This window comes from Ammospiza nelsoni, chromosome 3 (genome assembly GCF_027579445.1).
Source record: "Ammospiza nelsoni isolate bAmmNel1 chromosome 3, bAmmNel1.pri, whole genome shotgun sequence".
Lineage (NCBI taxonomy): Eukaryota > Metazoa > Chordata > Aves > Passeriformes > Passerellidae > Ammospiza > Ammospiza nelsoni.
Window position 1 is genome coordinate 7,434,343 of NC_080635.1, and position 288,358 is coordinate 7,722,700.

The 288,358-nt window shown below is 41.1% G+C and overlaps 5 protein-coding genes and 2 long non-coding RNA genes across 16 annotated transcripts; 5 read left to right on the forward strand and 2 right to left on the reverse strand.

Moving 5' to 3' along the window:
* The first annotated feature begins 433 nt into the window (after nt 1–433).
* On the forward strand, nt 434–31,096 carry TMEM63A (transmembrane protein 63A). Of its 4 annotated transcripts, none has more exons than XM_059469113.1 (24): nt 434–449; nt 1,347–1,672; nt 2,395–2,591; nt 4,489–4,568; nt 6,010–6,073; nt 7,305–7,342; nt 8,499–8,641; nt 10,988–11,039; nt 12,127–12,235; nt 12,639–12,709; nt 13,409–13,489; nt 14,136–14,259; nt 14,609–14,742; nt 16,969–17,106; nt 18,209–18,362; nt 19,105–19,211; nt 20,788–20,874; nt 21,514–21,576; nt 22,434–22,596; nt 23,453–23,558; nt 24,506–24,673; nt 28,206–28,321; nt 29,210–29,272; nt 29,988–31,096. In XM_059469113.1, the coding sequence occupies exons 3-24, from the start codon at nt 2,406–2,408 to the stop codon at nt 30,156–30,158; spliced, it is 2,418 nt and encodes an 805-aa protein (XP_059325096.1). In that variant the 5' UTR covers nt 434–449; nt 1,347–1,672; nt 2,395–2,405; the 3' UTR covers nt 30,159–31,096. The 4 variants fall into 4 exon arrangements, with proteins under 4 accessions (XP_059325096.1, XP_059325097.1, XP_059325099.1 ...); XM_059469114.1 differs by having other exon boundaries at nt 446–525; XM_059469115.1 differs by lacking the exons at nt 434–449; nt 1,347–1,672; nt 2,395–2,591 and adding an exon at nt 4,311–4,408.
* A 294-nt stretch (nt 31,097–31,390) lies between these two features.
* LOC132071456 (uncharacterized) lies at nt 31,391–35,052 on the forward strand. Its single transcript, XR_009418118.1, has 2 exons — nt 31,391–31,587; nt 33,216–35,052. It is a non-coding gene; the product is annotated as an uncharacterized LOC132071456 (long non-coding RNA).
* A 4,284-nt stretch (nt 35,053–39,336) lies between these two features.
* EPHX1 (epoxide hydrolase 1) lies at nt 39,337–65,241 on the reverse strand. The gene is made up of 10 exons (XM_059468614.1): nt 65,125–65,241; nt 58,536–58,640; nt 52,092–52,276; nt 50,525–50,705; nt 48,122–48,349; nt 46,636–46,765; nt 45,390–45,604; nt 43,227–43,335; nt 41,691–41,816; nt 39,337–40,308 (listed from the first exon to the last, which is right to left on the reverse strand). Exons 3-10 carry the CDS (start codon nt 52,269–52,271, stop codon nt 40,083–40,085), a joined length of 1,395 nt encoding a protein of 464 aa, XP_059324597.1. The 5' UTR covers nt 52,272–52,276; nt 58,536–58,640; nt 65,125–65,241; the 3' UTR covers nt 39,337–40,082.
* A 7,446-nt stretch (nt 65,242–72,687) lies between these two features.
* Nucleotides 72,688–78,350, reverse strand: SRP9 (signal recognition particle 9). Its single transcript, XM_059467918.1, has 3 exons — nt 78,186–78,350; nt 75,643–75,711; nt 72,688–74,360 (listed from the first exon to the last, which is right to left on the reverse strand). Exons 1-3 carry the CDS (start codon nt 78,342–78,344, stop codon nt 74,241–74,243), a joined length of 348 nt encoding a protein of 115 aa, XP_059323901.1. The 5' UTR covers nt 78,345–78,350; the 3' UTR covers nt 72,688–74,240.
* Nucleotides 78,351–78,426: 76 nt separating this feature from the next.
* Nucleotides 78,427–79,947, forward strand: LOC132070824 (uncharacterized). Its single transcript, XR_009418043.1, has 3 exons — nt 78,427–78,560; nt 79,179–79,215; nt 79,721–79,947. It is a non-coding gene; the product is annotated as an uncharacterized LOC132070824 (long non-coding RNA).
* A 32,571-nt stretch (nt 79,948–112,518) lies between these two features.
* On the forward strand, nt 112,519–204,904 carry ENAH (ENAH actin regulator). Of its 7 annotated transcripts, none has more exons than XM_059467482.1 (15): nt 112,519–112,713; nt 156,441–156,606; nt 157,987–158,164; nt 169,926–170,010; nt 184,737–185,056; nt 186,256–187,065; nt 188,995–189,302; nt 190,151–190,290; nt 190,669–190,723; nt 191,018–191,066; nt 193,564–193,630; nt 196,019–196,081; nt 199,409–199,487; nt 200,699–200,756; nt 201,852–204,904. In XM_059467482.1, exons 1-15 carry the CDS (start codon nt 112,709–112,711, stop codon nt 201,887–201,889), a joined length of 2,421 nt encoding a protein of 806 aa, XP_059323465.1. In that variant the 5' UTR covers nt 112,519–112,708; the 3' UTR covers nt 201,890–204,904. The 7 variants fall into 7 exon arrangements, with proteins under 7 accessions (XP_059323465.1, XP_059323469.1, XP_059323466.1 ...); XM_059467486.1 differs by having other exon boundaries at nt 186,955–187,065; XM_059467483.1 differs by lacking the exon at nt 196,019–196,081.
* Nucleotides 204,905–238,123: 33,219 nt separating this feature from the next.
* Nucleotides 238,124–252,475, forward strand: LBR (lamin B receptor). Its single transcript, XM_059467826.1, has 13 exons — nt 238,124–238,304; nt 240,487–240,681; nt 242,006–242,089; nt 242,482–242,659; nt 243,200–243,393; nt 244,122–244,176; nt 245,364–245,558; nt 246,195–246,298; nt 246,703–246,828; nt 246,926–247,094; nt 248,310–248,390; nt 248,496–248,618; nt 250,060–252,475. Exons 1-13 carry the CDS (start codon nt 238,140–238,142, stop codon nt 250,218–250,220), a joined length of 1,830 nt encoding a protein of 609 aa, XP_059323809.1. The 5' UTR covers nt 238,124–238,139; the 3' UTR covers nt 250,221–252,475.
* Nucleotides 252,476–288,358: the final 35,883 nt, after the last annotated feature.

Consider the following 288,358-nt stretch of genomic DNA (forward strand, 5'->3'; position numbering starts at 1 on the left):
TCTCTGGAAATCCTATCTCACATTTCTTGGTTTTTATTTTTTTCCCCGTGCTATAAAACGCTCTGTTCGCTTCTGCTTTTAGACACCGGTGGGCGCTAGAAGGCCTCTCCGGAGCCTTCTCTTCAGGCTGGACAATAATAGCGGCAGCGTTCCCTCGGCTAGCTGAGGGTCCGCTCCTCAGGGAGGCGAGGGGGCGGCACTGTCCCGGCGGGGGTGGCCCTGTCCCGGCAAGGGTGGCACTGTCCCAGGGAGGGTGGCACTGTCCCGGCGGGGGTGGCACTGTCCCAGGGAGGGTGGCACCGTCCCACGGAGGGTGGCACTGTCCCGGCCGGAGAGGCCTGAGGGGGGAGCACTGACAGGGGGCCGCGCGCGCATGCGCAGACGCCGGGACTTGTTGCCGGCGCTCGTAACTCCGGGGCCGGGCCGAGGATCTCGGGACCGCCCGTGAGGTGACGGGGCGGGACGGCAGGGAAGGGAAAGGCAGAGAAGGGAAGGGCGGGGGCAGGAGAGGCCGCCCCGGCGCAGGTAAGGGAGGGCGGGAGCGGCGCTGTGCGGGGAGGGGAGTGGGCGACGTGAGCACGGCCCCTCCTTAGCGGGACCCCCCCCTTCCTCAGCGGGGTTGGGGGCGGGCAGCGCCGGGAGCGGCGAACCCTCTCGGCAGGGCGCTGAGCCCCCTCTGGCTCAGAGTACCCTACTCTGGCTTAGAGCACCCTATTCTGGAGCAGAGGGACTCGCTCCCTCCTCCAGGGGCGAGCCCGGCGCTTCCCAATGCGCTCCTGAGGAAGCGCCGCGGCTCCGCGTCCCCGCCGGAGCCGGGAGCGCCGGGGGCCTCCAGCCCCACACGGAGCCGGTTCTGTTCCCGGAGCCCGCCCGGTGCTCCTGCGGCGCAGCCCCACCCGTGGGAGCTCTTCCCGAGCCCTTTATCTGCCTGGCGGCCGGCTTGTTTAAAAAGAGCAGCTTTCCAGAGTTGGAAGCGGTGTCTGATAAACTCCAGCGTGTTGCTTGGAGTTTAGCGTGCAGGCTTGTGCTGAAGATTCCCCAAGGCTCCTCAAAAACGCTTTCTTTTCCGGCAGGGCTAAATTTCAGTCCGTCAAAAGCAAGGATAGAGTCATGGCACAACTTTTATGGGCGTTGTTGGGGTTTTTTTCTTTCTCTCTTTTTTATTTTTTTTTCCCTTCCCTGTGATGAAACACATCAGCTGAGACAAAGTTTCTTCCTCACCGCGTGGCACTGCCCAACACTTAGCAAATGCTGCTTTGGGAGGAGCGCTCTCCATGCTGTTTTCCCGCTGTTTAAAACGAGAATATTTAGTTATTTGTATTTTTTGTCGTTTGTTTCGTTTTCAGCATCTCGTCAGAGACACGTCCATTTCTGTTAGAGGCGAAACATCCCGAAAGTAAAGTCCCTGGACCTGTGTGATGAGGACCTAGAATATTTGCTTTTGAAGGATTGAGTTTTTTCGGGGAGTGGTTTTTCTGTGAATTTATCAGTCAGAAGTGTGTTCTGCATGAAGCAATACTTGGGAATCAGCAAGTAAATAAGATCCAAGAAAGGAAATGTTTCCAGTGGAAACCCCCAAAATAAACGAGCAATTGCCTGCACTGATAAAAAGAACTTTGTATCAATAGCCAAATCTCGTGCATTCTTGTATGGTACTACGGTATCTGATCAGGTCAGTTGACTAAAATGAGGCAGATGTCTGTTCTCTGAGAAATACTCTTTGTTCCTCCTTGTTTGTGACATGCAATAACTGGCCAGCTGTGCTGGCCTTTCAGTTGAATTATTTTGAAAAAGGAAAATCGCCCAATATTCCAAGAACAGAAAGAAACGTGTATTTGTGTAGTGGCTCTTTTCTGTGGAATTAGTGGTTAGAATTTGTTAATGATCTCAAGGCTTTGACATTTAAATACAAAGTTCACAAGCTGCTGCATTCACACTTGCTCATCAGCTAGGAGCAAAACTTTCAAACTGCTGTTATTGGAATATGTAATACCCTGTGTGATTCCTAGAATCACACTCCAGGCTGGATGGAATATGCAGTTCGATGTTATGGATTAAATGACAGGGAAGGTTTTTTTTGAGAGGGATCTTCTGCAGATTTCCTCAGATCTCTGTAGAGAATGTGGTTCCCTAGATGTCTGGAATTCTTGTCTAGGCACTGCTGGTAGCTGAACCTGCCAGTTATTGCAAAACATTTCACATGTGAAAGGAAGAGATTGCCAAAGGCACCTTCTTTCCCAAAACAGTTTTCTGGTTGCATCTTCCTCCACTTTTTATGCTTATAAAATTAGTATATCTCACAAATACCAACCAGGCTTTTCACAAGTTTGTTTCACTTTTTCTTTTTTCTTTTTTTTTTTTTTTTTTTTTTTTTTTTTTTTTTGTCTTTTAAAGGGATAGAAAAAATGAACCCTTTCTATTTTCTGGGTTTTGGACATTCTCATCTAGGCATCTTTGGGAACAGGAGTGATCCTTTCAACAGAACAAATGAGACTTACTGCTACAGCACTGCCCAGGGCAGCACAGTGCTCCAGGGAGTAACCTTTGGTGGAATCCCAACTGTCCTGCTGCTTGATGTAACCTTCTTTTTTGTAAGCCCAGTTTTCTATTTCTTTTACTGAAAGTGCTTCTGACCTTCTCAAAAGTGAGATCGTTCTCTGAATTCCCTTATTTATTGGGTTGGAATTTGGTTTCTGAGAATGTTCAGAATAAGAAATGAGTTGAGGCCATCCTGGGAACATCAAAGTGCTTTTCAAGTGTTGATAAATGCTTGCATACAGATGGGATGGTGATGCCACTGAATGTTGGATGTGTAGATGTAGGGAGAGTGCAGTTTTACAGCATCTGTTTGTGGGGGGAGTGAATTTTGTGCTTGCAGCTCAATTTTTCATGCTTTATCTTAACTGCCAGAACATTTGGGTTTAAGTACTGAGTACATTTTCAGGAAGGGAACACCATTACTAACTCAGTTGTGAAGTTTTTCCACACTGGATCGCCTTTTGAAAAACCAGCTTTTTAAAATTAGATTTTCTGAAGCTGTAGATAAAATAATGTACTGACCAGTTCAGTCCTGAGAAGAAGTGGAATATGATTAGTTGATGTCTGAGGGCTCCAGGACAGGCCTGAAACTGCACTAAAACTTGTGGTTATTTTTGTAAGCTTGGTCTAGGTGGTCTTCAGCCACCAGGAAAAGGGCTGCAGACCTGCAAATTAACGTGAGAAGAGGGTCTGTGGTAATAAAATAGACAAAAAGGATAGCAGTTTTTGAGTTCTAGAAATCTGCTGTAAAGAAACTGTAAAGTAGCTGTGCTCTGAGCTGGTTCTTTTATAGGAATGTAGAGGATATTCCTCAAAGTTATTTAGTGACATTTTTGCTGTTGATTTGGTGTATGCTGCCATAAATCCATTTTCTGAGGATGTACAGTATTTACAGTTCTGTGTCACCAGTGGCACAGCATTTAATAAGATTCACTTGAAACGTTTGCCTTTTTTTTTTTTTTTTTTAAAGCTGTGGCTCAGGTTTAAGACACTGAGTCTGCTTTTGAGTTCCTTGCTGTTGAACTCTGCACTCAAGCAGGGTTAGGTAGAGAGTTGGGTGCAGTGCAGAAGACTCCTCTTTTCTTCAAGTATCAAGTACTGAAAATTATCTATCAGCTCCTGTATTCTTATTTTCATGACATTTTTACTGCATATCCTTTTAGTAACTGTCAGTTGATGGGTTTCTGATGTGTTATTTCTAGGTTGGTTTCCAAAGGAAGTGAGGTTTATATATTTCATTCTCTTCCCATTTTTATCTGCCTAATAACAGTAGAATACTACAGCCAATTTCAACCAGAGTTGTGAAGAATCTGGAGAACTTTTCTGCTTGCACCAAGTTTAATGACCAGGTGAAGGAGGAAAACCTAAATTAATCCTCCCTGTTAGGAGGAAGGCTTTCATAAGAAGGTTATATTAATTGTGAAATGTGGAAATGGAGCTGTGTAATCTTGACACAGAGATAATCTGGCCAGTATTTGATCCCAGTAAATTATATCACTCTCACCACTTTCCAGCCAAACAGGTTGTTCAGAATAAGGAATTCCATGGGATGCAGGAGGAACCAGAAAGTGAGGGTGTGTGCTACATATGCATAGAAAACAGGCCCTGTCACTTCATTGCTTTTTGTAGAGGAACTTATTTAAAAAAAAAATGAAGCTATGAAATACTCAGTGATGGAGCTTTTTTTCTTGTTTTCTCTGCCCCTTTCAAAAAGGGAAAATATAGGGGACAGATAAAAATACATTGCAGAGATCAGAGATAGGTTGCTCTGTAGCATGGCCACCACTGAGTTGGTTGATAATTGATTGATATATAAATGATAGTTGATTGATAAATTATAATTGATTTAGGAGCTAGGACTGCATTTTTGGTCAGTTCTTACACACCTAAGAATGATTATTTTGAAATGGGAAAAAGAAATATTTTAATATCTCTGTTTTTATTTTTTAGATTTTAATATTACTGTTTTCCATAATAAGAAAGAGATTTTGGGACTATGGTCGTGTTGCTCTGGTGTCAGAAGTTGAAAGGTAAATAAGATATGTAATCAGACTGACTTGTTGAATCATTTGGGGAGGAAAGTACAGTAAGTGTGGCTTATATTAGGTTCATTTATATCAATTAAATATGCTTACAATCACCTGCACATGTTTGTTAAAAATGCCCTCACACTGCTTTGTGTGAATTCATCCCCCTCAGAGTTACTGTCCGTGGTTTCAGCCATAATTCTGTGTTTCCATTGCCATGGATTTCATCCTACAGCTGAGTTAAGGAAGTGGAGAGAAGGAAAGAGGCTGCTTGTCTGCTGACATGCTGCACATTGATGTTTGCAGTGTGCTTCTGTACAGAGGGATATTGAACCATTCTGTTTATCTTGGCTCAAGCCCAGTGTATTCCCAGAGGTCCTTGCACAGCCTGTGCCACAAAATCTCCCAAGGGTTCAAAAAGAAAAACTGACTTTTGCAGGTTTCTGAAATTCTTCACTGATTTGTAGTAATATTTCAAATGAGCATTTGATTTTTTTTTTTAATGTAGGATGATATGTTTGGATGTTTAAAATTCAAACTGTCGTGTGAAGTGAGGAAACATTAACAGCAAGCCTCTTCCTGGTGCAATCAAATTGTGGTAAATTCACAACTGAGCTACTGGAAAGAGCTCAAGCCCTGGTTTTAGGTGTAATCTATGGACAGTTGTGAAAGACAGATGATGTAAAATAGAATGAGCAATAACTGAGCAGGCTTTAATCCAGCTGGCTGAGGCAGCTGTCATGAAGGTGCTGTGGAGGCTTGGGACCAACAGGCTGGAGCAGTCAGACACCCAGGAGCCTCTGTTTTTGTCCTGCTGGACTGTGAGCTGAGTCTGCCGGCCAAAATTACAGACACCCAGGAATCTGACGGGTGTCCTCCTGTAATTACCATTGCAACATTTCTTTTTAGCAACAAACTGAAAACAGGCACTCTGCTACTTTTGAGGGCTACAGAGTTTCTAAATGTTTCTAGCCTTACTACAGGACTGTTTGTGTGAGGAGGTGGCTTTGCAGGGATTTAGTTGTGAAGAGAAATTGTGAGTAATGGCTGTACCATAAAGGAAGAAAAATGGAGGGAGAAGTAGTAATGTCTTCTAGTGAGGAATATCCACACATGAAGCCAGTTTGCAAATCTGATCCTGGCTAGGTTCCCAAACCTGTGTTGCATTTTGTGACATCACTGTGGCTTTAATATCCTCATAAAATGTTATTTTCTTTCAAGCTCAGTTGTGCTCTCATGTCAGGAGCTGGAGTGTCCTCTCTGTTCAGCAGGAGACACACACAAGTTCTATAATCAGCCATGTGCTACAGGGTGAAAACCACAGCTTTCACAAGTGAAAGAGTGTGTTTGTACTACATTCAGAATTGTTAAAGTTGAAATAATTCTGTAAAACTCCATCATTTGTTGTTAAAGCTACTTAAATACATCATTTCTTGTGTTTTAGTGAATCAAGATACAACCGGCTGTCAACATCATCATCAGCACCTGAAGATCTTGAATATGATAAGGTAAATATTCTAAAGTTCTGATAATGCTTTCTGAATGGAATCTGCTGGAATTTGCCATTCCATCCAGTTCAATGAACCATCATTAAACTGGAAGTTCATCTCTATGCAATAATTAATAATGCATTTTTAACTATGTTTTTACAGAACCATGCATAATCTCTGTTTCCTGACCAACTATTACCATATCATAAAACCAGTATCTTGTGTCATTGTTTCTAAGCCTGATTTGTTATTTTGTTGGGCTTTTTTTGTTTTTTGTTTTTTGTTTTTTTTTTTGTTTGTTTGTTTGTTTTGTTTTGTTTTGGGTTTTTTTGGTTTTTTGTGGGTTTTTTTTAATTTAGAGAGGGTCTATATGTAAGTGTTTCAAAGGGGGAGGGGAGAGTGAAAAAAAGACTAGCAGATATTTTGTACTGGGATGACAGTTCAAAAAGTTACATTGAGTTCACATTGCAAATAATACCTAGTTGCTCTTCACAGTACATTGTTTTCCTCACAGTGTTGAGAAAACTGGATGCAAGTGTGAGGTAACAATAATGTTATGCACTCTCAATAATCAAAATGGTTTGAAGTGGAGGGTAATATTTTGGCCAATAACTGGCTCCCTCCATGGTTTTTCTGAAGTTGTTGAATTGGTACACCCCTATAATTTTGTATTGCAACTTCAGAATGAGCCATGCAACAGTTGTGCAGTGGTGGCATCTTAAGTTTTCAACATTTTATATGTACATGCATCAACTTAATATCTAGCCTTGCAATTAATTATTTGTGTGAGCATCAAAAGCATACTAGTGGTTGATCAGGATTGCTCTGCTATTTGTGTACTTTACTCCATCTTTTTAAAGCCATAAAGCAACTTTAGCTGTGGAGTAACATGTGTCTATTTAGTTGAACAATGTTCACTTGAAAGAGGAGCTCTTTTGAGAGAGAAGGGGTTTTCTTGAATCATTGTGGGATGCTCAGTGAGATGTGAATTCTGCTATCCAGTTTCATTGGGGGATTTGTAAACCTATATGAGAAGCCTTTCTTTTAATGTAATCACAGCAGTGTTTTTAACAAGCATTTCACTGATTAACTTGTACTAGTCCCTTGTATTTCAGAGCAACAAGCTACCAGCTTTTTAGCTAAGATATTGTCTTAATAGAAAGACTTATCTTAATTGGATGGATTAGACTCTATTTTTTGTATGTCAGCTCCTAAAAACTTATTTTTTCAAATTTTATTTTATTTATAGGGGTTTTGTTCTTGGATTACAGCTGCTTTTCGGATGCAGTAAGTATATGAAACAGAAATAGTGAGCTGTGGTTTGCTTTGATCTTTTTTAATTTAGAAAGGTGGTTTCCATTCCAAAATGTTAGGGGTTATTTTCCCATTTGAGTAGATAGAGTTTTAATACAAGCACTGATACAGGTGCCTCTGGTTGGTTGAAAAAAGGAAGTGAAAGCAAGGTCAAATTATGGGAATGCTTTGTCAGGATACAGTTGTCCTGCTAGAAGCCCAGGGACTTCCCAATCTTGGGGCAGTGTGTGAATCTGAGTGAATGTACAGCATTTATATGGATTCAGAGCTAATAATTACACTCTAGGATTTTACTCTTCAAAGAGTATCTCGTGGGTATTCCCATGTTTGAAGCCAGCAGGGCCCCAGGCAGGCAGTGGGATTTCCCTGCAGGGGTTTCTGTGGAGAACTGGTGGTTTGGTTGGGGCTGGAACTGGCTAGCTAGGAAAGTCCATCCCAGTGTTTCCCAGAAACTGAATGTTAGACATGTGATGTGTGTTCTTTATGTCTCTTGGGGCTTAGTAGATCATGACTTTAAAAATCAATTTCTAGTTTGGATATATTGAAATATGAAAGGGGAGGGGGTTAAGCCACCATTTTTGCTAGTTCAGTTCCTTCCTTTTCTAAGTTCTCCTATTCTGATGATCTAATCTGCTGGCAGTGGAGAGATGGTGAGAGTTCATTCCAAAGCCTTTTCTATCTCCTGTTAGCTGGGTGTCATAAGAGTGAAGTGGTTCTGCTGTAATTTGCCTCCCATGGGGCCTTTATGGAGATGACTGGATTCTGTCACTGATCTTAAATTTGGAGAGCTAGGCTTGTGACTGGCATGAAGCAGGAAGTCACAGCAAAAGACTTTGTCTTCTTCTAGTCCAAAAGAATTTGGATTCATATTTGCTTTTCAGATTACTGTTTCAATTTTAAATTCCCTAGTGTTAAGTTTTGTGTAGTGGCATTGCACAAGGAAAACACACTTTTGGAACCTGAATTTCCACATGAAAGAACACGTGGAAATTTTGAAGCCATTTTGAAAGCCAGTAGGGATTGATGGGAATGGGGATGTCACTGAGTAGACTCAGGATTTAATGTGTGTTCATAAACCACTCCCAAGAAGATTACTTAATCTGACCATGTGTTTTTCTGGCTGCTGCAGTGATGATGAGATTCATGAGAGGTGTGGGGAAGATGCCATCCATTACCTCGCCTTCCAGCGCCACATCATCTGCCTGCTGATTGCCATCAGCATTTTGTCTGTGTGTGTGATACTGCCTGTCAACCTCTCAGGTGATCTGCTTGGTAAGGATTTATTCTTTTGTGTTCTTAGAACAGTTCTTTATTTTATATAATAGCAAAAGCTCTTTAGGATTTTTTTTTTTTTTTGGTTAAGTTTATAAGGTGGTGTTTTAACCACTCTAGTGGGTTGACTCTGGCTGGATGCCATCTTCACAAACTGCTGCACCATAAGTCACTCTTCTACAGGGTGCAGTCCTTCATGCACAGTGTGAGTCCCCCACAGGGTCACAAGTCCCACCAGGAAAGCTGCTCCACATGGATTCCTCTCTCCATGGGTACAGAGGTCTCTGCAGTGTGGGTCTTCTCCATGGGCTGCAGGTGGATCTCTGCATCTCCATGGTTCTTCACCAGGGAAACCTCAGCTCTGGTGCCTGAAGCACCTCCTGTCCTTCCTTCTGCACTGACTTTGGTGTCTGCAGAGTTGTTCCTCTCACACATTCTCACTCTGCTCTTCTCTGCCTGCAGTTAGATCTGTACAGGAACATTTTTCTTGTTATCATGGAGGTGTTACTATCATTCCTACTTGGCTTGGCCTCAGCCAGCAGTGGGTCTGTCCTGGAGCTGGCTGGAATTGGCTCTTTTGGACATTGGGGAAGCTTCTGGCAGCTTCTCAGAGAATCCACCCCTGTAACCCCCCTGTTCCCTAAACCTGGCCACACAAGCCCAGCACACCCCCTCAGTCTGATGTGGAATTTGTGTGGTTGTAGGGGGCTCTTTCAACAGTTGTCAGAAACAAGATTGCAGGTAAGACTTGGATGACAAGACTTAAAAAGGCTCAAGCCAGGATTAACTTTACCCATGCTCTCTTAACTGGGGTTGATCATTATGGTTTTTATTGGTGGTGATAGTCAATGGAAAACATCTTCACAGCTGAGAAATCTTTTTCTAGTATCCAGTCTGAACCTCTTTTGTTTCAATTAATTTAAAATAATTTTTTTCATCTGTCACTGGAGATAATAGATTATTCTTTTCCTCTTTACAAAATCCTTGTAGCTGCTTGAGAGTGATAAACATTTTTTAATCTGCTTTTTCCTCTTTCTCTTAAACAAACCAGTTAATTTGGTCTCTAATGAGAAATGTTTTCCATTTGGCTGATCATAAAATTGTCAGCCGTGCCTTGAATTTTTGTTTTAATCTAGCTACACTGTCTGCCATTGTTTCTTTACGCCTTGCTTTTTGTCTCAAAATTGGACAAATCTTGCAGAGACTTTGTCAATGCTGACTAGATAAATTTCATTTCATATTTCTTGCAGTCTAGTCCTCATTTTGTCTTCCAGTGAGGCACCTCCAATGTCCTCTAGTCTGCCATTCAGTTTGCTGGTGGAAAACCTGAGTTCTTTCAGTGAGATCTCTGTTAAACCCTGTTCATACATTCTTCTATTTTTGACTATGAGCCCTTAGAATCCCATTTCATACCTGGCCTTGTATCAGTCTCCTCAAGATCATGTTTCAAGTGTTGTTCATGGTTTTTAAGAGCCTTGTGACACAGCTCTTGTCTGTAATAGGACACATTGTAGCTTTTCCTTTTTGTATTGTTTACCTTCGGCACTTCCATCTCTGACCTCGCCTTTATGAGCTCTTTCTTGGCAATTCTCTTGTTATATTAAAATGAGTTTTTATTAAAGCAGGGCAATATAGCTTCTGTTTTTCTGCATTAACCTTTGTGAGTCTAGGAAATACAGCAGGAACCAAACTTTAGTATCTCTCCCCTTCTTCCTCCTCTTTCACTGTAAGCTGATTTGTGCATTTTCAGTTATGATGACTTAACTTGCAATGTGGTTTAACAGTCTGGGCTGGAAGGATTGGCTTTCTAGATACACTAAATTCCTTTTCCTTTGTGATCATTTGCTCAGTTTTCCCTCACTTGCATTATAATTTTTTAATGCTTGGCAGTCTATTGAAATAATGTCATGTAAACTCATTTTTGACCTTGCCAAGGTTGTCAGCACTGAATTAATGCACCTTAAAAGCCTGAGATAAGAAATCAGTTAAGATGAAAGAAAAATGTGAAGGAAATATGTTCAATCTCTAAGCAGTATTGTTAATGGACATGAAGGGAGATTGGAGGGAGAAAGAGAACTGCTTCAAAGATCTAATGTATAGATTTTCAAAACACTCTACTGTTTTTCTTGAACTTGAATGTGGTATAATCTAGGGGTGTCTTTTCCAACTTTAAAACACAGGACAGAGTAAACCAGCATTGATTATGATTCTAAATTATTTTATCAATGAACTTGCTCAGCATTAAAAAGAAATATATCAACTTCTTTAAAAAATAGAATAAAAGATGACTTTCTGACAGTAAGTGTTGTACCAATTAATTTTCCTACTTGTTCTTGTTCTTCTTAGATAAAGATCCCTATAGTTTTGGGAGAACAACTATAGTAAATTTACAAACCAGGTGAGTCTTGCAGAGTCCCCCTATGTTGATGTCTGTTTCCTCCATGGTCTCTAAACACAAGAACTGATATTGCAGCATGGCTCATGGGGTTGGAATAACTTAATCCCTGTCTGTCAGCTGAAACTGGGATATGTTCTGCTTCAGGCTGTGCACTTGCAGTGCTGATAAGAAATCCTGAGAGTGGGCTTCTGGTCTGTCAGCTCTCACTTCTTACACCATGTGTTTCTCTTGGCTAATGACTGCACACCCAGGGATATTCTTTTCAGAAGTTTCCTCATTAAAGGAAACTATGCTTCAGAAGGAATCTGCAGCTGAGATGATTTAAATTCCCTTAGATTAAATTTATGTGTGTGCATATCTCTCCCATCTGAGATTACAATTAAAATTACTTCAATGTGTTTTAAAAAGTCTGTGAAATAGTTGAAGTACAAAGCTGCACAAATCTTCTGATTTATTCTTGATCAAGCCACATCCATCCCTGGTACCATGGCCAGTAGAATTTCTGTTTTGTTTAACCATGTTATGAAACCAAGTAACTAATGGGGATTTTTTAATCTGTAAAATAGGTCCCTGTATTTTAGTTTAATTGCAATTATTAATGCTCTTCACAAAACTGAAGAGCTGTTCACAGAACAGAACTTCTGCAAGCTTTGAAGGAGTTATCAGAAGAGCAGAATTTCCTCCCTGTATGAGGCTGTTTTCAGTTTGAGTAAGGATTGTGTTCAAGGAGAGTTTAATTATGCACTCAGCAGAGTAAATAATAAAGTAAATAACAAACATTTTGGCAAATAGCATCATATGTCACATATGTTATCTGAATGAGAAAGTAAAAGCCAAACACTGCCTAAATATGCCCATGTCATAGAGCCTCTCTTTTCTTCTTAGCTCCATGCCCCATAGAATTTTATGAGAAGCAAATAATCCTGTTGGCTGTCCAAGGCATCTGCATAGGTGTGACTGACTACCAGCTTTTTTCCTTATTTTGTGTTCAGTGGGAGGTTTTGATCTCATTGTCATTCTGATGGCTGCTTGTATCAGCTGGACAATTGGTTCTTCCTGTTTCTCATCTTTCTGTTTTGTCTGACAGCAATAATCTGCTTTGGCTGCACACAGTTTTTGCTGTTGTTTACCTGATTCTGACTGTTGTCTTCATGAGACATCACATGAAGTATGTCACATATAAAGAAGAAAACATAGTAAGTGTCTGTATTGCAGTGAAAAAAGTGTATTTGCCAATGGATAATGCTAAAAAAGAAAATTGCTAAGGTGCCTCCTGCATGCTAGAATGTGACATAAAAGTGAAGGAATTGACTGAAAGCAATGCTCTACTGAGTGAATTGTGAAAACAAATGGAGAGAAGGGGGTTGGGGAGGGATTTGTGAAATTTTGCTGTAACTTATTACCAGTGTAGAAGGTGCTGTCTTAAATAGATGAGCTCCCACCAAAATCAGAATTACCTACCTTTTTTCCTGCTCTACTGCACAGCTAACTGTGCTGTGTCTTGGCCTTCTTTATATTCTTGTTTTCTCTTTTGTAATGTGTTTTATCAAAATGTAATTTTGATTGTATATAAAAATGTAATTACATCTTCTCTCCCAGGTTAAGTGCACTTTGTTCATAACTGGTCTTCCAAAAAATGCCAGTGAAGAGATCGTGCAAAACCATTTCACGTAAGTCCCACACTTGAGTGATAACATTGGAGTCATGGAATGGTTTGGCTTGGAAGGAACCTTAAAAATCATCGAGTTCCAATTCCCTGCCATGGATAGGGACACCTTCCACTAAACCAGGTTGCTCAGAACCCCATCCAACATGACTCTGAACACTTCCAGGTATGGGGCATCCACAACTTCTCTGTTCCAGGGCCTCACTGCTCTCACAGTGAAGTTCCTCCTAATATCTAATCTAAACCTATTTTCTTTTTGTTTGAATTCATTCTCCCTTATGCTGTCACTACATGCCCTTGTAAAAAGTTTCTTTCCATCTTTGTTTAGGAATGGGAGATGTAAAATTGTCCTGATAGTTTTCCCTGTCCAAGCAGATAATTTTTTAAAATTTTGCACTGTTTAAAATTCAGAAAAGATTATATTTCAATCAATAGTTAACTGATATTTAAATCAGAATTTAAGAAAGTGTCTGTGTATCCACACTTCCCAGTCATGCCCCCACACAACTTTTACTTGGAATAAAGCTGTGCATCTCATATTGAGTGACTTCCAATGGCTGTCTGTGGAAGCCTGTGCTCTCTGATACCTCATTCAGAAATGAAATGAGTGATGAGTTGACAGTTAGATACCAGTGCTGCTCTTGAAACAGTTTCTTCACTCTACTTTCTGTTCTTATGGTTCTCATGTGCTGCTTCCTTTCAGGGATGCCTACCCAACCTGCACTGTGCTGGAGGTCCAGCTGTGTTATGATGTAGCCAGGCTTATCAACCTTTTCAAAAAAAGGTACTTGTTTTTGTAACCTACACAAATTTAGCATAATTCTTTGAATGTTTTGCTAGGCTTAATCAACATGCACCAGCAGTACTGACCTGGTGTATCCTAAAGGTGGATTCTGCTCTTCAAGTTCTGGATTTCAGTTAGATTCAGCTGTGTTTTAAAGGGGTTTATGGGGCTCAGCCCATCTCTTGTTGGTGTGATAGGTTGTGTGTTGCCTAAATTAAGTTTTGACTTGCTGATTATTTATGTATGTATGTACTTAGTTATTTATAGACAGGCAAAATGAAAAACTGAACTATTGAATTAATAACTGTTAACCCTGCTTCTTTGGCCAGAGGTGCTGATCACAGGAGAGACAAGTGTTGTCTTCTGGGCTCTCAATAAAATTGGGTTGTTATTTTTCCTGGACCCTCACTACAAGTAGTGAGTAGTCCTAGAACTTCACTACATGTAGGCTGTATAATGATTATACAAACTTGCAAATAATTTTATAAGTAACCAAAAGAAAGTGCATGCAAATATCTTTGGTGACTAATTCATTTGCTATCAGTCCTTGGCACAATTTTTTCCTCTCAGGGATTATAATCTTTTTAAGCTTGATGTTGATACTGTTCTCTTGCAAAATGTTATGGATGTATTTCTTTTTGTGCAGAAAACAGGCAGAAAAAAGCCTGATCTACTATGAGCACCTGCATCAGAAGTATGGCAAGAGAGTCCAAATCAACCCTAAGCCATGTGGTCAATTCTGCTGCTGTGAAATGAGAGGATGTGAAAGGGTAAGAGATTCTGTTCTTCTCTAGTTATAGCTAAGTAGGTTATTAGAGGAGTAGAAAATAGTGTTTGTGTCATGTTTCATTGACCTACAGAAAATTCTTTATTCATTCATAACTTATCTGCCATGTTCTTGTACTGCATAGAAAAGGAATTCCCTGAAATTTTGAAATGTAATCTTAGTGCACAAACTGAAGCAGAAGAAAATCTTCCTGTTGTCTTTGCCTTGTGGCATGATTTGTAATTTGTGGGAGTGGCCTGAAGAAGGGTGGCCATGGTTTGTGTAAGCTGTGTGTTATTGAGGATATTGGCCATCTGGTACATTGCATCTAACAGCCATCAATTTCCCCACAGGAGGATGCTGTAGATTATTATACCAAAGTTAGAAATGAACTTGAGGAAGAATATTCAAAAGAGGAACAAGCTGTTCATAATAACCCACTGGGAATGGCCTTTGTAACATTTCAAGAGAAATCCATGGCAACCTAGTAAGTTTTGTCCATTGTCTTGTTTGCTCTCTTTTTACTAAAATAGTACAACTGATCTCTTGTTTATGTCCCTTGTTTGCTTATGTTGGTTCTTCCTTTCTTCTTTTTCACCATTCTGTGGATTTTCTCTGCTTTGCTTCCTGGTAAGTTTTTCCATAAATGTATTTTAGCCTCTATGCTTTGAATGAAGAAATTACCTAAAGGACTAAAAGGCTTGTGACATTTAATGGGCTAAAGAGCCTTTCTCTTCTGTGTGGGATCCAGTCCATCAGGGTAGGTTTTTAGGAGGCCAGACTAATTGGTTCTTGAATATGAGTTACTGACAACTCCATTTCCTGCTGTGCAAATGGTCCAATTACCAAATTATCAGAGTGGGTACAAATTACACTGCCAGTTAAATCATCTCAGCAGGGTAGGCTCAGTGAGGGACCTGGCCACAGCTGAGAGATACACAAATTCTGTAAATCTCTTACCTGTTGTTATAGATATATGTTTAGACCTAATAGCAGAAGTTGTTTTTTGCTTTTATTCAGTCATTTGCAGAGAAAAATATATGTAGCCTCCCATGTTCTGTTGGCATTTTGTAAACATCTTTTGCTAACATAAAATGGGTAAAGGAAAGCAGGATAATATTTGTATTGCAACATAACACATCATGCTTTTTTCTGTTCTTAGCCTATGTAGTTTAAATTGCCTGCATTCTTTTGGCCTTCAAGTCATGTTAGAGAGGCAGTTTTTGAGGCTGTTTTTCAAGGAAGTCCAGGATGTAGAATTTCTTGCAAGGATTTGGTATATCAGAGAAAGTTTTGCTTGCTATTCTTTCATTGAGTAGTGATTGTGTGATGAAATCTGCCTCCTCTATTAAATTTGTAATGAAATAGCATTTGGAGATGTGAAAATGAAAGAAGAAATAAGCACTGAAGTTCCTTCTCTAGCTACTGATGTGTTGTGTATAATTTTGATGTGCTAGTCCCTCCTTGAACAAGTGTTCTGAGCTGCACTGCAGGCATCTCTGAGTTCAGCCATCAAGACCTGAAAATATTTTTGTTTGTTTAGCTTGGAATTAATCTGGTGGACTCCATTCTCTGGGAAATTAGATTAAATTATGTGTGAAGCTGAGGATCCCATCAAATTAGAAAGTTACTTGGTGCCCTTAGGATGCTCTGCTCTGCAGAGCCCTGAAATAGGATGAGAGAAACAGGACACCAAAAGTGAGGTTCTGGGGGCTCAGGTGGTTGTAGAAGCTTTTTAATGATGGCTAAAACTTGCTCTGAATGTATTTTTAACAATAAACTATCAAAGAATAATCAACTGTCTTAAATACTTGCTGCTGCAAGATGCTGGCAATCTGACATCACTGCTTGAATTCTGGTAAGGAAAAGGTCTGGGGGGTTGAGGGTTGTGTTTGTTAGTTTGGTGTTCTTGTGTGTGGTTCTCTGTCTATGTTAAAACCACAACTGAGAAAAAAGCATGTTCACAGATTTTGGAATCGCCCCATCTAAATATAATATATATATTGTTTCTATGCTGCTGCAATAAAATAGTTTCTGAATGTGTTCCTCACCCTTCTACTGCTGTCCTTTGAGAGATCTTTGATAGCATTTATTCTGGGCATGTTTAAATTTTTTCTTTAAATTTTGAGTGTCAGTCAACTCATAATATTGGAAGATAGAATTAAGAACTGTGATTATTTTAGAAGTGGGTGAAAGAGGCTAATATTTTAAATTGTGAGGATACTAGCATGCTAAAAATTCTTCTGAGAATTGGTACTCAAGGCAAAATTGGCTGGTTTTGATACTAGTGTAAAAGATTAGTCTGCAAGCTCATTTCATTAGTCTACTTTGATTTGAAGACAGCTGTATTATGTAAAGATGTGTTTAGGAAACTGTCTTTTGTTTTTTCCAATGCTCTTAGGCTTTGATTTTTTAATTTTTTTTTTTAATATGACTCATTGCTGTTGTTCATGTTGGTAGAAGCAGTAAACAGTTTAAACCAAGACTGCTTTTTATTTCTAACAAAACAGATCTCAGGCCTGTGGTAGCAACTGTTTAAATAATGGTCATTAATGCATAATATATTACAGTGTTGTATAAGCTCTATTTTGATCACAGGTTATTAAAATAAAAAAACCCAAAATCCTTTATCACTATTCCCAGACTTTCTCATTACATATTTAGCATTTTCAGGTGTAAAAAAATGGAAAAATCTTCCTTTTATTCCTTACAGCATCCTTAAGGACTTCAATGCCTGCAAATGTCAGAGCATTAAGTGTAAAGGAGAGCCCCAGCCATCACCCTACAGCAGGGAGCTGTGTGTATCCAGCTGGGAGGTTACATATGCTCCTTACCCTGAGAATATTTGTTGGTAAGATTCCTCTCTTACATCCATTTGTTGGTGAGAATCTAGAATTAGAATGGGCACAGGACAAACAGGGATGAGTGTGGGTTTTTTTAACCCTAAACTAAAACTTTGTGGTGTTGGAATGTGGCTGATCTGCCTCTTTATTTTCCTTGCTGGTGTTCTTCATTGACCTTGGGGTCTTTGGATATTATTGGGGTAATGGACTAGAGTTTTTCCACCCCAAAATTTAAAAAAACCCAATCCTGTTTATGTCTGTCCCTCAGTATTTCCTTTTTTTTGAGGCTAGTGCACATCTACTGTTAAGATCTGAGGGAAGCAACTTGGTTTTAGTGCTGGGTATCCTCAAAATATGTATATATTTTTGAGTTGCCATGTGATGAGTGTAACTTGGTCCATTCTGTAAACTCTGCTCTGTCTTCTTCCTGTTCTTTTCCTTTTCTTCCCTTCACCTTGAAGAAGAGGGACCCAGGGATGTTCCGAGAAGACTTGTCATAATCAGGGATGTCACTGAACCTCTGTATCCCTGCTTTGTTTGTTCTGAATATTTGACTTTGCCTGGTGCTCAAATCATTCCAGTCCTTTTGGCAACCATCTCAAATAACATTTAAGAACTTTACTTGTTTAAATTCTACAGTTGCTGTTTTAATATGGCAAGAAGAGATTCAGTGTTTGCAAATTTGAAATTTTATTTCAAACCACAATTTTTTGGTAGATTCTGCCTCTGATAGGTATTCCTGAAGAAATTCTGTGTCCTCTGTCTCTGTCTCTTCTTGTTCCATTTCTTTTTAGCACTTCTGTATTACTGAACAATGCAAGTGTTTCATCCCAAACCTTACCTAGATTAGATATTGTTTTTGTGTAATGAAATATTAGATATGTTCTTCTGCAAGCACAATTTATGGTATCATTCAAGAGAATTTGCACAGTTCTTTTTATTTCCAACAGCAACTGGAACTTATGTGGTGCTTTGTTATATAACTTTGAAAGCTCAGTTTAGAAAAAGCAGTGCCACCTGTTATTTGACAGATATTATATATATCCTTTTTTAACAGCAAATGCTTTCTGCTTGTTTTAATGCCCTTTTTATTTTTATTTCTTTCTCCAGGAAAAATCTTTCAGTGCGTGGATTTAAATGGTGGTTTAGATGGGCTTGCATTAATTTGCTTCTTTTTCTTGTGCTGTTTTTTCTTACCACTCCTTCCATAATCATCTCAACCATGGACAAGTTCAATGTCACTAAACCTATTCACTACCTTAATGTGAGTATTGCCATATGTTTGGATATAGCTGTGAATCAGACTAAAATTTTGGTAAATTGATAGGGTTTCATTGTTTTACCTTCAGTTGAAATTCCTGCCTTACAGCTTCAGTTGAAATTCTCAGGACTGTTTTATGTAGCTGCTGACTAAAACCATAAGTTCATAATCAGGTGTTTAGCCCTCTTTTGTTCCTGGATAATAGTCTGAAGTAATTTTTATCTGAGGTTTTATATTATTATAACATGTTTATGTATTTGTGGTAAAAATTTGCAGTCCAAACTTAAATAATTTTAAATGTTGTAATCAAAAATCTTTGCAAAAAATGGAATTTTAAATCCAACTTGTATTTTGATTTTTGTGATAAGATTTTTAACTGAGGTATTTTTTTTTTAATTTTGCTTATAGGATTCAAAGCAAGATGACCTATATATCTGATCCTAGTTTGCTTGCAGTAAAGCAACTTGCAAGCTGTTCTTTTGAAATATTTCTCCAAGCTAGTGTAAGCTACGTAAAAACTACTTGTGAGACTGCACTCTCATGGAATTTAATGCTAAATCTCTCTTGGGTTTTTTGGCTTGCATGCCAGTGCTAAGCACTCATTACTCAATTTAAGATTATCTGAATATAATTTTTTTCACTTCATCCTGTTATAATTTACAAAAAGCAAAATATTAGCATCTCTGTTCTACCATGACTGCATTAAAGTGTTTTTAATACTAATTCTTATTTCCTCCCCCTCTAGAATCCTGTCATCAGTCAGTTTTTCCCAACACTCTTGCTCTGGTCCTTCTCAGCTTTGTTACCAACAATTGTCTATTACTCAACTTTGCTGGAATCTCACTGGACAAAGTAAGCAATTTTTTCCTCTGTTTTTACCTTATCAGCTGAACTACTGAGACAAATGAAGTGCTGATCTTTCACAGAGCTCTCAGATCTGCAGAGCTTTCCTAGCAAGACCTTTCCTGTTCTTGTCTCTTTCTAGTGTTATAACTACACTTCAGGGTTTGGGTAATGTGTAACTCACACAGCAAATCTAATATGACCACATGATTTGCTTATGCTTTCCTCTGCTCCCCACCTCACTCCTCTTTGTGTTTAATCAGAAAAAAATATTGTAAGAGCAGGCTCAGGAGGTGTAGCTTCAACAGGAGCATGGCAAGTGCCTCAAATCCCATCATTAACTTGCTCTCTGGGAAGATTGGCCATGTGGCTTGGATCCCCTCCAGGCTGACAACTTATAAAAAGGGCATGCATCTTTTTGTTTGGCATGACAAAATGGTCTGGATGTAAGTCCTGGTTCACAGCTCAGATCTGTTGGACATCAGTGGTGATCTGAAAAGATTTAGGGCCAAAGGCCCAGCAGATGTGTTGGTGCAAGGTTTTCACTCTGAGCTGGGGCAACCCAGAGATGTCAAGCCCAATAATGAACTGCTGACTTGGAGAACTCAGCACAGCTTGCTTTGGAGTACCAGAATTGATGCCCTGTTTACCTACACACAGATAAAAGCATGGCACTTCAACCTCAACTCCACTCAGTCTTTATCCATAAACCTTGTAATCATTGTTTGTTTTTATATTCTAAGGTAAATCTGGTGGTTTTGCTTTTGAATTTTTCCACAATGCTTTTCTAAGACACCATTTCTAGACTCTATTGTTTATTTGTCACAATTGTATGCTTTTCCTCATCTTTGTTTTGGTAGCTGTGCTGCACACATGAACTTTGTGCCCTTCTCCACCAGTTAAAATAATTTTCTGGAGTCACTAGAGATCACAGGTCTGATTTCAGTTACACTGATGGCTTTCACAGTGCCCAAGTGTTCCTATAATAAAACCCCTAGGTGGTTTTAAAGCCCTATCAGATCCCCCCTCTAGGAGTCTGAAGTGTTCACAGAGCTCCACTTTTCTGGCAACAAGTTGTCACTGGATCCATGTTCCTGCTGCTGTAGTGGGGGTATAGCATTTGTAGTGTCATGGTGTTCCCCAAGACTTGACACCTGACAGGGAGCTTGTCTAAGTGTCTGGTTTCTTGGCAGTGGTGCCTTTTTCTGAACTGCTTAATCCCTCCTGGCATGGCACTTGAAGAGCAGTTTCTTTCCAAGGTGTCTTTGGGTGAGAGACCAGCTGTGCTTGTACATTGTAGTCATTGCTTGTTTTTATACAAAGAAAAACCACTTGCAACACTTTTATACAAAAAAAATCTTCCTGGATTAACGTTCAGCAAGATTTTTGTTGCCCAAGAAGGTACTGAAATTCTGCTTGGTCCATATTGGTGAATATCTCAGAGATGTTTGGTTTTTATCTGGTAGCAATGTGATATGGTAGGGGAAGCTGGGAGTCTGACAAGTCTGGCATTGTCCAGGAAAGATCCTTCATATATGGCAGATTTTGTATGAGTTTCTCACTCAGTGCCCTTTTATGTTGATAGATCTGCAGAGAACAGAATAATGATGCATAAAGTCTACATATTTTTGATCTTCATGGTATTGATTCTGCCTTCCCTTGGCCTGACCAGGTAAAGAATTATAGTTTAATGAGATTTTGGCTGAGTGCTTTTATAATGAGACATTTTACTTTTCTTTTCTAGTTGTGGGGTATAGCCAATGTACCCCCACTCCCTCAGTGTATGTGGTTATTTTATCATTGCACACTAGGTTTCAATATTCATCTTACATCTGGGATCCTCAGAGCCCTTAAAAGTTTCCAAAGCCTGGCTTTTCTTTTAATAAAGAGATTTAAGACCTTGTAAGATCAATGGCTAATTTAAAATTTCCCATACTCACCATTATAGCTGAGAGCCAAATTTCCTGACTGTGTCTTATACTTCAGTTGGAGTTGTCCTTTTTTTCCCACCTTTACAGTTTTTGTCTGTTTCCCTGGATGACATGTATTTGTCCTATCTAAAAATTAATAATAAAACTTTACTATGAGACAGATATTTTTGTTCTATTTAATTTTGTACCTTTTTTCTTATTTCTAGCTATCATTAACTGTGATAAAGCTGAAGTAGTGTTTAGATTACTTGCTTAAATTCTTTCTATGCTATACTAAATTCTTTCTATATTGTCTTGACTTAAGCTGCTTAAAAAGAGAAGCATTTTTAAACAGAACTGAGGTGTGGGAGACTGAATTACATTCACCATCTTTCTTTCAGTCTGGATTTTTTTTTCCGCTGGCTCTTTGACAGAGAATCCTCTGATTCTGCAGTTAGGCTGGAGTAAGTACCAATATCAGTAAATAATTTTCTCTCTTTGCTATTCCTTTGTAAAGAAATACTTAGGACTTAAGATTTTAATTTTTTTTTTTGCTGTTTAATGTCCTTGGTTAGTGTTTATTAAAATTTGCTCAGGGTTGCTACTTTGGGACGATGTTGAGCTTCTGAATAAGGGGAGGAGACAATAAGATTGGATATTAGAAAAAAATTTCTTCACAGAAAGGATGATAAGACATTGGAATTGGATGAGGATTGTTGTATATCTTTGACAAGGGATCTTCTCAAGGATTACAGTGAGACCAAAGAGCTGCAGCAGTTCTCTTTCTGAAAAATATATGTTTTTACACACATTACATTGCAAATTTGCAGATATTGGTTATTTTAAGTTCCTGTGCCTGGAGGGAAAAAATAGAATGCAATTATTAGGATATAGATTTCCAAATGTCGTTTCAAAATTGGTAACAGGAAGACAATTAGGAGTTACTAAATTAGGTGAGATAATTATTCTATTGCAGTCTTCTCATCTTGTGTCAGGTAGCTGTTGCAGACATCAGATGATGCTCTTGTCTGCTCTCAGCCACCCATCAGGCTGCTGCATCTTTTTGTGAGCAGATTATTCCTCATCTGAACTGCAACTCAGCCAGGCTCTTAATTCTCCCCTGGCTGCATTTGTAGTGTGTAGTGTGCATTGTGCAGTGTTCTTTTACAGCAAGGTTATCACAAGTTCTGCTGGCCACTTCCTAACCTACAAAGTGCTTATCCTTACCATAAGAGATTTCCAAAGGCAATAGGGATATATTGTACACCTCCAGTGTTTGCTTGCCTTCCTCCCAGCCAGTGTCTGGTGTCTTTCCTGGCAGATGTGTTTTCCTGCCTGACCAGGGAGCCTTCTTTGTGAACTATGTGATTGCCTCAGCCTTTGTGGGCAATGGGATGGAGCTGCTGCGCCTGCCGGGGCTCATCCTCTACACCATTCGCATGATCATGGCCAAATCCACAGCAGAGAGGAAAAACATCAAACAGGTACTGCAGCCCCTCCTGAGCAGGAGGCATTTCAATGGCTGATCCTTGTCAGAAACACTGGCAGCACCCATCCTTCATACCATTAACTATCATCTCCTGACTTGTTTTTTGTTTTTTTTAGCCTTTGTTTCGCTTGTCCGCGGCAGGTTCATATTCCCTTCATTCACAGCACAGATAGCAGGGAGGGATTTATTCCAGTCAGAGATGGTCAAAAATCAAAATCCAGGCTCTGAGTTTCAGGTATCAATCTCTTCATAGCTCTAAGTCAGAGTTTTATGATTTGGATTTTATAGAATAGTTTTGATTTTATCTTATAGTCTGAATTTCAGGGGGATTTTTTGTTTAAAACTGCCCAGGGTTAGTTTCTTCTGTCAGCCATCAGGTGTGTACAACTTGCTTTAAACTGAACATAAACCTAGCAAAATAAATCTTTTTGCCTGTATTCCATTTTAAGAGATGGACTTTCACTTCCAGGTGAAGTGTCATCCTTTGGCTTGAAATTCCAGGTGTTACAATGGGAACTTAAGCCTGTATGTAGCTACCACAGTAAGGTGAAGGTTCTGAGTCTGGCACAATTATTTTCTGCCTTGTGATTTTAAGGAGCTGCTTCTTGTAGATGCAGATTCTCTGAGAAATTACTTTAAGGCTAAGAAAGAAACAACATCTTTTCTGTATGTCCAGGTAATAAAAACACAAAATACTTCCTCTAATTATATCATTTCTGCCTCTTAGGGAAATAACTGATCTCTCAGAACGAATAAGATAAGGTGAATTGTTGCTTTAGGGAATCTATTCTTAACTCCTGACACATTGATGGATGACTTGAGAGTTTTGGGTGTTTTGTTTTTGTTCCTAGCAACAGGCATTTGAATATGAATTTGGAGCAATGTATGCCTGGATGCTGTGTGTGTTCACTGTCATCATGGCCTACAGCATCACCTGTCCTATCATTGTCCCTTTTGGTGAGTTTTCCAGTGGGCACTGTGGGAGTGACATGGGGCATGTGGGAAGTTTGGAAGGCTCAGCTCTGTGTTCTTATTCCCATTCAAATGCTGATAATCCTTAGGACTTGGATCCAGGTTTCCTTCCCTTCTTGTGGAAGAACAGTGAAAAAGATGATGAATTACTTAGCTCCTGTACTGCCTTTAGAAGTTGAAAATACATTTAATATCTATTAGATGTTTATTTTATTTCTCAAATTTGAGTGTACTGGCGTTAGTAGTTAGATCAGACATAAGTAGTACTAAATAATTTTATATAGTTGGTATTTTCATTTTCTAATCCGAAACTTTACGGAGCTAGATACAAGATAATTATCTGAATTAGATATTGTTCAGAACTGGTTTAATCAACAACCTTATTATTGGGAGAATGTGGCCAATTTTTCTGTAACAATGTAATTGATATTTACTTACATTCCATTTTGTGTGCAGTTGTAAATATCTGAATGTGCCACTGCATCCCAGAGCTGCTGCAATTCATAGCTGCCACAGCAGTTGCTGTTTGTTTGGATAAGGAATAGCTGACTTGAAATCCAGTCATCAATCTGGTGAGGGCTGAGAGGGACATGTTGAGCCACTGTCATGCCTTCCTTACCAGCAGCAGTGCAAGGGGAGCTGGGAAGTCTTCCCCACTGGCCTGGCTTCATGTGGCAGCCACTGGAAGGAGCTCTGGGCTCTCCCTGAGGGCACAAGAGGCACCACAGAGACAGAGAAGTGTGAGGAGAGGGGAGGGATGGAGACACAACAAGCTCAGCTCCTAAGCTTTAGGAGCAGGTGCTGTCCTGCAGCTGTACCCCCCTCATGTCTGGGCTGATCCACTCACTTGGTTAGTGCAGATCCCTTCACAGTTGCTGCTTTTTATCAAACATCCAACAGCCTCTGCTTGGCTCTGCTGTTTCCCCTGCCAGGTTTGATCTACATCCTCCTGAAGCACATGGTGGACCGTCACAACCTCTACTATGCCTATCTCCCTGCCAAGCTGGAGAAGAAGATGCACTTTGCAGCTGTCAATCAGGCCCTGGCAGCTCCCATCCTCTGCCTTTTTTGGCTCTATTTTTACTCATTTGTGAGGCTGGGTAAGTGTGGTGGTGTCTGAGGGTCCCCAGGATGAGGGAAGAGATGAGAATCTTGACTCCATGTTTCAGAAGGCTGATTTATTATTTTATGATATATATTATATTAAAAGAAAATTATATACTAAAACTATACTAAAGAAAGGAGACATCAGGATAGAAAAGAAAGGAATGAATAATAAAATCTTGTGACTGCTCACAGCCTCGACACAGCTGGCTGTCATTGGTCATCAAGTAAAAACAATTCACATGGTGGGTAAACAATTCTCTAAATCACATTCCAAAGCAGCAAAACATGGAGAAGATGAAGCTTCCCAGCTTCTCAGGAGAAAAGATCCTGGCAAAAGGATTTTTCAGAAAATGTCTGTGACAGGTGAGTATGACCTGTTTCCACCTGGAAGCTGCTCCCAGCTCTCTTGCCACCATCCCTGAATTAGATGGGAGCTCTCATAAGGCTTTCATAAGCTTTGTGGACTTTTCTATTTCCTTCCCTAAAGGGGGAGTCATGATGGTTTTCTGTGGCACTGAACTACACAAGATTTGCACAAGAGCCTTTGATGGAGATGGCTGATATATTAAACTGTTAGCATGAGGCTCTGTGTTCCTTCATTTCACAGGAGATCATGTATTCCTTAAATCAGTATTCCTTAAAAGATCATGTATTCCTTAAATCGGTACACCTGGAATTGGCCAGTTGGGCTGTGAAGTGACAGACAGTAAAAATCATTACATAGAACAAAAATCTACTCAGAATTAGCTCTATAGTGAGATGATCACTGGCTTCACTACCTGCATTTGTGCAGCCTGGGCATAAGTTTAATTTGCCTAGCTTGTACAGCCATCTCTTAGGAAAAAATGCTAAAATGTTGGCTAAGGCTAGTCCTTGTGTGTTCTACATCATCCATCATATTTTACAAGGAAGACTGCAGTGAGATGTTGACTCTCTTCACACTGGAGTTTAAAATCTCATGTTTTATATGTAATTTATCTTTAAAATACAAACATTCTGTGTTTTGCTTGTACTTGGCAATGATTGTATTGGCTGTGCTGTACCAACAGCTTTGAGGTCAGAAAAAGATGGGCAACACCTTATGGGTTTTTGTCCATGATACAGGAGAAAGCATTTGGCATGGAACGGGGATGTCAGTGGTGCTGGAAGGGTTGGGTTCCCCTTCTTTAGAAGGAAACTCCTGATAGTTGACTGCATTGTGCCCTCATGAGAAATGATTACATCTGCATTGTGGTTTTTAGCATTTCTGACCACCAGTTTATGACTAGCAGTCAGAAAGGCATTGCTGGCAGGCTGTCATCCAACTTTGGGGAGATGGAAAACTCCCTGTGCATGCAAGAGGCACTTGGAGCAATTACTTCAGGCTGTCATTGGATTTGAATAGATGTTCCTGCATTACTTGTGTGTTTGAGAGCTTGTTTTTTCCCTTGTTTTGAGAGCTGCTTTTGCAACCAGGAAGACCCCATAAATCTGGTCTTCTAAATTACCAGGAGAATTTCTTGAGCATGCTTTAGAAAAATCAACTCCAAGCACTCAGCATCTGATACACCTCTTTAATTGTTAGGAAGGAAATCCTGGTGAAGTAAAAATTAAATCTTTATTATAATGTTTTCTAGTTCTGCATGGTAAAACCATCATTTGTTAGGGACCTTAATAATGGAAAACACAGGCTGGATTATCATGTTTGGCTTGATCAGTGTAGAGGATCCTGTTTACATGATGTTGTTCAGTGGTTTGTCAGTGCACAGGGCAGTCTGAGAGGTAGGAATTTGATACTTTGATTTCTTTGCCATTGATTTCATTGGTGCTTCTTGTGCCAAAAAGAAGGAAGGAAGGATAAGAGAGCTCTGCTTCCTTATCTGCAAAATAGATCAATGTATGGTGTAAAGCTTGATTGCTTGATCATTGACTTTTGTGGTTGGCTTGATATGGGTGTTTCAGTCTGGTTGCAGAGTCCAGTGACAATACTCTGGTTTCTCACTCCTCAAATATTAATGTAAGGCTGGAAAAACCTCCCCCCCCATTCTCAGTCAGGATCAAAAACCCCCTGACTGCACACAGAAGGTGAGAGGCTGTACTCAGTTTTTTCCTTCTCAGTGCCTGTATTCTTTCTCAGCTTTTACTCCATCCATCCATCCATCCATCCATCCATCCATCCATCCATCCATCCATCCATCCATCCATCCATCCATCCATCACCACTGTGCCTCTCACCACAGAGGAGGTGAGGTCCTCTCTGCAGTTCAAGCCCCATCTCCTGGCACAGTCACTTGAATCCCTATAAAAACAACCTCCCCTGAAGGACATTCCACAATACCCCAGGGACGTTTTTTCGCTTCCTTTTTTTTTTTGTTTGAACAATGATGTGTTCATAGGGCCTTTTTGGTTCTGTTTTTAGCATGTGTGTGGTGGTTTTCCCCTTGTGAACAGATCTGTGCAGGGCTTCTATAACCTGCTAAAGTGTAAAACTTGTCTATTCTGTGCCACTGCATATACTGGGGTTACCACAAAAATGTCTGAGAGTTGGTGTTGCCTCTTTTGTCTGAAGAAGCTTGGAAACAGGGCTTGCAGTGATGTTTACTTTTTCCTAATATTCCATTCAAGTCATCTTTACTGCAAAATGAGATTAATTTCTTTAGAATATTTCCCTAGTGACTCTGGAAAATAAGAAGTCACTGTAACCTTTAATACTTTTTCCATGCTAGGCACCCATGTCCTTTCCTATAGTTTATTACACTTTCCCTGAATTAAAACTTCCCTATCAGTCTAGTTCATATTTATTGTTCCTTCTCTTGATCTTTTTCCTTGGATTCTTCCCAGTTCTGCTCATATTTTATTGTAGACAAGACTATCCAGCACTGAATTCTTTTGTATAGTTGCCACTTGTCTTTTTTTTTCATTTTCCTCTCTTCCCATGTTCTTTGATACCATCCCACCGTTGACTGCTTTCCAGCAGTTGTCTGCTGCAGTGTTGTTATCCCTCATATCTACATTTATTTTTCCTTCCAGATTGTGCTTACTTCCTGTTTTCTACATACAGTTTTAGCTTGCTGTTGTTTTTCTTTTGTTTGTTTTGATCCTTTAAAGCAAGAGGGATGGTTTTATGCACCAAGACCATTTTGATTCTTCTCTTGCCCCACCTCCATCCCTTTGAGCTGATGGCAAACCATCCAATTTGGTGCCATCATCATAATTAATCTATACAATTAATATATTTCAGAGATTATTAATGAAAATACTTAAGAAGTGGGTCCAGAATGGATGAATGAGGGAGGAGAAGAATTACTCTGAGTCTTGTCTATCATTTAGGTATTACAGCAACATTTCTTGTCCCCTAGGAAAAGTGGGAGAACTTAGTGTATAATGACATTCTCTTGTTTGTGGCTGGAAGTGGGCTGCCCATTCCTCTAAGAAAAAAAATCCATGAATCTTCCGAAAACGAGGAAGATAAAGAAAGGCTTCTTTTGGTTTTGTTGGATTTTTCTACTATGTGTTTTTTTATTGCATTCTTTGGATTTTTTCTAGGTTTTAAAGCACCTACAACAATGTTTACCTTGCTGGTTGTCAACATCACCATTGTTATTTGCTTGGCTTACACTTGTTTTGGCTGTTTCAAGTACCTGAGCCCACTGAATTATAGGGTAAGTGATGGATCCCTGTCCTTTCAGCACCTCCCTGTGTGCCTGATGGAGCACCAGCTGTTCCTGGTGGGTTGTCCCTCCCTTCCTGCTGAGAGCCTGTAGTACAGGTGGGCTGCTTGGCAGAGTGGGAAATCTGTGTCTGCAGGAACTGAATCTGAGAGAAAAGAGCAGTATGGGAAAAATATCCTGGGCTGCATCCCCAGAAGTGTGGGGAGGTTGAGGGAGGGGATTCTGCCCCTCTGCAGGGCTGCATCCAGCTCTGGGGTTCCAGCACAAGGAAGGGCAGGGACCTCTTGGAGCAAATCCAGAGGATACAACCAAGATGACCAGAGGGATTGAGCACCTCTGCTATGAGGCCAGGCTGAGAGAACTGGGGGGGTTCAGCCTGGGCTGACCTAATTGCAACCTTCCAAAAAAAGGCTTCCCTTCCAGGGAGGCTACAAAAAAAGGTGGAGAGAGGCTTTTTACAAGAGCAAGTAGTGAGAGGAAAAGAGGGAATGGCTTTAAGCTGACAGTAGGTTTAGATCAGGTAATCATAAGAAATTCTTTGCTGTGAGGTTGCTGAGGCACTAGCACAGGCTGCTCAGTGATGTTGTGGGTGCCCCATCCCTAAAAGTGCTCAAGGCCAGGGTGGATGGAATGTGGAGCAACCTGGTCTGGTGGAAGGTGTTTTTGCCCATGGCAGGGGCTTGGAACTCAATGATCTCTAAGGTCCCTTCTAAGCCAAACCTTTCTATGATTCTGTGTAGAAAGACTGGTGCAGAGAGTGCCAGAACTGCACTGAGATCTGTCTGTGCAGGTTTTGGGTGCTCATGATGTGTGTGTTGTTTTCACTCACCAGTTTGATGTTGTCTCTCTCTCTCTTTCCCCACCTGTTGCTGGTTACAGATTGAAGAAACACAAGGTGAAAGAGGAAAAGACACAGATGTACCAACAGTCCCAACATCTTCTGTAAGAAGCTAAGAGTTACTAATACTCCCTTACTTTTCCTAGCAAAACCTAATTTCTCACCCTGCTTACCAAAGAGCTTGTGTAGCACATATTATCTGCATGGACTGTGGGATTTGCCACGTGCATGTGGGACCAGAGAGTTCTGCAGCTGGGCTCCTTGATGCTCCCAGGTGGTGTTCCAGAAGTACCTTTGGTTTTAGGAGCAGCTGAGACACACCGCTTCCAGCAGCTCTGTGTGCTGTGTTCTGTGCCCTGCCCCAGACAGAGCCTCACATCTGGGCAGCTGCCAAATGCAGTTCTGAATGTTGTGACAGGTCTTGCTAGCCATGTCACTAAGAAGGACCTAGGACTGAGCTAGGAGGAAAGTGCCACAGACAAGAAGTGCAGGGCAGTGCAGTGTCTCCAGCAGGGTGCAAAAGGCCTGAGGTGTTAAAGTGAAGAATGGGAAAAGAATGAAAAGAAGAGTGGCAAGGGTAAAGTTCTCCTGGGTAGGAGAAGCTTTTGGCCCTCTGTTTCCTTGCTTGTTGTTAAACTGTTATTTCCTGACTTTGACCTTTTCTAGCATGTCTGTAAAGCAGCAACACCTTGAGATTGAAGGAGATTTTGTGCCATAAATGTGTGCAGATGTTCAGAGTCTTTCAGGACTGCCTCCAGCTATCCCATGTCACAGCACTGTGTTTGAGAGACCACTAAAAGCCCTCACTTGTGATTTCAGATGTACGTCCCGCAGGTTCTGCGTGCCCACCCCACCGAAAGGACCGTGCTGGCCCCCGCGGAGCAGCAGTCCTACGGCACCATGGACAACACCTCATCCCAGGCAGAAGCGATCAGAAACTACAGCGCAGGACCCGCAGGGGTGGAGCAGGCACCGGGAGCGTCGCTCTGAGCTGTGTTGTGAGCACGAACACAAGGTGGAGCACTTGGCCCAGGTTTAGCTGAACTAATTCCCTGCCTCCTCCTCAGTATTCGGCGTTATTTATGTATTCCTGCCTGCAGAAAAGGTACAGAAATAATTCATTGTGTGGTCTGCAGCTGTGCTGGGAGATTAAAAAGCAGATGCCTTGGGACTGATTGTTTTCCAGGCTGTCTACACACGTTGTGAAACAAATAAGTTGAACGTGGAGATGCTGATCCTCAGGGATTTCACTTCTGCTAGCTCACCACTTGCCTTATGAAGATAACTTATGCTGCATATAGATAACTGGTCACCAAAGCCAATGCAGCTATTAGAGCTGTCATTTATTTATTCAAATAATTGTTCCCTTTTTAAAAAACACCCAAATTTATAATTTATAAACCTCTTGGGATGTGTTAAATCCTGAGACAATGCCACTTTTGATGAAAATACTGTTTGTGTGGGTGCTGAGAATGGTGTGTGGGAGTCTCTCCTCTTTTCACCCAAAGTAGTCAGCATAGTTTTGATCATGTTATTTTTTTTTTCCTTGAAAGAGATGAGGGAATAACTGTGCACTTGGGTACTAAAAGTACCAAAGCAAAAAGACTGGTGTAAAGAAGGGAGTGATTTACCTGATACTGTTTTTATATATTTTTGGAGGGCATTTAGGTTCTTAGTTTTTGTTCACTATTTTTAAGGGCTTCCACAATGAAAGCTCACCTGCCAACAGTAAAGGATGTAAACATTTTATCTCTTTTAGTCTTGGGTTAAAATGACAGATCTCTGGGTTTTCTCTATAGTACCAAATATATGAGTTGTAAGATACTAAGTTTTTAAATTATGTAGTAGGTGCTAATCTATTCTGAAGTGCAATGTGTCAAAGTGTAACTAATAATCACGGAGCAATAAAACACTGAGTTTAGAAAAAATTCAGGCTGTCTTGATTTATTTATTCTTTTCTCTGTGTGTTGAAACAGTCTTTTTTCTGGCTGCCTCACAGCATGGTCATGAACTCTTCTTAGGAGCACTGCCACAAGCCTTAGGATGACAGAATGTCCCATGAGGAATTTGAATACTTTTGGATTTCTCTAGGGGATGAATCTTGGTGACCTATGGGTAGGAGAAGCCTTTGGCCTCTGTTTCCTTGCTTGTTGTTAAACTGTTATTTCCTGACTTTGACCTTTTCTAGCATGTCTGTAAAGCAGCAACATCTTGAGATTGAAGGAGATTTTTGTGCCATAAATGTGTGCAGATGTTCAGAGTCTTGCAGGACTGCCTCCAGCTTCCCAAGAACAGCCCTCAGACAAGTGCTGAGCATGAGATCTGCCTGCTGCAAGAAGGATCCTGTGGAGCTCTGAGCCCTCTGATTACAAACCCATCCTGTTAGCTGAAGATGCACCTCCTGGTTCTTATAAAGCAGGTGAGGAGCTTTGGCTACTCATGAATTTATCAGACCATTTTATACTCTCACTTCAGTGGTGCAGTTTAGTCAGGGGTTTGTGCATGTGTGTGTGCATTTTGATTTTTAGCAATCATGGCATTATGAGGTTTTGTGTACCTTGTGCACACACTGCCATTCCATGTTGGTGTTCAAATCAAGAAGCAAAAAAACCCAACAGACTCCAATTTTTTACTCATCTGTGAGTGTTTCACACAGATGTGAGGTCACAGGGAGGAGGCAGCTTGTGTTAATCAGATCAGAAGCCTGTGATTGTTCTGACTTGTTTCTAGCTGCACTTCCCCATCTCACCCAGGTGTCTGCAGCAGCAGTGGGTGCTTATGTGTGTGCTCATTGAAGAATCAAATAAATCATTCATCTACCACACTTGACCTGTTTACTGTGCTGGTGCTGTGCTGGTTTTATGCTCTGTAATATAACTCACTTTTTTCAACAGATGACTTTTGATACTCACTGTGAGGTTCTATGTGTCATATTGAGGACAAAACCTCCTTTAATGATTTGATTTCCTTTTTGTTTCTGGGAGGTTGCTGAGCCTTGGTGGTGACACTCCTTGTGGCTGGCACCAGTTCAGCACAGGCAGGGCCATCTCTCCTGTGAACTTGAATAAACTCACCTCCAGCCATGCTAAGGTGCTTCAGATATAGAATATGGAAAGTTACATCTTGCTAAAGAGTCTTTGTTGGCATTTGAGGAACCAGTTCATGTGTCAAGGGTTCCATCTTGTTATCACAGTGATAAAACAGTGCTCCTCCTTAGACAGATCCATACCTGGAGCCCCACTTCATTGTATTCCAAAGAGATGTAAAAGACAAGGTCCCCAAACGCTACAAAAACATGTCCCATGTAGAGGATGTGTTGGTCAGAGGTTTATGCCTAGCTGAAGGACTACAGAGCCTGAAGAGAAGAGATGGAAAGAAACCAGCCCCTACTCTAGGACTTCAGTTTCTCTGGGTACTCCTTCCCTTCTCTGCTGTCTGTCAGTGACAGACAGGGAAAAATGATCCCTAAGAGATTCCTAGCTTCTTCTACAGGTTTTACAACAAAGCATTTTTCATAGTGAAAACTGCAGTAGTATTTGAAAAATATTTGAAAAGTGCACTACTATTTTCTGATAAGGAAATCACCTGCATATTTCACTTATTGTGTAGCAGCCATTCCTGTTTGCCACTGTGCTCTGTTGCAGTTAAACTCATAGAAATGTCTATGGTATTAGGAGAGGCACCAGTTGGATCACCTATTAATAAATTATCACAAGAGCTGTGCACAGCAACACACAAATTATAGGCTGGTTTAGCATCTTGGCTGTGCTATGCTTGCTTCACTATTATCTTTTGGGTCCCTTTCTGAGAGCTGAAAGTAATTAGGAAACTGCCCTGGCTCTGCTTGATTCCTTCTTGCTGGTGGATATCTGCAGGGGAATAAAATTAGATCAGCAGGAGAAACTCCTTGCATTCCTGACGGAGCCTTAGAGAAAAGCTGAGGCATGGAAGCCTCAACAAATGTGGATATTGGCTACACTGTATTTGAAATTCGTATTTAAAGCCATGGCACATTCTTCACTGTTCTTTTTATAAACCTTTTGGCAGGCAGCCTAAGCAAATGGCCCAGCTGGAGTTGCTGACTGTGGCTCCCAGAAGCTCCCATATTTGTTGGGATCCAGCTCCTGCTGCTTGCCTCGCATTGCTCAGTTGGAGCAGCACCTCCCCCACGCTGAGGCTGAGTCCTTCCCGACATTCCAGCCGCGCTCCCGGGGGCAGGAATCCCGGGCAAGCTGACACTCTCCCCCTACAGGAGGAATCCTGGGCAAGCTGACACTCTCCCCCTACAGGAGGAATCCTGGACAAGCTGACACTCTCACCCTACAGGAGGAATCCTGGACAAGCTGACACTCTCACCCTACAGGAGGAATCCTGGACAAGCTGACACTCTCCCTGCACAGGAGGAATATTGGACAAGCTGACACTCACCCTACAGGAGGAATCCTGGACAAGCTGACACTCTCCCTGCACAGGAGGAATCCTGGACAAGCTGACACTCTCCCTGCACAGGAGGAATCCTGGACAAGCTGACACTCTCCCTGCACAGGTGGAAGCCCCAGAGCTCGGTCTGTGATGGGATTCTCTGTGATACAGCTGACAGGGCAGCCTGTGACACTTTGAAGGATGAAGCTCATTTGATGCTGTACCACAGAGTACACTTCTGCAAAGACTTCAGGGCAGATGAATTTCTTCCAGAGGGAGGAAAATGCTCCATGGTTTGCTGAGGCTCAGAAGCCTTGGCTTGCTTGGATACCCAGAGCTCTGTGCCAGGATTCTGTGTGCCAGGCCCATCTGGCTCACCTCCAGCCCCCTTACAACACATCCTCAACACCCAAAGCATTGCAATTTCTCATTTGCATGAGGTGCACACGTTTGTGCTTTGTTCTCCTCTGGGCTTTTCCCATATCCTGAGCCAAAAGCAGATCTTTGTGCTGGCTAAGTTTCCAAGTGCTCCAGTGTAGCAGTAGGCCATGTTCTTTCTGTCTTTTTGCAGAGGTCCAGTTCCCAGCTCCGCTTGCCCACACATGCTGGCAGCACAACTGAAGCTTTCTTGTGTCTGTTTTACAGATAATCTGGTTATGAGGGGTTTGGAAGCATTTTGCTTTTGGAAGCCTTCTCTTCAAGAGGAGAAGGCTTCAAATCTGCTGCTTCTTCATCCCAGAAGCAGCAGACCACAGAGTTTTCACCTGGCTTTTAGCAAAAAGTGAAGTGAGAGGCAGAAGATTTGGAGAAAAGGGAGCTTTATCCCAAATCTATTGACTAAAAAGAAAATACACCCTTTATTGTCTCCAAACTGCAACAATATAAGGAAATGCACACTTTTAATTCCAAATGATGGCCTGGGTCACATGTCTAATCTGAAAGTGGTCTCATGAATTCCTTCTCTGTCACATCTAGACAAAACTTCTTGAAGGATTCTGCTTGTCACCTGTCTGTAACAGCTGCAAGTGCCTGTTCCAGATATTTCAGAAGTACAGAAGTTGTTTTTTCTTTCTGAGGACAGCTGTCTGAAGGATAAAAACAGAAAGGAAACAACTAAAAGTGGAGAAGCTGAAGATTGTGTCATTATAATGGAGCATTCTTCTCTATAATTTTTTGGTTCTTGGGTGAAGTCCTGGCATTTGCTCTGTGTCCCACATCCTGTTGGTTAGAATGGAGCATCTCAGCTGCAGCCAATACAACTTCAAGTGGAAATAGGTGGGGCTGTAAATAGCCAAGAAGGAAAGAGGGAAATTTTTGTATTTGCTCCCAGACTCAGTGGTTAACTAAGTGCTGGTTAATAATTAATGAAAGCACTCTTCTCAAAAGTGATGTTTAAAATAGAATTCTAGAAGTCCAATGTATGGTATGTCATAAGATGCTCCTAAATAAAACAGGAACCAGATTTTGTTGCTGCCTCATCATTGCTGTTGTGTGGTTGTGAACCTCCCAAAAGGGTGAAAGTTTGTGAGAGAAGTTAGGGGCTGGTTTTGAAAGGTACCTATCTGTTGTGCTTCTTAGATGTTCATTCAATTTTTTTTAATTGCTGTATAGGAGAAAGACTGAGAGCTGAGGAAATGTAAGAGATATGTATTTTTGTACACAGCTGGCCTTCCTTCTGTATGGAAAATCTTTCATGCATTTGCTGCTGGTTTATGCTTGGATTTTCAGACTGATTTGGCTTTTTTATAGCCTGCTCTCCTGAAATGTAAAGCACTAAGTTGCTTCTTTCAAGTGAAGATGTTCCATGTCAAAACATATTTGGAATTCTAAATAGGTTTTTTTTTCCCTAAGGCAAATTATCAGTATTTTTCCCCTCCATCTACAGAGACAGAGAAATAAAACCAGCAGCTCTCCCCACAGATGAAACTGGAAAAAAGTGATTTAAAGAATTGCTAAGTACCATAATTTGGTTGCAGGCATTGAAATTCTTTATGATAGAATTCTAGATTTAGAGAATGAAGTAGGGTTATCTTGTTCTTTCATATTTTAAATCTGTAACTTCAAAAATGTTCCTGAAATAGGAAAAAATAATTCCCTTTTGAGATGGGGAATCAGAATCTGCTGGGAAGAAAAGGACAAGAATTGAGAAATAAATCAATTGTGCACCTTTAAGAGGAATCATTTAAGTTATTTATCATTTAAGAGTGATGAAATTAGGAGAATGACATCATCTGTGTTCTGCACTGTGTTCTTCTGCGCAGTTTGTGTGAGATATTGCTTAAACCCTCTTTGCCTCTGGTTTCTCTGAAGTATTAATAATTCCCTTCTGATCAGTGCAAAAAGCTTAATAAGCCACAAAAGACTTGGGGTGATAAAAAATTTCCACTGAGACAAAAATGCAGGGCTGGACCTCAGCTCCCTTAAGCCTGTACAAGAATTCCTAGAACTCATGGGGTACAAATGTGTTGGCACACAAAACCACCCAACAATGCAGCCTTGGCTGAAAAAGAGCTAAAAAGCTCTTGGTTCTTTGGGTGTTTGGGAGTTTATCCCTTGGTGTTTCTGCTCACCTCTTCCCTGTGCTGCACTCCCTCTGATCAGTTTGTGGTTTGAACTACTGCTGCAAAGGATTATCTTTCATTTAAAAGGTGATTAAACTCATCATTTCCATCTCTTTTATTGCTCATCATATCCTCAAAACTGCAGACATTCAGTTATTAAACACAGGGAGGGCACCATCATCCTCAGCATCTTTCAACCCAGCCAGGAAGGGATTTGGAAGCCTGAGCTCTGGAGCACACCTGGCCAGGGGAAGGAGCTGTCACCACTCAGCACAGACCTGTTTATAAATATCTGTTCTCCAGAAGACAGGCTGACAATTGTAATGGGGCTAATTCTTCCAGCAGCACTGGCATAACACCATCAGGGCTGTCTGGCACTGCACAGGGTATTTCTTCCATGAAAGAAAACTAATCCTGAGCAAGACACTTTTAGTGTGACTTATGTTCCTTGAAGTGCTATTACAGCAAGTAAAACAAGCAGCATCATTTCTCAGTGGTTTAAAATAAGCTACACTGAAATCAATATGGATTTATTCCTTGTCTCTTTCCACAGCACCAGGAGGAGCTTTCCACTGCTCTTGCAGACAAAAATGTGTCTTCATTTAGTGCATATTATGTATTGCACTTGCTGTAAAACAGAATTGTGCATTTGATTGACTGCCTTGAGCCTCAGTCCTGCCCCTGAACAATTGCAGCTGACTCAGTGGTGATGATTGGTACCCTTCAATGGATCTAGAGCTAACTGATGCTAGGCTTAACACATCCTATTTTCCATCAAATGATGGTTTCACTTCCTTTTTCTTATGAAAGTGTGATTTCTATTCATATTTTTTTCCATTCATGATCTGAGTAATGCCTGACACTTTTGTTTAATGTATATGAAGTCCTGTCTTGTTGTGTAAGATGTCCAAAGGCTGCATATGGTGACTTGGATTTTTCAGGACATTATGGTTTGCAGTTTAAAAATCAGAAGTCAAATTTGGTTGTAGTGGGAGTTTGTTTATCTGGAGCTGTGTGACAAGATTATGACCTTACTTGTATTTTTCCATACCAGAAGCAGAAACTTTTCAAAGCACTTCAGCTGGGGAGGAAGAGTACAAGTTGTTTATTTTCAGTGGCATCTCCATGGTTCCAAACCCCTTATCAAGACTCTTAATGACCTATGACTGGATAATTAAAAAGCAGGGTTTAGGTCAGCTGCTTGTGGTTTCAGCATGGGATAAATGCATGTTTTGGAGCAATTGAATGTGGCAGGGCTTTTAGGACAGCAGTTTCTTTGAGCAGAGACTTTGGGGCAACTTTGGACCAGAAATTGGAGCTTCGTTAAGAAGTGGCGCTGGAGCAAAACAAAATGTTTGAGCATCAAAGTGCCACAATTTTCTGTGTTATGCTGAAGGCTGTAGCTACTCTTTCAGTGTCTTATCCCCAAGAAACAGCTCAACCAGCCCAAGAGCATCACATTTAACCTTTTTAGAGAAAATTCCCTGCCTGAATGGCAGGTCCTCAGCTGGCTGACATAAACAGGAACAATTGTAACAGAGCAGGGACTCATTTTGTACTGCTTATTATTATTATTGCAACAGTCTGATATGCAGCTACTTGCTAACAGAAATGTTAAAACCATTAAATGTTAAAACTGTTAAACTATTTTTGGTTACCTGAACCAAATAATTGCCTGTAGCCAGTAGCAGAGAGTATCAGAAGTAAATCTGGAATCACTCAAGGTGCTTGTCAAATCTGATTTCAGGTTCCTGGGGGAGTTGCTCTCTACAGGATGAGATGCAGATGCTACCATTGGCTCACAGACAGTTCTTTAGTGTTAAACCTTGCACTAGAGGTGGTGGGATTGGCTGTGTTTTGCTAAAACCAGACAGTTATTTTGAAAAGGGAAGAGGACCTGAGGGCAGGTTTTACAGCTGCTGTATAGCTAATTTCATACTTTTTCACTTTGTCATAGCATTTCACTGCATTTTTATCTAACTGTAACTTTGGTGATGAGTAACAGCTGCTGATAGCTGTGGGCTTAAGGTTTGAGAAGTGTGACACCAAAATTCAGAACAAACTCTGATATATATCAGGTATTCAATTATCATTTTTAAACTCCTAAAATCTAGACCTTTGAGGTCCAGCTTTGTCTCTCTTTCAGACAGTAGCTTATCAAACCCTGAAGAAAAGCACCTGGTGTGCAGAGCAGGGCAGGACAGCCTTGTGCAGGAGGGTGTGCAGTGGTGCCTGTCAGAGGTGAGCCAGTTTCCTGAATAAGGATCTCTCTTTCACCATACTGCTCCTGAAACAAGTCTGTGAAGGATATTCTCCACAGAGTCTATTTCAAAGGGAATGATTCTGTATTTTCTTCCAGAGTGCTCAAAACAGACTGGCATGCATCACACACCATTTTGCAAATGTGAAGACAAATTTTGACTGAAAGAAAGCATTTCCAATTAAGCATGGAATTAGTGGTCACTACTATTCTGTCTTAAGTGCAGAACAACTTGAGGATCAAATCTAGCAGGGAGAGCTGAGTGCTTCTTTGCCTTATTCTACTGGCACTCAGGTGCAGCAGGCAGAGGAAAAGGTCTCACCTCTGTTCAGAAAACTGATCCAGGCTGGTCCCTCTGCCCTCAGGATTTTCTGTCAGGGTTGGTGGTGGCTCTCAGCACTAGGATTTGAATGTGCCCAGCAGGAGAGTCCATTGCCTCCTGTGAAACAAATTGTGCTTGAGTCTAAAGCCTTGTGGGATGGAGCCTGGATCTGCTGAGCTCCTGATCTTAGCTTCCATTTCAATTGATGTTGTGAAATAATACTAATCCATGCAAGTGTTATTGATAGATTGTATTTCCCTGTGCTTTCAGAAGTAGAGAAGGACATCAGAAGTGACTGGAGAACAAAACCACACTGACATCAGTCATCTGGAGATGGTTTAAGACCTGTTTGAAGCTCAGCTGAACACACTAGGGACAGGAGCTGGTAAAGCCATACAGCCCTTCAATTTTCTTTGAGCAGTTTGTCTTCAATCTGACCTCTGTGGCAGATGGGGTACAGAATTGATAGTTCTGAGCTGATCGTTCTCCTAGCTGGTACCAAGCAAAATCTCAGTTGTCAAAAGAATTAAAAGACTCACACAGGAATTATTCAAAAATTGAATTCACTTTTAATTTTGAATTAATAATATTTTTATCCTTTAGCAAGAGGTATTTACAACACCCTGCTAAAACAGTGCAAAGCCACAGTGTGTTGGGCCTACCTAGGGCTATGATTTAAGAGTACAAATTCAGTGCAGAAGTAGCTGGGCCTGCAATTACTCCTACCCAGCCCCACCTCCTGGGTTGAGCTACAGGCACCTGTGTCTTTCAGCTGCTCCTCACATCTCCCAGGAGCCTGGCACAGGGCAGTCCAGCTCCTTCACAGCCCAGGCTGGAAGAGAAAGGCAGCCACAGAAGGCAGTTTAAAGATACTGTAAGCTCATCAATGCTGATTGATTGATTGATTGATTGATTGATGCACTCATGCAAGTTAGGTCCTGCCAGACTGCTCTCTGTTCTTTATGTGAGGAACTTCATACTCACAGCAACTCAAATTTTACTGCTGCCATAAAAAAAAAACCTTTCATAACAATTTTACTGTTACTAGGTACGTTGGTAGTTGTGAGGTCTATTTTTCAATCTCAAAGCAAGAGTCAAAAATACTACAGAATATGTTTCAGAAGATACTCAAGCACTCTTCATGCTACTTTCTTAGCCTAGCTGAACAAAAAAAAAAAAAAACAGCCCAAAATCTGTTGGTCCCCATGGCAGTATACACTGTATTTTTCTTTCTGTCCTTGCTCACATCTGGTCAACAATAAAATCTAATTACATGGATTACAGCAGACTAAGTAAGCCCTGTACATGTGCTAAGCTAAAAGTAATTACCCTCCTGTTTCTTAGGGAAGTTATTCCCCTTTCTTTTTCCAGAGTTGCTCTTTCTCTACTTTGTCAACAAACTGCAGAATATCTTTGGCAAGAAGTTCAGGTTCCTCCAAAGCTGCGAAGTGGCCACCCCGAGGCATGAAGTGGAAGGAGACAATGTTGGTGTATTTCTTCTTGGCCCAAGCCTGGGGTATGTGCAGGATTTCATTAGGGAAGGCAGCAATGCCAGTGGGTACCTGTACTGTGAGTCTGAGGGAGGAGAGAGAACATTGTCATCTTCCAAACACTTAAATCTGCAACAAATCAAAAGTCCCAAGGAAATGGTCCTGAGCAGTTGGGCACACTCTTATTAGGCATTAAAAATTGGACTTCCAGATCCTAAAACTGAAGACAACACTGTAATTCCTGAGGGAAAAACCTCTATTTTATTTTGCATACAGTGATATTAAGGCAGTTTTGCAGGGGATCCAGGGCATGAGGCTCAGAAGCAAGGAAAGGGAGAGGAGAGCCCTAGGAAGTGGTGGGCAGCAGATTTCCTCTTGCTGCACACAGGGCTCAAATTGATGGGCAAGCACACAATTTGATAAGAGCTGGAGAGAGATTTACAGAGGAGATAACCACTCAAATATACTAAGCCTGGCAGGACAACTGGAGGGTAGGCAGGAGAATAATTACTTAATGGGAGGGAGAAGAGAGGAATACTGATAATCTAGACTAGCTCAGAAGCAACATTTCTATATGTAGGACTATACCTTGTAAATTGACTCTTGCTTTTAACTGGCACAAATGCACACTATAAAACATTCTTCACATTAGGAAGTGTAAGGAAGCAACTGGATTTGAGGGGTGTGAATGATCTGTGCTTGTTCTAAGAGCCACATTTTCTAGGTTTGAATATCCCATACACATAAACTGCCTTGTCAGAAGTGACAAACTTTAAAATGTGGATACAAAAAGTGTTGGGCATGTAGCCACTGGAGGGCTGAGGTCAGAACTTGTCACAAGACTCTGAGGCTCTGTCCTCTGGGCACTTAGAAGCTCACACAGCTCATCCAATGCAGGCAGAACCAGAGCAACACACTGCCCACAGCATAGCCACAACAGCTTCAGGAACTGAGTCAGCTTCCTGGGAGCATCATTTCACAGCTAAATAAATAGCATGGCACTAAGCTGGGGGTGCAAATACCTCAGGGCAGGTTTAAGCCTTCACTCATGCAACCAAGCTGCTGCCTGAAGAGTCTGAGCAGCAGCAGGCACATCAGTCTCACTGACTTCTCAAGGATGCAGGCAAAGTGTGTCCAGAAAAGTACTAAAACTACAACCAACTAAATTAACAAAACTGACTGTGTGACTCAGTCACAGACTGATTTAGTAACTGAAATAAAATCGGGAAGTAGATGGCTACACCATGAATGGGAGGCCCTCGAGCAGTGCCTCCAGTCAGATCTCCTCACTGAGGGCTCAGGATTCCTGCCTAAGCACCGTGTTTTGCAAGCACAGCACAGTACCTCAACAGCCTGGCATGTCTTGCAGAGGAGTACTGTGAGAGAACAGTGTTTTTCCTCAGCGTTCAGGAATCTATAAGGCATGCAACTGTAAAATTAAAATATTAAAAGAGAAGGCACACTTACTTTTCATGTTTCTGCGTGCCTATCCCCTTCTGCAGGTTTTCCTTGTAGAAACGCATGGAGGAGACAATGCAGCCTGACACCCAGTAGATCATGATATTGCTGAGCAGGTCATCCAGGCTAAACTTCCTGGAAAGGCAAGCCCAAGAGATTGCTTAATTAGAACTGAAAATTAATTTGCAGGGACTTGACTTTGGTTTGGTTGTAAGGGGAAAAATATATGGGAAATAAATAGTGGTTAAGAGTGGAGAGGTGAAGTTATCACTCCCCCTCTGTCTGCCAGTGACCAATTAAGGATGCTAAAGGCTGTCAGACACAAACTGGGATGTCACATTTTAACTCCTACATGGAAGGGAGATTCTGTAGCAGCCATATATTCTGGAAAAATCCCTTTGCCCAGGATTCTTCTCCTGGGAAGCTGAGAAGCCTCAGAGAAAAAGGAAAACAATTCTTATCTCATTTGCTTCTCGTGTGTTTTGCTGCTTTGGAATGTGTTTGGAGATGGTTTATCCAACAGATGGTTGTTTCATTGGTTTCATGTGAATTGTTTTGACTTAATGATCAATCAGGGTCAAGCTGTGTCAAGGCTCTGGAAAGAGTCACGAGTTTTTCTTTAGTATCTTTTTAGCCTTCTCTCTATGTCCTTTTAGTATTCTTTAGTATAGTTTGGTATTCTTTAATATATTCTAGTATTATAAAATAATAAATTAGCCTTCTAAGAACATGGAGTCAGATTCATCATTTCCTCCCGTTGTCTGGGAAGGGAGGAAATGATGAAGGGAGGAAATGAATGAATACAAGAGATAGAAAACAAATACAAGATATAAAGCAAATACAAGAGGTTCCAACAAGCACCTTATGCTCCAGCATGGCTGTCTCCCCTGCCCACAGACTGGGAGGGTGGGAGCAGACAGCACATGCAGCAGCTTGTGCCATTTATTAATGATAATCTGAAATGCTACTGTGAGCCCTCAACAGAGCCCTGACACACCAACATGTGCTGTAAACAGTGCATGTTTCATATAAAGTTATTAGCTGTATGCAGGGCAAACATTCCATGCAAATCTGCTTTCCATAGCATGTCCCCTCTCTCCATTCCTGCCAGGTAGTTCTCAAAGGGGATTTCAGCTCTGGTTTCTGCTGCCCACTAGACATAATCCTCTATTAGCAAATGGTAGGTAGATGAAGCTGTAACAATCAATCCAAAGCCAATCCACAGGGAGTTAATTGTTAGTATTACAATGAATCATGAGCTGCCAGCACGTTAATGTGGGTTAAACTTTTGGATTTTGTGTCCTAATGAGATTCTTCCCCATAAGTCAGTGTTTAATATCCTGGGGTTGCAGGGTGTATTTCTTTCCTAGGAGGTGGAAGTGGGAAGGGAATCCCTCAGCCTGCATGGCCTGTTTGCCTCTCTGTGTGCAGCACCAGCTGTGGTCACTCCAGGCTCCCTGAGGGGTGAGGTGACCACTTCAGACAAACCTCCTCAGCTGTGACCCTGGGCTCAGTTACCCCATGCAAAATGGAGAAAGGGCTCACCTCTCTAGTCCTCCATCCTCTAGATTCCGGAATTCCATATCAGTCCACGAGGAAAACTTCTCCAAGATGTATGCAGCCAGTCCCACAGGGGAGTCATTCAAACCACAGCCTGTAAAGGAGGAGGGAAATTTACCTGTAACTGATATCCAACTACACAACTCTTAGAGAAGCTGCCTGTTATAATACAGGGGATATAACTTTACAAAGCTGTTCCATCAGCTGCTGTCTTAAATAAATAAAATAATACAATGAGCTGGAGCCATTTAATGCCAAATCATAAACTGGAAGTGTCTGCAAATGAGCAGGCTCCACATTAGCTCACACTGAACATTTTTTGAACTGATGTAACAGTATTGGATTTCTGCTGGCTTTTCTTTTTTTCTGGTAAGCTAATAAGATTAAGCTCTATGTGCCAAGGAGGGTTTGCTTCCATTAATCTGGAAGTTGTCATGTATTAAACAGCATTACAGAGCCAAACCCCACATGCCTACACATGACCAGGAGGATTTGCAGCATTATCTAACAGCAAAAACATTTTAAGGATTATTAGACAGTCATTAAGGAACAGCAAGGCTCTGCTAAATGGTCCATCTTCTGAATTAGCAACAGCAAACTGCCTTCATGTAGAACAAGCCTTCCTACAGATTTTATAGTTTGCTTTTCTTGGACAGAAAGAACACACCTGCACTTGGAACTTTGATCCCACATCCTAGTGCTGTGAAATACAGGGACTGTAAACTGTCCCAGCTTCTCAGGAAAACGTGAGGAAAGGGAACAGCAAGTTCCTTGGGAACAGCTTTGAAGTTGAATTTGGGAATTTGGTGGAATTTGAAGTTCCACCCTTGCAACCCAGCCTTCCAGGAAGGTGCCTAACACTGCAGCTGGCACAAGTTCACCGGTAACTGCTATTTAAACATGACACTGGGATTTCAACTATTAAGCAATCACTATTGATAAGTGGAATAGCAAGTGTTTGAAAAAGTTCTGTTGAGCACTTTCCAGATGTGCTGGGCATGACAAGCCTGTTCTCAGCTGCTCACTGTGAGTAGAGTGCATCTGTTTACATAGAGAAAAAGTGACACTGATCCTCAGAGCAGGTAGAATGTAGGCATTTCTGCCAGAAATTCATTCAGAGTGCTTTTCCCCTTTTAGGAACCTGCCACTGCCCTGATCCTCCTTCTTTGTCCTTAGGAGAACTGCAGAAATGCTCCAGCTCCCAAAGCATGAACTGGCTGCTGGTTCCCAGTCTGCTCTGACAGACCACACCTGGCTGGTAAGGATAAGAATCAGCCAAAATTCTGATTGAGAAGGAGCATGGCTTAAGCATCTTTCAGATATCAGCTTCCCTCTCTTTCCTAAAGCACAAAAGAATGGCAATTTTTAGGAACCAAAACTCAACAGAAGCAAAATTTTTTTAAATCCATACAATTATCCTTTTGCCTACACATTTTAAGAACATACCTGCCTCTGTAGGTAAGCTTATGGAAGACCATTAAGAAATATTTCCCTTAGCTATATTTTAAATAAAATCCATCAGTGAATTGCTGCTGCACCAAGCTAAAAGGTAGTCAGTACTCTTGACTCAGTTGTCCAATTCAGTCACAAAAGATGTTTTTAAAATAGAAACACTTAAGACTCAGATACTTAAAGCAGTTAAGCCATCTGAGTGACTAGCTCATGTAGAAAGAACATTCACAGCTACAATTTTTTTTCCCTTGAAAGTCTGCAAGTAATTTAGAGCAATGAGTGAAAGTGAAATTTGATTTTACTTCTCAGGTATTACTTATCACTATAACAAATAAGCTACATTGTGTGCTGAGACAGCTAAAAGCTTCTTGTAGTTTACATTACTTGAATGTGATCCATTCTCCAAGAAGAAATTATCTTTTGCTCTCAGCAGAGCTGCATTTGAAATGGAATTACAGTCCCCAGTGATAGCAGAAGTGGAAAAATATGAAACAATCTATTTTATTTATGAAAATTGGAAAATTAGGTCAGTGGAACTTGGAGCATGCTCAGTTTGGATGTGCAGATACACTGCAAAACCCCCCTATTTTCTGCATATTTTAAGCAGTACATTTTGTTTCTATGAAAGTACAACTAAAGAGATTTTAGGTATCCCAAGCTCAAAAAAGGTTGTGGGGTTATTTTTGTTTGTTTTACCGACAGTATCTGGTTTTGTAGCCTGTATGTGAGCATAGCCAAACTCAGACAAGATCTTGTAGAGCCATTTCTTCAAGAAGGGGAACATCCTCCTGACATCTTCATCCTGGAATCCAAAGAGCCCTGGGAAGTACCGGCCCAGCAGGATGGAGAGCAGGTGAGGGAGCCCCAGCTTCGAAACCAGGACCATGTTTAAATGGAGACCTTTCACATGGCTAAAAGGCAAAAAAAACCCCACACACAAATTAACAAAAAGTTAACAAAAGTTCAAAGTTGGTGTATTTAGAATCATAGATTATCCTGAGTTGGAAAGGACCCACAAGGATCATCCAAGTCCAGCTCCTGGCCCTCCACAGGGCAGCCCCAAAAATCACACCATGTGCCTGAGAGTGTTGCCCAAACGCTTCTTGAACTCTGCCAGGCTTGGTGCTGTGACCTGTAACATTTAAAATGTTACTAACAGGAATGAACATACTTGAATTCCAGCCTGTTAATTACATCATGACCTCAGCTGCCCTTTGTAGTGTGGCTTTTCACACAAAAATGACAAGTCAAAGGGACAACTCTCAGTAATCAGCACACACTAATCCTCCTTTTTTTTTCTTTAAAAGTACTTGTCCCTCTCCAGACTTTTTGTAGTGAGGCCACTATCAAAATGCTGCACAACTGTTGACAGAAAAAACATTGAATATAAACTAAAGTTATGTCATTTTGGATCTTTGCTTAACACTGAGCACCAAAGGGAGAACCTACTTATTGTATTATCTGGGTGCCCCGATGTAGGGAGGAATGATGCATCTGACTCCATGTTCTCAGAAGGTTAATTTATTATTTTATGATACTATATTATATTAAAGAATACTATACTAAAGGATACAGAAAGGATACTTACAGAAGGCTGTAAAGATAATAATAAAAACTCATGACTCTCCCCAGAGCCCCAACACAGCTTGGCATTAATTGGCCAATGAGTGAAAATAACTCACGGCAGAAACAATCACCTGTGAGTAAACAATCTCCAAACACATTCCACATGTGAGCACAACACAGGAGAAGCAAATGAGATAAGAATTGTTTTTCTTTTTCTCAGAGGATTCTCAGCTTCCCAGGAGAAAAATCCTGGGCAAAAGGGTTTTTCAGAAAATATGAATGCCACACAGCAAGGACTTGGGCAGGAGCTCCCAAGTGCACAGGAGATAACTATTCACTAATCAGACTAAAAGAGCTGCACCAAGGGGGTACTTACCTGGGAGCTATCTGGGCCAGGTTGGTGCAGATGACACAGCCAGCATCACCACCCTGGGTGTAGAACTCATTGAATCCCAGTCTAAGCATCAATTCATAAAATACAGAAGCAGCACTCACGGAATTGAAGTCTGCATTTAAAGAAAAGAACACTTTTGTTGCATTAATTCCACCCACACTTCTGACCCTGCAGCACTGATTCTCCACATCAAGGCAATGTTCAAGCTCCTCAAAAGCTACAAGTCCCTTTCTCCTTGCCTGACTGTTTGCAAGCCCTTGCTCAGCATCCAAGCACAGAGAGCAAGCAGAATCCATGAGGAGAACAAACTCCAGCCTTTGTTGCAGACATCTCCACTGCTCTGAAGGCTGACCACGAAAATTGTGGGTTTTTTTAATAAAATCCATCAGTGAATTGCTGCTGCACCAAACTAAAATGTACTCAGTACTCTTAACTCAGTTGTCCAATTCAGTCATAAAAGATGTTTTTAAAATAGAATACTCAGATACTTAAAGCAGATACTTAAAGCCAGGGAAGCAGAGAAAAGCAAACCCAACTGCCACTGTCACATTTTTTGAAAAATCCCTTTGCCAGGATTTCTTCTTCTGGGAAGCTGAGAAGCCTCAGAGAAGAATGAAAACAATAATTATCTGATTGCTTCTCCTGTGTTTTGCTGCTTTGGAATGGGGTTGGAGATTGTTTATCCAACATGAGAATCGTTTTTACTTAATGACCAATCACAGTCAGGTTGTGTCGGGACACTGAAAGCAGTCAGGAGTTTTTAATTAGTATCTTGTTAAGCTTTCTGTCTGAATCCTTTAATTAGTATCTTGTTAAGCTTTCTGTCTGTATCCTTTCTCTATTCTTTAATATACTTTTAGTATAGTATTCTTCAATATAATATAATACCATAAAGTAATAAATTAGCCTACTAAGAACAAGGAGTCAGATTCTCAATTCCTCCTTCATCCTGGCGACCCAGCAAATACCACATCCAACCTTCTCCACATCTGCACATGCAATTAAATACTAAACTCAGTGTCATTTTAAACCCCACCTCCTCAATTTGCTGCAGTTTGTGTTTGTATAACTCAGAGCACAAGCTGAGCAAGCAGGTATTTGGCTGCAATCTGCCATGTGGACACCAGAACTGCTTTGTTTCAACTCTTCCTTCTCAATGCTGTTGAATATGGGTGCAAAACACCAAAAAGGAACAGTAATAAAATAAATTTCCCCTGCCTGCTCACTCACAGACAGTTCATGGATGCAATTACAACTCTTGAGTTGTAACTTCATTGCTCCAGGAACTAGTCAGTGATGTCACCTGAAGTCACCCCCTTATGTCCCTTGTCCCACACACAGGATCTCTGTTTCCTCACTGGGAAAACAAGAAGTGTGGAGCAGGAGTTGCTGTTCTGCTAACAGAAGAGTTACAGTCTCAATGTGAGGCTGGGCTTGTGGGGGTTCAGTTTCTTCTCCTGTGTCATACCTTGCTTGTGGGGTGCTTCTGAGAAACCATAACCAGGGATGGATGGGCAAATGACTTCAAAGATGTGCTCATCCCCGAGGCCGTGGCTTGCAGGATCCGTCAGCAGGGGGATGATTTTGTAAAACTCGTAGAATGAGCCAGGCCAGCCATGAACCATCAATAGTGGCTTTGCAGCCTGGCCTTCAGGCAAATGAGGAGGCTTTACATGAACAAAATGGATATCAATGCCTGTAAAAGGAAAATCATTAATTAGCACAGCCAAATTTACCGTGACACTGAAACTAATCACAGAACAGATTAGGAATAAAGCTTTTTCCTGTCTTTTTTTTTTTTTGGTGAGCATGCAAACACACTGCACTTCTCTGGATACATTTATCCAAGGACCTTAAAGTACTTCATAATGGGCAATTAAGCACCACAGCAGCCAAATGGGGTTGGCTATTTCTGTTTTAAAATAAATGGGCAAATTAAGACATAGGAGTGAAGCAATCTTCCAACGGTAACACAGTGACTCACCCAGCTTGCAGGCAGAGGAGACAATTACATCATTTAGTCCAAGTGCCCTTAAATTTTACCCAAATGTCCCTACATGGCACGGGAGAAGCTTCAGTCAGCCAGAGATTTTTCTTCCTGAAAGGCCTGCAATTGCAGCTTGAAGGCACCAAGAGATAGGGAATCCATCACAAGGTGCAGCTGTTTGTCTGGGGGCATGAATCACTTTCCTCATTTTGTGCATGCCTTACTTTCCATTTGAATATGTCTGGCTTCTGTCCCCAGCCACTGACTCTAAATGCTGCACAAAAGGAATTTTTTAAGCCTTCACTAAATATTCTCTGTCTGTGGAAGCCTCCTGTAATCAGGTCACACCATCTTAACTGCTGATAAACCAATCACGCCAAATTGAGGATTTGAAATTACCTCCTAAAAGAGAGTAAAAGTGTTCATTTTTGTAGTTCTTTCCCACCCTTTGTCCAAAGCTTTCAGTATCTCTAAGTGAATAAACCAAACCAGGAACCTCTGTTCTAGTACCAGTCTCCAGTTTGACCAGTAAAAGGTAAAATCAGCAGTGTAGTTTCCATTTTAAAAGCTTCACACAGCATTGCACCACCTGCTTCAGGTGAGCTGCTCTCCCTCAAACTAACTCAGGGCTTTGTTTTCCAGGAAACAGGAATTTGTTCCCTGAATTCCTCATTTCTGGGTGTATTTAAGGTTGTTTTACTCACATCAACTCCAGCTCACCAGCAATCCCACCATCTTTCACTGACTTGAGATTTCCCCATCCTTGACACTTCTGTGAATCTCTGCACTCTCTGAAAAGCTTTCAAGTGATGACAGAAGGTAGGAATCTGATACACAGCATGTTTGACCTTGTCTTTTCATATCTGCTCTCTGTAATCTTTCCCAGCCCTGAGATTTCCCTTCCATTGCTATACATAGTGCATTGTCCTTAGCTGCTTCTCCCTTTCTTGTCTCAGATGGGGCTTCTTTCTTCTTTGTTCCAAGGAAGCCTTTCTGGTTTTATTTTTTTCAGCACTAACCATCATTTAAATAAGTACTTTAAGCTCTAACCACTATGTAGCACCATTTATTGTCCCAAATCCATTTAAAATACCATGGCAAACTGCACCTTTAGAAATAACACACAATTATGGGTGCAAGTAAAAACAGAACAAAATACCTGTTAAGGTTAAATTTTGCCATCATGGGAGACAATTGCCTGCTGAGCTCTAGACCTACAACTGGACCCAAGCACCACCCCAAATCAGGCACTTTAAAAAGCCCAGCCTGACCAAGGTCCAGCACCAGCACACCTTGGCTGAATGAACTCTTTGGAAAGAATGAATGAAGAGAAACCATTCCCTCACAGCTGGCAGCACATCAACCCCAGGGGAGAGGCGTTGTGCTCTCCTGGGCCTGGGAATGCTGGAAGAGGTGCAGCAGGGCACATCTGCCCTGCCAGGCTGAGGAGGGCTGCCAGGCTGATGCTTCACTGTGACAGCAGCAGCTGGGCAGCTCCACAGAGCACGAGGAGACATCTGTGGCAGTTTTTGCATGGCTGCATGCAAGGCAGGGAACATGTGTACAGCTTAAGATCCTCTTCTGCTCCCAAACACTCGTGCTTGGCTCCTGCTAACACCAGCTGACAGGCTGCTCATGCACAGGGAATTCCATTTGTCATTCCTTGTCCTGAAGGCTCCAGTTACAGCCAAGGAGTTCCCTGCTCCTTCAGCAGTGATGCCAAGGATCCAGACTATGGCAGCCAGGGAGGGAAGGCCAGAGCCTTCTTCTCTTCCTTGCAGACAAATTTATCTATTGCAGACAAATCTATTTGTCTATTGCAGATTTCTCTTGCAGAAAAATTTATCTATTGCTGGTTATATTTTAAGGGGAAAAGCAGCACACCTTGAATCTTTGTTTTGAATTGTGGGTACTTGTTGAGGACTTCAACTTGTTTCTTCCAATTGAACTGGTTTTTCCAGTAGGACACCACCTTCCTGAGGTGCACTGAGTTGGTTCCATAATGAAAGCAGCTGTTCTCCAGTGGCTCAGTGAATCGAGCCTGGTCCAGTCTCCTAAACAAATCCTACAGGGAAAGAGAGGGAAGAGACATTAAAAGCCCTTGTGTCTGCTGTCTTGGGCTGTGTGTGTTTCTAGTTATCCCCACGTGAAATGAGAACTACGGAAATAACATCTCTAATTAGACACCTGTGCCTTTTGCTGATGCTCCATCTGCTGTCCCAGTATTTTTTCCTCCTGCAGGTGGCCTCCTTCCCCTTCCATTTCCAGCTGTTCTCGGCCTTTGTTCTGCAGGGTTGCCTGACCTGAGAACCTCAGAGCTGGGCAAGCTGCTCTGCTGGCATTGCTGTGGCTGCAAGGGGTAACTCCTGCAGCCTTTCCTGGGTGCTTTCCTCACAGTCAATGCATGGATCTGGCCCAAACCTTTTGCTTTCCTGCCCAAACCCAGGGGTGGGAAGTCTTTCACCAGGAAACACTCAGAAGGATTTTGCACAGACAGAAAGTTGGTGAAACCAGACTGAAACTGAAGTTTGCCAATCAGTCACCTTCCCACTGCACTACAGGAGATGTTGGTGGCACAGCAAGATCACTCCAAAATCACTCAGCAGGGAAGGACAGCCAAGAGCTCCTCCCTACTGCAAACAGAACCACAGAGCAGCTGAAAGACAGGTCTGGAAATCTAATCCTGCTCAATCATTTTAAAGTTAGAAATGATCCATCTTAGTGTCTGCAGTGTAAGGGGAAAGCAGAATGGAGAGCAATGTCTTTTGACATTACTAAGAAGGGTAAGCAAAGTGTTAAAAAACCCAGGCCTTGCTGAGAAATTAGGAATCTATTATAAATTAATAATGTGAGCAATCCCAGGAGTATTGTTTGAACCATGACTCCACAAAGCTCTGTGAAATTGTTCAATCCTTGCCTTAAACACACACAATCAAAATCTTTCTATGCAACAAATTCTGCAACGTATGTGTTTACTGTAATTACCACAGTAATTTAGTGTTGACCAAAGTAGACTATTAATTACAGAAGAATCAGCATCCAACACAGCTGCAAACATAAAGCAGTCAAGAAAATGAGGTATTTGTAATTGCTTTGGAAAGAAAGGGGAAAAAAACAAGACATTGTTCTTATTCTGGTCTACACAAACTGAGGAAAATGCACAAACAGAAAAACAGAGTTGTTGAGTAATCTGTAATATGATTTTTATGTTTATTAGGCTTTGCAGAGTAGGTTTATTTACCAGCAATCATGCAAGAGCCAGCTGAGAACAAAATTGTACACTGAGATCTGCCTATTCCTACCTATCTTCTGAAGTACTGAAAAATCCCTTCCCTCAATACCTGGCCATCACTGGCACCCTGTTGGTTCAATTTAAAAATTACTTCCAAACACATTCTACATCATTTGGCCATTTCTTCCTTCCCTTCCCCCAGCACAGAGATTTGCTTACACTCAGCTCTTCCTCTGCAGTCTCCACCTTAAATGGTCTAACACTGGAGTCTTCTTTGGTCTCAGGCTTTTGTCCCCTGCCCCACCACCCATCTTTGAAGGGCAGCGTCTCTTCATTCTTCTTGGAAAAGAAGTAGTAGATGAGGAGTGTCCCCAGGAGCAGGAACACCTCGAGCAGCATAATGCCTGCAGGGGAAGAGCAGAACTCTGGTGAGCCCAGTCAGCTCAGAGAGACACACACATTTTTGGGGAGACTTTTCCCTTTTCAGACAGGATTCCAGCTGCAGGATGTTCTGGCACTCACAGGATATCAACACTTCTGTGAAATTTCTGAAACAGAATGTTTCAACCTACCCAAATGAGGAAGAATTATTTTAAATAAAAGGCACATAATAAAAACAGAGCTCGAAGTAAGTTAAAGAGATAATGTGGCAATTAAATAATCATTATAATGAAAATATGACATAAATATAACTTAATGATTACAATTATACAATTGACATTTAATGTCTTCTCTTCCTCTGAAGTTCTAGATTCCCCACAAATCCCAGGGCAGAGCATCTCTTCAGCAAGGCTCACATGTTCCCTGCCCCAGATTCAGAGGGGAAGAAAAGCAAGGCAGATTATACATACAGAATAAAAAGCCAACAGTGTGAGTGAGGGCAGCCACCTTGTAGCTCCCAGTCAGCCAGGAAGTGGAGCAGGGATATATTTGCACAACCCTTGAACAGCAGAGTAAAGGGCAGTCAGACCTTCCCTTTCCTTCTCCCTGTGAACTGTTTTAAAGAGGAAACAAAAGCCCATGCTCTAAAATGTGGTCACATTGCCAAAAAAAGTGACAAAATTCTGTCAAGGTGCAGAGCAACCTGATTTCACAGCACATCTGCATAACCCAGCTGCAGGGCTGTGCTTCAGTCAGAACACTCAAAAAAATATCTTGAATATATTTGGACAGTTCGTGCTGCAAGTAGAAAAACCACTTAGACTTGTCTTTAATAATTAATGTTTTCAAGCATGCCTTTAAGTGTAAGAAACCTTAGCAAGGTGGTTTGGGGAACAGTACTGTCATCATTTTAACGCATAATTTTAAAGAATGTCATGCTTCAAACACTAATTTGCTGGGGAATTACTAAGACATCAAGTGTTTCAAAACTTCTGTAGGGCAAGGATTGTTTATGACCCAGAACATCTCCATTCTCTCTAGAGCCAGAAGGTTTTGTTGGTTTTGCTGCTGCAGAGTAATTTGATGCTCTGGAATGGCTCAAAGAGTCCTCAGAATGCACCAAATTTACTCCTGGATCAAACCAGGAATTTTAGCACAAGTTAACAGGAATTCACAGGATTAGAGCAGGAATGAAACTGAATGGAATAGCTTAAGTGCCTTTATGTGACAGGACATGTTTTACTCAACTTCTTGAGTTTAATTTTCTAATAGCTGACAATAAACAAATAAATAAATACACAAGTCAAGGTAAGCACCCATAAAACACCTGTGCAGACTGAACATTTGTCCAGGCACTGTGCAGATTGAGCAAGCTAAAAAAAAAAGAAGAAAAAAGAACAATATTCTATTTTTTACACATGCAAATGCTACAGCCTTGAAAGTGCCTGAATCCTCAGAGAATGGAGCTATTGGATGATAGGCACTGAAAAAACTTGATTTGTTTGTTTGTTCCACTGGTGCTTCCACAATTTCTGCCATTGTTTTTCTTCACAATGTTTGTTATCTGGAGCACAAGACAACACTCCTTTCCCACCTTTACAACACCCAGGCTATAACTCTCCCCAGAATGAAAAAGTTTATCCAATTTCAGCTTGCCTCAGCACACAAACCAATGCAGTTTAGGAGCATCCTGAGCACAATTAAATTTTATTGCAAAGCACAACTGGAGGGGCTTCTAGAAACCTCAGAGCACTTTACATAGAAATGATACCTACCACAGCATTTTATAACATTTCTATTCTTCTGCCTTCATGGAGAAAAACAGCAGCTTCCTCAAAATCACAACACAGCTGGGGCCATGTCTGGGCTAGAAAGGTTCACCACCATAACTGTGAACACCACACAGAAAATCCCAACTCTGGGCCAGTCTGATCTGTTTACAGAGACCCCAGCAAACAGAAGAGCTGCTGTCAGTGCCAGCCCTGTTGTTCAGGCTGGGCCACCTCCAAAACCAGAGCTCTCTTTGCTCCTGCTGCATCAGCACCACAGCCCTGCCTGTGGCATTCACATTCTCTGAAAAATCCCTTCGCCCAGGATTTTTCTCCTGGGAAGCTGAGAAACCTCAGAGAAAAAGGAAAACAATTCTTATCTCATTTGCTTCTCCTGTGTTTTGCTCACATGTGGAATGTGCTTGGAGAGTGTTTATCCACAGGTGATTGTTTCATTGGATTCTGGTGTGAGTTGTTTTCACTCACACCAGAGTGAAAACAAAGTGGTCACTTTGGCCAACTGGGGCCAAGCTGTGTCGGGACTCTGGAAAGAGTCACAAGTTTTCATTATGATCTTTTCAGCCTTCTGTAAGTATCCTTTCTGTATTCTTTAATATAGTTTAGTTTAGTATTCTTTAATATAATATAGTATCATAAAATAATTAATTAGCCTTCTGAGAGCATGGAGTCAGATTCATCATTCCTTCCTGCCACAGGGATCCCTGCATAAACAGCACCTGCCAGCACAGAGACAGAGCTGCTCTGCCCAGGAACTGAACCTCCATGAGCCAGAAACCCTCATATCCACGCCCTGAGCAACAGAACCATTTCAGCTCCCCACCATCTCCTCTCAAGGACACTTGAGAAGCAGAATTTTTGCAGCAGAAGGTCTGGGGTGGGATTGTGTGCAAACGTGTGTGTTCCGCATTCACCCTGGACCACAGGTGGAAAGAAGAGGCTGTGTGAACAGACATCCATTTTTTGCAATGAATTCAGACTGGAGGATGAGCTTGTTTACCATCCAGTAGTAAGTGCCAAAACCAGCTTCAGGTCTCACAAGAATCCTGACTTCCGCTGCAGAGAGCTGGGGCTGGTGACAAATTGATTTGCATGGGATGTCATCCTGACTTGGAAGAAGCCACCTCTGATATTGGTTGTGTTATTTTTTTGCTAACAGAGAGACTCTCTGTATTCAATCTCTCCCAGTTGCCTTGAAAGTGCCTGTAAAATTCCTGATGATAATGAACATGGGCCCCAGAGCTCCAGGAGTGTCACATTTTTCTGTGAGTGCCTGGGAAGGGAAGGACCAAGTGCGTCAGCAGAATCTGAACCTCACCAGCTCATCCAAGGGGATTGTTTTGGGAGGGATGAGCTGCTGGGATGCAGCATGTTCCTGCCAGCAGCTCCAGCCTGGGCCCAGAGGAGGCCACTCAGAGCAGTGATTTCCCAAGTTCTCCATTCAGGCTGCTTCTCTGGAGCTCTGGTGTGTTGTTTGAGCAGCACAAAGCAGCCACAGTTGTGACAAACCTGCTCCAGAATTTCCTTCGCTAATGACTGCTGGGATCTGTGGTGAAGTGGAAGTGATCAACTCCTTAACACTTGTTCCACGATGCAGCAATACAGCACCATGAATGTGGAAGGACAAACAGGTACAATAACACTTTTCTACCCCTATTTTTCAGAGATGTCAACAACAAAGTGCTGGAGGTTTTATTGTCTGAAGTCTCTTGATGCAACTGCACTGGCACAATGCCTTTATAAATGAGGGCTTCAAAGGGAGTTCATGTTTTGGTTTGGCTTTTTCCTCTTTTTATGTGACCAAAGGCAAGACCTTAGAAGGAAATATTTCCATTTATTCCATGGTCCTTAGGCTCTGAGACTTTGCTGTACCCCAGGGAGGATATTGTTTGCAGTCAACACTTAAATACCTTTGACAGTACTTTTATCCTAAAGAGTTCAAGGAGGAATGCTCTTGGTTTGCTGCTTTAAAAACGTGTTTTCAAAGAAAAATATTGAAATGCAATGGGCCCAGTAAATAGCCCTGAACCAAGCTCCTCTTGAAGAAGGCCAAGAATATCTCATTAAATACTTCTGCAAGAAAACCCCAGAAATTCCTTACAGTATCTTACAGCTTCCTATTGGAAACACTCCTGGTTTTCAGCACCTTTCTGCATTTTGATTTGTCCCCCATCTGTGCATTAACATCAGAGCTAAGGGGTCCACAGGAACAGAGCAATTATTATTTACATCAAAGCTCTGTCCTGTCTCTTGCTTTGTCTTCATCAATACACAGGAAGAGATGCCTCATAGAACAGAGCTCTTCATTTTCAGAGGTCATCTATGAAACAGCTCAATGGTAAAATCCCCCTCTCCTTCTATGAGTAACCATCCATCTCAACCTTGCAGCATTAGAATCCATCTGAAACATGTTTTTGGAGAAATAATCAACTGTGCAGACCTTCAGTTTAATGCAGGAAATGCATTCTGGCCCAAACACCATCCAGCTGCCACAAATGATGCACAACACCCACAGCTTTGGGGGTGCCACCAAGCCCTGCCAGGGCAAAACTGCTGCTGCATGGCTGAGGCAGGACTTGTGACTCTGCTGCTTTCAGAGCTAATCATGCTTTAGGGTTAATAACATTTTCTCCCCAGGACTGGTTTACCAGCACACTGCAAGGCAGCTCAGAGCACTTGGCACACTCTGAGAGACACAAGGTTTATTGATTAATAATTACCCTGCAGGAGAAATAACAGCTCCATTTGGAAGTGATTTTTCTGTGTATTTTTGTTCCCCTACATAAAATCCCACATCAGGCTTTACCAAAAAGGCATCTTTCTGCTGCAGCACCTTTGTTCACACCCTGCTTTGCCCAAAGAGCAGAAACTACAAGTTACTCTTCCCAAGAGACCTGAAGGAAAAATGACCCCACTGGAGGACTTCAAAAACTCATGGCACCTGGAACAGAGTCCCTGAGCACTGCCACAGCCTACAAGGAACTAAGACATGGCACAGTCCCCACAGCTTCACCCTCAGTCTGTCCCCTACCCTCTCCAGGCACCACATTTTTGCCATCAGAAACAGACAGAAAACCACCAAGTCGCTCATAGAAGAAAATCTTCCTATTTCTGTAGTTTATGGAGCATCATGACAAGCTTGAAAATAGCTTAGCAAGGCAGAAATTGCTTTGCCTACAAGTGATAACATTTCCCAGGTGAGCATGGAATGCTGTATTAACATTGGAGGGGAGGAGGAGAGGCAGGCACGGGATGAAATAAAGCAAAGCAAATCAAAGACAGGAAATACAAATCCAACAGAGTTTCTGCCTTGTCTCGATAAGAAATTTAGCATTTACATTTTTTATTGCCACAGGGAGGTGGCACACAATGCTATCTCCAAAACAGCAGGAAGAGATGATATCATCCCATTTTACTTTTTTTTTTTTTTCCCCTAGACTGTTCACAATCAGAAATTAACCATTACAGAAGGAAATTAATTAGAAGGCTGCGAGCAAGGAGTGAGGTCACGTCCCCAAAGCAGTGAAGCCCACTGTCCCAGGGCTCCCCCAGGAGTGTGCATGCTGCTCCCAGCCAGGCTGGGGGTTCCCTGCTGAGGAACACCCACAGCTCTGGCACTGAGGCACTGCTCCCATTCTGCTCTTCAGCTGCTGTGTGCCCTGGCCAGCAGGAACAACCAGCAGGGCCAGGGTAGGCTCTGGGGTGCCCCTCTGTGTCACGGTGACATTGCCTGAAAAATCCCTTCACCAGGATTTCTTCCCCTGGGAAGATGGGAAGCCTCAGCTTCTCCATGTTTTGCTGCTCTGGAATGTGATTTAGAGAATTGTTTACCCAGCATGTGAATTGTTTTTACTTAATGGCCAATCCCAGTCCAGCTGTGTCTGGCTCTCTGGTCAGTCATGGGTTTTTATGATCATTCCTGTCTAGCTTTCTGATGTAGCCTTTCTCTTTCTTTAGTATAATTTTAATATATAACATAATAAATATAATGTAATAAATATTATATTATATAATAATTATAATACATCAAATATTATATTATATTATATTATATTATATTATATTATATTATATTATATTATATTATATTATAAATATAATATAATAAATATAATATAAATATAATATAATGTACTATAATATAATATAATATAATTCATAATATGACATATAGGATATTATATAATCTAAAATAGAATATAAAATATATAAAATATATTTTGTATATTTATATGTTATATATTATATATATTTATACTATATATTATATATTATTATATTTATGTAATATAGAATATCTTTTATATATTATATTTTATATATAATATATAGAATATTATATAATATAAAATATAGTATATAAGATATAAAAATATAGTATATATAATGTAATGTAAATATAATGTAATGTAATATAGTATAATGTAATGTGATATGATATAATGTGATATAATATAAGCCTTCTGAGAACTTGGAGTCAGTTCTCATCTCTCACCTCTGCATCACCCGGAGCTGGCACTTACAGCACTTGTCCCTCCAGGCACGTTATTCCAGAGGAGTGCTTGTGAACCTTGCACAACACATTCCCACCTCGTTTTTCCTGCAATTACAATCTGTTGTGAACTCTCCAGTACAACACTGAAAGCCTACAGGCACTGAGACCCAAGTCTAACTAAGCATAACAGAAAAGTAGCACAGGAATAAGTTCCCTGTCATGTACTTTGCCTCACCCAGGGGCAGAATGTCTGTAACCACTGGCCAGCCAAAGCTCAGACCCCAATCATTATTCAAATCACTGCTTTCCTAAGAGGCAGAGACTCAATTTACAACAACACATATCTGAGCAACATTACTTCTTCTTTTAAAGCCATGTCCTACACATTATTCTGTGCTGCTTAAAAACATGATTTGTTTATCTCAATTTTATTTATTTTGCTTCTATTATGTTTGAACAAACCCACTCTCTTTCAAGAGTCTAAAAAAGCACAAACTGACAGAATCCAGCTTGGGATTTGTGTGATGCCCGTAAATGTGATCTAATGACTGTGTGCATGATTCAGGAGAAAAGGGATACACTCTCCATCTGCAATAATTTCCGTTTCAGACTCTACAGGCAGAAAAGCCACGAAAGAACTCTTAAATCAGCACTGTTCATGATAATTAAGAGTGAAAGAGCTGTTCAAACTACCATAATAATGCATCAAGGTGAGATAATGCAAAGATTTTATCCTATTTACCCTATCCAGCCTTTACTCTATTTAATGACACTCAAATCCCAGTAAGAAGAGGTTTTTTGCACAGGTGCAGAGAAGTGACAAGAGCCTGGCATGCAATGGAGGGTGAAGACAGCTGAAAGCTCTCTCAAATCCCATCTTCCAGTTAAAAGAGGAAAGGATACCATGCCAGCAACAAATTTTTTAAACAATTCTTAGCCACAACATCTTGAGCTTTACTTCAACATTTCATTCCTAGAGCCTGAAAAGAAATTATGAGCAGCACGTGGTTCTGTTTTGCCTTCCACTAGAACTTCTAGCAGTAATGAGGTTCACCTCCTCATCCTGTGCCAGCATCTGCATTTTACAGAGGAGGTGGAAATGAACCAAAGGAGTGAGATATTACAGATAAGGAAATGAGATCGGGGTAATTGTTCCTCAGGCCTTAAGGCAAATTTGGGCTCTAATTTTAGCTTCACCAAATCCTCCAGCAGTGCACAGTAAAAGGTTGCCCTCCTGCCCTGCCATGGTGTTATTGCCAATGTTTGGCCTGCCCTGATCTCCAGATAAGACTTGTTTTCATCCCAAGCTGCTTGGTGGTACAGCACAGCACGTCCCCTCCTGTTTACTGCAGGATGTTCCATCAGTCTGAGTCTCTTAAGATTCTTCCATGGAATCAGGGAGGGAAAGATCTTTTCAGCTAGCAGATTTACAAGCTTTTTGTATTAGCACTGTTAGAAAACTGTGTTACTGAAACCCCTAATTATTAAAACATGCAGAATTGATGTACATGTGGTGCTTTAGAGGAGAAAAAAAAAAGAGTGCAAGCAGTTTGAGGTGCATAAGAACAAAGTACATGACAACCCTTCAGTTAAAAGAAGGTGTGGAGATAAAAACGATGAATATAAAGACTGCCAGAGGAATTTTCTGGCAAACTGCAAGACAGATGAGGTGCACATTGTGAATTTAAATGAGGTAAGGGCAGCACGAATGAGAATGTGCTCCTTGCCCCATGATGTGAGACTCCCTCAAACCTCTGTGATGCCAAACTCCCTCCTTCCATGTGATGCAAGATGACCTCCACCATCTGTGATGCCAGACTTCCTCTTACCTCTGTCACACCAGTCTCCCTCTGACCTTTAGGATGATAATCCATCCTCCAGCAGTGAAGATTTCCTGCTTTTTTCTGTAACATCACATTATTCCTTTCCTCTGCGATATCAGACTCTCTCTTATCTCTGAGGATTTTTTCCTTTCTCAGTGATGCCAGACCCCCTCCTTCATTCAGGACACCACATTCCCTCTTACCTCTATAATATCCAGCCCTGTGATGTCAGACCCCTCTCTTCCTTTCTCAGTGATGACATTTTCTTCTTCCTTCCTGAGGCCAGACTCACTCTTACCTCTGTGCAACACTCTTTCCTTCCTCTGTGATAGCAGATTCCCTCCCACCTCCATGATGACAGACCTTTCCTTTCCTCAGATTCCTTCCTTCCTTCCTTCCTTCCTTCCTTCCTTCCTTCCTTCCTTCCTTCCTTCCTTCCTTCCTTCCTTCCTTCCTTCCTTCCTTCCTTCCTTCCTTCCTTCCGCCACTTCCTTCCTTCCTTCCGCCACTTCCTTCCGCCACTTCCTTCCGCCACTTCCTTCCGCCACTTCCTTCCGCCACTTCCTTCCTTCCTTCCGCCACTTCCTTCCGCCACTTCCTTCCGCCACTTCCTTCCTTCCGCCACTTCCTTCCTTCCGCCACTTCCTTCCTTCCGCCACTTCCTTCCGCCACTTCCTTCCGCCACTTCCTTCCTTCCGCCACTTCCTTCCGCCACTTCCTTCCTTCCTTCCGCCACTTCCTTCCGCCCCTTCCTTCCTTCCGCCACTTCCTTCCGCCACTTCCTTCCGCCACTTCCTTCCGCCCCTTCCTTCCGCCCCTTCCTTCCGCCACTTCCTTCCTTCTGCCACTTCCTTCCTTCCTTCCGCCACTTCCTTCCTTCCGCCACTTCCTTCCTTCCTTCCTTCCGCCACTTCCTTCCTTCCTTCCTGTGTGATGCCACACTCCCTCTTACCCCTGAGATGTCCAAATCCATCATAGCTCTGTGATGCCAGACTCCTTCTTTCCTTCCTCATTGATGCCAGATTCCTTCCTTCCTTCATGGTGCCAGACTCTCTCTTCCCCGTGTGTGACACTTTCTCCTTCTTCAGTGTGAGACGACCCCAACCCTCTGTGATGTCCAACTTTTCCACATTTCCTCCTTTTTCTATGATGCCACAATCCCTCCTTTCTTGATGATATCCCTCCTCCCTCAATGATATCTATCTGCATGAGAGACTCCTTCTTTCATCTATTATTTCAGTTTTCCTTCTTTTTTTGGGACACCAGACTCCCTGGCCACAAAACCTGCATACTCCAAGTATAATGCAAGAAATGTGCAAAATAATCTATAAGATAATCAACTCATTTTGCCTAGAGCTATAAATGCAAATAGAATAAAGAATATTAAATGTGACTATGGAAACAGGAAGAGATCAAAACTTGTTGTTTCTCTACAAAAACTTAATTCCCAATGAGGAAAGGAACTTTGAATGATGCCAGAGGAGGGGAACAGATGGTAGCCATCATTTTCTGTCAAATAACTGCAACACCAAAAGGATGTTCCAGAGTAAACATGTAACAAGAACAATTCCTGCTACTTTATCTCTCCCTTAATAACAATATTTAAGTTCTGTTTAGATTTCTAGAAACATGCACTACCTGTACCCACCAGTTGAGAGCAATTAACACTCTTGATGAAGCTCCCAAGAGGGCTTGGTCCTCCAACAGAGCTTGGGGTTTGATTCATCAAACATGGGTGTTTTACCTGAGAGGAAGATTTGTTTTCTATCAGACAGCAAAGCCCACCCAGGCTGCAGATACAGAACAAACAGGGAGAGCAAGAGCTGTGTGTTCTAACTGCAGAATTCACAAGATGAGCAAGATTTGACTGCTGGGTGCAATAAATGTGAGGAGAATTGCTTGAGACACAAAGAAACAACAAAACCCAAAAGTTTGCTGAGCCCTTTCTTGTCCCATGGACTACACCTAATGATCTCCTGCAGAAATGTTTCAAAAAAAAAAAAAAGAAAAAAGCTGGAGAAATGTCAGGTGACAGCTCAATTTTCAGAGAGGAAACCTGGCAATCAGCTCCTGTTCTTGAATCCAGCAGGATCCCTCCATAAACATGATCACAGGCCATTCCTTCATTCTGGCAAATGCACTATCAGAGAGAGCAACTAACAGAGCATGGCTGCTACAATTCCCACAAAAATATTCCCAGCCCTGCCAATCAGAAAGCATTCAATCAACAACAACATGCTCAAATAGATATAAAAAACTCAGAGTGCTGCTTAAAAGAACCAGCCATAAACCCCAGGGTATATTCAAACCACTGCCAGCCATCCTGCCATGTCTAGCATGACCAAGATATTACAGCAAATGCCACTTTGGAAGATGATGTTTTGTGCTTTACCATTTATGTAAATACCCATTTACACACACAGTGATGCTTTTAATTAAAAATAATGTGTGCAGAGGAAGAATCCAGGACTTTTCCAGCAGTAGTATTCAGAAGGGAAAAAAGTATTTTCAACATTAATTACAAGCAGACCAAAGCTCTTCAGAGAGAAGTAAGATGCTCTACTTTCCAAGTGACTTTTCTTCAGGGACTTAGACAGTAATTAGAGCTCTATTTGCCACATTTGGAACTTGCACTTTGCAGAAGTCTGCCCTGGTTCTGGGATTGTGCGTGGCATGGAGAAAATACTCTTGCAGGCTCAATGAAATAGTGCACACTCTGCCACAAAGGCAAGGCTTTACCTCTGCTCATCTGCCCACAGAATTTGAATACTCCAACAAGAAATGTGCATAGGCAACATTTAGGCAATATAGGTAAAATAATCAATTTATTTTGCCTAGAGCTATAAGCTGTGCTTCACCTACTACCCCCAGCTCTGCTTTGCCACTTCTCCACTGACAAATTACTTGACAAACTATTACTGAAGCAACAGGAATTTCTGGGAGTGTTACCATTCCAGAATTATTACCCCTAACTCTTTCATTTACCTGTTGTAATTACTCAGAACAAATTGGTCCTTCCACTAAGGAGCCTGAGCTTATTTCACAGTGCCTACAAGATTAAAACATTGCCATTTGATGCCTAAAAATCCTGGGCAGGTCTGAAAGCTTTGTTGAAACCCTGGATAAACAAGCAGGCTGAAAGGAACGGTGTTACCCTGCAGAATGACCAAATACTTAAAGTACAGTAAATCAACAGGGGGCAAAAAAGCCTTTTAAAACACCCAGTAATCCAAAGCCTATTTTAGGCAATTCATACAGACAAATTGCATGTGGATTTTGCCTGCACTGGTTATTACCCACCATGCTCTATTTCAAATTATTTACTTCAATGCTATGATCACACGAAATAAAACGACAAATTCTGGGAAAAATAACAAGCCAGCAGAGTTTAGCAAATCACACACAAGTTTCAACAAATTTTTAACGATTTTTTGACTGGAAATGAATTCAGACTGGAAAAGATGCAGAACAAAGAGCCATGAACTTGACACTGTGCCAGGACCTTCCCCACAAAGACTTCAGCTCTGACAAAGATCTAATCCCTGTCCTTGGACAACTTCAACTGTGGATTGATTTTCAAAGCTGCTTAATTGCTTTTGGGGACTATCTTCCATCGATTTTCAGTGTGCATTAGCAATCTGTGCACTCAGGCCTCAGCTTTAGCTCATTTCAAACAGAGCAATATCTGCTTCAGGGGAGAAGAACAGCATCCCCAAAGAGCAGGGCCAATCCACATATGAACCCTGCTTTTGTGGCTCTCTGATAACTCTGAGACATTGGCTTCTAAGACTGATCCTATCTTGTAGGTTCACCTAAAATTACTAATTTCTCTTATTTAAGGTAAAGCTAGGCTAGGAAAAGAAGGGAAGAGAAAGCATTCTGATTCAATAGGGTTAGAAAATTAAGCAATGCATTCGAAAATGGTATGTTTTAACTCCTGGGCAATCAAAATCCCAGCTGAATTCTGACAAACTAAACCCAGCTTGAGCAGAGTACATAATTTCCTTAGTCTTTGCAGATTTCTCAGTTATGCAACAAAGTATGGGCATTAAACTTACAAGGTTTTCTTCTCATGCCTAAAATGCTTGTTCAGCAAAGGGAATTATGCATAAAGTACTCAATCAAATCACCCTCAGGTCTGGCAAAATTATCCATAAATAAATAAAACCTCAATTTCACATCCCCATTTAGAAATAAGCAAATAAACCATACAGAAACCATTTACATGCCAATAGTTAAAGCCACTTACTTTAACTAAACAGGGAAACCTGGCCACGTTCCCGAGGAACGCTAAATAAAATTGTTATTTCCATCATAGTTTTATGGAAATAAAAATTTTATGGAAAGTTTAATAATAAAATAAAACAATTTTTTATGTTTTATGGAAAACACAAAAAATTATGTTATATATATATGTTCTATATATATGTTACATATATATATATAACATATGTATATGTATATATATATGAGTATATATACATATATACATATATATACACATATACATATGTTATATATATGTGTGTGTTATATATATGTTCTATATATATGTTATATATATAACATTTTTAAAATTTTATTTATAAAAATAAACCTTTTAAAAATGTTTTTATTCCATAAGCACTGGTAAATTTTTTATGGTTTTTATTTATAAAAAAATAAAACTTTTTTTTTAATGTTTTTATTCCATAAAAAATAAAACTTTTTTTTTAATGTTTTTATTCCATTACCTTTTTTATTTTCAATGTTTTATTCCAGCTTACCTCTGGCTCCAGCTGTTGGGGATGCCACACACGCTCCCCTACCAGGAATGCAGACTAGGACCTTGCTGTTCCCGAAATCAGCACAAAGCCCCCAGCGGTCCCAGCGCTTCATCCACACTGGAACAGTTCCCATTGTCAGGAATCCTTGGAGCAGCAGCAGAGCCCTGCGCCCTCTTCAGATCCCTGGCATTTACGGACCTTCTGTTCAGCGCCGGCAGGTTTGGACACACGGACTGGCTTGGAAAATCGCTTTCCTTTAGTGCATGGGGAGCCGAAGCTCCTCTCCCCGCCGGGGCCCCGCTCGCATCCCTCGGGGAACGTCCCAAACCCATCCCGGACCGCGCCCGCCGCTCGCTCTCACCTGCGGGGCCGGAACGGGCACGGAGCCCCCCGAGCCTCCGGGGCCGTGTCCCCGCTCCGCAGCCCCCGGGAGATGTCGTTCTGTCCGGGCACAGAGGCTCCGGAGCACCGCAGGTTTGTCCCCGCAGCGTCCCGGGCTGCCAACGCCGCCTGCAGGGTCAGGGCACGGCCGGGAGCTGCTGGGAGCCGGGATCCGCCTGTCGGAACTCAGGACATCCCTCTGGCTGTCCTGGACTGCCAAGATCCCTGCCAGGGACTCGGAAACCCAGGCACAGAGCCCAAGATGCCTGTGGTTTTATGACCCATGGAGCAAACTACCAACCTTATATGAAGACCTGCAAGCCGCGACAGTTTAAGTAGAATGACAGTGAATTTATCACGGGATGAAAAAATAGATTTTTGGGGTTTTTAGAATGGGGGTTCGGGGGGCAAGATGGAGGAATCTGGGTGTGTCCAGCCTTTCTCCTTCTTCTTGGCCTCCATCTTCTGCTGTGATGTTGGCACTTTTGGATTGGTTTAGAGGAGAAGCTCACTGTCTAACACAGGTGATAGGTACTGGAAAGTAACTGTAAATATTGTACATGAAGTTTTTAGTATAAAGACATAACACCCCCCCAGGGGCAGGCTGAGTGCCTCAGACTTTCTTGCTGAACAGACCTTGGCAGGACAGTAGAAAATATTTTATAGATAAGACACAATAAACAACGTTGAGACCGAGAACTGAAGAGTTCAGATGGCAGAACTCAAGAGAAAGACAGACTGTGCCAGACAGAGGGAAAACACTGAAAATGCATCTAACTTAGATTTTTGTGTGTTGTTGTCTCTGAACCTGTATTCTCCAAGACCTGTCTTCAAACTTGGACAGAGAGAGCTAAACAAGCCTCAGAAGGTCAAGCTGTAGCAGCTCATCCCACCAGGAAAAACAAAACAAGCAAACATTAAACTCCTCATCATCTCTGAGGTTTTACCATTCAGTCTCAGTTTTCAGCTGTTACTTCACTCCTAAGATCCAATCCTCCTTTTCCATCACCTCCATGCCATCCTGTTTGGATTGCTGGGCTCTTGACAGACAGACAGACCTGTGATCACAGATGAAGATTCCTTTCATACCTTTCAATCTCTTCAGCCAAACCATCACAGTCTGCTCAAGCAGTCCTTTGCCCAGAGCCTTTGGGGTAGCTCTCACTCTCTTTTGTTTTGAGCAGCAATAGTACCTAAATCAAAACCTAGTCTTCTTTAAAGCAACATGTCCCTAAACTGTTCTGTAAGTTTTGTCCTTTTTTGTAGTTTTCTTCTTCCACACCAAATATGCTGGCTAAGTTCTACCCCTTTTGGGGCATCTCTCTTCACAAACTACTCTGTACTACTTTTCTTGAGACACCAAAAACATTAGGAGCAGTCCATCTTTCTTCTGTAGGACTACATAGATTTCACTTACATACAAACAAGACTGTGCTGAATTTCATAGTAAACATAACTTCTATGGGATGAAAGTTAAAAACGCAACTGTGTTGTGTGCCAGGGTCACAACCCTTTATTACAGCTTCCACACAGACACTTGGCACTGTTTAACCCCAGCTGGCAGCCAAGCACCACAGTCACTCACTCACTCACTCACTCACTCACTCCCCCACCAGCAGGATCAGGGTGAGATTCAGAGGAGTACAAGTCAGAAAACTCATGGACAGAAATAAAGACATTTTAAGAGGTAAAGCAAACGATGCACATGCAAGAAAAGCAAACCAAGGAATGAATTCCCAGCTTCCCATGGGCAGGCAGGTGTTCAGGCATCTCCTGGAAGGAGAGGCTCCATCCCACACAGCAGTTCCTGGGGAATCAGTGAGTCCAGCATCCTCCCTTCCCGCTCCTCCCCAGCTTTACCTGCTGGCCAGGATTCCCTGGTGTGGGATGTCCCTTGGGGCAGGGGGGTCAGCTGGGCTGCTCTGACCCCTCCCAGCCTCTCCCAGCTGGGTGGGTGAGGAGCAGGAAAGGCCCTGAGGACGTGTGCAAGCACTGCCCAACCACAGCAAAAACATCTCTCTGTTATCAGCACTGCTTCCAGCACAAACCCAAACCACAGCCCCACACCAGGCACTGCACAGAAAATTATCCCAGCCAAAGCCAGCAGAATGGCTATTTCAACTAATGAAAATTTGCACTTTTTTCTGTCCTCTATTTCTGATAAGAAATAATAAACACTTGAGTCTGAACATCAAACTACCTTCTCAAGTGCCTTCAATAGAGAAACCAGTAGCCCTCAGCTGACCTTTTCTGCCCATCTCAGCACACCAACCAGCTGGAACACCACACCAGCAGCTCTCCAGAACATCAAGGGGTTTTCTGATGCTCTGGTGAATGGGAACAGCTCAGCTGAGGCTCAGACCCACTGGAACCAGTGCTAGAGGCAAGGGGGACCAGCAGCCAAGGCTCTGTGGAATCCCAGCCTGCACATTCATGGCACCACCAACATCTGTGGAGGGTCAGGAGCTCTTTGCAGAGCAGCTGTTTGCTCAAACCACGGCTGCTTTTTTGCAGGGTTTTACTCACGGGTCACCCGGCTCTGCTGTGTGAGTGAGCACAGAAGGTTTGCCTCTGGGCACAAACCAACAATCCCTGATGAAATTTGTTTATTCCTTTGGTTCCTGACCTCAGCTACATGGGAGCACTGCCATAGAAAATGTGTTTTTAAAAAACCCACCCATAGTAATGTAGGGAATGATTGGTATCTGACTCCATCGATTCAGAATGTTGAATAATTGCTTTATTAAACTTTTATTTCTACTATTTATACTATACTATGTTGAAGAGCTGCTATACTACAAAGAATATAAAGAATACTACTAAAGAAAACTTGTGACTGTCTCCAGACAGCCAGGACACAGCTTTTTCCAATTGGTTAAGGAAACAAAACAATCCTCAGCAGAATCCAATTGACAAATCACTTCAGGTAAACAATCTTCCTAACACATTCCACATGTGCAAAACAACAGGAGCAGCAAGCAGAGATGAGAATTGTTTTCTCTTTCTTCTCTCTGTGCTTCTCCAGGAAAAAAGAACTGACACCTAGATTATTTTCCCTTTTAATCCAATAACTGATCCCAAAGAGCCCACAATGCAGACTTTTCTGGGAGAGAGAATTACGTCTCAGTTTGCCTCCTGCCCCCAAATTCAAAAATCTATTTTTTTGAGGCAACTTAAAGCAAGACCCCGAATTTCACAGGACGTGTCTGAGGCATTGGTTCATCCCCTGCCTGGCTGACTCCTTCCCGAGCAGATGCCTTTGCAGAGCAGCATTTGGAGCCGCACTGGCTTTGCCAGGGCTCATTTGTCAGCGCCCGGGGCGAGCCTTTCATCTCCCGGGCACACAATGCCAGCAGGGCTGCAGTGGAGCTGGCTGCATTTACATGCATGAGCAGCCCAGTTAAAATGCATATTTCAGCTGCCTGAGCTCTCCTTTGCTCACTACCAGCCAGCACAGCCATCAGGAGGTGTGCAGAGAGCTCAAGCCCCTCTCCAAGGAGCCAGTCTTTGGAATCTGGCTGGAAGCACAGCCTGTAGCTCAGGAAGGTTCTCAGTAAAGGCAGGACAATGCAGCTCAGTCCTTTCACGAACAGAACACGTCTTCTAGACAGAAAAAGAACCCAACACGCACACACAGCTTCAAAAGAAATTATAAAAAACCAAACCAATCTATCCCATATCTCACGGTATGACTGATGTTTTAAGTTCTAAAAAAAAAAAATACCAAGAATTGCCACCAAAAAGGCAGCAAAAGAATGTGAGCACAAAACCAAAACTTGCTACACAAAGCAAAATATCTTCAGAGCTGGTCTTGATTTAAATGGAAAACACTTTCATAAATACCAGCATTACAGTTCAGGAGAAACTCTATACTCTTGGTTTTGTAATCCAAATATTCCCAGCAGCCAGGAACTGTCTGTTTGAGGAGTCATAGTGGGTCCAGCACACTGGCTCCTGCTGGAAAACCAGAGCACTCAGGGATGGCACCCAGGGCTTAAAATGCTTTTAGAATGGCAGAAGGGAATTGCTTTCCCATTACAGGGCTCCAGGAACACACCCCTACAACCACCTTGGCACAGTGTAGGAACATAAGGACTCACCTTCACCAGGAACAAAGATCATGCTCCACAGCATGGGCCTGGGCTTGCAGGAAGGCAGTTAACTGCTATCGTGCCATGACCATGGTTTTATTTGCTCAGTTCCCACAGATCTCAGTGTTACATGGTTCAGTTCAAGCCCACTTTCTCCCAGGTGCATTTATTCTGCTGGAGCTGGTACTGGGCACACACACATTTTGCATAACAAGCAGGGGTTAACAAACTAGCAGCTTTGCATTCTGCTGAGTAACTAATCTGCTGCTAAAATGCATTTAAGCATCATTCTCATCTCAAAAATAACATTTCTGCAGACTAAAAAGCCCACATCTGTCTCCAGTCCGTAGTGACTCAAACACTTCAGCCCAGCATCAGGGTGGGGAGGTTTATCTGAAAGCCAGCCTGAAGAGTCCACTTAGACTAAAGATCTGCTTATGTGAAAGTAATGAGAGATGAAAGGCATGTTTTTATGTCATCCCCAGCAACAAAGACAATTCAACCGTTGCTTGTATTTAAATACCAGTCCTTGAACTGCCAAAGCTCTTTTTAACAGATAATATCTTTATAAACAAAAGCTGTGTTGAGTCACACAGCATCTACCCTTAAAGTAGTATTTCAAGACACCCCCATGTCTTGAAAAGCAAATCACTATTAACACAAGCAAGGAATTAGATGTAGTTCTTCATAGACTAGTTTTTCCTAAAAAAAATTTTAAAAAGTGAAGCTCCTTTAAGACAGTTATCTAACAAAAGGACTCCTTGGATTTATTTGATCAAAACAGCTTTGCTTCAGTCAATTGAAGGTCCCTCAGCACACAGCACTGTACAAGGAATATCAGTTTCCAACTAAGCTCTTCTCCCTAAGGACACCCACTAATGCTCACAGAATCTTCAAGGGTCTGGACTTGTGCATAATCTGCAGTTTAGGTAATAAATTTACAGAAAAAAAAACACTTATTCTCTCTGTACTTCCACTTCAGATGCAAACTTCATTGAAGAGGTGTTACAGAGTAATTCCTGTGAGAGCTTTGTGCTGCCCCAGGCCAGCAGTGAGAAAGCACAGGTGAGTTGGTAACTGTGGTTCTGTCCTTCCAGGTGATCAAAGTGAGGGGATTCATTCTCCCTAGAGCAGAATGGACACCTCAGAATGTCACTGTTATATTTCCTGAAAAATCCCTTTGCCAGGATTTCTTCTTCTGGGAAGCTGAGAAGCCTCAGAAAAAAGGGGGGAAAAAATTATCCCATTTACTTCTCCCTGTTTTGCTGCTTTGGAATGTGGTTTGAAGATTGCTTATCCAACATGTGAATTGTTTTTACTTAATGACCAATCAAGGTCGAGCTGTTTCAGTCACGAGTTTTAATTAGTATCTTGTTAAACCTTCTGTAAGTATCATTTCTCTATTTGTTAGTATAATTTTAATATAGCATTCTTTAATATAATATAATAAAATAATAAAACAGCCTTCTAAGAACATAGAGTCAAATTTTCAATTCCTCCTTCATCCTGGAGACCCAGCAAATACCACAGAAGAGCATCTAAAATGACTTAATCCCTTAAGATCAGCCTACAGTAACAAGTGATCATCCCAGTCCTACTGACAGAAAACAGTTTCCTCACATTTGTTCCAGCAAAATGCTGAGTGTTACCCACTTTTATACTGTGTGAAGAAACTTACTGAGATGAAGCATAATTCTTTTGACAAGTTAAAACATTTTTAAAAGCACCTGCTTGGCTTTGGCTCCATTTCCCATTTTGACAGACTCCAGCACCAAAGCATCCAGTTTTCCAGAATAAACCTGTCACTCCTAGAAGTTAGGTCAGGACTTTAATAGGAAGGCCATTATCAAAACGCTCTCTAAAACAAAGATCTGTGATTAAACTTCTCGTTTCTCACTTCTCCAGATAATTTAAAAATCTTCCTGCACTCCAGAATACCCTTCCACAATGGATTACATATGGAGCAGCTCAGGGTTCAAGCCCCTAATATTGGAAACAGAAGTGATTGCATGTAAGTAGTTGAATATAAGAGAGAGCTCAGTTATGAAGTGCTTTGCACAAAGAATTGAAATCAAGACACTCAGGGAACCCAGCAGGTGAGAACCCCAGAGAAACAGAATAAATTCCATGGGTAAACTAACCCAAGTTCTTGGAGCAATAACAAGGCCCCTTCTTTTTACTCAACTCCTCTCACCAAACAGAACAATTACTGAAGATAACTAACAGGAAGCAACAAAACTGGCTGTAGCAGGGAAAAGCATCCTATTTTTTCCATCATTCCATTTTTGCAAAGGTCACCTGTCTGTCACTGCACAGGCTGCCCATGTCTCCTGCCTGACTGCAGCCTGAAACTGGCACAGCTCCTGGCTGAGAGCAGCAGTCCCTGGCAGGTTCAGGGACTGTGAGCCCCCCTTTGCTGCAGCAGCCACAATACACTGATTTTTAATCACAAAGCAGCGGAGACACTCGAGGAGCTGGCAACATGATGGACCAGCTCAGGGGATGTTTATTAGGGATGGGATCAGTGTACATAAGCACACAAACTCTCAGCAAGAGCATAGGCAGGAAAGAGACAGAGCTTGGAATTCAGAGCTTCTCTACTGCTCCATGGACACAGTATGGAAGTGGCTGAAATTCCAGGACTAAGTTATGAAGCACTTCTATTTTTCTGAACAAGTTTCCATACCATTTCATTTTCTTAAGCAGCAGCCTTGTAATATTTTCTTTTGCATTCTGGCTGCACAGAACCACTCCAGTTTTTTTCTGAGTATACGGAGAACAAGCTTAACAACACATCACTCTTACAAAAGTGGCAATAGTATTTCCCCAGGGTTTTGGGGAAATAATTACTGAATTTAGAAAAGCAGAAATTCATTCCCTTGCCTGTTTTGCCTGAAAACTGCTGCTCTAACATACAGTGCTGTAATTGCTCCTCCTCTAAAACCTGCTGGGGTATAAAGATGAAGCCTTTCAGCCACTTGCTACACCCAGTCTCTCTACTACTTTATTGCAAATATTAGCAAAGTTATTTGGAGCACCAAATAAAAATTTCAGTATTACAGTATCTCATGAAAGCTTAACAATTAACAAGTCCAGCCTTCTCTCTAGCTTTATTTATATTTCAAAAGCCAATACAAAAATGTTACACACATACCAGTCACTGTTGCAGACCAGAATTTTGAGCAGTCACCAGGAATTTAGTGCTGCAATTTTCCAACAACGTGCAACATTCTTTGTTCAGCTGCAAGGGTACTCTAATGCAATATTCAAGCCTGGTGGGTTTTTTCCAAGCTTTTGGCAAATGTGGAAAAGTCTACTGTTTCCCAGTAGCTCCATTATTTTTATGTGACAGCAGGTAGCTACCTAAATAGATTGTTTTGTTACATAAAAATGCCACTACAAGTATGGTCCTGCTTTACTTTTGTGGCTTGGTTTAACCCCAAAAAAATCAGTTCTGAAAGCACCTAGTTATACCAATAGCCTAATTACATGAAAATGCTTCTCTGTTTTCAAGTATGCAAGACCTAGTCAAAGCAAGTATCAATTTTAGCTACTGGGTTTTCAAACAAAAAGCTTTTTTACAAGACACAATTAAAGCTTCCATCAGCCTACCAGAGGTTACTGAAAGAAACACATCTAAGCTACAGGAGCATTGGTCTATTTCTGACAGTGGTATTTAAGTATTTATTAAGGTGTTTGCATCCATTTATCCATTTGGCTGACATCCACCTGCCACATGTAAGATTTGTAATTGCAGTTAACAAGCTGCTGGAGTAAGGAATCTGGGTACTGTTCAGCTGGATATTTTCTATTAGCATAACAGGCAATAGCTTCTAGAATTTGTCTTGCTGATATACTTCAACTCTGTCTGAAGCAAGGATGGGAAAACAAACCCCTGCTAGTACAAAACAGTTCAAGTATGTAAAAAAGCCACTGACTGTTTTTCAGTAAAAGTATTTGCACAAGCAGAAAAAAACCCTCCCAGCTTCTCACAGATCTCTAGGAATATTCAAGTGAAGTTCTGTTTTAATTTTTAAGATACAGAAGTTTAATCACTTAGCCAATATAGGAGTTCTGCAAGCTGCATTATGGATAATGTTGCACATCTTGTGACTGAGTGCTGCCAGCGGCAGTGGTAATACAAATTGGCAATTTCAACATTTCAGTTCAGAAAACATCTGTTATTCTAAACCCAAGAGATTTATATAATGTATGTAAGTATTTATTAAACCCAGCCACCATGCTACAGTGTCTGATTAATAAACCCTCTCATTTTGAGAATATACCAGGTATGAACACAATGAAGTCTATATGAGATTTTACAGTAACTTTCCAGAAGTATGCCTGTGGCCTAGCATTAACATACTGTAGATTTAAAATATTTACTTGTCTTCTTAGCATACCTAACGTGTAAGAATAGTTGCTTAATACCCAAAAATAAATATAAGCTTTCAATTGAAAGCACTTATTCTCCTAGATTCCCAAAGTGGAGTCTGAGGGGTGAAAATGCTTCAGACTTGCCATCAGTCCACTTCAGTACATAAAAGCATCTCCTGCCCCAGTTTGTTTTTTTTTTTTTCTTGCAATCCCAAAGATTTGTTTCCAGTGAAATATGAGCAGAGCAGTGATTTTCTTGGCAGCCCTTCAGTCTGTCTCCATGGCAGCACTGCGGGACTCCTTGGCCACCATGAGTCGCATGAGCTGACTGTGGAATTTCTCAATCTTCTTCACGTCTTGTGCCTGGTCTGTTCTGTACAGCAAACACTGCAAGACAAAGTTGCTGATATCAGATCTCACTTCTGCTGTTTTTTATCTTGTTTGTAGCTGCTATGTATTCATTTGTGCTTGGAGCACACAAAACAAGGAGAGCATTGAAGTGTTCAGCAGTTACCAGGAGGCAGCACCAACACATCCACCCTGCTTCAGAGCACAAACATTATCTGTGTTTGCTTTTAAGCTTCTCCCTAATGCTCATGACTCCCATATTGAAAACAGGGAAACTCAGAATTTATTCTAGTTTCTTCCAGCTCCAAAAAGCTGTTGAAACTTAGGTTTTAAAGCTGCACTCTTTTTTTTGTGTTGTCTAAACATAGAAACAGATTTTAAACCTGAAGTTACTTGCCAATTCTTTATATTCTGAAAGCAAGCTTACTTTGCCCTTCACAGTCCTTAATGTTACATTGCCAGGGACATAAAATTCAGTGTTTCCCATTGAAGGGGTTCTCCTATCCCAAGCAAAACCTATTTTTCTAAGACAGCCCTAAATAGGGAACACAGAATCTCATTAAAATAAACAAACACCCAAACAAACAAAAACTCCCCAATCACTAAAACAACCCAACCAAAATCCTGAAACCAGTCCCCATTTCACCCCACCTGGTGTAACATCCTTCTCTGATTTAAAGCAGGTAAGGTAGTTAATACCCCAGAAGAGTTTATGCTTGTGAATCACCTGACCCCAACTTCCCCTACAGATTTCCACAAAATGACCCTTAAATTCCCCATTATCAGTGCCCCACACCCAGCAGCTCACCCATGTCAAGCCCCATTCCCCTATCAAGAAGTGACTTTACTGGAGTTTCACATCCATTCCAGGCACTTGACATTCCAATGCCAGACTACTTTTCCTGGAAAGAAGAAATTTGACTCTTTTCCAAGTCTGAAGGCAAGAGAAGGGCAGAATACCCTGTGTGGACTGCAGAATACCAGAATAGCCTGGACTGCAGAAAAACAACTCCTTAGCTGTAACACTGCTGTCACTCAGCCTCATAATCACAAAGAGGGAACTTCACCTATGGCTGGAAGATTTCACCACTCTGAGCAGGTAAAAAAGACCCACTCACACCAGTGAACACCAGTTTGAAAACGCTCCTGGACTGGTCAGTGTCAATGCAGACACAGCAATGAGGGAAGGCTGAGTACAAGTTTTTAGCAAACTGTCAGGCACTCAAGGCAGTGTGCAAGAGCCCCCAAGGTGACTGACAGCAAAGCACAGGTCTGTGAGTGGCACAAGCAGCTCTGCAAGGGGAATGTGCTCTGTACTTACAGCCACATCATCTGTCACCTTGATACAGAGGTTCCCATCACAGTGTCGGTATTTGAGGACAACACGGACCTGAAATGAAAAACATTTTAGGGATCAGCACAGACAGATAACAATTCTCAGCATGTTTTGAAGGCAATCTGCCCACACTCAGACTACCCTTGACCATAATTATGTTCTGCTCCATGTTTTCAGCCCCTCTGTGGCAGTCCCCAGCTCTGGTGCTGTGGGAGCTGTAAATAATCCCACAGCCAAGGTGGTGTGGAAGTTGACCCACCACATTTCCCTGCCTTACAATCCAGGCTGGTTTTCCAGCACCATCAGCAAGGTTAACACTGGGCACATTCAAAACCCTTGCAAATTCAGCAACAACAGCTGCAGAGACCTTGAGACAGGCAGGACAAACCATGAGAGTCATGTTGAGAGGAGACAGCCCCTGGCTGTGCGTCACACCCCAGAAAAACCAACTGGAGGCCTGTGTTTGCAGGCTTGAAACACCTCAGAAAAGAGCAGCTCCACATGAAGACTGGAAAAGGATCAGCTGAGTGGGGCAGGCTCAACATCACCACTTTTTCTGCTGTGGTAATTATCACAGCTACTCCTGCAGCCATCTGCCCCAGCTCTAACCCACCCTGCCCCTCTGGACCCTCAAACCACCAAAGTTCTCAAAGCCACACTGGTAAAAATCCACATCCTCAGTGGCTGAGCATTAAATGGCTCCTCATGAGCAGTTTGCAGCCTCAGCTAACACCAGAAACAAAGCAAGGTGGCCTTTGAGAGCATTCTGAACTCACACTGCAAACAGTTTTTATTGTACAGTGATTTGTGCTAATGGTCAACAACCTCCTTTGCTACAAATACATTTTGGAATTCCTGTTCCAGAGCGGATCTCATCACAGACTGACCCTTTCTGTTTGACAAACTGCCACCTCCTGAGCAGTGTAAGAGCACAGCTCCCTGCTGAGCAGCCCCAAAAGCACAGAGGAGGCTGCCACAGGCAGCAGAACACGCTCAGTGTATCAATAACCTGCTCCAGCTAAGGCAAAACCACTCAGTTCCAGGCTGCAGAACACACACCCACCTCCCACAGCTCTTCCTTCAGCTTCCCAGCAAACCCTATTATGAAATTCCTAATTCTCTGCTAAATTAACAGGAGGGTACTTGTGCTACGACAACAGGGCCTATATAAACCCCTCTGTAACCAGACAAATTTACTGCCATGGATGGGAAGAGATTTCCTTTAAGGAAAGGGGAAGAGCAACTCCTGGCTGCACTGACATCCATTCTTTCATTTAATTCAATGTCACAGAGCCTAGGAAGGCCAAACTGGGCAATTTTAGTATCAGCAGCAACCACATATGGTGTCTCTGTGCTAATTAAAAGGCAGAGCTAATCTGCTTTAAATAATTAGATTTAATTTAATCTTCTGAAGGTTCCTCTTTTTGGTGAAGAACAATTGGCATTTTTTACTCAAGATTTCCCAGGCGTAAGTTTCACATCGCATTCTTGTGATGCTTTTTAGGTAAACTATAATGCTCTTCCTGAAGACTGGGATTAATTTTAATATTTGCATTTAAAAAAGCGACAAGAAACAGTCATAAACCAAGGGGTTAAGTCCTTGAGGAATTATTCTTTAGGATGCAAACTCCTTCCAGTCTGAAATGTCACTGCAGGCAACAATGCAACATATTGACCCTATGAAAGGACAAATTCAAATAATATAGGTCTTAAATATTATAAACTGATAAAACAAGCTTATAGTTGATACATCAGCAGAACTCTTAACCTCGGCTTCCAACACACAGGTATGAGCTCAATGTCTTTGCAGTTCAGCCCTTGAGGTTCATCCCAGCTGCCAATAACGCCGCCTGTAACAGCGTTCCCTAGGGATGCTCTCGGGGCTGTAAATGAGAGTTTCCTCCCGTTCCATAGAAAAGGATGGTCCAATAACCTTCCTCGCAGGTGCTTTTCCCCTGTGTTCGACACTGCTGAGGCCACAGTGCCAGTGCTGTGTCCCGTTCTGGCCTGTCGCTTCGGGAAGGACACGGAGGAGCCGGAGGGAGCCCAGAGCACGGCAATGGGGCCGGGGCTGCTCAGCCTGGGTAAAGGAGGCTCAGGAATGACCTTATCGCTCCCTAAACTCCCTGACAGGAGGGTGCAACCTCCACAAGGCTTAAGGTGTGCTAGGAGGGGTTTAGGGCGTACATTAGAAGAAATTTCGTCATAGAAAGGGTGATTGGAAAGGGCTGCCCAGAGAGGCGGTGGGGTCACCATCCCCGGAAGCGTTCCAAAAATAAGCAGACGTGGCACTTCGGGTTATCTATGGTCTACTTAACATGGTTGATTCGGCCATAGGTTGGACTCGACGACCTCAGAGGTCTTTTCCAGCCTAAATTATTGAGATTCTGTGATTCCTGCCACCAGCGATCACCCCCAGCCCGACACCGCCCGCCGCCCCCGCCAGGCTGCGCGCAGCCGGAGCCGCCTCCACATGGCCGCTCCCGCGCCGGGCCGCACACCCTCCCCTCCCGGCCGGGCTATCCCACCTTCATGGGGTCGGCGAGGTAGAGCTTCTCGGCGGCGCGGGTGAACTCCTCCCAGGCCTGGAAGTGCGGCATGGCCGGGCCCGCTCGGCTCCCCACGGCCGCGGCAAGATGGCACCGGAGGCGGGCGGGCGGCAGCGCGGATGAGACGGCGCCTCCCATTGGCCCGCGGCTCAGCGCCGCCCAATCGCGGCGCGCGTAACTCCGCTCTCCCGCCACAGCGACCCCTGCAGACGTGGCGGGGAGCCGGCAGCAGGCGTAGGGAGAGGCGCCCGGTGGCGACTGGGCTGAGGACGGAGGGTGACGGGTTCGAGCCCCGCCGCTGGCGGAGCGCCCACCCGCCCGAGGCCGGCATCCTGCGGGGCTCTGCCAGGCCAGGTACGGGCTCTCTCCGTGATAACTTCACGCTCTGAGGCCGCTGGGAGTCGGGTGGGCCAGCAAGGTGCCTTGGGGGTCCGGCGGGAGGTGAGGCCCGTGCACTTGAGGTGTTCTGTTTGCGCCGCCGGACCTCACGGATGGAGCCATTCCAGCCGAGTTTTGCCAGGCTGGAAAAGCAGCGTGAGGGTGGAGTTTGGCTTCGTGTGGAACAAAAAGGGTTTGTGGGAGCTCCTCACTGCCTTCCCTGGTCTGTCTTGCTGAGGGGTGTTGAGGCATCACTAAACTAAAGCTGAATGTCATGGAATAAAATGATGGAATGTTGGGGAAGTCTGCTCTTCAGGACTGTGTGTGTGTGTGTGTGTGTGTGTGTGTAAAGCTTTTACGTAAAGCTGACTTGAAAATCCCCATTAGAAAGGAAATGAGGGAGGAAAAAAAAATCTGAGATTACTCCTGGTATGTTTCAAAATCCCATTGCCTGCAATGATTTTTGTGCCTTTATAGAACAAAGCCTGTGCCAGAGACGGAGCTGAGCTGTGCTCGTGTCACACGGCTTGTGCTGCTGCTGCTGCAGTGACAATAAACACGTAAAACTTGCAGTCTCTATTCTCTATTTCACAGGCATTCACTGAAAACTCAAAAGCTCCTGATAATGCAGGTAATTCAGATAATTCCTGATAATTCACTGAAAACCCAAAAGCTCCAAATTTTACTGAACAACTCGAAACTCACCAGTGTGGCCAAACAAATAAACCAAAAGGTTTAGGGCAGATCTGCATTTGAGGGGACAAATTATGCAGGCTGTGGCAGTCTCCACTAGCAATATGGGGAAATACTATATCTGCAGGCTTTTTTTTTGGCCACAAAAGGCACAATACGTGCAAGAGAGAATGAAGAAATGTGGCCTAGAAATAAAAGGGTGGATGGGAGGTAAGGGGAGAAAAACTAGAATGAAATTCCCTGAGTCAGTAAAGCAGAAAATAATTGTTACTGTGGGGATCTACTCTGAAAAAGTCTACAGTGATTAGGCTGGCAAACTTCATAAATTGTGACTTGTGGGTGTTATGTGGTCTAAACAATTCTGCTAAAGGGCTTTGCACCAATGAGTGGGGGCTATGGAGGGTGGAAAGATTTAAGGATTTTTTTTCTTTCTTTCTTCCCAGAGCTGCTCACAGGACTTAGGCACTGATGTGTCACAGAACCCAGCTTCAGATCTGCAAGAGTTGCCTTTCAGAGATGCTGAGAATCAACAAATTATCAGGTGATAGGTATATGGGCAGAGCCTAAAGCAATCATCCCAGACACAGAACCTAACCTGGACAGAATGGTTCTCTACTCTCCTTAAGTTTGGGTAGCTCTTTATAACAGCAGAGCAGGAATTGCATTTGGTAGTGTTGTACAGACATGTAGGGGATGTAAACACGTGGAAAGGAAAGGTGTGGGGAGCACAAACCCTGTAACACACATTTTACAGAGCCATCATTCACCAAATTTGGGTCCGGGTCTTCAAGTGGGACACGGGTGCACCTCCTGAAAGAGCCTCAGTAAAAAACCCCATTGTAGTAATTTTTTTTTCCCCCATAACCTAGATGATTTCCAGGATCCATTTTAGGATGCAGCATCTAAAACTGTTCTATAGGCACAATTTTGGAGGTGACAAACTGCAGCAGCCAGGGCAAAGAGCAGAGAGGGATTTCATAACTGGCCTTGCCTCTGAGGGACATGGCATGTGTCACAATGACAGCCTGCTACACAGCTCTGCATAACCTGCTCCTGGCTGCACATCTTCAGGGTTTTGTCATCCCTGCCACTGCCACCACCACTTATGGCCCCACATTGTGCTGCCACAGCTGTTTGTGACTCTGCATTGGGGATGGAACCAATGCTGGCATCAAAAGCAGCACCATTTTTAGCAACACTTTTTTTTTTTTTTTAAACTGAGATGAGTTCGGTTTTCTAGTTTAATGTGTGGCCTTATGTGCTGTTGTGCTGCCACAGCTGTTGAAAATGTACCTTTTTTTGGTGGAAAGACAGAATATGGGAATTCCTACTGGTTCTGCTGGATTGCCACCAAAAATGAAGGGTGGATATGAAACCACCCCCCTCTCTCAGCTGTCCTGAAAGCAGGGCCAGTTGCTTAAGAAGAGAAGCTATTTCTGAGCCCCAGGGAATGTCTGATACCTGTAGTTGGTGCACTGCTGTGCTCTGTTGTTCTCCTTTTGCCTGAAGAACAGAACATTTTCTTGACATGTTTGGAAAGTCAGTCAGACCACTGCAGCTATTCAGCTGTAAGTTGTATTTGATGTATGTCCAAAACTGTATTTTTCAAGTGAGTTCCAGTGAGTGCAGTAATAGTAGAAATCCTTCAATGGGCTTTTTGTTTGGTGAAATAAAATGAACAGTTGTTTATCACTGTGTGGAGTGTTTGGTATGCAGCCAATAATAATTTAGTAGTTAGTAAGAATTCTGCTAAAACATACATACTTATCTTGCTTTCTTTGCTTGAGTTTCTGCTTTCTGCCATGCAAGAAATCATTCCAACGGTCTTAACAGCCCATTCCATCCCTTGCAAATGAAATGTGGAATGCTGTAAAACCTCATTTACTCTTTCCTCAGTCTCTCTGTATATCCTTGCTGTATTCCCTAGACCACCTTAGATAATGTCTTTTTTTTGCTTGGATTTAAGGCCATAAAAAGCTATGAAGCAATAATGTAAGTACTCGTGTGATGAAGACTTTTCATGTGGGTTTTCCTCAGGCCTTTTCCCCTCATCCAACCTGTATGTACATGATTAATTATCTCTCTTTGATCAAGCTCCTACATGCATTGCCACTGCAAGTTCTGCTTCTAAAGCTGTGTTCAGGCATCTGGGTTGTGCTTGGTGATCTCTTCAGGTGTTTTATCTGGTGTCTTCCTTTGCATTAATGACCAACTGAAATAAAATCATGCAGAAAGTACTGCATTAGAGCTTAAAAGATCTTAAAATATCATCCATGGAGATCTTACAACTCCTGCAAAGTTCATGGAAGCTGCAGCTGCTTAGCATCACTCAGGGTCAGACATTTGGTTTCCTGTTCTTCACATTAATGCTTTCGTTCTATCTAAAGCAGGTGCCATATTCTTTTTTTCTTTTTTTGGTAAAACTATTTTTCTCTCCTGGATAAGGAAATCAGATAAGAGCATTAAATTCATTAAAATAGTTATCAGTCACCATGACATACTACTGGTGGGTAAAACAAGCTGGTCTTCCCAGCTAAAGGAAGCTTTGTGTAGAGCACTGTGCTTTATCATGCTAAATTGTGGATTAGATGGGAAACAATGGGACAAACCGATCTCAGTTATGCTGCTCTAAATCCAGAGTCATTCCATTTATTTCATTGGATTTTTTTTTTTTTTTTTTGGGATCTGTAACAGTATAATTAAGAGCAGACTTTGGTGCCGGGATGATAATCCTGTTCTTGGACCGGGAGCAACAGAAAGTCAGCGCAGCAATTCAGGTCTGAGAGAGTGCTAATGAGGAGTTGGTTACAAGGCAATTATTAGTGCCAAGAGTGCTTAATGCTTAAGGGAGATACAGTTGCTTCTTTCAAAATAGCTCTAACCCAGCCTTTAGCAAAGTGAAGGAGAATCCCAGGCATTGTGATTATACATTCCATTCTTGTGTGTGTACGGTCTAAACCAGCCTGGGATTTGCACTGATGCAGACTTTAATCGCGCGGGGCTATTTTTTTTTTCCTTTGAAAGGGCGTTTATGTGCACAGGGATGCAGACAAATCTTGAATACACTGAGATTCGAGGTCTTGACTTCTCGCTGGCTCCGGAGTCTCCGTGCCCATGAGAACCGAGGCTGCAGCGGGAAGCAGTTCGTGCTGCTGGATGGGTTCTGACACGCCGCTCTGAGCCGCAGGTTTCACTCCCCAGCTCCCCAAGGAGCACAAAGCACGCTGCTCCCTTTTAGGGGTTTGATGTTTTACGCAGCTTGGCTGAAGGTTTTGCCAGGTTGAGCCATCCACAGGTAATTACATCGATGCCAGTTTATTCTGCTGGACACGAGCATCTTACAGAGCGATTCAGGCTCGTACTGTCTTAGCAGGATAATTAAATATTGGTGACACTTGGCGGTTCCAAGAGAATTCATGGCAGTTATGTGGGCAGCAGGATTCCAGGGCTCTGTCCTGGTGCCTGTCACAGCTTCAGGGCAGGGTAAAACCGGGATGCCTGTTGATAAAAACGAGAGCTGGCTCCCGGTACTAAAGTGATTTCAGCATTTATTGTAAGAAAAAGAAAGGCCTAAAGCGAGGATGCCGAGGGCCGAGCAGGAGCGCTCCCATCGAGGATGCTGCAGCGCTGGGGCTGCTCAGCAGCGATGGCCCAGGTGGAGCTGCACAATTCAGTGGGTCAGAAGTCCCTTTTTATCCTGTTTTTGTCCCTTTGGATTGGTTTCTTTTTGGATCCTTCATTTGCATGAAGGTTTAAGGCGCTTGATTGGCCCATTGTTTCGCTTGGGGGGTGGTGCACTTTACTGAGGTGTGTTATAGTACCTTGAGTACACTGTTTCTTACAACTACCCTTTTAACCCCTTTTAGAAAATAATAACCAAACTAACAGTACATGCTTAACGAATTAGCAACTATTTTACAACCGTTTCTAACCTATTTTTGACACCTGTCACTATCCTCATTCCTTTTCCTGTGAAAGGAGCACACTCCAAACATGGCCCTGATCAGGGCACGCCGTGAGCTGCACTTGCCAGACACTTGAGCAATGACCTTGCCCAAGGCAGCATCGTTCCCTAATTTACTTGAACATCAGAAAAGACAATGCCATTTAATATGGTTTAATCTCACGTTTTTGGGGAGTGTATGGATGGCAACAGCCATTACTCTGGCCACAGAGTCATCCCTTCCTATGGCCGTGTTCTATCCTGAACAGAAGCTGCCCTTTCATTTTTGGATGCTGTTCTGACAGTGTTCTTGTTAAGCTGGTCAGTTTTGATAGCTGGAAAGATTCATCCCTTCCTGTGAAGTGGTCACTCCAGTTCCTTCAGCATAACAAGGTATTCAAATGGATGTGCTGTCATGCAGGAGACATATGTTAGAGAGCAGCCTCTGTGCTGTCACCACGCTGGCTGCTGAGATTTGAGAATGAAATAGCAGTCCTCGTGATGGCCTTCAGGGAGAAGAGGAGCACATCTGGTAGCCAGATCATGAACCAGCATTTGAGGCACTCTGGGAGCAGACAGACAGTCTCAGCATTAACTGCTCATAGATTTTGTATCACCATTACGTGAAGTTTCTGAGCCTGCTTAAGATGGGCTTAGATCATCTGCTGGCACAAGCTGCATGCACATTGATTTCTTACATTAATCTTTAAGCAGCAAAGCTTTTTATTTGATAGGCATGACTTAAGGCAGGTTTACCTGTGCTGTTCATGCTGCCTGGCTGACGTAATTGAGTACAAAGCACCCGAAGAGGCAGGAGAGATTAGATGCTTCCAGTGATACTTTCCCAAATCCTCTGGAGCTGTGTGACTGCAGCTGGGCTGGAAGGGCTTCCCGAATTTTTTAACATGACTTCTAATTCTGAGCTACATGTCTGAGCCTGGATCAGATGGAAATTGCCTCCTCCTCCTCAGTTCAGCCTGCAGAAAGGGAGACAGAGCAGCTGAGATGCTCAGGCCTGAACTTTCCTGGCAGGTGAACCCTGCCAGCTTCTTGCTCAAGTGAGAGTAACAGGCTTCCCCTTCCCCCTGTGCTGGGGGAAATATTAATTCACTGTTTGCAAAGAAAATCCATGCCTGTCCCTGAATCTGCAGAGCCTCATTTGAGTGGACTCTTGATTTAGCTGTGATCCCTGCTACTTGTTCATTGCCTTTTCCTGGGAATGAATGCCCTCTCAGGATGTGTTTGCAGAAATGCATGTGTAAGTACCCCTCAACCCACTTCAATCAAACTGGGCTAGCAAAAACCTCCTACTTAATCCATTTCAGTCTGGCCCAGGGTGACCGAGGCAGCTGAGGGGGTGTCCACAGGAGCCTGCTCTGCAGGCAGATCTCAGGAGGTGGGAATTTCCACAAGAAGTAGGACGGGCTGAACAGGGGGAGAGGATCTGAATCAGCAGCTTCTCCCATGCCCTGGGCTGCAGGCAGAGGAGGGCTCCAGCACAGGGGCCTGCTGGGCAGCCTGGCTGGCATTGCTGTTTCCCCGTTTACCCCTTCCCAGACTTACAGCAGCTGTGGCCAAGAATGCCCAGCAGAATAAAAACCCTGCAAGCTCCTCAAGCTCCCCTGTTCAAGTCTTTGTCCTTGGTCGAGGGCTGGTGAGGGTGGAGGCCCAAATTATGGTCAAATTAGCATCAAAATGGATGCTTGACATTTGTGTTGCCAAGTTCCTGGAACAACTGCAAGCACACACATTCCTTGGATGTCTGCAGTATGGCAGCTTCTTCTAAGAGGTGTTTGATCCAGAGCTTGTGCAGTACTGGGCCCACAGACCCACATAAAGCAACACAAGAGCTGGGATCAGTGCTGGGAAGGGCTTCCTTACTTCCAACATACTGCTGCTGTTAAGACCCTTGCCTGCAAGGATTTACCTGGCTCTTTAGTTGGCTTGAGTCTCCAGAGGAATTTTAACCTCAAAATCTCTAAGGTTATTGTTTTCAAAACATTTGGATTAGATTAAAAATAAGAAAGGAGACCTAGGTGGTGTTTAGGAGTGGGGGCAGGGAGAATATCTACATAAATTCCATGCCATGGCTGTAATTTCATGTTGAAGGGACAGCTCCTAACGAGATTTACAATGTGCCCTAACCATTGCATTCGTGCTGAGGTGTTTTTCTCTCTCCATTAGCAACTTTTACTGATCTCATTTTTTTTAATGAGTAGTGAGTAAGTCAGAGGTTGAAGTGATCTCCCTCCCTCAGGAGTTACTGACTAAGTTTCCCTTTCTTTTAGATGAGGCAGAAGCGTGGAGGTCACACAGATAGCAGAAACATTCATGCAAAGGATGTGAATGAGGAGGAAATGCTCACTGCTCTCACTCCTTTAGGGCCTGGAGAAAGAGGATGAGCCTTCAGGCAATTCCCAGCCTGCTGCTGATCCTCCTGCTTTGTCTCCCTGCCTCTGACCCACTCCTGGCTGGAGGGACAGGAACTGGGAATGGGAGCTGCATGCTTTCTGATGAATCTGTACAAAAGATTCAGAGATTCAGCCAATCTGTGTCCCCTTTATGCAGCACAAAGGGATGAGGCAGGGCAGTGCAGTTGCTCATACGTATTTCAAATATTTTCCTTTTTTTTTTTTCCTTAGGGTTGTTTTCACTTTTAGTTTAAAACAGGGCAAAACTGGCAGTCCTAAAACAAGCTCCTCTTCCATATAGTTTATTCTTATTGATTTAAAAACAAGAATCATGAGAAAGATTTGCCAGTGTAGCATTTGCTATGCAACATTTACATGCAGCTGCTTTGAACTAAATTCCCAGCAGAAGTGAAAGGATTTTGAGGCTTCCAGATCTTAGCAGACTACTGGTTTTTTGCAGACAGAAATCTGTATCATATGTGCTTCTCCAGAGATCCCTCCCAGCCAGCTAGGGCTGTACTATCCTTTTTCTACCCCACTGAGGCACATTATCAGATTTTGGGAGGGGATCCTTCTGGACCTGGAAAGTTAATTAGTTTTGGTTGCAAATGTCTGCCACTGAAGTGACTGATTACTTTTTGGAGGGAAGGAAAACTCTGGTCACTAAAGCTGAAAAGAGCAAAAGCTTGGAATTTGTATACATTTTGGTGCTTATTTCTCTTCTGTGGGTCAACACTCTTCCCCATATGTGAGGAAAATTTTTCAACTGTTCTATTTCAGTTCTGGAATTGTAAGTTAAATGATAAATCTAATTACATAACAAGAATACGATCAGGAGTATTTGAAGGCCATTTGCAAATCAAATGCTGGTAATTTCAGGTAAGATAGTCTTGCCCTACTTTCCTCCAGCCTGGCCAGTTTCACAGAAGCTGAGAATACATTGACTCTGATAGATTATTTTTTTTTTAAGGAAATGAAACCGTGATCTAATGCAGGGCCAGAGCAGTAGACAAGTGGTTTGCTGTTTGCACATTTAAGGTAACTAACTCAATGAAGGGGATGCAAGTTGCCTTAAGGTGAGGATGTCTCCTGTGTCCCCTCAGGAACCTCCTCACTCCTTGGTGGTGATGACAACTTCAGCAAGAGGATGCTTTCCTCCTTAGGAGCAGCATCAGTTTGATGTCCCATAAATCTTATTAGGTATTCTGTTCATTCTTCAGAGAAGTATCATGAGGGTTAATTATTTCTCTGCTGTGACTCAGACAGTGATTTTGTGCCAGAGGATTCTGGCAGTGAGTATAATCCTGGTGATACCCTGAGTGAAGAAACCATTGTTAGTGATGTTGATGAGGAAGCGCTAATGGAAGCTGAACCAGAGCCTGATATAGAAACTGAGAGACCCAAGGCAAACAAAGGAAAGAGGTTGGAAACCTGGCTGTTGTCAGCCTTCCACAGCAGATCTGACAAAAAATAACTCTTTGTCTTCCAAACTCAGGCTGCAGAGTGTCTCTCCTGGGGCTGAGCTGTGCTGGAGGGAGGGAGGAGCTGTGCTGCTGAGTCCTGGTGCCTGGCATTCCCCAGGGAAGATGTGCAGCAAGGAGCAGGTTTCAAACAGAGTGTCTCCTCTGTAAAACTGGGTTGCCAGATGGGGGCTGAGGGCCTCGCTCTGCCCAGGCTCCAGCAAGGCATTGCTCCAGAGCCAGTTGGCACTGTGAATTATAAATACATTGGCCATGTTACTCTATTTAGGACCAGTGCTCTGGAGTTAGATGAGTGCATGAATAAAACATATTTTCCACGCTGCTTTTCTCTCTCTCAGTATTTTATAAACTCATGATAAAGACTGGGGATATTTACCTGCTTATGACTGTGCTGAGGAGGGCAGAAGGGCTCCTTGCACCAGCACACAGACCTAAGCACAACTTAGTCATTTAAGATTTTCCCTTGTCCCAAAGAGATTATTTTCCTCTCCTGGTCTCGTGTGGTTTCCAAGGCCCAGTTTAAACACATACAATGACATAGGATAGATAGCTATTTTCCATACATGGCCTTGTATGGTTGTTCAGCAGGAAGCTTTCATTGCTTTAAGACAGCACTGAAAAGTGTTCTGTTCTGCTCTCTGAAAGAGAGGCAGGCAGGATTATCTTGGGTCACATCTTTCTTCTGTTAGTCAAATGGTGAAACCAGACATCTGAGTTAAGTCTGACCTTACCCTGTAGTTCCTGACAATCCCACAGCTTTCTGTTGTCCCTAGTTCATGAGCAGGATTCTTCAGTTCCCCTGGCAATCTGCATTTCTTTTCCTGGTATCTTGGGCCCTTGGGAGACCACAGCCTTGCCTTGGTTTCTCTGTTGCCACTCCAATAATTCACTGCCTTAGTCTGGATCCCTCTGCTGAGCAGGCTTAAAGGTGTTCGTAGTCTTTCTTCTCTGACATTTCTTGATGCTATTTAACCTATACAGCGTTCCTTCAACTTGCATCCCTCCTGGATGCCTCCAGAAGCAGCACAGCAGCTCCAACATTTCCTGACTCTGTGCCCCCTTATAGCAACCAGCAACTTACACATTTGTCATTCAGCTCACAATCTGCTTTACTCTTTCTGGCACCTTGCAGTTGCTCTCTCATTCCCTAACAGGCCTTCTTCAGGCTTAGCAGCTGCTCCAAGAAGGTTCCTAAGGCTGAGGAGCTTTTTGCTGAAAGCATTTTCCAGATTCTCCCTTATGCTCTCTAGCAATGAATATATTTTCTTTTTTCTATTTTGTGATATGATGTGTTTTCCTTGGCATATTTCTAATTGTTCTTCATTTGACTTTATTGGTCACTGATGTCCAGCATCATGAGTTATTCATCATAAAACAGGGACACTCTGACTGTGTTATTTCAAACATCCTTGTAGCTCTACCCAGCAGCTGCAGCCCTTCTAGATGTGATGGCACTCAGTAACACTCCTTCCTGTTAGCTGACTGTCTTGTGTCCCCAGCAATTCTCAGCCTTCTCTGGCTTTCCTCATCACCCTGAGGCTTGCATCTCACACCACTGCCAGGCCTTCTCAGACAACTCTGCCACGAGGATGTGTCCTCTGCTTTTCTGTATCACCCTGGGATGTTTCTTGACATACATATCTTGTTCAGCTTCCCTTATGTCCCACAGCACTACCCAGGCTTTTCCTACATCCTCAGCAACTTTCATGGTGCTCTGATGTCCCCTGGCTGTTATCTGCCTCCCTTTGATCTTTCCCAGCTGAATCTCAGCACTCTCTTAATATCCCTCAATATATCCTCTATGATCTTCACAGACACCTCTGGCTTGCTAATGGTTATTTCCACATTCTTTTTTAAGTTGGACTCAAAACAGTTGCACTCCTCTACAAACAGTTTGCAATCATACAGCCAAAAATGACCTTTTGGTAAAACTGTAGTTCAAGCATTCCTTTAGTTTCTCTGACAGCATTTTCTTTAGGAAAATACTGAGCTGCCCTAAAGAATTTTGGGAGCAGGAGACTGTCACTGCACTTGCAGGAATGTACAGGAGCAGTCTGAGGCTCTTTTACCAAAGGATTAAAATAAGGTGGGGATTATACCATGGTAAGCTTGCCCTGTGTGTAAAGACCCTGCAGCACTCTGGAAAATTTGATCCACAGCTTCCATAAGGAGAAGCAGTGCCTTTGCTTCACTTTGATAAAATCCATATCACTGTTCAATGCAAATTCACCTGGTAATGTTAGCAATGGACTTGAAATGTTTGGGTTCTGTGGAGGATTAAACTGTGGCTATTCTTACATTAGACATCTTTACTCATAATGACTAATAAGAAAATCCTGGGCTGGACATGAGGAAGCAATTTTTACTTGCTTGCTTGCAGGTCCCAAAACCTGCTTGATGTTTAAAGTTTTCAAACAGAAAAAAAAAACCAGATGCTGAAGTTTATGAAGCTGTAGAATTTGCTTTATTCTTGTAACACCTCTTGAAAATAAGCAAGCATGAAATAATACAGATTACATTGCTCATTAGCTATTTATGTTGCACCATCATCAATCACCTGGTATAATGTAAGCCAACAGCATCCATTCTACATGAATTCATTATAGAGTGAAAATTTCTCCTTCAGAAAAATTCCAGGGCTCAAGTATGTTTGTATACTTTACTCTTTCCTTGTCCCTCGTGCTTTGATTGCAGTAAGAATCCTAAAATACATTTGTTCTTGTTGTCCTGAACCTATTCCTGGTCTCCACTGACAAAAATTACAGAAAAACCCATGTGATATAAATCATACTGTAGTGCCTTCCAGTTTTATTTAGTTCCTTAGTCAACCATGCTTTTAGTTATCCCCAGCACTAGATGCCATGTTTAACAGTGCAAGGGCCACATGCTTTTGTGCTTACTTTATTTCCTTTACTGCCCAAGTTCTAAAGCAGTCAACAGCGCTTTAAATATGGATTTATGACTGCTCACGTGCCCCTGAACTGCAGGGGAGGGAGGATAAAAGTGTTACTGACCACAGTGGGGTCAATTCCTTTTTGCAGGAAAGGGCTGTTTAGCAGAGGGGGAGGAAGATGAACCTGGTGCCAGCTGGTTTTGCACTGGCCAAGTCCTGCCATCAGAACTGCGCAGAGGCTGTGCTAACTTCACTCTGCAGCAGGGTCAAGTTAAACTTCCAGATGTGCACTTCTATGGAGCCCTGCTCCTTCCCTTCCCCTCTGTTCACAAGTGCAGGAACCATCTCAGCTGGCTGGACATTGTCATGTGAAGGCTGTGATGGTTTTGACTTCTCTGGAGAACCAAATTCAGCAAGTGATCCCAGTTCAGTCATGGCCTCACTGGGTATAAATTGTATTTTTTAACATGAAAGCTGAGCTGGACCTGGCAGCTTTTAAAAGTTGTACATTTGTGATGAAAAGAAAAAACAAAAATATATTGAATATAGTCTGTATTACTTTTTCATCTGATGGATGCTTCTTTTATTGTTTTTCCTTGGTAGGAATTTCTGCGGTGTGAAGGATTTCCCTGTGGGTGCAGAGCTGGCATGAGGGGTCCTCTGGAGCTAATTTGGCACAATTTCCATTCCAGGTGAGGCCATTCCAAGATGAGGCTGCTCTCTGATGATCCTCCCCTGAGAGATGGCCCATGGTGAAGGCAAAACCTTCAAGTTTAGATTAGGAAAGGATTTCTTAAGCTTCTCCTGAGCACAGATTGTCCTCTCTTGAATCATTTGTCTTCCCAAGATTTTTCTGAGTGCAGCAGTTCTGCCCAGACTAGGGAACAGCTTAAAATTCTGCTGGTAGCAACAACTCAAATTCCTCCAAGGTGAGGGAGTGAGAATTGATCTGAGTTTACTTGTTTGATGTGTGAAGATCCTTTTCTTTGCCTTGGAAGGACTGCACTGCAGTGAGCAGTTACATGAGCTTGCATAAGTATTTCCAGCCAGTTCTCATGCCCACATCCTGCAGGAAATGAGCAGTGTCTAGTAAGGAGATCAATTACAATTGTTTATTTTGGGATTTTTTTACTATATATCTCTTTTTCTTTCTGAAATTTGCCTGACTTTATGGTTCATGCTTCTTAGTTAAGAAGGAAAATATTTTTTCTCTCTTGATGTTTTAGACTCCTGGTGATTCTATATGAATCCTTTTCATTGGAAAGGATACCCTGAACTGTCTTTGCCCTAGCACTGGATGAATATAAGAAAGAGAGAACTGCTGGATTGAACAGAGGCACTGCAAGATTAAGTTTTCTACTGCTTTTGCTTTGTGATTTGCCTCCTGGCTGATGTAGCAGCATCACCTCTAGCAGAACTTGCTCTCTCTTTAGCCTCTGTATTGATATTTCTCCCAATAAGTGAGGAATCTATTTTTGTGAGCATCTTGTGACAACCAGCTCAAGTGACATAAGCCACTGAACAGCTATTGAACAAATCCAGGCTAGATTCAGAATAGGAAATTAGAGGGTGAAGTCTCCACATCCAAATAGCAACAACAAATTCATCTGGACCAAATTTTTGTCCTTCAGCTTCTGCTTGGTGTCACAACTGCCCCCTTAAAATAGCATTGAAATGAAAAAGAAAGGAAGCTGTGTCAGTACTTTCAGTCCCACTGAGGAAGGTGTTGGTTCACCCCTAATGCATAATGCACAGCCTCTCCAAAATACACATCCCATCAGTTCCCAGGACCTGCAATGTTATAAAGCAGCTTGCAAAAGAAAAGGAAGAATAACTTCTCCAAAGGCAGCCAGAGAGGGAAGTCAGAGGGAGCTCTGGATATAATTACCTGAGCTGGACTCCAGCCAGGAGAGTGCTGAGCTAAGGAACAGCAAAGTCCTGACTCTGCACAAGGGATCCAGACAAATTTAAAAGAAACTGCAATAACAGAAGTGGGATTTGAGCATCTGGGAAGACGTTTGAGAGAGTGAATGAATACAAACTAAGGCCCCAAGGGAGTCTGATAGGAAACAAAAGGAGCAAAATGAAATACAGTGTTTAATGGTAATATATGTGGCACTGACTGTCTCACACTCAGGGCTACCTGATAAAACTCTTTCTTCTGCATGATCTAACTTCTCTGAGTTCATTTACCTCTCTGTGCAAGCCAGACTACATGAACATGGATGGAAATGAGACACTGTTGTGTTCTTAAATAGTGATGAATAAGAACTGAGTCAGATCTGACAAATATGTTAAATTTTTAACCAAATACCAGGTTAATTAGCCACCATCAGTGGAAAGTTTATGCAGGAAGAAGGATTTCCCTCTGTTGGGCTGCTCCCCAGCTAAGGAGGCCTGGTCTCTGGCCAGAAGTACTTTGCTTTAATCCCCAATTTCTCAAAGGTTAGTTATTCTAACACTTGGCTACTGTTTCTTGACAACATTGGTATCATACAAACATATTAATTTTCCTTCACTTTTTCCTCTTATATAAACTTTCCTCTTCTACAAAGTCTTCACAGCTCCACAATCAGCAAACCTGACAGAAGGATGATAAGGGTCTGCTGTTAACTGCCTTTCATTTTAAAATCCTGTTCTTGGGGTGATTGTTTTTGTATTTGTTGGGTGCTCAAAGCATTCCCAGGCAGCTGCCATTGCTCAGAGCATGCCCAAAGCTTTTTGGTCCTTCCAAACTGTTCTCATTCAGGTACCCCCCAAATGGTTTCTAAGGTTTGCTAAAGAGATGTGGTTTAAAAAGGAATGAAAATGCAAAACTGGAGAGCTGATGGATGCAAGCAGGGAAGGTGGTCCAGAAGGCAATGGTAAAAAAAGAATAAAAATTAAAAAAAAAAAAAAATTAAAAAAGGAAGTGCTGGAAGGAAGGTAGAACATGAGGAAATCCAAGTGGGGTAGTGTCTGGAATCTGAAACTGTATATTCTTCCCACTGGCAGGTTTCTCCTTATTTTCCCTAAGCTGTTCCTTTTTTCACATTTCTTTTTCCTCCTGGCTCATTTGTTTTATGCCAAGAGGCTTATTTGTCTTTCCTGGCTTATTTGTAGTGCATCTGGATTTAGGCATCCTGGTAAATCAGTTCCTCTGAAGACTGTGATCTAAAAATGAATGTTGAGTTGGATTTTGAGCTAATTTAAACTGATATACATCTGATGAAGTGAAGTTTAGCCATGCAAAATTCCACTGATTGAGCAAATGCATAAACAATGAACATTATTCCCCTTCAGTGTGTCAGAAAAAGATACTGTCTACTCCTTCCAAAAAGATTATTTTACATTTGAGACAAGTATCTATAAATGTCTGTATTTTGCAGTTTTGAAAACCTAAGCATGGAAATGTATTGTTAGACATTCCACGTGCTTCAAGGGATTGTCTTCTACTGAACACATTATTTTTGAGAAGAGCTAAACCTTTCATTAGTTTTATCTGCCTGAATGTGTTGCCTTAATTGTGTGTTTTATTTGCTCTATAATATCATATGTGCTTACTATGCTTCAGCAGGCAAACATAAGCTGGGGTCAGAGTGCAAACTCAGACAATATTCTGCAATTTTCAATACCCTGCAGGATGTTTTGGATTTCATTAATAATTTTTGGTTTTATTTTATTATTAAGCACAGAATGAGAGCACCATTGAACTGATTAATCTTAGGCACTGTACTTATATGCCTGGCTTGGAATTGAAAAAAATATATTTTAGTGACAACTTTGCTTCTGATCTTAAGGAAAGCACTGATGGGAATTAGTTAGCTGCTGTGCCTTAAAAAAAAAAAAAAAAGCACATAATTAGAATTCAAATTTTAATCTTGCTGCCTTTGAAAGTGAAACAAAATCAGCAACAATCTAAAATCATGTCCCTTGCTACTTTTCCCTTCAGTCAGAGGAAGATTCCCACTGATGCCAAGAACAGGACTCCATGTTGAGAGGTGAGCTCTGGTGGATTTTGCTGATTGCCTGCTCACATTCCCCTCAGCTGGATTTTTGGCTGGGTTTGCACTGGTCTCTCTGCAGGGATGGAAGCAAAGGCTTCTGCTGCATCAGGTGGAAAAGGCTCCTTCTTCAGGACAGGTTAGCTGAGGGTGCAGCTCCTGAGTGAGCCACAGCCATGCTCATCTGCCAGAGTGGTGTGTGACAGCTGTGTGTCAACAACAATTAGACAAAAAAAATAAAATTAAGGACTTCAGTGGCAAAATAAACAAGAATGTACGTGTATGGACATAAGAGAAAGGCAAAATGCTTTGAGGTCCAAACATGGTGAGTAAAATGAGTATCTCCTTTTCCAGTATTATTTTTGTTGTCATATGCACAAGGGCCACCACACCAGTGGTGCTTAGTCCTTTGGTTATCTCTGAAAACATGAAAATTACATTTGGAATAAAAGTGCAAGAACACTGTGGCCTCCACTGCATCTACCACCTGCCATTAGAGAAAAGAGCTACCAGCAACTTTCAACATTTGGAGTGGCATCCAGGCATGCCAGCCCTAACTGTTCTTGCTCTCTAGACCTACTGGAGACATGTTTGGACATCTGACTTCCTAATTAATTATTCACCTAAGTCCTGACCAGAAGCAAAACACATTTGTCCAGCAAACTGTGCAATCACTCTGGGAACTGCTGAGCTCCTGCCTTTTTGGTGTGCTGTTGAAAATCAAATTATATAGCTTGAGCAACAGAACTGTAATTAGGGTCAGTAGAAAACTGTGGGTAGGATAATAGTGTGGATTCTGCAATTTTTTTGTCATGTTGCTCCAAAATATGCCAGAAACCAGAAGTTTTATTGCTTGACAGTGCATTAACACTGTCAGTGAAATATCCTCTGCTTCCTGATGTGGAATTGGCCCTTCTGTGAGCCTGTTGCCAAGGCTGGCCTCAATTTACAGTAATTCACAACTGTGCTCCTCCTGGAGTTGATGGCAAAGCTCTTTGTTAACTCCTGTAAGAACTGGACAGGTCTGGGCAGGGAAAATAGGGAGGGACAAGGAAGATGATGGAGCAGAGCTGAGGAGAAAAGAAAGCAGGCTATGGTGTTTCATCATAATCTCCCCAGTAATCACTGGCTCTCATACTGATACCACCAGGAGGCTTTTTCATGGATTAAAATTACTTTGTGACTAAAAGTTATTCAGTTCTTGTTTTCCTGTTCTCCATCACACTCAGAAAATCTCTGCTTCAGGCTACTGCTGCTTCTGCCTCTGGGCTCTTAAGCTCCTCCTTTTTCTCCTTGGGTCTTCTTTTCCTAACCCCTCATCCTTCCTGCACATCTTTATTCCAGCTGTTGCCAGATCTTGCCTCTTGGGGGGCTCCATTCTCTCCACTTGCACGATTCCAACCCCCAAAACAATCAGCTGTGGGCAGGCTAACACTGACTGATGTGTCATTGCTGGCCCTTCCAGCCAGGAGAATACACCTCTTGAGATCATTCCTTCAGGATGTCAGCAAATTCAGGCAAACTTTACAAGGCTGATATCATAATTGGAAGGCTGCCTAGGATCAGTTTTTATAGAAAAAAATATTAAAATATATATATATATGTTTTAACTCTTGTGACTATAAGTGGTGGTCTGAAGATGTAATACAGGGTCAAATAATTATTAAGATAATGCAAGATCCAGGCTCAAGCTTCATTCTTTGTGACAGAAGAGGGAAATAAAAATGAAGAAGGAAAAAAAAATAAAAGAGCTAATTGTGGAAAAGAAGCACAGAAACAGAAGAGGTGGAAAGGAAAAGAGCGATGAAGAAATATAGAATGCTTTCATTTTTTGTTGAAAAAGTGTGAAAAAAAATATAAAACCCCAAGAAGCAAAGAAAAAATAAAAGGAAGAAGAGTAGGAAGAACAGCGAGATAAGCTGGGGGTTGGTTGAGTTCTATTTGAGCACTGCAGTGAAAAGTTCCAGCTATGGAATTACAGTCCAGAATCTTTAGATGGTGAGCAGCCCATGAACAGCCTGGATCTCTGACTTAGGGACTGCCACTGCCCAAACACTTCCCAGGAATAAAAGGCTGAAGTAACTGAGGAGCACAGGAGGACTTGGAGGAACCTCTGCACGAGGTGGAAGAAATAGACTGGATAAAAATGGAAGTGCTCAGAGCAGCTGAGCAAAGGTTGAGCTCCAATTGCTGTATTCCTGCACTTCCTGCTTTCTGAAGGCATCACGAGTTCCCTTCACACTGCTTTATGTGTGTGTGCATATATATATATACACAAACACACACATATTGAAGAATTTCTTAGCTTTTTAAGGAAGGCAAGTTGGTTTCTTTGCACATGTTACTACATTCAGTTCCATTTGTTTCATTGGAAGGAATTCCAGATCCACAGATTGAAGCAGAGGTTCATGGACAACTCTCACTGTGCAGTTGTGTATCATCTCTGCGCAGGCTGCAAGGAGAAAAGGAATCTTTTTTTTTTTTTTAATAGATCTCAGTATAAAAAAACATGCAAGTCAGAAATTTTGGGTTCTATTCCAGATTCTGGGAGGAACCCATCCAAGCAGAGTGTCAGCTCTTAACACAACTCTGAAGTGTCCAACTACTACCTACTCTAGCTTTTCCTTCTTACACTCCCAGTTTAGCCCATTTAGCTTTGCATCTCCTTGTCTCCATCTCTGTTTTTCAGTCTCCTTTCAGCTTCAGGTTTTAGTCCCTATCATTGCCATATTCCACCTGCCAGGAATTCTAGACTTAAATAGAAATAATGAATGTACAGCCTTTGGGTTGATTGGATTATTTCTCACTGAGAAAATTAATACACCTATCCACAAGCAAATTTTCAGAAGAGAGAGTGAAGAGAGGTTTTCTTCTAGACCTCATCCTAGGCTCCCTTGCTTCCAAGCTCTGTGGTACTCCAGGTACCCCAGAAATCTTGTCACAGGGATGCTCCCCCTGCATTTCCACCCTTCTCTCTGTCACAGCACACAAGTTTAATCCAAGCCTGCCCATTCTTTAATGAATGACTGAGAAGCAATTGGCAGAGGTTTGCTCTAACTGAGAGGCTTCTGAAAGGAAAAGTTTCCTCCTTGATAACAGCATTTGTGATCCATCTCTCCTTCAGGGTAAGGATGGCCTGTAGGATCACTACAGGAAAGGATGTGAATGTTTTTAAGACAATACAATATCCTTCAGTTTTGCTTGGGTTACTTTATTGGGTTAGATTTATTCCAAAGAATTGAGATGAGTTGGATACCCAGCAGTGTAACTTTCAGCTGTCATCATTAGTGCTTGCTAATGTTGGAATACTGTAATTCAGCAAGAAAACAGTGAATTAAATGGAGAGTGTAACAACCTCAGCTATGGGAAGCCTTATCTTTATTATCCATAATGTCACAACCTCCTGGATGAAATAGCCACATCTGCTTTGAAAATTGCAACCAACGACCTCAGCTCACATTAAACACATTTACAGGCTCTCAGACTTCCTGGGATGGGGAAATTATCACCATGAAGGCAGAAATGGAGACACAGAGGCATCACAGGATGGTTTCAGAGTGCCACGGGGGACAGGAGGGAAAAACAGATCCCACATTAACTTCAATCCTAAATATCATCATTCTCTCCCCATGGTGTCAATGGATTCAGGGAATTCCCAGTGACTGAGGCACAGTGAGTGCACTCCAGGTGTGCCAGGAAAGGCAGGGATCACTGAGATGGTTTTGTGCTCTGTGCCAGAGAGACAAAGGCAGGGATCACTGAGATGGTTTTGTGCTCTATGCCAGAGAGACAAAGGCAGGGATCACTGAGATGGTTTTGTGCTCTATGCCAGAGAGACAAAGGCAGGGATCACTGAGATGGTTTTGTGCTCTATGCCAGAGAGACACAAGCAGTTGTTTTCCCAAAGCTGTTTGCTGCTGTATCAGTTATGCCAACACTTATTCATGACAGGGCCCAACCTACTCAAAAATCCTTATGACTTGCAGGATCATGGCTTGAGAAATGATGTTCAAAACCAAAGCCTGAAAGTTTTTTGCTGACTCCACCATGCCAGCTTATTTATCATTTAGCACATGAGCAGGGCTGTCATTGATTTACATATGAAACAAGTGAGGTTTTTCTCCTCAGCTCCTGATGTCCCAAGGCTATGCATGTGCACATAAACCATATGTAAAAGAGAGGAGCTCTGTTTCCCAAGTGTGAGAAGGAAATTGTTCTGCTGTGAGACACAGGTCATCCCTTTGCCTTTGTTCCCAAACATGGCAAAGAGCAATAAAGCTGTTTGTGGACTATAATGTGACGTGGAGTAAGAACACCCAGTTCCCATTTTTCCCTGCCTGTATGTATATAACAATGTCAGTGTGGGCATCCAAAGAATGAATGGTTATGAAATACTGCTCAGCAGCAATGTATAAAAGGTAAATGACACACAGCAAAGGAATCTCCCTTCAAATCACACAGCACATGGAACCATTTTGGTCTGTGACAGCTACACCACTAGATTTTTTCCATGTTTATCCAAAGTAGCTTAGTAAGCATAACATGCATGCCATTCACTAAGTCTGTGCACCAAAATACAGAGTATGATGACCCCAAGCAATGTCTCCAGTGCTTGTAAGCTTGTCAGAAAGGAGGACTGGCTGCTGCTACCTCTGTAAAGTATCTATTGCATTTCATTTTGGTGAGAGAAGTGACAAAAATAGCTCTTGTTCTACTACAGCTATTCAACTGTTATTTCAGTGGAATTACACCTGTGTGGATTTCTTAGAGGTAGGAGTTGTGCACATGTTTTGTGAGCTAATGAGACTTCAGAAAAGGTTGTCAAGAATGGCACAAGACATATCTATTATTTTTGATTCAGAATGAACCCATTTATCTTTTCTCTTTGCTAAAAAGGGCAATTTCAGGGTTTTTCTGGTGACTGAAAGAAATAAGCAATGCTAGATGCAGGCTTCCTTCTGTCCCATATGTCTTAAGTGTACAAAGCTTTTTTTAGAGAATAGCTTTCTTTCAGGGTAAACCAGTTCTTACTAAAAATAATTCTTAGGAGATCAGATAAAATGAGAGGAATGTTGTTGGCAGATCCTGATGCCTTATTTACAAAAAAAAAAAAAAAAAAAAAAAAAAAAAAGGCTAAATCAGCCTAATCCAGGCCTGTAATACAAGGAGAGACCTGAAGAACCTTCCCTGCTCCCCAGGGCTGTGGTTGACAGCTCAGGGCTATTTTGGTGGCTGTGGTCAGAGGATGCAAAGTGCTGGGACAGCCCTCTGCACCAGTCTGCCTTAACCCCTGGGAATGCCCCACTGAGCCACTCACAGCCCCATGCTGAGACCTTTGGAAAGGCACAGGGACAAGCTCCATGCCCAGCTGGGGGCCTGCAGACACAAAGCACAGCAGCATCTCTCAGATTGGTCACACCTTCCTTGATATGCATCTGTTTAATGAGAAATATTCAGGTCTGGCTGGGACAGAGCTCAAAATACAGCAGGGACCTGGTGATTCTCCCTCCAGCAGGTCTTGAGCTCACACCCAGTGTGAAAGTAAAACTTGGATGGGTTTTGGTGTTCCTGTGCTCTTGGCTTTGAACTTCACACTTCTGCCTCCTCTTCCTTCATACCAACATCTTCTCTCAAGCCTTTAGTACTGAGCAGTGCCAGACCCCTTCTAATTTCTGCTGCTGTGTATAATTTTCCATCTTTTTAGCCCATTTTTGAGGTAGATAACAAACCCCTGAGGCGGGGACTTGCGTCATCTATTGAAAAAATGCTCAGTAATTATTTATGATTCATTTGTTGCAGCACTTGTGTACATTATTTAATAACAGATATGGACCACAAGTGTGGAGCAGACAAAAAGACTCATGCTGTCAGGCAGACTGAATGTGATTTTGCAGACTTCACATGTTGTCAAATACCTACATCAGTGGACAAACTTACTGCATGTCTAAATTCAAATCAAGCCAAAGCAAACCAGTTGCCTTTTCTGTGAATTGGTTATCCACAGTTATTTAAACTTCATCAAACAAGCTGACATGCAACTGTTTGGCCTGGTTTTACATGTAGCTTTATTCTTTGTTTAAGAGCAAACCAGAGAGGTCTGAGATGGGTTGGGGTCTTTTTTCTTCAAATAAAACATTTCCTTGTAAAGAATTCAATGACTGAAAGTGTTTAAAAAGTGTTCCTCAAACAGGTTAATTTTATTTTCAAACTAGAAGAATGCCAGGATCCAGTTGTTCATTTATAATTCAGCACTAAGCTAAAGAAACAAGGGCAGAAAATGCATTGTTGTAAATCATGCCTTCAGCCACAGAACAATATAATGCAGAGCAGCCATTTTAGGTTTTTTGGTTGCTTTATGCCCTTTCCACATAATGAAGCCTCTTAAATGAATCCTTATGGGAATTGTTCCCAAGGTTTGTGTTTTGTACATGAAATTCCAAATACAAGAGTTGAATTTTGTGAAGTAAATGGTCTGTGTTCTGTAAAAATTGGTCCAAGGTACTCTTTGTTTGGAAAGGCTTCTTGCTTTCTAGATATAACAACAGCTTTATCCTTTTAAATAAAATGTAAACCCAAATGTCTCTGGAAAAAAACTATTTCAGTGGAATTATTTCTGTCAGAGGGAATAAAGGTGGCAGTTGTAAATCCTGGTGTATTTTACTCAGAAGAATTCCTAGATTGTCTATAGCTAAATACATGGACCAGATCCTCCTTTCTCTTCTATTATGGAAATCTCAGAAAGAAATAAACTGTTGACGTTTCACTTCAGTCTTCAAAGTGAAGCCCTAACAGGGGATGGAGCAGAGGCTCTACTCAGTAAATGTGTGTAATTATAGCCCACTTTTTTATCTTAATGCTTTTTTGATGAAATTATCACACTTTCTCTTCTGAAAATTTGCTTGTGGATAGATGTATTATTTTTCTCAGTGAGAAATAATCCAGGTGTCCCATCAACCCAAAGGTTGTACATTCATTATTTCTGTTTAAGTCAATTAGAACAGTGCAGATGTCTCTTCTATTTGATGATTTGCTTCCAGAGAAAGACTAGAGAATTAATTAAAATACACAATCTAATTGAACGGAAAATCATAAGATTTTGTTTCTAGGAAACAACTTGTGAGTACAGGGGATCTAAAGTTGTGCATTTATATCTGAGAAGAGAACATATCATCTCAAGCCACCAAAGTTTGACTCTGAGGTCAGTTTTCAGACTTCAAGTCTAATTTAGTTTCAGAGTGGAGCTTAAGGTTCCCAACATGCAGAGACCTGGGTGGGGGCGTAGGGGGGAAACGTGATTTTGGTTTCAGTTAATTTCAGATTTATTTCTGTTTAGAAATCAGTTTTCTCTTTCTAAAAGTGTTTTTATTTTGGCAGACTCCTTAAATGAAAGGCTTATTTCGAGACGTTTCCAGTGGAGTAACTGCTGCTCCTGCTGAGAGGTGAAGGGAGACATCCACAGTGCTGAAGGGAATGTATGGAAGTGTCATGGCAATGACAGGCACGAAGCCAAAGGCTGCCATTATCTCTCCTTCCACCCCAGAGGAGCTAAGCAGGCAGTGCAGAGGGAGAACATGGCATCAGCAGATCCATCCTCCAGCCCCTTGGGTGCTGCCAGCCAGGTACTCTGAATGTGGGCTCTGATTTGTGTTTCATGTGGTCACAGCTTCCACCCTTCCCTTTGCTTGCACAAAGATTCCCAGTAAGCTTTGCAAATGCATGGGGATTCTTCAGCATTTATTTCCACTGTGCTAAAGACAGCAGAAACCAGAATTCTGCACAACACTCCCATTTGGACAAACCCACTGTAAAGAATCTGTCTTTTGAAGTGAATATTCAGCAATCTTGGTATTTTGAGGGATTATGGAAGATCACGGTTTCCAACTAAGCATTTCTGTCTTTCCCTACTAATGACCACCCTTCTGCAATTACTCCATAGTTTCTATACCCATCTGTCACAGCCATTATAATGAATTTAACATTAAACAAAATTTTTCTTTACAGAATAAAGGAGAAGAGACAATGAAGATAAAATCTTGGCTGCTTAGAACGAACTTTTAAAATTGCCTTGTGGATTAACAGGATTGTCTCTGCTGTTACATTTAAATCCCCTGAATACACTTGGACAAGCTTTTCCCTGGTTCTTACAATCAGCCAGAACTCCTTGGTACAGTTGCTGTAAGAATGCAGTAGCTGGAGAGGAATCATTGAACAAGTGAGGTCAGAATCTCAGGAGATCCTGTCTGCAGAACTTTGTAGGTAAAACCTCAGCTATGGAAAATTCTCAGCTTTTGAGGAAAACCTGTTGTGAAGGGTTTAGCACAAGTACACACAGCAGGATGTAGGAAGAGAAACACATTTTTGGCTGCTTGAGAGCCCTCACAGTAAGTTGTCCAAAAGGTCTAAGAATTTGAGGGAGAAATGCTTGTGAAGCTGAGCAATTTTGTGAATTGCAGCTGGCTTCACAGAAATCTTAGATGAGGAACAAAAAATGCAAGGCAGTCTCTTGTGTGCTTATTTAATGTAATTAATTAATGCATTTTGAACCACTTTTTTTTTGGTGCAAAGGGATCTTAATTATAGCATAAAATTCAGCTGTAATTGATGTAGAAGATCTTCATGTAAATGAAAAGATGAGCTGCTGTGTTTGAAACTGGAGGGAAGAAGAAATGCCCGGTTGTAAGGTCACAGTTTGTGTGGGTTTGATTTATGTTAAAGGTTAACTGACACAGAGAGGACATGCTCAGGTACTTGTGGAGCACATGAACCAGCTTTGCTGTCCTGGCTGACATATCAGTAATGCACTGATAATGAGGGTAACTTGCTTATTTCTGTGACTTAAAAGATCCACTCCAAAAATTGTCTGAAAATGCTGCAAATGAAGAGGTTCATAGAGAAAGCTCTATGTGGATCTAGCTGTGCTCAAGAACTCCTGTGTCCAACACCTTCCTGCAGCCTACACCACACTGATCTTCCCCAAAAAAATCAACAGCTTTGGGCTTTCCTCAGTGATCTGAATGTAAGTGAAAGCAAGAGCACTTCTTTCTTATTTAATTTAATATGAATGCAACCAGAATTTATTTACTAGGGTGAAATTTCCTACATCTCTGTAGAAGTCACAGAGCAGGATTCCAAAGCAATGCTTTCAGTCCCATTTTGTTCAGGTTCAAAGGCATCACTTCTTGTGGCGTGCTTTGACCTAACATGATGTGATTCATGCATGAAATCCCCCTGGGATTCCCTGGGCTGGTTCATCTTCTGAGCTTTACCTGACTCCTCTCCCTTCCCAAGCAAACCCTGCAGCAGCTTCCAGCCTGCTCTGAGTTACCACAAGTGTGGTCAACCTGAAAGGACCATTGTGAGACAGAAATCCCTGTGCTTTGCTGGGACAGGAGGCACATATCTGCCTTCAGCTGTCCTCTGGACACTCCATCTGTCCCAGATTATGGAGAAGAACGTGAAGTTCATGATGGTTATTGTCAAATGAATCTTGTAATGTGTTTGCTTTAAAACTCCCTTTGAGTTTTTCTGATGAAGTTAAGAGATGGAAGGGCAATGCAGAGCAGCTTTATCAGTGTAACTGGCCTCCTTTGGTTTTAAAGCCAAAATTAAACTGATAAATGCAAAGCCCACCTCTACAATGGCAGACTGACTTTGTATTATATTTTCTCTGGATTTGGTTTAGAGTAATATTGTTGTATTTAGAGTAATGTCTATGAAACATGATTATATGGTAATTCCTAAAAAAAATTCATTTCCTGCCTTTGTAGATCAATGACTTGTTCTTTTCTCAGGACAAATGCTGATGAATTCATACAGGGTTTTAGCATTGTAACCTCCCCACTTTCTTCAATTTTCTAGCATTGTAACTTCCCCACCTTCTTGCTGAAGCCCCATTTCATTTCCTGCTCCTGTTCTCAGCCATTGCTCCAAAGGAGCGCACAAGGATTGCTCTTGCTGCTGGGTTCTAGGAACAGGCTGGCAACCTTGCCTAGATTCCCATTTAATTGTGCATTTTCCACCTTATCCATCACTTCTTGTGGAAAGAGATGGGCATCTTACCTTCCTAGCATTTTTATCTGAGCATGTTTTTACCAACACATTAGCTCATATTTGTACAACCACAGAATCCTAGGATGGCTTGAGTTGGAAGAGACCTTGAAGACCATCTAGTTCCAACCCCTGCCTTGGGCAGGGAGACCTTCCACTGCAGCAGGCTGCTCAAAGACCCACCTAAACTGGCCTTGAACACTTCCAGGGATGGATGCCAAGATCCAGGACCTTACACTTGGCCTTGTTGAGCTTCACAAGGTTCAGGTAGGCCCAATCCTGTGGAGGTCCCTGTGGTGTCCCTTCCCTCCAGCACCACTCAGCTCATGTCCCCAGCAAATGTGCCGAGGATGCACTGCCTCCACAGTCCCTGTCCCTGATGGAGGTGTTGGAGATCAGCAGTCCCCACAGTGACCCCCTGAGGAGCACCACTCATCACTGGTTTCCTCTTGGACATGGAGCTGCTGACCACAGCACTTGCAGAGTGACCATCCAGCCAATTCCTTATCCACCAACTGCCTGCTTCACCAGACTGCCACGATTTCTCAAATAGCATGGATAGTGGCTCAGCCACTTCATCCACTGGTGCCCTCAGGACCCATGCACCTCATGCATCTCCTCAGGTTCCATGGATTTTACACCTTCACACTCCTCAGATGCTCTGGAACCTGTTCTTCCCTTGCACTGGGTGGTTCTTCATTCCCCCAGTCACCGCCTTTGGCTTCTGTGACTTGGCTGGTGTGGCTGGAGCCCCTGCTGGTGGAAATGGAGGCAAAAACATCACTGAGTTCTCACCCTTCTCCATGTCCCACCCGGGTAACCAGCTCTTCCATCTCCTTCTGAAGATGGCCCACATTTTCCTTGGTTTTTCTTTTATCATCAATGTACCTGTAGAAGCCTTTTTTGTTCTCTTTGATGTCCCTGGCCAGTTTTAATTCCATCAGGGTTTTGGCTTTCATAATCTGATCCCTGGCTACAATTCTGTCTATATTCCTCTCAGGCCACCTGTTCCTCTGTTCCTGCTTCCATCCTCTGCAGATTTCCTTTTTCTGTTTCATTTTGTCCAGGAGCTCTTGGAGGATTTTACTGATGATTTTATGAATATACCAACCCTATCAGATGCTAATGGTTGTGGCTGCTACCAGTTTAGGATGATTCTAAACCATGAACTGGTAAGCAGTGGAAGGGTTTTATTTCTTTGTGGATGTGCCAATACCCTAGTACAGTTGTTTTAATAATAATAATAATTTAAAACATTGCAAAGCTGGCATTTCCCCTTCACCCTCTGGTATAGTCACAGCAGAATGAATGGATCATTGTTAGAAGAATAATTTCCCTGCACAAAGCAACCTCTATTCACAATTGGAAGCTTAGAAATGTTCAATCAGTCATGACAATTAAATAAAATTATTGTCTGAGCAGCTCTTAGGGTTACAAATCATTCTGTCTCCAGTTGGTGCTACCTGTGCTTTATTAGAAATCCACAGAATCTGTAAGACTGACAACAACTTTAGTGGAAACAGTCTCTTGAAATATGATTTCTCTTTCCATGTTCAGAAGCAAAGAGCAGTTGTTTGTACCTTGAATAAAGAATAATTTTGTGCCCTTGTCCCCAGGACTACAGACATGGGAGAGAGCTTAGAACAAAACCACAAAGTGTCAGTGGAAGCTTTTGAGAAAGTGAGCTATGGGAACAATGAAAAATTTGGTTTGGTGACAGAGAGCCGTTGATATTTTTGGGATAGTTGATGTCTGAAGAAATCTGTGATAAAATTTACAGCTATTTAGAAGAGAAAAAAAATCAGGGAAGATAGAATTTATCTAGACACACTAAGCCTAAGAGAAACAAGAGAAGTTTTACAAATAAGAACTTCTGGCAGTAAAATGTATTCCAGATAGCAGAAAGTTGTTTTTTGAATACTCTGAAAAAATCCTGGTGGGGAATTTTTATTGGTCTTTTCCTACCTCTACTTATTTACACTCTCCAGAAGATGAATCCTTTCTTATTAACCAGTAAGAAAGGCCAGCATTCAGCAAGGATTTGGATGTAGAGTCTCCAGCAGCACTGTTTAATGAGTGTATTCTTGGAAAGCACTCAGTTGACCGTAGTAGCTGAATTCCTGACTGCAGCACTCCAGGCAGTGTCAAACACTCAGGATGAGTTGTGTAGAAATAAACCTGTGACACAGGAAATAGGCTACGAGGTGGTTCTGTGCTGTCTGAGGGTGGAAGGAGCTGGAGCAAATCCATCACTGTTTATGTGGTTGTATTTGTGACACATGGGAGCTGAACTAACAGAGGAAGTGCAGAATAAATAAATACTCAGCAGAGAGTGATTATGGGTAAGATCCCTAGTCCTGTGAGCATGACTTAGGGCCAGTTGCGAGGAATTCCTTCTCATTGATTTTATAGAGTATATCTACATTCTGAAACAGTTTCTAGCTAGTTATAGTAATAATAATGGCATGTGTTAATGTTGTAATCTCTTAAGAGCTCATTTCTTCACGTCTTTTTATAGAAACATTAATTCTTTTGGCAAAAAAATTTTGTGATGTTCTTTCTAAAATACTGAGGAAGAATATTTTTGCAACTGCTGCTTTGTATATTTTGGGTCTCATGCATGATTTATCACTTACTAAATTTGAAATCCAAATTATGGAACTGGCTATAGCTATTGCCAGAAAGCAGAATCTGCAGTGCTGGAAAAGGACTAAAAAGGTTATCATCTGACTAAGCTGCAACCTTTCTTGGAACAACATTTGTATTGTAGGTTACTAACAGCTTTGCAATCCACAGGTGCTCCCTCACAATAGCAAAAGTGTTGTAATTCATCTATAATCAGGACATTATTTTTACTGCAAGTTATTCTGACTTTGCAGTCAATGGAAACTAACCAGCTATAGTAAAAGTGTTGTCATTCATCTATAACTGGGACTGTACTTCCATGGTAAGTTATTCCAACTTTGTAGTGAATGAAAACTTACCAGCAATAGCAAGTGTGCTGTCATTCATCTAAAATAGAAGGGATGAGAAAGGAGAAAGATGGACAAAATGCAGAGCAATGTATTTGCAAAGGAATCTGAGTAAAATAACCCCAGAGGAGTGCAAGGTAATGTTAAGTTGGTGAAATTCAGTACAGCTGAAAGGCCACAGCTTTTCCTTTGGCATCTGCCTGCCTGATTTCAGACAGGATGAAGGGGTGCAGTGCAGTGAATGTGTTCTGGTGAAGTCAAAGCTCACTGGGGTTATAGAAGCTGCTTGCAGAGCTCAGTGCACTTTAAGGTAGGGTAAGAAAGGTAAGTATTATCTTATATAATATTTATATACCTGAGTATTTTAAAGCTGGCTTGGACATGGGAGGCTGCAGTGTAGACATCCCATACATAGCTCTTGTAGGCAAGAAGCCTGCCCTTTTTTGTGCTACAAGAGCACTGTAGGCACTTAACAGTTATTAATAATAACTAATTAATAATGGTCCAAATTCTTGGCTGTGATTGAGGACCTCAGAGAATAACTCATCTAGAGTTGTAGGAAAAGATGGCTCAAAACAATCTTAGCCAAATCCTGGGCCAGCTTTGTGCCTTGACTTTGCTCCAGCAAAAGATAAAGCAGCAGGGTACAATTTGTTCTAAGACATTAGCAAGGGAGAGAGAAGGACATAATGAATACATTTTATTGGTAATGCACAAGAAGAATGCAGAGTGGTGGCAAATAAGACTATTAGGGAATAAGAGTATAAAATTAGATGGAAAGGAAGAGATGAGATTGGTCAATTCCACTGGTCCTAAATCAACATTTCATCTCAAAAACCACAAAAGTCAGCAGCTGAGTGGAGGCGAATGAAAGACTAGGGTCAAAACAACAATCATAATTTATCTGAGTGTCAGAAAAGCATTTTTACACTAAGTACACAACACATCGATTTACACTTGATAGACAGTACTTACACAAAAAGAGACTTCAACCCTCCCTGAATAGCCTGCAGCACAATACAGATTCTTTTCATAGTAAACCTAGGGAGGGAAAACAATCCCTTTTTATACAAGGAATTTTCACTTAAGTATTTGAGTCTACTGGGAACAGCCTGAAAGACACATGCCACACTCCCCGCTCACATCTCCAGAGGCTGGTGGTTTGATGTGCTGATGCTGTTTGATAGTGTGGGGGGCACTTTTAGGAACCTTGGTGGAAAGAAGCACAGCAGAAAGCTTCAGCTGCTGGTTTCATTCCTCTTTGGAGGTGCCTGATGGAAGATCCAGGAGTTGTTTACTTGCACAACAAGGAGCAGGGTATGCTGGTAGGAAGACCAAGTTTCACATTTGGGAGTCAAAGGACTGTGTTTGATAGCAAAAGATTTGCTTCCTTTGCTGGTGATGTTGTTTTTGCCTTTTTCACAACAGAATAAAAATCTTTTTCCTTTAAGCAAAGACCTTCTTGGCTATTGTTGTTGTTATCTGCTGAGTCATGCCAATAATTGTTTATTTTAGCATTCCTAGAGAATTTTAGAGATAGTTTACTCCCCCTTCCCCAGAAGGCAGTTAGGAAAAACTGTGTAATTTCATAAGTAAAATAAAACTAAGGAGTTTTTAGTTGAAAGCATTTCCTTTCATGGTCTGCTATGCAACAGTTCAGCAGTCGGCTGACTCATGGCAACCTGAAATTGAAAATGACTTGGGGCTGAGGGAAAGCAAGAAGAGGACAGGAAGAATTATACTGGCCAGTATACTTTAACTATCTATATAATAGTTGGATCTTCATTTTGTTCAACTAAGCACGACCCCACAGAATTCAGGCATCAGCTCTGTGTCTGGTCCAGAGCAAAAGATGTATTTATAAATTAGATTAACATAATCACTGATGAGAAAAATATATTCAATTACTTAATTCATTTTTGTTTTGATAATCTTCAATGCTACCAGAAACACACTGTCAGAGCTATTTTCTTTTAGTTCACCATTTTTGGAAAGCCCTTCACTATCTCTGGAGAGAAAGCTCATGCTTTGTTGTTGCAACTGTCTCACTTCTATTATATATAGCAAATTGTGTTTTCTTTCTATACTTTTCTATAGAAAATAATCCAAACAAGTGAAATAAAGTATCTTTTCTTACGTATTCAAAAACCAAACTCTGGATGTATTAAGTGAAAAGAACAATAACGCTCAAAAAGCCAAAACCACCAGAAAAAAAAACACTTTCCCCTGTTCCAGAAGCTTCTTTGACTGCATCCTGCATGATGTTATTTACAGTCATTGAAGAAGGCCAAAGTGATTTTGCATATGAGCTGCTGTCCTAGGACACTGACTTTTGTAAGACATATGAAGATCTCAGCTACTTTTTCCTTTCTGAACAAACGAAGACTGGAAAGTGGGAGATTGTTCCAGAGAAGACAGGGGAAATCTCACTGTGAGAGAAAGGATTACTCTGCTTTTTGAGGCTTTTGGATTCCCTGAATGTCTCCAGAACATTAGAACATCCTCCTCCTGACCCTGTGTCAAGGGTGATCCATACTGATGGGATGTGATGGGATCTGCTGGGTTTGGACCTGCCAAGCCTCTTGCATTTGGCTGATATGAAACAGGAGCTCATCCTCTTCTGCTTTATGCCTGGGTGAGCCATTTCTGTAGCCACCAGAAAGCCTTCACTAGTCAGGCTGTTTGGGGAGCAGGCGCACCAAACTGCTCAACCTGAGCTGGCTTAGCTTTTCAGAGCCCCTGAATTCCAGCCCTAACCTGCAGCTGAGCAGCAGAAAACGCAGGAGGGAAGAATGCAGAGTGGTTTTGGGGTATCCTGAGCTGCTTGGGTCCAGAGGAGGAAGGGCATGAACACAATCCTTGGACACTGAGTGGAAGAACCATTACATGGGTTGTCACGGAGCTCGAGTTCTTAGCGTGACACCACCAGCTAAGAGGGCTTTGTGCCACATTGGTTTGGTCACTGCCAGAAGAAGGGAGAGCAGTGGGATGGGATGCAGAGGGCATTGACACCCATGCTGTGCTGCTGGAGGATCCTGTCAGCAAGAGAGGTGACAGCAGGGTCACACCAAGTGACTTGGACACAGGACACAGCGAGCAATTACGGCTTGGGAGCACACAGTCTGCTTGAGAGCAGGCAGATTTCCCAATGCATAATTCAGTACCATAAACATATACATGACACTAACTCCTTCTCCTGCCAGACTACTCTCATTTCTTGACAATAACCTCACTAAATTGACCTGGAAAGAAAGAGGCATTCAACGTTTATAATTTGATTTCTGCCCTATATAATTCTGGCTCCTCTCCTCCTCATGTAGCTGCTAATATGAGTTACTGCAGATTTAGTATTTTGTTACAGATTAATTCAATGGGATTTTTGACTAAGCTAGCGTCCAAAATGACTTTGCACTTGGTGACATCTGCGATGCCAGCATGCAAAATGATTCTTCTGGCATTTTTACAAATTCTATTGTACCACTGAGTAGGTCTTGAGAAATCCAGCTATGACCATATCTGATTTGGCTAAGAACACCTAGTAATATAACACAAATAGCGATAATAGTTATTTTGCAGGAGTAAAAGCTTCTGGCTATTTTCATTCCCTCTCAGGCAGACCCGGAGCCCAGGCACACTCAGTGGTTTTTATATACCTGTCACAGTCAAAATTCTTTTAGGTTTGACTAATAAGACCAGACAGTTGCATCAGGACAGACACATTATGATGCTGATTTTTATCCTGTTATAGAACAATTGGTGTCTTTGAACAAAATCCTCCTTCTTCTGACTGTCTCTGCCATCCCTTCTTCTCATGTACCTGCTGAAGCCCATTAGACATAGATCTTAGATGTATCTATATAGACACAGATTTTAACATTTCTGCTTGGCTGCCTTCAAGAGACTCTTCACTGCCAGAATGGCTTTCTTTCCAAACCTTTTATTTGGAGGATGTTCTGGTGGTAGGAAGCCCAGATCTTAGAAAATTCATTATGCCTTAAGAACTGAGGTCCACTGCCAGTCATTAGAGTCCTCAGCATTTGTTGAAAGCAATTAAGGTAATTTTATTTATCAGAATCAATTGTGTCCCTTTTCCAGACTGTCTTTACATTGTTGACAAAGGTACACAATTTTTAAGATCACAATGTCGCTTTTCTTCTGATTACTCATCTGCATTTTGTGATTCACCTCTACTGCAACATTTTCATTGACATCATCCCTTTGCCAGTAAAAACATGTTTTCTTACTAAACTATTCTTCATTAGCTTCAGTTTCAGAGACTGTCCTTGTTCCCAAGTTAGTGTTTTCTAACAATTGGCCATTTTTTCCCTCATTGATTAGTTCATCTCTTACTGTGCTACTGACACCATTAATTGACAGAGAGCGGTTCTGCCTCACTGATCAAGGAAGAGGTGGTGCCAAATAGCTGAGATTCATGGTAAAATCCCCTTACATGTGTGGAACCTACATCAGAAATACACATGTATTTTTTAAATTCTTCATTTTTTTAATATCTAGAAGTCTAGACACTTATAAAGAAGATGCTTGTTTCTTGTGTATATTTTTACTACTAGACCATAGAAACCCCTGGTATTCATCAGGGGAAAATGAAATTGGAGGTGTGAAAGCACCAAGATGGCTTAACGGCATTGGGAATTGCAAAGACGCTTTGCTCATCACTTCTTTTAACCGAGACCAAAGACAACGGGCATTCACTCGCTAGCTGACAGCAAGGAGCTGGGTTAAAGTTACTTGTACAGTGCGCTGGGTCCGCTGCCGGTACCGACAGCAGAACGTAAACCCGCATTTAGGGCAGGCGCTTTTCGGGGCTACCGAAAGGTGCAGAAATAACATTGCTGCAGAATTCCTGAGAAAGGCTCGGGCCACCGGCTCCCGGGGCACCGAGGGGCCGCTGCCCGCGGTGCCTGCCGAACTCGGGCATGGGGGCTCGGGGGCTCCGTGTTCGCTCCCGCACCGGGCAGGGACTGCGGGCCGGGCCGGACCGAGCCCGGGGCGGGCAGCGCGGGGCCGAGCGGAGCTGTTCACACGCCGGGACGCGGCTCTCCGGGAGCCCATCCCGCCCCTCCGCTCCGGGGCGACTCCCGAGGCCGCCGGGGAAGACGCTGCCGCGGGCGGGCGGGCAGTTCTCCCGAGGAGCCGCCGCTCCTGCCACCGCCTCACCTGCGGCCGGCCCGTCCCTCCCCCCCCGCCACCCCGCGCCGGGGCCGCCGAGCCCCAGCGAGCCGCCCGGGCACAGCGCGGCGGTGGGCGCGGCCTCCTCCTCCGCCGCCCGCCCCTTCCTCCCTCCCTCCCTCTCTCTCTCCTCCCGCCCGCCGCCGCTCCCGCACCCCCGGCCGCCGCCGCTCCCGCGGCCCCGCCGGTGTCTCCGGCCGCCCCCGCCCGCCCGTTCGCGGTCTCCTCCTCCTCCTTTCCCCCCGCCCTTCCCGCGCGGTGGTTCGCTCCTCCCCGCCCCTTTCCCCCACCTCTCCCGTCCCCTCCCACCCCCGGCTCCCCGCGGTGGTCTGGCCCGGCCCGGCGGCGGAGGGAGCGGCGGAGCGGGCGGGCGGGCGGCGCTGCCGGGCGGGGGTCTCGCTCTCCGAGGGTCTCGCTCTGCGGGGACGCGGCGAGCGGCGGAGCGGGGCGGGGGAGGCGGCGCAGCAGGGAGCGAGGCAGCGGGAGCGGCTCCCCGACCGCGGGCAGCACCATGAGGTGAGCGGCCGGCTCCGGAGCGGGCGGCGGGCGCGGGCTGGGGGGCGATGCTCCGCGCCCCCCGGCTCGGACGGCGCACGGCCGGGAACGGGAAGGGCACTGGGAGCCGGGGGGATCGGCCGGCGGCGGGGGAGGGGGCCGGGCCGAGGGGAGCCCCGCGGTGGGGGAAGGGCCCATTGTTAGTGGCGGCGGGGGAAGGGCGGCCCGCCGTCCCCGTCCCCCCGCGGCGGCGGCGAAGTTGCGGTCGGGGGGCGGCGGCAGGGCCCGAGTCCGGGGCTGGGGGCGGCCCCGCCGCGGCGCCTCCCCCGGGCCGGGCACGGCGTGAGCCCCGGGCGCCCGGCTCCTTTCTTTCTCTGCCGGTGGTGGTTTTTTTTTTTCTTCTCCCCCTTTCCCTCCGCCTTAGCCGGCGCGTGTTGCATTGCAGCAGCAGCTGGGCTTTTCCCTCGGTAATCAATAAAGAGGCGCCGGGGGGAAGCGGGGAGGGGGATCCCCCTCTCGGCAGCCGGGGAAGTGCCGCGTTCGGAGGTGCGCGATGTAAACACAGAGGTGGCCGCGGCTGGGGGCGGCAGGCGGGGAGGTGGGTGCCTGCCTGCCGCCTTCCCGCCGGGAACTCCGCTCCCCGCCGGCTTCATTCATTCGAAGGCGATTTTCTGCCTCCCCCCTTCCCCCCCGCCATCCTCCCCCCGGCTCGCTTTTAGCGCCTGTTCCGTTTCCATAATCTCCTCTGTGGATTGGTGCAGGACCCGGTGAGAAATGCGGCTCGGTGGCCGGGCGAGCGCCGGTCCGGCTGCCCGGGGACGCCGCCGTGCTCCCTGTAGGCCTGCCCCTCTCTCAGACAGCTGGGGAAACGAGTTACTCATGCCTTCCTTTCTTTTTTTTTTTTTTTTTTTTCCTTTCGCCTGGAAGTTATTGTCTGCTTTGCAGTTGGATATGAGCGTTCTTTGTCTTAAAGACATGACTGTGAGGACCTTTGGAGTAGGGGTCCGGCAAGGTTTGCGCGATCAAAGTGGGCAAATTCCTCTGCTGCGTAAAACTGACGAGCCATTGGAATTCCTTGTCAATTACAGGAAAATCATAATAAAATTCTTTGTACTGCGAGGATTCCCTCATTCAGTGCACCTTCAGGGGAAAGGGTAGCGTTGCAGCGGGAAGCATGGGAACAATCTCCCCGCTGTTTTGTTTAGAATTGTGTTCCTGTATTTCCCTCGAGTTTTCTTTGTTAACTGTGGGTATTTATGTCCCGCGTTATTTTAAGCTTTGTTTTGTCTTGTGATAATTTATTTTCAGTTATTCGTGTTGCTCATGTAGAAGTCAGATATCCTGCGAACGAACTTGGAAAAACCTACAAGTTTGTCTCCAGATCCTTTAAGCAGAGGTGTTCTTTTTAATTATCTTGACAGCCTTCAGCACAATGAACGCTGCTAATCGAGCAAGGCTTGGCACAAATACCTCGGGAAGCCCCATGGAAGTTTGGGATTCGTGCTGGCAAAAAGGTTCTTTAATTGTGAGGGTGATGCTGAGTGAGGAGAGCTAGTGTAGCTGTATGTGTGCTAGGACTTGTGCCAGCTTGGAGGGAGCACAAGTATTCCTCTCAACCAGCACAACAGGAAAGTGTCTAGGCTGAACCTACCCTTAGGTTGCTTATTTAGGTGTTTGAATAGCTGACTTGCAGCAGTGAGTAAATGCAGGTAAATGAATATATTACTGGCCTTGGAGCTTTCTGCCCTGCCTGGAGAGCATCAGGCTGCTGAGGGGGAGATGCAGATCACAAGATTTGGAGGGCTGCTCTGATGAGTGGTCCTGGGGTGTTTCAAAGGAAACTGACTTCCAGAACGCTTGGTTCCAGCCCTCTGGAAAAAAAGAAACAAGCTGTACCAATTAAACTACACAGGCTAAAAAAATGATGTGGTTAAAGAAGTATTTTCTCTCTATAGAGGCACTATTAAACTCCCTCAGTTTTGTTTAATTGGTCCGACTCCAGTACAATGGCAAGCTTTCACTGCACTGCTCTCTCTTCGGGCTTGTTTAGACTATGGTTGATGGTATATTTCTGAAACATGTTCAGACAATATCTTCATGCTGTATATGTTCAGGCAATGACTTTTAATGTGCATTTGCTGGTCAAGGCGAGGTCTGATGGGTGAGGAGTGACAGGGCAGATGGGACGAGCAACCAGCATTTCATATACAGCTCCTGTGTTTGCAGATGCTGTTAGATCTTAGCAGTTCATACCAAAAATATACTTCTGGCACAATATTGATGGTCTCGTGGGATGAGTAAACTGCATTCTGTCATTGCTCTTGGGCAGGTAAGTGTGCAGTTGGTGCTCCAAAAAAATAAAATAAATAGGTGAGGGGGAAGCACCTGCACTTTCTCTCCTATGTTTTAGCTTTTCTTCAGCCATCATGAGCTTGAACTAATACTGATGATTTTGTGTTAAGATCTTGTGTCTTGTCTGGGTGTTTAGCTGGTCAGTTACCAAAGAGGAAACTGATTTCCCTTCTGTCAGATAATACTAAACATCGTTGTGAAGAGCATCTTTGAATGTTCAAATAACCAGCAGCTCTGTAAGACACAAACACCGACACTCCACAAGAATTAATTCTTGCAGAAGTCTGCTTTGTATTCAAATTGAAATGATATGCTATTTGAATAACATCTGTTCGGGGTTTTAGGTTGCAGAGAAACCCTGAATATTGAATATCCCAGTGAAATGGTCTAGCCTGAGTATGAGGTTACTTGGTGCTTGAATAGGGCAGTGTGTATCTGTGTCTCCTGCCCTAGGTAAACAGCTGATTCCCACGGACACCTGTTGCTCTCTTTGTGCTCTGCTCGGCTGACAGAAGTGCTGCCCCTAATCCACTTTCCTGAGAGCACTTACGATATAATAGGTATCCAGGAATGGGCATTTTCAGGGGAGTTTCCATTCACCAGCTGACTGGAAGGTGGTGAGGATGCAGGTAACAGCAGAGTTTGGTGCCCCTGTTCTAGTAAAAGCATGATTTCCATCCTGTTTGTACAAGAAGAACGTGTGTGAGCAGACTTTTATTGTAGCATATGTTGAAGTCTTGTGTTACAGAAGCTGGTAAACACAACTCTGCTGCTAGAGCTGGGATTCTGCACTGAAGGTTAACTGAATTACCTTCTTTTTTTCTTTTTTTTTTTTTTTTTTGCATATCAGGCTCATTTTGAGTGTTAACTCCAATAAAAACAAATGAGCTTTACAAGATACTGACTTTGTTAAAAATCAAACTGTACAGCCTTCTCTTGGGATTACTACGTCCATTTCTTTGTGTGGGAAAGAATTGTTTTTCATTAGTGTGCTGGTCAGAAAGCAGGCTGCTTAGTCAGGTTTCATTACCCAAGTTCCCAAGAACTGGAAAAGAAACAGCACTTTTTAGAAATTTTAAATTTGAGTATTTCCAGTATAATACTTTGTGTTTATGATGGGCTACTATGCATATCTATATACTATGTACTATCAATATACTGTATCATATATTGTGAATTTCCTTCCATGTTTAGATAGGGCAAACAGCTAAATCACTATAGATTTTGCCTTTTCTGAAAAGTCATGTTGTATTCTTGCTTGTGTTTTCAAGCTAAAAAGGTGGTTAAATTTGTGGTATCTAAACCACACTGAAATTTCCATTTACTTACAATCAGCAGCTTTTCTGCTCAAATATATTGCTACAGAATGCACTTCATGTTATTATTTAAAAGTCAGCATTTTTTGTGCCTGGATTAGTAAGCCTTCATTGTGTTTTAAGTGTTGTGTTAAGAAAACTAATCCCATACTCAGTGTTTACTGAGTGCAAGCCCACAGCACAAGTAACAAAACACGAACCTCCATTAGGACTAGGAATGCTTGGAGGAACCCACACACATTTCCTGGGGTTTCCAGGAAAGTGGGTACACCAAAAGCATTATTAGAGACAATAGTACACTTCAGTCTGCTGCAATAACTGCAGTTATTTAAGGTGGTGAAACAGCACAGAAGCAAGGCCATCAATTTGATGGTGACATTAAGTTATTCTTGGATACGTAAGGTAACTCTTTGGAATTGTGCCTTTAGTTTTAATACTTGCCCGAATGGTGTATTTGAAATAGGAGGCTTAATTTAGTTGAGAAATATTTGACAAAATGTTGGAAGTGCAAGCAGGCAGTTAAATTAGACTGGATATGCATAACTGCAAGCAATACAGTTCCTAAAATTGCTTGTATCTCAAGATAATTGGTGGTGTGGGCAGGGTATTTTTTTTTCAGGTGGATACAAAAATTCAGGTTACTTTCCTTGTTCTTAAGTATACTAACAGATGGACTGAGTCATCTGTCTGATAGAAGTGTGGTCTTTAGCTTGCACTTTATTTGTGACAGTTGCAAGTAATTTTTGGACAGGCTGTTTCTGCCCACCTGATATGGGATCTAACAGCTGTTTTGCCCCCAAGGCCTCTGGGTAGTTTAGTGAATTATTTTAATAGTAAAAGTATAAATCTTTAAAAATTTTCCCTGTGAATGGACAGTTGCAGGAATGAGAATCCAATTTTTTTAGACAAAGCTATTTATGACCATCTTAGCAATTGTGTTGTCAGCCTCTAAAAATTAGAAACAGTCTGGGAGTGTGTATAATTGAGGAATGCTCTCTGGAAAGGGCATGTACAAGTTTTTCCTTGACTCTGGTTCAGGGTTTCATGTTTGCTGTTGGAGGTCAGAAAACAAGAGCGAGTTAGTTGGCATCCTGCTTCAGGCCACTCCAGCCTAAAAGCCTTTTTTCTCTACTTCCATAAAAAGCAGAAACATTTTTCTCCCAGCACCTGTTTCAGTGGATGCTTTGCCCTAAGTGACGTCTCTGGGCTGTGCCTCAGGCATGTGATTGGAAATACTTTGTAATGAGGGCTGCTCCTTGCCATGCCAGGGCAGCTCATGTGGAACTATTATAGAAGTGGGTTATTGAACCACTGCATAGAGTCATTTGCTTTCATTACTAGAGAGAGCAAATGTATTTTTGTGAAACAGATATTATTCCCTTCTTTGCTTTGACCTTTCATCTAGAATTGCTTTTGACAGTTCATGCCTGCTTCCACTCAGCAGTGGAGAAATCCATGTGCAAGCTCTTTAAACATCAGGCATGTTTAGGTTTTAAGAGTGCTGTAGTGGTGGGAGAGAGCAGAAGATAGGTGCTTTTTGTGTTCAATTAATAAAAAATTGATTTCTAGTCATAGCTCACGTTTAATGTAGCAGAGACTGGAGTCACATCAGCCTTGCTGAGCTGTCAGCTGTGTTATTTGTTGGTGCCTGCCTCGCTCTCCCACCCCACCTTGCCCTGCCAGTCCTTGGGAATTCAATACAGCTACTTTGTGTTCTTGGGCTGTTAGACTCTCCCTTGGGATTGCTGTGGGAGTGAAGCTGCTTTTGTACCTGCCTGTATTTAAACCTGCAGTGAGGAGCCCCTGTTGGGTCCCTGCTGTGCCTTTCCCAACTTCCCATGGGTTCTCACTAACCTGGAGAAGAACATCGTTTGTATGGAGCTTTTCTTGGCTGGATAATATACAGAAACTTTCCCCCCTTTTAGAAATAGCTGCACCACCTTATTTCACCTTTCAAATTTTCTAACATGAGAAATAAAAACGTATATCTAAGTAATTGAGTCTGATTTGAAAATGCTCCGTAGCAATACTGGTTACAGAGGAAAATGTTGAATTTTACTTCAAATACTCTTAATAAATTATCCTTCTAATTGCCAAACCTTTTCCCTGCTATCATGTATTACAAGTCTCCTTCTCTGTAGCTGTTTCATGAGAAATGTTAAAAGACTTCAGAAGAGAATGGGGATGTTGTGCTTAGCAGCCTGTGCTGGTTTGTGCTGCTCCTGATGTTATGGCTCTGTGTGGAGCTTTTGGAACTGCTGCTGGGGAGGTGATGTGACATCTCTCTGGGGCTCCTGCCCAAAGCTGGTGACAGCCTGGTGGAGAGCAGGGATGTGGGATGATGTGTCAGTCCATTTCAGATCAGTCTTTCCAGCTGAACTGCTTGTAACAAGCACATGTTTGGGGAATCAGCGCACAAGTTAATGTGAGGAATTGAAGTACAACTCTCTTGTCTCTCTGAGTAATCTTTAGGCAAGGCTCGTTAAAAGAAAACACCACCAATATTCAGGCAAAAGAAATATTCTGCTCTTGGTTTCACATATTGAAAATTCTCCAGGCAAAGCTGTTTTATGTAAAAGAAGAATGGTAAAAACAATTTCGGTTTAGAACAAAACTGGTCTGCTTCTTTGCTGAGTGTGTGAGTTGGTGTTGTGTGTTTTGACTTTTTATTTTTATTATGGTAAAGAAAGGTGCTGACACCAGGTGAAGTATGGGAGAAAGAAGTGGAAACTGATTGCACTCCAGAGGGTAATACAAAAATGCTGCTTTGCTGGACTGGTGTGCTGCCAGAAATAACTCTATAAACTTCTAGTGTGCAGCGCAAATCCAATTGGAAGGGTTTTGTTTGAAATTGTTCTTCATTGTCTTTTCTTCACAAATTTGAAATTTCTGTTTCCTGAACTGGATTACAAAATAGTCTATGCTTACTGCAAATTCCACACAGAAGGTAAGGCAGGGTTATGGTTTGCTGAAGTATACTTGGTACCTAATTCAGAAGAGAACTTTTAAAACCTGGAATTAAGCAGAATGGTAAAAGAGCAAGAGTAATCACTGATATAGCTGAGGCCTATATTATGCATTAGTTGCAGTTTTATAGCAAGTAAAGAAAGATCTAAATTTTCTTTTTAGAGGAGATAAATTTCTGTGTAGGTCCTTAAAGCAATTTCCTAAAATGCAGTTTAACTGACTTCTGTCAGTTTATTGCTGGTTACCATACAATGAAAGCAACTTTTAAACTGAAATGCTTTGAAGGGCTTGTAGTTTAGGTAGAGTTTTATGTGGTCCCATCTGGCTCCTGGTGAACACTCTTCTATTTCAGCTGTGTAGACCAATATGTCTTTGTAAGTGGTCATGTCTGCTAGAACTTTATATTTTGTGGAGATTTCCATTAAGCTGTGGTTTTTTTCCTGTCGTATGGATTGAAAATGGAAGTACTAAATGGAAAGATGATTTAAGACTCTGTTGTAGTTCATGTATTTCCAACAAAACTTTCAATAGTGCTGCATTAGTGGTATTTTTACTGGCACTGGTGGAGAGAGGTGGTTGGTAATTTTAGGTTCCTTTCAGCTCTCTGGTTGGCTTTGCAAATGTGACTTCAGCATGTGCTCTGAGTAAATCTGGGCATTGAACCTGGCAGTATTGCTGCCTAAAATCACTAGTTCTTCCAGTAACTTATGGTGAATATGTGGCTTTTTTCAGGCTCCAAGCTTCCAGCTCCAGATGAGCATGAATTTTCCTTTTCTAGTTAGTGTATGTTTTTCATGTCAATAATGCATTACAATGAACACTGTGCACTGCTACTCATTTTGAAAACTTGTTTTCTCCCTGTATTTTCCTGTTCTATAAAAATCTCATTGCCCTTTGCTTTCTTTTAAAAGCTTCTATAAAAGAGTCTTCTATAAACAGTGCATAGTGATGTGTGCACCTTTTATTATTAAAATCTCCTGTGTTGAACTCTTGTTGGTATTTGAGGAAAATGTATGATCCATTTGGCAAGCCTTAGTCCATTAAACAGTGCTGGCTCTTCTTTAAGAGTACCTAGCCTAAGTTTAATAAAACTGATTTTTTAAAAAAAAATATTGTTGGATTTGTATTTAAAACCATACACAGTGAAACTTTCCTAGAAAACTTGTTTTGTGTTTTTGAATGCATTTGCAAAGCCTGTTTTTAGAAATCTGCAATTGGCTACTGTGGATGATGGTAAATGAACTTCACAACTCCAGAATAAACATAGTTACCTATGGTCTGAAATAGATGGTGTGGCCAGACTGACCAAACAGTGAAACCTGATCCAAATGAGCCCAATTTTGGCAGACGTAATGAATCAAAATGGTGAATAGTGAAAAAAAAAAAAAATGAATGACAGCCCTAGGAAAATGAACAGTATTGAAATTTACCATTTGTATATATAAATTTAATCACTGAATGTGCTACTTAAGAGGTATGGTTTGGTTTTCGTTATGTACTACTCTAGCAGAAATACTGACTTATTTTTTAAAAAAATTATGTTTAGAGATACTTTTTTTTGTAGTTCAGAATACTTCTGCTTTGATAGAAATCTCTGAATATGGTCAGAGATTATATTTTATTTCAATTTATTGTTATACACCGATCTACTTAGTTGAATCACATTAGGAGGATGGTGCAGGAGGTGTGTGATGTACGTACATGAAATGAACACGTTTGGAACACAGGACTGCTTTCCAGTCAGATATGAACTGTGTGGAGTCAGTAGTTCTGTCCCTAGTCTCTGGTAGCCAGTGCTTTCCCCCTTGGTCAGAGCCTGCTGTTCCAGGGCTCAGGGAGGACTGAACTTTGCAGCTCAGTGTTGTTCTCACCAAGGGAAGGCTGAGGAGAGAGGTCCATTTTGGAAAACGAGCAGGGAGCCTGTGTCTAATCATGAGTAGGAGGATGAGGAGATGAATGATTAGAGCACTTGAGTAGTAATTGCTTGAACTCTAACACAAGTTGTTGTTCAGCTGCTTCTTCAGTGTTATGTGTTTGGGAGAGTAATTGACAATGAGGTTTTGTACCATTTCAATGGTTTCCTTGGGTTTTTAGTGGAAATGCAGTAGTGGCTTTTGGATGAAAATTTTTACTTGGGGTTGAGCAAGAAGACCAAAGCAGTAAGCACATAAACCAAGTCAGCCAAAAAGATTTTGCATCTTCAAGATCTCATGCTGCAATCTGAAGGATTGTGGTGGAAATCATTGTTTTAATTCCACACTGATTGATGAGTCCAGTAGCCCTTGGTTTGGTGATCAGCTGTGTTAACTGCATCATGTATGAATTATCCTCAGAATGATTTCTGCTACACTTATCATCTGACCTTGCATTGAATTGTGAGATGAAGAAATCTGGATGCTGCACTCAGGGATTTGATTTTGTATTCTGTCAGTATCTTTGAGTAGTGTGTTCATAAAGCTTGGAGGAATAGGGTGGCTTCAGGCTTTTTCTTTGGCATACTGTAAAGGTGACTTTGAAACCAAAGGGTATTCCTTTTATTTTGTGTACCTTTCTTAGTCACTGATGGAACAGGTCTGTGCTCCTGTAATTGTCACAGGAACGTAGCTTCCAACAATAGCTAAATCCACAAATGGATGGCAGGATGACAAACACAAAGGTTGCCTTGCAGGTTATGAATGCTGTTGCTGTGTTGCTCTAAATTTATGAACATGACAAAGGTTTTATAAGGAGAGGCAATATATTTCATTAGATCACCTGCTGCAGTGGTGGGGAACAGGACACGGGCAATTTCACACACCCAAAGGCTGAGTTCCTCAGAAAGTTGCTCAATTATTTGGAGACATCATGTGGAGATTTTGTACTGTGTGGATTGTTGCAGATACAGGTAAATGTTACAGTGTGGTTTATTTTTTTGTAGGTAGCTCATGGTTTGATGTCTGACCTCATAGCAATATTTGGTATAATTCTTATTTCAGAGGTTAAGGAATTGGGTGCTTGAAAACAGGCTAGCAGCTGTAGGATCTATTTAAACTGCAATTTGTTTTTGTGTTACCCTACAAAGATGATGTCTGCATAAAGGAAGTGGAGATGGCATTGCAGAGAGCAATGTCAGAAAGTAAACCTGTGAGAATACTTTTCAAATGTCACTGTTTCCATCTAAAGCATCAAGATATATTTTCCTTCGAATCATCTGACTGCTGGAAGCCATTGGGGGAAAAGGATGCTTGGAATGCCTTTTTAAAAGAGCACATGTTTGTTATTTTTGTGAAGACACAGTCTTGGTCACTGGTGTGACTTTTGTGTAGTAAATCTGTAGGATGCAGATAAAAGTGGATTGCATTGCAAGGCTTGCATCTTTAGACATGACTAATGCTTAATAACACTTAATAGTAGGATTTTATTTTCCCTGTTGAAATCCCCAGTTACCACAGGATAGAGGAGTGTACTCTCTATCTAATTGTAAAGCCAATTCTGAGTACCCAGGATATCTTGCCTTGAATTTCCATGCCTCCTTTTCTTAGGGCAGATGGATCAAGAGACCTCTCCTCTTGTAGTGCTCCCTGCCCCAACAATAAAAAGAGAATCTTGATATGAAGGCTGTTCATGTAACTGTGAGGAATGCTTGCAGCTTTGGTGATTTATGTAGTACCAGTCTCAGCATTGCCCAGATTTTGAATCCATGTATTTAAAATTTCACATTTTTTTTCATCCTGAATTGAACTAACCTCCTGGGCCTTGAGTGTGTCTGTGCTTGGGGTGACTCTAGGGACTAGACTCACCCCAAAGCCCACTTATCAGGTATTTTTATCAATGAGCTTTGCCTGGTAAAAAAGAGCTAGCAAAGATACAAAAACCTGAGAGAGGATTCTCTCCAATTTGCTGCTGCGTATTTTTATATAATTTATGATGGATCAATGTATCCATTTCCCAGCCTCTTGAGTGATTGTAATTTTCTTGTTCTTTTGGGAACATGGGGAAATCTTGTGCAGTTCTTACTGTCTTATAGAGAACTTTCCCATGAAGAGGCACAGAGTTTAGGTGTTCATACATTGTTATGAAATCTGAAGAGAAACTAATTTTAACTTCAAAGTAGTTTGGGTAGGTGCTCATTTTTATTATTTTGTAAGACAAAACCAATCCCCCAAACAAAACAAAGCAAAACCATTTGGAAATAAAGCCATAGGCTTTTCTTTCAGAATTTGAGTGCTTTATTTTTTTTTAAATAGTATGACAGAAATGTTGTAAAATGACAAAAGCATTTAATGCTTAAGAATGGAAGTTTTGTGCATCTAAGAACTTTTTATTGGTCATTATTAAAGAATTAAAATGTTGCTGGCCATATGCACTGCAGCAGGGAATTTTCTCTTGGCAGCACCCTACCCTCCAGCCACTTAAATGCACAAAATCATTTTAATATAGAACAGAATAAATGCTGGAGATGGTGAACTGGTGGCAAAGGTAATGTTTATGCTGTGGATATTCTGTTTCTCAGGAAGACTGGGGTTAATTGTAGCTTGGCAAGTGGGGGGAAAAAAAAAAAAGTTCCATATTGTTTTTCTGCAGTAGATTCCTGTTGCTATGCAACAAACAGAATGTCACTTAGTGCAGGATATATTAAATTGGTATTCCCAGCACATATCTGTGCCCGTTCATTTTATACTTGAGCAGGAGGGGATGGTTTGGCTTCCTGTAGCCCTGGAGTATGAGATGTGCATGGGAGCTGCTATTCTGGGGCTGCAGTGACGTCAGTGCACTCGCAGGGCCTCTCTTTGTCTGCACGGATGGGACACCTGTGCAGCACAGTCAGGCTGCCAGGCAGACAGAAAAGGGCTGCTGGTTATCCTCCCCGAGGTGGGGTGGCATTGCCAAGCAACATGTCAGCGCTTCCAAAGGGAGAAATTGGTTATGTGGGGGAAAGATGGTTGGGCTGTGAATTGTGAGGACCTTTATGCAGATGGCACCGTCTGAATCTTTAAACCAAAACGTGTGGTTAGTTTTTAATTATTAGATTTAATGTTAATATTTGAATGTGTTCATACCTCCTCTGCCTCCCTCCCCATTCCCTCCAGTGCTAAACCCAACCAGTCTCAGCATCTGAATTCTGCACATTTGCTTTCAATGGATTCTGGAATAAATGTTTAGAGCGTGTTTGGGAAAATTACCCTCTGTGGCTCTGGAAGCAGTAATTAAGTAATGGACAAATGACAACATCTGGTAAGGCATTATTTTATAATCTAGTTAGTCTTCTGTAGTGGAAAACAAGGCAAAAGTAATATTTGAAATCGAGGAGGATGTTAATTTGATCTTTGCTTCAAAATCTGTCAAGCAGTATAGATGTCTGAAATACAGAAATGGAAAGCTGAGGATTTGTAATACTGTGCTTTTTTAACATATGCATTGTGTCTCAGGCATGATGTTTATACTGTGTAATCATCTTATTTTAGTCAGTTTTCTGAATTTTTGTGTGGGTTTTGAAGGACAATTCACAAAATCTAAGCTGAAATTAGGGTAGATATTTAAATTAGCAGGTCAAATACTGTCTTTCTTGCTCTTAGAACTGTCTGACATCTCTTTAAATCTGAAGCAGATTTGAAAGTAGCTTTTCTTTAAAAAAATACTGTAGTAAATGTACTTATGTGTAGCTTCTTAATAAAGCAGAAACCAAAAGGAAGAGTTGAAGTAGAGCTAGGAAAAGGTTCAAAACCCCTCTCAGTACTGTTCTCTTGCTTGTTTTGCCAAGGGGGTGTCTCTAATCTATAAAGCATCATTCAGCAAGCAGCCTTTAGTAGCACAAATGCCTTTCTGGTAGTCTGATGCTTAATTCAGACCTCAAAGCCAGGGAGTTGTGTGCCTGTTCTCAGGCTGGCCCCATAAAAAAAAAGATTTGTGTCCACAAAGAGAATTTGATGCAACCTAAAAAATTCTTAGGGCATTTGGTGAGATCAAACCTGAGCTCTGTCACAAAAGTGGTTTAAATACAAAACCAGGGATGCTTGGGGCCTTTTTGCTTTCTGTTTGGGAAGAGGGATCTCTACTTCTGCTGCACAAATGTTTGATGAGAATAAAAAACTGCTTGTGACTTTCAATGCTGTGATGGCTTGTTTTAGTTCTATCTTTTGGCTCAGGAAACAATAGGAATTTGTAAAAATGGAATATTAGGAATTTGTAAAAGTGTCTCCACTTCTTGAGAAGGGAGGCAGAACAAAATTTAATTGTGAAAATAATACTTTAATTTGTAATTTTAGTGAAATGGACTTATTTTAGTGTGTAGATGGAGAAGTTGTAGAATATACCCAGGAAGGTGAGAAATTAGAGCTGTAAGTTTTAAGTAGTGTGCTGCTTAGGTAAATCCTAAAGGAACTCAGAGTAGAAACTCTGGAAACACTGACTGTAGAACAAAGAGCATTTAAAAGTTAGGGTCAGGTGCTATGCTGTTATAATAGGACTATTACAATGCACTCAGCTTTTCTTATCCATCATCTTTCCCCCCAAATTGAAATTAATTCAATTAATTAATTGGGACAAATCTTGTAGGTTTGATACCAGTGGTCCAAAGCTCTGTTTGGCTGTTGAAAAGAAATCAATACAATCTTTGTGTATAAGTGAGCAGTGACACCACCCTGCTAGTTCTGGGTCATTAATTAATATCTGTATGCATACACCAGATGCAGAATTATCTCAAAAAGGATGTTGGAGCATGTGAATGGTTTTATGCTGTTTTTTCCTCCCATACAATAGAGCCTGGATTCTGGTTTGCAGATAGAAATAGATGGGGGTTTGAAGCCTGCTTTGTTTTGTTTGCTTGTTTTTTAGTTTCTTTCTCTGTTGCAGAGGTTGGAAAGTCTCTAATGAATGAGATAGGGAATTGCTTGGAGGTAAGATGATCTCATAGACTCGGTGTTTTCTGCAAGCACTGACTGCTTCTTATTTTTCAAAGAATTTCTGTCCTTTGGTGCTGCTTGAGAGTTGTCAGGGGTGTTCATCAGCTGTGTCCCAGCTTGTTTTCTTACTGACTAACTTAAGGCTGTGGGCCTGATCTGCCAAAATATTAAATTATTCAGCATCTACCTTAGTCCTTCAAAGCAGAGAGAATCTTAGATGGCCACTGAAGACAAAGGCTCCTAGATCATCTTGGATTAAATGAGCGATATCAGAAGCCTGGGTGCACAGCTGTTGTGCTTCAGCCCTCCCATGGAGGAAACAACTTCTTGTCTGTTTCTCTTTTACTTCCCAACTTTTGCTAATTTCTTAAAAAGAAGCTGTGCTCAAGTTTGAAGCTCTCAAATGCTATATTTTATGACACTGTGCTTAAACTGTGAATAACTTCTGAATTTGGTATTCAGAACAAGTTTTGATTAATGTGCAAAAAACGTCACTACACATTGAATAATGAAGAAACCTACTAGCTGTTCGTTTACTCCTCAGTTCATCTATCCAAAGTCAGAGGCAGTCTGAGAAAAAAGGTGGGAGGGGTGAGAGGAGTAAGTATGTAACTAAGACTTTTTAATGGTTTTACAACTGCAAGTCTCTCCTTCCTTCATATATAAGCAACCAGAACTTTGCAGGGCTCTTAACTCATGTACTTTTTTTAAACTTTGGAGTTTATTTTTAAACCAGAGAATGCAGTGTGATTTTTTCATGTTCTTTAAAGATGGAAATAATAGGCCAAATATAATGTGCCATGATACTTGAAAGGCACCTAGATTTGGAACAGATTGTGTTGTCTAAAATCACTGTAACTCTTGGGAGTTCTTGTCCTGTTAGCAGAGCATGCACATGAAGGAAACAAAGTGTGATCACAGCAAGGTGTGCTTGCCAGGAACCCAAACTCCAGGGATCTGTGCTCTCCTTGTACTGTGCTTAATCAGAGTTGCTAACTTCAGCCAATTAGCATCCATCAATAGTTATCCATCAGCTTTTAAGACGGGACTGGAACACTTTGTTCACTGTCCTAGTGCTTTGTGTGGGTTAGACCTGGTGGCTTTCTCTGAAGGTGCTTTGGATGGGATTAAATTGATCTCCCCTTTGCCACACAGATAAAAGATGGGTGATGTTCACCTGACTGGGGCAGTCCACTTCAGTGACTCCTTTTGGATAACTGGAAGTGCACAACAAATGATGAGATGGGTCACTTTTGTGAGTTTTGGCTACATGGCAGATGTAGGCCTGGTTATTAAGGAAGGAGGTGTGGTGGTACCCTCTGAGCAGCAAGGGACAGCTTTTCAAAATAACTGTACACATTCTCTGCCTAAATCTTTGGAGGCTCCAGAGAGAAATGATGCCAGAGATCATCAGGGCAGACAGATTCTTCCTGCAGGCTCTGGTTTGTAGGTTGCTGTTTGGGCACCTTATTTAAATGTATCTTTATTCCGAGATGGTATCACCTCTGTTGTGAAACTTTTTCCCATTCTGAATTACAATTGGAGGTTTTGTCTCACTACTTTATTTAAATCTTCCTTCTGTGTATTAATGCTTCCATACTCACTAACCATGGATAGTACAGATCAGCTTATTCTCTCTGAAGCTACTCTAGTGCATGTGAGGCTTTGTGTTTCACCTGAGCCTTTTGAAGATTGAGCTCACCAATTTCATTTATCTCTCATTGTGGTCTGTTTTTAAGACCTCCTGCCATTTGGTCCCCCTCATTTGGAAGCTAAGGCTGATTGTTGTCCAGTCTGTCACATCCTGATTTGCATCTGTGCACTGGCATGTGTCTAAACATAGACCTGAACTTGTTTTTTCTGTCACTCTTCCAGTGTGCCAATATTAGTCAGAATTCTTCCCCTGTTTGCGTCTTCTTCTGGGCTCCTTTCCTCTCTGATAGCAGGAATACTCTTCCATCTCCTCATGGCTCTGCTGCAGCACAGGCATTGCAAAGTTGCACTTGATATATTTTCTCTGAGTGGAGCATCTGGTGTCTGAATAAGGTTTTCAGATCTCCTTTCTGCTCTCCTTACAGTAATTTTGTGTATAAATCTCTTACAAAAATGCCCTGTGAATGCTGTCAAGACTGAAGTCATTTGACAGCAGCTCTGCCCTGTGTGGTAATTCATGTAGAACTCCAGAAGAACTGGAGGAAATTCAACTTATTTGACATCATTAGTTCATAAGTGGCATTGAAGATGCAATTGTTACCTTTTAGCAAGTTTTTACTGATAGTTTGTGCTGGTGTTTTTGTTGTGATTGAAGTTAAACACATAGACACTTTATGGACATGCCAGCCTGCTTCCTTCCCCATCCAAACCTCACATCTGCTCTGGGTGTAACACTGGGCCATGGCTTCTGCAAACATGACAGACATCGCTCCATGGGCTGAGCTTGTGAGCACCAGCTGAAATGTAGTAGTTTCCTGGAAAATGTTGCTGAGTTTCACAGCTTGGAGCTGTATCTGTTCAGTGCAAGCCAAACAACTGCAGGCTCCTGAAAACTGAGGCTCGTAGCTGTGACATTCAGGTTTTTCTCATGGGGGAGAAGGTACATTGTAAGTGCAGACACAAAATATACAAAGAAAGTCATCAGTCATGGTTGTAGCTTGCAAATTTTTGCACAGTTGAGAAGATGAGCTTTGTAAAAAGCAGTGTGGAGCAATCTGTTGCTGGTATCTCTGTCAGTGCTGCAGGGAAAAGACTGAAGCATAAAGAGTGAGAGTGGTGTGAGCTCCCCTGTAATACTCCTTTGTGAAGGATTCCCCTCCTGGGATCCAAGCAGGGTGGATGAGTTTTTGGGGTAAAATGCTGGCCTACAACCTGCTGATGATAGCCTGAAAGAGTGGAGGAGCTTGGTTTTGGAGGAATCACCCTCTTTTTACCTTAAACTCTTCTTGCTGTAGTTACACAACTGCACTGTGCTTCAGATTCCATTCCCTTACTGTGCTACCAGTGTGTTGCAGGCACCTGATTAAAATCCTTTCAGTCTGGCCCGGGCTGTTGTTTGCTGCAGTAGATTGTAGCAGAATCTTAAATTTGCTCTCTACTGAATCTTAAATTTGCTCTGCCTTGCAGCAGGAATTCCATGTTTTCATCAGAATGAGGTATATTGTCATAAAAGGAATCTGCATAGTTTAGAAACCTTTAAGGAAGTCTAATGCATGAGAGAGTGTTTTGTGATTTATAGTATGTTCTTCTACAGTACAAAGTTGATAAGTGTAATCATTTTTTAAAACAAAATGTTTTACTTGAAAATAAACCTGTGCTTGAAGAAGCTTTGTGCTATGAGAGATAATTTTGCTGAGATGTAATTAGCAGTGCTTCTGGCTTCTGCACCTAGCAAAAATACTATAAAATAGTTTAAGAGACAGGTGGTTTGTCTCCTTTGTACACAGCTTATTTGTGTTTCATAATTCTCTGGAAGTGTTGGAAATACTGCTAGACTGGGTTATCAAATACTAATTTGCTGTGTAGCTGCTTGGTACACTTAGGGGATAAGCTTTTAAACTGGTAATCATGGATTATTTACTTCTATTTGAAAAACCATTTGAATTTTTATTAAAAACAGACAGTATCACTACTCGTGTCTGCAAAACAGCTTGAAAATGTGAAAACCTTTGCATTTTATTTTCCTTTTGTGTTGCAACAAGCTGCTATTTGTAGCTATTGTCTTTCCATGGAATTCCTTTCATCTCCTGTACAATGTTGAGCATCTTCAGGCTTAAGTGAGTAACTTCAGGCTGGTTGTCTCCCTATTGGATGTTAGGCTTAAAAAGCTTCACAGATAGTATGGAAAAAGAGATCAGAAGAGGAGTGGGAATGGGGAGAATGCCCATTTTTTTAACCAGCAAATTCCATGTACAGAGAGAGCTTAACTGGTTTATGGGGATTTTTTTGGTTTTGGGTGTTTGGGTTTTTTTGTGGTTTTTTCTTTTTCTTTTTTTTTTTTTTTTTTTTTTTTTTTTTGGTTTGGTTTGGTTTTTTGAATTACTGTTTATTTAAAATTACTGTTCTAAGTAAAATCCAGAGGGTGAGGTAAGTGGCCATTTTTCCTATCAAGATTATCACATGCCTTCCCAAAACAAGCACTGCCTTTTGCTCCTATCTTCTCCACTGGGGCCAGCAAAGGCACAAGGGCAAACCTGAACTAGATTTTTGCATTTTAAACCTCTCTCAGTGGTATTCTTAATGAAACAAATGTTCATTTGGCAGTGAGTGTCTGTCTGTCAGCTTTCTGCCAAGGATGCTTTCCAGGTGATTCCTGTAGGGTTACAGATACCTGTTGATGGGATGGATGAGCAGGAGAGCATCCACATCTTTATAGCCCTGCAGTTGTGGAGCTGCTACCAAAAATGTAATAGGACAGAGAAGACTTGATTTGTAGTGTAACTTAGCTCAAGGTTTTGGAATTTAGTTATGCTTGGTCAAAATAAATGTTGTTATGAAGGCTTACCTGATCACTGCTTTGTCTAAGCTTCACTAAGTGCTGATGAGTGATGCCTAGCACTTGCTAAAATTGTATTTCATTGCAGGCTTTGTAGAAATTAGAAGCAGAATTTTTGTCTGAAACCGTTATCTGCTTTTTTGCCATTCTTTTCCTAAAAATTCTGAAGTTGATGGAACAATTTTTCTAATGATAATTTTAAAAAACATTTTATTCTTCTAGAGATCTTTAGGGTTTTTTTTTCTGTGATTTATTTGGACTAACTGGACAAACTGTAACTGAAATATCAATCTTAAATTTAGTATGCATTTTAAAAGATCCTTTATATGCCTTGTTTGCAAAAGGCATATAAAAGATCGTTGTCTAGATCATTGTCAGGTCATTGTCTAAAAATGAGAATTTTTGTTTCCTAGCTTTAGAATGTCTTGCTCTATGGTTTAGGCAAGGGTTGGTGAGCTCAAACCACTTTAGAATCTATTTGCTCATCTTCAGAGATAATAGTATAAAAAGCCATTTTCAAATAAGACTTCCCCCAGTATTTCCCCAGTTGGGGGAGAACTTCATTGACAGCCTGTGTTCTTTCTCCCTGTGACCATGGCAAAAAATGCTGGGATTATTTGCAGCTCTATTTGATCCGTGGAATGCACTGCATCTATTGTTAGCTCTCCAGCTGAAGCAGGAGCTGGAGTTGTTTTTCTCGTTTGACACTGCAGCAGGTCTGGCCAGGCACTGCTGCTCTATCAGCCTTGAGTAGTCAAAGGTGATGGCATTGGCCAACTTCCCATCCTTTTAGTAGCTGAGATGTGGGAGATCATAGCTTATGGAGATGGGATTGCTTTAAAATTCTTCAGAGGACTGCAGGCAGTGTCTCCCTGCAAGCCTGTGAAGTTCAGCTTTCCTGTTGGGTTTAGTGTCTCTTGGAAGTGTAAGCTCTTTTCCTGGATAATTCCTTACCACAGAGATTAAACAGTGTGTGTGTGATAGTAATGAGGGCAACATTGGCACATCTTGCCTGTAAACACACCAGCCCTAGCACACAAACACGTGCTCCTTTGCTGCTGAGATCATCTCTTTTTTCTTTTATTTTCTCTTCAGCATCAAATTCGGGTGTTGAACTCCTCACAGTTTCTTCACAGAGCTCACAGATCTGTTAGTTGTCTCGGATTCAGTCTTATTCTGCATTGTGCTTTCTGAATTCCTTCCATCTGACAGCCTGCTCTTAGAGGGGCAATGCTTTTCTGGAGTTTCCTGATAACCAGAGAACAGGGCTTGTAGGGACTGCATTTAGGTTTATTGGTTTGTTATGAAATAATAGATAAAAATATATCAAAAGTAGTGTAGCAGTAGATTACTTGTGAAATAATGCAAATAGGTTTGAAAGCTGTTACATCTAAAATTAATGTCAGATTAAAAAAGAAAGCTTGCCAGCATTTCCCCAGTGGTGATCCCTGGGCAGAGTGGCTGTTTATTTAAACTGGGACTTCCTTCTGACTACTTAAAACAATAGCAAATGACTTTTTATCTCAAAGACTTTGCTTCCTATCTTAGATTTAACTGCCTTGATAACAAGACGAAGAAAACAGGATGTGTAATTTAAACAAGACAGATACCAGCGTTCTGTGATTCCCTGCCTATGGAGGGAGTTAGGCTTTGTGTGAACTGCAGAGATTTTAATATTAGAGTAGCACTGAAATTGGAGAGGGTCCCTGCTGGGGCAGACCTCTGCTCAGTGCAGTCCCATGCACCATCCTGGGGAGCAGCAACAGGAGAAACAGCTTGGCAGAAATTGCCAGCAGCCCCATGGGGATCTCTTTTTCTCTCCCTCTGCCAGCACCCTAGAATCCGTTGTCTGTTTTGAGGTGTTTTGGAACATGCCTATGGATTCCTTGTATTATTATTTTTTAAGAACCTGTTACCCATGAATTCCTCTAAATTCCTTTGTCGCTTGCTGATCTTATCTCTCTCCATAACTTCCTGTAGCAACAAAGTCCAGAAATTCGCTATCTTTGTATGTAACTTTTTAACCTTTAGGGTGGTAGGGATTTATTTAGGTGGAGTCAAATCAGAAGTTCAGATTTGCAACTCCTTCCCTTTGCCCTGTCATTGTGAGTTCTGCTTCTTTTAAGCAGCCTGGTTTATAGTGTACAATACAGTGAATATATTTCTTTGCAAGTAAAATGAAAAGGAGGAACAATCATGTTGCTCCTAAAACCAAAAGGGCATTGTTAATTTTCCTCACTGTGGGTTAAGTGGATATGCAGATGAAGGAGTTTAGAGTATCCAAACAGCACCTTCCAGTTTATTCCTTTTAGCACATAAAGGTCTGCACTAGTAAGGGAAGATCTTTCTAAACATTTTGACAATTTTTTGACAGGTTCCTTTGGTGATTGCTCCAGCAGTCTGTAATATTTTTACGGCACAGTTTCTATAAAAGTGTTCTTTGTGTGTCTAGCACAGAGGCAGCGCACGTTGTGTAATTTTCATGGCTGGAGGGAAGAGCCTGAAACTTGCACAGCTCCTGTGTGTGATTTACACTGAGCAAGAGCAGGGCTTTCCTGCAGCTATTCCTTGCACCAGGTCACTGTCCTGCTGCTCTACCTGGTTCATTATTCATGTTAGAGGTCAGTTTTTCTTGTTTTTCTTTTTCCTTCCCCCCTTTTTCTTTTTTTAGCTCTCCCTTAGGTAACTTAACTGTGCTTAGAGCAAAGCACAGAAAACTGAATAGAAATCCTGTGACACAGAGGAATATGAAAATTTTAAGCTTAGAACCTGTAATGCAGGCATGTGAGTTTTAAGACCTTAAACTTTAAATTCACAGGACCTTTGTATGTCAGAAAAAAAGTCAGTAGATTTTTATGGTGTAGTAGTATTGGTTGGCTCTTTAACCTGTCTTCCCTTTATCTCCTTGACATGAGAGTTGTAAAACTGAAGCATGGTGACCTCAGAAGATAGTTATGGTGGCATCACTCTATATACTGTGACTTTGATAGAAGCTTTTCAGTGTAAGAGAAATACTGACTGGAAAACCCCCAGCATCTATGATATGGTTAAAGTCTAGTGAAATGCTTGAATTTACTCCTCTTTTAAGTTGTATGCTGGCCATTGCATTCATACTGCTTATATTTGTGGATTGGCATAGTCTGTGTATTGTGAGTTACTCCAGGAATTTTCTCACAGCATTTCTGGATGTTTTAAGTCTTAATCTGACACTAATGAAGATTTTGAGCTTGATTTCTCTTACATCCATGGTTGTCATAAACAGGAGTAGGAGTAATTTTTCAGTGATGGAAAGTGGAAATTTTGTAGGCTTTAGATATTGAAGAGGTTAACAATCTAGTGTTGAAGTACAGGCACGAAACTGATGAGTTCCTGATTTGTTGTGGGGAATCTGGAGTTTAAAACCTTCACAAGTGGTGTGCACCCAGAAGGTGCAGGTAGCTACAGCAGAATTTCTTTTTTTTTTTTCTGTTAAGATGCTGTCTGTTAAGAGAGAATGTAGCTGTGTATAAGAAAATGTGCTTGTGTTCTAGTTAATTCAAAATTCAATGATGTTTCCATGTCAGGACCAAAAGCTGTCTTTATTTACGGTTGTAAAGCTCCCATTGAAAGGAGCTGAGGTTATGTAATTTAAATTTAGGCCAAATTAAGTTCTTTTGGATTGTAAAATGGAACAGTGATTGAGGCAGGAAAGGCCTGACTTGTCCTGTCTCTTAGAATCACACCTAGTGAGGATATTTGCTGACCACAGTGAGTTGCCTTTACAAATAACTTACACTGAGCTCCCATTTTAAGGTGGATAACTCTTTTTGATACAGAAAACCTCTACCTTGTGTTTCCTTTAAAAGCAGTTGTGAACTTAATTCATTGCCTCTCTGATCCAATTGAGACCCAACTCTGTATTCAGCTGTTTTGTTTCTCTGCAGTATTGTTGCTGATGGCTAGCTGCAAAAATCAGTGTGTACTTAGGTGTTTTAAACAGCTTTTTTTCACATGCCCTTTTTTTGTCCTGCGAAATGGAACTCTTGACTGAAAAGGTGTTCACTGTTTGTTTGGGGCCATTTAATAAATGAATGTTTTTTCTGCTAATTGCTTTCATAGATGAATAATACTAGAACCTAGATGAAAATCCAAGAATACTGCAATAAATTTGGATTCCTACTCAAATTGCAGTGACAGCAAATTGATAATGAAATGTTGTCTAGAGGTACTTGCTATTATAACTGAATCACTTGTTTAAGTTTTATCACTGGAGTACCCAGAACTGAATATTAATGAAGGTTAGACACGATTCTGGCTGTTGTTGCAGCATAAATTTTGCAAAGAACAGCATTTTTGGCTGTTGGGATTCTACACCCTGTGTACAGCAAAGGAACTGAACAAAAAGTGTTAAGCAGCAATAAAATGAAAATGGAAATGATGGCATGGGATTGTTAGCTGAAGGTAAGCATAGAGATTATGGGTGAGTTAAATTTAGGCTGAATCAAGTAAATTCAACTTTACCACAGGATGTATTCATTCAATAAAAATTCGATAATGCTGTTGCATTCTCTCCAGAGGAAGGGCTGGTGTATTGGAGCTCTCCTTTGTGAGCATCCTGCAGGGTTGTTCTCAGCTGGAGAAGGATCTGGAGGGAGCTTTTTGTACCTGGCTGCCAGGAGGGGCCCTGCAGGTTCTGGCACCACCTGAGATGTGGGACAGTGGGAGAAGTCAGTGCTTTGCCCTCTAAAGAACCTTCACAAACCCAGTGCAGGTCTCTTAAGGTGTAGGATTTGATGGAAAGCTTTTAAACAGCCTCAGAATCAATCATGTGAGGCTTTGTAGGGCGGTTTTTGTTTCCTCACAAAGTTTTATAGTTTTCAAGTCTGGAGGCTGCTTTAGAGTAATCAGTGATGTTATGATATCAGAAAGTATTCAAAGTACTTGTAAAAGTTTGGGGAACCAGAACTTTATTTAAATTACATTATGGCTGTGGTCATGCAGGCTCAGACAATGAATTCACTGATTCAAGCCAACAATTGGTATGTGAAAAACAGAGACCTGTTGTCTTTGGGATTGCACTTTGAGTCAAATGGCATGCACAGAGCAGGAATTTGTGCAGTCATTCTGCAAACAGACCTTGTGTACTGTCTGACAGGTTTTTTTTAAATGCGGTTTGTTAAAAATATAACCTCTCCATATATGCTGAAGTCAAGACTTTCAAAAATACAAATTTGCTGATATGTGCAAGTTTTAATTCTAAGCTTCCTTTAGCCAGTATTTCTAAAAATGTCACTTTGTATATGAAAGGGGAGCATGGATAGCACCACCCTGATTCTAGCACAGAGAACATCCATGCAAACTTTGCCACGCAATTTTCTTCTCTGGTTTTCTGCAGGCAGATTCTGATCAATCTGTTACAAAAAGGAGGAGAGAAAGTTCAACATCTCCTCTTCATCCTTTATATGTATTTATGTACCTGGCATGAAGGACCACTCATAGGGGCTGGGCCTTTAGAGAGCAAAAGCTGATTTCAGAACCAATACCAAATACCACAAGCCCAGAATTCTCAAGCTCTCTTTTTAGGAAGAGTGTTTTAATAGTTGTTCAGCCTTCAGTGGTCAGGTTATTTGAATCTAATTATCAGAGTTGTCCCAAGGTGTTAGAATTCATCCAAACACTAGAATTACACAGGAGAGCTGATACCAAGTTTCTCAGGGACATTGGGAAGATGGACAGCTTGGCCATTTGTTGTCACTTAATGCTCTGGCAGAAGCAGCAGCAGCTGGAGGATAAACATCTGAAGTGGTTGATAATGGGAGTTAAATTAGGCTTAAATGTGGACTGCAGCATCTGAGAAGCTGATGCACGTCTGGAGGTGGTGAAGAGCCACAAATTGCCATAGTTGGAATTACCAGGCACTTGCAGATGTTTGTGTCATCCTTGGTGCCACAGAATATTTTCACAGCACGGGTCAGTCAGAAGGAACCACTCTGGGTCACCTGGTCCAACCTCTCTGCTCGAGCAGGGTCACCCCAGAGCACACATGATGGCACAGGGTTGTGTCCCCATGGCTCTTGTGTGTCCCCAGTGAAGGGGAGAGCGTCACAGCCTCTCTGGACAGCCTGCTCCAGTGCTCAGGCACTGCACAGGAGAAGTGCTTTCTCATACTCAGGTGAAACTTCTGTGCATGGGTTTCTGCCTCTTGTGCTGTTGCCTGGCATCACTGAGATCACTGAAAAGAGCCTGGATCCTTCCTCCTGGCACCCTCCCTCAGATACTCAGAGACATTGATGGCATTGGTGACATTGACATCCCTCTGTGCTGTCTCTTCTCAGGGCTGAACAGGCCCAGCTCCCTCTGCCTTTCCTCAGAAGGGAGATGCTCCACACAGCAAAGCTGTACAAAATTCTTCATGTACAATACGTGAAGAGAAGCTGTGCGTGCTCAGGACTTTGTCAAAACCATCTGTAATCCAGAATTTTTAAAAGAAGCAGATAAAGATCCAGACTGTTTGACCAAAAAATTTGCATATTCTTATCAGCTGGAACAAATACCATTTGAGTAACCACAGTGGAATGAGTTTCATCAGGCACCTTAATAATTGAAACCACTGAAACTTAAACAGAATAATACTAAAAACAAAATTATTATTTTACTATATTAAAAATTGTTGGGAACTGTAACCAGGAGTCTGTTTCTAGATTGTTTAGGGATTAATTTGGTTTAATTTAGGGATTCATTAGTTTCATTTTGTTTCATCTTAAGGAATATTATTGCTAAAGGTTAATGGGTTCCAGAAATGATAAAAACAGATAACACTTCATGTTGATTATTCAGCTTTACTTTTCACAGTCCCTCATTGTTTATGAGGACCAGGTTTCTGGTTCTCAGAATAGTAAATGCCTCCTGTGATGGTAAAGGAAGAACTTCTGTTTTGTTTCTTCCCCCTTGCCCAAAAAATTCTCTCTGCATGTGCTGCCATGTGTAATATTTGAAACTTGGAATATTTGTCTCTTATATGGAGACAAATTTCCTATTTCATTTCCATAGAAAATATGAAATATTTCCTAAATATTTCATATTGTCTGAAATATTTAGGAAAAATAGTGCTTTTTGACCTCGAAAACAGACAATTTAGTGTCCCTGCCAGTGGATGGGAAACACTGAGTTAGAATCATTATTATGCAAGCTCTGCTTTTTTTTTTTTTTGGTGGGGAGGGGTTGTTTGTTCCTTTGTCAGCAACCTGAGAGTCTTTGTGTGTTGTGAAGTCACACGTGTAAGGAGGCAGAACGTTCTGCTCCAACCATGAAGAGTTTGTTCTCTAATCTGTTTTCCTGGGACTCTGAATTAATCAGATGCCTGCTCATAATTTACCAGCATCATTTCTAGACAGTGCTGCATTTGAGGGACTGTTTATCCTGGGCAGATAAGTCAAAATAAAAATCACTTGGAGAAGTGTGAGAAAAAACAGTAAGAACACTGCTGAGCTGTGTCTCACTTATGTTGATGAGACATTCTGAATTCAGGGAAGACTTCTCATTTCCTAAACCATGATAAGTGAGTGTTTAGATCCTTGCTCAGTTGATTGCCTACATGTAACTTTGTCTCTGGAATGCTAAAGGAAGTTGGGATACTGTAAGCATCGGGGTTTTTTTTTACTGCCACAGACATTGGGAGGCTCAAATGACACAGCACGGTGCTTTGGGCCACCAGCTGGTGCCATAATTGCAAATTAGTTGAGCTGTAGCTTGGGATCCTAATGAAGTTATGCATGCTCCTTGGGTGTTTCTCAGACATGGGAGCAGAGCCATGGCCGGGGAACATCCGAGCCGGATACATTTGGCTGATTGATTCTTCCTCTGTGCCTTCTGAGACAGCCTCCTGCCGCCCTGGGAGCCATGAAAGCAGCACCTGAGTGCTGCAATCCATTCTGTAACTCTGCTGCTGGATCCTGACCTTGTTCTGCCAGGGCTGCTCTCTCCTGTGCCAGGGTTCACCTGGGCTGGGTACCTGTGGAATTGCATCACTGCCTGGAGGGGTTCGTGTGATGGGGTCTGAAAGGGGGGCTGGCACCTCCTGCAGGTGTGCTCTGCTGGCTGTGAGGTCAAGGGGTGCTCCAAAAATAGCAGCTCGGAAAGAAATAATCCAATAAACCCATCTTGACATGCATAACTTTTTCAGACTCTTCCGTGAGATTTCACAATATTTCTTCATAGTCTGTTCTAGTGTTTTGCTGCTGTTACTGCTAGAGGAATTTTCCTGTTGTTCTTGTTTATAGAGGATGTTATTAGGGTTTTTTCCTCTGTGTGGAATGCTTTACTCTTTTATTTTGTAACCTTGTGACTCCCATGTCTTTTTTGATGCACTTCTGCCTTGCCAAGTGTTTTCCCAGTTTGTGTCTGCTCTAGTCCAGTGTGTTACTTTGTGCTCGTGTTTGTAGAAAACAAACTGAAGTTGTTTTCTCTTTATGCTTTAGATTTTACATTATATGGATAGATGCCAGTATAGTTAGCATGCAGTGCTTCCCCCCTGCCCTAAATAATTTGGATAACGAAGGCAGTGCCTGTCACTTCTGTGTGATCTTTTGTCCTTCCATGCAGGAAGGTGGCACTTCCCTTGTAATCTTGTTTGTGCCCACATTACCTGAACCAGATTGTTAGAAACAATTCCCAAATGACCACTAGTAGCTACAGCTTTTATTTTCCCCCCCTATTTCATGGCAAGCTACTCATCAATGGATTTGTCACAGGAAAGGTTATAATGTTACATATTATATTAAATTAAATCTTACATTCACAGGTGACTGGGAATCTTAGTTTTTATGAGCATGTTTTTCATACTTGGAGGTGGATTTGCCTCTCAACAGGAAGCCTCTGCTCTTGGCAGTAATGATACTATTTGGATTGTTTTGACCAAGCCATTGTTAATATCACTAGACCTTGCAGTGTGAATGTTGGTTACTTAATGGATGTGAAGAAATTGTTTGATACATCTGTACTTAGTACAATTATTTATCTTTAAAAAAAAATAGTATGAAAGTGTTCCCTATGGGCTTACACCGCACTATAAAAGACATGCATGTTTTTTCATGAGGCTGTTCCATAAACTGAATGTCTTTATGGGATGCAGCAGTATTTTTAGGTGTTTCAGGGCGCTGCTTTACCTCTTTGAAGGCTTTTCTAATTGTTTCTTTAGCTGTGGAGGTGAAGCAAACACAGGTGCTCATGATGGGTCCCACTGTATGCTGTGTTTTGTGAGCAATTGTGAACAGCATTTGGTCTGTTCCCAGACTTCCCAATTTGCTTTGAATGCTCCCTTATATTGTGTTGGCTACTTTTCTGACCATTGTTAGGCAGGAAGAGGTAAGGCTGCATGCTGGTGCTTGTTATTGTATTTTTCATTTGAATATTTTCTTCAAAATGCCTGTGCTTTTGTGTTGGTTTTGGGTTATTTTTTTGAGAAGTCTTGCTCTTGTGGACCTCTCTGTGTGTCCATTTAATTTAGCGGATATTAGCTGTTAAAAAACACTGCCTGATGTCCCAGCTGGTGGAGGGAGATGTGTTGCCATGGCTGGATTTAAATAACCTCTGTCCTGCTTTGAGTGCAGATGCTGCTGTAGGTCTGACACAGAACCATAAGGGAAACAGCTACTGACATCCAAACTGCTGCTTCTGACAGGGCCTGGCTTTCATTAGGCTGCCTAGGTTGCTGGCAGCCTTAGGTGCCTGGAATAAAAGTTCCTGAACCAAACCAGAGCTTTGGCTAATTCAGAGCATTGTGCTGCTGGGGTGGCTGACCAGTTTGCTGGGGATTCTTTTCTGCTTCAGCCTGGAGCAGCCTTTCTGCAGCTTTCTGCTTTGTGCAGTCTAGCTGGCAATAGGAACCCCAAGTCCCCCCTGCTTGGTTTTGCTTCCTGTCTGTCTCAGTTTTGTGGAAAACATCACCCACTTCCAACCCCTGACACTTTGCACTGATCTGGATTGCTCAGAGTCCCATTCAACCTGCCCTACACTCAGGTCAGTGTCAGCCTGGTGTTTAAAAACAAGTGCTAAATTAACAAAAACCCGGTGTTTAAAAACAAGTGTTAAATTAACAAAATATGCAGGTGGGTTGCTTTCCTTTCCAGATGAAATTAAGTTTTAGGAAGACAATTCCTTCTTGTAATGAATCTTTCTTGTAATGAACCATGAATTGCATGTTCATATGTTAACACTGGGGCTAGAATGTGTTGCTCAAAGATTGGATTTTGCTTCTGAAGCAACTTGCACCAGGATGCAGCAGCAGAAGAGCTCTTCCATGGAGCAGCATGTGCCTCTAATAGTTCATGGTTGCATTGGCCTCAGTGGCATGCTGCTGGATGGGTTCAGGAGTAGTGTGCAGCCTGACAAAATGTGATTAGTCTGCACTTAGTGGTACACGTAGTGTCTGGGAAACCCTGATGTAAGTCTTGAAAGGCTTTATCTCAACAGTCTTGCTTGATAGCCTTTGGGAGCTTTTTTCCAAAACAAATGACTCACAGCCCTTAGGTCCTTCATGGAGGCAGTGAATGCTGTTCTTTGTGCATGGGAGGAGGGAGAACAAGCAGTTTACCTTTTTGCTTTTAAAGATAAACTCTATAAACAAAACAACCCTCACAAGTAATATGCTGATGTAGGGGAGGAAAAAGGTCACAGTGGAAAAAAAGTTGAAAATATGTAATTTTTTGCAGCCTATTTAAAGGTTGTTAGTGTTTTCTGGAACATTACCTGTTCATTTTATGCACAGAGATGTGTTAACTGAGTTCTGTTGACTTTGTGTCACATTGCATTAACCAAATTTTATCGTTACATTTCATCGCCTGCTTTTTAAGAAATTAATTTGGACAATTGGATATGCAGAAATGGAAACTGAATTACACTATGTCAGGGACCAGCTAATTGAATTGTGGTTGTAACATATAACCACATATGGCATAAAGCTGGTAATAAAACTTCTCTTTTCCCTCTGTCTCCTTGCAAAATACCTATTTAGGGTTGGTAGTGTGGTCTGTTTGCTTACCTTAGCTTAGCAGCTGATCACATAATGTATTCTGGTGTATGAATGCATAACTAGTCTGAAAATGCTGTTTGGTGTTAATCCCCTTGTCTTGTATATAATTTTCTTTTAAAAAAGGGAGCCAGGTACCTTTTGTGAGGCAGGTAACAACTGAAGAGAACTAAATCTTGCTAAGTGTGTAGCTGGTGTTATCAAACTGATGTGTGTGCTGCAGCATGGAAATATTCTTGAGTTAAAGAACAAAAAACCGCCCGTCAACATGCCAGAAAAACCCAAAACAAACCAAATCAGAAAAACCCCACCAAAACTGCCTCAAAAGTCCTTATTTTCAAGCAGACCTGAAGGCCCTGGTTGGAGAGTAGGATTCCCAGAGTTTCTGTGAAGAGGGAAGCTGCAGAACACTCCCTGTGTGGTTTAAAGATTAAACCTCTGAATGGAGCTGTTGAAAGAGAGTGTAGTGACACTGGAAAAACCCAGCCTAGGAGTAAGGGCTGGAAACAGCAGCCAGATGTTCTCTGCCATAAATCTCAAGTTATCTCAGCACTGAAATGAGGATGAGAGACAGCAGCATCCTAAAATGCAGGTTCTGAGAGGCAGGGTTGCCTGGAAAAGGTGGCTTCCAAAAGGTGGAGAGGGAAGGGAATACAAAGGTTGGAGTGTTGATCTAGAGCAGTGAAAGGCACGTTCCATTTGGAGCTGGTCTTGTACAATGGGAGAGGCCCCTGGATGCCAGCTGGATTGTGCTGCCTTTATGTGTTAAAAGAGCATTTTCTGATAATTGCAGCCGGATTAGCTGAACCAGTGAAAATCCCTGCTCAGATAAAGCTTTCTGGCACTTGCAGCCAGCATAACCCTAAACAATGGATATGCTGATAAGGAGTCTTGATTTTCTAGTGTGAGCAAAATTGTTCTTCAGCTCACCTTTTCGTTGTAGTTTCTCCTCTAAATTATTTATCAGTACAAATAATCAATGAATATATAAATTTGCTTTTAAATACTCTTTTCCCAGTTGCAGTTTGCAAATATTTTTTTTTTTATTTGGAATGTATAGTGGTTAGTATAGGCCTCTACCTTTTTATTCTTCTGATGTATTTTTAATACTTAAAACCACAGAATAAAAGCCTTAATGGGCTAGAGCTGCTGTTCTGTTTAGGCTGTTTGTGTTCCTACTTTCTAGATTGAATTTCTAATTTCAGTTTAATGAGAATTACTTCCTTGTATGTAATGATTCACTGAATAAACTTGGGTAAGAAAAGATAAGCAGTAAAATTAAGTACAAAGTAATAGTATTTTCAGTTTAAATACTGGGCTCTCAGGGTGAGATAAGGTGTAGTCAGTTATGATCCTTGAAAAGGAGGAAATAGAATAGCTGACATCCAGTTCTAACTAATATTAGAAGAAAATGTCTAAACATATCTCCCAGTTTTGATAGTAATGTAATAAATGTACTCTTGCTAAATCAGGGGGTTTTTGGATCTAATTGCTATTTTGAATACTTCATTTTCCTGTTTTTCTAGTAAAGGAAGTCAGTAACTACTTTTGTCCTTGCCCTAAAGAAAAAAAAATTAATTATCAGAACTTTAAAGGACTTCCCGACCTGGTAATACCATTGGGTACAAAGGACTTACATAATGGAATTTTTTGTAAAATAATGTATTATATGTACAACATAATATATGAAAACATAAAAATCTTTAGGTTTTTTTCTTCTGAGAGATGTTTTTAATCAAATTTTGGCTGTTATGGAGTCAAGTCTTGATTGTCAAGACTCGATTTCCGTCTGTGCACAAGTACAGATAGAAATTCACATGCAGAGGTTTTGGATTTGTTGAATAATTATTTGTATTTGTTCATGCAGATATACTTGAAAGTGTGATTTGTCATGTCTGGGAAAGTTTAAAATGAAAGGACTCTTGGGAAATACAATCTCCTTTTGCCATCACCAGTAGATGTGATGCAATTTGTTCTAAAACTTGGGGGTAGAGGTAGGTGGTATTTTAATGGAACAGAACATGGATATGTGCCTGTTACTGTAGATCCTACTGTTTAACAGATTAGCATATTGTCCTGTTTCCAGCTGGGACACACATTTAAGATTAAAGTAAATGTGAAAGAGAATTGCCTTTCGAGTCTTAAAATTGAGGTTTTGTCTCTAAACATGAGCATTTGCAAAGCAAAGGGAACAACTGGAGAGACAGCTGAAGTGCTGAGGAATTGGGAGCAGGAAAGCAAGGCAAACACAGTTTCTCACTGTTTAACTTGGGAACTGTTTTTCTGGTGTGAAGGCAGATCTCAGTGACAACATTTAAGGAGCTAACAAGCAAAGCATCCTAAAATGGGGGAAACAAAGTATTGCAGTCTGAAGCAATAATTACTTTGCCAAGAGGTTTGAAATGCTACAAGAGCTGCTCTCTAGAAGAAAAACCGGTGTGTAACTCATGAGAAAGATGTTGATCAATATAGTAACTTTTATGACCTTGCATAGTGGTTGAGTAATTTTTTTTCTTTGTGGGTGTTGTCTGCTCTGGAGTGAGACTGCTCTTTCTTTTTTATTTTTATTTTTTACTCTGAAACCATTTTGCTAGAATTTTGATACAGACCTATTTGAGAGAGGTGAGAGATGTTGAAAAATAGATTTTTTTTTTTTTTTTACAATGGTGCAAATGTGGATTTGTGTGGGTAAAACCCCTCCAAACAAGTGCTTGAAGCACACATCTGTGTTGATACACTTCTGTTGAAGGGCTGTGTGCTTACTGCCACTGCACTCTCTGCTTAATTTTTATTGCAAGAGATGCTTGAAATAGCTGACATTGTGGGAAAATCAAACAGCTTCTGCTCAGTGTTTCATGGTGCATGTAGATCATCCAGTTTTCTAGGACAGAACGTTGGAAGTAATGAATGCACAAATGTAAATGTTAATTATTAACTAGATTGAATTAGTTACTGCAGTCGTCTGTTGGTGTTCAAAGTTAAAAGTGGGTCACTGAGTCTCAAAATACTTTTGCAATGAATTCTAACATTGATTTTCCTATTTCTTCTTGTGCTGTTCTTTGCCTGCTAGTCTGGAGAGGCAGAGTAGAGCACCTCAAGCCTTTTGCTCGTGCACGTAACAATTGGTGTACAAGTAACCTGTCCCTTCTGTTTGAGTTACAGCAGCACACACATGACAGCACAGATTCCTCTGAATCCCTCTGCCAGCTCCAGAAAAAGCATTTAATTTATAAATAAATGTATAAATACTGGTAGAATTTTTAGATCGTATTACCTTTACCACCTTGTTGTTAGCAAAGTCATTAACTGATGAAATCAAGATTCAGATTTGGGGAGTGCAGAATTTTTTGCGGAATTTTTTTGGGGATATGAAGGATATTCAGAGGAAAAACTGATCGCGGTTTTGAATGCTTATAGGTTAATTTAAGCTGCATTTAATAAAAGAATCTATGCAATTGAGATTATACCTCAGGGACTAGGTTTTAATGGCAAACCTTAGTACCTTGAGGGAAGTGTATTAGCAAGCCTTGCTGGAAGAAGGGAGGAAGTTTTGGGGGGTGGTGGATGAGTTGGAATCAGTAATTTCTTCAAGTTAAAATCTTGACTGACTTGCAGTCAGACTTGGAAGAAGAGCTTCTGAAGTAGCTGTGTGAGCAGCCACGTCAGGAAGGAAATTACTAATGTGTAGGGTATAGGAGGAGTGAAAAAAGAGTAGTTCAAAAAGTGATATTGAGAGATAAAATGATGAGGGAAAGAAATCAGAGTCTTATTCAAATAAGACTGACTTAGCCTTGCCAAAAAGTAATTTGGATCAAAGAAGAGGAGAGTACAAGAAAAATGTGCTGTTCCATGAGTAAGTGCAGTAGTTTGGCAGGAAAATTGAATTCATGTTTCGATATAGGTGCTAACTTTGACTGCATTCAATGGCAAATGTAAATAACCCATAATTGAAGTGAAAGCAGAATGCTTCCAGATTGTGTCAACTTGATGATGATAAGCTCTCCTTGATTTGTGAAATCTGTATGTGGAAACCTGTGCTCAAAGAGGAGAGCAGACCTCTGCAATGGAGAGGCATTTAAGTGGAAATTTAGTATTCCTTTGTTCTACACATTATCATAAACATCTCTACTGAATGCACAACATTAGGATGCTCATTAGATTTTCCTGTACAAGGAAGCTGTTGTAACTGGGGTAATTTTTACACATCAGTGTTTGCTTACTACACTGTGACAGGTCTTGGGTTGCTTAAGGATTCCTTTGTTTTGAGCTGCTTGAATAAGGCCCAGAACTTTGCCTTATCCTGGTGCCCTCGGAAATGAGGACAGGATTGTCAAGAGCTCTGTTTATAGTTGAAGTATTTTGTAGTACAGCCTTGTTAAGAGATGTCAGAAATTCATGAATCAATCTTAGGTGTTTTGTTGGGAGCAGAGTGTGAAAGAAATTATTGCTTATTATTAAATATTCTGACATTTATTTGGTAGTACACATCAGTGATATAAATACTATGTTGTTTATTTAAACCTCTTACTTTTAGGCTTTGAATATTAGAACCACCAGCAGTCTCTAAGATCTTCATTTAAAGGCTACAGAAGGAGAGGCTGCTTGAAACTTCAAGTGTGAAATGCATGTTGTTATTTTTGGGAAGAGCATTCCAATAAAATGAGGTGCTAAGGCAGAAATTATCACAAATAAAGTGCTTGTGTATCTGGAGTTCAGTGGGGTGTTCTCAAAGAATTTTATTTCTTCTCAAGCCACACACTGTCTTAGTCAAGGTGGGAGTTCTTGGGGTTCATCTGCTCCCATCACCTTTGCTGGGTTGAATTTTGAAGTCTCAAGGGATGGAGATTCCACAGCTCCTCTGGGCAGCCTCTCCCAGTATTTCACTGATTTCTTGGTGCAGCTCTCTGTGCCTGGCTAAAAGCTCCTACTCTGCACTTTTATCTCCCACCTTTCTGTAGTGCACTTCTGAGAAGATTGTGACTCTTGTTCGCTGTAATTCCCTGTTGAGTAGTTGAGAGTGGCCATTATGTTCCTAGCACAGCTGTGAAGCCATTCCCAGTGCATCTTTTCCTCTAGCCCCATTAATGGCTTTCTCTTTGATTTGCTCCAATTTGTCCAAGTTGTTCCTTCCACTGGGGAGCCCAAAATTGGGCACAATGTGCCAGATGCAGTCTGAATAGAGGGGAACAATCACTTTTTACATCATTGAGGTTATTTTGTCCTGGGTGCCAGTTTGAAGCCCTTGCCTCCAGATTTCTTGAAGTTTCTGTTGCCTGATTTCTCCAACCTGCTGAGAAACCTCTGAACACCATACCAGTCTATCCCAATTTACAGAAATGCATCCACAGACTTGCTGAAGTTTCGTTACATCCCATTTTCCTGCTGATAGACACATTAAACAGCATTGTGGTGGTGCTGATCCCCCTGAGAAATGCTCTAGTGACACTTCACCAGGGAGATGTCAAACTGCTGCCTGCAGCCCTCTGAGCCTCTGGCTCCCCAAGCCTTAGTTCTTGTTCTGCTGGAGCATGGTCATGACATTTGTCTTTTTCAAGCTGTCAGGAGCTTCTCTTGATTGCCCTGTAGAGCTGTTAGAGTGGCCTCATGGTGTCACCACATGGCTCCTTCATGGTGTCACCACATGGCACCTTCACCTGTTTGGTGCTTGCTGTTCAGGTGGATGGACTCTGTGTATCCAGTTTATCATTCTGGAGCCCCAGCTTTATTTCCCTCTAATGCAATACTCATGGAAACCTGGGAACTCTGGGACCAAACTCGGTTTTGAGACCAAGGCAATTGTATTTAGCCTTTTCTTGTACTTTGCTGCTCACATTTGCATGATTAAGCCATAAAACCATAGAAGGTTTGGGTTGGAAGGGACCTCAAAGATCACCCATTTCCAACCCCTGTGCCATGGGCACAGTCACTTTCCTCTAGACCCAATCCAACCTGCCCTACACTGAATGTCAGCCTGGTGTTTAAAAGCAAGTGTTAAATTAACGAAATATGCTGGTGGGTTGTTTTTCTTCCAGGTGAAATTAAATTTTAGGAAGACAATTCCTTCTTGTAATGAATCTTTTTGTAATGAACCATGACTTGCATATTCATGTGTTAACACTGGGGCTGGAACGTGTCACTCAGAGATCAGCCACCTTCCCTTTACACAGCTCTCTACATCAGAGGCTGCCCTTATATTAAATAGGTGATGTTAAAATGCTGCTTTCTTGCTGTTCAAGAGGAGCTGGGCATTGGTTATCTGAAAGTAAAATGAGTTACATGATCTGTGCTGCTGGTAATGTAATGGTGGATTCTGTTGCAGCACGTTCAGGAGCTGGGATTGCCTGGAGAATCTGGGCTCTGAAAGCTGTGATTTGTACCATGTGTCAGAAGCTTAGGAAATAACAGAAGAAGGTCACTTTTTTGTTAAAATATGTATACAACATAGGAAATATATGGATGTGAAGTGGTTTTTCACAGGAAGTCATCAGTTGTCAGTCTAGTTGTTGGAGATGTTGTTTTTCATGCCTGCTTAGAAAGGTTTTCCACAATATGTTGGGCTCAGATTCATGGAATTGCAGCAAAGAAGGCAACAAACCCTCAAAAAACAGACTGTTTGTAGGGAAGAACTAATATGCCTGGCTAGCTTTTGGTCCTGGTCTTTTAAGGCCTTCAGGTTAAAAGCTTTGAACTTTTCAATCCATCATGATGTCTCCTATTCAGTAAAGATTCTGATTTTTATGGTTGATAGCTTTGTTCAATTACAGGGTACCCTGGTCCTTGCAGGTTGCTTCATTCCCAGATTTTGCTCTAGAGATTTTTGTCCATTAGCTTTGACAACAGAGACAAAGCAAGAAATTGATTTTTGATAAAAATCTGTCTTGAGATGGGCGAAAGGTCATGGTAGGAATCTCTGCTCCTGTTGCAGTGTTGAGTAAAATCAGTACCCAGGCAGAATTAGCCTTTACTGTGGCAAAACCTTTGGCTTGTGGTGCCACAGAATTGAATCTGCTTCAGTTTCTGCATGGATTCTGCCCTGCCTTTTAGTGCAAGCAAAGTGGTAAATGCCCTGAAGAAACATGTTTGAAAAATCAGTGGAAAAATGGATTTGATTATAACAATGTAATATTTTCAGCAAAAAAATCAGGGTAAATTACCAAAAATGCCATGTCTAAGGGAACACCCCTGTGTAAGAGGATAAAAGAAAACAAGGATATGGATGAGTGCATGGAGCAAGCATAAACTGAATTATCTTATTTCATGGTTCTGTGGAGTCTAAATGCAGGACTTTATTTTACCAGTATAAAAATAATGGCTAGAAAGATTTCCCCTGTCAGTGTAAATGTGTTTTAATGAAATCCTTGACCTCTGTATAGTCCTGATTTTTTTTCAAAACATCTGTTGGAAATATTTATTGGAAAAAAATATCATCATGATTCTCTGTGGGATGAAAAGATATAGAAAATAGTGGAAGGAAGTGGGAAAATGTTGCTCTTGTCTCTTGCAGGTTGTTTCATTGAAAATCTTACCTCCAAGCTAAAATAATGAAGGCTTCTAATAAAGTATTTCCATAAAGTTACCACCAAGTTTGCATACAAGGCAAAGACCAAATCTGTGTATAAAATTCCAGTATATATGCAATTCTAGCATATATTCTCTGTCTCAAGCTTGGAATGATGGGTGGTGAAAGTTCAGAATTCTGTACTTTTTAAAGGAAGAAGACAGCAAATGGTTATTCCTTCTGTCTGCTGAAGGAATTGTTTAAAACACACCTTTACCTTTGTGTATGAAAGGATTTTAGTGTCTGTTTCTCTTACAAAACTGGTATCTGGTTTTGGGTAACTACACATTCTGTTTAAATGAGAGCTGAGAAGTGAAGTATCTTAATATCATCTTTGGTTGGACTTCAGAGAGTATTTTTGAATTTAGGGGTAGCTAAAATTAGTCACATATGTATATTTTATTAATCTTACACTATATTTTTTTATATATAGCTAGCCATTGTTAATACAACTAGTTTCATGCAACTCAAAATCCAGTTTTTCAGTCTGTTCTTAATTCCTATTTATACTTCTGGGTTTTTTTTAAGGTTTGTCTCTGTAGAGTCAGTGTTTATTGGTTTGACTTGTGTTCTCTCCTAGTTATTTCTGATTTCCTTTGAGAGAATAGGTGAATTTTTATGTGAACCAGCATATGACAAACCTGGAGACAATATTGAATTGCCAACACAAAATTGCTTTGTTCATTGCATAAAAACATGAAATACATGAATATGTGAAATGTTTGGGTAAAGAAAATTTCTTTGGGCTTTAATTTGGGAGTTCTGTGTGAAATGTAGGCTTTCACTTGACATCAACCTGCTGTTCTAAATAATATTTCTCTTTCTGCCTGAAAGTCCTGCAATGATTTCTTTCAGCTGTTTGATATTCACCTGCTGCTGTGGAACAAGCTACAAATGCAAAATCATCAAGGAACAGATTTATAGCAGCAAGAGAAATTTATGAGACTTTTCTGGCTCTGACAGCAGGCTTCTCCTAAATTAATGTTAAATACTTTTATGCACAAGATGAAAACCAATTTTCTTTCAGTGGAAGGTGTTCATTGAGCAAAAAAAGTTTGTCCTCAGCAAACTGTGTACCAACTAAAACTCTGGAGTGTTACAGAACCCTGCGCCAAGAGCAAAGCACCTTTCCTTTGCCAAATATTAATCCAAATAATTCAGTTTCCCCTGCTTCTCAGCAGTACTAGTGTTATTTCTAGTTGGGACTTTCCATGCAGGATTTTCTGCTGGTTTCTGATGTTGCAGCTAATCTGTATTCTGAGTAATTCATGAGAAGAAAAAGTGGGAGAGATGAATGAATCTCTGGCTTATCAGAGACGGAAAAGTGGGAGAGATGAATGAATCTCTCAGTTATCAATCAAAAGTTTCCCAGGCACAGGCAAGCACAGGAGAGCTGCTAGTGAAGCAATCTGGGATTTTTCCCTCTGCATTCACCTCCTGTTCCAGCAGGCTCTCTTGTTTGAGTTGGATCTGCTGGAAGGAATCAGCAAGGGGGGTTGTAGTGTCTGAAGAAGGATCTGCATGGAAGCAGGTCAGATGAATCAGCTGCTCCTAACTGAATCTTCTTTTAAAACCTAAATAGCAAGTGAATTCTGTCCTGGCTGAAGTGTTGGGGTGGGCAAGCTGCATCATTTGAAGTTGGGCACAAGTGCACAGCACAGCTCAGTTCCTGCTGCTGTACCAAGCATGTGATTTTCCCTTGCAGCACCATGTTTAGTAATGCAGGGAAAGTTGAGATTCTTCCTTTCCAGCTGAGGATGAGTTAGAGAAACTTGACTTATTGAACTGCTGTGTTCACCTCTGCAGAGCCCTAAAGGTCTATATTTTTCCATGATGTCTTGTTGGCAGAAGGAGGAGAAGAATTGTTATACTCAGCCCCCTCTGAGATGGCCTTCTGGCTGAAGTGCTAAAGTTCAAGAAATGAATAAAATTAAGGCAGCTGATTATGAGTTAAAAACCTAAAGTAATCCAAAGTTCTTCCCCTCTCCTCACTCACATCACCTCCATCAACAAAGCCAAGCCCTTTCCTCTGCTCCCAAAAAATAAATATTAAGCTGTGTAATTGAGTTCAGTCTGGAGCATATTTGAGGGCATAGGAAATATTTCTGTGTTAACTTCAAGATGCTAAAAAATAGCCTAACTGTAAAGCCAGATGAGCAACTTAGAAAACATGACAACTTTGTCTAGAGTGTCTGATTTAGTTAATAGAAAGTAGTGGTACAGTATACATGGGAATTTTTTAGGTTTTGGGTTTTAACTTTTTAATAGCTAAACAGAGAACACACATTTCGACTGTGATGTGCCAGTTGGGATTTAGGAACAAGCAGGAAAAATTACCTTGCAAAACACCACCACTAAGATAGACAACTTTATATCTCCACCAGCATTTAGCTGCTTTTCAAAAATGTGTATTTTTAAGATGTTAGAATTGGAAATGTTTAGAGTTTCTTTCTAGCTTTGTGCCACATGGTTTGAAAATCCTAAACAGGCGTTTGATGAATCAGTGTCTCTTCCCATTCCTTCTGCCCTGCAAAGACTGCACATTTTAAGAACATGTTGTTATGTCTCTGTAAATTGAGAACATAGCAGGAAAAAAAAAAAACCAACCTGAATCACCAGAGGCAGTGGTAATGGGATATAATTTTTCAAACCCCTCATTGTTACATTACTGACAAAAATAGCAAAGGTTGAGCATCAGAGCTGTCACAGCTTTTATTAGTATAGTTAAATGACCTTTTCTGTGGCTGCAATTGTGCTGTTTCATATGAGTTTGGTCCTTGAAGTATGTTTATCCTTTTTACTTCTTGAGGGAGGAAAACCAAGCATCCACTTCTTGTGGAGAGTGAGAAAAAAAAATAAGGCTTAGGTCAGCAGACTGGATTGGTGTCACTGTGCATTGAGCTTAAGAACTTGGGATGTGAAAGAATGAACACATTCCGTCTGGGCAAGAGAATGATGTCTGCTAGGGTTCAGTTTGCTATGGTTTTTGAGCTTTTTGTATGATCTCATCACTGGAGGAGGAAAGTATATTCTCCCATAAGAATAATCTTATACTTATGATTCATTACTACTGTGGTTTTTTGTGTGAGCCTTTTGAGTGCCAGACCTCCCCCCACTCTTCCACCCCAAATAAAAACCAGCCACCCTGTCGTTGGCTTTATATGGTATTGCTGTAGGTGGACTTACCCAGAATAATGGCTGGCTTCAACAATCAGAGCCTTGCATCTTTGTCTGGAGAATAACTCCTCCTAACATATATTTATCCAGCTATTTGTCAAGCTTTACATTCTGGGAAGAGAGCTTTGTACACTTTGTCTCCTAAGGTTTGGTAAGCACTTTTTTTGCATGAATGTTCCCTCGTATGAATTTTCTGTTTTCTGCAAATAATTTCATAGACTTGGTTTAGTAAGTTTACTTGGGAACATACTGAATTCTCAGTTTTTCTTTGTTAATATTTCACTGTAGTTCCCCAGCACACTGCTAATAATCCAGCAATCAGTTCTTGGAGCAGCTGTGTGTTTTGGCAGTAGCATGTGAAGCTGGAGATGCTCAATCTCCCACATCCCCTAATCAACTCACACATTGAAAAGGTGCAGGCCAATCCAAGTCTAATGGTTTCTGGAACCATTACACCCCACCAGGAAGAGGAAAATTTGTAGATAGGCAAGTAAACCCAGTAGGATGCTTTTGAAGGCCTGATGACATGGCATTTTTCTCTTGTAACATAGCTGGAGACAATTTGCCACCAGTGTAAAAGAATCTGCATTTGTGATCAGACCCAAGTGATTCTGGTGCAGTGAATGAAGGAAGCCATCCTAGCACAGGTCATGTAAGGGACACATGTGTCACAGCAAACCCTGGGGACTGTGAAGAGCTCATTTATAAATACTAATATGGGTGAAAATCTCTTCCCTAATACAAGTACAGCAGGGAAGTGTCATAAGCAGGAAAAGCAAGAAATACAATAAATGATACCATTCCTCTTCACTTGGCTCTTGCTCTTTTGCAAGAGTTCATATATATTTGGATACAAGAGGCTGGTTCAGGTTCTAGTAACAATGTGTATGTTAAAGTCAGAATTTTCCTAGAAAAAGATGGATCTTTAGAAAAAAACCCTAAACTGTATTTTTCATTAGACCTGTCAAAGCTAGTCATGAGCTAACAGTGAGGATTTTTGATTTACTGTAACCCTTTGAAGTTAATGGATTTCTAGTATACTTTTCTTTTTGCATTTTTAAATACTTTATGGTGTCTAATTATAATGTACAATATACAATATTCAGATGCTAAACTATCAAATTGCCATTGCAGAGCAGAACTAAAGATTCTTTTCACTAAAGCTCATGCCTCCATGCTTTCCTTTTTTTCTTCATTTTAGAGAGCTTATTACTAAGAGAGAGTAATGGAATAAATCACCCTTTCACCTGATAATTATTGAACCCTGGAAATAGGCTAGCATCCTGTGATGGTTTCATTTCTTTCTGATGGGGATCTTTTCTTTCTTTCATTTTTCCATCTTACTCTTGCAGTCTGATAAACAAAGTGCTGTGTGGTGGGAGCTGTTGTTAGGAGGGGAGCATGTCACCTTCAGATTGATACCTGGATATGAAAATTGCACACTTGGAACACTGAAATTTTAGTTACAGGATTTGTATGAAGTGAAGGCAGAAGGTTTATTATGTAGTGATTGAAAAGGTCAGCTGGAAATGGTTTGTAGTTGTCATTTTTAAAAGTTTATGAATCATCTCATATTTTTATATGGATAGGAATAATTCCCTGTTATGAAAATTTCTGTTTTAAATGGAACATGAAGCAGTTGAGATCTAGACTTGGTTAATATTTTCAGTTGTAAGACATGGCCTGAGAAGTGGAACTAAAAATAGTTTAGCAGTTGTTTAAGAAAAGCTGGAAATTCAATTCAAGGTCATCTTATTTGCACTTGTGAAGAATACCACTTGAATACTGAATAGTTTTTAAATGAATAGGTTCTTCTTCTTTATTTTAAATTTTTTTTGTATGCTAAATAAAATAATGTAAAAAGTTGTATAAACTTAGGCTGAATAAGAGCACCTGAAATTTGATGGTCTGTCCTGCTCACTGTACCATTACTCAGTCACTCTCTGCTTCTACCTTTGTTATAATTGGAACATATTAGCTTAGAATCACAGTCTCAATTTTTAATAGAATCTTTTTTTTTTTTTTTTAATCTGTCTGGCACATGACTGAGTAGAAGTTACTTTTTGGCAAGAACTCTCCAAACCAAATCAGTATCTGGGCCTGTCACCTATGGTTTATTATGCCTGTGATTGATCCAAATTGAAATATAGCAAAAATTTATTATGGCTTCAGAAGTTTTCCAAGTTTACTATCAGGCATTTTAGAAAAACCACTACTGTTTGTCATGTACTTTGTGAACAGTACAGAATGTTTCTAGGTTTGAACTTTGAGATGTGTGCCAAAAACATCTAAAAATAAAGAAATCCAGTAGGTTCTTGCACTGTCCTCTTCTCAAGTGAGTGAACTGTATTTCACTGTGGTATATATTTAATGGGACTGCAGAATGCCTAAAAGCTGTACCAAAGTTTATTTTCTTTGCATTTAGTCTTCATGTTTTGAATGTGCTCCTTCCAGTCTAAGCTATAAACTATGCTTAGAAAAGAAGCACTTTAGTTATGTATATTATTACTTTATTATCCCTAAATTGAACTAGAAAAAGTGGTCTAATTAAAGGTTGTAATCCCATTCTAATCTAGCTGTTGAATAGGTGATGGGGTTAGAACACTTGCATTTTTAAAATTAAGAACCTATTTCCTCATTTGATCATGAATCTGCCATGTGCATGAGAGACATGATCTCAGTATTCTCTCTTCTCCATGAGCCCTAAAGAGCATCCCAGTATCGAGCACTTTTAGAATTGTTAGAATGCCATGGAAAGTGTGATAGAAATTGATTCTGTTTTCTCAAAAATGTCGGGATTGGAAGGTAACAAAACAGCTGGATGTAATTAAGAATTTTCTTGTATTAAGAGATGTGAATAAGATACTGAAAAGTCCAGCATGGTCTTTTGAAAAAAAACCCAACAAACACACGCACCCCTTCCCAAACCAACCAACCAATAAAAATCACAAAAAACAAGATGAGTGGGGGAGGCATCCTTTCCCTCTTCCATCAAATATAAAGAAATAATCCTTTACTTTCCTGCATCTCCTCAGCCTTCTCAGTCTCCCAAATGTTAGGCCACATTCCTTGCAAGCCAGGCATCATGTGCTTCCTATAATGCTGGATGTGCTGGAGTGCTATGTTCACAGAATCTGACTTACTGATAAGAAATCATTCCTTTCTATTTTGGTTTCCTGTCTGCATCTGGACATTACCCCCAAAGAGAACCTGCATGGATGGTATCACCCTTTCCTCTCCTAATAAATACTCTGTTTCTGGTATGCTCTGATTTCATGTGTTTCTTATATGATGACGTTTATGATGTGCTCCTTTTTAACTTCAGGCTGTAGCTCAGCTTCCAGATGACTGGCATAATCAGGATTAGCTACCAATAGCAATCTCCTGATGAATTTGCACTTTCTGGGGATCAGTAGAACCTTTTCTCAGGGAGAAAATATTACATCTGGGTGTCAGCTGTTGTAAAATGTGTCAAAACCAAAATGAGTTTTATTTGTGAGCTGATGAATTTTTTGTGCTGGACTTTATTCCCTGTGTTTGTTTCCTTGTCTATATGTTAAAAGGTGCAAGGGCCTTCCAATTCTCATTTCTTGTAGCAGTGATTTCCACTGGGAAGGGTAGATTGTATGAAGCTTGTGCAACTCCAGATTCTTTGCTCTTTGGTCTTCGTACATGGTTATGGCATTTAATGAAAATTCATGGCTGGTGGTAAGGAAAAGGAGGGGGAGAATAACTGTAAGGGGGGAAAGTGCAGAAAGAAGAAGTGAATACCTTCTTGATCTCTTTTATTAGTTGTTAGGCCTGTCTGTCTGGACCACAGCTTTTCAGAATGAACTCATATAAGCAAAATCTCAAAGTCTGGTGGTTTTGTGTTCAGAAACGTGGAATTTCAGCAAGTTGCAAGGGCTACTGCTTTAACATTTTAAATAAAAACAACTTAACCAGAAAGATGATGCTTTGCCACATGTAATTTTATTTTTTCCTCCACTTTGTGTATTACCAGTGAACAGAGTATCTGCCAAGCACGAGCTGCTGTCATGGTCTACGATGATGCCAACAAGAAATGGGTACCAGCTGGAGGATCAACTGGATTCAGCAGAGTTCACATCTATCATCACACAGGCAACAACACTTTCAGAGTAGTGGGCAGGAAGATTCAGGATCATCAGGTGAGGAAATCTCTGAAAAATTTAGAATATTAAGTCTTTAGCAAAATTATGGGGCCAATTTAAAAAAAAAATGTGTTTTTTAAACTGAAGTAGCAGAGCTTTTATTGCTTTTTCCCTGTGAACTAAGCACTTTGCATAGCCCCAAGGCAATGGTCCTTTTGCCATTCCTTCCCACAGATATCTATTTATAAAGACTAGTGGTGTACACAGAAGTCATCTGGTTCTTTTTAAGGCAAAGTGGCAACCTGAAAGCTTCTCTCCCCCACTCTGCACTGTGAGCTGCAGCCTGGGTAGACACCAGCAGTTCTTTCAGCTCTTCCTACCTCATGGAAACTTGGATGCATGATGTCTCATATCCCCAGGTCATTTTGTTCAAAAAACCTTCTGATGTTTAGTAATGCTGATCATCTAGCACTTAAGGAGAGTGAGAAGGGAGTAACAGGGATTACATCTTTATTTCCTTGATGAAGTTACTGGCTCATGATTAAATAAATTAGCACTCTGTCTGTAAATGTGCTCTGCCATGTAATACTTGGGATGGGGTTAAAACCTAATATTTTGTTTGAGAAAAGCTCCTAATAGTTGTTTCCCTCCCTCCCAGCCTTTAATAGAATTCTTTTGGTCCGTTTTTGGTCATTTATTACACACCTGTGTTCTAAGCTGGTAACCCCCTGTGTGATTTGTTACTAAATATTTACTCCAAGTAATAAATGATCTCTGTGCATTCATCTGAGAGCGAATCTGGGGTTTTTTTTGTCCCATTATTCAGCAGAAAAAGGTGAGAGGATATAGTTATCCAAGTGCAATGGGATCCTCTTAGTGGATGGCTTGTAGTAAATGGTTGCCCTAATAGCTCAAATTTTCATCTTTTGTGTGAGCCACAGCAACCTTGCAAAATGATACCCTGTCATCCGTGGTACAAATCCAGGAAACTGCTGCTGAAAGCCCTGCAAGCCAAGGGGTGCAGCAGCCACAGGGAGAAGGTGATAACTTGGTTAAAAAAGAAACCCAACAAATACCCTGTGAAATTCACGGGAAAAGGAGTTTCTGCTTTTCAGATGTGTGTTTCAGTAATCTGCTGCTGGTGTTATTGCATTGCTGTTAGGAAACGTGGCTGCATCTTTTGAAGTGGGAACACTTTAACTACAAAAGTTGATACAAAATATCTCATTAGTCCCCTTGTGTATTCCCACCACTGATTACAGACAGTGATGGAATTAAAATTGAAATGTTTTGTGCTTTCAGCCTTGTGTTTCACAGATTATGGGTCATGAATTAACCCGTGTGGTGGAGGAACAAAATCTACACAAAGCTGAAACTTCTGCTGGAACAGCAATTTTAAACATAAGTAAACTTTTTTTTTTTTTTTAATGATTACAGGTGGTAATAAATTGTGCCATTCCAAAAGGGCTGAAGTACAATCAGGCTACACAGACCTTCCACCAGTGGCGTGATGCTAGGCAAGTGTATGGTCTGAATTTTGGCAGCAAAGAAGATGCCAACGTCTTCGCAAGTGCCATGATGCATGCCTTAGAAGTATTAAATTCACAGGAAGCTGGTAAGAGTCTCTTCACTTATTTTCTTCCCCTAAGATTGCTCAAGTACAGAAAAATTCAAATGTTTATGTGTAAAAGTCTATAAGTCTTGTTTTTCATCATAAATAGGCCTCTAGGTGTTTTAATTATTGGGATGTTTTGTCTGACTAATTACTGCTTCTTAACAGTGCTTCTCAACTCAACTGGCATTTCTGTAATTGTACTTCCTAGCAAGTAAATCAATTTACATATTTCTATATTAGATACAGAAACTGCTGGCTTACTGCTGCTGGCTTTGCCTTTTTTTTTTTTTTTTTTTTTTTTTTTTTTTTTTTTTTTTTTTTTTTAAGGAAGCAAAACAAAAAGACCTGCCCAAGAAGCATAAGGAAGATACTTTTCAGGATTTCTAGAGACATCTAGGTTCCTATTGTGTGTTGGTATTTTTGCTTCTCACTGGTTACTGGTTTATTAAAAAATTGTGAAGGTTTTTTCCTCCAAACTTTGCAATTCTCTGGCAGTTTTTACCAGCTCAGAAACCTTGAATCCAGGGTTAACATTCAGATGAGCACATACAGTTTAGACACCAGGTTTGTAATTTCTTTTGTTTGAAGTTCAGGGTGACATAGGCTGTAAAAGAGTGGTGGAAAAATCCCTGGCTGTCAGTATTCTGCTGATATCTGTAACACATTCTGGGTAGGCTCTACAGCAAATTGATCAGTGTAACACTGTGACACACACAGAGGGAGGTTCTTCTAAAAGACTAAGAGTCTTTTGTGTTCTTGTAACCAAATAGAATTCTTTTGTCCTCATTAAAGTTTCAAGATTGCCTGTGTAACAAGAGATAGTACTTGTGTGCCAGTTTTCTTTCTCTTGTGTGGAAGAGAGGCTGTAGATAACTATACCAGGGCTGTCTCAGCTACAGCAAAAAAAGGTGGTTTTATCAAGTTGGTGTTTTTTCTGGTAGTCCTTTCAAGACTTCTACCTTTTGAAACTAATCTGTCTAGGCTGTGGATGATAAATTCTGCAGTGCTTACATTGTTACACAACACAGGAGGCCAAAATAGAAGTGGTAGCTAGAATTAGGAGGTTCCTTTTTTCCTGCTAAAATAAGCCAGTTGTGATTCCCAGTCTCCTGCCTCTCAGCTGGGTGTTTTCTCTTCTACATACCTCAGTTCTGCTTTCCCTAAGGGTTACTCAGCTGTAAACTTTCCATGCATTCTGACTGTTCATCACCTTCTCCCAGCCAGTATTTGGGAACACATGAAGTGTTGGTTTGTACTCTTTTGATGAAAAAGCCTGATTGATGGTAATTACCACAGATTTGTGGGGTTCAAGTTCTTTCCCATTACCTGTACTTGCAGAATTTGTGTTTCAGTGTGTATATAGGCGTATACACATCTTTGTAGTTCAGTTTAACTCCTCATAACACTGAACCTGAGCTGCTAGAGAGGCTGAAATGACATAGGCAGGCATGGCATTGCTCATTTTTTAGTTAGACAGTGTGTCCTTTTTAAATTTTGTGCCTTGTAATTTGTCTAATGACTTGTTCTCTTGCTACTTTATGCAAGGTATTTATGGGCTGCTGCATCTTTATATTGCTCAGTAGTAGAAATTTTATTATAAACAGAGATGCCACTTCACTTTGTAAAGACTTGGATAAAACTAAAATTTTCTGACTGTAAAATTTCATAACTGTGTATGACTTATCACAGCCTGGTTGCTGACTACAGTGCTGTTGTCCTCTGGTTTGTTCTCAACAGTTCTGAGCTGGACACGAATTAAGGTTTGTAACCATGTTTGAAAGTGACTGGGTTAACCTTTAAGTTTTCTTCTGAATTACAGCATTGTCACTTTGTTTCTCCTTGTTGTGAATTTAATTTGGGGGTAGCAGCAGGCACAAGTCAAAATGCATTAATTAGCTGCATCACAAGCTGATGGTGAGCACAGGAGATAATTGTTCTTCCCTGGCTGCTGTCTGCCAAGGGCTGTGGTGGTTTCAGATGAGCTGTCACCTGTGCCACAGATAGGTGCTCTAGCTTCCACCAAGCTGAAATAAAACCAAACCTTCACATTATCAGCATTGTTTCAGCAGATGAGCAGTTTTGCACTGCTGCTTCTAAAAAAAATTCCTGATAAGGCACAGGGAATTGCTCTCTCAGCCTCATCTCGCTTCAGACAATGTTTAAAGATAAATGTTCATCATGTTTCTGTGTTAGACTACTGTCAACAAGTTTTATCAGCTGGGAAGTTTGTCACTGTCTGATCTAGATATTACTTAATTTTTCTGAAGTATCTTTCTGAACATGCTGCTTCAATAATGGCAATAGGTTGCTAAGTGGCTTGCAATTTATAATCCAACTACTTGTGCTCCTTGCTCAAAGCTCAGTGAATTTTGCTTCTGTGTAGCTGGTATAATTTCCTAAAAGTGCAGCTAGAAATGAATCCTTGGTGTTAGGTTCCTCCCCCAGGATCTCTGAAATAGATGAATATTTACTTAGACAGGTCACTGGCTCTGAGGCTCTAATATTAGCTCTTCATTTTAGGAAATGGATTGCAGCTGCCTCTCTTTTATAAACAAATTACTCTTTCTGAAAAGGTGTTGAGAGGGTGTGTGTCATAAAATAAACTTACACTGACATATGATGATCAATACATTATATATGATTAGTTTTGTTTCTTTCAATGTATCTGCTTGGATTTTAAATATTTCTAACCCATGCTGTCCTTGCTGGTGTTTGGATGATACTGCTTCAAAAATCTGTACTTGAAGATGACAACTTGTCTCTATTAGTTTAAATAAATTGCTGTGTTTCCTAGTGTATCCAAAATGGCATACAGAACCTCCAACTGAAATAAAAATAAAGAGATCCTACATAGATAGATTCCCTTTTATTATAGAATTGCATCCAGTTAAAGTTAGATTCTTGCAGTATCCTTATTTTCTGCTGTGCTTTCTCATTTTGGCAATTTCTTTTATTAGCTTGCTTATTTTATGTTGTATTTTATTCATAAAAGGAAAGCAGTTTTAATGTTAGCTGAGCATACTATTCAGAAATTCATAAAGCTGCAGATGAATTTTAAATTTTATGCAAGGGTTCACAGAAATCTAAATGACTTCTGAGGGATATTAAAGATTAAGTTGTGTACATCCTTTTGGTTTGCAAGTCAGCTGTTGGGTACGGCTCTCTCTTTTTAAAATAAAATTAAATCATGGTCTCCTTCTCTTGCACATATTTGAAAAATGTCATTGATCTTTTAGTTGGCATCCTCAGCTGTTCTGCTGCCTGCTGGCAGAATTGGAGGTTGTTTAATTTAGGATCTCCCTCTAGTGGATCTGCTGGAGTCGAGGCACTGCTGAGCTCTCAGGGACAGGTTTTTGTCTTTCTGATGAGTTCAGAGTGCACAGTGAAAACCTCTGAAGTGAAGAGCAAAGGCTTTACTGCAAGTGGCAGCTTTAGCTATAAAAGCAGTGCAGGTTTGTCTCAGAAGCAAAGGCTGCCTTATCAGTGAAACTGCTGCAAATGCTCTGCTGATGTAGGATTTTATCCTCTCCCTGTGTTACAGGACTGATAAATGAACATGCTAACGTCTCAAATGGTTGAACTCTGCTTATTTAAATGAATTTATTTTATTTTAGCTCTTTTCTGGTTTGAATGATTGCATTAGCAAACCCTATTTCCCTGCAGGCTAGTTGGGCAGATTGTAGGCAATGCAGCAGAGTAGGACAACACAGGACTGCATTTTGTCCTGGAATTTTAAAGAATTAAATAGTGCAGGTTCCTGCCCCACACTGTTTCAGAAATGCATTAAAAGTGAACCGAGGTTTTATTCCTGGCCCTCATTTGAGAAAATTTGGAAAGACTTACTACTCATTACATGAAATAACTGTTTGACATGGTCAAAAGTGACACCTTCATCAAATGCCAAGTGCATGTCATCAAGTTTAAGAGGTCAAATGAAGAGGATTTCTGGCTCTGAGGCTCTGTGCAGGGTGTTCAGATATTCAGTAATTGTCTTGTCTGGAGATGACAGCTTGCCACAAAGGTTTTGCATTGCATGACAAAGGAAATTTTCATATCTGCATTAAGTAGGGCTCATTGTTGCAATCAAAGTGGCTCTGGAATGAGAGAAAAGCCTCAACGAGGGGAAATCAGACAGCTGAGAATTCTCTGATGTGTGAGACAATGGATTATTTCTTTGAAGGAATAAGGTCACGTAAGGGAAGCTTGTGCTGGGAGGAACAAAGGAGCATCATTCTCAGTTCTGCTGCAAAAAGCACCTCCTAGTTCAGCTGGGATCACTGCTGCTTTGTGTGGCATCTGTCCCCAACCTCAGGAAAGCCTTGCTGAGAGAATGTGGGGTTTCTAGATGTGTGATTTGCACCTGGGAGGTCCTGGGAGTCGTTTGTTGCAGAAGATGAAAGCGGCAGAAGAACTGAAGCAAGGATGTCACAATAGTAAATAAATCTATTTTCATTCTCTCTCATAGAATTACATAGATGTGAGATCTGTGATGCTTTTTTGTGCTAATCTGTAGCAGTTGTATATTAGTTCTTGAAAAGATTTTTGGAGTGTTCTGGATGTAAAGGCAAGGTCATGAAGGATTCAGTGAATCTGTTCTAGTGTTGCCTTAGATCACAGTTTAATTCATAGGAAAATGGGGAGGAAGAAAAAGAACCAGGGTTTCTTTGTTTCCAAGGTCTCATTATTTTATCCTTCTGACCTTGGAGGGGAAAAAGCCCCTGTGGTTCAAGTTTTTTGAATTCCTCTTGAATGAGTAACTCTAGAAGTTAGGTTGTCCAGTTATTAAATAAACAAATCTTTATTCACAGCTGTACATTAATGTCCTTTCTCTTCCAGCAGAGATAGGTAATTAAATCCTTGCTGGTAGAGGAATGCACTCAAATAATGGATTGAATAATTTAATATCTTTGGGAAATGCAAACTGAAACAAAAATTGGGGCTGCCTAATTTGAATATATAGAGAGACTACAGAGGACTGAAATGAGAAAAGTGCATGTGGAGCTTGGGGGGTGCTTTTCTTTGTACTGCTTTGGTTCATGTCATGCTAAAACTTGTTTTGGGAGAATAAAAATTCTGCAGCAGTGAAGTAATGATGCTATACCTGTACTCTCAGCAAGCCTCTGGAACAGGCTGTCAGCACTCCCTGTCAGAACAGGAGTAACATGATGGTATTTTTATTACCTGTGTTGTCAAAAGTTGGATAATATCTCTGGTCTTGCTAACAAGATTTTTCCCTTCCTTTTAAATGTGGGATTGATTAAATATTTTTTTTAGGTCATTACTAGGTGTTTATAATAGCTGATACTGATTAAGTAATCCTGATTTATGTGCCAAAATGCTGATCCTGCAGGAAGTTCTACCTGTTTATTGGGCAGAGTATTTCCTCTTCATGGTAATTGCAGATAAGATTATTGAAAGCATCATCAGTGTCAGTTGTGGTGTTCGGAAGTGAAGGGAGAGTTGCTAAGTTTTCAGAGTTATACAAACTTTTAAGAGTTGCCTGTATGGTGTTTCTAATTTTTTTCTTTTGGTTCTTCAGAATTAGTGGTGTGTCATGTGAAAGCATTAAACTTTAGGTGAACAATCCAAAGAATTTAATTAAAATCTGGTAGCTGGTCTAAACTGCATGGCAAATATTAATAGAAGTACATTAATTTATGGATAAAGTTTTGTTTAATAAACACAGAGGAATGTCAGCCTATTTTACAGTTGGGGTTTATAGTGTTGTCTTTAAAAATATTATCAGTAGAAGTTGTAGATAGATTTAATCTGCCTTTTGGGAGCAGGCTGTTTTCATAAAAGTCATGAAGATAGCTGTGAAATACACCTTGGTCAGGCTCATTTCTGTACTGTTATCCCCCAGCAGTGACAGCCATCACCTATAACATTGCTATTTTATCAAATTTTGGCACAGCTGAGGGTGGAGGGGAGCTCTAAATATCCCACAGTGGATGCTATTGACATATTTAACTTCAGTATTTGCTCCTTGATGTTTGTGGTGTTGTAGTTTCATCCAGCAGCTGCAGCTCCTGCTGGTGAAGCTTTGTCCCTGGGCATGGCAGGGTGGCACAGGGACACTGGGAGCTGCTGATGTCCCCCAGAAAATTGGGTTTGAGCCAAGCCTGGCTCCCAGGTTATCAGAGCCTGGTGTCCAAGGCACTGCTGGCTCTGATAGGGGCTTCTGCTGGCACTGATAGGAGGCTTACCTCTGCTTAAATTCATGTGTGCTTTCATGAATAGTTTTGTTGTTCTTGTTGCCTTTTATTGCCTTGATTGAGTTATAAGAGCTTGTGGATTGAAGTGGAAAGTGTTTAGCTTCAGATTTGGAGTGATGAGTGAATTAACTCAGCTGAAGTGAGTGAGGAAGAAGGGGTTTGAAGGGAGGGGAAACCTTGGCTAGTGCTTGATTCATCCTAACAGAAGTACTAGAGAAAATTTTGTCACTAGTTAATGCCCTGGTTTTTGGCCATCATGGTCTTGCATATAAACCCATAACACCTGTTGGGAGGGTATGTGTCATAAAATAAACTTCTACACTGATCTGATGATCAATACATTATGTATGGTTAGTTTTGTTTTGTTTCTTTCAATGTATCTACTTGGGTTTTAAAAGTTTCTAACCCATGCTGTCCTCATTGGTATTTAGATGATACTGCATCAAAAATCTGCACTTGAAGATGACTACTTGTCTCTGTTAGTTTAAATAAATTCTTGTGGCTGGAGCAGTGACTTGGTTTTGGTTCTGCTCAAGGCTGGTTAGAAATCAACCCAGCCTTTGTTCTGGCATGGCCTGGAGCAGGACAGGCTCTGAATGGAGCTGGAGACACATCAAAGAGGGATACCACAGTTGTTGTTCTTATTGCTTCCTGCACAGATCTCTGAAAAGCCTCATTCCCATTCATTCAGAAAACCTTTAACCATTTAAACACACGTTCTTTTTTTATTTTTTAAATAAGTTCTTATATTTCCTAACAAAAACACATCTTTTTGGCTGTAGCTTTGAACTCTTGCCTGGGGTGTGGGCTTTGTTTAGTAGGAGTATTCAAACTGTCCCTAAAGAAAATATTTTCTAAAGATTATAATTAGCCAGGTCACTTATGTTTATATCATATAAATTTATAAATAAATTTGCTGTCCACTTTCAGTCTTGGAAAAGACTTCTAAAAGACAAGTCACACTTTGATTTGGATATCAGACTGTATAATTGGAGCACTGCTTAGTTTTGGCACTAACATACTGAGAAGTGAAGGAGTGGGATTTCTTAGTTACTAAGTTGTTTATATAAACGTTTTCTCTGGGGAGAAAATGGAGATCTTTACCTCAAACTAAAATTCTTAAGTGTGATAGTTGACCAGCCTTAGCAGATTTATTCAAAAATTAGGGTGAGAATAAGCTGTACTCTGAATTACAGTAATTGCAGGTGGGAGGTTTTCTGTGTGGTTTTGCCTTCTTGATTTAGGGCATGTGAGGTTCTGAGGAAGATTTCACATGATCTGGTTCTTCCAAACCCCTTTTCACCATCCCTGTGTTACCAGCTCCCAAGTGAGCCTGTCCAGCCAAAGGAAAACACCCATTGCAGCTCAGTGCAGAACTTGCAGCACATGTGTTGTGCCAGTCTTGAGCAGCTGATTCCTGGGGGTTTTTTAGGGCTCCAGGAATGTGATATTTTCACTATCAGCCAGTGTCAACACTGATAACATCCAATGCAGCTGGCATGAGAAAAAGTGGGGTAGGGTGGGGTGTGACACTCCAAAAGAGAGGAGGTGACTGAAAGATCGCAGACATCTTTTATGGAAAATCCTTTCCTCAGGATTTTTCCTCCTGAGAAGCTGAGAGGCCTCAGGAACAAAATGCAAACATTGATTATCTGCTGCTGTGGGATGCAACAGGTGCATCTGTGATTGGCCCATGTTGGATGTTTGTAATTAATGGCCAATCACAGTCAGCTGGCTCGGACAGAGAGCTGAGCCACAAACCTTTGTTATCATTCCTTCCTACTCTATTCTTAGCTGGCCTTCTGAGGAAATCCTTTCTTCTATTCTTTTAGTATAGTTTTAATGTAATATATATATCATAAAATAATAAATCAGCCTTCTGAAACATGGAGTCAGATCCTTGTCTCTTCCCTCAACTTGAGACCCCTTTGAACACAAAAGAGGAACAAAACAGAGGAACAAAAGGCATTGAGGGAGGGCAAACCCTGTATTTCCTTCCTATGCTTCCATAGGGTTGTACAACTGAAATTGTTTGGCTTTTGAACAGAGATACAAAGTAACCAGTCAATTAGAGCTAAAAAAATCAAGGAGTTTGATAAACGCCAACTCTGGTTGTGGTTTAGAAGGGTGATGTTGGGGATGCTTGGTTTGGTTCAGGCACTGCCCAGCAGTCTGGTGTTGATGTTCTGATGTTGATGCCACCATAATTGTCTGTGTGACTGCATGGAGCACCAGCTCTGGCTGTCATCTGGCTGGTGGAAATGTTTAATGCAGGCTTTTCCCCCTGAGATTTTAATGTGTTAGATTGCCAGTCCATTTCTCACCACACAGTTGCCTGAGCTGTCATAGAGGAAGGGTGATGCAAAGGTGAAAATAAGCTGAAAAACAGAAAGCATTGAAACTGGAATGGCTGCTGAACAAATTAGTATAAAATTATATCCTCTGTCTGTCAGAATGTGCTGCAGAGTGCACCATCTGTGCTTTTTTAGAAAAAGAGAGATGTTAGGTTTTCTTTAAAACTCAGAATGAATAGACCATTCAGCCTCATCTCTCTCTTGGCTTATATTGGCTTCTGAAGATAAAGTGATCCTGTAAAAGGATCAGAGTTCTTTTCCAGGCAGTATCTGAGTGTTTCTCATGGGGGTTGATGTTTCTTTGGTATCTTAAAGTGTTCAGAAGCCTCTGAGAGAGGTTTTCACTACCTAGTTCCTGTTTATTTAATATACCACCTGTCCTGCTACCCAGGCAGCTGTATTTTAGCAATGAAGTGATAGTCTTGGCTTGCTGTTATAAACCTTCTAGGATAAAACATACTTCTCCACCTGGCATGTTCCTTTAATTTTATAATGTTCATTAGCAGGGTGGCTGCAGAGGGAAATTTCATGAGAAAACAGTACAGATGACTTGGGAGCTGAACTTCCCTTTTCTTAAAAGCCTTTGTTATACTCAAATTGCATTTCCTTGAGGCAAAAATGTGTAATGAGTACTGGAACCACCAGGTTAATTGCCAGCAGGGGATTTTTTTTCCTCTTCTGTGTGCATAGCTGTGAAAGAAGCCCATCACTGGAGTGGGCTGGCCAAGCTAAAGCTGCCTTGGCTTGCTCATGTTTGCCTTGTGCAGAACTGATGGATAAATTGGTGGTTTTCTGAAGGACAGTGCTCTGGAACAAAGTTTGAGGCTACAAGAACAGGCTTTCTCACAGCTAGGTGTGTTGGAAAGGCCAGAGCAGATGAAGTTTGGTGTTTACTTTCTGGAGGTGTTGGCTCAAGAATGATTTAAAAGGTCGGAGAGTGGTGGTCTGCACCCAGTTACTGCAGCATGATAAAACCTTCTTCATAAAAACCTTTTAAATACTCTTAAAGATTAAATTGGCTGAACTGAACTTTTCATTTCTACTGCATTTTTAGCACAAAATAGTTCTGGTTGGTCTACGGATGCATTGTGACCATTTCTTTTCTTTTTTGTTTTTCATTATTAACTTTCAGGTCAGCATGTTCCATCTTGAGGAATAAGACAGGAATTTATGAATTTCATCCTATGTCTGATACTCAAAGTGCTGCTTGCATTTTGCAGCTCAGGCTGTGAGCCTTGACTTACCCGAGTGTTCTGCTGGGCATGGCAAGCAGCAGAGCTGGTGTTTGGTGTTTACAGCACCTTTCACTGCTCCTGGATTTGTCTGCCTGTGAAAGGCCATGAAAGGCTGCAGGCAGCAAATATCCCAGCTGCCTGGGAGCTGCTGTCATGGGCATTGCAGCTTTCCACCTCTCACACGGGGGAGAGGAGAGGAGGAGACTGTGTGTCTTATGGAAGTTTTAAAGCAAAAAAGCTTTCCAGATGAGCCATGGGGCAGATGTTTCTGTTTAATGGTCATTTAACTGCAATGATAAATTAATAATTTTTTTTTTTTTGCATTTAAAATACAGGTTAAAATATATAGTTTTTAAATATCGCACTATCAATATATAGTTTTTTAAATATTGCATTAAAATATAGGTTTTATACCTGGAGGTGTCTCTTGGAGATACTTCAAGCAAAACTAGTGCATCCCAGCATCCAGGCATTGGGTATAAGGGCCTGATGCTTGCTGAAAGAATAGCTAAGGAAGACACCACATCTGTAGTAAACTGCCTGCTTTTATCCTCCACAATTAAGTCCCATTACTTTTTGTATTTGTAGGGTACATAGATAGTGTACACTTTTATAATTTTCATGATTAAAGATCACAGTGGACACAATACTGTGGCATTCTGAGGAAATTAACCTTTCTGCAGGGCTTTTAGACAAGGGACTTGTTTGCTGTGTCTCAAGCAAAATGCCTGTCCTTGATGTGTATCACACATGGTCTTTTTATGGGTTTGGGTGACTTTCACCAATTCAGATAGGAAAAGATTTTGTATTTTGATATTTGAGATGGGGAAGATCTCATTACAACTCCATAACTCTAACTGGTTTGGTGGAATATCATTGAGAAATCACTGCTTTGCTCTTGGACATTTTCAAAACTTGATGTTTTAATTGATTTTAATTTTTACAAATTCTATAATATGAAATTCTATATTATTCTATATAGAATATAGAATAATTCTATATATTATTCTATATAGAATAATAAATTCTATACTTTCTTATAAATTCTATAATCTTGAGCATAGCTGTAGTCTAAATAATTTCCTAGATTACTGCCTGACAGCAGCAATGCATCCATGGTCTCCTGTATTCCATTCTACACTTTGTCTTCACTTCTTTTTACTTTTGTGCTGTAAATACATTTGTGATTAAAATGGTAAAGCTTTTTTTGTTTCTAGAATACAGATCTCACATTGACAATTACTTGAAAGTTGTATGATTCAGAATTTCCCGTCAGTAAAGGCTGAAGATGATTTTGCATGACCTTCCCTTTTGCATCTCCTGTGCTTAGCAGAATTCCGAGTTTGCACATTTGTTGTATCCCCCATTCCTTTGGACACAATATTTACCTATGCAAAAAAGGTCTTTGATCCAAATTGATGACCTGAAATCTGAGTAAATTCTGGTGTGACCTGTAGAAACATGCTTTATCTTCCTTCTCTCAGTGTGGTGGTATGGTTCTGATGGTTTTTCTCCTGTTCTTTTGTTTTTTTCCTTTTTCTGTTTTCTCCCCCTTTTCCAGTGTTCTATTTAGGTGAGTGGTTTAATTTTTTGAGCCTTTCCTGCTCCTCCAAGAGTATTTGTTCATTGTTTTAAGAAAAACAATCAGACTTGGAGTGCTTTTCAAAGCTTTTGTCAAATTCTGTCATGCAGAAAGTTTGGTTTGCATTTTTGTGAGACCTTTCCATCCATGTAAAATAAAATCATTCTGCAGATGTGTGAGGTAACATTGTACATGTGTGAGGTTGCAGTTTTTATTTGCTGCATTATGCTGTTGAGCTTGTTTGGCTTAAAAAGCAAAAGTGAGCAGTTCTTAATGTTGTGTGATGGCTGGCCTTTTTCTTTGATTTTGTGCCTTTTTTTTTTTTTGCATGGTAAAAATTCAAACCATTAATTTATGATCTGTCTTTGCTCTTAGGTCCTACATTGCCTCGACAGAATTCACAGCTTCCCTCTCAAGTGCAGAATGGTCCATCACAAGAAGAAATGGAAATCCAGAGAAGGTATGGTATTAAAAGTGAACAGCTGTTCAGTTCAAGGAAGTGATAACTCTTAATGAGGAGAAAATAAATGTCAAGGACTTAGAATTGCTCTCCTGCACGAGGGCAGCATTTGTATGTGCACAGTTTTCAGTGCCACTCTATAAAAACTTTGTTGTTGGATCCCTTGTTCCTGCTCTCCACCCATTCAAACAATGCAGGGGAAAGAGTTGAAGATCAGAGGGGAAGCCTTGGGAGATTTCACTGTTGTCATTTTCAGCCAGGCTAATTAATTTTCCAGTGACTGTTGTGTGTTCAGTTTTTGACACTGAAAAAAGCAGCAAGCGAGGAAGGAAGTTTGAGAAGCAGAGAACTGAGTCATCATGAATGACAGGGCTTTTGTCTTGAGTGTGGATGTGCTAGATCAGAACATTCTATTGCAAATCTTGTTTGCCTTTGCAGTGTATTATTTAGCAAAAAGCCTTAATTTTCTGCTTGTAGCGTATAAATTGATGGAGCTTTTAGCAGTGTAATTTTCAGCTGGAGCATTGCTGGTTATATCTGTGTTCCCTTGGTCAGCTGGGGCTTCCTCCAAGTTTACCTGTTCCATGCGATTTCTATCCCTGTGGGATATTTTTTCAGACCTGTAGCATTTTGAACTGAGTTTTTTCACATTTCTTTTAATAATCATTATGTATTGATGAAGTGCCCAATTTCTACAGACTCTGTGGTTGTCATCTTCCCACATTTGTTTTGTGGCAATGTGGGGTGAGTGTGGGGGTTATGGGTGTGTGACATGGCAGAGGCTTGCAGGACAGTGCTCTCACACTGGGCTAAGGGAAAACAGCAAGACCTTGGGCTGTCCCAAGCACACTGCCTGTGCTGCAATCCTGGATTATTTTACCATCAAAACACTCCCAGGAGATTAGCTGTTCCCTTCCTGAAGGGATGCTGGGAATGATTCACATGCAGGACAGATCCAGGGAACGGGAGCCTTGGATAAATGGGAGGTGGTCCAGACTGGTGGTGTAAATGTACCTAATAGCTTTTTGTGCTGACTGGGAGAATGCTTAAACATGTTGGGTCTAATTAGCACTGAAGCTTTTTCTATTTTGCTGTTCAGCATTTAAAGGTGAGCAGAACCCAATTGCCAATTTAGGAATAATTCATTTGATAATCAAGCTGTATATGTTGAACAAAGGGTTGCCATCAAAATTGGCATCATACTTGTCTGTCTATTTTCTTCTGTGTCTTCTTAAATCTGAGCAGGAATCACTTTATCTGAAAGTTACCTTGTTTAAGAACAAATAGCAAGAACCTCATTACAAATCTGTCTGTTTGATGTGTTTATGTGCAAGTTTGCTGTCATGATAAAAGTCTTTTATGTCACTTCTTTTGACAGACTTTTAAAAAGCCTTTTTTCTTTCAATATTTTTTTCTGTCCTACATTAGTGGTTTTTAGTATTTTTATTTGCTGTCTGTTCCTTTAGAAAGCTGCATTATCTGAAATTTATAATGCTGAAATACTTTAGAGAGAAGCATTGTAGAGCGGCATCTCCTCAGAATAAAGTGCTGCCCTATATTAAGAGCTCTGAAAGTCTCTTGAAATTTTTGGTATGTGAAGGCCATCCTATCAGATGGCATTCTTATGGCTTGGCTTTTTTGATCAGTGTGCCCAACTTGTTTCCATTTAATGCAATGTCCTCTTTGAAGTCTGGGTCTGGGTTTGTTTTGTTTTTCCCTGAAACAAGGATGGAGCACTGGAATGAGTTTACTCATGCTGCTAGACAGATTGCCCGTGGAAGGACTATTGCTGCTGTGTCATTAAGCTTAAGAAGAACATGTAATTTTGTTAAAACATTTCACAAATGCTTCTTCAGTCTCATTACTCCTGTAACTACATGGTGATAATAAAGTTCAATTAACTCTAAGCTAGAACTTCTCTTCTGTAGTAACTGTCTTGCAGCTTTCAGACTCTAAGAGCAAGAGTTACTACCGTCATGTAGAGAGTAGTAAATAGTTGGGAAGAAAAGGTTGAAGTATATATTACTTTTAACATATCTCCAAGTGACATTTCCAATCTCACTAAAGGGTAAAAGCAGTGTGGGCAGGCTTGAATCCTGTGGGGAGCAGTAAGACTACAGGGAATGCAAGAAATGGGAATAAATGTTACTGCGTGGGAAGGAACATGGGGTTTGTGATGGATCAGGAGAAAGGCTGTGCCAAGTCTGTGGCTTGTGGAATGTGTGTCTGTTGGGTGAGGGTTTTCTTTCAAGTGTGGCTTGATAATAGTTGTCTTTGAGTTCTGTTCTCCCATCCCTCCTCTTAGGTGTGCCTGGATTTAGTAGTGTGTAACTGACTCCTGTGCTAAGTGCAGGAAAATGTTTTTAAAATTATTCTAAGCTGGAGAAAAATATCTGTTTGCATGAAAATTAAAGGGACCCTGTGGAGGTCTAGTCTAACCCTCTGCTCAGAGAAGGACTAATTTCAAAGTTAAATTATGTGGCTTGGAGCTTCAGGGTTTTCCTAGGCAGAAATAGAAACATTTCTTCAGAAGTATTTTGCCAAAGGACTGACCAGTGAAGAGTGGCATAATAAAGAGAGCTCTTCACCCATCAGGGTCTGATGTTTTCCTTTGCTTTCATAACCAGTGTTCAGGAATCTTGGGAAAATTGGGAATTGAAGAGTGAAATTAGTTCATTGCCAGCAGAATACATTATTTTGGTTCAGAGATTTTTCTCTATTTTAGAAAGGATTTAGATGCCCTTGCATTTTGGGTAAAACTGCTTTGTTTATTTTGCTGCAGAGCTTCCTAGTGAATATTTGTATTGCTTACTGGGCAGTGGTACAGTTCCTAAGGCTGCTGGGACCAGATGTGCCATCTGAAACACTGAGGTTTTTATAAGGCCAAGATTACACATAAGGTGTAATGAAGTAATTTTTTCTGTGAATTGATAACTTTGTTATTGTGTTTTAAGCAACCTTAACACATGGTGGATGCTTTCCCTCTCAGGGAGTACTTGAAGCTAGCTGTAATTTTCCTTAATTTGCACTCACTTCAGTAGAGTAATAGCAGGCTTTAAAACACTCCAGCTTCCATTTTTGATCCTCAAAACTGAAGGGATATTTTGTTCTGTGGGCTGGTTTTCATTTTGTCAGAGTGGTGGCCAGGCAGTGTTTATAAATTCCACTGATGGATAATGAGCCAGCTTCAGTTGACACACACATTTGTTAATAACTGCAGAGTTACCTAATGCCAAAGAGCATTTTAAAATACAAGATTAGTTCATGGCATGCCTGTGTGTGCTACTGGTGCATGTAAATTTACCTTCTCTCCCAGCCGTGGTAAATACATTGTCAGGAATATGAGTCACTGAATTGGTATCTAAGATGACACTTGGGAATTTAATGAGTTAATGTTTATAAATAACTTCAAAATGGTCACTGCTTCATAAATAAAGAGCTCCAGGAACAGAGGAACTGTACAGATAGTAAGGAATGATGAGGGTGTACAAGCCCCCCACTGCCCTTCAGGGGCGTCATGGACCAAAACTCGACCGAATCCTTTCGTAAGTACTCAAAAACATTACAGGTTTGGAAAATGCAACAGCAGAATATTGGGAGGGACTGTAATTATTAAATACTTTATTTCTTTGGTTTAGTTTGGTTTGTGATACTGTTAAGGAAAACACAGGGTATGCCTGTGCTAGAATTTAGTATTGATATGGTGTGGGTTTCATAACATCCCGTGGAAGGATTCTTAGTTTTGGTACACGTTCAGAGACTGTCAAATGGAGCAGTTTCTTAGTAAATAAGAGACTTGAAGGCAAGATTTTTATTTTACAGATTAAAACATTTTTTCTGAATTTTGCTAATCTTATTCTTTAACTAAAATAAAATGTTTTCCCTCCTTGTAACTTAGTAATTATTACATACTCCTGAGCTGTTTTGAAAACATATGTAGAAATGCTAGGAAAAAAAATCCTGCAATTCAGTGTCAATGTAGCTATTGTAGTTTAAAGGAATAAAAGTTTGCCCGTGGCTGTGTGTCCCTGGTAACCTTGTTTCTACTGACTTCCCACAGCCTGTGACTTTTCCCTAGTTAGTGGCTAGATGTACAGCTTCCAACTTTGCTTTGCTTCTGAAATGGTGCCATTTATCCAACAGCTTCTTCCAGGGAAGTAGGATTTCTTTAAAAGGCAAATGGATTGATTAGATAATAACTGAGCACACAGCTCTAATCTGAAATACACATGAATACGATGGAGTTGTTGGCTTTTTGGTTTAGGGTTTGAGAGGTCAGTAGCATCCACTCATATGATTGTATAGTTTGTAGCTGGGCATAGACATGGTTTAGATGGAATCAAAAGGGCTTTTCTTTTTTTTTTTTAGCCTAATTTTCTTTCCATTTGTAGTGAAGCTTTCAGAGACTAGCCTGGCTTTATGGGTAGGTGTAATGGGTGTTGTATGGTTACAGCATAACTGTAGATGCTGGTAACATTGATCTGCTGAGGAGACCACTCTTCCATTAAGCATGGATGTATTCTGATGACATCAGTAGAATTGCTTTCAAATCTTTCAGTTCTGTGAGCTTTTTTCTGTTTAATGCAGAACATGAAACTGGAGTTGAAAGTTGTTCTAAACTTTTCAAGATTTTTGGTTATTGTGGTTCCCTTTTAAGAAATTGTGTTCAAGTTGTACTCACTGGAATTCACTACTGAGTGGGAGTTGCCAATGAAAGTAGGTTTTTCTACTGCTGAGATTCTTCTTTTTTCTAAAATTCCATGAGTACAGGTGTCCTTCTGTGATCTAGCATCTGCCAGGAAAGCTCATGTTCTCTTAGTTTGAGATAATATTATTAAAAAGATGGAGATGAGGAAAATCAGGCTTAATGAGGTTTATCCAAGAGCATTAATAGATCCCTTAGTCTGTTAGAATTCCTCTGTCTAATGCATTTCAAGTCTCTAGTTTGTCTCTTCATGTCTTTATCACAGTGGCTGGCTACTAATTTTTGCTTGACTGATAAAACCTAGTTCTTGCTACTTGCAGCTAATGCATTTTTAGCTTATAACATAAAAGCTCCTTCTTAAACCTTAAATCCCTTTTGATCAAGGAGATGAAAGCCTGTTAATTTGACTTTGGTAACAGATAAAACATTGGACAGTAAACTGGACCCAGACAGTATTTTCTTCACAAAAGCAGAAAGGCTTTGGTAAAGCATTTGACAGATACCAAGAGGGAATTTTCAATTCATGTGGAAGAGAGGAGGATTGCTGTAGAAGTGTGAGGAGCACAAAAACAGGCATCAGTGCACTAATGGGACCTGTAGCAATCAAATTTCTTTTGGTGTTTTGCTGAGCAAAGCAAGTCCTTGTTGCTGATGTGAGTTGAGATACATGAGAATGAAGGAGAACAGGAGGGGTTGGATGATATGTGATATATGATGTTGCAGATTTTGGTGATTAGAATAGAATGAGAATTCCTAGTAGGTGTCCTGTTTTTAGAGGGGAGAACCACCAACCTGTAGACCACATTAATGTACAGGGAAAACCAAATGGACATTGGAAGTGTTACATGCCATGGTGTCTGATCAAGAGAAAGCTGCCTGAACTTTGGGAATAGCTGTAAGGACCCGGATTTGTGCAGTGTTTCAAAATCATGATAAATGCAGTTAATTACATCATCATTTCACCCTGTGTAAAGTGTTTGTTACAAACCACAATTTGAACCAGTCTCACCTCTCAGTGCTGCTGAAAGAACCAAAGGTGCAGAGCACAGTTCAGAGTGGCAGAAATTGTCATTTCCAGAGCAAATACAGCAACTCACTTCACAAACCTCTGGCATTTAACAGTCAGACTTGGCAAATCTTCTGAGTTCCTGTGTCTTGCTCATTGTACCAAGCTGACTAAGTCTGGTCTGGGTTTCTCTGACACCATGTGGATTATGGTCTGGTAGAAACTGTCCTGACTGTCAAGCACTTGACAGAAAATAAAGCTGACCTGGTCAGATTTTTAGAGCAGGAGTTTAGTTTAGATAATGCAAAGTGAAGTTTATGCAGCTGAGATTGCTTAGGAAGATGCAAAGAGGTTAAATACTGATAATTTCTGCTGAGCTTATGTTATTGGTGCATCCTGAACTTCTTATTTATGAAGATTCTCAGTCTCTGTGGAGATTGCCTGTGTTTGGTGTCAATACAGCTTGCAAATTTCCAGGTTGTGGATGTATTTTCTCTTTGTACATGAATTATGAAATTTGGGGGGTGGTGTGTGTTCATTCCATGGTACATAATGTGTGGGCACTGAGATATTGTAAATATTCAGTAGCTTTGCGTGACCATACAGGAGAGTGAGCTCTGTGGCAAATGCTGAATTTTGGAGTGGTGAATAAATATTTAATATTAAAGATGGAAGAGCACGTTTAATGCTTGTACTTCATTTTGATTACTCAGATAAATTCCTGCAAATTTGAAGAGCCATAACAGGACACACTTTCCTGAACTTGTACTCCTGATCAGAGGATTAAACTATTAAAAATCAAGCTAGGAGCTAAGTTCAAAATAACATGCCTAAGCACTTTTTTTCCCTGTAATAGTTTCAACAGGGCTAAAATAGCTTGGCTGTGTCTGTATCTACTTCTGTGGGTGTCCAGATGTTCCTGGTGATCACAATGTAGAGGACAAGGTGCTTCAGATGGAGCTGAGCTGAGATCAGCCTGCATCTGTGTGGCTAGGAGCTAAGTTCAAAATAACATGTTAAAGCACTTTTTTTCCCCCTATAATAGTTTCAACAGGGCTAAAATAGCTTGGCTGTGTCTGTATCTACTTCTGTGGGTGTCCAGATGTTCCTGGTGATCACAATATAGAGGACAAGGTGCTTCAGATGGAACTGAGGTCAGCCTGGTGCCTGTGCCTAGGAGCTAAGTTCAAAATAACATGCCAGAGCACTTTTTTTTCCCCCTACAAGGCTAAAGTGGGTTGGCTGTGTCTGCATCTACTTCTGTGGATGTCCAGGTGTTCCTGGTGATCACAAGGTAGAGGACAAGGTGCTTCAGATGGAGCTGAGGTCAGCCTGCATCTGTTACTGGTGCCTGTGCCTGCGAGCTAAGTTCAAAATAACATGTCAAAGCATTTTTTCCCCCTGTAATAGTTTCAACAGTGCTAAAGTAGTTTGGCTGTGTCTGTATCCACTTTATCTACTTCTGTGGATGTCCAGATGTTCCTGGTGATCACAACATAGAGGACAAGGTGCTTCAGATGGAGCTGAGGTCAGCCTGGTGCTGTTGCCTGTGGCTAGGAGCTAACTTCAAAATAACATGTCAAAGCCCTTTTTCCCCCCTGTAATAGTTTCAACAGGGCTAAAGTAGCTTGTCTGTGTCTGCATCTACTTCTGTGGGTGTCCAGATGTTCCTGGTGATCACAATGTAGAGGACAAGGTGCTTCAGATGGAACTGAGGTCAGCCTGCATCTGTTACTGGTGCCTGTGCCTACGAGCTAAGTTCAAAATAACATGTCAAAGTATTTTTTCCCCCTGTAATAGTTTCAACAGGGCTAAAGTAGTTTGGCTGTGTCTGTATGTACTTCTGTGGATGTCCAGAGAGAGTTCCTGGTGCTCACAAGGTAGAGGGCAGCATGTTTCAGATGGAGCTGAGGTCAGCCTGCATCTCTGCTGGTGCCTGTGGCTCAGGCAGACATTGTGTAGCCTGTGTGCAGCCAGCTGCTGCTGTGTTTGCTGCAGTGACTCAGTGCTGGGAGGAGGAGAAACCATCATGTGAGATGTGTTCTAGTGAGTAGTGACTGTTGGATTAGATAATGCTATCTGTGCCCACATGCTGGGGCTAACAGCATTTGAGAATAAAACTCCAAACATTGCTGGCTTGCTTGTTGCTGGGTTAGAGGAGCTCAGGGCAGCCCCAAAAGTCTGGGTACACTGAAGCTCCAGCTTGAACAGCTCAGTTTGTTTGGATTGATGAGCCCAGCTTTAATCATAGCTGATGTGATACATTTACTTCTAGAATTTAGCATAGTATTATTCCTGGATTTCTTGCCTTTAAAACTTAAAAAACCCCTAGTGAAACACAGAAAGAAAGATGCATCAGCTGTTGAGTACTTTCTTAGAACCACATTTGGTTTCCTATACTGAATGCCTGAATGGTAACTTTCTGAACAATAAGTGCAGAATATTACTGCAATACTTACAACCAGCAATAGTCTGGCAACCTTCATGCTGCCTTCTTAGTGTCATCCTTAGGTCTCTCTTCTGACATACTTTGTCATTTTAGAAAAAGTAACAGCACAAGCAAGAAACTATTTTTCAAAAAAGCAAAAAAACCACCATGTGAGACACAGAAAAGCTCCCCTCAATTGTATATTTTTAAGTCCACGTTGTTTTTTAATAACTCAAGTGATGGCTTTTGGTGTCTTCTTTTGATACACATATTGAAATTCTTTCCCCCCCCCTCATTTGCCTTGTTTTTGTATCTTTAAGCAGACAAAACTGGGATAGTGTTCATATTGATCTTTGAGTGATTTGATGCCCTGCTTTGACACACAGTTTTTCTGCCAAGAAAAAATGAAATATGAAATTGATGTGTTCATAAATGGCAACTAACAGCTGTCAAATATTATGAATTATCTGCCTGCAGCTGACCTCTTCATTCAATGCAGCAATTGCTTCAGTCAGGTCTGTTCCTCAAGATATTTTGTTTTCTGCAGGCTTTGTCTTGGATCTTTGTTTTCTACAGTGAGTTTTAAAATTAAATACTTCAAACAAGTTTCTGTTCATCTTGGAGTGTCTGTCAGCTCAGTGCCTCCTGAATTTGGATGTGATACAAAGATGCCTTTGTACTGTTCATGGAAATACCTCTGTTTTTAATGTATCTGGCTTTGTGACAAGGAGCCTTCCAGGTTCGTGGCTGAACTCTGTTATTCAGGTTGATATATGGGCTCCTCAGTGCAGTTTCCTATCATCTTTTTAGGAAAAAATGTAATGGCTTGATCTCACAGCCAAGAGCAAAGCAAGTGTTAGAATGCTGAAGATTTATGTGAATGTACAGCACAACTTCCACTTGAGGAAGCAAGGTGACCTGCCAGACTGTTTCAGCTCTGCATTTGTTACTCATAGGGGTTTTTTTCCCTCTTGGTGCCCTTGTGACAGAAGCTCTGGGTTTTGACACAGCTGGAGTTTCTTCATGTTTCAAGGCATCCTTGCTCTGGTGGAAGGAGTTTTGTACAAATCCAGTGACTCTGCTGCAGGTGACAAAATATGGAGGCTTAGGTAGGGAAAGTGTCCCAGGAAAGGACAGATTCTCTCTGGCTTTTAAGTCTGCTCTGAACTGGAATATTGTTTTACCAGTAAACACTGAATTTTCTTAATCTGGTTGAGATCTTTGTATTCTCTTCAACCTGTGTGGTAATGGCCATATTTTAACACAATCAACTGAGGGCTCCATTCCTTTGATTGACCATGTTGAGATCTTCAGCAAAAGGCCCAGAGGATCTCACAGCCATTCACCTCGAGGAGGAGAAATTAAAAAAACCCATCTGTTCCCTTCCCCTTCCCCAATACAGATAAAAAAAAAAAAAAAAAATAGTTTGAGACAGCTTCCTACTCACCCATCACTCACACTGGCCTTTGAATGAAGTGGTGCTACTTGCTAAATGGAAAGTGATCTCAGTGTGCATGTGGTGCTGGCTCATTTCACAGAATAACAGGAGCTGAGACAGCAAGGCTGCTTAATTGTTATTCCTTTTTATGATCAAGAGCTGGCCAGGAAGGCTTTGTGTGTACCCGAGTAAGTAAATTAACTGCAATTCTGTTTTGCAGTTGTCACGTAGGAGAAATTCTAAACATTGTCACCATCACAGAATGTGGGGGGATTTTTTCCAGCAGGGATGCAACAGTGTGTGCTTAATTCTGCTCACTGCATCTTTTTTTTCCCCCATGTGTTATTTCAAGAATGTAGTCATGCTCCTGCTGCTTGGCTGCCCAAAGAACTGCAGGATTAATGCTCATATTAAGTCACGAGTTAATATTGTAAATATGATTCTTTCTTTATCCTCAGACAGTATCTCCTTAACTGGACAAAATTATAAGGGCAAGAGGGGAAATAATTTTAAGAGCTGGTGCAATATTAAAGTAAGCTAATTTAACAACAGCACCACCAAAACAAAAAATAACCAAGAGCCTCTCCCAAACACCCCAAAGTGAACTTTCCCAAAATGCTTTGGGCATGAAGCTAATTAAAATCCACAAAGAAGGTGTCATGAGCAGTCACTGTGATAGAGCTCCCAGCTATTCTGAGGTTCTGAAGTTGACTCTGAATCTAAACATGAGTAACAGCACCTTGTGTGTGACTGACATGTGCAGCTCTACAGCAGGCTCAGCTATTTCATGGACATTACCTCTTACATTTAATAAGTCACACTTCTGAAATAGTTGGAATAATCACATTGTCTTTGCATAACAAGCATTTCACTACAGGACAGCTCTCTGGGGCATTTGGAGTGTCTCTTTAGCTTTTCCAAAGTTGTCCTGGTGGCCAGATGTGCTTTCTAAGACTGAAGGGTGTTCAGGTATTGCTTTCACAGGGTTCTTGAACTACCAGTCTTGACATTCAGATGCGCTTTAATTGGTGTGTGATGACTCTCCTTAATCTGCTAATGCTTTTGTCTAATATAATTTTGATCTCTTGACAAAATTTAAAAATAAAATTATACTATCTAATGCTGACTAAACAAAGCCAGAGGGATTTATTTTTTTAAATTTTATCATTAATAATCAAATGTGGTCTTAATCTTTTTTAGCTGCAACTGTAACACTTGCTAAGATCTAGTGTGTAGCTTATGGAATCTTCCTTGCTTATTAAGTTGTGTTAAAGCAGCTTGATTGCATTACTGGCATCTGACCTATGCACCTTTTGGTTTGCTATTCAAAAGGTTTATTAAAATTGTTAAAATTACAGCAGAAGTGTAGTGAGTTGTGAGGTGTGGGGTTTTTTGGGTTTGTTTTTTTTTTGCTTGTTGTTTTGCCTTCTTTTTTTTTTTCTTTGTTGACAAAGAGATGCTTCAGTGACATATAATGAGAAATTATTCTCAACAATGGTGTATTTAATCTCATATTTATAAGAGATGCTTGCAAGGTATTTTGCTGCCCTCTCTTGGTAGAGCTTTTGTATTGTAAGCAAAGTGCTTAACTTTGTTCCTGGCAAAAAATTCTGGGTTTATTCCTTTTATTTTCTGAAGAAATGGGGATTCTTTTACCAAAAAAAAGAAAAAAAAAGTTAAATACTGCCTTACTCAATATTTACTAAATAATGACTAATTTGTTACTCAGGTGCTGTGTGGATAAAAGTGGTTATTTCACTGTCTTTTATCTTATTTGGTCAATATAATTTGATAGTGTTCATTGCCAGTTGAAATAATTTTTGCTTCAGACTAAATTTAAACACTTAGATGCATATTGGTGTGACACAAACCCTTCTGGGCCAGGCCAAACACCTGGAATGCTTCCCTCTGCTGCTCTCCATCCTCTGGGCATCTCTTGGTTCAACAGCTTCTGCATGATGGAGTTGCTGTTTTCTAAGTGATTTCCCATGGTTGTGTTGGGGTTTTATTTTTTCTTCCCTGTGGGTTTTTTCCTGCTTTTTCTTTGAATCACTCTGGCAAAGAGTTCCATAGCTCATCTGCCTGATGTGCAGGGCTGCTCTTTTCTTTTGAGCTTTGCTCTCATTATTTCGTTGACTCTTTCCTCCCAGCTGTTGTGAAGGAGTGTCCCCATCACTCAGAGCTCCAGTTGTCTTTCCCAGAATGCAGAATTACAGCTTTCTAAACTATTTTTAGATGGAAGGTGTTGGGTACATTTGATAACACTTTTCTGCTGCTCTTAAAGTCTTTTCAGTTCTGATTTTCTCCCTGTTTTGAGGTGGGAGAAGGGATGCAGGGATTGTGAGGCAGGGTGGTGCTATTTCTGAACTGTCCATAATCCTTTCTTCATGTTTAGTGTCTGGTTGGGGTTTTTGAACAGGACACATCAATGAATGGATGTTGTTGTAACCCTTAGATCTCACTCCTGGGTCCACAGGCAACCCAAAGTCCAGCACTCTGTAAATTCATTTAGCAGATATTTCTCTCTCTCTGTCCTGCTTCACTTCAGTGAAGGTTTATTTGCCAATTTTATTCCCAGGTTAGTTGGAATTAGAAGATCAGTAATTCCTTATAATCAGCCATCATCCTTGCTGCCCTGAATAACTAAATATTATTAAGGAGCTTTATGACAAGCACCTCACTGTTCCTTTTCCAAGTTGTTTATGGAAATATGAAATTATGGCAGAGCCCGTGGTATGGCTTATTGGAAAACAGCCTTGGCAATGCTGCCCTTGTGTGAGGAGTGACCTATATTGAGCTTCTATTTCTGTAAAGAAATGAAGAACTAAAGAAAAATAAATTTTCTGGCAGTAGCTTGATGTGTTGTTAAACCCAGGGAATTGATACCTTCCAGTATTATAAACTAAATATAACCTAAAATGTTTATAATCTCAAATGTCATATCTACATTTTAGGTTTAGGATGAACAGAATGTACATTTCTAGGTGGAATATGCTAATTTCTGGCAAATGGATGCAAAAGAATGATGGAAATAAACAAAGCTGCTTTGGCATCTGTCAGCGTTGTCTTCTGCTCTGAACAGTCTTTTAGGTACAAACATGTGCATCCACTTCTCCTTTATGGAAAAAAAAAAGAATTTTAACCTGACCAAGCTGGAGTTAGCCTTGATGAAAACCCTGTTTTCCTCTAATAATAGGTTTTATCTGAGGAGAAAAAGGAGCACATAGTCAAATCAGTTTTGTACAGAACAAGCAAAAGTGTAACATCAAAAATATTTTTAATACCTCTTGGAGGTATTAAATTAATATTTCTATGGTTTGTATTATGTTCATTATATTATATTAACATTTCTAGAGCTCCTCTACTGACTCCAAATCTGTATGGGTCAATCACCAGACGTTTTAGTAGATTTCAGATACTAAAAATCAGTCATTTAACAAAAGCTGGGTTGCAGCTCTTATTTCATAGTGACTGTTCTTACAGCTTTGGTTTGTGGCTGAGGGAGGAAATGGTCAAGGAGCAGAACTGGTTTTTTGCTTCTGATGGGTAATGAGTTAAGTAGTGAAAAAAGGCCTTTTGTTGTGCACAACAACAACTTGGTTATAGAAATAATAAAATTTTAAAATTTGTAAATTTTTTTTTGTTTTTAAAGGAAAAACAATGGTCTGAAAATGGAATGGATTTCAATAACAATAGTTCATGGGCTGGAATTTGCAGTTATGCTGGTATTTTCTAGTCATGAAAAGGAGTGAAACAGCTGAAGTTCCCTTTTCAGAATTCTGTCCTTATGACTCTACATACACAGCATAATATTGCCAATGACTGTCCAAATTAAATTGCCCAGTGGCGTAATATAGAAAACACACATCTGTTAACTTGAGGTGTCAAAATTCAGATCTCCTCTCTGCTTTATAGTTAAGAGCTGGATGTCCTTTTTGTTTGTTGAGAAGCTGTCATCAGTTTGCTTCTGAAACATGGCAGAAAAAATGGCTCTGTGCTTTGTAGACCAGATTTTCTTTCTAACTGTTGTGATTTATCTCTTTTTTTGGAAACAAGAATTAAATAGAGAACAACAACTAGCAGCATTTTCAGTGTTTAGTACTGACAGGAACACACTGGCCACAGCTGGGAGGAGGATCAGCCTAATTTTGTTCCATCACTGAGTTATCCCCAAGAGATGAAAAAGCTTTGAAAATCAAGAAGTTGTATTTTAACCAACTAAGAGGATATATCTTTTGAAAAGCCCTAAAAAACCCTAAAGAAAATACAGAACGAGTTGAGAAGAAAGGATCAGACAGGTGGTATATAGCTTTTCCCACTGCATTTTTTTTTTTTTTTAAGAAAGTCCTTTCAGCCAACCCAGTGGCTTTGGCAGAGAATTTTGCAAGGTTTCTTCTTACCCTTAGGGTATTTCCACTGCCTGGCTTTTACTTGTTTTCCTCCTCTTCACATCTTCCCCCTCTCTGCTTTGCTTTGCAAAGCCTCCCATGAGCTGCAAGCCCTGCCAGCTCCCTGCAGTGTTTCCTTGGCTGCTGCACCCTGGATTTTTTTTGACCATGTCCATTTTTCCTGTGCCTTCAGGGTGTTCTCATGTTGTTGCCAGTTCAGCTGTGTGTCTGTTAGGATGCAAGTGAGGATGGACACGTGTGCATTTTGATGGATATGGAATAAAATAAAATATGGACGAATTCTGTCTGACTAGTTAATCCAAAAACCATAATTTGTTTGAGGTGTTTCTTTTTTTTTAATGAGTATTTGTGTTAGTGCTATTTCACTGTACTTCTATTCACTGCTGTGAGTATAAAATACTGTGCAAAGAACAAATGTAACTCCATATCCCAAACTGGGAAGATTGTATCAGTTATTAAATGAGCAGTAAATTACCTCTTGAAGTTTGTCTCTCAGAATGTTCAGTTAGTAAAGAGGAAATCAGATATGTGATTCTTTTTACTGTAAACATAATAAAACTATTATCCAGCTCAGAAAAGTGGCGTGTTAGGATTAAGACTTCCAGGTAGGTAGAAATGCTGTGCTTTTGTTCTGGCTGCTTCCAGGATTGTTGGTTTATGTCCTTGTCCTTTGAAGAGCTGCCTGAGGTGTTTGGTTTTCACTTTGCAGCTGAGTCTCTTTCCTTTTCTCACCACTGCAGACAGTTGCAAGAGCAGCAGAGGCAGAAGGAGCTGGAACGGGAGAGGCTGGATCGCGAACGGATGGAACGGGAGAGGCTGGAGAGAGAGAGGCTGGAAAGGGAAAGGCTGGAAAGAGAGCGCCTGGAGCAGGAGCAGCTGGAGAGGGAACGGCAGGAGAGGGAACGGCAGGAGCGCCTGGAGAGGGAGAGACAGGAGAAGGAGAGGCAGGACCGCGAGAGACTGGAACGACTCGAACGGGAGAGGCAAGAGAGAGAGCGGCAAGAACAGTTGGAAAGGGAACAGTTGGAATGGGAAAGAGAGAGAAGAATTTCAAATGCTGGTAAGAATTTCAAAATCCGAGCGTGTTCTACAGCTAGACCGCTCTTGATGTGTTTGGGTGATGGAGTGGGAGAGAACCAACAAATGGCAAGGGTGTAGAGCTGTGTAGCCACAGTCAGTATTTCAGGCTTCATTTGGCTGGAATCCCTTCCCTTTTTCTATGGCAAGAAGTCTAAGATATTTGACTTTCCTGTCATAATTTTCCATTAATTCTGAAATAAATTTTTTTGCATTCTTTGCTCACTCCGTTGCCGTACTCTCTGATTGCGTGGAAGAACTTGAATCATTTTGGGCACCTCCAATATTGGTTGAAGTGTGATGAGTTAAACTTTCTAAATACCTTATCATTTTTAGCTCTATTCAACAAACATGTTGTCATTATATAAGTTGGGAAAAAACCCCTAAAAGGTATCAGGTTGAGTGTGTTAACATAGAAGGTATGTTGCTATATAAGGCAAAGCAATAGTGTGAGAAATGCTTTTCAGTCTGAAGCCTTGCTTAATCTATCATTGTAGTAACATTTCAGTGAAATGTGTTGTATGTATTTGTAGATAAGATAATGCTCTGCCTGTGGAAAAGCATCCAGTGATAACTGAAAGCTTTCTCATTTTGGTAATATAATGGAACATTAGTCAAGCGCTTGGTTGTTCTTCAGTCTCAAACTCAATTTACATAAGTCAGCTCATGGTGAAAGTCAAGGAATACTATGTAAGTCATTTTAGAGCAGAGGATTTTATTGGTAGCTTTATTCCCAGTACTTTCAATATTTGCTATGCAGCTTTTTCTGGGGTATAGAGAGATGACACTTGCTGCCTATGGTAAGAGTTGAAACAAATGTTAAGATCACTACATTTGCTTGCAGTTTGCAACCAAACAAGAAGATAAAAGCTGGTAAAAGACTGATTGCTCAACCCAATATCTAACCCATCTCACAGATGGGATTTGAGAAAACTTTCTCTAGAACGTTCTTGTAAATTCAGTTGTTGGCACAAAAAGAGTTGGTAAAATTTAAGAGCAGCTGTTGATAATATGTAAAACTTTCCTAACAGTATTTTCACTTGTGCCTAATCCTCTGGTACTAACTGTAGTCTACATTTTTACATTTTGTTCGAATGCTGGTTTTGTTGCTTCATTAGCTCCCTTTTTCTCTTTCTCCTTTTTTTATCCTGCCTTTGCTGCTGCTTTCCATCTTCTGTCCAGCTCCATCTTTCGACAACTCCCCGTATAGCACTCCACTTCCTGAATACTCCAGTTGCCAGCCTCCTTCAGCACCTCCTCCATCATATGCAAAAGCAGTCTCAGCGCCAATGGCCGAGGCCACACCGGAGTACGCTGTAGTGACTTCTGCACCACCGACCTCCACTCCCCCTACACCGCCTCTAAGGCACTCTGCATCGCGTTTTGCTACATCCCTAGGCTCGGCTTTCCACCCCGTTCTCCCCCATTACGCCACGGTTCCTCGGCCCGTGAACAAAAGCTCCCGGCCCCCTTCTCCCGTGGGCGCCGCGGCCACGTTGCCTCCCAGCAGCAGCAGCAGGCCCGCGGCCTGGGCCGCGCCCAGCTTCGCGCCCCTGCCCCCGTCTCCTCCGGTCATGATCAGCAGCCCTCCGGGCAAGGCCGCCGGGCCCAGACCCGTCCTGCCCGTGGCGGCTTCCAACGCGGCGGCCCAAGCGTCCACGTCTTCTCCCACGGCTCCCAACGGGCTTCCCGAAAACCTGGCTTATCCGGTTCCTTCACCTTCTACCTCAGGTTCAACGCCGCCTCCGCCACCTCCTCCCCCCCCGCTGCCTTCCTTTCCGCCTCTGTCACTCTCTGGGCCTCAAGCTTCTCCTTCTCCCAACTCCCCGAATGCCTCGACTCCCTCATCCAAGCCTAGTGTTCTCCCTTCTCCCTCTGCAGCTACCCCTGCCTCTGTTGAGAACTCTCTAAACTCTGTGCTGGGAGACTCCTCTGCTTCTGAGCCAGTCTTGCAGGCAGCCTCTCAGCCGGTTGAAGCTCCGAGCCAGCAGGGTAAGGCTTTCTGTTATTGCTACTAATGCGCTAAGCTGGGCAGGGCAGAGCCCTGACTGCCCCCAGGCATGAGCACAGTGCTCCCCAAGCTGCACTGATCCTAATGCCCAACACTGCTGGGGTAAGGGAAATGGAAGAGCTCTGTGCCTAGGAGCCAATGTTCTGTGGCCTGTCATGAGTAAAATCCTCATTTCTTAAGAACTCGCCTTTGGAGAACACAATTGGTCACATTCTTGCTTGGTAAACCCTGCGTTGTTGGTTTATTTGGGAAGTGGTGTTACCACTTCATTGTTCACAGATCATTAATGGCAGCCAACATAGAGGAGCACATGTGTGGCTTTGGACATGTAAATGGCCTTCAGTGAGGTCATGGTTTATTTGAGAAGTGGTGTTACCACTTCATTAGTTCATAGATCATCCATTTCCTAATGGCAGCCAACCTAGAGGAGCACATGTGTGGCTTTGGACGTGTAAATGACTTTTAGTAAGGAATACTTCAAATTTAGAAAGTAATGTGTGCACCTACAGCATTTCTTTCTGGGCAGTGGTTGTATTTAGATACATTACCTAGTGCACATACATATATACATGTGTATTTAGATACAGGGAGACGGTCCTTCTGCAGAGAGAGGTCCTTCTGCAGTATTTTACCAGTGTAGCTAAGAAGACTTTGGACAATAAGTTTGATTTAAGCAGGTGACAACCTTAATGAACACTCCACCAATATGATAGAAATGCATTTTACATGGTAATACATGTCTTTGTTAACATGGTAATACATGTCTTTGTTAACCTGCTTTTATACTGATTTAACAGATTTAGGTGGATTTAGTAGATGTAGGTCTTTGTACAGAACTCTGCAGCGGCTCCAAAGGTGTGGGCAGAGGGGTTCCTGGGGGATAAGCAGCTTGGTACAAGCCATGCAGAATGGACCCTGTTTATATCCTCCTGTCTGAAATGAAGGTCTGAGCTGCTTTGGGATGGAGTGGAAATAGAATAAATGGCCTCACTTCTAGTAGGAATAAAAGTGTGCACTTGGACAGTGAGTGATGCCAAGAGGGTTTAACAGAATTTCTGCAGTGGTAGCAGAGTAGGAGACCAGGAAGACTCATATGTGAAATTCCTGCCTTTAGAGATTAAGGTAGTTGTGCAGTATCTTGCCTGCCTTTTGGTGGTTTTGGTGAGACACAGGTAGGATCTGTGGAGGTGTGGAGCTGTTGTCTACGTCAAGATTTCTTAAACTCTTCCAATAATAATAATAATAATAATAGTACAGTGATCATCAGAATATTCTTTTTCCAAAGTACACTTTGTATTTGGATAACAATGTGAATTTAAATAAGTAGAAGAATGATAGATAAAAAATAGAAGGGCTTCTTCCCATTAGCTTGAAATATGTCAGTCTTCTAACTCACTAATTACTGTTTGTATTGAATTGTAAAAGTTGATTGCTGGGATTATTTTAAAGGAAAGATTTACATACAGCTTAGAAGTTAGCATTGGCACTGGAACAGTTCAGGGGTTCAGATGTTTGGGTGGTGTGTTAGGGTTTGTTAATGCAGTAAGGTACTGTTCAGCATCATGTGAGCACACCCTGTGGTTCTCCTGCTACGATGCTCATGCCTGACTTTACTCTCTGCCTGTTTCCTGGTGTAAAGCTGTTCTTGGCTGCAGCACAGACCCTGACTGGTGGGGTTTCATGTAAATGTCTCTGGAACTGTCTGATCTCTCACAGGATCCTGTGTAATTTTTTTAGTACATTATTTAAGAATGCTTCTCTCCCGCTGAAGTTTAGTGTTTCCTTACCCAGTATCTTACCAGTTCTAATGTCTCGTACACTGAGCAAAAGAACCACCCATTTCAATGGAAGCAAGACCTTTTGTTTTCCAAATCCCTAATGTCTTCTGTTTGTTTTCTCTCTGACACTAGGTGCTGTCCAAGGACCGCCTGCACCTCCTCCTCCACCTCCCCTGCCCCCTGGCCCAGCTCAGTCTTCAATAGCAGCCCCGGCTCCTCCTGGCCCTCCGCCACCTCCTCCCCTGCCGCCCTCGGGGCCGCCGCCGCCGCCGCCGCCGCCTCCTCCGCTGCCCAGCCAAGCCCCTCCCGTTCCCCTGCCCCCTCCGGCTCCCCCCCTGCCGGCCTCGGGCTTTTCGGCGGGGTTCGTGGCCGAGGATAATCGCCCTCTAACTGGACTAGCAGCTGCACTCGCTGGAGCCAAGCTTAGGAAAGTCTCACGGGTAAATAGAGCTCTGGTTTCTTTTTCACCTTCCTGTGTCCCCCACTGCTTCTAAGCTTTGGTCAAGGTCAACAGCAGTATCAAGGTATTTGGGGTAGGCTTAGTTCATGAAGGAAAAAGCATTACAGGATGTGCTGCCAGCCCATGCCATTCTTCACTTGTGCCTGTGGCATTCACATTCTCTGAAAAAATCCCTTCACCCAGGATTTCTCTCCTGGGAAGCTGAGAAGCCTCAGAGAAAAAGATAAGAATGGATAAAAGTGCTTCTCTCCTGCTGAAATTCAGTGTTTTCTTGCCCAATATCTTACCAGTTTAATGTCTAGTACACTGAGCAAAGAGCCACCATTCCAGTGGAAGTCAGAGCTTTGTTTCATTCACATTCTCTGAAAAAATCCCTTCGCCCAGGATTTTTCTCCTGGGAAGCTGAGGAGCCTCAGAGAAAAGGAAAACAATTCTTATCTCATTTGCTTCTCCTGCGTTGTACTCACATTTGCAATGTGTTTGGAGTCATTGGATTCTGCTGTCAGTTGTTTTGACTCTTTGGCTAATTGGGGCCAAGCTCTGTCAGGACTCTAGAAAGAGTCAGGAGTTTTCATTATTATCTTTTAGCATTGAGTAAGTATCCTTTCTGTATTCTTAGTATAGTATAGTATTCTTTAATATAATACAATATTACAAAGTAATAAATTAGCCTTCTGAGAATATGGAGTCAGATTCATCATTCCTGCCTTTGTCAGGACATTCCCAGCAAATACAATATGTGCCTTTCTTGCACATGAACTTTGCTGGTTCCATGAAGTCAGCTCTCGTTCTGTTGGCACATCTGCTGTCTTTTTGTGTGCTCTGAAGGGTGAAGACTCCTCCAGTTCGAGTGGAGGAGGAGGAGGAGGCTCTGCTTCATCCAAAACAGATGGTGGCCGTGGAAATGGACCCCTTCCCTTGGGAGGCAGTGGGTTGATGGAAGAAATGAGTGCCCTGCTGGCCAGGAGGTGAGGAGCTGTTCCTGCTCTGCTCCAGCTGCTTAGTCATCATCACACAGGTGGGATTTGGGCTTGCAGCTGGCTGGGGATCAGATGGAGAGCAGCTCAGGGTTGCTTTGGGAAGCTGATCATGTTTCATGAATAGCCATTTTTATGTGAGTGTAATCCAGTACTTCTGTGTAAGCCTTTGTGCAGCAGCAAGGCAAGGCATGCAGACTTCAAATTGCACAGTTGCTTTGGCAGGAAGGCTTTGCCTTTGAAGGTGCTTTGAAAGTACTTCTTAAAACACTAATTTTCATGAGGCTGTATAAGTCTTTAATTGCAGTAAACAACATTCTTCCATCTTAAAGCCATTATGAGCTTGGTAACATTTGTCTCTGCTTACAGGAGAAGAATTGCTGAAAAGGGATCAACAGAACCAGAGCAGAAAGAAGATAAAGCTGTGAGTTGAGAAATTTTATCTGATTCACATTGCTCAGTACAAGGATTAGCAGAGAGATTCCAGTGGTGTACAAGGGATTATTTATACTTTACTGTATAAAATATACATATAACCACTCCTCTGTGAAGTGCTTGCTCATTTTCTATATACAGTTCTGCAGAGCCATTTTAAATATATATATAAAAACTGAAATATTTAAACAGTTGAGATTGGTTCTTGTGAATCTAACAGATTATAAAGATTATTTTTCTCCTCTCCTCTCTCCCTATTCCCTCTCTTCTCCATTTTAATCAGGAAGAATCAGAGTCTTCATCTTCTAAGGTTTCTTCAACAAGCACACCTGGTAAGTAGCTCAGGTTTGTGAACTCTGGGACTCTGTATTGCTAAAATCTAGTGACAAATCTTGGTCAGCTCTGATGAATTTTGGAGCCTCCCTCTTCTCCCATGATTACAGCCTGGGGTTTTGCTGTAGAATGGGTCCTGGTTCAGAAGATGATGGATAAAAAGACCATAAGTGAATAAAGAATATAAATGCAGAGTGCTGAAATTCTTTGCCCATGACCCCTCTGCTGAAGGGGCAGTGCTTGGAGCTCTGTAGCCAACACAGTCAGTGAGGAAAACTTACACATTCTGCAGGTGGCATGCAGATGTAAAATATGTAAATTATTGTCTCTCAAGAGACACTCAAAACTTTATTTTCCTGTTCCCTTAGTAGTCCCTTGTTGTACCCTCAGTTTCCCTGGGCACTCTCAGTACATACCTGCAAAAGGAGGGAGCTGTGCCATTTAACCCTGCAGTCTGTCACCCCAAAAGGCACTGGAAGCAGAAAGGAAATAACTGGATAATGAAGACACCAACTTCCAGTATGTTCCAGCTTCCTCTGCTGATTGCTTGCCCATGTGTGCACTTCTCTTCCAGATGATTCAACCACTTGATGAGATGTGCAGGCCTTAATACTGAAAACCACTGCTGTAGTGTGAACAAAACCTGGCTGGGGAATAAAAAGGAGTGCCAGGGGTTGTGTGTCCAGATGGAAATAACTGGCAAAGTTAGTACTGAGATACAGGCACTCATCTAGAGAAGTCAGACTGCAAGGAAATAAATGACATCACACAAATCAAGGTTTTCACACACACACACCTTTTTTTTCCTCTTCTTCTACAAGTGTCTGCTTCATTTTGTTCAACGCATTCTGTTAAACAGAAAGGACATTAGCCTTGAGAAAATGACTGCTTTTGGAACACTTCTAATAATATAGGCCCAAAAAGAGGGAAATTAAAACCTCTGGAATTGGTTTCTTTAATTGGTGATGATAAGAAGCCTCACCAGACCTGTTAAAAATGTCAATTGTGTTCAGAATTTGACCATTCCCTTCCAGTTGAGGAAGTTTTCTTTGTTTCTTGCTGTAGGATGCTCTGGTAGTGCTGAGCCTCATCACTGGAACAGGTCTTTAAAGTATTTTAAGAGGAGTATTTGGCATCCTTGAGCAAACTGCAGCCATAGCAGAAGTTTCCCAGTTTTGCAGATATAGCTAAAATCCTTCTAAAATAACTCCTATGGCAGGACAAGTTCTGAAAACTGATGTATAAAATTAAGTTTAAGGCTTATTACTTGCATAAGGAGCCTGCACTTGGCTGGGTTACAGACTGTGCTGGCAGACTTGTGCAATTTAGATGTTCTCAGTATCCAGCTGCATCCCAGGGAATTTTCTGGTCAATAAGAAACCCTGAAAGGGCCTTTCTGCCTCTCTGCTTGCCCAGCTTAGCAGAGCTAACTAAGCAATATGAAAGAAAGTGAGCACACCAAACAAACTCCAAATCTGAAGTGAAGACTGATAAGATCACTGGCGCACTGAAGTCCTGAGTAAGTAATGATAGCAATTAATAGCAATCCACACTACAGAAAGGCTGTTTTAACTTGTGCAGGTTGTAAGGAGTGAACCTCCTTCTTTCTTGTTGCTGAAAGATACTCTGGTTGTCAGGTTGTACCTGCTGGCACTTCACTGAAACTGGCACTGGATTAATTTTCTGTGATTAAGAGTTTAAGAAAACTCCTTTAGCTTAGAAACCTATTCCTCAAGTGTCTGCAGCTGACTGGTTACAGAATTCTGTGGTTCACAGCTGAAGCCATCCAGTACCTATAAATACATGTAAATAAATCCAATGCCTATAAAATATAGGCTGACCTTCTCCCAGCTGGAGATTAAGAATCAAATGGCATTTACAGTGTCTGGGAGACCAGTGACACTTCAAGATGCTCTCACTTGATGCATTCACATGTCACAGACACATTTTATGAAAAATCCTTTCCTTAGGATTTTTTTCTTCCTGAGAAGCTGGGAGGCCTCAGGAACAAAATGTAAACATTGATTATCTGCTGCTGTAGAATGCAGCAGGTGCATCTGTGATTGGTCTGATGTGGTTGTTTCTAATTAATGGCCAATCACAGCCCAGCTGTCTCAGACAGAGAGCTGAGCCACAAACCTTTGTTATCATTCCTTTCTATTCTATTCTTAGCTAGCCTTCTGATGAAATCCTTTCTTCTATTCTTTTAGTATAGTTTTAATGTAATATATATCATAAAATCATAAACCAAACCTGCTGAAATATGGAGTCAGATCTCCATCTCTTCCTTCAACATAAGACCCCTGTGAACACAGTCACATTCACAGATGAGTACAACAAGAGGTAGCTGAATGTGAAAGAGCTAAAGCAATGTAATAAAAAAAAAGCAAAACACCAAGCAGTTGACTTGAGTCGCCAGATGCTTGAAGTTTCCTCACATAAATTACCCAGTGGATAGAAAAAAACAGTTTTTCATCTTCTCACTCTGTTTTTCAGAACTAACAAGAAAGCCTTGGGAAAGGACAAATACAGTGAATGGAAGCAAGTCACCTGTTATTTCCAGGTACTCCCCTTTTGTACCAGCTGCTTTTCCTTACATTTGTTATTGTTGCACATGCTGCTAAAGATACTGAACTAGAATAGTAAAGATCATCTTTATGGGTTTAAAATTGCTGCTATGAACCTGCTTTAAGCAGTTTTAAGTAGGAATGAAGAGTTACTTTTGGAGAATGCTAATAAGAGAAATTTTTGACACTAAAATCAAAAGTTTTACCCCAAAAAGTTTAACAATTTTTGGTGTATAACCTGAATTAATAAGGTCTATATTTGCCTACAGCAATGTTGAATTTTTTATTTGAAGTCTGAAATTTCCAGCAAGGTGAAACGAAATGTGCTGCAGTTCACATGTTCAGTAGTAAATCTACAGAATAGGTGTTCTTTCTATTTCTCTGCCACTCACAGAGTGCCTTTGTGGATATTTCAGTTATCTTGGTAAGATTTGATTCTGTGGCAATTTTCAGTAGCTCTCATACCAATCTAAGAAAGTCCATCCTAAAGGAGTATAGAAATGTTTTACATCCTTCAGTGCATCAACTAATCTTTGATAACTTGTCAGCTGGAACTCTGGTGAGTAGGGAGTGTTTTGAAAGGCATTTTCAGCAAGTAAAATGGCTACTTTAGCAAGTTTTTGGATATATATTTGATTGTAATTTACTTTAGGCAGAAGGCTTGTTCATTTAGAATTCCTGTGTATTGTACACAGAGGTTAAAAGCTTCTGACCCCTGACAATCTAAGAAGTTCCCTGAATTTCTTGAGAGAAAGCGAGAGAAACATGTTCAACTTGGGAATGCTGTGTTTGAAATTACTTGAATTCCCATTAAAATCTGGCTGTTGGACACAGCTATAAAATATTTGGTGATCAGAGTATTAAAAACAATTGTTCTATGAGTGGCCTCACTTGTAGTTGGGATTGCCCTTGGGGTCTTCAGTTCTAAAATGCAACACTAAACACTCTTTGTGAAGAAAGTATCTCTATTTTAGAATAAATGCAGGAGTTTGAGGTGTCTGCAGCCTTGGTTCTGGTTGCTTGCTGTGTTTTTTGTCCATAAGCAGGTGCCATTGGTGGTGATGTTCCCTCTGCCACCCTGTCAGTGTAACAAAATCCTGCATCACCTTTGCCCTTGGCTTTCCCTGCCCTCTCCCCCTCCTCCCCAGTGGCTCTGACCTGCTTTGACCAAGGTCCCTTGTGCTGAGATTTTGATCTGCTTCAAAAGGTGGCATTCCAGGGGAGCTTGTCACAGAAATAATTGGTGTAAGGAGTCCTAAAGAGCATTTTAGAGTTCATGTTGTGTGAGACAGGTGCTGACCTGGCCCTTTGGCTGTAGGTACTTGGCTCAAATTGCTTATCCATAGGGTAAAGGGATTAATAAGTAGGGCAACTCTCAATGTCTGACTCTTTTGGGGAGTCTGGGATGTTCTGAAGTCTTGATTCTACAATAGGTTTTTGTAAACTGTTTCATGCTTCCAGTTTTTCTGATCTTTTTCAAGCTAGTGAAATTCAGAGGTTGCTGAGGTCTATTTAAAAATGTTTTCTGACCTAGAGGAGTACAGAGGATTTTTAATATCTCTCTTAGTTTTATTGGGGCACTTTCTCCATCAGACTTTTGTCTTCATTCATCCAGTGGAAAATGCAAATAGAATTTAACTTGATGTGAACTTCCCTGGGTGTATACTCTAATCCAAAATAAGAATTCTGTGTTTATTTAATATCAGTTTTCTTTCTCAGTGCTGTCATAACCTGCTGGAAGGTGCCATAACACATACTTCAGGCCTGCTGATACCATTTTTTAGTCAGTGTTGACAGCATGCTCTGCCAGGATGAGGAAAGTTTCATACAAGGAGAAGCTGTTAGAAGAAGTCTCTCTTGAATATCCTTGTATTTCTCTTAACTTCCTACATTTGCCAAGTCTCTCTCAGCAAGCAGCTTGTTAAATTAGCTTTGTTTAGTCAAGGGGAGCTGCAGTTTGAACCACTAACACTGTGTTTGCCAGGAGGGGATTTCTTTCACCCTTTAGGATGTGAGGATTTCTTTCACCTGACCTCTGCAGGGAGGATGTGAGTCACACACAGGGATTAAGCAAAGCACACTTAAGAAACTGGCAAGTCAGCAAAATTTTCTCTTCAGAGCTTCCCCAGAGGTAGAGGATGAAGTTGTTGTTATCCAGAGAGAATGCTAGAAGTATTTTAAAACAAATTAGTGTCCTGTCTAAAATGAGGCCTTTGCTTTTTGGAGCAAACAGAAAAGACTTAAGCTGTGGGTTTTTAATATTTCCTGAAACATGCAAGTAGAACTCTTGAATCTACTGAAACCCCATGGTGTTGAAGGTGCTAAAAGTGAACAAAATGAAGAGCTGTAATAGCTTTTAAAGGTAGTGTTTCTCCCCCTAATAGACGGGAATCTCCATGGAAAAATCTGCTTGCTTCTGAAAACAGGTTCTATGATTCATTAAACAGGTATCATCCTGTTGGGATTTGAGACTTCCTAACACCTCCTTTGACCAGTTCAGGGTTGGACTTTTTCTACATGGGTTGGTAATCACCACATGCACCACCAGGTTCCTCCCCCACATTTTGTTTGATCAGATGAGCCCATTTTTGGACTGGTTAAAAGGCAAATTGAGATGGCTAAAGAACCAGGTAGGAATTCATATAAAATCCTGCTTTTCTGGCAGTCTCCACCTGCAAAGGTACAAATTCCTGTTGAATATGCCAGGATTTAGTGGACCATTTGCAGTGTTTTAAGAAGGTTTTTCAAAACTGTTAGTTTAGATACAGAGGAACAGGAATTAATTTTCTAGGTGTGTTTTTACATCTGCTTTTTGATTGAAGACTTTTAAAACATAAATTTAATCTTTCTACTTGGAACATATTCACAAGTTGGTTAACATCATGTGTATTTTTTGCTGGAGATCTTAAATTTCACTCTCTAGTGGTCATAAAGTGCTGACATTGAAACCCTTCAGGCTTTGAGAGCTTTCCAGAGGTAAATGTTGTTCCAGAGCCTCTCAGAATTACTGAGTCAAATTCCAGCTTTGTTTCTCATGAAGGCACTCCTTGTGGTGATTACTTAATCTTTTTGTATGAAAAGTTCCCCTTTTAGCTACTTATCTTGGGTGGTGTGTTCTGCATGTTGGCATGGATAAAAACTTTCCTTTGCATGCTTGGTTGAAGGTGTGTTAGGGACTGTCAGGCAATGCTATGGAAAACCACACGGGAGAGCTCTTCAGCCACGTTGGGATGTTTGTATTCACTCAATTTCAATAGTTCATGTTTGCCTAAATGACAGCTGCATTCAGGCTGAAAAAGGGGGAAAAAAATTGGCATAATTTGGGGAGGAACACAGCTAGATTTTCCTGATGTTAGAAATTATTTATTTTGCTAATTATGGTATTTCAGTGTTTGAATTAAGAATGTTTTGCATTTTGGAAAGCAAAAAGTGAGCACATTGTCAAGACTGAGGGGCAGTGTTCATAAAGAAGCTTTCCTGAGGAGATTTTTAACAGATAGAAGCAGTAGATAGTTGTGGTGGGTAAAACTGACTCTTTGTTCTAAAGATATGGAGAAAAGGAAGCAGTCAGTTTGTGTAGAGCTTTTCTTTGAAGTCATCTTATGAATACATTGAACTCATAAGTAATTTTTAAAAATATTAAAGCATAATACTGATTGGGTTTTTCCATTAAGGCAGGCATTAGGTGACTGTTACCAATTGCCAGGTGCTGCATTTAAGAGGATTTTTTTCAGTCATGTTGGATAAAGGCTGTCATGCCACAGTGTATGGGAACAGAACTACAGTCAATGGAAATGATCAGAAACTATCTATGAGCTATCTGAAAAAATCAGTGTTCTGCCTGGAGTAGGTCAGGGCTCACAATTTCAGGTGTAAACTGCAAGTAACTCTTTAAATACCAGGTACCTGATGAAACAGCAATGGTCAAAGATCTCAGCTGATAAATGTTTTTGAGCAAGGAATTCTTCCATACTGACCCAAGCACTGTAACATGTGAACAGTTCTGTAAAAGATCCTAAACTGTGGTTTGCCTTCATAGCATTAGTGCACACTGTAGTTTCTCTGGTGGTTGCAAGGTGAATTCTATTTTCCAGCTGCTTTCATATCAAGTTACTCAATATTTAATCTTCTGTCTTACTCAGCGGATTGTGTGTTTCATTTTGGTGTGTTTCAAGAATAGTAATTAGCAATTTCTCTCTGGGAACTTATATTTAAACTGTGTGGACTAAAGTCTTTACAGCTGTGACAGTTGAGCTCTGTGATCCCCAGGGAAGAACAAGTATCAAACCAACATTTTGATGTGTGCACCCTTTTCTGTGGGAATCACATTTTTGAGTGCTCTTCTTCAGTTAGCAAGTCAGAACAAAGTCCTGTCAGGTTGTAAAAGCCAACAAGACAGCCCAGTGTGAGGTTCATTCAGCTCTTACTGAACAAAACCACAGTAGAATAGGATAATTTCCTTATGGATAAACTGTCTTGTAAGGGAAGATGCATGAAAGCTCAAGGTAGTTATTTTGTAAAACAAACGAAGAAATAAAGTCTTTTTTTCATTCTTATCGACCTTTGTGGCAGTAAATCTGTCTGCACCCTCATGTACCAAATGCAGAAAAATGCAGTGCTGAATGAATTTCTCCTGTGTAGGAATTTTGAAGGGACACACTGAGTATAGGCCAGAGATGCCACATACAAGGGCAATGAAATAGGACCCAGCTTAGTCTACTTTATACTCTGCCCTTCCTTAAAATTACCATACTGTGATAATTCTAAACCCCTTGAGATGAATTGTCAAGAATTTTATCCACAGCTTCTTTTTGGCTTGAAGTTGGCTTGGTAAGGGAAGGGAGAATGTTAGCAAAGGTGTAAAAAGTATTTAAGAACAGCAGAACATTCCTCCCTCTTGGGAGAACTCTCTTGGTGTTCCTGCTGTGAACATCCAGGCTCTGTCTCTGCTCACAGCTCTGTAAGTCCCTGAGTCTGAATTACCCCTTGAATGAAAGAAGGAATCAGGAAAGAGAAGTGGAAAGGCAGGAAAACCCCCTTCTCTTGGAATCTGTGTTAAAAATGCAAGGTGATCTGTGGAAGCAAGTTTTTGATGTCTAAAAGAGAGTGTTTCATAAGCAAACATGAAATATGACATAGTCCAAAACATTAGAACTTGCTCTCAGTTATCATAAATAAAGATAAATCTTGGTGCTGTTACAGTATTTGCTTTCAGTAGCTTTAGAAAGCAACTGATGGAATAATTGAGGTTGCAGAGGAGTTGGATAGCATTGCTTGGGTCTGTCAAGTGTTGAAAATGCCCCAGGGTGATTGCTCAGCATCTATACAGTCAGCATCAGCATGCAGACATTAGTTGGTGGGAGTGCTTCCTTGGGAGACAGAGCCTCTTTTGAATGAGCCTCAGTTACAAAAGGAAAGTGCTTGACATTTGAAGGCATTCAGCTTTTCATGCCCATTGTGAAGAAATCAGAAACCACTGACAGTGAAATCTGTCTGCTGCTTTGAAAGTTCTTGGTTTGAACTAATAACTCTTATGGTAATTATTATTTCCAGTGTGTGGAAAACGTTCTTGGGTGTTGCTTTCTATTCTGTGTGGTATTTTGGGTCTGCTTGATTTTTTCCCATCCTCCCACTCCCAATATTTTTTTGTTTTCCATTCTGATTTTTTACTATATTTTTGTTATACAAATATCAGCAATTTTGATGGGAGAATCTCTTATGTATCCTGTAATAATGAGCAGCCAGTAAGTCTTGGATGTGTTTTTGTGCTGCAGACCAAAATCTACACCAACGGGACAGCCCAGTGCCAACGGAGTACAGTCAGAAGGTCTAGATTATGACAGATTGAAGCAGGTATGTGGATAATGCTTTAAAAAATGTTGCTGTGGAAGTTGGATATAAGAACATGCAGCTGCCTGATACCAACTTTTAGCTGTTTTGTTAGTTGCGAAGTTTTAATGATTTAGTAATTACTAGGCTTTATTTTTGCCCAGGCATGTGTCAGTGTTCTTAGGAGGTGTAGGATGGAGGCTTAGACAGCCCTGTTTGTGTCTCACAAAGTTCCTGCTTTTGCATTAGGAGCACTCACAGGATGGTGTTGGCATTATAAATGGAACTGGGAAATCAGTTTGCCTGGGAAATCTTTCCTTCTCTGTATTCAAACAAACACCAAGCCCTTGGGGCAGCTCTAGCAGTACCACCATGATTTAATATCAGCTGTGAGCACCTGTGGTCACAAGTTTTGGGGTAGAAGAGCACCCAGGGATACTGCAATTTGTGCAGCTCCCCAGTTCAAGAGCAGAGGAATCCTGTGGGAGTTGTGGAGTTGGAGGTGAAGGATCTCCAGGTGGTGTTTGGATCAATCATCCCCAAGTGGGGAGAGAAATTCTGGTGCAGGCTGCAGCTCAGTGGGTAATTCTAGAGCCACTTCTACTTTGGTAGCAACTTTTAGTTGCTTCTAGACCATGTCCCCACATAGTGCTTGGCTTTAGGTTGGTTTATGGATCAGTTTTGGTTGGTTCTGGATTGGGTCCTGGTTCAGCAGTTTTAGAGTGGCTTCTGGCCTGGGGGGTGGTTCTGGAGGAGCTTGGAGGAAAGGATGGAAAAAACAGCAAGCAGGGACAGCACTTCACTCTGTTCTCTTCATTCCATCACATTCCACTGGGACTGGGACCCTGATACCTTGGTTACCTGGGGGTTTTTTTTCCTTGGAATACTTCCTTGGCTTGTGGTGTTTAGTGAGCTCCTTTCTTTGCATTCCACATCACATCTCACCTGCAGCAAAGCTCTCTCGTTCTTAACCCTTCACCTCTCATAAATTGTACAGGAATCAATCTAGGGGCTGTTTTTTCTGTGTTGTAACTGCACTAATAATGTTCTAGGGATGCCTTAGGTATTCAGGATTAATTTGGAAGCTGAGGGGTGGGTTATGCTTCTCAAAAGGGTTAAGGATTAATGGGAAGAATTGTAGTGGGATAATTCTGGATTTCTCTCCACAGAAATTTACAGTTTGCAAAAACTAATCTCTTTGCTAATCTGTTATTTATGCCTTGACACATTTTTAGGATATTTTAGATGAAATGAGGAAGGAGTTAACAAAATTAAAGGAAGAACTCATTGATGGTAAGTATTGCTCTGTTCACTGCTGCTGCTCAGAGTTAGAGTAGCTGCAGGTGCTTTAAAGTAAAAAGTAAAAGTAAAAGTAGCTTTGTTCTTTGTCTGGTGGCAAAGCACTAGTGCCAGACCTGTTCCAGTTGATGTGCTTCAGGGATTTCCCTCCTGGGGGTTTTGTTTTAGTAGAATATTGATACAAAGGTGTCTTTTAAGAGTGGTTGAAGTGATGGTGTATTTGAGTGATTTGAAGTTATCTTTAATGTCATGTGGTGGTAGGTGGGTTATTTCTAAATAATCCAGAGCTGCTGAGGTATGTATTTCAAAACTAGAAATATTTAGAAGAGAATTTGAAAGAATTCTAATGAAAGCTTCCAGCTTTCAGTTACCTCTTTGATCTGTAACAAATGATTCAAAGAAAAGAAGTCTCACAGTTTTAATTTCTATTTTAACACAAGATATTTTCCTATGTAGTCTTCTGTACTTAAGGGAAATCATTGAGAAAACATAATCCTAAAGGTTCACCTGTCAGGAATTAAGCAAAACTCTGTATATTATTTACTACCTTGCTGGGCCTTTTGTTCTTTTTGGCTTTGTGGAATGTACCAAAACAAAGTGGGGAGGAAAAAAAGTCATAATAATCTAATACCACTGCTGATAAAATATTGAATGTCATCAACTGATATGTAGAAAGAACTGGCTGGTTTGGGACAAAGGAAAGTATATTTTGTTTGTGCTGTGTTGTACCACGGCCTTTTAGACCAGTAGAGTACAAACAGGCCCCCGAGGCTGCTCTTAAATTAAAAAAAAAATTAAAATAAATGAAAATCGCTTTGAAAATCCCAATGGTGGTGTTTCCCACAGGCTTGCTGGAGGTGAGAACTGAAAATTAGGATTTCAACATAAATTTTACAGGAAGAAACAAGGCAGTGCCTGGTTGCTAATGCCACTTGTGTGAAGCCACGTGGGGCTGCCTTAGGTGCTGGTTCTTCACATTGTGAGAGCAGGATGAGCCTGCTTTGGGGGGTCAGTTGTGTGTCCAGCTTGCTGCCCTGAAGTAAAGAATTCTTTATTTGATTTGCTAACCCTGTCTCTGTCTCTCTGCAGCTATCAGGCAGGAACTCAGCAAGTCCAATACTGCATAGAAAGACTCGTACTAAGCCGATGTGACTCTTTAACTTGATATAAAACTGACTACGTTTTGTGAGCTGTTAGAAGAAAACGGAGACAGACAGACACTTGGAAGGAGGGAGAAACAACCTATTCTGAAAAGCTTCAGACACATCACTCTGGTGATAATGCTCTTCCCCTCCTAGTTTGCAGCTTTTTTCTGACCTTTACAGCAGGGTGGAAAAGACTCTTAAAGTTACTGTAATGATTATGCAGAAATTCCTACATCTATCAGACAAGATCACAGTGCTTTGAAGTCTACTCATGTCAAGATAAAATTGCACACGTTTCAGAATTTGTTGTTGAGACAAAAGAAAAACAAAACAACAAAACAACAACAGGGAAAAGCTTGGGAAGGCTTTTCAGAGAGGTTTTCTTTATTAATGAAGGAGTTAGCAAGTTATACTGTTGTACTTCAAATGTATCTCAGGTTTGTCTTCCTATCATATCTGATGTTTCCATGAGTAATTTAAGAGATCAGATGTGTAGAAGTTCGGTTCACGAGACGAGGAGCAATTGGAGACACGTGCTTTGAAAGGGCAATATTTGTAAGTGAGGGTGACCTAGACGGTGATGGCATATCAAGATTTTGGAATTTTATGATAGGAAGCCTCTCTAGTTAGCCTTCATGCAATTTTCTAGGAAAATTTAAAAAAAGAAAAAAAGCAAATACAGCCCAGAGTTTAAAGATGTAGATGCCTTCCTACATTGTTACGATGCTTTACCAAATCTAAGACTTCGACATAAAGCGAATCAGCAGTCAAATGTAAATCATTAGTATGTTGTAGATTTACAGTAGATTTTGGGGCTTTTTTTAGATTTATGCATGTGGACATTTTGTAATGTAACACAACACAGCCAGCTTTTTAATTAAAAGAAAAATTGCATGTCACAGAGTAGCCTTTTCATTTGTAAGGCTTAATTTATGCCCAGGAAGATGTGGGAAGAGGGAGGGGGAAGGTGACACATTTTTATTATTTCTACACTTTTTCTTCATCTTACATGCATGTGTAATAATGAGGAAAACATGACTTTTATCAGTAACCATGTTAATGGAACCAGGTACTTGATCCTTTTGTATCTTTTTTCAGTTTTCTATTTGAAATTCAGTAATAACTTCCAGTAATGGTTCTGAAACTCCCAGGTGAACCAAACTCATTTCTCGGTGAGAGAAAAAACGTTGTAGGCATCTGACTTGCTGAGGATGCCCCTGTGTAAGTGCATTGTCCTTCACCTTTTCACCATGACCCTCTGCTTCACTCTTTTCTGAGACTCCTTTTTGTTTGGTTGTTTAATGAAACAGAACAGCAGGAGTTACCTGAGAACCATCAGGTCACAGTAAATGGCCCCTTCTCCTCCTTATTTATCTGCCACCCTCCTTTCCAAAAAAACTCAAAGCCGACAAAAAACCCGCACAGCTCCACACCAGACAAACCCTGAAAAATAGCAATGAAATGCTATTGGTTTTGCTCAACAATTTGAGAGTCACTTTTAGGGGAGGTGAGGTGATACCTCTCTCTTTCCCCAGGGTTTTCAGTCTTATGAGTGTAAATTTTATTTTTTTTTATTTTGTTTTTTAATGTGGTAAAGTTCAGTGGAATAGACATTCTGCAAATTGGCTTTGTAGTGCTTTGAACAAAAAAAAAAATGGATCAAAATCTTCCCTTTTCCTTGCACTGTCCATTTTTCCAAGCCCTGTTTGCTTTGGAATCTGTGCTGATCCAGAAGAAAAGTTTACTTACAACTTGTGGAGAGATTTGTTTACCAAGTACAGGCAGCTCCATTCGTGGCACAGATTCCTTCAATAACAGAGTGTCTAGAGTGCTGAACACCAAAGCAAAACAGCACTCAACAGCTTCAGAAAGGCTTCACTAGGAAATTTTTTCCCATTCAGACATTGCCTGATCCTTCAGGTTCAGATTCTAAGGGAAGATGACAGTGGAAATATTGCCTAACTCCATTTATTATTTTTTTTTTTTTAATAAAGAGGAGAAACAACATCACTTTTCTGCATGCATTTATTGAAGGCATTAAAAAGAAAAAATCTATAGTAAGCTTGTCAAGTACTGTTTTTCTCAAAACAAGAGGAGGCATTTTCATCTTTGTTGATGTAGCTTTTTGTTTTACACAGACTTTTTGAGCAGTGAGGATGTTTACCCTTGTCAGAAATCACGTTTGATTTGTTTCTAGGAGGGTTCAGGAGTTACACAGTGGAATAGCATGGATGGCTATAAGTGGTCCAAAATAAAAGGCTGAACTTCTAGATTGTGCAAGGAACTGGCTTATGCACTAAACGTTTTGTGCCTTGGTCTACAATTAACATGATTTCTGTTTAAAAGGAAAAAGGAACAGATGTTGTCTTTTTGTGCTGCTTCTACATCCATACTTTCTGTAATCCCAACCTGCAGAACTGGTTCTTTCCAGGAAATTGGATTGAATTAAAGATGACTGTAGACATTTCCTGACCTACTGACAGTTGCACCGTTTCCAGAGATTTCAGTATTGAAAATGAACTGCAGAAGCTGCGATTGCTTTGCTTACCGGTGACTTAAGTCCTTTAAAAACCATATTGTGGTGGTTCTGTGCTTTTGTACATGGATGTCTTAAGCTGAGGGCAGTTTAAGGGATCCTTCCTAATGCCAGGAGGGCGTTGCTTTCCTCAACACTGTGATCTGACCTGTGATAAACCTGCACTAGAGACGAGTGGCTCCCGAGCCAACCGCAAACCAACTGAATGTAAAACCCTTAGTGCTGGTGCTGAAATCTCTTCAGACAGTCACAATGATTTCCAGTTCCTTGTTTTAAAGTTACCAAGTGTCAATCAAAGACTGAAGCTGTTCACTAATGAATGTTGACTTTTCATGCATTTAGGTTTACCTTCTTTTTAGTTTCTCAGTTCATTCTCTGCTATTTTTATCATATTGTGTCATTTTAAATTTCTTACATGCTAACGTTTTGTTTGAGCGAATGAAATAAAATTGCAATATATACGCGTTGCCACCATTTATTTCTGGAACCTCATAGAAGACTCTCTGAGATTCACTGCTCAAAGTCCCCAAATTTTTAATGACTGTGATCATTCCTTACTCCTTGATTCCGCTTCCTTTCTGTTTCTCCATCAGAAGATCCAGTAGAGAACAGTGAAGATTTAACCTTATAAAGAATGTAACTGCAGGGACTGTGTACATCCATGAACGGTGACTGCTGTACATAAATTAAAATTAATTTCAAATGTATGATGTGATTTACACTCTCACATGGCATATACACACTTTGGTCTCTGTATCCATGGAGAACATGGAGGGAGAAGGAAAGACTGGGAGGGAAATAATTGCAGCCAGTCTGACTTTTTCTCTTGCTGCTTTTAAGTTCATGACTTATTTTCAGTACTGGTAATAAAGCAATGACCTACCATGGCAGATCATTAGAGGTTTCTGTGCACTAAGGACAGTTTCCTCAATTTATCTTGCAGCAGAATCCTGAGCAGAGCTCTTCAAATATCCTTGACATGATGAGGCTGTACTTCACTGGTGCTGCTGTTTGGCAAACCTTGGTCCCAGTGCCGAGTTTGGCACCAACCTTAGTGAGTTATAAAGGTTTTGGGTTTTTAAAATAAAATTATCACCAGATTCTGAAATGGTCTGCTGTTCTTGGGGCAGTGCTTAGGCACCAGGAGTAAACATTTCTGATTTAAGTGTCCTAACAGTGTTACCAACTCAGTCCATTGGTGTCAGGAGGTGGATGGTAGCTACTTTTTAAAGTTGTGTATTAAAAGGCAGGGAGATGGTCTGTGGTTGATCGCAGTGGGGATTGCCATGGGCTCTTCTCAAAATGTTCAGTTTGGCTCAGTTCCAGTGCTGAATATTACTTGCCAATGTCTTTTACGTCTAGTCATACAAAGAAAGTGCAAAATCAAGAAGATTCCCTCAGTTTTCAGTAGGTGACCAAGATGGGAAGCAAGAAAAATTTTCCCCAAATTGTTTTTTTACCAAAGACTTCACAATTCCTTTTGAAGCTGTGATTTTGTCTTGATTCTATCGGCTGTTGCTGGGCAGGAGGTGATGGAGAGAAGGTACAAAGGGAAAAGTTGGTGATTTTGGAGGAACTGGGGCCACTTGAAAGTTCTTGAAGAATAGGCTAAAGATCACTTAAATTGTCTGAAGGGATGATTTTGGGAAATGAGGCTTCTTTTGCATGCTGTCTGTGAGTCTTAAGGGAGAGGGAGGTTGTGTGTGAAATCAGTGCTGTCACAGCATGCATTGGCACATTCAGAAGAGCTTGTTTTGAAGTCAGCCTCTTTGAGGGCCTACCAGGAGTTAATATTTATTTGAACACTGGAAATGGTCACCTGAGACTGTTGAAATTGATACACAGGAGATGTATTCAAGTCAGTCTAAGTTTATAATCTTAATTAAAAACATGTACAATAGAAATGGATGTAATTTTCCAAGTTATGGCAGAGGAGGGGTGGTTCTGGATGTGGAAAAGCTCAGGCAAACCCAACAATCTGCAGGGGCCTCCCTTGGATGGTTGGTTGTCACAGTGATGAGCTTTGGAAATGGCCTCCCTTTTATGGCTGGATCCCAGTTGAACTCTGTCGTTATGTAGCTGTGTTTTCTAACATTTACATTGTAGAACTCGGTGTCCTGGATCTCAGTGAGTGTTACTCTCTGATAAATGTTCAGTGGAGATGTGGAGCAGCTGCTGCAGCTGGCTCTGTTGCTGCTCTGGCTGTGGCAGCTGCAAGCTCACATCTTCTCTGAGATGCTTCATTTTGCCATCATTGTTACTCAGTGGTGTAACTCCTCCCTTCTCAGCCTGTTTTAGAGTTGTCACTTGTGTGACAATTCCACTTGTCTTTGTGACTGCGGGTCCCTCTCTGCCTCAGCTCAAGCACAGTAGAGTTGGAAGGGATCTCCCATCATCATCTGCTGTTTGCCATCTTTAATGTAACTTTTTATCACCAAGTCCCCAGCTATTCCCTGAACAACATCAGCCCAGCAATAAGTTTTCTGTGCTAATGTGCTGGAGGTGTGCTGAACTGCTTTTCCTTGCAGAGTCTCTGGGAATTGTCCTGCTGACACAGGCAGAGGGGAAAAAAATAGAGGTGAGGAAGTGGGTACAGGAGGAGAAAGTGTAGGGGAGTCTGGAAGTGTTCAGGTTGCCTGCAGAGAAGGGTGCTGCTGGAATGAATGGGGCTGGAAAACACAAACAGCTTTTAAACCTTCTCTGGATGCTGATGGAATCCATAAATTGAGATAGTCAGGCTTTCTGGGCAGTCTGAAGGCTGCTTGTCCATCAATCTAGGGCTAAGAAGTTTAAAAATAAATTATCTCTGTGTTGAAGGTAAATTTTCTGCCACTTGGCATTTTTTTCCAAGTCCTGTTCTTGTGAAACCCCTTAGACCCCACATAGCTCAGTGAGCCCTGGGACGCTGCAGAACCAGCCCCAAAAGCCCTCCTGAAAAAAAGGGGGGTGCACACACACTCATAACTCCCTCCTGACTGGATCCAGGGCTGTCTGTCACTGTCAGGAAACACAATTTTCCATGGCTTTTAGGCTGAAATCTTCCTTTGCCAATGCCAGGCCAATTCTGCCTCAATGGTGAGCATCAAAAACAGCTCAGTGATGAGAGAAGCTCTGCCTGGCTCTCAGTGCCACAGGGGAACTCTGCAGTGTTGGAAGCTGAGGGGTCCCAGGAGTCCAGTGCTGATGGAGCTGCTTCATCAAGGAGTTCATGGGGTAAGTGAAAAATCTTTGTGTTCAGAGGGAGTGAAGGTAGAAATGCAGCCAGTGTTTGGATTCTCTGAGGTGAGAACCTTTTAGAGCCTACTCTTACCTTCCTTCTTGTTATGAGAGTGAGTCTCAGTCACTGAGCCAGTTCATGTGTTCCACCTCCCCAGAGTGACTTGAAGCAGGAGTTGGGCACTCTTCTAGAAAACTCAGATTGGCTGTTCTGTGCCTTAATGAAGTGAGGATGAGGAGGAGGTGACCACTACACCCAGGAGCAGTGGGGAGCTCAGTCCTGTTGGGCACAGGAAGTTCAGGGGCATGGGAGGGGCAGTACCTGATGGATTCTGTGTCCCCAGAGGGAGAGGAGTGCAGTCAGCCGTGGGTGCAGCATCAGAGGAGAAAGGAAATCCACTGCTTGTCAGCTTTTTCCTTTGTTCTCACCTTAAAGAGATGAGTCAGTGATACCCAGCAAAGCTGGAGATTGGGGGATCTGCCTAACCTGGCAGCTCAGGGGGTGCTGGAGACGATTTTAGAGGCAGAATTGCTGAGTGAGGCCTTAAAATTTGCTTTGGTTGTTCTGTTCCTTGAGGGCAAACAAACTCCTTCAGATTTAAAAGATTTAAACACTCTTCCCAGGTACTTTTGTGGAGCTGTGGTGGCAAATTTACCCCAAATCTTCACAAGGTCCCATGCCCACACAGATCTCAGAGGGCAAGGAAAGGGAACACACTGCATACCAGTGCCAGCTTTCAAGTACTCTTCAAATTAATTTCTTTTTAAAAAGATAAATAAAAGCACTCTTTGAGGGCTTTTACAAAATCAAGCCGGATATGTGGCAGTTGTGCAATTTATTGATTGGCTTAGAGATGGAACTGGGGTACTGCAGCCTCAGGGAAAATAGGTAGAGAAATCACAAGTCCACAGCAGTGGTGGGCAATGAGAGGACTCCACAAGAGAAAGGGTTTGGCAGCCAAAAATGCAAATTCTTTCCTTGAAAATGAAGGAGTAGGGTTGCAAAGGGCTTCAAAGATGGTGGCAGGATTAGTATGGTCAAAACAATTAATGTTGATTGGAGCATCTGGGTTTTGTGTGTGAGGAAACCAGAGGAGAAGAAGAGAAGGGGAATGGGCACTTTAAAATTACTGCAATTTCTTGCTGCATTCCTTTTCACTTTTATGCCTTTATTTTTTCATTAGAGGTGAACTACATGACCAAAATAATGCCTTTGACATATCTGGTTGGCACAAAGGGAGATGAGTTCAGGAGTGGAGGCTGAGCCCTGCAGGCTCCAGCACAGCCTGGCCCTGGAGCCCTGAGCACCACCAGGAAATTTCTGTCATTGTGCAATAATTGCATTTTGTGTGTCTGCTGAAGGGCAGCCTCATGGGCATGAAGTCATTGCTCCTCTTCAGTGTCAGCCTGCAACCTTTAGAGCAAATAAATCAATAAAAAGACCAAATTTACCTTCCATGTTACTCTAAAGGCAAAAGGGTTTGTGATTTGTTTACTGGACCCAAATCATGAAGGTTTCCCTGTATAACTCTCACCTATCAGGATGAAAAACATTGCACATGTTCAAGCCCTGAGTATTCTCAGCTTCTCTGAAGTCAAGACCAGTTTGGCTTTTTTTCAGTCTGAAATGTTCCCAGCCATCAGATGGAATTGTCTTGTCCTTACTACAATCCAGTAATTGTCACAACTAGTAAATCTAGTAATTGCCCAGCATTTTTTATGCATCTATGAAAAATATTTTAAGCAATAAAATATAATGTGAATTGGAGGAAATGGCACCTTTTTGGTTTTTTTCCTGTTGAATAGCTGGAATAGCTGAGGCAGAGATACTGGATAAATAAACAGCAATTACTGACAAGTCAGGGCTCCCTTTTGAGCAAGAAGCTGGAGGGCATCTCCAGCTGGTGCAGTTTGGAGCTGGCATTGCAGGGGGGTGCAGCCACTGCAAGCCTTGGAATTTGGAGTTCTGCTACTGAGTTTCAGTAGAACTAAATTTCTACTAAATGCAGTAGAACTAAATTTGCAACAGGTAAGGGAAACTCCTTTTTAGGGAGAGGTTCCTCATTAGAATCTCAGAAATGGCAACAGGTCTGATTTAAAGGGAATAAAAATGCTTCCATTACAAAGTTTTCTCAGAGGAGATTTTTAATATCATTGCCAAGGCTAATGCTGCCAGAAAAAGACTTCACTGAAGTGCTGCATCACAGACTGAAATTCTGTATTGCAAACCGACTTAGAAACAGTTTTTTTGTATTTTGTGAACTTCATAGAGATTTCATGTTCCAGTTAATTTCAGTTCTTCCTCTTGAAGATGCCCCTTGGAGCAGCTGAAAGCATCACTGAGCTGTTAATGGAACTGCTTCCTTCCCAATCTGGAAAACAGTTTCCAAGGTGATTTTAGTCCTAAAACAGCTTCAGAAGAGGCAGGGATGACTGTTCAGACTGTTCATGGTCTTTTGAACCTTGAATTCATCTTGAAAGGTAGGCACATGGATCTGGATCCATGTTTTTCCTCCAGGCTTCCTAAATCTTCTCCCTTAGCATCCTCTCGCTTGCCTGTTGAGAAGGTTTTTGCAGCTCATGGCAGAGCCTGAGCTATCTTGTGCCTCCCTTGTTTTCCTTGGGGTTTATTTCTCTCTCTATTAGTAGTAGTAGTACTATCAATTATTGACCTGCTCTTATCTCACCCCATGAGTTCAGGGCTTTTTGCATCTTTTTTTTTTTTCCTGATTCTCCTCCCCATCCCACTGGAGGAGCAATGAGCAAGCAGCTGTGTGGTGCTTGGTTGGCTGCTGAGGTTAAACCTTGACACTTTGCCCAGGTGCTTTGGGTTATTGGCTGTCAGGAATTAGGTTTAGGCTCCAGGAGATCTGCTCCTCTCTGGGGGTTTGCTGGGGCTTTACAAGCAATCCTGTGTTGGTGGTGTGCTCAATGTCTTCCCACCACAACAGGATCTTCTTCAGCTGTTGTCCAAAAACAGTGATGGCAAAATAAATAAATAAATGGCAGAACAGTCTGTCTGGAGCTATGGAGGAGAGGGGGCAGGTGATGTGGGCTGTGCTGTTTGGCACAATGCTCTTTGCCATTGGACAAGCAGCAAAAATACCTGGCAAGCCTCAGGGCACAGCAGTACAAACACCCAAGTACTTCAGCACCCAGGATACAACTTAAAAATAAAAACCCATGGAATTCCCTTCAGGGATGCTCAGGCTGGAGGGTTGTGCAGATGATTGTGTACTGAGAAGTAAATTATTGCTGGTAAATCCCTCTGCAAAGGGCAGGGTGTTTCCCTTCCAGATACAATGCCCAGTGTTGTGCTGTGTCATGGGAAAGGTGTAAAAGAGCTGGAGCTGAGGAAGAAGGAAAATAAGGTCTGTGGGAACTAAGGAATAAATTGTAATGTGTGTGTGATTGCACCCTGCCAGCCTCAGAAAAACACAATGGGCCCATTAGGAGAAAATGTTCAGTGCATGATCTCTGTTCTCAAACACCTGAGATTCTGCTTAAAATGAAAAAATGATCAAAGATCTTTCCAAGGTCTCAGGATAAAATGGGATTGATGAGCTGGCAATCTGTGTGGGACACAGAGACAAAAGGATCACTGACAGTGTTGGACCAAGACAGGAATAAGGAAAATGTCTTTTTTTTTTTTTTTTCTTACAAGAAATTATTAATATAACTGTAACTTCCCAGCCTCTCTGTCTTATGCTTTTCATAGGAAATAGTGGAAGTGAGAGGAGTTTGCCTGCATGACCCCTCCATAGTCACATTTCTGTTACATTTTCCCAAAGAAAATCCATCCATCTACTTTGTGTCCTTGCATGGATTTTCTCTGGAAAAATGTAACAGAAATGTGGCAATGGAGGGGTCATGCAGGGAAACTCCTCTCACTTCCACTATTTCCTATGAAAAGCACACCATCAAAGTAGAATGTGGCAATAGAGAGATTTTGATTAGAGGAGCTGATTCTTTTGGTCTCATTCAAAACCAAACCTTTGCTTGTGTGAGGACTACAATTTAAAAGGAATTTTCCATACTCAGGTTAAATATTTGTAGCGAACTACATAGGGGATATCACAAGAAACTTGTGGTATTTCCACTCCTTGCATCAGCATCTGTTATTTTCTTAGTTTAGCAAAGCAATTTAATTCTTGATGGGCTTTTCATCCATAAATCTGAACTCCTACTTAAGCCTGTGATTAACAATTTCCACTTTTTTCAAGTGTAAAAAAAGTTGCAGATGAGAGAACTCTGTCTGTGGACAGCCAGATGGATTCTGTGTGTTTAGTCTGCTTTGCCTGCGGACCAAAATTTATACTGAGCCTGCACAGATACTGTGTCATGTTCCAAAAGATCTGTTAAAACAAAAAGTGGAGATGGTAGGCACCATTGGACAGCAATAGTTGCTGGGGGAAAAAGAAAAATCTGCATCTGCTGCTTCAGTTCTGCCAAATATGCAGTTGGTGCATGTTGGTGATGGTTTTGCCCAAGTGCATTCATTCTTCTAAGGGATTTTATTAACTATTTCCTCTGTTTCTTTTGTTTTTCTCCACTGACGGAGTGGCCTTTGGGCTCAGCTGTTGATGTTACATTCAGGTAGAATTTTCTGAAGGGCAAAAATAACAATCTTTCAAATAATCACCCACTAAAAAAAATATATGCATTTTACCTTCTAGCACAAACCTGAGAGTGACACTTCTACATTTCTGAGGGGCTGACCCTAAAACATGCTGCTAAAATTTCAAGAGAAAGAGAAAGGAAATATTTCTGTGGTTTGAGTTATTTCCTGCCATGAGGCAACACCTTTGTGTGCCACAAGCGCACAGTTAACCAAAAAAGTTAGCAGAAAATTGTCTGGTGAGCTCCTGGGCCTGCCCATGTTTCCAGACTAGAGATGTACAGAAGATCCCATGGCCAGTGGGGTTTGAGGCTGGAAGGGCAAAAAGGCTCTGGGGAGTCGGTGAGGTGAGGGTTGTTGCTGAAAGGAAATTTGATTTGTTAGGGGAATGTTGGTGCTGGGAGTTGCACCCTGCTACAGGACAGATGCCACCGTCACCTGCCCAAAAGTCTGCTCTGACCATGGAGAGATGAGGAGAAACCAGGGGTGGGGCTGAGGGAGAGGGAACATCCTCTTCTCCTATGGGTGGGAGAAAGCATCTTGGGAACAGGGAAAATCCTGAGCTGTGGATGCCAAGGGTCAGGCTGGGAGCCCTAAAGGAAACCTACAGCTCCAGGAGGGACTGGCACCACCTCAGCTCTCACATCTTGGTCAGGTCTCCAACTCCAAACTGCCCAGCCTAGAAAGCTCTGGAGAGAACCAGCATCTCCAGAGGATGGAGGCTTCATCCATCCCTCTCAAACTGGCTTGACAACAGGGGACCTCATTTGCCCAAGAAGAGCCTTTGTGCTCTTAGTGCCAAGGGATTTGCTCCAGTTCCCTGACTGCTGTGCTGCTGGTAGGTGGTTTTCATCATTTAACTTGAGATCAGGGAGATTAAGAAGGAAAAGAGGCTCATTACACAAGGAGTTGGATGCACCTGTGAAGAAATTCCCTTCTGAAAAACCCAGGAGCCTGGGGTAGAATCTTCTGCTGGGAGGTGAGCGAATCCCTCCTGTGTCCCTCTCCACCTCCTCCAGAAGCTGGTAGGCTCCCTCAGTTCAGAGGATGCCCAGGAACTGTGTGGACATCTGGTTGTTTAAGGGTCCATCTTGCTCCTATTGCCTTTTCTAAGGGGTTTTCTAAGCGGGTTTTCTAAGTTTTTTTTTCTAAGTGGGTTTTCTAAGTTTTTTTTTCTAAGTGGGTTTTCTTAGTTTTCTTCTAAGTGGATTTTCTCACCTTCCTGTGCTCACTCAGAAGCAGAGACCCCTTAATTACTGCTCTGCAATTTGCAGGCCCACCTCCACATCCCCCAGCCCTTATCAGAGCACAGGACCCACCACTCCTGATCTCCCACCACAGCCTCTGCACCCAGAGTTTCATTTAAAAACGAAGCCAGGGAGCAGGGGGAGGCTGGGGTGTGGTGGTTCCTGCCTGGCTGCTGCCTGGATAAGTCCCAGGCCAGCACTGCCAAGCCCCACAGAGCATTTTGAGCCTTATCAAGGCTCCTCAGGCTGCTGAGCTGGCAGGAGTGCTGCAGCAGCTGGGCTGCTCCTGTCCGTCTGTCTGTCTGTCTGTCTGTCTGTCTGTCTCCAGAGAATGTAGGCCAAGAAAAACAGATGGGTTCTCCCACCACCTCCTCAGGGACTCACATGCATTGTCTGGACAGTTCACTGGCAGCAGTGCTGCTCTTGCCTGCTCTGGGCAGTGTCAGGGACTGAGAGCCTCAGCAGCAAAATGCTCCAGCAGAGGTGGAGCCTGGCCTTGCCCACAGGAGGCTGCTGGTGCCTGCTGATTGCTGCATTTCCATGTGTGAGCCTGGCCAGGCTCCTTGTGTCAAGAACCAACAGTTCACAGAGAGAAACTTCAGCAAGAAACTAACAAAAACCCCAAACCCTTTCCTAGCCCATTTCTTATGGAAGGAGCTGAGAGACAGGGTGGGATTATTGGGATGTCCTGTGCAGAACCAGGAGCTGGACTCGGTGATCCTGATGGATCCTTCCAACTCACCTTATTCCATGGTTCTGGGACATTTCAGGCTGCTGAGCTCTGCAGGTCTCTGAGGATTTGGGCAGCACGAACTGAAGGCAGTGTGGCTGTTCCTTGAGGTTTCTGGTGGCTGTTCCTTGGGGTTTCTGTTGTGTCCTCATTGTTAAGGGCAGTGAGCAGCATCTCTCCTGTCCAGCCTCTCTCTGCCATGCTGAGGTTTCTGCACCAACCCCAAGATAACTCAGTCCCCTGAGAGGGGAGACAGTGATGCAGGACTTAGGAGTTTTTTACCCAAGGAATTTTTTCCCAATCATCATCTTTTGATCTAAGCAATTCTGGAAAGCTGCTGGGCAGGCACCATGACATAACAAGTAACAAAATGTCCTAATCTTGACTGTTTTATGTATTTCATACCAAATTTCCTGCAGTGGCATCTGCTGGCAAGGTTGACAGCTGCAGGGTTTGCAGTGATGTGATGCAGGGTGGGACTGCTGGGTGCTGGTACAGGCACTGAGGAATGTTCTGCTGGCCTATTTAAAATGCCATATCAAGGACAGTGAAAGCTCTGAGTGAGCAGGCCTGGCCTTACAGCTGACCTTGTTCTGAGAGGAAGGTTAGATGAGGCCTGGGTCTGTTCCCTCTGGAATTTCCCTGCAATCCACTTTACGAGCGAGAGTTGTTGCTGAAAGGAAATATTATTTGTTAGGGGAATGTTGATTCTTTGATTCTTTGCTTTAAATATCATGGAACAAAACCCACTGATTCTTATTTCCTTTAAGGATTTGCTTTCCTTGAACCAGTGTCAGTCCTAGAAGATCTCAGCCCAGCTGAAGTCACTTTTCTCTGTCTGTCACCAATGAAAAATGCCAGATGTGTTTCCCTGGTCAGGCTGGGTAATTTCAAAGTTCTTCACTGGGATTCTGTCCAAGGAAGGAATGTGTCCCAGGACATGAGCAGTGCAAGGAGGAGGAGGGACTGAAGGGTCCTGAGCACATCTCCAGCTGTGTGAGAGTTTCCCTGGCTCTCATCCAGATGCGTGCAGCCCCTCTGAGGTGACCCTGAGCTGATTGTGGAAGAGAGAACAGACGTCATGCAAATCACACTAGAATTAAGATTGCTGTGAAAACCCCTCAAACACCCTGCAAGCTTAGGGAATTGTCCTTCACCACCAGAGACAGACCTTGTTTCAAATGCTGAAAGAAGTCACTTTGGAGACAAATGTTCAGTGATTTGAACTAAACAAGAAAAACTCTGCTTTATTCACCCCCAAGGCTCCCCACCAGAAAAGACACGGAGTCAACTGAATCCCACACGTCATGTGGATGAACACAGAATCTGCTTTTAAAGCAGAAGGGACTCACTCATCTCCAGGTGATGTAAAAAGATGCACTCAGTTCAGTTAACACACCTCTTCATATGTAAAATCACTGGTAAATGAGAAACAATTGTAGTAGAAGCTTTAAATCCTTGCAGCTCATTTCATTGTATAATTCATAGCAGCACTCTGGTACTGCTGACTTTGCAGACCCAAATTACATGTTTGGTTTCAGCCTGCATATTTTATCTAAAATGGCATTAAATGTATTTTAAATAATAAGTAATTATTATAGTAGTAAATACGTAATTACAAAAAAAGGAGGGGAAAAACCATCATCTGAAATGCATGTTTTTCCCCTGGGAAAATTTTAACTTGGCATAGTAGACCTGCACAGATGCTCTTTTTGTTCAGTGTTTCAGATCTCTGTAGAAGATATCTACCTATGTTTTATAATTATAGAGTGAAACACAAAATTAGTGTGAAAAATGCCAATCACTTGTTTTTAAAATTTTTAAATTTAATAGTAATAAAATGATTATAAAAATAGAAATACAATCAGAGTAATAATAATTTGGGCAATTGGAATTAGGAGAAAATGAGACAATAGAAACAAAGAGTTACAGACAGTCTAGGTACCTTTTTCTGGGCAAAATAAGCCTGAAAAAGGACCCACGTTAACAGAGGATTAACCCTTAAAAGCAACACCTGTTGCATATTCATACATCTCATCCATGATGCATAAATTCCATTCAAACACAGGATTCTGTCTGGTCAGTGTCAGCTTCTTCCTCTCAATCCTGACAGCATCCTCAGGGCTGAGCGAGGTGGGAAGAAGTTCATTTCTCCTGATAATGGAACAAGAAATTCTTTTTCTCTGAAAGATTTAGGTGTCCTGTGGCTGCTATCTCAGTGCAAGTCCTTTCTTTAGAAAAGAAGTCTCCTACAAAGCATAGTTTCTATTTTAACATTTTGTTATAACCTCAATTCAACACACTACTTAAGAGAATTAATGCAGCATAACTTTCTAACACAACACATATAATATTCATTTCAATATTTGCGAAAAGCCAATCATAAAATATGCATTTTTCATTATTAGCTGGATGGGCCTACTGCTGTAGTGCATAACAATACCATTTACCTTTTTCCTGCAGAGTTTCAAGAGCCATTTCTATATGTAACTCATCCTCTACAGCAGGAAATGAGAGAAATGACAGAGCAAAGCACTGCTGGACCTTCGTGAAGCCTACTGTGCTCTGAAAATAAAAATAAATAAAAGGTTTTGGTGTTGTTTCACAGCTGCAGCAGCACAAACCCAGCACAACTCGGATTATTTTAATAGGGAGCAATGAGATTATTTTAATAGGGAGCAATTTTTGTCTGGGCAGTGTCAGAGGTTTTCATTGAGACAACTCAACAGGATGCTCTGATACAGCATGTCACACTTTGGGGACACCAGAACGGGATCGGAAGAACAAAAGGCGTAAAGCAGCTTAACGCTGACCTAAATAACCCAATACATCCCTTTTAAAAAAACCTCTCGCCCTGCCATCTGGGGGGTGAATCCCTACAGATTACAGAACGCGCTTTCCTTGGGAAAGCTTCCTGCGCAGGGCGGGCCCCGCAGCGACAGCAGCGAGCAGGAATCCATCGGCGGCCACAGCACCAAAACCTCCGCTAAAAACCCCGGCAACGCCCCCGGCCGCTGGCCCCACGCCTCCCAGGGCCGGAGGATGCCGAATGGAGCAGAAGCTGGGCCGGGCCGGGCGGCTCTGGAGCCCAGAGCTCGCTCATTTCCCGCCGAGCGCTCCGGGCCCGGCCCCGCTGCGAGCCCCGGCCCCGAACTCGGCCCAACCTCCGCAGCAGCTTCCGAGCCCTGGCTGTGCAGGAGTAAAGGGCTCCCCGCTCATCCGAGAGCTGGCTGTGGGAAATGGGTGTTTAGGATTGGCTTTTCGCAAATATTGAAGTGAATATTGTATGCGTTGTGTTAGAAAGTTGCGCTGCGTTGGTTTTCTTAAGTACCGTGTTAAATATAGTTTTGGGTTATAACAAAATGTTAAAATAGAAATTATGCTAAGATACTTTTTTTAAGCAAAAGAACTCCCACCAAGATAGCAGCAGCAGGACACCTAAATCTTTCAGAGAAAAAGAATTTATTGTTCCATTATCATGAGAAATGAACTTCTTCCCACCTCGCTCAGCCCTGAGGATGCCATCAGGATTCAGAGGAAGGAGCTGACACTGACCAGACAGAATCCTGTGCTTGAATGGAATTTATGCATCATGGATGAGGTGTATGAATGTGCAACAGGTGTTGCTTTTAAGGGTTAATCCTCTGTTAATGTGGGTCCTTTTTCGGGCTGATTTTGCCCAGAAAGAGATACCTGGACTGTCCATAACTCTTTGTTTTTATTGTCTCATATTGTCCCAATCCTAAACGTCCAAATTTTTATTACACTAATTATATTATATTTTTATGTCCATTTTAATAATGTTAAACTTCTAAAATTTTAAAAACAATTAAAAAAACAAATGATTGGTGTTTTTCACACTGGGGAAGAGGCTCTGAACTCCTGCAGCCCAGGGGGAAATGGATGGGGAATCCTGGAGGTACAGCTGGTGCCAGCTTAGCTGTGCTTTGGGTCCTGTTTCTGGGAAGGCCCTGCCCTGGTTATTTGAATTATGGGAATTTAAACACGTGACATTGAAGTTTGTGCTGTTTGTTTTGGGGAAGGGGAGGAAAGCAAGCACGAAATGACCATACTGGAGGGGTACCTGCACCCAGAAAATCCCAGGAACTAGCCTCTGCTCCTTTTTTCTAAGGCAGGTTCTTCTAGAACTGATGCTACTCTGCTGCATGCTTGTCTAGAAGTATCCCACTATATCCCACAGTTTTACCACAGTAAAACCTGGCAGGCTCTGGGGCTTGGCATAAAATGCTGTATCTCACCCCAAAATCAAAACATGCACAAGTTGCTACCAAGTGCAGCTGATGAGGACACAGGTGTAATGTTAAAGGGATGTTACTGCTTTTTCATGTGTAGCTTCCCATATGTTAAAAGTTTAAATTTTCCGAACACTGTCAATGCTTTAAAAATCTCTTTTTAAAATAATGTATTTCCATAATCAAGATTTAAATCATCATTCTGTCCCTTGAGTCTAAGGTTTAATCAGAATGATTCCTGCATTTTTGCCTAGCAACACAAAAACCTTCTGGAGAAAAATTTATTTTTCTGAATATTTTCAGAACTTTATATAAATGCACATTTAAAAATATTTCTAGTGCAGCTGAGTGTGACAGTGTTCACAGAGGTCTGAGGGTGAGGGAAGAGACAAAGGATCTGACTCCATGTTTCAGAAGGCTTGATTTATTATTTTATGGTATATATTATATTAAAACTATACTAAAAGAATAGAAGAAAGGATTTCATCAGAAGGCTAGCCAGGAATAGAATAGAAAGGAATGATAACAAAGGTTTATGGCTCAGCTCTCTGTCCAAGCCAGCTGGGCCGTGATTGGCCATTAATTAGAAACAACCACATGAGACCAATCACAGATGCACCTGTTGCATTCCCCAGCAGCAGATAATCAATGTTTGCATTTTGTTCCTGGGGCCTCTCAGCTTCTCAGGAGGAAAAATCCTAAGGAAAGGATTTTCCATAAAATGTGGCTGTCACAGCTGAGGTCTGAAGTGATCCAGCTCAATCCCATACGTGAAGCAGTGGGGTGGGTATGTGTTAGTTGGTAGTCTGAGTTGGAGCTACCCCTGGATGTACAGATTACAGAGATCAAACTTGAATTAAAAGAAATGCCAGTTTGATTCCCTCCTATCCGAGTTCATCTCCCTCCTCCTCGAAGCACATTTCAATAACCCTCTTGTTGTCTCCCTCCGAGTCCCCGGATGCTATTATTGTTCTCATCTATACATTCCCTCGATTCTGGCACTGCCCTCTGAGCCTGTCAGGGCTGTGGCTGCCTCATAATGCCTGCAATTATTGCTCCGTGGGCTGTCAGGGCCACTAATGATGCTGAGCTGGCTGTGGGCAGCGTGCTCACCCTGCAGAACGTGCTGGGAGCAACAATGCAGAACAGCAATGCAGAACAGCAATGCAGAACAGCAATGTAGGTCACAGCCCTGCCAGGATCCCCCTCTGGGGCCAGTGATGGGGCCAGGGGGGTTTGCATCGGGTTCACAACCACCGATTCCCCTGGAGTCTCCTGGGCTTTCCAAAGGAGCAGGTTCTTGTGTGTTTACGTTGTACTTTTTGATGAGTGTGGCACCCGCAGCTTCTACTGAGATCTGCTCCCTCCGCATCCTCAAGGTTGGTGTTTTCACGCACTCTCTCCAGATAAAAATCCATCTGCTTGTTCAAAGCATGCTACTCTGAGCTGGATGCTGTTTCCTGATCTGTAGCCCCACATTTCTCCTCACAGAGAAATGTAAGGCACGATTCTTCCCAAGAATATTTCTGAGATTCGCATTTTCTGAACCTCAGAGAAAGAAAACACAATTCTTATCACTTGCTGTGCCTGTGTTTGTGCAAAAGCAGAATGCAATATGGAGATTGTTTACCCAAAGTGATGGGGTTTTGTTTCCTTGGCCTGTCAGGGCCAAGAGTGTGTGTGTGTGTCAGGACTGTTGGGTGACAGTCATGGGATTCTGTGCAGTGTGAGCAGTTGTGTGCTTGGCAGATTCAGTTTTAGATGTATAGAATAATAATATAGTATAATAAAGTAATTAATTGACCTTCTGATATCCATGCAGTCAGATGCATCATTCTCTCCCCTCATTGGGGCCATCACAGCATTGCAATACTGATCAGAGTTCGTCCAAGAAATTCCTCCAATTTATCAGCCAAAGCAGCCTTCCCTGCTTTTTTGGCACTGTGTGGAAGCTGAGGGTGGATCCAGGCAGCACAAGACCAATCCTGCATCCTCACATGTGCATTAGCCTATGTGCAAACTGTGAACCTCACAATGCCGAAATCCCAGCTACAAACTGGTACCTTTTATCACCACAGACTGAAATTACTCTTGTAAAGTGGTAGAGAAAGATTTCTGCATTTTGGGTCGTTAAAACCGTGTTGCAGAAGTACAATATGGTAAATAACACACCAGCTATAACTGGATATTTACTATATCAATATAGTAAAGTACCAGTATAGTGTAGTACAATACTATAGCAGTGTAGCATAATATAATTCTGGTATAGTAAATAACACAGCAGTGCTGTGGCACAGCAAATGCAGGATTTGCTCTTGGAGGCCTCTGAGCAGCATCAAGCACAGGTGGGGAAGGAACAGACCATGGAAGAAGCATCAGGGCAAGATTTTATCCTGTAAGTTATTTCCCACAAACACGGGTGGGCAGGGAGAAGGAGCAGGGATGAGAAGTGTCCCAGACTTTATAATTTTTTTTTTTGCACAGCCTGTTAAAGGCCAACACCTCATAAATCAGACTTGGCTTTGCTTGGCTAAGCAGGGCATAAGCCCAAGAACAACATCTAAAGTAGGGCAGGACGAGGTCACAGCTGTGTGCTGGGGAAGGCAGCACAAACCCTGGCTCCCAAACCCACCAGACAGACACACATCCTCTCACAGGCTCCTGGCTCTGGAATCCAGCCCAGGAATGCATCCTGGACCACTGCAGGGAGGGTAGCCCAGGCCATGCCTTGGTGGCAGCCAGGTCAAACTGCTTTGCTGCCATCCTCAGCTGATGAACCCTCGATGCTCTGCTAGTGACTGAGGAAAACATAGGAAAATGAAGAAACTCAAGCCTTTTGTCCAGTTCTACCTCTGCAAAGCAGTGACTTCCACTGAAAATAGAAAAGAAAGTTGAATTTTGTGAGTTAACTTGTATCTAGCAAGTACTTTCTGCCCTTCCCAGGAGAAGGCAGGGCTGGAGCCTTGCAGCAGCTTTCCTCACAGATAATTAGCACGCTAATTGCGATGTGTTTAACACACACCTAGCGTGAGAGGTCATAGCAGGCACTGATTGCTTGGCTCTCGCCTGCTCTAATTGCAGTCTGTCAAGCCAGAAACCACACGTTCATGGTCCAACGTGCAAGGCAGGGTCTGGTGAAAGGTCTCTGGTACTCTGAGAGTGTTATCCTCTCTGGTTTTGTGTGTGAGGCTGCTGTGGACGTGGGCTTCGCTGAGAAAAGTGTAATTTACTTTGAGCTCACAGTGCTGTGCGATTCTCCATCAGAGAGGGCTGCTAATGATGCAAACCCTGATCTTTATAGGCTCCCTTCGTGCACACACCTGTGAGCTGCTGATTCAGGTGGATTTTAATGAGGGGAGTAAATCCAAGAGTGAAGGGAGCTCATTTGGACAGTCTTGGGCAACCTGCTGCTTTGTGAGACCGGGGGCTTTTGCAGAGTGTTGGTGCTGGACACAAAAGCACTCGGAGAATATCTCTGATCCCCAGGTGGGCATTTCAAAAGAGGCCATTTTAATACTGAGAGGTATCCTTCAGTTAATAATATATTAATAGCACCAGCACACGGGAACATTTCTCAGTTCATACCAGTGCTGTATTGTCAGCTTGTTGGATGTTCACACCCAATAAATCCTGTTTTTCAGGTAGAATGTGATAAAATAGGTTTGCCTCTGCCTCAAGTTGCAGTTGAGGGGGCTTTCAGATAGCGTCCTCAAAGAAGAGATAAAAGAAGTACATATATTGAGAAGGCAGTAGGTGCAGGTTCAGAAATCACAGCATGAAGTCACCCAATTCTGGTTCTGCAGTCCCTGAATTTTGTGGTTTTATCCATGACAAATATCCCCTGCAAGCTTTAGTAATGGAAGCTCTTAGAAGGGAGAGCTGCAACAGCCTTCGAAGCTGTTACAGATGGAATTTGCTGCTACAGTTTCAATAAATAAAATGTAGAGGAAACTTTGTTTCCTGAAAAAAAAACAACTTATCTAGTGAAACAAATCTTTTTTCTTTTTTTTTTTTTTTTAGGTTTCAACAATTCCTGGGGTTGTCCTGATATCATGACAAGTAAACCATGGTGTAAGAGCTGCTCTTTTTTCTTCTATCTCTGTGAAAGCTTTTCCAGGGAGCCTCAGAAAGCACAGGAGAGGAAGAGCTGGCTGCGGCAGCAGCAGGAAGATGGATCCTCCCCTAAACCCAGTGAGCGCCAGCTCAGATCCAAACCCTGCAACAACCTGGTCCTGCAAGGGACAGCTGAGAGGTGAGACTTGGAATGAAGGAGAGGGGAAAAAACACACCAGGGTAACTGTGTGAGCCTTTTCCTTCCATGCTGTGAACACTGTGAATCCCCCAAAAAAGCTGCCAGCCTGCAGCAGCCAATGTCACCAGGTCACCAAGGCCGGCCCTCAGTGCAGGGACACAGAGCAGGCAGCTGAGGGGGCTGTTGGCATCTGCCCAGTGACAATCTCACACAAACTGCAGCAGTGGGAATGGGTATTCCACAGGACCGTGGAATTACAGTAATGCCAGCGAGACATGGGACAGCCCACAGCCTCCATGTCCTGCTGCATATGGATAATGCTCCCATGTTTCCTACCAGCACAGTTCTCCAGCTTCCACCAGTTTAGGTGGAGGTATTATTCTCATTACCAAAACCAGATTCTTCCTAATTGGTCTGTGTATTTGTTAATTTTACCCCTGCTATTTTAAAATGATTTTATTCTGTATACCAGAGAGCAAATACAGCCTAGATTGGACTGCATAGACTAGACTGCAAGGGTACCACAGCTGTGACTAAAGTAGCTGTGTTTTGTGCAAAAGAGGACAAATTCATTATAGAGTTTCTCCTCTCTGCCTTGTCCAATTTCCCCCCATCTCTATGGTCCTGCAGGATGCCACCCCCTGAGACCACAAGGTGAAACCCAGAGGCAGCTCATCATGATCTTGGTGTCTGTGGTTTCTCTGATAATGTCTCTAAAAGCTATTTCTACTGAGAGGTAAGGGCCTGCATTAAAAAAAAAAAAAAAAAAAAAAAAAAAACACAATAATTTTAAAAGATCTCTAATTTGTGGGAATGGTCCCAAACCCAAGCCCCTCAATGCCTCAGGTTGGAAACTGCTCTGTATGGTTTTGGTGTCACTGCAGTAATGCTGCCCTGGGAAGGGCACAGGTCTTCCCTCCCTGTGGCCCTGCTGTGCCATGCAGCCCAGCACTCACACCCTGAGCATGAAATTTAGGGAGCAGGAGTGGCTGAGGGCTTGTTTTGCTCCTCACATGAAGTTATTCATATCCAGAACACAACATCAAAGCTCAGCTCTGCTCCCGTGCCACCAGCATAGATGTTGGGCAAGTTTGGCTGCTTTGTAAAGGGATAATGAGAGGTGGGAAGAAACATGCAAACAAGTAATGAAAGAAACCAAACAGATTAAAATCAGAAGCTTGAAGTGCTTTTTTCTTTTTTTCTTTCTTTCTCTTCTCTCACTTTTTTCGTTCTTTTTTCCTTTCTCTTTTTTTCCTTTCTTTTTTACCCCTTTTCTTTTTCGTGTTTTGTTTCACACTTGCACTGTGCCGTGCTCTCAAACGGGGTCATTTGCATAGGAGAAATTGCTTAGGAGAAATTGCTGTGACAGCTTAGGAGAAATTGCTGTGACAGGCAGCATGGCTCAAGACTGTATCTTGGAATTGCCCTCCCTGGAGCAGCTGCTCAGGATGCCAGGGATACAATACTTTTCCTGAGAAACAAAACAATAAGGCTCAAACACATGGCTTCTGGAAACACAGGCAAACTTCTTACACACTGAATGTGCTGAAACTATAAACTAGATGTTAAGAGGGCTGAACAGATTTCAAGTGCTTTCAGGAATTTCAGAGAAGGCTCATAGCTGTCTTTACCATGTAAGTTTTGTATTATAAAATTTAAAAAGTGTTTATATTGCACACATACACATATTTATATGTATATATATATATATATATATATATATATAACACATGGGGGGTTTTATATTATAAATCATGTCATTCTGCATAACCGTATAGTAATGAATTCTATAGCAGTAATGTATTATTGTGGATTATTTGCAATATATAGCCTATATAATGAGATAAATTTGCAGTTACAGATTTCTTATGTATTTATGAACAGTTCCTTGCATGTTTATAAGCCTATAAGCTCTGATTTGTTTTAACTATTGAGTTATAGAAAACTTCTCTCCAGTGTATGACTCCAATCCTCCCATACCCCTTGGGAGCTGTGACATTTTGTTTGCCTGCACATGAAAAGCTATGGCAAAGCCATAGCAGCTCTACCATGCTAATAAAAATAAGGCAGAAGAACGAGAATGAGTAGGAATAAGTCACTAAAGACTTACAGGGCTCTCGTTTTGCAAAGGGAAGTCAGTGGAAATCTTTGGTGCTGACTTACGGACACCTGGGGAGCATGAGGCAAAGCAGAAACTGGGCTCCCTTTGCTCTTAAAAGTGATGATTTTAAGTCCTTATCCCCACCCCTGCAAGGAAAGGAAAGTTTAGACTAGTACAATTAACGACCAAAGCTACTGAATACATACAAAGTGGCCAAACAATTTGTATTTCCCATTTTTTTTTCAGTTTTCTGAGAGGCTGTATACAGTAACCAGATATAGACTGTGGTGTGGAGAGGGATTTGATGCTTTGAAAAGAGGAAATTCCCCTCTCCCAGCGAAGGAAACGTGCTGTGCCTCAGAAGGCTCAAGGAGCGTTTGGCTGCTGTGAGCAGGAAGAGAAAAGCATTTCATTTTGAACTTGAAAGCAAAACTGGGTTTCAAGTGAACAGCAGAGCAGCAGTGTCACTGGCAAAGTCTGCAGCTTGGGTGAGCTGCACAGTTCCTTCACTGAAATGTAAATATGTAGGCAGGAAAGGATATACAGAAAGGCCTTTCCCTGAGGTTTTCCTTTGAAGGAATGGGAGAAGCCTCCCCAGACTTTGTGCATTTATGAAATTGACCTTTTTGAAATGAGTGCTGCAGGAGAAAGGGGGATCTGCGAGAGATGCTGGATCAGTAGCTGTCTACAAACTGGCTTTAGTAGTCTGAATATTATGGTGTTTCTGAATAACATATTTTCAAACCAAAAAAAAAAAAAAAACAACCCAAAAACCTCTCCTCCAAACTCAAAAATGCTGTAAAACCCCAGCTTTGAAGCAAAGCTTCAGTGTTGATCTCCTGATTTCTGTTTAGCCTTGCCTGCTGCAGCCTGCAGAAGCAACCCTGGCTTTTTTGGCCATCAGGAGCTGCTCTGTAATTCTGCCTGGATTTTCTCTTTTTCTCCCTCCATCAGGTGAAAGCTCTCATAGTGTCTCAGTGCTGAAGAGGCAGGTGAGGATGGGGTGGCTGCTGCACCTCTGCAGAGCCTGAACTCAGCCAGGGCAGGAAGTGGCTTTGCAGCCACCACAGCTTCTTCACCCAGGGCTGGTGCAATGGTTGTAACAGGGGGAAACGTGCTCTGAGAAATGTCATTATATATAGCAGGGAGGAAGGGAACAGAGAAGTACCCAAGTTTTTCAATTGCAGCGTGGCTTTCAGCCCTGCTTGCCCAATCCCTTTGCACCACGAGGATCTCCTGCCATGTGCCTCCACCAGGGCTGTGTGAGGCAAGGAACAGCAGAGCTTTACAGCAGTAACCTCTGAGTGGGATTTTCTTCATGAAACAAGTGAGGAAAAGGATAAATAACTCCAGTGCAGCACCATGTTATGCACAGTTAAGATCCATGGGGGTTCCAGCAGTTGGACTTGGGCACCACCTGTTGTAGCAGGATGGATGCATCCACACCAGCTCAGCCAGAGCCATTTTGAAGGGAAAAACACAATTTCAAAGTGAAGGCAGTGAGTCACGTTGCCTGCTGGCATAAATGCAAAGTACTTAGGAGCAGGAAGTGTCTTTGTTTTTGTGCAGGGGAGTGTGCTCAGGGCAGGTTATCACCGAGGTGCATCTCTGGCTACCAAAATAAGGTCTTGCTCCAGCAGCATGACCATCCTACCTGGAAGGGGGAAACGGTTTCATGCAGTTCAGTATCAGGTACCCAAGATTCTGCTTTTTGTTTTTAGCACTGTATTTAACAACACTGAATCTTAAACCAGCATCCTGCCACTTACTGCCAGATGTGGTGTGTGCACAGCAGTCTCATTTTGGACTCAAAAACCTCACCAAAGCTCTCTGGGACTGGTGGTCTGGTCAGCTCTGCACAGGTTGGGAAAAATATCCTGTGAGCCATCTGAATTGCCCTACTGGGACTCTCAGCCAGTGTAATGATGTCTGCAGCACAGCCAGCTTTCTTGGAGAACAAAGTGCAGTTTCCTTTTGTGTGCTGAACAAACAAACATTGTGTGGGAATTGGTCCTAACTGAAATTTATTATTTTTTAAAATATCCAAGTCACTTTTTTTTTTTTCCCAGAACACTGACTCTTGGGAATGCCTGTGACTGGTTTGTGAAACTCAAAAACTACAGAGGTATCCATGGTGGGAAAAGATAACTACTACAATAACATCAGGGATGGTTCTGCAGTTGAAATTAAGCATAGAAATGTCTGAAAACTGGCAGTGTGCCTAGTGCCAGAATTCATTATGAATTCTGTGTTTAATATGGTTTAGGTAAGGAATCATCCTAACTCTCCTTTCTCCTTCAATTAAAGGAGAGGTTTGCCATTACTCATATTTTGAGCTGAGCTTGTCCTGCCTGGTAAATGGAGAGAAACAAGGGAGAGAGAAAAAGAGAAGACTCTGAAGTATCAATCTTTGCTGCTTATCTGTCTCCAGGTACTGGCTCATGGGAAGTTTCCACACTGACAGTGTCTTTCAGCAGTTTTGTTCTAGCTCTTGGATGCTCAGTGTTTCACCAAGAATCTGGACACAGATTTGTCATTGTGCTTTTTTGTCATAAATGGTCCACATATAAAGCCATGGCCAGAGCAAACAGACTGTAAAATGCAGGGAAGGAAGGTAAGAGAGATGTGTGGAGATGAGGGAGGTGTAGGCTTGTACATGCAAATCCTGCCCTGAAGCATCTTGATTAATTTAGTGAAATTGCTTCTGACAGAACTAAATCCATGTGAACATTTTTTGGAACAAGGATTTTAAATGTTAAACAATGAACAAGGATCACACATGTATTGAAGCCCTTCTCTAACACTTCTTACTAATACTTCTGGAAATGCTGAACTTGACACATATATGCTAGTTTGGTTTTTAGAAATCTCTTCTAAAAAGTAAACACCACATCTGAATCGGTGTAAACCCTGAATTTTCATAAACCACAGTAGATCCATTAATAAGATATATAAGATACATATATGAATATATATCTTAACATGTTATTAGAAATATAGATGTTTAAGTTCAAAGAGTTAATTAATATTTAAATTACTGTGCTTTAAAACATTATAAACAGGACTAGTTGAGCAGGTTTAATCAGAGAAGAAGTAAATTTTGTTGAGAGTAGATATGCAGTGATACCAGCTCCTAAAGCCAAAATATGTGAGCTCATCTTTTGCTAGATACATCGAGATGATTACTTCATTTATCACTTCAGGTTTAGGCCTGTTTGGAGTAATTAGATTTTATTTTTTTTCCAGAATAAGATGAGAGGTGGGAGGATAGCAATAGCACCAAATATGAGACAGAATATGAATGCCATGTTAAATAAAATCATATCTTTGGTGTCTTTACCCTGGTAAGAATTATCATCTATTCCACATATCCCAGTGTTATAAATATTTGTTACAAATGTGTCCAAATTTACCCTGGTTATTTTCCCTAAATATTTCCCCATAGTGCAGCAAATTTTAAACACAATTTAGAAAACTGGAGGTGGGTGCAACACTGTGCCTTGATGCAGGGCCTCGTTTGCCACTGGCCCAGTCAGCAGCCTCTGATCCCTGCTGATCCCTCCTGGCTGTGTCCCATGGATGCTCCAATGCCTGCTCACTCCAGACCAGAAGCTTCTTCAGCCTGTTTTACAAATAAATAAATAAATTTGAAATGTTAGTTTTTGTCTTACTCCAGAGTCTTGCATACAGTGCCAGCCGTGGGCATAAAAGTCATGCACTGGTTGCAAAAATAAGGCTGGAAAGTGAATGTTGTTTTCATTCTTTATCTATATACATAAATATTTATGTGTGTTATATGCACATACATATATAGACATGTGTATTTGTTTGTGCTGACACTTCAAAGCCTTTGGGCTCTGTCTGTTTTGCATTTTCCATGTGTTTCATTTGTTTCTTTTTCTCAGGTACCAGAGTGCCTTCATGTTTAGGGATGGAACGTTGTTCATGTGCCAGCAGTGGGGATTGAGGCCAGGTTTCCCCCTTCATGCAGGGCAGGTTGTCACACAGGAACCAGGAAAAGGTAGGTTCTGTCCCTCCCTTCCTGTGGAGATCCCTGCAGGAGTCACTCTGCTCTGTAACCTCTTTCTGAAGACTAAAACACAGGTTTAAAAGCCAGAAGAGTTCTGGGAAACTGCTTGTGAGTCAGGAGTACCCAGGGGATGAGTGGCTTTTCTTTGTATTCAGAATAAGCCATTTAAACTTTGAAATTTTCTTTCTTTCTCTAGAATGAAAGCCACTTTCTGTTTAATCACTTACAACCCTTTCAAGGACATAACTTTGCTACACAGAAATGGGTCTGCATTACCAATGCTTGCAAATCCTGTAGTCTGTGTTTTCCATAAACCCTCAGAAACTCAGCTGTCCCCAGGGCTTTCTGCTGGAGCAATTGAACAGCCATGCTGCAAAATGGCAAGGTAAGCAGCCCAGCAGAAGACACAGCAGCCAAAACTCTTATCTCAAGAACCATTTCTTGGAGAATCGCATCAACTTCCCTCAGTCAATAATGAGTCTTATTTACAAATTCACATACAATACAGAAAGGAAATTTGTTGCACTGTTGTGGAGATCAAAGTTTCAATGTGCTTTTTTTGCCTCTTTCTCCTGTTTAGAGAACTGGAGTCAGTTTGCATGAGTCTGTGTCCCTCTTCTTATTGCTGAGCCCAGCATGCTTGATAGCCTTGAGTATTTTGTTAAAGCTGTTTCCAAAGATAAACATTTTGCAAAACTTCCCAGAATGCAAGTGCTCAACCCAATTTGCCCAGAGCAGCAGTGTTTGTTGGCAGGCTGCTCCTTTATTATAGGCAGGCTGAAGTTCCAATTCTCTACATCACAAATGAATATATAATGAGAAACTTTTTCCATGGTCAAGGGTGGAATCCCTGCCTCATTGAGGTCTGTGCAAACAAAACCTTTATTGATTTAGTTAGGTAACATTCAGAGGTTAATCCCAAATCTCCTGCTCCTTAAATAAGAAGCGTTCAACCACTGAAAAAAATAGGAAGCAAATTAAATATAATAATGGAAATCCCCAAAATGCCTGAACACACTCAAACACCTTCAAGAAGTGGACCATCAGCTTTTCAATGTTTGAGAAGCAGAGAGGAGATGGGTTTTGTCCACATGCAGAATTTGGTCTGCCTTTCCTTCCAGTTGTTTTGTGATGTGACCCAGTGCATGTGTTCCTCAGCAGCAGCTTGGCTGCAGCAGGTAAATGGTGGCTTCATGTCAGGAGCACAGCTGCCAGCCAAGAGCTTTCCTCTAAAAAGTAGATAAATTTTCAACAGACAGGCTGGGATGCTTTGATCCAATATGACAGAAGGAGAAAGAGAAACCATATATATATTTATATGTATTTATATATTTATTTATATTTATATATATATATTTATAAATGTACACACATTTTTATATATGTACACATAGAATGTACACACACACATATATATATATATATTTGTTAATATATATGAATACATGGGTTGTTTAAAAGACTACAAAACCCACCACACCACTGAGTCTTATGGGTGTTTTCTTAGCCAAGGCCTAATCAGGAGAGGAAACAGAAGTTTATTACCCCACCCACCCCAGCAGACTCTGCTAAAGGCATTTATCACCATGTTTCTCAACCTCCTTGTGTTGGCAGCTTTAGGTTTTTGCAACTTTTTTTGGGTGATGGGTGATTATGGTGGTGCTGAGGTGGTGGCTGGACTAAGGGACATTGAGGATCTCTTCCAACCTTGATGATTCTGGGATTCTCATTAAAATGGAATTATTTTCTTAGTTTTACAGTGTGGGATTGGGATGCTTTATTAGATCTTGGCAAATTTCAGACCTAACTTACAGCAGATCGTTTTGGTGGTGGTGATGCTGATTGGATTTCACATTTGTCCTGTTCCTTGGTTGCCCCATAAATATTTCTGAAATTATCTCTCGAATGTATCTCAATTATCACTGGCAGAATTGAAATAAACAGTTCTTAGTGGCCCAAGAGCTTTCTAATCCAAGCTGAGTAAACAATCCCAAACCATTTCTCTGAAGGCAAGTTTATTTTCTAAACAAGATTTCAACTGAAACCCTTCATTATTTGAACATATTAATTCTAGGCCTCTGCTGCCAACAAAACAAAGCAGGCTCATTCCAAGCAATACCTGCTGTAATTGCTGAACTGCTGAAAACAGTTCTTAACATCACAGTTCTAAACTTTGCAATAGTAAGCAAAGCAGAAATCTTAGCTGGAACCAAAATATTCATTATCTGAAGCCAGAAATCAAGCTTCATTTGCATCTTTTGTGTAGTAAATAATCAAATGTCTCTCAGATAAAGCTGATTGCCTTAACACAATTAATAACCAAATTTATTCTGACTGCATTTATTAAAATTGATGCTTACGTCGGGGTCTGGTTAGACTGAGTAACTTTTAACCTTCTTTAGACATCTTTTGCTGTATCTTGTAGTGAAAAATACAATGAATCCTTGACAAAATAAACTGGGCCTCTGTGATACAAAAATAGGGGACATACAAATGCAATTTAAAAAGAATTGCTTGTGAAAATTAAAAATTCAAGGATAAGATAAGCAGAATAAATAATAAAATATACCCATTTTTTATAATTCACTCAGGACGTCCCCTTTCCTGCAATCACTTAGAAGAAACAAGCTTGCCATACTCTTTATTCAAAAATTATAGCTAGAAACTTAAAAAAATAGAAACAAACAGAAACAAACAAACAAACAAACCAGCAAAAACAACCTCCCAAATACAACAATTATATCTCAGACAAGTTAAGCTCATGAATACCATGGGGCCTGTTTATGTCAGTTCATTTTGGCTGTGGTTTTTTGGTCCGTGTTTTTTTTTTATTTTTATTTTTTATTCTATGATGTTGCTGTTGTTTCAGGGTTCTTTTTTATCTGAGATTTTTGCTGTGTCTGTACAGCACTGGCAGTTTTCTGTATGGGACAATGGTGGTCTTGTCTTTAGGGAATTTCTCTTCATTTAGGAAGCTTTATTAGCACAGAGCACCACTTGTTAGCTAAATTTAGAAAATTTGGGAGGTCCATAAAAATTGTGTGGACACAAACACTCTGTATTTCACTCTTAACATTTCTTAACACCACTTTTAACATCTCAGCTCTGGAAACAACTCATTTGAACGCTAAACCTCAATGTTAAGGACGATTTGTTAACTTTTTCACAACACATTTTGTTTCTGCCTGCTCAAGTATTGCTTAGACTTCCTGATTTCAAAATCTGGCCAGGAGCTCAAGTGGCCTTTCTGGAAAAGTTGCCCCAAAAGCACAGGGGTAACCACACTGCACGCTGCTGTTTTGTAGCCCATTTTTTATTTTCCTTTTGGAGACAGTGGGTGTGCTTTTACTACACTTTATTACCGTATTTTTGCCACATTTTGGCTTTGTCGAGTGCTTGAGGTGCAGGGCTGGAGGGAGCACAGCCTATTCTGTCAGTGCAGGCGCACTTCTCTCACGGCTTCAAAAGCTTCCTCTGCTTTTATTTTTGTTTTTCTTTTGGAGAGAAACGGGTGTTTCAGTGCGTTTTCACCCCATTTTACCACATTTCGGCTTTGTTTTCACCCAATTTTTACCACATTTTGGCTTTGTTTAGCGCTGGAGGGAGCACAGCCTGTTGTTCGGTCAGTGTAGCAGCACTCGCTGCTGTTCGGTCAGTGTAGCAGCACTCGCCACCTCCGCTTTTCAGCCCTTTCTAACTTTTCTTTTTGAGAGGTGCTTAAAAGCACCTCTGCTTTTAAGCCCTATTTTTTCTTTTTATTGTTTTTTGCATATTTATCACATTTGGTCGTTGTTGAGTACTGGAGGAGCAGGGATGGAAGGAACAGAGGCTGTTGTTCGGACAGCGTAGGAGCACTGGCGGCGGCGGAGGCGGCGAGACCGCGAGCGCTCCGTAAACAAAACGCTCCGTTTTGTTTACCCGGGCGGCGGGGCCTGGGTGGCGCAGGCGGTCTGAGCCTGCCCCCACCGCCGCGACAGCGACCTTTCCGCCCCGCTCTCCCTCCCCTCCCGCCATCACCCGCCGTGAGGGGCGGCGGGGGGGGGGGGGGGGGGGGGGCGGGGGCCGAACGCGCTCATTTCCCTCACGCCGGGGCGGGGCCGGGCGCGCGGACCGCGCCATCGCCGGCGCAGCCAATGGGGCGCGGCCACCCCGCGATTCAAACGGCGCGTCCCGGCCAATCCCGGCCAATGGGCGCGCTTGGCGGGGCGGGCGAGGGGGCGGGGCCGTGCGCGCGGCCGTAACCGTCGCTCGGCGGGGCGGTTGTTCCCCTCAGCGGAGAGCGGCGCGCGCTCGGGCCCCGCTCCCGCCGCTCCGCGGAACCGCCTCCGGCCCGGCCCGGCGCGGGCGGGCTCCAGGTAACGGCAACGGCGGCGCGCGCGGGCCCGGATACCCCCAGCTCCCACCCCCTCCCCTCCCCCGCAGCGTTTCCTTGGCGGCTTTCCCGGCGGGAAGCGCTCCGGCTGATGGCCGCGGCCCGCGCTCGGGCCTCGCTCCCGGCGGGCAGACGAGCGCTGCGGGCGCCTCGCTCGGAGCACCGGAGGTGGCGCGGCGGAGCCGAACAAAGCGGGGCCGCTCCGCCACGCCGGGCTCCGAGCGGGAGTAGGCCGCTGAGGGGCGGTGCGGCCCGGCCCCTCCCTTCCCCCGCGGCGGAGGCGCCGCGCCAGGCCCGGGCCGCGGGCGGGGCGGGGCTGAGGGGCCGGGCCTGGGCGGCCCGTGAGGCCTTCCTGTCAACGGCGGCCGCCGCTCCCGGGCCCGCCCTGCCCGGCTCCGGGTCCTGCCGGGCTCCAGGCCCTGCCGCGGGGTTTCCGGTAGAAGGGCTCTCTAAAGGGAAGATCCGCGGTTCCCGGCCCGAGGGTTGATGCGTTGTTGTTTTTGCCCCGAGGCTTGTTGATGCTTGGTTTTAGTGGTGAGGTTAAGTTGGTTTGGACAGGGATAGGTGCCTCCACTGTTCTCAATGAGGAGAGAATAATGGCGTTGCTGAAAAGGCCCTGCTCAGCTCTCTGTGGTGAATTCATAACTTTCTATGTTTTGTTAGCCTTGACTGTCAGCGTTTTCTGTGTTTTCCTGCATTTCTTCTTGCATTCAGCTGGCTCCCTCCTCTGACTACCTAACAGTGATGAAATATCAGAATTAGTAAATGGAATTACTGAACTTTTTTCTCCCAAGAGGGAAAACTTCTTTAGTGTTTATATATTTATTATTAAAACTGTGTGCCCAACTTTGCTGATCTCCCTGTGGCTACAAGGTAGCAGTCATCACTTTCTCCACACTGAAATATCTTCCCCACATCTCTAGTGAGAGAGTCATTAAGCAGACCAGAAATTCATGCATGGGGCAATAATGTTTCTCAGCCAAGTTTCTTTTTAATTATTTCATTCTTGTTTGAGTCAGCAGAAACTTTTGTTCTTTACCCACTTTCAAGCTCCAGGGAGATTTGCATTAATTGGCTTGGCTTGGTATAAGATACAAAGTCCTTTTCTTTTTCAAAGTCCTTTCTCTTAGAATCTAGATTCCTAAAGGAAAATTGTAATGGTTGAGAAAACACAAATTTCATCTCCTGAATAAGTGGCGAAACTTGCACTCAGGTGTCTGCACAGTGCAGGGTTCATTGTATGAGCTGATTTTCTTTGGATTTATGTTTTAAATCCCTGGGAATTCAAACGTTTGTGCAGAGCTGCTGGGAATATTAGGCTGATGCCAGCTGATAGCATGAAAATCATCAGGGGTGTGTAGAGCTTGAAAGAGCAGTGCATGAGAAATGTAATCTCCAAACAGAATTTTTTTGGAAAGACTTGCTGTGTTTTCTCTTCTGGATGGCAGTAATTGTGTGTGTGCATCTGAACAGACGAAGGCTGCCTTGAAAAGGTGCAGCTTTTGAAGTGGGATGTAAGGAATGAGGAATAGGGCAAGAAGTTACATTTACTTATTTTAATGTTTAATATTCGAGCTCATTATTAAGCTGTAATATTTAAAGAATTGAAAAATACATACATTTTCCCATTAATAAGATTTGAGTCAGGAGATATTTTCACTTGCTGATTTATTCTTTGGGATCTCATATTGGCAGTATCTGCCTCAGGCTGTTACATGACATGGATTTAGCTACAGGTCTTTCAACCACATTTCTCAGTTTTTTAAAACTAACTTGAGCTCCTTTTGGGAACAAGGTTGGAGGAAGAGAAAGTCTTTCTGCCTTTCACAATAATTAAATCATCAAGTTACTTTTTCTTTGGACTTCACGTTTGCATACAGAAGTGCTGGGTTTTCAAATCTAGCAGAGAATTGCATTTTAGTATCCTTATGAATTCAAATTCAGAAATTGTGTCTAAATTCTGGAGTGGTTGCTGTAAATTGAAAAAAAAACCACCCCAGTTTACATGTCCTCAGTGACAACTTCATGAAAACACGTTCCCCTTTTTGAGAAAAGATGTGTTTTGTGCAGCTCTGCGTGAGATCAGCTTTGTCCTGCTCAGGCTCCAGGTCTGCAGCTGTGCCTGAGGTGCTGCAGCTCAGGAGGGGAAAACCGGGCTGGGCTGTGGGCAGTGCAGCAGCAGAGGGGAAACGGGGCCGTGGTGACATCTGGGGACAGCTGTGAGTGCCCTCAGCAGCTCCTGGGAGGGCAGCAGGGAGCTGTGGCTGCGGGAGGCTGGCACAGAGCAGGGGCAGCTCTGCATCTCCCGAGAGCTGCACAGGGAGACAGGGACGGGCAGTGAGAGCAGAGCTGGGCTGAGGTGCCAAACAGGAGCCAGGACTGGTTTGGTCAGAAAGGGCAGAAAATCCACAAAGACTCCAAGATTGGGACCGAGGAGAGAAGGGAGAAATTGAAATAAAAATATGGAGTTCATAAGAAGCAGGGCTGTGAATTTGAAGGGGTTCAGCTGACTGGGATAAAAGAAAATTGGAGGAGTGAGAGTTCAGAAAGAATGAGACAGAAACAAGAAACTGGGACAGCAAACACGAGTTAAAAGGCAGAAGAGCTGGAATAGCACAGGCCTGACAGGCACAGACTAGAGCTCATCATTTTTCTGACTGGCAAGTGTCACTGAAACCAAACTATAAAACTTTTTTTTTTCTCCCTCAAATATTATACAGCAGAGGAGATGGCCAGGTATTTCTGGTCTGAAGCAGTTTGGAGTATTAGTAATAAAATCCGAATGAGGGAATTCTGCTGAATTTGTTTGATTTTTGACTTGGAGAGCTACACAGGTGTAAAATTTATCAGAAAATGCCAGAATGAATGTTGGTTGTAAAACCTCACTGAGCCCCATCTCCCAGTGTGGGGTGAAGGTCTGTGATTGAATATTAACAGTATTTTTTCCCCAAGAATCTTAACTTTTCACTTCAGGTTAGTTCATATGTAATGATTAACTAGTTAAAGACTTGTGTTTACCTTAGTTTATGTGGTTTCACTTTCTTATCAAATTGATAAAGCAAACAAGTTACAATGAAACGCTTTGACACCAACATTTTATAGTTTGTGTTTGTTCCCTGTCCCTGCCATCCCCTCTGAGTTCTGTGTTGGTTGTACACAGGGTGCTGGTAGAAATGTTAGAGTGTATTTCACCTTGGTTATTTAGTGTATATTTATTTTATATTAGTTATTTAGTGTATATTTATTTTATATTAGTTATTTAGTGTATATTTCACCTTGGTTATTTAGTGTATATTTATTTTATATTAGTTATTTAGTGTATATTTCACCTTGGTTATTTAGTGTATATTTATTTCACCTTAGTTATGTTAGTTATGTTATATTTATTTTACCTTGATTATGTTAGTGTATATTTTACCATAGTTATGTTAGTGTATATTTCACCTTAGTTATTTAGTGTGTATTTCACCTTAGTTTTTTAGTGTATGTTTATTTCACCTTAGTTATTTAGTGTATATTTCACCTTGGTTATTTAGTGTATGTTTATTTCATATTAGTTATTTAGTGTATACTTCACCATAGTTATGTTAGTGTATATTTTACCTTTGTTATTTAGTGTGTATTTATTTCACCTTAGTTATTTAGTGCATATTCTACCATAGTTATGTTAGTATATACCTTATGTTATTATACCTTAGTTATTTAGTATATATTTACTTTACCTTAGTTATTTAGTGTATATTTCACCTTGGTTATTCAGTATATATTTATTTCACCTTAGTTATTTAGTGTATATTTATTTCACCTTAGTTATTTAGTGTATATTTCCCCTTAGTTATTTAGTATATATTTATTTCACCCTAGTTATGTTAGTGTATATTTATTTCACCTTAGTTATTTAGTATATATTTATTTCACCTTAGTTATTTAGTATATATTTATTTCACCTTAGTTATTTAGTATATATTTATTTCACCATAGTTACTTAGTGGATATTTCACCTTAGACTTTTAAGGTAGTCTCACTTGATACATTGAGATTAAAAGTATATTCTGCTTGGGGTATCTGTTTCAGAAGGCAGTGACATAACACAGAGCAGCATACAAACAGTTCTACAGGAGTTTGCACTTGAAAACAACTTCCTCCAAGTTGTAGTTGTGGTTTTTCCCAGCACCTTTTTTCCCAAGGGTAGTAGTCACTCACACCAGGTTTTGTTAATATCAAATAAAAACCTGATGGTGCAATGGGGGATAGAATTTCATTTTTCAGCTTGCTGTGGGATTGCTCTGATGCTGAGCTTTGTTTGCCCATGGGGCCCTGGAAAAGGCATTGTGCCCTTTTGTTAAAGAGGTGGAAAATATAAAATGTTCAACCCAGACAGGAGCTTAAATTCTGAAGTTTCCTAACTTTGGAGTGTTTGGCATAATAAATTGAAGAGAGACTGTAATGTGGCTGTAAGTGTTGAATGATTGGGGATGTTTAATGTTTAGAAATCATCACTTGTGTAATTTCTGTAGAACCACAGGAAACAAGGGTTAGAGCACACTTCAGTACCATGTAATTGCATTTCTCTCTAGATAAGATGGGCTTCATGATGTAAGTTTGGTCAAAGATGTGCTTTGCCTGATTGTGCATTGCTCAGTACTGGTTTAATACATCTGAATGTTTGTCCAGAATGTGCACCTTCAATCCTGTCTCTATTTTAAGACACCACTGCTGGTTTCTTACCGCACACCCTTTTCCCTATTTCAGGCGAAGGCTTGTTGAAAGTGTCCCCGTTTCAGTGCCATGACACAGGCAGCGAGGAGGGAAGGTGAAGGCTGGTGTTTGGCTGCCATGTCACTGAGGATTTGTTTTGCAGGGTCTGTGTGTGGAAGATGCCCAGCCGCAAGTTCGCCGATGGCGAGGTGGTGATGGGCCGCTGGCCGGGCAGCGTCCTGTACTACGAGGTGCAGGTGACCAGCTACGATGATGTGGCTCATCTCTACACTGTCAAGTACAAGGATGGAACTGAGCTTGCGCTCAAGGAAAGTGACATAAGGGTGAGTGTGAAAATGGCTGTGTCATGATTGGCTTTTTGCAAATATTCAAATGAATATTGCATGTGTTATGTTAGAAGTTATGCTGCGTTAATTTTTTTAAGTAGTGTGTTCAATATAGTTTTAACTTATCACGGAATGTTAAAATAGAAACTGTGTATGTGGGATATTTTTTTAAGAAAGGAATGAGGTACTCTCGCTGAGATAGCATCCGCAAGACACCTAAATCTTTCAGAGAAAAAGAATTTATTGCTCCATTATCAGAAGAAACAAATTTCTTCCCACCTTGCTCAGCCCTGAGGATGCCATCAGGATTCAGAGGAAGAAGCTGTCACTGACCAGACAGAATCCTGTGTTTGAATGGAATTTATGCATCATGTATGAGGTGTATGAATATGCAACAGGCTGTTGCTTTTAAGGGTTAATTCTCTGTTAATGTGGGTCCTTTTTCGGGCTTACCTTGCCCAGAAAGAGGTACTCAGACTGTCCATAACTTTATTTTTGTCTCGTATTTTGTCCTAAATCCAAATTGTCCAAATTATTATTACTCTAATTATATTACTATTTTTATAACCATTTTATTACTATTAAACTTTTAAAAATTTAAAATAAGTGATTGGCATTTTTCACAGTGTGTACACATGTATTTAATTTTCAGTACTTCAGCTTAGGACTGGGTAGTTATTTTGCAAGTTTTTGTTTACTGTGTCTTCAAGGAATTGGTGCTAAGTAGAAGTTTCTTCCTATGTGACACCACAAGTAGAAGTTCAGAATGACCTCATTTTTCAAGTTTCATAGTTGTTTTATTTATGTCAAAAAAGTATCATATTTTTGAGGAAAACCAAGTCTGGTCCTTCAGGAACTCTATAGCATGATTTTAATAAAAAACTAGTTTGAGTACTTTACAAAGGTAGTAATCAATGGGTTGATACTAATTTGATGGCTTTCCATCTCTAAATAAGAAAATTTGATAACAAATGTGAAGATGCAGTTAAATGTCACTAAATATAAACAGTGCATGCCCTTCAAGCTCATACTTCAAACTTCTGCAAAGAGCTTCTGCTTGTTCAGGTCCTCAAAGGCTTCATGAGGCATTCTGCTGTGTTTGTGACAATTGCAATCCCCTGAGAAAGGTTCATGTCATATAAGCATATTTCTTCCTCTTTACTTATCATTATTTTATTTTTTGTTACTAATAAAGGCCTTTGAAACTTCATAACCAGTTTAAAATTATTAATGCAGGAGGAAAAAACCTTGTTTGAATGTTCACTGTAGTTCATTTCTATGGCCTCTTCTGAAACCTGCATGGGTTCAAAGCCAGTTTGTGTGCCTTTATGTGAGCTATAGTGTCACTTCTGGTGGCAGTCTCCGTGCCCAGTCAGTGGCCTTCTCTTTTGGGACCAGAATGTTTCTGCCTTGAGGTAGGCAAGGACCAAAATGTTTCTGCCTTGAGGTAGGCAAGGACCAAAATGTTTCTGCCTTGAGATAGGCAGCAGTTTTCACTGTTTCAAGACTTTCTGACTTTTTACTTCTGCATGCAGGTTAGCAGACTCAAGCTGGGAAAGTGCCTTTCTTTGTCATGAAACATTTATGCATTCTAAAAGTTGCATTGTGGAAACTTTACATGGGGAAATCAGCATTGTAGACTTCCCAGAGAAATCAAACAGTGTTTTTGGGGTAAAGTGCTTTTGTTTATGAAATGAGTTACCAGATATAATTAAATTATTAGGCTGACTTGGGTTTTTAGTGTTGATTTTAGTGTTGAGGCTGTGTTGTCTCACACAGATGATGACCCTTGCTATCTCAAATGCATTAATAAAGTTGAGCAGTGGAAATGAGAGCAGCCACTGAGGGCTTGAGAGACAGCTCTGAATTCCTCTCCCTATGCACAGGATTGAGAGGGTGGTGTGCCAAACAGCTTGGTGCTCACTTTGTAGCTTACATCCATAGCCTGATTTCTGCAGCTTCAACAGTTGGACTCGGAACGGGCTTCTTTGGGAATTGCCAGCAAAATGAGTATTCTGCAGTTGCTCTTTCTTACCAGCCTTTGTAGAGCATCAGTAGAGGAAATATGAGACAGATCTACAGAACTGTGTGCCAGAGTCCTCACCACAACCCCCCCCATGTTTCTAAAATTGTTCTTTGGTTCATGCTAAGACTCTGCTTGCTCTCCATCTTTGTTCAGTCGCAGTCATCGTTCAAGCCCAGGAAGAGCCAGTCCTCCTCGAGCTCTCCCTCCCGGAGGAGCAGCAGCCGATCCCGCTCCCGCTCCCGCTCTCCCGGCCGGCCGGCCAAGGGCAGGCGTCGCTCTGCTTCCCAGAGCAGGGAGCACAAGGAGGACAAAAAGAAACCCAGCCAGGAGCCCAGCATAGCTCTGCCGGTATTTGTTCTGTTTGTTGGCTTTTTCTGTGGGGGTTTGCTGGATTTTTAGTTAAAGAAACTTTTGCTGTTTGTTTTTTTTGCACAGTGGGTTTATCATTGTAAAAGCCAGCTGCAGTTCATGTTCCCTGGACAGCATAATTACCTGCAAAAGTATATCTCAGAACTGCCTTTTATTTCTTTAGAAATTGGGTTTCTAGCTTGCAAAGTTTGAGGAAATTCTTGAGAGGTAAACCAAGGTTATAAAGTTCTACCTGAATTTGGTGATAGTGAGAACTCTGAATCCAAACAAAAAAAAATTAGGTATTTGATGTTGAAGTAATTGTTAGCCATGTGCTTCCACTTGTGAAATGGGGCAATGGAAGTTAGCTTACTTTTGGGTCGGTTAATTGCTACATAGCAGGTAGGTATTAGGATTTGAAATAAAATGAGTTCTGTACCATATACAGTTTTGTGCAACAGTAGTGGAAAACAGGCAGTGTGGAATATTTAAATATGGCCATGCTGATGGATAATATTGCAAAACTGATTTCATTATAAAAACTAACTTGTAAGGATTTCTAAGTTTACCAGTATCTGGTGTCTAGCTGAAATTTATTAGGTTTGTTCTTAGCATTTTTGTGAAGATTGAGTGCTGCAAATGGTTCTGGTGATCTTTAAGTGAAGAGGAGTAGAGGTGGTGTTTCTCTATGAAGAGAAAAACAGCATTTCTTCTGCCTCTTGTGCCCTTGAGATGGTTTCTCACTTGTCTGAGACACAGTCCCTGGAACTGGAAGTGCATTCTGCTGATCTATTGGGAATGAACAGGTTTTAATTAGGTTCCAGCTAGACTAAACCAGGTTAATACAAACTAGCTAGATAGGTTTAGTAAATGGGTACTCTTAGGCATTGAAATAGTTGTGGGGTTTGTTTTGCAGTGAGCTCCTTTGAGCTGTGTGGTCCAGTGCCTGTGGATCACAATCTGGTTTAAAGTAGCTTTTTAGCCAGCAGCTGCTGTTTACTTGTAGTACTTTTAACCTTTTGGGATAAAAGGGTCAAAAAGTCTTTGGTGGTTTTGTCCTGGCTTCTGTTTGAGGAGTAGGATTGATCTGTTGGTTCTTGTAAGACTGGAAAGACCAGGTTCTCTTCAACAAAACTGGAGTTGAAATAAAACATGTGAGTCATGTCTTCCCAGAGCTGTGTAAGCTAGACTCACTGGAGAAGAATTTTTATGAGAGAATTTATTTCTTCAAAGGTATTTTATAGAAATCCAAACTTCCAGTTCTGCAGAACAGTGCCATATATAGGACACTGAAAGCTTAAAATGTGTTTCTTGTTTTGACCAGAAACCGAGTGAGAATAACACCAAAAGGTACAATGGTGAACCTGAAAGTACAGAGAAAAATGCCACATCCTGCATCATCTTGGAGGTAAGAGCACAGAACTTGCTCTTAGCTTTTTGTCACACTGCTAGCTTGGCTCTCTCAGAAATTCTTAAAAAAGGGCAATACAATAATCAAACAGAAATAGAAGGCAACATAAAACTTAGAGGTTGAGTAAGTTGCTACAGAGAAAGTGATTTTAAATTGTCCTGATTGTTATCTGGTGCCCAGGCACGTGGCAGAAGGGAAAGGGGAGGGTGGCAGTGGAGGATCTGTGCTGCTGATCTGTGATCACAGCCGAACAGGTTACTGGGCTTGGTTTTAGCAGTCTCTTTGTATGAATGGGTAATTGTGTACTGGTGTTTTACAGTCCTCTGAAATGTTAAATAAAGTAGAATCACTGGGAAACCTTACAGTAAATTATTGCTATTCATTTACAGCAAAAGTTAAAACCAGACCTGGAAATGAAGCGTGTGCTCGAGCAGTACAGCTTGCGTTCGAGGAAAGATGACAAGAAAAAAGAAGAGATTTATTCAGAGAAAAAAACTTTTGTGGCTGTGAAACCAATTGAGAAAGTATCAACAAAAACAAAGGAGATGGAGTTTGGGGGAAGAGTTGGTACGTGTGCAAATTGTCTTAATAGTTGAAAATTGGTACTGTTTTGTGGGTTTTTATTTACTGACCATACTGTCATGCCAGGTTTTTTGGACCTTGGCTGCAGAACTCAGAGTAAAATTGTTGGGTTTCACTTCATTTAGTGGCAAAGAGCCTTTATTGCACTTAGTTCATATGTGAAATACAGCAGAGATCTTGTGCCACCTCTTGCCACAGTGAGATTTAAATATTTCCAGATTAAATTTAAGAATTAACCAGCAAAGCTTTTACGTTTTCAAAACATAGGTGCTTGAAACTTGACAGTAAAGTATTTTTAGACAGTTTTTGGATTATTTTTGGAGGGATGCAGTGACCATGTATGGGAGTGAGAAGAATGTCTCAGTGTCCTGTTACATGACTATGGGATTGCTGCTGTCTTGTTCAGGAGAAAATAATGGCAACCTCTTCTTTGTTACTTAATACTGAGCTTTTTTCGTGGGATTGAAATTTTTTTTTTAAATTTTCTGTACTTACCTTCTAACCTGCCATGATGTCTGTTTACAGGGACCTTCATGCTGATGTTAGTCCTGCCTGCTACTGTATTCTACCTGCTGTTGATGTGCAAACAAGATGATCCAAGTCTTCTGAACTTGCCTCCTCTGCCAGCACTTGAGAGTCTTTGGGATTGGAGGGTGTTTGGTGTCATTCTCCTGTGGTTTTTCCTTCAAGCTGCATTTTACTTGCTGCCAATTGGAAAGGTAGGCTGGCTGGAAGGTGGAGTGTGTTCTAAATGCAGTGAATTTCAAAGCAATTTAATGAGTTTTTCTTAATAAACTGGAATATAGCAGCTGCAGATTTCTGTAAGCTTAAAGCAGCTCAGCTGGTTCAGCATTTTTGCATTTCAGAGCCTTCCAGTAGAGAAGGCAGAAAGCATTTTATAGGCATTCAGATCAAAGTGTGGACAAACTTTGCTTGATGGAATTCTAGAAGAGTTTTAGGTGTCTGACTTTTAATTTCACAAAGTATTTCAATACTCAGTTTCTTGTGGATATCCAGCATTTTGGAATGCAATCTTCATTTACAGGAGTCTATAAACCTTTCTAGCCATATGTATGAATATCAGGTAAAGGCTCTCCTTCCTTCTCTTGTGACTTGAGGGTTAGTGGCAGATTCTGGAAGGACACTCTGAAGTAGATCAATCATGTTTTATTGCTGTACATGTTCACAATGACTGGAGAAGTTCTGCTTTCTTGGAGCTGCTTAAGAAGAGGTTTATTTTAAAAAATGTTTTTATTCGAAACTGCTAATCTTTTTCATTTGCTATCCAGAGTATGTTTTTTAGAACAGTGCATGAGCTTCAGGTTTGAGTGTATCCAGCCTGGTTGCTTTGACTGAATGCCTTTCTGACAGAGTTAAGCTTGCTTTTCCTCACCTGAAGAGCCCACACAAAACATTTTCTTGATCATTAATATTTTATTCTCCTCAGGTTGTAGAAGGCCTGCCTCTTTCCAGTGGAAGGAGACTGCAGTACCGGATAAATGGTGAGCATGGTGCAGCTGGTTATTCCAGAACTGATTCCATTGTGGGATTTCCAGTGCTCAGCACCATAAAACACAAATATTGAAAGATACAGTTTGACCAGAGAGTAGAATACAGAACAGAATACAGTCTGTGTAAATCTTGGGTAAAATAGGATGAGCCTTTTCTTGGGAAAAGGTGCTTAGTATTCATCAGGAACTAAGTGACCCAAGAGCAGGACATTACACTGTATGGGGTGGTAGTGAATTAGTTTTGTCATAGTCTGGTAAGATGCACCATTTAAAGCTGGAATGGGGCTGTAAGTAACAAACAAGGGGAATTACATCCTGTAAAAGTGAGCTCCTTGAGGCTTCTCATACCTGTCTTGGTTTTGGACTTTTGTCTGTAGTTGTGCCATGCATTCTGGTAAAGGGAGGAAATAAGCTACATAATTTGGATTGTTAAAAAAGAAAAGCCATTGTCTTGGTGCTGCAAAAGCTAATTATAACAGCAAATTTAAAAGTCTTCTTGAGGAAAGGTGAGGACAGGAGGCACTGGGCACCAGGTGAAGCACAGGAGGTTCCAGCTGAGCTAGACCAGGTGAGCTCTGGAGGTTCCTTCTAACCTCACCCTCCATGACCCTGTGAAGGGATCCAGAGCAAGTCCTTAGCTGAGGGCAGCAGAGAACTGCCTGATCCTATTTGGGCATCAGTCCTTTCTGTGTGAAATTATACTCTCAATGTATGCAAAAGTGTTTGTGTTCAAGTTTTACCTTCTTGATAAGCCATTTTAATACTTTAATTACTGCTATCTGTGTCAAGCTATATATGAAGATAATTCAAAGATGAGACTATGGTTGTCTCAGCTGTCTCACAGATGAGACTTTGTGACCTGCTCTCATTATCCATTAGTAGTGTCAGTGTCCATTTTCCCACTAAAATCTGAAATTGGATCCTATGGCATAAAAGATTGAGAAGTATTCAGTGTTCCTGCCTCTTGTCCTTTTGGTGAGCACAACTTCAGGGCTTAGAGTCTCTTAGTTAGATTGCTGTGCCCCAGAAGTGTGAACCATGGGATGTCCAAGGTGTTACTGGAATATGGACAAATACTGGAAGAAGTAAAAGTGCAGAAACATTGGATTAGGTAGGTCCTACTAAAAAGATATTTTTTTTTTATTTTGACTAATATATCTTTCTTCTACATCCTTTAGGGTTTTATGCTTTTATTTTGACTGCTGCAGCCATTGGAGTTCTGTTGTACTTTGGATTTGAGCTCCATTCCTTGTACGATCACCTGGTGCAGTTTGCAGTGGCAGCCGCAGCGTTTGCTCTGGCGCTGAGCGTTTACCTGTACCTGCGCTCCCTGAAGGCACCTGAGGAGGAGCTGGCACCAGGTGGAAATTCTGGTGAGTTGGAACATTCTGGGTGATTCCTGTCCAATTGTTTGCTATAGTTTCATTTCTACAAATTACAGGCTGGATTTGGGGCTGGTTATTATAACACTGTGACTCCAATTTTGCTCTGTGTAGTTTTGTTTGTTGGGTTTTTTCCCACAAACTCAGTCCCAGGTATGAAGTCAGGGCATGGTGTTTTCCTTCTTGTCCACCTTTTTTGATGGATGGGTCATTGTCACAGCTAAAGGGAATTCTTTTTCCCAGACAAAAGCAACTAAATAGGAGAAAATGTAAAATTAATTAATGCCATATGACCATGTTCATAGACACTGTGATGTAAGCTTCAGGATAAGGCTGAAAATAAAGAAGGAACAAGTGTCAGGGAGAACTTCCAAAGTGGTTAGTCCTCCTAATTAATAAAAAATTAGGGCATCTTAAAATACAAACTATGTAGATTTGGTTTTGTATTTTGCACATACTCTTCAAAATTTTTTGGGGTTTTTTTTTTTTTTTTTTTTTTGCTAATCTGAAGGCTTTTAAAAATTCGTAATGAGAGAACATTAGTGGACAGTAGGATTTTATTTATGGGGAGGAGAGTAGTGGCAGATAAAAGCAAGAGTTGCTAACAGAGTTTTGTCTTACCTGCAGGGTATTTTATTTATGACTTTTTTACTGGACATGAATTAAACCCTCGTATTGGCAGCTTTGACCTCAAATACTTCTGTGAGTTGCGTCCAGGATTAATTGGCTGGGTGAGTCAGTAATCTGAATTATTTTATTTCCTTAAATACTACACTGAGGGATTTTTTTTACACACACACATATAATTGATATTAAGGATATTTATAAGTAATTATAAATGAGTACTGAAAAACAGTTCCACGTTGCTATTTTTTTAATGACTGTTTTTATTCATTTGAAGGAAATTTCTAGCTTAGTTTTGTGGCAGATGAAAACCCTTTTTAAGGTATTCATGTGTTGAGGTTTTACAGCTTCAAAAATATGGTCAGTTGCAAAATTACTTGTAAAATAGTTTATTGGTTTTTTTAAACTAAACATTGGTCAAAAATACTTGTGTTAAAATGTCCTGTAGTGTAATAGAAAATACCAGTTTCTTTTACAAGTGAACTTTTAAATGAAATCTTTTCTAACTTAGGTTGTTATAAACTTGGCAATGCTCTTGGCTGAGATGAAGATCCACAATCTCAGTGTGCCATCCCTGTCCATGATTCTCGTGAACAGCTTCCAGCTTCTCTATGTGGTGGATGCTCTTTGGAATGAGGTAAATGCCAACCCCCTTCAGCTGTGTCCATTTCTAATTGCCATGTTAAGAGAAGGAGGCCTTGGAAATGCTGAAATTCCTTCCTCCTTGTTTCTAGGAAGCTGTTTTGACTACAATGGACATTACCCATGATGGATTTGGGTTCATGTTGGCCTTTGGAGATCTGGTGTGGGTTCCATTTGTCTACAGCCTGCAGGCCTTCTACTTAGTGGGTCACCCCACCACAATTTCTTGGCCTGTTGCTGCTGCAATTACTGTTCTGAACTGTAAGTTACAGTAAATGTCATTGTTGTGTTGGTTACAACGTAGTTCTGATTGTGTCTTCAGAGATGGGAGGTGAAGCTTTAGCTCAGATGCAGCAGTTGTTGTCTGGCTCCTGTGAAATACAGAGAATATAATGAATATAATGAATTCTCATTTTAGCAAATGAGGGATAGCTGAGACTCTGAACACCTAATTGTTCTGTTGAGAAGCAGCTCTAGGTAGGTGCTGTCTGGAGTTGAAGAAGTGACTTAACATCTTCTGAATTTAATAGATGCTTTTTTGAGTCAATCTGAGCAACTTATTTAAAGGAAAAAAAGTCAGTACCTTGTTGGCTACGCTGTGCTGAACCCAGGGAAAAAGTAACTATTGCCCCTCCTTCCCTGATGGCCACAGTGACAAACACATGTCAGTAGAAAATGTCTATTTCATCAAAGCTGAGCGCTTTGAGAAAAGATCTCACATCTTTAGGCAGCCTTACATTTGCACCAGCATATGCTTTGTGTGCCTGTTATCTGACTGGGAAACAATAAAAACCCACCTGAATTTCGTAGACATGACAAAGAATTGGAAAAAATGAGAAGATGTACAATTTAATATGTGCAATACTGAAAACCAGAAAATAATTTTTTCATTTTCACCTAATGTTTTTTTCTTGGGTTTCTATTATTTAAAAAAAATAATATCTTTATTCAAAGTATGTTGTGATCATCTTTTTTCAATGCAGCTTTGGAAAAAGCAAGTTTAAGCTGCTGTGTGAAAATTATGGGGGATATGAATTTCAAACCCAGATAATTCCTTGCCTGCTTCTTTTATTATCATGATCTTGTAAATGAGTTGTCAGTTTATGGAGTAGGTGCTGTAACAAAGTGCTAGGCTGCAAAATAGAGCTGTAATCATACAATGTGAAATTCACATCACCTTCTGTGAATTTCAAACTCAGTGTAATATTAAAAAACTCAGATATAGATGTGAAAATAAAATTTCTTCAGAGTCTCTTCAAAGTTAGTCAGTAACAAGGACCTTATGGAATGCAGGTTTCCAGAGGCATTTCTGTCTTGTTAAAGCAGAGAATACCAGTTGAACCTCTGGGGAAAAGCCTTTGATGGAATAAGTGTGGCAAAGGGCATGTGAGTGCTTTTGTTGAAGCTGAGAGAACCAGAAAATGCTGAAAATATAAACTAGATGATGTTTCTTTTCAACATGATGTTTATTTGCAGGTATTGGGTATTACATCTTCCGCAGCGCAAATTCTCAGAAGAACAATTTCCGACGGAATCCAGCAGACCCCAAACTGTCCAGTGAGTGCATTTCTTATTCCTTTGGCTGGGGTTGTATTCACTGGCTCTTTGTGGTGTGTAAATAGATATTTCAGTCACTGCATTGACACAACACTCTGTTCACAGATCTGAAGTTTATACCCACTGCAACTGGCAAAGGGCTCCTTGTCACGGGCTGGTGGGGTTTTGTTCGTCACCCCAATTACCTTGGTGACATCATCATGGCTCTGGCATGGTCCCTACCCTGTGGTGAGTTCTGAGACTAAAGTGGATTTTAGCAAAAAGGTTTTTGTTTGCATCTGTCTGGGTTTGAAATGCCAAGTGGGAATTATTTGGGGTAGTAAACCCTATTGAATGGCAGATTTCTGTGTCATCAGTCTAATGCAACACATTTTAACTTCCATTTTACCCTTTCTGACGTATGCTAAAGATTTTACTCATCTCTCTGACACTTTATCATTCAATAACCATTCAATAATCAATTACTTGCTAATTAGCTGTTCTTTACATTTTTTAGGCTAGTGAGTGTTTTCAGCTGAAGTTCCCCAAAAGTGGGAATTTGCTTGGAGACAAGGGCCACCACCTACAGGGAGGACTTGAAGTGAAAGATATTTAAAAGAAAGGTCTTCAAACACAGTGAAATTATCTTTCAAAATGTTTGTTAATAATACACAGAGGTGGACACAACACTCAGGAGGGCAGAGTAGTGGGTTAGAGCCAGAACCTGCTGCCACTCTCCTCCTGATGCAGCCCAGAACACACTTGGCTTTTTGGGCTGCAGTCTCACACTTCTGGGTGCTTTCCAGTTCTTTTCACCCACAGGTCAGGTTTGAGCAAAGCTGGGCTCATGTCTGCAGGCAAAATAGAGCAAACCTTGTGTGGGGCTCTTTGGTGGTGCAGAGACTTGAATGGAAATGTGGTTTTGATAACTAAAGAAATTTAAATTATAATAACACTTCAATATGTGCCAGCTTTGCAGGCATTGAGAGGGAAATTGGTAGATTTTGTGACTCTAAATGTCACCACGATATTTTCTGAAAAATCCCTTCACCAGGATTTCTTCTCCTGGGAAGCTGAGAAGCCTCAGAAAAGAATGAAAATAATTATCTGATTGCTTGGGAATGTGGTCTGGAGATCATTTACCAACAGCTGCAGCTTTGATTGGTTCCATGTGAATTGTTTTAACTCAATGACCAATATCAGCCAGCTGTGTTGGACTCTGAGTTAGTCAGCAGCTTTCATTATCTTAATATATCTATATATTATAGACATATATATCTATATATTATAGATATTTCATTATCTATAATATATTCTTGTCTAGGCTTCTGATGAATCCTTTATAGTTTAATATAGGTTTTAGTATAGCATTTCTTATGATGTGATGTGGTATAATAATGTAGTCTAAATATAATATAGTCTAAAGATAATAGATCAGCCTTCTGAGAACATGGAGTCAAATTCTTATCTCTCTCCTTGTCCTGGGAACCCTCACAAACACCACATCTCAATTTTCAGAGTTACTTTCTGTGGGTTTGTGGGTCTTTCTGTACCTGCATGTGTTGCGCTGTCCTGTGGAATATTCGACGCTTCAGCCTTGAACGAATGTGTCGCCGGCTTCGAACACGTTATCAGCTCCCACCTCCAGACCTGTGTCCTGTTCATCTGAGTTCACTTTGTCCCCTTGCAGGTTTCAATCACATCCTGCCCTATTTCTACGTGATCTATTTCATCTGCCTGCTGGTGCACCGGGAGGCGCGTGACGAGCACCACTGCAAGCAGAAGTACGGGCTGGCCTGGGAGCGCTACTGCCAGCGCGTGCCCTACCGCATCTTCCCCTACGTCTACTAGAGCACTCCAGGGCCTGCCGGGCACAGCACTGCCACACCTACATCCCTTGCAGAGACAGATACCTCCTCCCTTTGGGCAGTTGGTATTTAGGCTTGTAAAGAAAACAAAACAAACAAAACCCCACCAAACGTTGGAGTGCGTCGAAGGTGTTGCTTACAGTAACTTCGAGGTGTGAGTTATGTGAACTGACTGTCTGTGACTTCAATTTAAAAAAAAAAAAATTGTGAATTTTCAAAACTCTTCGAGCCCTAATTTTTCAAGCTAAATTTTATCTAGAATTCTGAGTTTACATTTTTTTATTGCATTTAATTAAGCACTGTGATGTAAAGTATATTATTTTCTTAATACAATAAATGCTGAAATTCCATCCAGTTCATTTTTTGGTGTTACTCGTACCATCTAACTTTAGATGTCCAATTTAGTTGCCTGAATTGGAGGAGCAGCAGGGTCTTTTTGGTCAGTGAGCTGGAAGCAGAGGATGTGAGGGGCCTGCAGCCCCCTGACCAGAGCTGGCACAGCTCAGCTTTACATGGTTGTTCCTCTCCTGGCTTTTCTTTGATGGCATTTTTTTGGTCAGAGAGGCTCAGCTGCCCCCCCTGCCCTGCACCTGCAGGAGGATAAAGAGATGGAGCTGGGAGAAGGGGCAGAGCTGTTCCCTTCTCCCTCCCCACGTTTTGAGGCAGTGCCAGGAGTGCCCAGGGCAGCTCTGAGCCCTGCCTGGCAGTGCCCCTGGCCTGGAGGTGGAGCCTCAAGGGAGGCTTCACTCCTGGAGGGAGATGAAACTCCTGAAACCCTTTCTGTGGCTGTGGAAGGGAAAAGTGAACCCTCAGCTTGAACATTGGGTAAAAAGTGTGCAGCATCTGCCTGTTAGGCACAAAAGGATAAATGACCACAGCTGGCTCCTTCTGATCTTTGTAAATTAAGTGTTAATGTACCATAGTGTTTACCAAGTGTGTATAATAAAAGCCTCCACGTTTTTGCTGTACAGTGTTTGGGTTTGAAAAATGCAACAGCTTTTTTAGAAACAGGAGAAATCAGTAACTAAACCAATTTCCAGTAATTTTTAAAAAGTTAATTGAATAAAGGGTTTTGTAAATTAATGTAGTTAATTCTTGAAACAATTGAATTGTTCATTTAAATATTTGTATTGACAGATATGCTATGAAAATATAGGAAATGCTCCTCAATCCAAAGTTGTTTTTTTGGTTTCTTTTTGTTTTTAATTTGGCATTGCTACCTCATATGTAGGTGTTGCCTTTTGTACTGTTGCAGATAGAGAAATAGCTATTTTTTTGCTATTGCTATTTAAAACGACATTTTTTTACATGAGCCTGTGGTTAAACTCAACCACTTTCTAATATATTTTTGTATATATTTGACTTTTTAACTAATGTATGTGTTCTGGTCACTAGCTGTGTTCTTTGTCTAACTGGCTGTAAATTATATGCCCTTGTGGTATTTACTTCATAAGTAGAATGATTTTACTGAAATACTCTTGCTTAATTAATTAATTAGCTTTTATTCTGTTGTCACAAGTAAGAGCTTTTCACACACTTTGTACATGAGGTTTATAGCACAAATTGCCCCAGAAAAGCTTACTAGAATATTAAATGAAGTGCAGCTACTTCTGCACTTGCTTGCAGGAGTGTTCCTAATAAATTGGAATGTTATTTATCAATTTTTTCAGTTATTTTAAAATGTTGATGTAATTGAAATCTAGCATGTGATTTTTTAAAAAAAAATAAAATAAAATAACCTATTTTGTACACGGGCATTTTTTAAAGATAATTGTACAATTGAAGTGTATATAATGTAGCTTGATTGTTGGTGTTGTAGGGAAATTGTTTGAAGACAAGTCCTTTGATTGCTGGCAGAAAATAGCAGTGCCTCTAACAAGACTCGAGAGAGTTCCCTCCTGTGCAGCAGCAGATGAAACTGGGATTTGCTGGGGAATTTCTGGGGAATGGAGAAATCATTAAAGAGCCCTGGAGTGCAGCTGGGTTTCAATCTGCTGAAGGAAGGGGGCACTGATTGCTCAGCCTTGGGGCAGGAGCTGCTCCTGCTGCTGTTCCCAGTTTTGTCTGCTGCCCCCAGGGTTGTTCCCGTGTCACTCAGAGCCCTTGTCTTTGAGAACCTGCTCCTGACCAATGACAGCTTCCTTTACGTGCTGAATTTTATGTGAATTTGATTTTGAAGTAACTGTTTTTAATACAAACAAGCCCATGAGCTAAAATAAAGGTTTTGCTTAAAACTAAGTAGTGCAATTTATTTTTCCAATTCATGGGGATACCTGATAAAAATGACATTGCTTTTCCTTATTTAAGTGTATTTCCTTATACAGGTGTGAGTTTGCTGGAGTTCCTGTTGCACCCGTGGTTGTGGGCTGGGGGCTACAAGCTCAAGTGTGGTGCTTCTCTTTCTTCTTCCCTTCTGCTACTCCAAAACCAAACTGAATTTCAGCTGTAAAAATACAAAATGAACACTCAATTTGCCTATAGGATATTGTATTTTCCCCCACAGCCTCTATTAGGAGTCAAAAGCAAACCCAATCAGGCTGTATCTACATAAAGTGTTACTGCACAGGAAATAAACCAAAGTTTGACCTGCAAGGCTGTAGTGGAAATATACAGGAACAGGAATGATAGTTCTGCTTACAGAAGGATATTTACCCATAGATAATAAAAATGTCTGCTGAAATTACATTTAGCAGGGCTCCTGAAAACCTTACCAGAGGAACAGTTCTTGCTGTGTGGGGAGTGAGAGCTGTTTGGGGGAGTGGGTGGGAAACCTTTCCTGTGTGTGGATGGAGAACATATTGCACCGTCTGGGGAAGCTCCCTTCAATTAGAAGGAAATGCTTTGATAGAGCTTTCACTCTTAATATTTTAAAAAAGAAATCTTAACTGGTGAACTTTTTAACAAGTATTTTTCAAACATCTCTACCTCTTTGTATGTACAAATATCTGCAATAGCAGCATTACTGAATGTCACCAGAAACACTTTGTGTCCCACCAACACTTTGTGGGAATGGGGAAAGCTAAAGGAAGAACTGGAAGTTGGCCAAAGTGAACTGGTGAATTTTTGGTGTTTTTTTTGGTGAGAGAGAGAGAGAGTGTGTGTGTGTGGTTGTCATATTCCCATCATGTCAAATTCCCATCCATCTTCCTCCTCAGAACACGATCCCGTGCTGCAGCTAAATGTTTCCAGTATTCTATATATTATATAGAATATATATAATTTCCCTTCTGAGCCTCGCGGTTGTTCCTCTGAGCAGGGATAGGGAACACCAGGGCCGGGGATTCCAGCCAATCCTTCTCGTGCCTGCCCCGGGGCTGCACCTCACGCTGCAGACGCTGGGTGGAGCAGGTTCTTTACTCACTGCTGGATCTGTGATCCCAGAACAGCATCCTCCCTCCTGGGGGAGGAACATTTTCCCGGTGCAACCATCGGTTTCCCTGCCCTCTGCCTGAAGGATTGGGACAGGGCAGCAGCTCCCTGTGTCCTTGTGCTCTCCAATTCCCTCCTAACCCTCGGCTGAAGGAGGGAAAGACGCTCCTGTAGCCACATTTCTCTTCACAGAGAAAAGCAAGGCACAATTCTCCCCAAGAGTATTTCTGAGTTTCACATTCTCTGAACCTCAGAGAAAGGAAAACCAATTCTTATCTCATTTGCTGTGCCTGTGTTGTGCCAAAGTAAAATACAATATAAAAATTGTTTATCCAGTGATGGTGTTTTGTTTCCTTGGCCTATCAGGGCCAAGAGTGTGTGTGTGTGTGTGTGTGTGTGTGTGTGTGTGTGTGTGTGTGTGTGTCAGGACTGTCACTGACAGTCCCGTTCTGGGCAGTTGTGTGCAGTTGAGTGCTTGGCAGATTCAGTTTGTAATGTAATATAGTATAAAATAATATAATAAAATAATTAATTAGCCCTCTAATGAGATAGAGTCAGATGCATCATTCTCTCCCCCTCACTGGGGGGTGACAATATCAATATCCACTGTGTGCTCCTGCATAAACTGGGGGACAGTGCCCTCCTGGGGACCTGTGGAATGCCAGTGGAAGTGCCTTGGACTGTGCACCCCACAAAAGCTTTTCTGCCTTTCCTCTTGGGGCTTCTGAGCTTCCTTATGTTGCCTTTATTCCCTGCTGGAGCTGGGTATCCCCAGGTTTAGTCAGCCTGACTTGGGCCCTTCTTGCTCCTGTGTTTCAAACTGCAGAAACCTCAATGTTAATGAACTGACCAGGCACAGGATCCACCTAAAGCTTAAAATCAGATGAATTCCTCTGAAAAGAGCTGTAATAAATGGTGGATCCTGAGGGATATAAGCAGAAATTAACACCCAGAGGAGGGGGAAAATGTTGAACTCAAAGCCACATTCAAATTCAAACCATTTGCTTCAAAAAACCCCTCATATTGTAACTATTAATGGAAAAGCCCTTCTGCTGGCAAGGCAGATGATGTAAAAAAACAAAGCAGAACTATCTCATGCTCTTTTCTATGTGTAATTTTATAATCCTGTCAAGACTCTGAAAGCAAACTGATCCTGCAGACAGAAGGTGAGCACTGGAACCACACAGCAACTTCTGCATGTGTTTATATCTGCTTATCACAGCCTGCAGGGAATGGAACCTTGCCAGCCTGGGAATTCTCCATTCCCACCAAAATAAACATTGGAGAAGTTTCCTGTGAGCAGCTGAGAGCTTCTGGAAGCGTACAGGAAAAGAAATTTAAATCTTGTTAGCCAGCACTTGTGGAAGTCTGGGGTACAAATTTAGGGGCTCCTTAGCAGCACCTTTTGAGTTGAATTTCCACAGTAAAGAATCAGAGTTCCTGACCCATGGCCTGGTGGTTTTGTTCAGCCTGGTGAGAATTTATAACAAATAATCACAGCCCAACTGGTTGGTTGTGACACATCCCCCAACCCCTTCCTAAATCAAACAAAATCAAAATGAAACACGGAAAAATTTGTTGTGCAGTTCCTACAGGGCATTCCTGATCTTGCAATTTTTAGGGTTTGCTTGCTCCAAGTTAAGGAGGTAAAAAGAACAATTTTAATGTCTCCTGAGCTTTGGAAAAAATGCTGATCTTCCGTCTCTGAACCTCAGGTAGAAACGTTGTTATAATGAGGAAAAGACATTGTTAAAATCAGACTAAAACATTGTTATAATGAGGTAAAGTCATTGTTAAAATCAGACTAATACACTGTTATAAAGGTATGTTCCTAAAGAGCAGACCTAAAGAAATGCAGATATTTTTCTTAAACATCAAGACAAAAATTATAATTCTCATTTTTATTTTAATAGCAAACCCACACATTTCCATCTCACTCCTTACCTCCCTGCTTAACCATGTGTTTTTATGTGCTCAGTTCCTTTGATGAAGTTGGTATTTTACAGAGCAGTAGAAAACAACAATTGCTCAGCATCCTCTTAATTTTTGTCAGCAATTAAAGCTGTAGTTTATTGCAAACCTCATTAACTTTGGAAGAAAGGGCCTGGTTTTATCACTTGAGCCACATTAGCTGTACCTTATGCAGTCCTGCACTTTTGGCTGCAGTTCTCCCATTGATATTTCATGGTCCAGACAATTTACAGCAATTTCTGTCTGTAATGAGCCATTATCTGAGCTGTAAAAATCTGCTAACCAAGCACCCTCAGTCTGAAATTGTCACCTATACACAACTGGAATGCAGAGTCCCTGGTTTTCTAGAAGGCTCCAATAGCTTATACATGTGTAAAGTACATATTCTGTTGCAATTATATTATATTATATTATATTATATTATATTATATTATATTATATTATATTATATTATATTATATTATATTATATTATATTACATCATATCATATCATATCATACCTTATTTATAATAAATATTATTAATATATTTCTGATAACACATGTCTGTATTCAGAGATGTAATTAGGGAAAAAAAAGATAAGTAATCAAAAAATCCAATCTATTCCAGTATAATAATTATATTAGATTTATTGTATTAAATGTGGTGTTGCTTTATGCCATTTAACAAATTGAACCAGATGAAATGAAATTAAGTATTTCCTTGTGGCATTATGAAAACTCCTCATTAATATTGAAATGCTAATTATGCTATAGATAACATGACTTGCTGAATTACAGCAGTGTGGCATTTTCTGTACTGTATTTAAGACTGCATCAGGTCTCTCCATGGTACATTTCTGTTTTGAGAAACCACAGAATATTCAATGAGGGATTGATTCCATGAATATGCTTGCCTGAAATTTCTTCCATCAGATTAGTCCTGTGTTGTGCCTGTGTGTGCTGTTACAGAAATACACAATTTTCACAGCTTCTTCTCAGTGAAATAAGTGAGAAAATAAGAAAACACCATTTAAAAAAATCCCACCAACAAAACCAGCTTCTAAGTAGTAATGGATTAAAATAGCAACAGGCAGAGAACCTGTGAAATAGATGCCAAAATCTGAAATCTGCCTGCTTCTCCCAGCCTGCCTCTTCTCATAAAGAATAAATTTAAAAAAGGATGACCAAAATGTTCATATTTTACAGAAAATGGACATAAGGATGAGAACAATTGCTGTCAGTACCTGGATGATGAAGATGTGTTGTTCATATACATCCAAATATCTCTTCTGTAGAAAAAGAGCAGCAATGGCTCCTGCTGAAAGATTTTTACTTCCTAAGCAGAATTATTTGCTGTCCATGGAGTTGAGGAAATTAAATTAAGCTGGAGTTGTCCAGGAAAAACCAACAGCAAATTTGCTCCTGACTAAGAGAAAATTCAGAGTCCACCATAGGGAGAAACTGAGGATGCATCCTGAGTTTGAGGTAGATTCAGTTTAATAACTGAATATTATATTAATATAGAATAACTATAATAAATAACAACATATATAATAAAGAATAGAATAGAATAGAATAGAATATATGATATAATATATGATATATGATATTATATTATATATACTAATTATATATATACTAATAATAATTTTAATATATAATAACTATAATAAATAATAACTTAATACTCTGAGAATAATCCCATCCCAGATGAGCAGAGAATGGATTTTTGTTGCTGCTTTGAAAGAGGCAGCATCAAGCAAGGACACTGGCAAGTGAAGTAAGGATGAAGGGCTTCCCCATGCTGGCCAGGAGAGGTGAATTTGAATTTCCTGAGACCCTGAACCAGTTTGCCCTGGCTGAGGATGCCCCAGGGGATCTCCTGTGGTCAGGTCAGAAATTTCTCTTTCCATTTTCGGGCAGGTTCTGGGCAATGTGACTGGAGAGGAACCTTAGCACAGCTGGTCAATAATTTAAAATAGTTTAAAGCAGCCCAAAGAGAACTCAAGAAGTGAAAGAACCATCCTGAGCGTCCCAAACCCCCGTGTGGTCATTGAGCTGCACTTCTAAAACACCTCTGGGCTTTTTTCCAGGTGTTCTGTGGCATTTTAAATCCCAAAAGGGAGCCAGAGTGGTTTGACACCGAGCACAAGGCAGCACCCTGGCAGGACCAAAGCTCTGGGTAAAACCAGTCCTGATTGCTGGGAATTCAGGTTTGGCTTGTTAAAGCTCAGCAGGAGCACATTGCAAATTAGCAAATAAGTGGAGTTTGAAACGAAATGGCTTCTTTGCAGTTTCCATCTGCAGTCACACTCCACTACAAAAAAGTATCAGTACCATTTTTGCCTGTGCTCTTCTGAATGAGCCTTCACTGGAGCACAGGGCTCCTTTTAATGATCTTGTAAATGTCTGCACAAGCCACTTACAGCAGGGAGAAATTCTCTTTAATGAAATATGTAAATCTTAGCACTTCCCAGCGTCTGACACTAAAAGATAAGGAATGCCTTTCAAGGATTTTGCCCTGTTGCTATAAAAAGATAAAGAAAGGCTGGTACTCAGGATATGACAGGATATATCCTCCTGCAGTGGATTGACAAGGGTTTGGGAGAAATCACAGACAAATTCATTTTGGGACTCACTTGGAATACAGACACATGCAAGGTGCTTGGAAGAGTCCTGAGTTATTTTCCAGAAGCCTAGAAAAAAACCCAACCAAACAACCCAGTGTAAATAAAATAAATTATCAGGGATTTGATTTTTTCCTTCTCTAGGAAATATAATTGTTTGTGCTCTCAAAAAGTCTGATGAAGATTGGTCATGAGGCCCAAAGTTAAAGTTAATGAAGTTAATAAAGTTAAAGTCATGCAACAACTTCACTTGTCAAAACACTCATTGAGGCAGCTTCATGCTGCTTCTGTGCCACATGCAAAGTTAAGAGTTAAAATAAAGCTGCTGAACCACCTCTCTTACTTTCTTTATTATTTTATTATATCTATAACATTCCACCACCATCACTGACCTAAATGGCAAAAAATTCTAGATGCCAAAGTTTATTTTCTCAACTCTTTATGTTTTCCCAAATAGGAAGGATTTTTATCACTGCTTTTGACAGAAAACATTTTCAATGTATTCCTCATCAAAATTCCAGCTAAGTAGGAAAAATGAGATTTTAAATAACCACCTGCTCTACCATTTGCATTGTCACTGACAGTAATTTATCTTAGCAGACCATAATAAAGATTTCTGCCTGATTTGACACCATTCTGTGATAAAACATAAGGTACTGCAGAATCAGCTGGCTGCAGAGTGAAACTTTAGTGATTCCAAGCCTCACTTTAAACAATTGTGGTTTTACCTGTATGCAGGTAAGAATTGATCCATGGCAACCTGTCACATTTATTTATTCTCTTATTTATTTAGGAGAATAAGCCCCAACAAACCCCAAAAAGCCACTGTTTCTGCTGTTTTGTCTCTAGTGTGGCACAGGGGCAGAAGGTCTGGCAGAGCCTTTGGAATTCAAGGTCAGAACTCTGTGAGTCTGTGTGTGTGTCTGTCTGTCTGTGTGTCTGTCTGTCAGAGAAAGAGCCTTGATGCCTTTGCTGTGTTTCACGTCTCACAGAAGGGCAGGGGAAGGAGCTGAGTGGAGCTCCCAGCTGAGCCTGGATTTCTCCAACACACCAGAGAGCTCTGAGGGCTCACATATGAACATGAGTATAAAAATCTGCTTATGATGAGGAACAAGCAGAACACAGATGATTTCTGCTTTATCCTCCTCTCAGCTAACTTTGACCATTGCAGTGACCCCTTGACACTGATCATTTTTGGGTTTAAGACCCAAAGAAGTGAAGTCATTTATGACCCCCAGTCTAGATAAAAATATGAAAGCAAAAGCTGTAATTCTCATTGAAAATCTGATTTAGAATCCAAGTGTTTTTCACAGCTTCTAGCACCAGTATTTTTTTATTTGCACATATTAGACCACATGAGTTGTTGAGCACAAAGTTATTAGAATTTAAAAATCTACTCCTTGGTGAAGGATGTTCATCAAGCATAAAAAATATCCATCAAAGTAGAAACCATGGCTGATGTAACCCAATTCTCTACCAATTCTCAATCATGCTATTAATTGGAATATCACTGTGTCTAATCCTTGTAACGACAGATGTGGTTTGTGGAAGATGATCTGACACTGGATTGGAAAAGAGAGAGAGAATTACTTATTGGATTTTCTTCAAAATCATATGCAGATAGAAGGCTTTAAGAAGAAATCGTGCATATTAATTTAAGGCTTTGGTCTTGGAAAAATTGAATATCTTAGCAGAAACACAATAATTCTGATGAGTGACATGTGGTATGTTTCATATACAAAAATATTCTTCAGATTTCATATTCTTCAAATATGTCATGCACAAGATTATTAAAATTAAACTATTGGGGTGGGTTTTTTGGCCAGAGTTTCTTGCAGAGTGTTTATACAAAGCAGAAAATCATCTTCATACTCATCATCTGATCCCAAAACACCTGTAGTTGCCAAATTAAATGAAAATAGATATGAATCTTTCCTGATAATGACTGAAACTCATCAGGACACTTTTCCAGATTTTTTTTCCCCCACTGAATTAATAAAACAGGAAAAAAGAAGCCAAAAATCTTCAAATATTTCACTGCAATAAACTAACATCCATTACAACTTTTCAATGCATTTCACACATGGTTTTATAAAAATATACAGTAACTGGCTGGTATTTTTGGAACATCAGAAGCCAAATGAAGTATGAAGCATTAAATCAGTGTTAAGAGCAAGGGAGCAAATAATTTTGCAGTAGTGCTACTGAAATTCAAAATGCATGGAACCCATGGGTCATGGCATTAATTAGCTTTCAGGTCAAACAGGATCAGTTTCCTGGATGCAAAACCCAATTTTGAAACTTCTGTAAAGCTGGCATTCATTGGAAAATCCAAGCAGAGATCCAGGAGCTCCAGAGATGGTTTTGAGCCTCCATGTGTGATTTAGGGCCTTAAAGAAAATCCTTCAGCTCCATCTGGGCTCCCCCAGAGATCCTTTGCAATCTTTAAATTGCAAGGATACCCAGAAGGAGAATCTTGAATGAAAATGAGATTGACTCAACTGAAATTACCAGGTGCCATTTAAATGTTTACTGCTTGCTTAGTCTGTCCAACACCACCCTCAGAGACTTCACAATCTCCTTCTGAGACACTGAAATGTCTGCAATTTTTTTTTGTGGTTATATAAAAAAGTTCTGTCACATTCTAAACTTCTTTGAAGCAAACTATTAAGTCTGTGCCAAAATTCTGTGGAGCTTTTAACATTGAAGGGCTCCCATCCTTCACTCTCTGTGAAAAAACCTGAGTATTTTTCATCGTGTCTTTAAATATATTTCCAATCTGTGTAAAAATATACACATGGCTAAGCTTTTAAGTAAATTGCTTGTTGTTAAAGATTCCAAAAAGACCAAAAAAGCAAATACAAGTAAACAGACACCAGTTACTCAAAACCAATGCATTAATATTTACTCTGTAGTTTCAATCAGCAAATGGAAGAAAAAACTGGAACAGGACTAGATTGAATCATGCTACCCCTTTGCTACAACATTTAATTGTCCCTCAGGGCAGACTGATTGTTTTTTATAGTTTATATATTATAAACAATAAAACTGCTGCATGTAAAAAAGTAATGAAAAAGCAGGACAAGAGCTGCAACACTGAAATATGTCCTTGTTTTCCAGTGCTATTTCTGGGATGACAGTTTTGTCTTTTTGCTTCATGGGTTTGGCAATAGTTTTGCTCAACCCAGAATGTAATCACAGAAATCTGCAAGTGTAAAATTGTGGTGGATGAAGAGATTATTAAATTAAAAAAAAAAACCCTGCATGTATTTGTCAGAGCAAAATGGGAAAGCATAAAAACCTGAAAATCCCATTAAGTCAGAAATGTACTTGACAGTAACATTTTGGTTTCAGTCTTTTCTCTGCCCTTTACAATAATAACCTATTGTTAAAAATGCACATACAAATATCACAAATATATGTGACAGACACACAGAGCTCACAAGCAGCAGCATCTGTCTATAACTTAACAGCGTTATTGGTATTGCAAGTAAATTATAAATCATTCTTTTTTACAAAAAATGACTGCTCTACCAATCACCTATTTGATGGCTTGGGAAATGTACAGAAAATCACACTTTTTCACTTTTTTTCTAATGCTGCTTTTAATTGAATGCCATGACCTGAGAGAGACGAGACACGTCATAAAATGAAGATGTCATATTTGCCTCTGCCAAAAGAGAATTTGAACAGTTTCAGGATTTTAATGTAAAAATGCACTTGTCAGAAGAGGCTTTTTAAAAGCAAATTAAATCCTTCTGCTGGGTTTCCTGTTTGTCAAGGGAATTCAAGCTTTAAATTTAGTACATGTGGTATTTCAGTCACAAACAGACTTTTTCATCTTTGCTTCATTATTGTCTATAAAAGTTTGCTGTTGGAGCCAGACAAAGCCCATTAACATATTTGCTGAAATAATATTTGTTTCCTTCTAATTTTGTTAGTTTTACTAGAAGTAAGTTTTATAACACCCTTTATAATAATGTTCTCAATTTTGGACACAGTATTTGAATAAAGCTGAAAAAATAAATGAGAAAAATGGAGTTATTGAACTATTGTATCAAGTCTGTCCCAAGACTTTGAAATGAGTGATTTTAATAAGTAATTGAGTAATTTTAATAAGGACATAACCATTCTCTAAAACTGCAGTAGGTGGAAGGGGCCTTAGAAGGTTGTATGATCTGTTCTTCAGGCAGAACATCATTGATCTATAATTTAAAAAATATCTTATTTTCTCAAAAGTATCCTCTCTAAGTAGGGATGCAGTGTATCTTGAAGAACTCCAGCTATTGCTAATAACTTTCTGTACTCAAAGCATCACTCTTCATAATATAATTTCTCACATTTCATATGTTCATTCTACATTTAGGTGATATCAAATGCAATAAGGGAAAATAAATTAGAGGGAGGTCTTGGAACTCTGTACAAACCCAAACCTTGACACCTTTTTGCCCAACACAGCACTGACCCTGGCTGACGTCTCGAGGGGAGCTGAAATCCAGATGGTTTCCCTGGATATAATTAGGAAAGAATGAACCCCCAAGACACAAGAGGCTGTAATCAGCATTTATCACAGCCTGAAAGGGAGGCTGAGCTGGGGGAGCTGTCTCTGGAGCTCAATGATATAACCTTAAAATGTCATGACATTAAATTCAGATCTGGCAAAAGCTTTTGATAAAGTGTGAGTCTGAGTTTAAGAAATCAAAGGAACAAACCCAGTGTGTTTGGTTGCCTGGGTTGTTCTCATGTGACTGTGACCTTTCCCTCACTGCAATTATTAATCACAGTGAGGGGAAGGCACAAGAAACAGGAAAATATCAGCAATTTCCACCTAGATCCAATATCTGCCATCCAGGCAGTTGGCACAGGACTCAGTGGGTAACCTGTCAAGTTTGGGGCACAGATTATGAGCCAGTCAGCTTTAGGCTTCCCAGAAGTGCTGGAATCACCCTCTTCTGGAGGAGGGATGCTATTCCCAAAGGCAGAGCACAGCAGCCTCCTGCCAGAGGGCTGTGAGCACAAAGGGAGGGACCAAGGCATGGGTGCCTTGGCATCAGGAGCCCTGGTGTCCTTTGTGCTGCCCCACACTGCACAGAGTTGAGAAAACTCCCTTTTCTGCCATTCTCAAACACCTCTGAGCCACCTGCAGGCACAAGGGACCCCATAACCTGAAGACAGAAAGGTTTTGTTCTGTCCCACTTAACCATATTGTTATTGAGCACCCCACGTTCAATTCAGGATATGCAAATATTATTTAGAAGAACCAGTTGTAAAGTGTAATTATTCTGAATGCCTAATTTCAGCACTCTTTCCAGAAGCATTTCCCATCATCTTGTGGGCTACAGCTGTCAAATGGCAAAATCCCCCAACAGCTGGAGGTAGAAAAGCTTATATCATATAATCCAGGCTGCTAATTCTGAATCTATAGAAAAAAGAAACCTAACAAACCAAAGCATAGCAAAGTCAGTGCCATTAATCTTTGCATTTGAGTTGCTAATTATAGTTAGACAATATTTCCTCTTCACATGCATCTTGAGTGAGCTGCAGCACATTTCTGTCAATCATCAAACATGCAAAACTGCATGGCCAAAGCATCATTCTGAAAATGGGCAGGATTCAAAAAAAGGTTTCTCTGCATTCTTTAGTAATAGCTGGAATATCCTTTCCTCCATATACATCACTTCAACAATTTGATTTTCAAAAAATAAGTCCAAGAATTGAACCACATTTCTCACGTCCATGTTTGAGTTGCCATGATGAGCATCACAACAAAAAGATCATCACCAGGAATGAGAATAAGGAGCTCCTCCTGTATTTTCACTTGAAAACTTCAGCACCAGGCAGAGCTTTCCAGCTCACTGCTGTGTTCAAGGAAACCTCTAGAAAGGGTGCGAGATTCTGAGCTTGTAGCTTACATACATAGTAGAAAGAAAGCCTTGAAATGTGTGGCCATGAGAAATGTGCACATCTCATACCAGTTCTTTACAGCATGGATGTAGCAAGCAATGGATACAAGTTCCTGACCTCATCCCAGGCTGGGAAATTCCCCCTGTGGTTGAAATAGTACATTCAGAAACCTTCCATCTGAATTTTGTTTCTGCAAGTTTTGGCAAAGGTGATCTGCTGGGGCAGAACAGGATTATCTGGATTATTTGGAATTCTGGGGTCCCAAAAGATACAGCCAGCTTTGGGGAGGCTAATAATTAAATTATTAGGGACCATAATAAAAATAAGCTCTGAGGTCTGACCAAGTAACACTGAGATCCAGTAAGAAAACAAAATAAAACATTACAGGCAGTCTTAGCACTTCTCATAAAAAGTAGAAATATTTCTACATCCATTTTGTGCAAGAAAGAAACTGTCAAGGTGCTTGCACTGCCTATATCTATGCTTAAAAATGTACAATATGACAAATACCTGCAGCTTTCTGAAGATGAAATATTGATTTCAGTCTAATAAATAGCAGAAATGTAATAGATCTTTGGTGGCACAATAGGCTAATTTATTAGATTAACTTTTCATTTGGAAAAGCAACCTCCAAAATCGTCTCATGTGGTAGCTGAAAATAGATTTGAATTGATCAATCTGTGAAATTCCTGCAGCTAATCTGGTTAACAAGTCAACATTAAGTTATGCAGGACTCAGACACTGAACAGCTCACTTGGGTAACTGGGCTCATTCCATTATTCCATTATTCCAGGATTGTCTCAAGCAGAATCTCTACACTGCAACAAATTGTGATTTATACATTTATATATGTGTACACACAAACACAAACACCCCTTCTCACTCAGTTTTGGCAAGTGCTTGCAGATTTTCCACAAGGTCACTTCCAGGATGTCCTCAGGATGTCTCACACTGCTCATTCTCCTCCCATCCTCTCCATTCCCTTTCCTAATCCCAGCCACCACAGGGTGTGGGATTGATGCTTATTTAAATGGCAATGCATGCATGGGCAACCTAGCTAAAAAAAAAAAATTGATGTGGTATTTCTAGCATTGTCATTTTAATGTAAAATTCAAATAAATACATGTTACTTGATTCACTTTAGGAACTCTGTTTCATAATTCTGCATAAACCTGGAATTTGGTTTTGTTTCTGCAAAGTCACCCTGTTAAAACTATAAATAGCAAATAGCCCAAAATTTTATGTGCAAAGCAAGTTCAACATCTGATTTTTTACAAAAAAACTCTGTAAAAGTACCAAAGATTTATCTTAAAATCATTCATTTTGCATTCTTCCCTCCACCTGTAAGGCCAAAGCAATAATATATCAACAGAAGTCTGAAAACAGATTGCCAGTACTAATTAAAGTGGTATTGAAAGAACATCCAACATAAGATTTTCCTTTTATTTTTTTGAAATCAGTGTCTTGAAACAATTCTGAAATTAACCAGATAAGAGTATCTACAACTCCCTTCCAGTTCTGTTTTGGAAAAAACCCAAACTCCAACCAACAGGAAAAAAAAAAATTAAAAAAATTCAAATGCTTTGCATCTTACTAACTCAAATAATGGATATGACAACCTCATATCTGCAGCCAAAAACCAGGCAGATTTAGCAAAAAATATTGTTAATTATAAACAGAAATGGCTTAGGTTTAAAATGCAATAGATCAAGCAAAACAATGATTTCAACTCACAGGTCTCAAATAACATATAAATACTTTAACCTTTCAGACCTACACAAAAATCTCAAGTCTTCTCTATATTGTCAGGAAAAAATATCCTGATACACATTTTTCTGCAAAAAGTCCCCAGCAATCCCAAAAAATCACTTAAACTTTTCTCCTCTTTTAAGCAAAAAGATTGATAAAAAGGCATCACAGAAAAACTATTAGTTTTTAATCATTGTTTTTCTGAGCTCATGCCTCTAATGCAGGGCATTTCCTTTGTTGAAAAGTGTTAATATACTGTAATGGCAGAAATTTAAGTACAAAAATATTAATGCTGGCAGTAAGCTGTGTCTATGTAATCTAATAAAGCAAAGATAAGCCAAATGATGATAACATGCATTGGATTCTAGTGAGAAGACACTAAAATCTGAAATTGTGAATTGTTATTTGCTAACCCCAGCATGTGCTTTCAAAGAAGCACAGCTAGGAATATAATGACTTATTGATTTCATATGGAGACAGGCTCCAAAATTAGATTGCAAAACTCCATTAACTTCTCTACCTGGGCTGGCCAACTACAAACAAGCAGTAACTGCTCTCCTTGCAGTCCTGCATGTACCAATTTCTAAGATTAAAGAAAATGTACACAGTTAATTATACAGTGGTATTTCAAAACCCACCTCCAACTGCAAAGCAACATGTTATGTTTTACTCAGATTTCATTAAAAAGTCTTTATAGAGAAGCAAAAATTTCAAAGCGTAGGTCACCTTTGAAAAGATATTCTTGAAGAACACATTCCTTCTTCAATGTACTAAGCTATTACATTATAAAATTACAATATACCCTTGAATAAGTTATTTTTGGGTAAATTTGAAGTTTGCAATGAGGAGAAGAATAACATCTCATTTCACAGAATAGGCTGAGCTGGAAGGGACCCACAAGAATCATCCAGTTCCAACTCCTGGCCCTGCACAGGGCACCCCAAAAATCACACCATGTACCTGAGAGCATTGTCCATGCAACTCCCATCCCTCAGAGTATCACCCAGGGCAGAAAGGAAGTTTCTACAGTGTTTTAATTTTTATGTATATTTGCTAATGAAATGAGCAAAAAAAAAAAAGCAATGTAAAACCCAAACAGGGAGGGACTGCTGAAAATAAGCAAGCAAGTAAAAATCCCAGGCAACGGCAGGGAAAGTGAGGCATCCTAAAAGATAAATTTATGGAACACTATGGGAATTTGTGATGATAATGAAAGGGGGAAATGGAATGCAGTGCTTTTATCATTTGCAATTCCTCACTCTCCCTGGGATTTCTCCTGGAAGTGTCACAGAACAGGGACCATCCTCTCTTGTGGAATGCACAGGGTTACAAGTAGGGCACATGCAGTGTCATTTTAGTCTTAACACATGCAGAACCACAAATGTATCAGACTAAAATGACACTAAAATAAAACTAAAATTCTGAGATTACATGAGGTGGAGAACAGCAGGAAATGTAGACGTTACCAGCTTCACAAAATGAATTTACTGACCATAACTGCCATGAGTGATGTGCTGTTCCAAAAGGAAGCCTTTACACAGGTGTGCTAGGCAGCTGGGTCTGGAATCCTTCACAGAAATAATGGTGGGACCACTGTGGAGTTCTCTATCTGTGCCAGAGGGCTCAGAAATGATGCAGAATTTAAAGAAGGTTTTTAGTCACATGTGCTGAAAAACCAAGACATGAAATGATGGATCAGGACTCTGTAACTGAAAGGATCTGGAATGACTCCCTCTTATTTCTCATGTACCAAAGAGAAAAGAAAGTGAAGCAGCAGTGTGCCCATCGCAGACAATCCCAATAAAAGTCTTGACAGATTAGACATTTTGCATGTTCACTTTCTGAATTTATCATTTATCAAACCTCTTTGAGACAGAACTTTTCACAGCACACAGTTCAGAGTGCCAAGCACACATTAAAAATGTCTAATGCCATCCCTGTCAAGAAGCAGCACTTGATTTCAAAGTTATCACTGAATTTTAAATATGAAATGCAATCACATAACATATTCCCGTTTATCTCCATCAGTGTTTATATCTTACCAGATATAAATCCACTCAGCTGAAGGAGATGTGAAATAATTTCTTCCACTTTATTATTCACAGACAAATGGAGGACTGTCAAGACACAGAAGGCAGACTTCTGATAGTTAGAGATTTTGACTTTGATCCTGTGGATGTGCTCTTCAGTAGCCATTCCTACAACTTACAGCAGAACATTTAAATACTTACCTGGAACATTCTTGAAATCTTCTGAAGTCATTTCCTTTTGTAGTGCTGACTTTGATGCTTGCAATTATTCCCCATGCTGAGATGATAATATTGACTCCCTGCTGAAGGATTCTGCTTGTGCCATTCAACTCACAGAGACAGAGGAGTTGCCATCTGCAGATTTAACACTGCAAGTAGAAAAAGCTGTAAGTTTTATTCTGTACATTAAAAATGTCTAACTCTTAACTGCAACCAACCATCTACTAAGAATTTTTAGGACTTTTTCTGGGTAAGGACCACATTAATATATTCTAAGTGCAATTGCAGTGTTCTTGAAGTTGCATGGTCATGTGTAAGATGAGATACAATAAGCAACTCAATTTCCAGTAATTACTCAAACACCCTCTAAACTGCTTCAGCTCTGAGAAGCAGAGTTGTCAGAGAGGCAAAATCCTATAAAGAGCCCACAAATGTGTTTTCTTACATTTTTTCCCACTTGTTATTCTGTGCAATCGTGTTAAGCTATTTCAAAGCCTGCCTGAAAATGCTTGGTTTATGATATCAACATTTTCAGTATTGCTTCCCTCTTGGGGTCTCCCTTGATGTTTTGTTGTTATAATGTTAACTTTTCAGCACTCATATTGCTTCATTTTCTGCAGCAGCACACAGACTTCTGGGATTTAAATGTAAAATTTCTGAAATTATCTTCTGCAGTTCAAGCACCATCACCACTTGAGATGCATTTCTTAATCTTGTGACACGTGCAGTGTTTTGGTAGAATAAGTCTGTTCCTACAAGTACCTCCCAATCTGGTTCCCAATGGGTTCAGACACTGTTTTCACCATTTTTCATTTCAGCCTCCATGTAAAGAACCATGACATGGGTTCCTGTAGAGCTCCTCAAACCAGATGGAGAAGGTTCACACAGCAAAAACTCCAGCCTGGCCTCTTGGGGAATTTTGTTAAGGAGTTGCAGTTACTCTGCAGTAAGTATCTTTTCCCTTACATAATCTCCTATTCTCTTTTTGCTCATATTCTCCATCTAAAATTAATATTTTGGTCTGGAGCCACCTTCAGGATACTGAGTGTGCCATGAATGTTGCTGAACCTCCAGCAAACCATGTAAAAAGCAGGTTTTCTTTCTTCTCTGATCAGTTCCTTCACCATGAAATAAAGGTGGCTGACATGGGCTGCACATAGGACTGTTGCTGAAGCTGTATCACAAGATCACTATGTTTACACAAGGGATTCAAAATAATTGCCATATTTCACTATAGGTGGAATGAGTTTTAAGAAAACCAGTCTAGAAAGTCATAGTAAGCAGGGCTAGCACATACCTAATTCATACATCTTAAAAAGTAAACGCCTCTAGGACCAAATCACAACTTCAAAATTCAAAATAACTGAGACCGTTACACTGGAGAAAGAGGATGTTCTAAACAGGAGCAAAGAATGACAATGGAAGTGGAGGAGGCAGAGCAGCTGGGTGACTGCTCCCAAAATAAGAAGTGACACGGGAAAATCCATGGCCATTCATCAGCCTCAATGACCAAATTAACTGTACTGAAGTTGGTACAAGAATGTTGATATAATGGAGCTGTAAACAGAGAAGGAGAAAACTTGTAAAACCTTGAATTGCTTTCCTGATCTGATTCTTGTTAGAGGGGTAAAAGAATTTCCTCTAGTAAGGCTGCAGATGGGGTTATTTTTATTTTCCACTCAGTAGAAATATTCAGAGGTCTTAAACTCTGTTTAAAAGTACACAACATTCCTATGAATTTCAAAATGGAGGAACTTTTGCTATTTCATGTTTGCCAGCTTTTCAGAAAAACGGTGTCAGAAAGATCTGAACAACAGAAATGGCAGAAGATCCTAGTTTTCATATGCAGGGCTTCCTCCAGTACTATTTCTGACAGCTCTTAACTTTCTCTGTTATAACAAATTTTAATTTTGCTTTCAATATTATGGAAATTTTTAAAGAGAAAACTTAGGAGAATCCCAATTGATAAAATCATATCTTGTTTGGAAGAAAATAATTTGACATTTCTATTTGTACTGATTACTTCCTTATTAGCAGGTGGGTTTTTTCCCTGAAGCACTCCTTTGACTCTTTAAGTTTTTATTTTTACTTGTAGGATCTTGTTCCATTTGTCAAGCTCTTTCTGAAATCTGGAAGCAGCTGTCTTCTATTTCTGAAAAAGGGGCTTTTTCATAGTAATGTGAGTTTTTCTGGTTAAGTTCCCATTAACAGACATCCTGGTCAGCCAGGTCAGAAGTGACAATAATATCCACTGGTTAAAGATTTTTTTCATCAGATGTTCTGCAAGCAGACTGCTATGAAACCCTGCTTAACAGAAACACAGTTTTCTTGTGTTTATTCATCTGAATTATGTTCCTTCTAGATCAATGTCTCATGGCTGGAAAAAACATGGTCAGCAGAACAGAGCTCAGCACAGATTCCAGAAAGGAGAACAAATGCTGATGCTCCCAGGTAAGTCCTGAGATGGAGCAGAATGTGGCTGATTGTGGCACCACAGGGGCACAGGGACCAATTTTGGGCTGGATATGGCCAATTATGAACTGGAGCAGTCTCAATCAATAACAGCACTCTGGTCATCAGCAGTGGAATTACCAAGGCTGAAGCCACTCTGCTCACATTTTCCAAGCAGAACAGTCAGGGAAAAGAGGGCTCTGAGGTACCAAAGGATGTCCTGGTGGTTTTTATTATCAGCTGCTAAAGGGCCCTTGGGGAGCTGACCTTCACATCAGTCAGGCCAGACAGGATTTACACACCTTGAATATAAAAGGCAGCTTTTATAGGGGAGATGGCTGGGACACCAGTGCTGCTTTGCTTTTGACATCCCTGCTTTACTTTGTTGTCTAAAGATTTTATTTTATTTTTTTTAAGTGAAGGACAGTTTCTTAATGCTCATGAAAATTAATATGGAACTTTTTCCAAGAGGCACAGACTTATGTTCCACCCTAGCAAGTGCAGTTAGCTGCTAAGTGCTTGGTCTTTCCTGCAATATTTGTTTTCTTTTTAATTTACATAAGATTCCATTAAACTCTCTCTACTCTTTGAAAATAATTTATGTAAATCTCAGGCAATTTTGTCCGTATTAATACAACCACTCATTCAATGGCACAAGTAACTGCAGCCATGAGTAATCCAAAAGCTGAGAATTTAGGACAACTGAAACAATACCAGAAATTCCTGTTTTTTACAGATAATTCCTTGAAAATAACACCATGAAAATGTGTCACTTTAAGTAGCAGGAGGGACTAAGATGACAGGGAGCAGCACTGGGTTTATGCCTTTGGGAGTAGCACTGGGTATCCAGAGGGAGGTTTTCTCCTTGGGGTATCCAGAGGGAGGTTTTCTCCTTGGGAGATGCTCTGGTCACAAAATCTTCAGCTCAGATTCTGTGGGGGAACACACACCATAAAAATCTAAGTGGGCTAAGAGCACAGCCTCTTGTTTTTTATAGCAAAGCCATTAAATGGCCTCCAAATTAAAACACTCTTTTTGGGGTTGTGATTTTTGTGCGCACACTGGTGTAGGAGAGAGAAGACAGTGAACAGCCAACATCCAACTCAAATGCATTTGCCTTTCATTACCTGTGCTTGAATATTCTTGTTAATGACTTTAAAATGAGGATTGGCACAAGCAAATGTTATTTATGGCATGAATTAACTTCAAAAAGCTCACCTCAACATGACATTTAAGAAATATAAAAATTTGAACAAGTGCAACAAAAAAACCCTTTTAAATTTCTTTCCTTAAAGCATAGTTTATAGAAGGGTTAACATCTAAGGGCATATGGTTTCAGGACATGAAAACATTTCAAAAGACAAGTCTGATTTTGACTGAACATACTAAAAATATTCTGCAATCAGATCATTTAAAGTGCCCCAACTAAATTCTGATGAACTTGCCACCTACAAAAAATCTGTTATTAGGGAAAACACTCTGTACCTGCTAAGCATTAATGCATGAATTAATAAAAATGGCTCTGACTAATGCCAAGCAAAGACAAAAAAAATATATTTTTCAGAAGCTGATGCATCATCTATTACTTTTAATGATACATTCCATAAGTGTCAGATTAAAGACTTAATGCAATTAAAACCCCTGTTTACTCAAATACTTTTCCTATTTCAGTAACTTTGATATCAGGCAGACAGAGTCTGGCAGTTTATGCCTTTTCCTCTTGTCAGTTCAAGTGAAAGAAGAAGCCCAGCAGCCTCTCCCTGTCCTTTATCCCTAGAAACAAGTGAAGGATCCAACCCACATGCTTTCAGCACAACCCAAACCCACAGAAAGGAATCTCTTCCTAACACAAAGACTAATTAAAAATCAATCAGGATGATCTCAGCTGTAGGATACATTTCCACTAAAGGGGAAAGCAATCTCTTGTGAAATGTTAACAATGTCTTTATCACCAAACCTACACAATACAAATGTTACTTACATGCTGATAAAGGATGGTCCTAAGGAGAATGAATAGCTGAAGTGTGATGGGACATTGTTAATTCATCTCAACATCAAGATTTCATTTCATCTTCTCGTTCAGCCCATATTCATCCTGGATTTAGTGCAAGCACTCTCATTTTACAGTGGAACACTTTTAAATACTATTAAACACTATTAATTATTATTTTCATCTTATTTACAGCAAAACTCTGTAGTCATAAAGCACAATCTACATGTTTGGCACTAGACAAACATCAGAATAAAGCTCAGGTTTCTCCAGATTAAAATTTAAGGCTCCTACACAGCAAAATGACAGAACCTTAAAAATTTATCAGAGTAAGTCTTCTAGGCTGTTATCAACAGGTACTCTGGAATTTGTATGATGGTCTTTGCTGATTTATAAAGGGAAATAAGACAAAAATTGGTGAAGTGTATGGCAGAAGAAGATCAAGCAATCTTTAATTCTTTTCCCAGGAAAAAGCTACATTCAAACTGTCTTGATCTTGTTCATCTTGCTTCCTCTGACCTTGGTTTTCCAGACCAGAAATTATTTTTTCATCCCAGGAGTAGCAGAAACAATTCTTTAGGCACATGGATGTTGCAGGCTGTCCCAGCTGCTGTCCCAACAGCTGAACAGCAGCACTTGGGCTGCTGGGAGACAGGTACAGGTCAACTTGGCCAGTTCCTGCTTTCTGAACCTGCTCCCAACCATTCCCTCCACTGCACAGATGCATGGAAAATGAAGCTTAGGCAGAGTTTTGTAGCCACAAACATCCCTGTGCTGACCACATCAGTGGACAAGGGAAGGACTCTGAATGTCATCTTAGCACTTGTGCAAGGCCTTTGGCTCAGTCCCCCACAGCATCCTTTTCTTTAAGTTGCAGAGAGATGGATTTGATGGGTGGGCTCATAGGTGCATGAGGTATTTCTTGGACAGACACATCCAGAGGGCACTGGCCTGACTGAGATGGATATGAACTAAGCATTAGCATAAAGTGTGTAGCTAAAGAATGAGAATCAAATAAAATTTTGTTCAAAAGTTTAAAATTGACTTACCTACTCTATTTGCAGGGAATGTCCTGACAAAGGCAGGAATGATGCGTTTGACTCCATGTTCTCAGAAGGCTAATTTATTACTTAATAATTCTATATTATATTAAAGAATACTATACTAAATTATCCTAAAGAATACAGAAAGGATACTTACTGAATGCTAAAGAGATAATAATGAAAATTCATGACTCTTTCCAGAGTCCCAACACAGCTTGGCCCCAATTGGCCAATGAGTCAGAACAACTCAGAGCAGAATCCAATGAAACAATCACCTGTGGGTAAACAATCTCCAAACACATTCCACATGTGAGCACAACACAGGAGAAGCAAACGAGATAAGAATTGTTTTCCTTTTCTCTGAGGCTCCTCAGCTTCCCAGGAGAAAAATCCTGGGTGAAGGGATTTTTTCAGAGAATGTGAATGCCACACTTAATCTGGCTCCCAAACAATCCCATCCCAGCAATCATTAATTCTCAATTGACACATATACATACATATTCAGTAACAGCAAATGTTCCCAGATCTTTGTGGAGCAATGTAATGGAACAAGATCACGATTTCTTCATTTTTTTTAAAATAATGTGGAGTGGGGAACTGGCAAACATAAAGTACCGTTTCAAATATGTGTGAAATTCAAACCAGATTCAGCCAGAAAGAAGCATCTCCCCCTAAAAAGTAATGAAAAAACATGGAAATGAATGTGTAGGAGAATAATGTTGCATATTTATCTAAGCAAGAGGTTAAATTTCAGCTACCAAGTTGTTGCTGATGTTTCCAAAACAGCTAAAAAGAATGTGATAAATTCACCACTAAATATTTCCTTCTGTTTATCACTACATAATTTTCTGGAGTGCATTCTATATAATTTGAGCAGTACTAGCTATTTCATGCAGTCTTTATAGCAAGAAAGAGGAAAAATGGAAGAATTAACTTGCCTCCTAAAATTCAGTACATAGGAATATAGCAGGAAGATATTACCAGAGATAGTCTTACTTTTTCTAAGGTTACATAAACAAGAAGAAACAGAAAAAAATCAAAAGAAAAAAATAAGATGTTTAGTTCCCCTAGTAATTTAGACATAAGAACAAAAATCTTTTAAGTAATCTTTGGATTCTCTAATTCTTTAAATTCTTGAATGTCTGTGCAGGAGTCAGCACAGTATTAAGATGGCATTTTATCACATAGAGGTAGTGAAAAATTATTACTATAATTGGTTAATTTCAATTTATTTTTCATTTCCTTACATGAAATTGGAAACTAAATCGAAATTGAGTAACTTATAAGGCAGCTGTCTTTCACGTGGCCATTTTGGCACCAGTGTTAATTCCGTTTCTCCTAAATTATGGCCTGCAGAAAACCAGCAAAAGAAGCAAGAAAAAAATAGCAATCTCTTTCAAAAAGAATTTGTCAAACATTTCCAAACCTTCATAATCAAAGACTAGAAGTATGAATACAGATGGCCTCAGTGGAGACAAAAATCACTGTTTTATTTTGCCTACCAATGCAGTTTTTGTTTAATTTTGAACAAGCTTACAGCTGCTACACCCACGGGGTGGTCACCTCAACACCTTCTGGCAGCAAACTCCAAAAAACCTTTTCTTGAACCTCTGCCAGATCTTGCAAACAGCATCTGAGAACAAAACCAACAACAGGGTGAGCAAATAGAGCTCAATTATCCAAAGAGAATGTTCACACCTGTGTGAAAGGAGATTAAAATGACAAATTAAAGCAGGATAATTTTGAAATTATGGACTGGAGCCTGACTGGCAAGAATACAGTAAAGTGGCAATGGGTAGATGTACTTTTGTAGAAATCTTTCTTATCTTTCATGGCAGAATGAGAGGAGAGTGGATACTAAGCACTAATTAATTATTTTCAATGAACTATTCTGTTGTTTGGCCAAAACAAGCAGTAGATACTTTATTGCAGACATTTTGGAACACATCCCTTTGTACTTAAATCAAGGCTGTACCTAAAATTCCTGTGCTACAGTAAGAATTCTCAAGGCAAAGGAACAAGGCTGGAGCCTTTCCCCCCCCCCATTCATATTCCAAACATTTTTTTCTTTTCTACCAACCTAGTTTTATAAAAGCTTAGACTCTCCACTGGTACAAAATACATTTTCCCCATTCTAACAACAGTAATTGCAGCAATTTCTGAGCTATACCTGGGATTTTCTGACTTTCAAATCAAGTATCTGGTATATAGAACAAGAAGTTTAGCATTCAGCAACAATACAGTTGTGTAAATGATGCAATTATCACTTAATCCATTCAAGTTTAGTGCCATACTAATTCCAAAATGTATTGATGCTGAAGACAAAAAGGACTTCAAAGTTGAGTTGTCTTCAAAGACCAGTAAGATCTGATGAAACATCATGGAATGATGTTCTTAACAGGTATTATTTTTAGTGCTTCTTTTAGGATTATCACTACTCTGAGCTTCTGGTGAGATGCCTTAGCTCTCTAATCTGACTGAAAATTAAACACATAAAGTATTTTAATTAATTTTCAGCTAAATTAGTGAGATGGTTGCCATGAAATCACCAGGACCAATGTGATGGAAAGGTTGTTGTACAGCCTGTTGTGTTCAGGGTATAGAAATGTGTCAGTCTATAAACCCACCTGTGCTTCAGCTGGTTTTCAGAGGTCACTGAATGTCACTGTCATATTTTCTGAAAAATACCTTTGCGAGGATTTTGTCTCCTGGGAAGCTGAGAAGCCTCAGAGAAAAAGGAAAACAATAATTATCTGATTGCTTCTCCTGTGTTTGCTGCTTTGGAATGTGGTTTGGAGATTGTTTATCCAACAGGTGGTTGTTTCATTGGTTTCATGTGACTTGTTTTGATCTAATGACCAATCATCGTCCAGCTGTGTTGGACTCTGGAAAGAATCACGAGTTGTTCATTATTATCTTTTAGCCTTCTGTCTGTATCTTCTTTATTCTTTAGTATAGTTTTAGTAGAGCATTCTACAATACAATGTAATGTAATGTAATATAATATAATATAATATAATATAATATAATATAATATAATATAATATAATATAAGCCTTCTAAGAACATGGAGCAGCCAAGTTAGTGCAGCCTGAGCGGTGTCACTGTCATTCATGTGACAGCACTTCTGGCAGGAAAAGAGCCACCTGGAAAAAAGCAAAGGCAGAGAATATGACACTCAGATGGCACAGCTTTGGCATGTGAAGATTCAGCAAGGTTGAAGAGGAGCAGCCATGCAGCAAACCCAAGGGATATTTGGGCTGGCTGGGCTGGGAGAGCCTCAGAGGCTGCAGGAAAACCCTGTTGTCCATCAATTTTTTTCCTGAAAAATCTTATTCTTCTTGCCAATACCTCTGCAAAAAGCACTCACAAATGCTTCCTCAAGAAATCTCCTCAGTGGAGAAGAGAGGCACTGGAGCATGAGTTTCAGAATGTTTTGGCCTCAGAAGCCAGGCCTGTGCTTGCACAGCCTTTGTTGCTCCGGGTCACACTTTGGTACTTCATCACCACTTAATTAAGGCAAAACAGTTTTTCTTTGGAGGGGTACTGGTTTTGATTTGAAAATACATAAGATTTTAGAAATTACTTCATTTTGTAATGATGAGGAAAATTTTGCTCCATCAGTTCCTACAGTAGCTGGCTCATAACTCATGAAATTCATGGATATTTATCTGTGTTATTCTTGGGAGTGCCAACACAGTGGGATGTTCATGACTTACAGATATTCCTTCAGATGGGCACAAGACAAACAATTCAGTGAAAATCTGTAGGATTCAGGTGGATCAAACAGCTTTGCTCAGTGTGCTCTAGGATTTTTTTTTGTTATATACACTGAATGCACTGTTTAAAGTTTTAAAGACTTTTATTTAAATCTATTTGAATTTATGTGTCTTATTGGAAAGCTGTCATTGCTCTTGACATTACCCAGCCAATCCAGAGTGCTCTCAGATTAGATTTTCAATGTTCTAAGGTCAAAATTCTTTTAGAGACATTACTTCATATCCCCTAATGCAATACATTAGTTTAGGAAGCTCTGCATATGTTCATTTGGAGTTTGTTGGCTTTGCTTGGATGGGAGCATGTGATCCTTCAATCAGTTTTGCAGAAATGTGATTTACCTCAGCACAAATTTCCCACGCAGAGGGAAATTACCCTGCATAAATCTACAAAACATTGTGTCTATACAGTCACATGTAACAAAAAGAGGTGAAACACAGGAAGGTAATTTCAAGGCCACATGGAATGTTCCTGGTTACAGGTATTAACCAGATTCATTTAACTGTTTAAGCCAATAAACTTTATAAGAACTGCTCCTCAAATTAATTGCATCTTACCATAGAATTTTTATTCTTAATGTGGGACATTTTTCAGCTGAACCTCTCCCAGAATAATAGAATAATACCAAAAGTCTCAGTTCTCAGGAGCCATCCTTTGTACACGTTTCAGAAACCCAAAACTTTCATAAGCATAAAAATCTGCAGATCTAAATTAAGACATAGATCTTAATGGCTGGAAAATACTGCTTTTTTCCCCCCTAGCATTCCAATTTTCTGTGTTCTTTTAAGTGCTTAATGTTAATTACAAGTAGTTTCAATGCAAGCTTTGCGTGTAAATCTCCTTTGGGTAAGTGGGAAAACAGATGAGTTTCCTGCAAGGAATTAATTATTTGTTATGTCTCTTGAGATTCCATTTTCTTAATATGGCACTTGCAACTGATTCACCAAGGCAGATTTATCCACATTAATGTGTTTGAAGAAATCATATTTTGAGTGTAAGAATTTCAAATTAACAAATAAGGGCTCAGTCACATTTGCATCTTCAGGGAAAGCCATGTATCCTCAAATCTAGGATGGATGAGTTAGTCCTGAGCAAAGTTTTATTTCCCTCTTCAGATTTCTGGAGTCTGGCAGTTCTGATAAAATAGCCCTTCATTTCTTAAAGAATGTTCTTTTAATTATGAAAAAAATATGAGAATTAATAAGAAACAAGTTGAAGGCTATAAACTGTATACACTGGGGACTCAAGAAAACTGATCAACAGATGGACTTCAAGATCCTGAAGTACCAAACAGTTTAACTTAAAAAAATTCACTTTGCTGGATCATCACTTTGGTGAGGGGGTAGTGACATCTGATTATTTCAACTCAGTTTTTGCTTTATTAATGGCATCTTGAACTTCCTGTGGCTGGAAGTGTCTCCCCACAAGGGAGAGACATACTACAGACATTTTTGAAAGAAGTTCATGAACTCATGTACTGCTGGCTTTACTCAGCATTGCTATGGAACAGTTTTCACCAAAAATTAATGTTCACCTCTCAGCTGTAAGGTTTCAATGCTGCAATGACTGCCCTCCAGCCAGATTTTGATGCCACATGAACCCAGGAGATAACAAGAATTTCATGGCTTTGATGTCACGTCCTGCTTCATTACAGCATGTGCTGATTACACTTATTTTTAAATTTTCACCTGCACATACCAAGGTATTTACAATGCAGATAGAGACTAAAAAATCATGCATTTTTCAAGCAGACATGCATTTTATTTCTCCATGTAGTTTCTCCATTTAGTTTCTCCATATTTTTTTTGCTGGCAATGAAAAAAATGAAGCATTTTGATTGACCATTGGCTGGATTTCTTACAGTGATTCCTTATAGTATTGCTCAGTTCAGTGCTTAATAAATTATTGATTATTTTTTTTTACTTTGACCAGTCAGTTTTGATCCTTGTGCCTAAACAATAGGCAGTTTTTAACCATGTTTCTAGTCAAGAAAAATGAATGGTGTCTTCAGTCTTCCTCAGTTTTCCTTCCTATTTTAGCTCTCCCATCTTGCTATGTTCTACAAATTAATGAAATGAGTGAGGCCGAGTGATGCCCTCTGTATTTCCCAATGATGTTACACCTCAGGCTTTAGCAGAATGAGCTTGGGGTGTTGTCGCAGACATTTTTTCACAGAAATCCTTTCTTTGGGATTTGGGCATCTTCTGGGAAGCAAGGGCCCCAGAAGAAGAATGTAAACAATTGTTATCAGCGGCTGTGAAATGCAATAGGATGCATCTGTGATTGGTTCATGTTCCGTGTGTACAGTTGGGGGTCAATCACGGGAGCAAGTTCGGGGAAAGACTCCCTGGACACAGAACTTTGTTTTAGATTCTTTTCTATTCTATTCTTAGCTTAGCAGCTCTGCAACTTCTCTTCTTATTCTTATTAGTATAGTTATAATGTATTATATATCATATATCAATAAATCCAGCCTTCTGATCATCAAACAAGATTCTCGTCCTTCTCTCACCATGGAGACCTCCTCAGGTCGCTGTAATAGGGTGTAGCTGTAAGAAGTCTGTCCAGATCTGTAACAGCTGATTCTTAGCAGAGATGAGATATCACTGTTAGAGGTATTAATTACTTCTGCATGGCAACTGCCACTAGAGCTGCTTCTGTACCAGAAAAATGCTTTACCTATGTAGAATTATTGGTGTATGTGCCCCCTCAAGGCACGATTGAAGTATTTTTGGATCTGGCTGGTGTGGGAGAAGAGTTCATTACTTCTCTTTTGGAGCTTGACACTTCCACAGATGAGCTAACTCTGCCCTGATCAATTCTGGGGCACAGTTGGTTGTTGGATTGCTTTGAACCATCTGTTCAGTACAAAACAGAGTGAAGAATATGCAGGTGATGTCTGAAAGGGTGTTGATTGTGGGAGTATGAGCTCCTGTTTGAGAGGCAAGAAGTGGTGAGGAAAGAGCAGCACATTGGTCTCTCAGGAAGTGAGGGGATCAAGGAGGAGAGGTTTGAAGGGTCAGCACAGCTTCCAGCTGTCTCAGCAGCCAATTCTCAAAGCACTTCCCTGCAGAAACTGCTTCAGAGTGTCAGAAACCCAGTTTATGAAGTAATACTGCAGGAAGGGAATGTGCCGCTTCTCAAAAAGGATGTTCTCACGGTGTCAAGAAAAGGAATGTTACCAACCCTTCCAAAACAGGCTAAAATTCCACATTAATGCTACATCAGGATCCAGCAAAACTACAATTCCACATTAATTCTATATCAGTATTTAGCAAAACTAAAATTCTACATTAATTCTACATCAGGATTTAGCAAACCTCTTCAGGACAGGGTGAAATTTGAGGTATGGTCATGCTTGCATATCTTGCACTTCATCTTTAATCCAGGGACCTGCTGCCACTGCGGATATACCCAGATCTAAAGAAGACTCTGTGAGTTTGGAAGATATCCCAGAAGACAAGCCCTCTCTCTTTCCATTTCCTAATTTCAAGTGCCCTAATTGCGGACCCTAGAGAAATAGGATAAGGAAACTCAGCTCGGGATCAGCTAAGTTTGCAGCCTCATAAAATTATATTCACCTGTTGTTTCCTTAACTCCCAAAGGAATGAGCAAACCTGGCTCCTTGACTTAGTACACTGAATTTTAAATCCCAGACAAAAGACACTGTAGCCAATGATTAAGCCTCTTGCAATTTGAATGTGAAGCAAGGCAAGACCTTCACCTCTATTTTCTCTATTTCACATACTTTCTTTTTACACAATATACAACAGCAACTGACACTTCATGCAGATTTATTCTTCTATAAACTGTGTTAACATCACTGAAAATGTCATATGCAACACAATTTCAGTGGACCAATCTGAATTTAAGTTTTTGCCTTCAATAGCTCCTAAGATTTAGAATAGAATGCAAATAATTTTTTTTCCCCTAGAGAGAAGCAATTGGGGCATCAGTCCTTTTTTTAGTGGGAAGTGGGAGTATTTAATTTTGTGAGATATGGGTTGGAAGCTGGTAACACGTGAAATGATGATGATGGAGATGGAAATCCTGGAAAATCCTGAAAAATCAAACCACTTTCTCCTATTGCACATCTATTTCTTGTCCACCATGAAGGCCAAATCAGAGGAAGGAGGGAGCAGCTCTTCCTTGACACTTTTAACCAGATGTCAGCAGAGAGCAGCATTTGCAAGAGGTGGATACACAACAGGCTGGGGTTTGCACACACTGAGCCAGATCCTACCCCCACTTTTACAGATGCTGATTTGCAGCAATCTATTTTGATCTATTTTTAAATCTTATATATATATTTGCAGTTCATAATGAAGTTTATAACACTTGACAGCTTTACCAGGTTATCTGTTATCATGGCTGGGTAGGCTTTGATGATGCTGTGATTTTGAAGCATGTTAAGGAAATGGAAAAGGGAGATCTAAACTGGGAAACTAAGAACATCTGATATCTCAGTGATACTTGCAAATCAGGATTGAAAACCTCTGTTATTTCTTGGTTTTTAATGCTTTTTTCCCCGTCTGTATTAATATTTTGGTGGTTAAAAAATACAGTTGTCTTGCTGAACTGTATTTTTTAGATTACTATTTTTGTCTGGATTTAGGATTTTAAAAAACTCTCAAAATATCTTTTCATGCTCCTTTATACTTTCCATAGGTAGTGTATATGCTTTTTCTTGTTGCCCTCCTCACAAAAATGTGCGTTCTTTTATCTAAATTGTGCTTATTGCAGTAAGTGCACTTGCCTTTATAGTTTCCCATGATTAATTTTTTCAAAGCATATAAATGCTTAATTTGCCACTTAGTGCACAATTAACTGGTTTTAATTTGTCAACTACTTTTAATTTGCAATGCTGCAGAAGCAAATATCCAAACACCACCTGATTTCTAATGAGGCATGCTGATCCCAAGGATGCAGCTCACACTGAGGGCATGGTGGCAAGACATTGCTGCAGATTTAATTCAATAATTGGGGTTTTTTTACTGTCAGGATGAAGGATATCCTCCTAGCTGTAGTTCCATTATCCTTAAAGTCTGACTGAGATTTTACTGTTACAATTATACACTGTGCAAGTTAAACACAAAAGTGTGTATATTCCTGAATCCTTGCTAAATCCAGGTTCTTAGAAGTCCAAAATCAGACCATTAAAACTTGCGCCCAGATTTCTGCTAATTCTGGAGGAGCAGGTTAGCTCCTGGACTCACAGATTAAAGAAATAAATTAAAAATAAATTAAAGAAAGTGCTGCTGCATGTGCAGTTCTAGGCAGATCTCTGGGCCTGGGCAATGCAGCACCTCAGAGAGGTTAGAGGTGATGCAGCAGTGGTCCAAACCCAAAATATTGTAGTTGAGTATAGCAGTGGAGACTCTCTTCAAGTGTTAAAATTGGTTTTGCATAAGTTTCTTTTTTGCCCTTTGATTGGATGACTCTGGTATCCATAGGATAACCCTAGATTTACAGTATTTTTATGTAGGGCATTTAAATTTTTTTTTTTTTTTAGGCCAGCTTCTGCCTGGAAAGGTGTTATATGAGTACATTTTGATTATATATTTAATACCTGTACAGTGCTGGGAGTGAAAGTCATCCTCCTAGGAGCCTTGTAAGGAAAACTTGAAAGGTGCTGCCTTTTATTGTGAGGCCTTTTCCTGCAGGAACAAGAATACTCAGTAACAAAAGATGGGAATTTAGAAGAAAACTGGTTTTGCTTAAAAGCCAGCTAAAGACCTGCCATTGTTGGTGCTTTCTTACAGAATATCTGAATTTTTTAGATTGGGTTAAAACCACATGTAGTGTATTGCAAATTCTCGACTTTAACATTTGAAGTTTCTATGTAATGAATTTTGAACTAATTGATCCCTTGCATCTAAACTTACATGAAAGCTGTAGATATGAACTTCTCAGCTTGTGAAAAATGAGGTTTTGTGGAATGGAACCTCAATTTTTATCTGTTCTGAGCCATGAGAATGGACTGCATCCCATACATCATAAAGTATTTGATCAGTAAGGACCTGAATTCTGCCTTGCATCACAATACTTGCTGCTAATAGTCTTGACTAATTAATAGGTGACTTGAGAGGAAGCTGAGAGGAGGAATCCAAGCATGGAAATTGAAGATGGAAGTATTTCTGGGGAGTGATTAGGCTGTATTAAAGCACAGTTTAGGAAGCTGACAGTCTTCATTAGTTTCAGTAGAACTTATTTAGTATTTGTGTATTTTGCTCTCACCTCTCTTTGGAAAGCAAAGCTCTTTTTAGCACAGAACTGTGCCATCCACTTCTACAGTCTCCTTCTCCACTCCTTTTTTTAGATTTTTGTGACAAGTTTCTGTAAGAACTCCACTCTCAGTGTGAGACTGTGAAGAAAGGGTTTATGCAACAGTTAGCTCCTACTCCTCAAACCAACCTGTATCTTTGGAGATAAAGTCTCCATTCATAGACTCAAATATAAGATAATTGTTAAATACCACAGTCCTTCTTTCCAGACAGGTTTGCAGATGTCTTATAATTTGGAATAACTTTTTATATTGGATGGCATGTTATCACACAGAAAATAGAATTCATAATGTATAACAATGTATAATAATTCCAATATTCAAAATATAATTCATAATGAGGGCTGCTACTAAGGAAGATTCTACTGACCTACTGGGCTAAGTAAGGTGACAGCAGACCAGTGGTGCAGTGCTAGGTCTGAGATCGAGAATAAATTAGTTTTTAGAAAAAGCAAAAAAATCTGTCCAGTTTTGACCCAGGGAAGGGTAAACATGCAAACATCAAGCTTTATTCTAGTGCAAAAAATGTAATTTCTAGGACCACGTAAACATTTGGCCAATTTATCCTTCCTCCAGGAATTCCAGATCTGAGTTTTTCAGTGTGACAGTCTCATGATGGGGATGAGGACTTGCTTGTCTATTCTGGGCCATGTTGTTTCTGCATCTATGAACTGCTGTGGGACAAATTTGTCCCAGATATGTGCAAGGAAGTGACTGTGGTCTCTGCCAGATAATCAGTAAATTTATTGATATCTAGATAATAACTGTACACTGTTATCTAGGCAGTAGGCAATCACTGCTCTGTTATCAGCTCCTCTCTCACTTTCTCCCATCTTCCTGAAAAGTGGCTGCTGGTCCTGTTCTTTCTGATTAGTCCCTGAATAAAAACATGGAAAGTTCCTGGGCAGCTTTGAGGCGGAATGTCTCTGAAAGAGCCACACTGAGAATGCTGAGGTAGCTGTGACATGTGGCTCACACTGCTGGCATGCCAGGAAATCTGCTTTTTTTGGTCAAAGACCTGAAATCACCCTTCAAAAGTACAGGCTGCTAAATGTGCATGTACCAGGAGAAAGAAATTATGGCAAATAAGTACCAGGAGAAGAAAGAAGATGAGGAATAGAGTGATGTTTTTTGCTATGTATTTTTTATATAACCAGTGCTCCCCCTGTCCTTCCTTTTGAGCAATGGAATTCTGGCCTGGAAGAGAAACTTCCTGAATTGGGTATTGATCTTTGCTGCCCCTGTAGGAAGTGCATTTATAGCTTGAGTCTGCTGCTAGAGCAACAAGAGGGTGGCAGAGATGCAGAGACTTGTGAACAAAACTCTAAGCATGCTGCAATCAGAACTCACAAGGCAGCGGATCAAACTGTTCTCTGATCAAAATATTTGTCATTATTGAAGTTTGGCACCACTGTTCTGCACTCTTTTTCATCTTAACTAAATAGCATTATCATTCCTTTATTAAAGCTTTAGTCAAATTTCAGAGTGTCAGTGTGAAATTCATAGAAATTAATTTCTTTCTCAGTTTGCAGGTACCAGCATCATAGAAAATGCCCTCAGAATAGGACAACCTTGTCAACCTTGTGATCAGCTCAGCTGGCAAACCATTTCCTGCTGGCAACTGGAAGGCTGCCTAAACATTATACAGAGATTAGCAACTATTAGCACATAATATGGTAACTCTTACTAAAAAAAATTAAAATAAATTTAAAAGAAAAAAAAGAAAAAAGAAAAGGGAGAAAAAGAAGCAATGTATACTGTATACTGTGATTTTCAAATAAGCACCACTTAGTGATCTTAAAAACCTATATGAACATTTTCCATTTTATGAGAGCTGAGCTTTTGCCCTAAAAGGCAGAAAATCCCAATTCTGTTAAAATAAACTCTTATGGCTGTTGATGGCCTTGCCTTGTGCAGGATTCATTTTGTCTTCTGAGTTTCATTTAAGATGTACCCACAAATGCTGATGTGTATCAGCTCTGCAGACCTGAAACCCAATTTCTAGTGATCTGCAGGGCAAGTCTAGAACACACAAAGGGAAGTCTCAGGATGTATTTCAAACAGTATTAACAAAAGAAGAAAGATGAGTTTGATTTTCTTTAAAGGCATTGATTTCACATTCTTTGCTAGACAAACTACTAATGTTGGGGTCCACTAAAATGTTCTGTGTTGCAATTTTTGAAAAAGCCAGAAGGAAGACGCACATTTTGGCAACAAATCTGCAGTCAGGTCCCTGCTCCAGCTCTAGGGATTTTTGTTTCAGAAAATGAATGTGTTCCATGTAACACACTGAAATTCTTCACAGGAAAGTATTTGCCAATATATTGGGAAAATGTTGTTGGTCCACAGCTGACTGTGGCTTTCTTTATTACTGAAACATGTTTAAAACAGCAAATAAAAGCAGACAGCTTTCCTTCCACAGAAGTTCAAGAGGCTCTGAAAGAGCAAAACTTGGGAAAATATTCAGGAGAAGAGGAAAATTTAGTAAGTTGATATGCCAGGATTTTATTTTGAGAAGACAGTATTGTAACCCTCCCATGGATGGTTATGGAGCTATTTGTCTCTATCTCAGCAACTCCAGGGAAATCAATAGCTGTCAGAAAATGCCCTTTGCCATCTGTCATTACAGGTTATTCATAAACCTGATGCAATGCTGAGGAAGAGACTGGGCAATCAGATGACTAAATGCCTGGTGCCTTGAATAGAAATATTAAATAATAATTAAAACTGTCAGCCATTAATGCATCAATACAAACATGCTCAAAGAATTTTTTTTCTCATTTTCATTTCCAGATCTCTGAAAGAATATTGAGCTGACAAAGACATATACCACTGATTGATTATTCATGCCCATCAATGCCCTCATTTCTCTGGGCTGGAAGACTGGAGCTGAAAGCAGAATCATGAATAATTTTTATATTCATAGAGCAAACTGTGTATTTGTAATCCAGTAAAAGGTTGCTGCTGTTGCAGTAGATCATCCACAGGGAAAGGGAAGGATCCAAGTGTATCTTGCTTTCATTGTCCACACATTTTCCTCAGCTCTGCTCCCTCTCCCCGATGGACAGGAAAATTCCCCTTAAGAGTATCCAGGAGACACCAGCAACGTTCCTCATGCAAGGTGATGATAAATAAACACCCCCAGATGCTCCATCAGACAGAAAAACTCGTGCATGCACTGGGCAGCACCAACAGCCTCATCCTGCTCTCCTCTCTTCCTCCCATCAGGAGGAAGCTCCGTTAGGGGAAAATATAAACGTGCACCTCCATCATGGCCCCAGCAGCTGGTCCTTGGGTTCCTCCAGCCCCATTTTCCCCCACAGAGAAAAACAGAAACAGACCTACAAATTGTGCCAGTCAGCCCCAGACCCTGGGGTCTCACTGGAAGCTGGCTTGGACCTCCTGGTCCCTGCAGTAGCCACCTTGTGATGCTGATCTCTGCAGTACGCAACCCACACTCACAGCCACCTCATTGCCATGGTAAAATCAGGGAGCCCCTGATGGCTGGGAATGATTGGCATCTGACTCTAAGGCTTTGGAATGCTGAAATCTCACTTTATTAAAACTATATTATATTCCATTATACTATACTATATCGTACCACAAAGAATACTAAAGAAAACTTGTGACTGTGTCCCAACAGCCAGGACACAGCTTTGAGTGATTGGCCAAGGAATCAAAACAATCCTCAGCAGAATCCAATTGACAAATCACATCAGGTAAACAATCTCCCTAACACATTCCACATGTGCAAAACTGGACACAAAGACACTGGGCTCCTGTTGTGACCCATGGTCCCCACCTGAGCTGCTGGCACTGAAATGCACACACACAAACACAGAACAGAATGCCCTCCCTCAGGACAATAGGCAGAGATGGAGTTTAGTGTCTGTAATGTGTCACAACCCTCCCAGGAAATAACCTCGGAGTTATTTGGGTGTCACTGTCAGATTTTCTGAAAAATCTCTTCACCAGGATTTCTTCTCTTGGGAAGCTGAGAAGCCTTAGAGAAAAATGAAAACAATCATTATCTGGTTGCTTCTCCCTGTTTTGCTGCTTTGCAGTGTGGTTGGAGATTGTTTATCCAACATGTGAATAGTTTTGACTTAATGACCAATCACAGTCAGCTGTGTCAGGACTCTGGTAGCAGTCACGAGTTTTCATGATCATTCTTTGTAACCTTCTGTCTGTATCCTTTCTCTATTCTTTCGTATAGTTTTAGCATAGCATGCTTTATTATAATATAAGTACATAAAATAATAAATTAGCCTTCTAAGAACATGGAGTCAGACTCAACAATTCCTCCTTCATCCTGGGGATGAAAATACCACATCTGGGCTTTCCCCATCTGCCATGGTGCTTCTGTGCTTTGTTGTGCCACAGACATGAGCCTTGGATCACATACCCTAAGACAACTTGCTTAAAGAACCCCAGAAGTTCATTATGTTCATTATGTTCAATACATCGTGATTAATGTATTGAGTAAATTCTTATTAGAATGTTAATGATTTATAGCTGCTTCCTCTAGAAGATGTATATAAAGGTCACTTTCTGAGATAGAGTTATTTTTGTGTAGAAATCTGACAGGTTCTCACTGATATTACAGGTGCATTCTGAAAGGATTTTGCCGTTTGAAACCATATAAAGGATAAGGAAAGGGGGGCTTTAATATCAGGAAGTAATCCCTGAATTAGCAAACCAGACCAGTTCTGCATAAAATCACCAA

Coding starts and splice junctions, on each gene's coding strand:
- TMEM63A (XM_059469113.1), top strand. CDS start 2,406: ATGAACCCTTTCTATTTTCTGGGTTTTGGACATTCTCATCTAGGCATC. Junction 6,074..7,304: donor AAGATCTTGAATATGATAAG/GTAAATATTCTA, acceptor TTTTATTTATAG/GGGTTTTGTTCTTGGATTAC. Junction 28,322..29,209: donor TGAGCCCACTGAATTATAGG/GTAAGTGATGGA, acceptor TGCTGGTTACAG/ATTGAAGAAACACAAGGTGA.
- EPHX1 (XM_059468614.1), bottom strand. CDS start 52,271: ATGCTGCTCGAGGTGTTCCTGCTCCTGGGGACACTCCTCATCTACTAC. Junction 50,706..52,091: donor CTGCAGAGGAAGAGCTGAGT/GTAAGCAAATCT, acceptor CTTTCCCTGTAG/GATTTGTTTAGGAGACTGGA. Junction 48,350..50,524: donor ATTCAAAACAAAGATTCAAG/GTGTGCTGCTTT, acceptor TTCCTTTTACAG/GCATTGATATCCATTTTGTT.
- SRP9 (XM_059467918.1), bottom strand. CDS start 78,344: ATGGGAGGCGCCGTCTCATCCGCGCTGCCGCCCGCCCGCCTCCGGTGC. Junction 75,712..78,185: donor ACCTCGCCGACCCCATGAAG/GTGGGATAGCCC, acceptor TTTTCATTTCAG/GTCCGTGTTGTCCTCAAATA. Junction 74,361..75,642: donor AGGTGACAGATGATGTGGCT/GTAAGTACAGAG, acceptor TTTGTCTTGCAG/TGTTTGCTGTACAGAACAGA.
- ENAH (XM_059467482.1), top strand. Junction 196,082..199,408: donor TTCTATGATTCATTAAACAG/GTATCATCCTGT, acceptor TTTGTGCTGCAG/ACCAAAATCTACACCAACGG. Junction 199,488..200,698: donor ATTATGACAGATTGAAGCAG/GTATGTGGATAA, acceptor ACACATTTTTAG/GATATTTTAGATGAAATGAG.
- LBR (XM_059467826.1), top strand. CDS start 238,140: ATGCCCAGCCGCAAGTTCGCCGATGGCGAGGTGGTGATGGGCCGCTGG. Junction 240,682..242,005: donor AGCCCAGCATAGCTCTGCCG/GTATTTGTTCTG, acceptor TGTTTTGACCAG/AAACCGAGTGAGAATAACAC. Junction 246,829..246,925: donor TGGATGCTCTTTGGAATGAG/GTAAATGCCAAC, acceptor CCTTGTTTCTAG/GAAGCTGTTTTGACTACAAT.